The sequence below is a fragment of the Manis pentadactyla genome, chromosome 9, assembly GCF_030020395.1.
Source record: "Manis pentadactyla isolate mManPen7 chromosome 9, mManPen7.hap1, whole genome shotgun sequence".
Lineage (NCBI taxonomy): Eukaryota > Metazoa > Chordata > Mammalia > Pholidota > Manidae > Manis > Manis pentadactyla.
The window spans coordinates 16,716,340-16,985,930 of NC_080027.1; the positions used below are offsets into that span (position 1 = coordinate 16,716,340).

General features: G+C 41.2%; 10 protein-coding genes and 2 pseudogenes across 22 annotated transcripts in view; 5 read left to right on the top strand and 7 right to left on the bottom strand.

Moving 5' to 3' along the window:
• The window catches only part of LOC118919497 (membrane-spanning 4-domains subfamily A member 3-like), a 10,654-nt gene extending 4,470 nt beyond the window's left edge, over nt 1-6,184 (bottom strand). Inside the window, exons 1-4 of the mRNA XM_057507031.1 lie at nt 5,759-6,184; nt 4,717-4,783; nt 3,916-4,053; nt 1,355-1,411 (exon numbers count right to left, since the gene is read on the bottom strand). Of these exons, the coding sequence (XP_057363014.1) occupies nt 1,355-1,411; nt 3,916-4,053; nt 4,717-4,767 (246 nt within the window). The 5' untranslated portion in view covers nt 4,768-4,783; nt 5,759-6,184. The remainder of the gene's footprint in view (nt 1-1,354; nt 1,412-3,915; nt 4,054-4,716; nt 4,784-5,758) is intronic.
• A 5,170-nt stretch (nt 6,185-11,354) lies between these two features.
• LOC118922228 (membrane-spanning 4-domains subfamily A member 3-like) lies at nt 11,355-54,124 on the bottom strand. Of its 3 annotated transcripts, none has more exons than XM_057507034.1 (7): nt 53,646-54,124; nt 18,785-18,961; nt 17,973-18,110; nt 15,971-16,027; nt 13,646-13,804; nt 12,281-12,404; nt 11,355-11,782 (listed from the first exon to the last, which is right to left on the bottom strand). In XM_057507034.1, exons 2-6 carry the CDS (start codon nt 18,830-18,832, stop codon nt 12,291-12,293), a joined length of 516 nt encoding a protein of 171 aa, XP_057363017.1. In that variant the 5' UTR covers nt 18,833-18,961; nt 53,646-54,124; the 3' UTR covers nt 11,355-11,782; nt 12,281-12,290. The 3 variants fall into 3 exon arrangements, with proteins under 3 accessions (XP_057363017.1, XP_057363018.1, XP_057363015.1); XM_057507035.1 differs by lacking the exons at nt 13,646-13,804; nt 15,971-16,027; nt 17,973-18,110; nt 18,785-18,961 and adding exons at nt 45,680-45,838; nt 48,157-48,213; nt 50,711-50,848; nt 51,518-51,581; XM_057507032.1 differs by lacking the exons at nt 11,355-11,782; nt 12,281-12,404; nt 13,646-13,804; ... (1 more) ...; nt 17,973-18,110; nt 18,785-18,961 and adding exons at nt 43,277-43,786; nt 44,316-44,410; nt 45,680-45,838; ... (1 more) ...; nt 50,711-50,848; nt 51,518-51,581.
• Nucleotides 54,125-64,661: 10,537 nt separating this feature from the next.
• On the bottom strand, nt 64,662-83,416 carry OOSP2 (oocyte secreted protein 2). Of its 3 annotated transcripts, XM_057507040.1 has the most exons (5): nt 76,419-83,416; nt 75,612-75,761; nt 69,015-69,193; nt 68,337-68,440; nt 64,665-66,809 (listed from the first exon to the last, which is right to left on the bottom strand). In XM_057507040.1, exons 3-5 carry the CDS (start codon nt 69,174-69,176, stop codon nt 66,608-66,610), a joined length of 468 nt encoding a protein of 155 aa, XP_057363023.1. In that variant the 5' UTR covers nt 69,177-69,193; nt 75,612-75,761; nt 76,419-83,416; the 3' UTR covers nt 64,665-66,607. The 3 variants fall into 3 exon arrangements, with proteins under 3 accessions (XP_057363024.1, XP_036766550.2, XP_057363023.1); XM_057507041.1 differs by lacking the exons at nt 75,612-75,761; nt 76,419-83,416 and adding an exon at nt 73,488-74,155 and having other exon boundaries at nt 64,662-66,809; XM_036910655.2 differs by lacking the exon at nt 75,612-75,761 and having other exon boundaries at nt 64,663-66,809; nt 77,846-83,416.
• Nucleotides 83,417-83,646: 230 nt separating this feature from the next.
• Nucleotides 83,647-156,968, bottom strand: LOC118925142 (oocyte-secreted protein 3-like). Of its 2 annotated transcripts, none has more exons than XM_057507042.1 (5): nt 156,472-156,968; nt 93,762-93,940; nt 88,007-88,104; nt 84,462-84,609; nt 83,647-83,991 (listed from the first exon to the last, which is right to left on the bottom strand). In XM_057507042.1, the coding sequence occupies exons 2-5, from the start codon at nt 93,903-93,905 to the stop codon at nt 83,911-83,913; spliced, it is 471 nt and encodes a 156-aa protein (XP_057363025.1). In that variant the 5' UTR covers nt 93,906-93,940; nt 156,472-156,968; the 3' UTR covers nt 83,647-83,910. The 2 variants fall into 2 exon arrangements, with proteins under 2 accessions (XP_057363025.1, XP_057363026.1); XM_057507043.1 differs by lacking the exon at nt 156,472-156,968 and adding an exon at nt 95,232-95,319.
• On the top strand, nt 118,901-130,144 carry TCN1 (transcobalamin 1). The gene is made up of 9 exons (XM_036910533.2): nt 118,901-119,060; nt 121,317-121,496; nt 122,390-122,530; nt 123,363-123,518; nt 124,778-124,968; nt 127,108-127,297; nt 128,300-128,474; nt 129,637-129,755; nt 129,924-130,144. The coding sequence occupies exons 1-9, from the start codon at nt 118,982-118,984 to the stop codon at nt 129,983-129,985; spliced, it is 1,293 nt and encodes a 430-aa protein (XP_036766428.2). The 5' UTR covers nt 118,901-118,981; the 3' UTR covers nt 129,986-130,144.
• CBLIF (cobalamin binding intrinsic factor) lies at nt 135,594-149,387 on the top strand. Its single transcript, XM_036910548.2, has 9 exons — nt 135,594-135,769; nt 136,771-136,947; nt 137,648-137,761; nt 138,170-138,310; nt 139,876-140,057; nt 143,015-143,192; nt 144,561-144,756; nt 146,785-146,903; nt 148,877-149,387. The coding sequence occupies exons 1-9, from the start codon at nt 135,691-135,693 to the stop codon at nt 148,936-148,938; spliced, it is 1,248 nt and encodes a 415-aa protein (XP_036766443.2). The 5' UTR covers nt 135,594-135,690; the 3' UTR covers nt 148,939-149,387.
• A 42-nt stretch (nt 156,969-157,010) lies between the features above and the next one.
• MRPL16 (mitochondrial ribosomal protein L16) lies at nt 157,011-160,704 on the top strand. Of its 2 annotated transcripts, none has more exons than XM_036910633.2 (4): nt 157,011-157,188; nt 157,502-157,567; nt 159,075-159,223; nt 160,002-160,704. In XM_036910633.2, exons 1-4 carry the CDS (start codon nt 157,134-157,136, stop codon nt 160,485-160,487), a joined length of 756 nt encoding a protein of 251 aa, XP_036766528.2. In that variant the 5' UTR covers nt 157,011-157,133; the 3' UTR covers nt 160,488-160,704. The 2 variants fall into 2 exon arrangements, with proteins under 2 accessions (XP_036766528.2, XP_036766536.2); XM_036910641.2 differs by having other exon boundaries at nt 157,110-157,188; nt 159,011-159,223.
• Nucleotides 160,705-162,355: 1,651 nt separating this feature from the next.
• On the bottom strand, nt 162,356-211,669 carry STX3 (syntaxin 3). 7 transcript variants are annotated; one of them, XM_036910588.2, is made up of 11 exons: nt 211,455-211,669; nt 185,378-185,461; nt 176,996-177,095; nt 175,338-175,412; nt 174,193-174,260; nt 172,726-172,834; nt 171,799-171,872; nt 171,502-171,636; nt 169,357-169,467; nt 163,162-163,244; nt 162,386-162,666 (listed from the first exon to the last, which is right to left on the bottom strand). In XM_036910588.2, the coding sequence occupies exons 1-10, from the start codon at nt 211,482-211,484 to the stop codon at nt 163,167-163,169; spliced, it is 864 nt and encodes a 287-aa protein (XP_036766483.1). In that variant the 5' UTR covers nt 211,485-211,669; the 3' UTR covers nt 162,386-162,666; nt 163,162-163,166. The 7 variants fall into 7 exon arrangements, with proteins under 7 accessions (XP_057363019.1, XP_036766483.1, XP_036766473.1 ...); XM_036910578.2 differs by lacking the exons at nt 162,386-162,666; nt 163,162-163,244; nt 169,357-169,467 and adding exons at nt 163,746-165,579; nt 168,050-168,163; nt 169,589-169,699 and having other exon boundaries at nt 211,455-211,658; XM_057507036.1 differs by having other exon boundaries at nt 162,356-163,244.
• An 8,329-nt stretch (nt 211,670-219,998) lies between these two features.
• Nucleotides 219,999-221,613, bottom strand: LOC118925100 (olfactory receptor 10V1-like; annotated as a pseudogene).
• A 10,718-nt stretch (nt 221,614-232,331) lies between these two features.
• LOC118925060 (olfactory receptor 10V1-like) lies at nt 232,332-233,503 on the bottom strand (annotated as a pseudogene).
• Nucleotides 233,504-246,998: 13,495 nt separating this feature from the next.
• LOC118925063 (olfactory receptor 10V1) lies at nt 246,999-247,937 on the top strand. Its single transcript, XM_036910470.2, has one exon. It carries the CDS (start codon nt 246,999-247,001, stop codon nt 247,935-247,937), a length of 939 nt encoding a protein of 312 aa, XP_036766365.2.
• A 17,847-nt stretch (nt 247,938-265,784) lies between these two features.
• Nucleotides 265,785-266,723, top strand: LOC118925066 (olfactory receptor 10V1-like). The gene has a single exon (XM_036910484.2). The coding sequence runs from the start codon at nt 265,785-265,787 to the stop codon at nt 266,721-266,723; it is 939 nt and encodes a 312-aa protein (XP_036766379.2).
• The last annotated feature ends 2,868 nt before the right edge of the window (nt 266,724-269,591 follow it).

Here is a 269,591-nt window from a genome sequence, read left to right on the forward strand (position 1 = left end):
GAAGGCCTGACGAAGACTAGGAGCAGAGCTTTGGACCTTTTAGAACTCTAAGTGGAAACAGAGATGCCCGTCTCATTTCAGCAGAGAGATGTGGGCTGCAAGCATTTATTCAGGGCTGTGGGCATACAGATGTTACTTAAAGTCATGAAAATGGATGAAATCACCAAAGGATTAGGCAGAGCAGGTGACAAAGAATTGGGCTTGGAGCACCCCACCATTAAAAGTCCAGAAAGAACAAAGAAGGAAATCGAGAAGGAGAGACCAAAGGCAGGAGAAAAAGCCAGTCCAGGTGTCCTGTAGGCCAAGTGAAGAAATTACTGGAAGGAGGAGGGAGTGACCCCCATGGGCTGACCGCTGCCCATGGGTCAGGGGAGACGAGGATGGAGAGCTGACCTCTGTGTCACCCATGCGGAAGTCTTCAGGGGTCTTAAAGAGACTCAGAGGAGTGATAGGGAAGAAAAGGCCTTATTGGAGTGGGTTTAGTTGAAACTCAGTAGAAAGGAATCAGAGCAGATATCGTTTCTTCAAGGAGTTTAGCCAAAGAAGGGAAACAAATTGTGCCTGTACCTGCAGGAGAAAATAAGGTCAAGATAGGTTTTCTTTTGAGAGTATAGGCTAATTATAAGATGTACTAGAAAGAGAATTGGAGTGGTAGAGTTGGGCAAAAAGGAATGGAATCTAGTATTCATTAGGAAAGTTGGCTTTGTTGTTAATCACTGAGAGGTGACCTATGATACGAGATCAGAATGCAAAATTAGATACGGGTACAGAACTAGTTCATGAAGTACATGCCATAGTGAGGGTCCGAAAGTTCTATTCCAGTGGCTTGAGTCTCTCAGAATGGGAATCAAGGTCATCCACAGAGTAAAGATGACAGAAAGGGGATTTGTATTTGATAAAATATAAAGGTGAAATAGCCATCTAGGCAGGAGGAGAATGAATAGACTCAACGTATGAATGGGTAGATAATTCTCCCATAAGGGAGAATTTATAATTGTTTAATGAATTACTAGAGAAATAGAATTTATGGCTTTCAGTTGTGGAACTAGTGGTGGGAGAGTGTACATTCAGAATAATTAGAGTGGGTCAAATTTAACAACACATAAAAATCAAGAAGACTTTACAAGCTTCAGATTCAGAAAATACTCACAGTCACCATCTCAGTAATCATTTCACAGTCTATATGGTTTTCTGATGATCTACCATCACAGTGTGGTAGAAAAAAGTTCATTTTTTTGCGACTAAATGAGTCTGAGTCTCATTTGGATTCACCAACCTCTATTATTCCACTATTTATGGTTAACTTATTTTTAGTTCTATGATCATAGAAAAACTGGAAAAATTGCCTCCTTACCAAATCTATTTCACGGTGTTTCCCAGCTGCAATAGATGAGGATCCAGAAAAAATAAACTAAAAATAGAAAATGAAGCAGAGGAGGGAATATTAGGTCTCAACCAGTTTTCCTTGGTCCTTCCTTGATTAGCAGACATCTAGCAATAATCATACAAAACTGCTTTTTAAAATTCACATCCTAGGACACAAAATTGCAAACATGATGTTTCTCATGATTTTATGCAAATAACATTTTTAATTAATTTCAATATTTAGTAAATTTATAACAGTTTTTTTATATGTCTGGCTCTTCACAGGTTTGCATGTGTGTGGATACTTTAAAAACATAACAAACACATATTTTTAAAGCACTATTATTATCCTTATGCTTTTATTTATATTAAATGTACATAAAACTGATTTACATATATGCATATGTAATATCATTCAGTTATTTTTACTCAAGCTTCTCATAGTTCATAACCTTTTGATTTTTTTGGACTAGGTGTTCTAAAAGAAAGTTTACAAATCTAAGTGTCTACACTGACATATCAACTACTTCTTAGTTTATTATTTTGATACATTACTCTTTCCATTACTCCAGTTGGATAAACTGAGTTTTTTACATGTTCACAGTGTTCTAAAATATTTCATTGTTTTCTATCTCATAAACCTCACAAACATTTACAAAGCCACTACAATGGCTGAGGGGAAATTTTCCAAAATCATGGAGTACAAAAGCTTGCTACTTAAAATTCAGTTATTGAATCTGGCAAAACATGAAGGGACATGCTTTGAATTCTATCTCCAACAACAAGGAGTTTATTGCGGGAAACTCTAGAGTCATGATGCTTCATGGTTGAGAGCATTTGCTCTGTGTTCTGATCCTGTCTTCAGTTCATATTGATTCTGTCACCTGAGACAGATTATCAAACCCTCCGTGCCTCAGGTTTTTTTTCTTCTGAAAAATAGAGATGTGCATATCCCCTTGTTAATATTATTTGCCTTGTAACTGTATGGGGATAAAATGAAATAATACAAGGATGGGGCTTAGATACAAGGATGGGGCCCAGCATACAGAAAGCACTTAAATTATTAACAATAGCTAAGGTTTTGATATACATCACCCCATTTAATTTCACAGTGACCCAAAGAGAAGGTCCTGATATCATTTATACTATGCCAGTGAGGAAACTGAAGGATGACAGTTCAAAAATCTTTTCCAAAGTCACACAGTTAGTAAGGATTAGTCAGAGAAAGACTGGGCAAACAGGGAACCTCCCAGTCAGCATACAGCAGGGCGTGCATACAGAGGGAAGTGGGGAGGTGAGGGTACCCTTGGAGGTAAGGCCAGATGTGAAGGCTCTGTGCCAGTCCTGGACCTTAGACCTTGCTCAGTGGGTGATGCAGAGCCAGAGAGAAGCTTCCAGCAAAGGGAATTCAATGGTCATATCGCAATTTTACTGTTGAGGAAACTAAACTTCAGCTCCCTGACCATGACTTTTTTGACAAATTGACCTCACTCTCTGAGGAAAAAAAACTCTTTTCAAATAGAATAACTGAGACACTGCTTTATTCTTTTCTACAATATGGAAATTTCCCATTTAGGTAGTCAGAATTCATCATGCAGAGCAAATATATATTGAAGATTTTCCAGAAAAATGAAGATTCTAACTATTCCATCAAAATGATGATACTAACTCCTTAAAGATTTCAGAAATATTAAATCCAAATTACACATTCTTGGCATTATCCTGGGACGGAATATGATCTTTCATCAGAATATGAAATCTGATTTGGGCTAATAGATTTTGGCCAAATTAGGAGCAAATTCTTTTTCATGGAGGTCTGAAGGCCATTGATTTTGGAAAAATAAAAACTTGAAAATTAGAGCCCAAGACTTGTCATAGATTTCGGTCTTCATTTGCCACTTACATGTTTTATTCACTATTTTCAACTGAAATTCCTCGTCTTAGATTTCATAGCAGTAACTTTGTTTTCCTATTCTGTTCAAGACTCAACATGACTAAAATCTGAAGAGTCTAATACCAGAATAAACAAGAAAAAAGTGTCTGATTAATAAATAGTTCCTATTAACTACTTTTTAAAAAATGATTTGTCAGCTAGGTAATATCATATGACAAAGATGAACTCAAAATATTCTCAAAGCACCTAGACTAAAATCCCATTTAGCTTACTACATTTCTTCCCACCAAGGGAACATCACTCTCCTGATTTTTAGACGGTAAAAACAGGCAAATCTCGTATCTCCCAGACCAGGACTCTCGGTTGCACCACAAGACAATTCACCAATGCTCATTTCTCATTCAATCTTCTTGGAATTCATAAATTTAATACATGAACATTAAGTAATGTTTGAGACTTCATCTGTGTGCAGCAAATATGATTTCTTTTAATCAGAAAGAAGGGCGTTTTTTCAAACTTGTTTGTGTCAAGAATTACAAATCAAACCCCTAGCAGGCAACTTTCAAATCCCTGAGAACAATACTTAAATAAGCAAACACTTTTCTAGCAGTGGTAGCTAAGGAATGATCTTTAGTCAGGGGAACTGGAATACTCACAAACACAGGGCCCCATATCGGATAGCCTGTGTACAAGGTGAAGTAAGAGTACTGCTCAAAGAGTTGGAATATGCCTTGTATGGCACCCAGGAAAACACCCACAACCAGAATTGTTGCTCCACTCAGGATCTCCACAGCCTTGAGAAGAGACAAAAGTAAAGCACAGCGGTCATATACGAGTGGACATTGAGAAGAGATTATTTTCATTTTCATCTGAAACGAGATATTTATGCTTGAAACAGTTATATTTTCCAGAGCCAGGAGCTCTCCCTGGAGGTTTTGTTTCATGCTATTCCCAGCAATTCCATGGCCACCCCTCATCTCACCTCCTCCGACTTCTGTCCATTTTCTGTGCATTCTCACCAACTCCCTTCAGAAGTGGCAGAAGGAGGAGGGAGATGTGACTGATAACAGACTGAGTCAAACTATCTCCCACATGCTTTGGGGCCACAGTATGATGGAGGCAGGCAGGCAGTGACCAGCATTCCCCTCAGCCTTCCCTCGACCCCATTTCTTAATTTAAACTGTGGACTATGAGTTCCTAGAACCCAGCCTCCTGCGGTGCACGGTCAGGTTGGAGCCGATTCCCCAGTGTCACATGGTAGGATGTTTTCTACCCTGAGATTATGCCTCTGCATTTCCACTCCCGCCGTCTAAAGATGCCCCAGTCTTTTCTTAAAGGAGCAACGTTATTGACTTGGTGCTAAGCAATGCAGAAATTCCCCTTTTAGGCATAAACAAAGTTTTCTACATGGTATTTTCTCCCATCTTGAACCAAACATTTAACCAGGGCCGACTTACCCCAAGAGCTAGTAGTCTCTCCTGTAATTTATCAACTTCCAGAGAGGTCATTTGGGATTGCTGATGACTGTCATAGAAGGAGAAATCCAAAGCTTTGAAGTTGTCCTTAGCTAATAATATGTCTGGAGTCCAACAGAACAGTTCAGTTCTGCCCTACATCAAAATTACTCTCCACAGGTGGCTCTGGGGCAGAATAATGAGAATTTTTTCATTGTTTAATTCCATTTTGTCTTGGAGTAGCAGACATCATCCGATCATTGTGGTAGGCCTGAGCGCTTCACTTCACTTTGTAACACTGACGAGTAAACCTACTCAAAGAGTAAACCTATTGATCCTCCCAGATCTATGTAGTAATATTATCATTCCCATTTTAAAGGTGAGAAAATTGAGACACAGAGAGGTTCAGCAACTTACCCAAACTTACACAGCTCCTAAGAGAGTTCAGATTCTATTAGAGACATTCTGCTTTAAGGACCAACATTTTGTAACCATTGTATTACAAAGTACTGTATGGGAATGTCTGTCTGGGAAGCAGTAGAGCGCAGTCCAAAGAGTTTAAGCGCTGTGGCACAGCCAAGGTCAAATACAATTTTGGCCACTATATTGTATGATCTAGTCTGTGGAAAATCAGAATCTCAGTTTTCACATCTGTAAAATAATTTTAATTTCATATGAGCATTGCATGGGCAAGTTTGATAAGGTATGAAGCCCCTAACCTGAAAAACAGTTAGTAAGTGTTGACTTTTAGCTTTACTCTGTCTCCTGTCAAAAGGGGCCTAAGTATTATATACAAGGTTCACCAAACAACCACCTCAATCATTACAATTAAAAACTATTTATCACTAAAAAATACACATATTCACTCTTAAACATTATAAATTCCTGGTACATAGGGATGTCCAAGACAAAATAATTACAAGTGCTTTTATGCTTTTATAACTGATTTTATGGGCAATATTAAATTAATCATAAACCCATTAAATACTGATGAATTCTTCCAAAACTATTGACTTTAAGTTTAAAATAGTATCTTAATTCTTACCTTTTGTTAGAAATTATATCACAGATCCATTTTTGAAATAACTTCACTCTTTTTCTCAAAATAAATCCATGGATTTTGAGGATAAAATCAATTCATCTAGTTCTCTAACGTAAGATGTTTGTATCACAATCAGTAAAGCACTAAGAAGTTGAAGGTCAGAACACATTCTAAACTTAACTTTATCACATTGGCAACTGTTTTTTACCCCTCATGAAAATTTCCTACCATTAACCTTAAAAATAAAACTGTCAGTTATTTTACCAGCAAAGATGGGTTCATTCAGAAACAGCCAAGAATTGCAAATCTGGAGAAGCAAGCTGTGGCAAAACCACAGGCAAGTCCAGAGATCAAGGACAGGAATGCTCCTCTGTAGAGGAGTTGTCAGAATTGGAATGGGCTCTTATAAATGAAAAGTCTGTTGGGGAAAATGAGAGTTCCAAGTATGGTGGATGCCCTCTGGCTGAGCTGAGAGTCTCTCATTGGCTGGGCCAGTGCCCCGGAGGAGGAGACTGCTCCTCCTCCTGCTGGTAGGAAAGCAGTAGGTGAAGGAATATTGTCCTGCAACGTCCCGCCCTTCCCTTTGGGGCTGCAACTGACAGTGGAAGGGCCTGAGAGCTCCCCCTGCTGGCCTCCCATTCCCAGCCCCCCCCTATGCTCAATACTGTGCACACAATCTAAGAATGAGAGGTCATAAAACTTTACAACAAACTCTAGTGTCATACATCCCTAATGAAATTCTGATTGAGATGCATACTATTAAGAATGGACAAAGTAGAAGGCTTTCCTTTAAATTCCTCTTTATTCACGTTGAGCATCACCTTGTAAAGCCAGGCTTAAAATTCATCTATTGAGTACTATGTCTGTATTTTAGATAAAACATCTAATTCATTAACATGTAGGAACATTGCTCCTTCAATTTCAATATTTACTCGCCTGCCTCCCCAGCTTCACTCCTCACCCCTCCCTGTCTCAGAGCTCAGTCTACCCTCATTTTATTTTTCTGAATCCTCCTAAGGGTCAAGCTCTCAAAAGCCTTGAGCCCTTCCCAGGACTATACTCTCCTGACACCCATTTCCCCTCAAGCTCCACCCAGATGAGTTCTGCTTTTCTTCCAGATGGGATCTCCGTGCACATGTCGCACTTCCATGAAGGAGGCTTGTTCACTCTGGCCAGTCTGGATGAAGCCCCCTTAGCTGCTCTCAGGTCTCCATCCACTTCCCCTCTCGCACCACTTACCCGTCTGAGCCTCAACTGACTGGATGCTTATCTGCGCCTCACTGTCTCTCATCCTGTAACACCCATGCTGGCTCAGTGCCTGTCATATGGAGACACTCAGTGAATGCATGCTTAATAACCAAATGAACTTTCAGTCCAGCCTGATGTAGCCATGCCTCATGGATCACAATGGTAAATGTGTTTGCAGAGGTTGGACCTTCATGTATTAGAAACACCAGAGCAGTTATGGCAGGAAGAAATCTATTCTAACTACATTATTTAGCTTTTTCAAAAAACCATAGCCATTAGGGAGAATTTTGACCTTTCTGGTAAAATACAATGTATTCTATAATTTGGTCAACTTCACTTTTTTAAAAATGGTACACATGTAGATTTCCTAAGAACCCACCAGTAAAGTTCACCTACCTAGGTTTAAGTGTGTGTCAGGCATTGTTCCAGTGTATTTCTCAAGTCAACCACTATAGCCTTCACAGCACCCATACAGGTAGGTACTGCTGCTATGGTCCTTTCCATTTTACAAATGAGGATGCAGAGCATCAGAGGAGTTAAGTAACCTGGGCAAGGCCACACAGCCCGCAATTTGAGGAGTAGAGATCAGAACCTGGTAATCTCGCTCCAGAATATCCTTTCTGTCCGTCTGAGCTCATGCGGAGCTCGTTCACCCAATCCCATGTCCCAGGGATGACCAGACCATCCCTCATTGCCAGAGATGACAGCCAAATCTGGGGACAGTCACTTGGATTTAATATATGTAAGGAGTGTGTGTGTCCATGTCTACATTATCCAAAGAAATAACTATATAATTAAGTCTAGCATTTTTACCATTGCACCAGAATAATAATCAAATTCTAAGGAGAAGCCATCGTCATAACTAATGTTCCATATCCTTACACAGCAACCAGGCAGAGCAATATACAGACTTCAGTGGCCCACAGGCGGCACCTCTAACAGACAATAAAGGGGGCTTTCTGTGCAGAGGGAATCTGTAGGATTTACCTTGGAGGCTTCAGTCCTTGAAGACGTCTTTCCTCTCAAGCCCCCTTCTTGCAAGTAGGAAGACCAGCTGACGATGAATGTCCCCGGGAAATGGCAGGATCTTCTCACTGAGCCTCACAGTATCTTTGCCCCATGATACACGTTAGATGAGTCAGCAAAAATGCTTTCCTGGCGGCTGGAGAGTGATAACCACACATGCCTCTTAGGGCTCAGATCTCCCCGGGCTTCCAGAAGGCTGAGTGCTGATTAGGAAGCTGGCATTAGGAGGGAGAGGCAGCTGCCTCTGAGATATTGCTTAACACGTTGTTGAAACAAGACATACAGGCAGAAAATATGGGCAGATGGGTGGAAAGGGTTGTGGGATGGAGGTGGACAGTATTTGCACAGTAGGAAGAGTCGCGTCTGGAGGAGGCAGGTGGCCGCGTGCAGTGTCACTCTCGCTCTCACAGGCTCAGCCAGGTGAGTAGTTTACTGACATTACAGATAGAGTTGATGTGCACTGAGTGATGACTGTGTGCTGGTCACTGTTCTAAGCGCTTCGCTCACATTCACTCACCGTCCCCACCAGACCCAGGGCCTAGGCACACCTACTCACCCAGTTTCACAGAGGACGGACCTGCGGCATAGAGGCAGGAGCCAGCTTTCGCAGCGTCACATGGGAACCGGCCAGGCTGTGTGCAACTCAGGATCCGGGAGTGGTTCAGAGTCGTGCCCGTTACCCCTGCGACTGTCACAGCAGTGGCCCAGTTTAGAAGGAAAATTGAATAATCATCTGAACCAATAAGTGTCCTGACACAGGGGATGGAGAGATCAGAGCCAAGAGCCCAGCAGTGAGGAGACGGAGCACGTGACGGTGCAGAGCCCAGTCCCGAGGCAGCTGGGGCGTCTGGGGGAAGGAGGGCTGTTTTCCAGCACAAGAGGTGAGGTCGCATTTCTGGGAACTGTAGCCCATGGCGGAACTTGGTCTTAGGAAGAGAAAGACGGCCAGATAGTAGGGCACAAGGATGATGCTCAAGGACGGGAGAGTGTGAGCTCTGGGCGGGAATATACAGCAGCCAGGAAGAGGTCATGTGCAGGGGCTCTGTGCCCAGGGCTGCCACCTGAGCCTGGAGCACGGGCTCCAAGGGGCTGATGGCAGAGACTAAACTGAAGCCAGAAGAAGATTGTTAAAAGGATGATGGTAATATTGTGACCCTCCGGGCCTCCCTTAGCCAGAGCCATCCCACATGGAGTACTGAATAAAGGAAGGAGACAAGTAAATAGGAGGAAGTGGGGGGAATATATATTTTCAACTGTTTGTAAATTCAGAACTGTAGAGGGAAGACCTCTGAAAGGAAGGTACTTAAATCCTAAGACGTCAGTTACCTCATTTGTAAATAAGATCACAGCACCCACCTTAGCGAAGAGCACTTACAAAGATTAAGTAACAGAATCCACATGGAGATCTTAGCAAGCAAAATATTTACATGCGTTCCAAGTAAATGTATAAAAATATGAAGACTCTTCAATTCTTTAGAGTGAGAATGATTATGAGAAACTGCTTTCAAGAGAAGATTCATAAAAATGTCTTCTAATTGCATGCAATATCACCTAATTACAAGTGAAAACGTTTTCAAGGTCGGTGATTAGTTTTGAGATTGAAATATCATAATGAATAACCAAGGCCAAAATTCACATTGCTAATATTCACACTCCTTCCAATGCATTCCACATTGCAACTGTAATGATATTTCTAAATTTCAATAAGTACATGGCCTGTCCATACTTATCCAGTGGCAAAGCTGATAAATATTTAACAACTGCCTTTCTATAGTTGGAGGGAGGAGGTGTGAGTGTGAATGTGATCTGTGGTTTTTTCCAATCTCAGAGGTATAAATACTCCCACCTAAGCCAATGTCAAGTTACCAGCAATATGTTGACTTGGGCTTTCTGAAAATTTAAAATCATCTCTCACAAGTCAATGTAAGTCAGATCAACACCACTCCATGAATTTTCAATTGCTTCTTAAGACTCAGAGTTGCTCTGTCTTATAATCCCCTGTGATGTGTACACTTCTCTCTCCAAGCTTGTATCTTGCCGTGTGCCCCTCACACATCAAAGTCAGACACACTAAACTCTCTAGTTAGTTGCCTGAACACCCCAACTCTCCCTAGAGACTTGCGTGTTCCCCTTCTTTCTTTTCCTTTTCATCACGCTGACTCCCAGCCATCCTTAAGACCTCGGTGTAGAACAAAAGCCTTCTAGAAAATAGTCACTGGCATCCCTTTCACCTGCATTAGAAGTCCATCCTATATGCTTCCCAAGATTCTTACACTCTTTCTATTTTTTTGCCCTTAACTCCACCTTGTGATTATTTGTGTAGGTCTGTGTCTCCCTCTAGAGCAACTTGAGAGCAGAGACTATACATCATTCTCTGTCATATGCCAACTCCTCACATATCACATGGCACAGAGGAGGCTCTCCCTAAATGGATTAACAAACAAAATATCTGTGTGTGTGTGTGTGTGTGTGTGTGTGTGTGTGTGTCTGTGCGTGTGTGTGTGTGTGTGTGTGTGTGTCCTGAAAAACAGAGGCAAGAATTAGTAATGAAGAGTGTGGAAGAATCTTGTCTCTGTGGTCAACAAGGAGCTAAGAATAATTTACGGGGATGAACTATGGACATTGTGGAGACTCAGTTTAGTATCAAGAGAGCAAAATTAACTTACAAATTAGAAATACAGGAATTTCAGCAGTTGAGTTATAAACCCCAAATCAGATATATCAGAAGGAATTTTTACATTAAATTTCTACCATGAAAGACGGCCGTTGACGTCACAGGAGGGTGTAGAAGGGGCCACCGCCGAGGCGAGAGGGAACGCCATCCTCGCTGCACACGGGACGCGTCCCTCCTCAGCCCCACCTGCTGCAGCAGGACCAGCAGGACAGCATCAATGAGCGGGGGGGGGGGGTGCCCCTCACATTCGCTGTGCCTTCATTTACCTGTCATAACACCTGAGAGGAGGTGGACGTTATTATACCCATTTTACAAATGAGGAGACATAAGTCAGAGGTTAAGTAACTTGCTCAAATTCACACAGGCAGTAAGTACAGTAACAGAATCTAAACCCAGATTTGTGAGAGTCTCAAGCCTTTATTCTTCTCTCTTCTTCTCATCACCCTTTGAGGAACAAATATTGATGGGACTCCAAAACCCCAATCTAGACCATCATTATATATCAGGGTGTGCATAAATTTCAGGAGCTGACTTAAATAAAACCTGAGAGGCTGCACCCTCCTACTTCAAATATAATGAAATTTTATCTTAGTGATGATTGACAGATTTTGCAATGCTGATGTCATGTCAAGTCAAGGAGCATTTTTCTCTAATAAAAAGAAATCTGGCCCACTTTCTTTCTCATTCGATAGTTTAAAGTTCTGTTTAAAAGACAAAACATGAGAAAGGGAATGTTCTGACTCCTTTAAATCTTATAAGCAAAGGAGTAGATACAAAAGAAAAGGAGGACTGATTTATGGGAACAAACTTGGAGTAGTGATCACAGAAGTTATAAAACTACCATGCCTAAAAAAGCAGGTTTGTCCTTCCAAGTAAGGGTACACTGATGAGATGCATAGTTATGAAAGAAAGGTTGGGTCAAATGTCCAAGTTTCTCATGATTGTTGCCATGAGGGTAGGCGTTCACGGTCTCCTGCTTCTACGAAGCTGTGATTTATTGCAGATCTAAGATTAAATTTCCTTGATTTCAGATTATTATTTATCAGGAAGCATTCTTGATTTTCAAAAATAGAATATTTCTGAAAGATAAAACAACATCAATCTCCAAGATTAGAATCACTGCTTCTCTCGATTCCATCCCTTCCTATTTTCATCATGATCATCACTACTAAGATTCATTCACTGATTCTTACTGTTTTGAAGCATTATATACACAGAAGAGAATAAAAGTGTTCTTACCTTACTGTTGGATTATCTACAATCTAGAAAGAGTTTGTGATTTTTTTCCTGATACACAAGTTACAAGAAAATAATTAAACTCACTTCTATCTGTATGAAAAAGTATGTTCCTAGATATTAAATACACTGTTTCCTCTTGTATTTTCAAATCAGAATTCTCCAACCATCATTTCATCTCTCACATTCATACCATCTCAAATTCTAGTAACCTCACAAATTGTAACCACATAAAAGTTTTTTTTGCTTGTCTTTTTACAATTGTATGGGTCAGAGACAACCTCAAACCCTAGAGGAAGGTTGTAGACCATGTGAATTCTTAGTCATTTAAAAACACCCACCTGATGATCACTATACGAAATATCCTGCCCAATGTATGCAATGGGCTGCCTCGCATATGACTGTAGTAGAGAGGGTTATGACCAATTCCAGTGAGGTAAAGATCAGCATTAGAGACATCAGGCCCTAGGGGATATGATGGCTTATATCAAATCCAGCATAAATAATCAGAGGGAAAAAATGTCATCAAAAAACCAAACTACAATATTTTCTTTCCATAAAACAGAGCCAAGTGAACCACAGATTAGGGTGAAGACACAGATACACACCATGAAAGACGCAGTGTCAATCTAAAAACATGGAAACATTTTCCCTGGAGAGAATAACATTGTAATTCTCTGGGAAATAATCATGAGGTAAGAAGCTACAGAGGCAAAATTCTGATCCTTACACTAATTTATACTAATTTGAGTAACAGTAAACTAGAGAGATATGAAGGCAGTTCAGGAAATGGAAAAAAAAATTGATCCCTCACTATTTCATTAACAGGACTTCATAAAATGTTTGGACATTTAAATTTCCCTGGAAATGAAACACTAAGCTGAAATGTTAAACACAAATTCACTAGGCTGGTGATCCTTCCATTATCACTGAGGCATTTAGATGTAGCAAATTCAAAACTGTTCTGGAGGGAAAATACCACAAAATCCAGGGGAAAATCTGACCCTTATGAATATAAACTAAGACAATTAAAAATATAATAAAATGAGGACAGCAACTTCCATGAGCAGTGTGAGCAAACAGAAGGGTGAGGAGGGAGTCAGTAAGAACAGCTCGTAAAGCATCCTGGGGAAAATGGAAACATTTGAAGGAAGGTATTAAATACTAACTGGACCTCAGAAGAGGGAGGATCCTTAACAAATAACAACTACAACAAAAATAATTTGGAAAGGTTCCTGCAGACTTTCCCTTTCAAAACAACACACTCAAATAAATTCAAAGTGAAGTCATTTTATCTTCAATGGGTCATTACTGAAAAATCCAAGAACACAGAGAAAATTATAAATTTCCCTTGTTAGTTTTATTAAGCAAGATGTGAAATAAAATCTTTAAAAAAATAATCTCTTTGGGGAGTGTAATAGTGGTAGGGGTAGTAGTAATATTAATAATAATGTAACACAATGTTTTAATTGCCTATCAAATATTAACTTATTTAATCCTTACACCGACCCTGTAAACTTAGTTCTATACCCTCCTCATTTCAAAGATGAGCAGCCCAGAGAAGTTATCTAATTTGCCCTTCACCACAGAACTAGTAAGTGGCAAAGCCAAGAGTCAAATCCATGCACCATAGCACTTGATATATTATTTTCTGTATATTTTGAGTTGTTTGAAATATTTTATAAACACAATTTTTAAAAACATACATTGTTTGAGGTGCCCATGTAGAGGCATAAGTCTGGTGATTCTGAATATGGGCAATCCTCCAACCACACGTTATTAAGTGCTAAGTTTGCTGAGAGCACCATAACCCCAAGCAGTGCCATTACAGCACTGACGAGGTACCTCAGGTATCTTGCTTGCTCCTAAAAGAATAAGGATATTCAATTAATACTGGCAGCACATACTTCATCTTTGCTACAATTCATTTAAATAAATAACAATTCAAGATTCTTACCACACCCACAACATCCCAGAAGCTATGCAAACATTGTTGAACAACGAGCTCACCCCCATGGAGCTTACATTCCAGCAACAAAGACAAAGGAAAAAACTCAGCACACTAATGGGTAAATTATATAGAGTTTTTTAAGGGGACTAAGTACTATGGGATAATAGAGGGGAATGAGGAGGATCTGAAAATAAATCCAGAGGGAAGATAGGTTTGTAGTGTAAAATAAGATTGACAGATGGGGTAGGCAGGGAAGAGCTGGGGGACTAGCCATGAGGGTGTCTGGGGGAAGTCCTCACTGTCACAAAACTCAGTTTGAAGCCCTGAGCCAGAGTGTTCTGGGGTGTCCCAGGGAAGCAGGGGCGCAAGGGGGCTGGAGGGCAGGGACCAGTGTTAGGAAAGGAAGCTGCAGAGGGAGCAGGGGGCCTGGCAGGTCACGGGAAGGACTGCGGTTCTCACTCTGAGGAGAAGGTAGAGCCCCTAAAGGACTTTGAGCAAAGGGGACACACTTAGATTTATGTATTAAGGGAAACAGTCTGGTCACTCAAATGAGACTGTTTTATAGGGGACCAGGTGTGGAAGAAAGGAGCCCAATTAAGAAAGGTGATGGTAGATTGGATGAAGGGTTATCAGCACAAAGATGAAAAAGGTCAAACTCAGAGTTAGCCTGAATGTAGGGTCAATAGGACCTGCTGACAAACCGGATTCAAGGTTGTCATTGAAAGAAGAATCAGGATGACTCTAAGGCTTCGGCCTGGAACCTGGAAGGATGGAGCTCCCAGCAGCTGGCATGATGGAGAAGGGCTGAGGAAGGTTAGGAATAGAGGTTGGGCCTTGCAGAACTCTCAGTGGAAACAATTACATGTGCCCGTCTCATGCTCAGGAGAGAGATCTGGGCTGGAAGTATTTATTTCAGGGCTGTGGGCATACAGGTGTCATTCAAAACCATGACAAAGAATTGAGTTTGGGGCACCCCAACACAAAAAGCCCAGAGAGAAGAGCTGGGAAATGAGATTGAGAAGGAGAGGCCAAGACAGGAGAAAAAGCCAATCCAGGTGTCCTGGGAGCCACTTGAAGAAATACTGGAGGGAGGAGGGAGTGACCCCCGTGTGCTAACAGCTGCTCATGGGTCAGGTAGGTGAGGATGGAGAGCTGACCTCTGTGCTGCCAACGGAGAAGTGTTTAGTGATCTTAAAGAGATACAGAGGTTTGATAGGGAAGAAAAAGGCTTACTGGAGTGGGGTTAGTTGAAACTGGGTAGACTGGAATTGGAGACAGGATATAGATCATTTCTTTAAGGAGTTTAGCTACAGAAGGAGAAACAGATTTTGCCTGTAGCTAGCAGGAGAAAATAAAGGCAAGGTATTTTTTTTCTTTTGAGAACCTAAGTGGATGCTTATAAGCTATTTAAAAAGATCTAATAGAAAAAAAATTGAAGTGAAAAAATTTTGTGGAGAACAGATTCCAGTATTCATTAGAATTCTAGATTTAATGGTAATCACAGAGCGGTCACTTGGGTAAGAGGTTAATGGGAAAAAATATATTGGTGCTGACGTGGTCTGTGAATAGATGTTACACTGCGGGTCTGAACATTCTCTTCCAATGGCTTGAGTTTCTCAGAATAGGAAGCAAGATCATCAAGAAATTAAGATAGACTAGGAAAGTAGTTCAAGTGGGTGGATGGTTTAGAGAGCACACATAACCCAGACTAGTAATTGTTAAATGAATCATTAAAGGAATAAAATGTTTGGCTTTCGGCTGTGAAACTAGTGCTGGGAGGGTGTACACTCAAAACAATTACAATTCGTCAAATTTAACAACGCATAAAAATCAAGATGCCTTTTGCTAAGCTTCTGATTCAGCAAATACTCATAGTAATCATCCCACTAATCATTTTCACAATCTCTATGGTTCTTGATCTCTACCATCTGAATGCCTTGGAAAAGAAAATTAATTTTCTTGTGATTACATGACACTCAGTGCCTCACCTGGATTCCCCAACCTCCACTCCTCTACTATGAGTGGATAACTTATATTTCCTTGCATGATCGTAGAAAAACAAGAACAGCTGTCACCTTACCAATATTCTGCGGAGGTATCGCCCAGATACAATAGATGAGCACCCTGTAAAAATAAACTGTTGGAAAATAGAAAATGAAGCAAATAAAGGAATAATAAGTCTCAACTGTTTTTCTTGGTCCTCCCTTGGTTAACAGATATCTAGCAACAGATATAAACAAATCTTGTTTTTTAAATTCATATTGTAACACACAAAACTGTACTCACCATTTTATATAAATAACGTTTTCAATTAACGCAAATACTGAGTAAGTTTATGATATTTTCATTTTGGTTTATGTGCCTGTGCATACTTTAACAACATAATAAATACATATATTTAATGTAATATAATTATCTTAATGCCTGTATTTATATAACATTGAAATTGATTTTCTTAAGTACATATATTTAATATTTTGATATTCATAAACCAGCTTTAGATAAATCTTTGACTCATTGGACTAGATGTTCTCAAAGACCTTTCACAATTCTAAGTGTCTGTATCAACATATCCACTAATTTTTAAATTATTATTTTAATATGTTTTTCTTTCCATGATGCAAATTTTGATAATCTATATGTTCACAGTGTTCTCAAAACTTTATTCTGTTTTTTAACTCATAAAACTCAAAAACATTTAACAAGCCACTCCTATGTTTGAGGGAGAAGTTGCCAAATCATGGGGAGCAAGTCTTGCTACATACTACATAAAATTAAATTACTCAGTTCTGGCTGCACATGAAGGGACAGGCTTTGAATTCTATATCTAACAGCAAAGAGGTTATCCCAGGAAAGTCCAGTCATGACAGCTTTGTGGCTGAGAGCATGTGCTCTGTGTCCTGACCCCATCTTCAGCTGATACTCTTTCTGTAACCTTAGACAGGTTATCAAATACTCTTTGCTCCAGGTTTTTCTTCTGTAAAATAAAGATATGCATACACAATGGAATATTATGCAGCCCTAAGAAAAAACAAATCCTACCATTTGCAACAACATGGATGGAGCTAGAGGGTATTATGCTCAGTGAAATAATCCAGGCGGAGAAAGACAAGTACCAAGTGATCTCACTCATATGTGGAGTATAAGAACAAAGGAAAACTGAAGGAACAAAACAGCAGCAGAAGCACAGAACCCAAGAATGGACTAATAGTTACCAAAGGGAAAGGGACTGGGGAGGACGGGTGGGAAGGGAGGGATAAGGGCGGGAAAAAAAGAAAGGGGGCCTTACCATTAGCATGTATAGTGTGTGGGGGGGCACGGGGAGGGCTGTGCAACACAGAGAAGACATGTAGTGATTTTACAGCATCTTACTATGTTGATGGACAGTGACTGTGAACAGGGATGTGGGGGGGACTTGGTGAAGGGGGAGCCTAGTAAACATAATGTCCTTCATATAATTGTAGATTAATGATACCAAAATAAAAAACAATAAAATAAAAAATAAAGATATGCATATCCCCCTTGTTAATATTATTTGTCTTGTAGCTGTATGGAGATTAAATGAAATAACAAAAGGATGAGGCTTAGATATGTGCCTACCATATGGAAAGCAGTCAGATTATTAATAATAGCTATGGTTTTGATATAAATTAGCCCCTTTAACTTCACAGCGACCAAAGAGAAGGTCTTCATGCTATTTCTACCACCTAAGTGAGAAAATTGAAGAATGAGATTTTAAAATATATTTTCCAAAGTCACACAGTTAGTAAGGATTAATCAGAGAAATATTGGGCAAACAGGGGGAATCACAGTCAGAATACATCAGGATGTGCATCAAAGGAAAGGAGGGAGATGAGGGTAGCCTTGGAGGTCAGGACAGCTGTGAGGCTTTGTACCGTGTCCTGGACCTTAGACCTTGCTCAGTAGGAGATACAGAGCCAGAGAGAAGGTTCCAGCAAAGGGAATCCAATGGTCAGACTGGAATATTTGTACTGAGGATAATAAACTCTGGCTCCCTGTCCAACTTTCCCAGCAATGGTAACTAAGAAATGCTCTATGCTCAGGGGAACTGGAATACTCACAGACAAAGGGCCCCATACCGGGTAGCCTGAGTAGAAGGTAAAGAAAGAGAAGTACCCGAAGAAATCAAATATCCCTTGCATGGAGCCCAGAAAAACACCCAGAACCAGAATTACTGCTCCACTCAGGATCTCGATGACCTGTGAGAAGGGGAAATAAAAAGCACAATGGCCACAAACTAGTGGACATTGAAGAAGAGACCATTTTAATTTTTCTCAGGAAGGAGCTCTCAGTGCTTGAAATGGTGGAATACTCAAGCCTAAATTAATGGGGCAAGAGCTTATATTTTAAATTAAGAAATTGGGAAGGCGGAGTTTGTTTCAGGCTGCTCCCACCAATTCCATGGCCACCCCTCATCTCACCTCCCCCAACTTCTGTCCATTCTCACCACTCCCTTCAGAAGTGGCAGAAGCAGAGGGAGATCTGCCTGATAACAGATTGAGTCAAACCATCTGCCACAAACTCTGGAGCCACAGGATGATGGAGACAGGCAGGCAGTATCAGCATTCCACTCTGCCTTCCCAATTTCTTAATTTAAAATGTGCAATATGAGTTCCTAGAGCTCAGTCTCCTGAGGTGCATGGTCGGATTGGACTCCATTCTCCAATGTTATAAGATAGGATGTTTTCTACTGTGAGATTATACCTTCACTTCTGCCCACAGGTCTAAAAGATGCCCCAGTGTTTATTTAAGAGAGCTATGTTACAGACTCAGTGATGAGTGACTCAGAAATTCCATTTCACGGTCTAAAACAAGGTTTCTACATGACATTTTCTCCCATCTTGAACCAAATATTTAATCAGGGCCAACTTACCCCAAACACTAGTAGTTTCTCCTTTAATTCAAAAGTTATGTTGGCCATTCGGTTTCACTAATGACTGTCGTAGAAGAGAAATACAAAGCTTTGATGTTTTCCCTTTTACCATCAGCTAATAATATTTCTTCAAAGGGCTTGATTCTGCCCATACATGAAATTACTCTCCATTAGGGCCTGGGGAAGAAAAATGAGGAATTTTTCATTGTTTAATTCCATTTTGTCTTGGAGTAGTGGACACTATCTGGTCATTGTGGTAGGCCTGGGTGCTTCACTTCACTTTGGAACAGTAAAGACTGAACCTATTCAAACAGTAAACATATTTGTCCTTGCAACTAATCTATGTTGTAATATTATCATGCCCATTTTAAAGATGAGAAAACCAAGACATAGTGGGATTGAAGGAATTACTTGAACTTACACAGCTCATAAGTGAGTTCAGATTCTATTAGAGACATTCTACTTCAAGTCCAACATTTTGTAACCATTATTCTATATGGTGTTATACAGATGTCTTTCTGGGTAACAATATAGCACAGTGCAAAGAGTTTAAGCACTAAAGAACAGCCCATTTCAAATTCAAGTTAGTCTACATACTAACTTATGATCTAGTAATGAGTATCTCAGTTTTCAACTCTGTAAAATCACTTTAATTTCATATGAACATTGCAAGGGGCAACTTTGATAATGTATGAAGTCCCTAACCTGATAAACAGTTGGTAAATGTTTGCTTTTAACTTTACTCTGTGTCAAAGAGGAATTGGAGCACTGTATGTAAGAGTTACCAAACAACCACCTCAATCATTACAGCTAAACAATATGTATCACTACAATATATGCAGAATGTTTACTCTTGAACAATATAGCTCCCTGATATGCAGAGTCCTTTAACAGAAAATTATTACAAAATGTTTTTCATGCTTTTTCAAATGTTGAGGTGGATGGTATGAGATTAACCATAAGCCCATTAAATACTGCTGAATTCGGTCAAGATTATTAACTTTGAGTTTAGAATACTATCTTAATTCCTACATTCTCTTGGAAATTATATGGCAGATTCATTTTTTAAATCACTTTACTCATTTTTCGCAAAAGAAATCCATGCCACTTCCTTTGAAGATAATGTTTGTATTTCCAGTTCTATATTGCAGGGGGAATATATCACACGTATTTAATCATTAAAACAGTAAGAAGGTAAAGGTCAGAACACATTCTAACTTTATCACAATGACTATCACATTGACTATGAAACTGCTATTTCATTGCTAATAAAAGTTCCCTACTGTTGATCTTAAAAATAAAACTGTCAGTTTATTTATCAGCTAAAATGGGTTTATTTATAATAGTAGAAAATTGCAGTTTGGGACAAGCAGGCTTTGGGAAACAGGCATGTCCAGGAAACAAAGCAGAGAAAAACTCTTTTATAGGAGAAAGGGCAGAGCTGGAGAGGGTTCTTTAAAAATAAATAGTCCTGAAGGAAATCGGGAGTTCCAAGTGCAGTGGATGCTCACTGCCTGAGCTGAGAGAGTCTCTCATTGGCTGGGCCGGTGCCGGGGGAGGAGACCGCTCCTCCTCCTGCTGGTGGGAAAGCAGTAGGTGAAGCAGTTACTGTCCTACAAGGTCCAGCCCTTCCCTCTGGGTCACAACTGACAGACCAGAAGGGCCTGAGAGCTCCCCCTGCTGGCCTCCTGAAGCCATTTCAGTGATGATTCATGATCATTTTCACTCTGTCAATATTGATTTTTATGCTAACATCAAGGTACATGCTCCATTTAAACATTGATAAATTGGAAAATAATAGGATCCGTTACATCCCATTTTCAATGCTAAGAAGGAGGAAAGATAAAAAAATTTACAACAAACTCTATTTTCATGAAGGCCTAATGGAATACTGATCGACATGCACAATTACAAGAACGGTCAAAAGTAGAATAATCTCCTTTAAATCCCATTTTCCATATTGAGCATCACCTTGTGAAGCCCAGGCTTAAGATCCATTCTTTGAAAACTATGTCCATATTTTAGATAAAACATCTAATGTGCTGGGATGCACGAAATGTGGGAACATTGCTCCTTCAAGATCAGTAATTACTGGCCCGCCTCCCCAGCTTCCTTCCTCGCCCCTCCCTCTCTCGGAGCTCAGTCCAGCCTTGTTTCATTTCTCTGAATCCTCCCAAGACTGAAGCTGTCAAAAGTCTTGAGCCCTTCACCGGACTATTCTCTCCTGAAGCCCTCTACCCTCAAGCTCCACCCAGATGCGTTCTGCTCTTCCTCCAGACGGGAATCTCAGTGCACATGTCACATTTCCATGAAGGACCCGTGTTCAGTCCCCACCAGTCTGGATGAAGCCCCCTTAGTGGCTGTCAGGTTGCCCTCCACTTCCTTCTCTCTCTTACCAGTCTGAGCCTCAACTGACTGGATGCTTATCTGCACCTGGCTGACTCTTGTCCTTGTAACAGGAGTGCCTGGCTCAGTGTCTGTCATATAGAGGCACTCAGTGAATGTATGCGTAATAAATAAATGAACTCTCGGTCCAGCCTGATGTAGCCATGCCTCATGGGTAATAATGGGAAATGTGTTTGCAAGCATGGAGCTTCTCATACAGAGAAACCCATGACAGTTAAGAGGGAGGAAATCTATTCGAAGAACATTACTTAATTTCACTTTTTCAAATAGTCTTAAACATCGGGAAGAATTTTTAGCCTTCAGGAAAAATAAAGTATGATCTATAAATGGTCAATATGCTTTTTTTTTAAAGGGAGAAATGTAGATTTCCTAAGACACCACTAGTTGAGTTCATCTATCCAGCTTTTAGTGTGTGTCAGGCATCGTTCCAGTGTTTCACTCAGATTAACCACTTTAGCTCCCACAACATCTATTGGAATAGGTTTCACTGTTATGATTCTTTTACAGGTGATGACGTAGAGCGTCAGAGGATTTAACTAATTTGCCTGAGGCCACACAGCCAACAATTAGAGGAGTAGGAATCAGAACCCAGTAATATGGCTCCAGAAAGTCCTTACTGTCCCCCTGAGCTCATGCAGAGCTCACTCACCCAACCCCATGCCCCAGGGGTGTCCACACCATCCCTCTTTACCAGACCTGGAAGCCAAAGGGAGACAGCAGATTGGATTTAATATATACAAGCTGTGTATGTGTGTGTCCATGTCCATGTTATCCAAAGAAATAACTATATAATTACATCTAGCATTTTTACCAACAACCAGATTCTAAGGGGAAGCAATGCTCATAGCTAATGTCCTATATCCCTATATAGCAATGAAGAGGAACAGTTTGCAGATGTCCTCAGTGGCCTACAGAGCGGCACCTCTAACAGACAATAAAGGGGGCTTTCTGTGCAGAGGGAATCTATAGGCTTTACCTTGGAGGTTTCAGGCCTTGAAGTCTTCTTTTCCTCTCAAGCCCACTTGTTTTGAGTAAGAGACACCAGTAATGACAAGAGTGTCTTCAGGAAACAGCAGCCTCTTCTCACTGAGGTCTGCAGTATCATTTCCCAATGCAACACATTAGATGAGTCAGCAAAAATGCTCCCCTGGTGGCCTGGACAGTGATAACCACACGTGCCTCTGAGGCCTCAGATCTCCCTGGGCTTCCAGAAGGCTGAGCGCTGATTAGGAGACTGGCATCGGGAGGGAGAGGCGGCTGCCTCTGAGACATCGCTTAACACATTGTTGGAACAAGACATACAGGCAGAAAATACGGGTAGATGGTTGGAAAGGGTTGTGGGATGGTGGTGGACATTTACCTGCACAGTAGGAAGAGACAGTCCGATAGTGAGAGCTGCGTCTGGAGGAGGCAGGTGGCCGCGTGCAGTGTCACACTTGGTCTCACAGGCTCAGACAGATGATTAGCTTACCAACATCACAGATGGAGTTTAGTGCACTGAATGATGACTATGTACCTGTAACAGTTCTAAACGCTTCGCTCACATTCTCTCATGGTCCTCACCAGACCCAGGGCCTAGGCACACCTACTCACCCAGTTTCACAGAGGACGGACCTGCGGAGTAGAGGCGGGAGCCAGCTTTCCCAGCGCCACACGGGAACCGGCCCAGATGTCTGCAACTCAGGATCCGGGAGGGGGGTCAGAGTCGTGCCTGTTACCCCCGTGACTGTCGCCACACCTCCTTCCGTGGACAAGTGTCCCAGTTTAGAAGGAAAGTTGTACAATTATCCTAATAAATAAGTGTCCTGACACAGGGGATGCAGAGATCGGAGCCAAGAGCCAAGCAGTGAGGAGATGGACCACGTGACAATGCAGAGCCCAGTCCCGAGGCAGGTCCCGGGCAGGGCCTGGAGAACTGAGCCGGGCCCCAAGTGCAGGGGGGCGTCTGGAGGAAGGAGGGCTGTTCCCAGCACAAGAGGTGAGGTCCCTCTTCTAGAAACTGGAGCCCGTGGTGGGACTTGGTCACAGGAAGAGAACGAGGACCAGACACCAGGACCCAGGGATGTTCAGGGACGGGAGAGTGTGAGCTCTGGGCAGGAATATACAGTGAGCAGAGGCCCAGCAGCCAGGAGGAGGTCATGTGCAGGGGCTCTGGGCCCAGGGCTGCTACTGGGCCTGGAGCACGGGCGCCAAGGGACTGAAGACAGACACTAAACTGAAGTCAGGTGGAGTTTGTTAAAAGGACGATGGTAATATTGTGACCCTCCCTGCCTCCTTTAGCCAGAGCCACTGCAGATGGAGTACTGAAGAAGGGAGGAGAGGAGGAAATAGGAGGAAATAAGGACAAAAAGTTCCTTTCAACCTACTTGTAAATTTACAGCTGTAAAGTGAACAACTCTGAAAGGAAGTTTCTTAAACTCTAAGATTTCAGTTACCTCATTTTAAAATTTAAGATCATAGCACCCACCTTACAGATGAGCATGTACAAAGATTAAATGACAGAATGCATGTAGAGATCTTAGCAGCAAGATCTTTACGTATGTTCAAAATAAATGAAAAAGAATGGAACACCTCTTCCATTCCTTACAGAGAGAATGATTATTAGAAATTGCTTACAAGAGAAGATTCATAAAAATGTCCTTTACTTGCATGAAATATCTCTCTATTACAAGAGAAAATGTTTTCAAAGTGGGTGACTAGTTTTGGAGCTGAAATATCATAATGAATAATCAAGGTCAAAATTCAAGTTGCTAATTTCCAGAAGGAAGAAATAAATCCTTTTCTTTTGAATGAAGTCAGTATTCTAGTTGTTCATTCACAGAGACATGGATACTATTTGTAAACTGATATATTTCTAATACTTACTTGTCATAACCCAGTTACTAAATAAAATTGCTCATAGTGTTGGTTTTACCCCTACACTCACAGTTACAATGATGTGCACACACTTACTACCAATGTTCTCTTTTTATTTATTTATTTTGTTGTCATTAATCTACAATTACATGAAGAATATTATATTTATTAGGGTCGCCCCTTCACCAAGTCCCCCCTACAAACCCCATTATAGTCACTGTCCATCAGCGTAGTAAGATGCTGTAGAATCACTACTTGTCTTCTCTGTGTTGCAAAGCTCTCCCCATGCCCCCCCACATTATACATGCTAATCATAATACCTCCTTTCTTCTTCCCCGCCCTTATGCCTCCCTACCCTCCTATTCTCCCCAGTCCCTTTCCCTTTGGTAACTGTTAGTCCATTCCTAGGTTCTGTGATTCTGCTGCTGTTTTGTTCCTTCACTCTTTCTTTGTTCCTATACTCCACATATGAGTGAAATTATTTGGTGTTTGTCTTTCTCCACCTGGCTTATTTATACCATCTAGCTCCATCCATGTTGTTGCAAATGGTAGGATTTGTTTTCTTCTTATGGCTGAATAATATTCCATTGTGTATATGTAACCCATCTTCTTAATCCATTCATCAACTGATGGACACTTAGGTTGCTTCCATTTCTTGGCTATTGTAAATAGTGGCTTTTGGATGTAGAGTTCTATAGATGTCTATAAGTTCCATCTGTTCTAGTGTGTTGTTCAGTGTCTCTGTGTCCTTACTTATTTTCTGTCTGGTGGATCTATTCTTTGGAGTGAGTGGCGTGTTGAAGTCTCCTAAAATGAATGCATTGCATTCTCTTTCCTCCTTTAGTTCTGTTAGTATTTGTTTCAGATATGTTGGTGCTCCTGTGTTGGGTGCATATATATTTATAATAGTTATATCCTCTTGTTGGACTGAGCCCTTTATCATATGTAATGTCCTTCTTTATCTTTTGGTACTTTCTTTGTTTTGAGGTCTATTTTGTCTGATACTAGTACTGCAACACCTGCCTTTTTTCTCCCTGTTGTATGCATGAAATATCTTTTTCCATCCCTTGGCTTTTAGTCTGTGCATGTCTTTGGGTTTGGGGTGAGTCTCTTGTAAGCAGCATAGAGATGGGTCTTGCTTTTTTATCCATTATATTACTCTGTGTCTTTTGATTGGTGCATTCAGTCCATTTACATTTAGGGTGACTATTGAAAGATATGTACTTATTGCCATTGCAGGCTTTAGATTCATAGTTACCAAAGGTTCAATGTTAGCTTCTTTACTGTCTTACAGTTTAACTTAACTCACTTATTGAGGTATTTAAACACTGTCTGGTGATTCTTTATATTTCTACCTTCTTATTCCTCCTCCTCTGTTCTTTGTAGGTTGGTTGTTTTATTCTGTGCTCTTTTGTGCTTCCTTTAACTGCTTTTGTGGGTAGTTGATTTTATTTTCTGCCTTTAGTTAATATTTGGTTGGTCTGCTTTCTTTGCTGTGATTTTATTTTTTCTGGTGACATCTGTTTAGTCTTAGGAGTGCTTCCATCTAGAGCAGTCCCTCTAAAATACCCTGTAGAGGTGGTTTGTGGGAGGCAAATTCCCTCAACTTTTGCTTGTCTGGGAATTGTTTAATCCCTCCTTCATATTTAAATGATAATCCTGCTGGATACAGTATTCTTGGTTCCATGCCCTTCTGTTTCATTGCATTAAATATATCATGCTGTTCTCTTCTGGCCTGTAAGGTTTCTGTTGAGAAGTCTGTTGATAGCCTGATGGGTTTTCCTTTATAGGTGACCTTTTCCCTCTCTCTAGCTGCCTTTAAAACTCTGTACTTGTCCTTGATCTTTGTCATTTTAATTATTATGTGTCTTGGTGTTGTCCTCCTTGGATCCCTTCTGTTGGGGGTTCTGTGAATTCCATGGTCTGATTGATTATTTCCTTACCCAGTTTCGGGAAGTTTTCAGCAATTATTTCTTCAAATACACTTTCTATCCCTTTTTCTCTCTCTTCTTCTTCTGGTACCCCTATAATGTGGATATTGTTCCTTTTGGATTGGTCACACAGTTCTCCTAATATTGTATCATTCCTGGAGATCCTTTTATCTCTCTCTGTCAGCTTCTATGCGTTCCTGTTCTCTGGTTTCTATTCCATCAATGGCCTCTTGCATCTTATCCATTCTGCTTATAAATCCTTCCAGAGATTGTTTAATTTCTGTAATCTCCTTCCAGACATCATCCCTTAGCTCTTGCATATTTCTCTGCAGCTCCATCAGCATGGTTAAGAGCTTTATTTTTAATTTTTTTTTCAGGGAGATTGGTTAGGTCTATCTCCTTCTCAGGGTTTGCCTCTGTGATCTTGGTCTGTATCAAATTTTTCTGTGTTTTCATAGACATAGAGGTATTTGTGGGGAGCTGGCATGTGTGTTGGCTAAGAGAAAGTCCCTTCTTGCTGCTTAGTGGCCTTCCTCTCCTGGGAGAACAGTGACCCCTAGCAGCTTGTGCTGGGCAGCTGTGTGCAGACGGGATTTCTTATTCTTGCCCAGCAGCTGTGGAGCTCTGCGGTTGCTGTAGGCGTGGCTGGCCTCAGGCTGCTTCTTCAATATGGCAGAGCCGCATTGAAGGGGGAACAGGCGGGAGGCTGTTTATTGCCATGAGGGGCCTCTGAGCTGCATTGCCGCCCAGGGGGTTAGGGCACCCAGAGTTCCCTGGGATTCCCAGCTTCTGGGCTAAATATCCCAGGATGCTTCCATCCAGCTGTGGAGTCCCTGTCCCTTTAAGACTTTCAAAAAGCACTCGCTTCTCTTTGACCCGGGTGAGTCAGCTGCGGGGACCCACTCACAGGTCCTATTGTCCTATTTCCCTAGTTTCCAGCACCTCACACACTGTGTGTCTGCGTTCTCAGTGCGGATGGCTAGGGCTGGGTGTTTAGCAGTCCTGGGCTCCCTCTACCTCCCCACTCCGACTCCTCTCCTCCTGCTGGGAGCTGGGATGAGAGGCGCTCGGGTCCCACCGGGCTTGTATCTTACCCCCTTCACGATGCGCTGGGTTCTCGCAAGTGTAGATGTAGTCTGGCTGTTGTCCTGTGTCTTCTGGTCTCTCTTTTAGGAATAGTTGTATTTGTTGTATTTTCAAAAATATATATGATTTTGGGAGAAGATTTCTGCTGCTCTACTCACACTGCCATCTTCCCAATGTTCTCTTTTTGTGGCAGTATTGTTGTATATCTTAATATATTTATAAACTGATGCTAAAAAAAATAGTAAGTTAGCCATCTCAGCTCTTTGGAATATGTGGATAGTGTTTGATTCATTGCTTTTTTATTTATAACTTTGCAAGTTTTTAAGTCACTCCTTTGAAATCATGTCCTTCCAGAAATGACATTATTTACTATAACTGTAAAGCAATAAAACTGGGTAAGGATAGTCAAGGATTGTTGTCACTAAAGGTTTGAAATAGTCAACCATACAATAAAATGGAATCAATTTTCAGAAGTTATTGATTCTCTCTTGTCCTTACCTCATGCTGATTTTTAGACAGAGGGAAAAATATGCACTTGGAATTGTATTTGAATTTGAGGGAAAGCATTGCATTTTTGGCATTCCTTAGAAAACCAGGAAAATTTAACATATTTGTTCATTACTAGAGAAAGAGGCTAGACAGAGAACATTAATACATGGTCCTCAACTTTAAACTACCTAGTGGAATCTTCTGGGGAGTTGATAAGGCTTCCAACAAGTATCCCTGGGGTGGGCCCACTCACACTGGGCGGGGTGTTAAATGGCACTAAGGTGATTCCAATGTTCAGCCTGACAGGGGAACGCTGGATAAATCTGAAAGATCTTTAAAATCAGATGGTTGCAGATGAGATAGGAAAGGAAAAATTAATTTCTCTAAGACAAGTTGTCCCTTCCGCCAAGGTGGCTCATGTGCTTTATTTTTGGGAGAAAATGGAATCTCAGCTGGGAATTAAGATTTCACTCACTGGCAGTCAATTCTGTAGGACTTCATATGGCTAAGGATACCCTCTGCGGTGCCAGATGGGCACTAAGTGAAGAATTCGAGTTCATTAATTTTCTCTCTCTATTTCTAGTCTGTTGCATTTATCTGCATCCTGTGATGTGAAGTGTCAGCTCTTTTGAGCAAGAAGCGTGTTTGTGGCACGCATATCTCCAGACTCTGAAAAATACCATATAGTCATACAGAAATTATGAAAATGTACATGGTGAATATTTAGTGACAATTTAAAGGAAAAGCACAAATTCAAAACAGTTTCAAAGACTCAGGCTGCATAATGTATTGAAAGACACCCAGTAAGCGAGGGGTTCTCAGTGCAAAGGCGGCAGAGAGGAGTTTCAGATAGAATAGAGTAGAGGTCAAGGAGGGTCCTGAGCAGTGATCAGGACTAAGTATTTAGTAGGGTGCCAAGCCAGTATGACATAGTCACAGTTAAAATATATTCTTCTGGGGAATATAGCCAATAATTCTGTGACATCTTATGTTGGCAGGAAGTAACTGCCTTAGTTGGGGTGAGGACTTAATACTGTGGGTACCTGTTGAACCACTGTGTTGTGTATTGAAACCAATATAAGATTGTATGTGAACTATATTTCAATTGAAATATATATCTATATCCTTCTGAATGAAGTGTTAATAAAAAACACCACCAGAGAGGCAGAGAGATGGTGGCATGAGTAGGGCAGTGGAAATCTCCTCCCAAAACCATATATATTTTTAAAAATACAACAAATACAACTATTCTTAAAAGAGAGACCAGAAGATTCAGGACAACAGCCAGGCTACATCTACACCTGCGAGAACCCAGCGCCTCATGAAGGGGGTAAGATACAAGCTGCTGCCGGGCGGGACCCGAGCACACCTCACACCAGCTCCCAGCGGGAGCAGAGGAGTTGAAGTGGGGAGGGAGAGGGAGCCCAGGACTGCTAAACACTCAGCCCTAGCCATCCGTACTGCAGCACAGACACACAGTGTGTGGTGTGCTGGATACAAGGGAAACAGGACAATGAGACCGGTGAGCAGGTCTAAACAGCAGGTGCCCCTGGAACAAAGATTCCCCCTCCAGCACAGCCCTGCCATAGCGGAGCAGCGGCCTGAGGCTGGCCATGCCCACAGCTAGAATGCAGCTGCCCAGCACAAGCGGCTAGGGGTCGACGTTCTCACAGGAAAGGAAGGTGACCAACAAACAAGTAGGGAATTTATTCTCCTAGCTGACACATGTACCAACTGCCCCATGACTACCTCTATCACCATGAAAAGGCAGAAGAATTTGATACAGTCCAAAATAGTCCAGAAAAAACCTGAAAAGGAAACTGGGGAGATACATTTAACAAATCTCCCTGAAAAAGAATTCAAAATAAAGGTCATAACCATGCTTATGGACATGAAGAGAAATATGCAAGAGCTAAGGAGGGAGAATACAGAAATAAAACAATCTCTGGAAGGACGTAAAAGCAGAATGGACGAGGTGCGAGAGGCAGTTAATGGAATAGAAATCAGAGAACAGGAATGCAGAGAAGCTGATGCAGAGAGAGATAAAAGGATCTCCAGGAATGAAACAATATTAAGAGAACTGTGTGACCAATCCAAACAGAACAATGTCTGCATTATAGGGGTACCAGAAGAAGGAGAGAGAGAAAAAGAGATAGAACATGTATTGAAGAAATACTTGCTGAAAACTTCCCCAAATTGGGGAAGCAAATAATCGATCAGACCATGGAAGTGTACAGAACCCCCAACAGAAGGGACCGAAGGAGGACAACACCAAGACACATAATAATTAGAATGGAAAAGATCAAAGACAAGGACAAAGTATTAAAGGTAGCCAGAGAGAAAAAAAAGGTTACCTACAAAGGAAAACCCATCAGGCTATCATCAGACTTCTCAACAAAAACCCTACAGGCCAGAAGAGAATGGCATGATATATTTAATGCAATGAAACAGAAGGGCCTTGAACCAAGAATACTGTATCCAGCACGAATATCATTTAAATATGAAGGAGGGATTAAACAATTCCCAGACAAGCAAAAGCTGAGGGAATTTGCCTCCCACAAACCACCTCTACAGGACATCTTACAGGGACTGCTCTAGATGGGAGCACTCCTAGAAAGAGCACAAAACAAAACACCCAACATATGAAGAAGGAAGGAGGAGGAATAAGAAGGGACAGAAATAAAGAATCATCAGACCACGTTTATAATAGCTCAACAAGCGAGTTAAGTTAGACAGTAAGATAGTAGAGAAGCTAACACTGAACCTTTGGTAACCACAAACTTAAAGCCTGCAAAGGGAATAAGTACATACCTTTCAATAATCACCCAAATGCAATAGGACTGAATGCACCAATCAAAAGACACAGACTAATAGAATGGATAAAAAAGCAAGATCCATCCATATGCTGCTTACAAGAAACTCACCTCAAACCCAAAGACATGCACAGACTTAAAGTCAAGGGATGGAAAAAGACATTTCATGCAAACAACAGAGAGAAAAAAGCAGGTGTTGCAATTCTGGCATCAGACAAAACAGACTTCAAAATAAAGAAAGTAACAAAAGACAAAGAAGGACATTACATAATGATAAAGGGCTCAGTCCAACAAGAGGATATAACCATTATAAATATATATGCACCCAATACAGGAGCACCAACATACCTGAAACAAATACTAACAGAACTAAAGGAGGAAATAGAATGCAATGCATTCATTCTAGGAGACTTCAACACACCACTCACTCCAAAGGACAGATCCACCAGACAGAAAATAAGTAAGGACACAGAGGCACTGAACAACACACTAGAACAGATGGACCTAATAGACATCTACAGAACTCTACATCCAAAAGCAACAGGATACACATTCTTCTCAAGTGCACATGGAACATTCTCCAGAATAGACCACATACTAGGCCACAAAAAGAGCCTCAGTAAATTCCAAAAGATTGAAATCCTACCAACCAACTTTTCAGACCACAAAGGCATAAAACTAGAAATAAACTGTACAAAGAAAGCAAAAAGGCTCACAAACACATGGAGGCTTAACAACACGCTCCTAAATAATCAATGGATCAATGACCAAATCAAAATGAAGATCCAGCAATATATGGAAACAAACGACAACAACAACACAAAGCCCCAACTACTGTGGGACACAGCAAAATCATTCTTAAGAGGGAAGTATATAGCAATCCAGGAATATTTAAAAAAGGAAGAACAATCCCAAATAAATGGTCTAATGTCACAATTATCGAAATTGGAAAAAGAAGAACAAATGAGGCCTAAGGTCAGCAGAAGGAGGGACATAATAAAGATCAGAGAAGAAATAAATAAAATTGAGAAGAATAAAACAATAGCAAAAATCAATGAAACCAGGAACTGGTTCTTCGAGAAAATAAACAAAATAGATAAGCCTCTAGCCAGACTTATTAAGAGGAAAAGAGAGTCAACACAAATCAACAGTATCAGAAATGAGAAAGGAAAAATCACGACGGACCCCACAGAAATACAAAGAATTATTAGAGAATACTATGAAAACCTATATGCTAACAAGCTGGGAAACCTAGGAGAAATGGACAACTTCCTAGAAAAATACAACCTTCCACGATTGACCCAGAAAGAAACAGAAAATCTAAACAGACCAATTACCAGCAACGAAATTGAAGAGGTAATCAAAAAACTACCAAAGAACAAAACCCCCGGGCCAGATGGATTCACCTCGGAATTTTATCAGACATACAGGGAAGACATAATACCCATTCTCCTTAAAGTTTTCCGAAAAATAGAAGAGGAGGGGACACTCCCAAACTCATTCTATGAAGCTAACATCACCCTAATACCGAAACCAGGCAAAGACCCCACCAAAAAAGAAAACTACAGACCAATATCCCTGATGAACGTAGATGCAAAAATACTCAACAAAATATTAGCAAACCGAATTCAAAAATACAATGATCAAAAGGATCATACACCATGACCAAGTGGGATTCATCCCAGGGATGCAAGGATGGCACAACATTCGAAAGTCCATCAACATCATCCACCACATCAACAAAAAGAAAGACAAAAACCACATGATCATCTCCATAGATGCTGAAAAAGCATTTGACAAAGTTCCACATCCATTCATGTAAAAACTCTCAGCAAAATGGGAATAGAGGGCAAGTACCTCAACATAATAAAGGCCATTTATGATAAACTCACAGCCAACATTATATTGAACAGCAAGAAGCTGAAAGCTTTTCCTCTGAGATCAGGAACTAGACAGGAATGCTCACTCTACCCACTGTTATTTAACATAGTACTGGAGGTCCTAGCCATAGCAATAAGACAAAAAAAAATACAAGGAATCCAGGTTGGTAAAGAAGAAGTTAAACTGTCACTATTTGCAGATGACATGATACTGTACATAAATAACCCTAAAGACTCCACCCCAAAACTACTAGAACTGATATCGGAATACAGCAAAGTTGCAGGATACAAAATCAACACACAGAAATCCGTGGCTTTCCTATACACTAACAATGAACCAACAGAAAGAGAAATCAGGAAAACAACTCCATTCACAATTGCATCAAAAAAAATAAAATACCTAGGAATAAACCTAACCAAAGAAGTGAAAGACTTATACTCTGAAAACTACAAGTCACTCTTAAAAGAAATTAAAGGGGACACTAACAGATGGAAACTCATCCCATACTCGTGGCTAGGAAGAATTAATATCGTCAAAATGGCCATCCTGCCCAAAGCAATATACAGATTTGATGCAATCCCTATGAAACTACCAGCAACATTCTTCAATGAACTGGAACAAATAATTCGAAAATTCATATGGAAACACCAAAGACCCCGAATAGCCAAAGCAATCCTGAGAAAGAAGAATAAAGTAGGGGGGATCTCACTCCCCAACTTCAAGCTCTACTATAAAGCCATAGTAATCAAGACAATTTGGTACTGGCACAAGAACAGAGCCACAGACCAATGGAACAGACTAGAGAATCCAGACATTAACCCAGACATATACGGTCAATTAATATTTGATAAAGGAGCCATGGACATACAATGGCGAAATGACAGTCTCTTCAACAGATGGTGCTGGCAAAACTGGACAGCTACATGTAGGAGAATGAAACTGGACCATTGTCTAACCCCATATACAAAAGTAAACTCAAAATGGATCAAAGACCTGAATGTAAGTCACGAAACCATTAAACTCTTGGAAGAAAACATAGGCAAAAACCTCTTAGACATAAACATGAGTGACCTCTTCTTGAACATATTTTCCCAGGCAAGGAAAACAACAGCAAAAATGAACAAGTGGGACTATGTTAAGCTGAAAAGCTTCTGTACAGCAAAAGACACCATCAATAGAACAAAAAGGAACCCTACAGTATGGGAGAATATATTTGAAAATGAAAGATCCGATAAAGCCTTGATGTCCAGAATATATAAAGAGCTCACACGCCTCAACAAACACAAAACAAATAACCCAATTAAAAAATGGGCAGAGGAACTGAACAGACAGTTCTCCAAAAAAGAAATACAGATGGTCAACAGACACATGAAAAGATGCTCCACATTGCTAATTATCAGAGAAATGCAAATTAAAACTACAATGAGGTATCACCTCACACCAGTAAGGATGGCTGCCATCCAAAAGACAAACAAAAACAAATGTCAGCGACGCTGTGGAGAAAGGGGAACCCTCCTACACTGCTGGTGGGAATGTAAATTAGTTCAACCATTGTGGAAAGCAGTATGGAGGTACATCAAAATGCTCAAAACAGACTTACCACTTGACCCAGGAATTCCACTCCTAGGAATTTACCCTAAGGATGCAGTAATCAAGTTTGATAAAGACCAATGTACCCCTACGTTTATCGCAGCACTGTTTACAATAGCCAAGAATTGGAAGCAACCTATATGTCCATCGGTAGATGAATGGATAAAGAAGATGTGGTACATATACACAATGGAATACTACTCAGCCATAAGAAAAGGGAAAATCCTACCATTTGCAGCAACATGGATGGAGCTGGAGGGTATTATGCTCAGTGAAATAAGCCAAGTGGAGAAAGAGAAATACCAAATGATTTCACTCATCTGTGGAGTATAAGAACAAAGGAAAAACTGAAGGAACAAAACAGCAGCAGAATCACAGAACTCAAGAATGGACTAACAGGTACCAAAGGGAAAGGGACTGGGGAGGATGGGTGGGTAGGGAGGGATAAGGGGGGGAGAAGGAGGGGGTATTAATATTAGCAAGCATGGTGGGGTGGGAGAAAGGGGAGGGCTGTACAACACAGAGAAGGCAAGTAGGGATTCTACAACATTTTGCTATGCTGATGGACAGTGACTGTAAAGGGGTTTATAGGGGGGACCTGGTATAGGGGAGAGCCTAGTAAACATAATATTCATCATGTAAGTGTAGATTAACGATAACAAAAAAAAAAAGCAGTTCCTGTGTGGTGGCCACCAATGAGTTCTACACAATGGTATAAAGTGCATATAAAAGTGTAGGCAAAGGGTCTGTTTGTGTTTATACAGAGGATCAAAGCCAAATTTAGCTACCCCAAAAGTGAACTAAGATACGATATGAAAAAGAACTTCCAACATCAGCACTCTCTGGAAGACTCATACCAGAAGATGATCATCAAAAAACCCCAACAAAGATCCACATGCTGCTACAGCTGTAGATGCACTCATCCCACCAGCTCCTGGACTTGCCATGGGAATGAAGAAGGAGATATCTAAGCCGGCCTGTGCATACAGTAAAACAACAAATTTGACTGGATCTATACTGTTGAAACTCAACCAAGAATTAGGAGAAGTGCAAATTGTAGCGCTCCAAAATCTTACAACTACAGACTATCTACTGTTAAAAGAACATATGGGATGTGAACAGTCCCCAGGAATGGGTTGTTTTAATTTGTCTGATTTCTCTCAGACTGTTCAAGTTCAGTTGGACAATATCCACCATATCATAGATAAGTTTTCACAAATGCCTAAGGTGCCTAACTGGTTTTCTTGGTTTCACTGGAGATGGCTGGTAATTATAGGTCTGCTTTGGTTATGTAACTGTACTCCTATTATGTTAATGTGTGTGCAAAATTTAATTAGTAGTTTAAAACCTATCCATGCTGAAGTTACTCTACAAGAAGATATGTCAAAGAAATAATCAATCTTCCCAAGTTTTCTTCTGCCTGCTACTTCTCTAGCTTTTCTTCTTCCTTCCTAATTACAACCCTTAAATAGAATTCGTGCCTCATATCGAATTTACCGAGTATCGTAATTCTTTCAAGTGGTAAAGATACCTCAAGACAAATGCTGGGCATAGAAGCTACAGGGCATAAATATGCAAAGAAGTAAAAAGCTAACCTTTTCAAACAATAAGGCTTCTCTCTCACTTACCAACTTTACATTTCCCTGTATGGCCCCGGAAGATGACAGATTAGCCAGAGACGGGTAAGATTCCTCAAGGGAGGAACAACCTAAGACAGGCACAGTCGCAGGGGGGTCTTCAGGTGAGAAATTGGGGATCAACAGAGGTGAGGCTTAGAACCTCACCCCCCCATTCTGAGAGAAATCTTCTGCATACGTGGATGTTTTATTGCCCTTGTCTAGCTTGGATTAACACATAGTCTACAGACACACACCTGATCATCTACATTTGCTCTCTTACAACACTAAACTATGTTTTCTACCTTTATCTTGTATCTACCTACCACCTCAGCATTTTATTAAAAATCATAATAATAAAGAGAGAAATGTGGTATCCACATATAAATCAGGTATAAAAATCAAATGAGTATTCATATTTGAACTGATTGTTTATAGTTCATAATGCATGAGCAAACCAAAAGTTTCTGCGATGACTGCCCTTGCACTGTTCACCATGTAACTTATTCACTATGTAAGAATTTGTTCTCCATGTAAGAGCTTGTTCATTATGCTTCAGAAGATTAAAGACTGATGAAAATTAGGCTTGGGGTGGATTAATGATTGTGCAGTGTGATAGAAACACATGGTGGATATTGTCCAACTGAACTTGAACAGTCTGAGAGAAATCAGACAAATTAATACAACCCATTCCTGGGGACTGTGCATTGACTCCCCTACACAGAATTTTATTGCTGTTATCAACCATTTGATCAATAAATATGAGAGATGCCCTCTCAAAAAAAAAAAAGTACACACTTCCAATTGTAAAATAAATAATTAACCAGGATGTAATATATAGCATAAGGAATATAGTCAAAATATTGTAACAACTTTGTATGGTGATAGCTGGTAGCTAGGATTATCATGTATATAAATGTTGAATCACTGTGTTGTACACCTGAAGCTAATGTAATACTGTGTGTCAACTACCCTTCAATAAAAAATAATTATCTACAAAAAAAAAGAACAGCAGCAGACTCACAGAACCCAAGAATGGACTAATAATTACCAAAGGGAAAGGGACTGGGGAGGGTAGGTGGGAAGGGAGGGAGAAGGGCAATAAAGGGCATTACAATTAGCACACATAATGTAGTGGGGGGCCAGCACGGGGAAGGCAGTATAGCACAGAGAAGACACGTAGTGATTCTGTAGCATCTTACTATGCTGATGGACAGTGACTGTAATGGGGTATGTGGTGGGGACTTGTTAATGGGGGGAATCTAGTAACCACAATGTTGCTCATGTGATTTTATATTAATGATACCAAAATAAAATAAAATAAAATAAAAAGATGAATGGATAAAGAATAGGTGGTACATATACACAGCAAAATATTATTCAGCCATAAAAAGAAAAGAAATCTTGCCATTTGCAACAACATGAATGGATCTCAAGGGTATTTTGCTCAGTGAAATAAGCCAGATGGAGAAAGAGAAATATCAAGTGATTTCCCTCATTTGTGGAGTATAACAACAAAGCAAAACTGAAGGAACAAAATAGCAACAGACTCACAGACTCCAAGAAGAGACTAGTGGTTACCAAAGGAGAGTATTTGAGTGGTGGGTGGGGAGGGAGAAGGGGATTAAGGGGCGCTATAATTCACAATCACAGTATAGGTAGATCATGGGGAAGGTTACTAACAGCTTGGTTACTCTTCTGTTCTTTATTTTCTATCACACTGATTTCTTCCTCTGCTTCCTGCAGTCTGCTATTCATTCCCTCTACTCTATTTTTCATTTCAGTTATTATATTCTACATCTCTGAGTGGCTCTTTTCATGTTTTCTCTTTGTTGAAGTTCTTGCTGAGATCATGAGTCTTTTCCCCAGGTGAATGAGCGAGCATCTTTATGATTGTTACTTAATTCTTTATGAACAAGATTGCTAACCTCTTTCATTTATTTCTTTACCTGGTGTTTTATCTCCTTCTTTTATTTGGAACACATTTCTCTGCCTCCTCGTTTTATCTGGGTTTCTGTGTTTCTTCCTTTTATTGGATAGATCAACTATGCTTCCTACTCTTGAAAGTAATGGCTTTATGAAATGCACATCCCATGGTTCCCAAAAGCTCAAGACTCCTCACCAGTGCCTGGTTCTCTTTTGCAGCTGAGCCACAGGTGCTGGTGGTGGGCTGTAGTGGAGCCCACCTTTCTGTCTGCCAGGAGTAACTGATCTCCACAGATCCCCTCTGCATGCCCTTCATGTCATGTGAGGTTCTTCTGCTAGGAGTCATTGTGGGTGGGGCTGTCCTCTGCCTGACAGTCAGCAATGGCAGCCAGCTGCTGGGCCAAGAGTACCAGGCAGGGAGGTAAGCAGAGAAGCACCACCACAGGGCTGAGCCTCTAGCAAGGAAGGCTCTGGAACTCTGGAAAGTTTCAGAGCTGGTTCCCACAAACACCTGACCAGGTGGACCTAGGGAGGGCCAAGGAAGCTGGGAAAGTGTGATCTGCCCTCCACTTGCCAGGCAGCAAATCAGACAACTGCTGGGCCAAGTGGACCAGGTGGGGTGGGTGTGCAGTGATGTTCACCAATGAGGAAAATGTAACATTTAAAGCTGGTTCGCATAAGCACCTAATAGTTGGTCTGAGCGAGAGCTGGGAAGGCATCTTCCCCCTGCCCTTTCTCTTCCAGAGAGCGTTCCCATTGACCCCCACCCTCTGGCACACTTGCTACTGCTGTTGGGTCTCAGCGGGACTGACAGAGTGTGCCTGTCCTCCACAAGCAACAGGAGTTTTGGCTCCAACTCTCCCTGGTTCCAGCCCTGTTAATGACCAAAGTCCAATTCAGTGTAGACTTCTGTTCCCAGAGCATATCTCCAGGACCAGGCGTGCCAGATTCCTGAGCATTTATCATCTCCCCCCTCCTGCTTGTGGGTGGGGACAGGGGAAGGGTATGCATCCTGATCAACCATGGCTCTCCCCCTTTATCCTTCTTAATGTAGTCCTGTTTTTTCACCAGGAGTAGACGCTCTGTTCTGCAGTGTTCGGGCCATTTTAAGGGTTAGTTGTATTTGCCATAGTTGCTTCCATGGTGTGTACATGGGAGGAAGTCTTCACCTTGCTGTCCTGTTCCACCATCATTTCTCTGAGTTCCTCTAGGTTAGAGTTTGATTTCTACTTTCTGAAATGGTCTTTTGTTGCCTTCAGCTTAGTACTTAGGTGGGTTTTTGTCATGGCAGCTAATAGCTACTAGTTTTACTTGTATCTTAATTCACAAATATGATCAAAGGGAAGATCATATTTCATATTTGTCAAAAGAAATCTCCAATTTAATAAGGAGGGCTCTATAACTGAATCAAGCCCTGGTCAAGAGTAATTTCACGGGCTAACACAATCATGAATGGAATTATGCTGATGGGTTTCGAGCTATCATGGTGTCTCCCTAAGCACAGGGTGAGGTTAACTCCACCAAAAACTCAAGGTTTCCATCAATCTGGGGATAGAAAGAATGGATGCTCGAGAGGCAATCACAGTGTCTACTACAGACCATCAGTATGTTTTGATCAAAATTTGTTAATAGATAGCTTTTGAAAAATACAAAGAAATAATGTATTTACAAAATAATAGAAAGAGAAAACTTGAATTTAATAATGAAAGATGATAATATAAATATTAGCATAAATACCTTTTTTTCTACTGAAGTCAATGTATATCCATCATTTTCTTGGTTTACTTTATCAGACTCCTAGTCAACCTCTCCACTTATTGCTTCCAATACACTATACGTTGCAAGTATAATGATATTTCTGAATTTTAAATAAGTACATGGCCTGTCCACACTTATTCAGTGGCAGTATTGGTAAATATTTATCAGCTGGCTTTCCATGGTGGAAGGAGAGAGTCAGGGTGGGAATGTGATTGTGGATTTTGTCACTTTGAGGTGTGAATACTCCCACCTAAGCCAATTTCAAACAACAAAGAATATGTTGACTTGTGCTTCCAGAAAATTTAGAATCAGCTCTTATAAGTCAGTATAAGTCAATACCACTCATAAATTTTCAATTGTATCTTAACTCTCAGAGTTGTCTGTTTCAATCTTCTGTGATGCATACACTTCTCTCTCAAAACTTATATCTTGTGATGTGCCCCTCATACATCAAAGTCAAACACATTAAATTCTCTAGTTAGTTTCCGAAACATCCTCAAAGCCCCCAATTAGACACTTGCATGTCTTCCCCTTTTTCTTTTCCCCTTCATGGTGCTGACTCCCACACACCTTAAGATGTCAGTACAGAAGAAAAGTCTAAAAAATTGTCACTGACATCCCCTGTAACCTGTGTTAGAAGCCCTTCCTATGTGCCTCCAGAGATTCCTATACTCTATTATAGCTCTTATTACTCCATGTTAATAACACATTTCCTGTGGGTCTATATCTCCCACTAGGAGCAGCTTGTGAGCAGAGACTATACATCATTCTGTATCATATGCCAAATCCCAGCACAGCACATGGCACAGAGGAAGCTCTCCCTAGATGGATTAACAAACAAAATGTTTGTGTGTGTGTGTGCGTGTGTGTGTGTGTGTGTTTGAAGAGAAGCAAGAATTAGTGAAGAAGAATGTGGAAGAATCTTTGCTCATATGGTCAACAGGAGCTAAGAGTAATTTATGGCTATGAACTACAAACATTGTGGAGACTCAGTTTAGTATCAAGAGAGGGAAATTAACTTATAAATTTGAAATACAGGCATTTCAGCAGTTCATTTATAAACAAAAAACCAAATGTATCAGACAGAGCTTTAACATCAAATCACCACCTTGAAAAGACAGCCGCTGACATCACAGGAGGGTGTAGAAGGGGCCACCGCAGAGGTGGGAGGGGCTGCCATCCTCCCTGCACATGGGACACATCCCTCCTCAGCCTCACCTGCCGCAGCAAGACCAGCAGTGTCAGCATCAGCAGGCAGGGGGGGTGCCCCTCACATTTACTGTGCCTCTACTTACCCCTCATGACACCTGAGGAGGAGGTTGACATTATTATACCCATTACAGATGAGGAAATCTAAGTCAGAGGTTAATTAACTTGCTCAAATTCACACAGGCAATGTGGCAGTATCAGTATCTAAATCGGATCTGTGAGAGTCTCAAGCCCTTATTCTTTACTTCTTTCTTCTTCTCATCACCCTTTGAAGAACAAATGTTTATCTTGCTCTAAAGCCCCAAATCTAGATCATCATTATGAAGGAGGGCACACACGTATCTCAAGAGATGATTGGAATAAAACCTCTGAGGCTTAATCTTCTTACCACAAATACAGTGAAAATTTATCTTAATGATGCTGGTGAATTTTAATTTGACAGATTTTGCAATGCTCATATCAGCTACAGTCAAGAAGCATTTTTCTGTAATGAAAAGTATCTGAAAGAGAACCAAGATGGCGGCATGGGTAGAGCAGCGGAAATCTCCTTCCAAAACCATATGTATTTTTGAAACTACAACAAATACAACTAATCCTAAAAGAGAGACCAGAAGACACAGGACAACAGCCAGACCACATCCACACCTGCAAGAACCCAGCGCCTCATGAAGGGGGTAAGATACAAGCCCCAGCCCAGCAGGACCCAAGCACCCCTCCCCCCAGCTCCCGGCAGAAGGAGAGCAGTCCGATCGGGGAGGGAGAGGGAACCCATCACTGCTAATCATCCAGCCCCAGCCATCCTCACCAGAGCGCAGACACAGTGCGTGCGTGGGGTGCTGGAAACTAGGGAAACAGGACAGTAAGACCTTTGAGTGGGTTCCCACAACTGGCGCACCCGGGACAAAGAAAAGCGAGTGCTTTTTGGAAGTCTTAAAGGGACAGGGACCCCACAGCTGGATAGAAGTGCCCCGGGACACCTAGCCCAGCAGCTGGGAATCCCAGGGAACTCTGGGTACCTGAACCCCCACAGCGCAGCTCGGCCCCTCACTGTGATAAACAGCCTTCTGCCTGTTCCCACTCCAACACGGGTCCGCCATATTGGAGAAGCAGCCTGAGGCAGGCCACGCCCACAGCAACTGCAGAGCTAAATAAACTCCATAGTGGCCGGGCAAGATCAGAAGCCCTGTGTGCACGCAACTGCCCAGCACAAGCCGCTAGAGGCCGCTGTTCTCCCAGGAGAGGAAGGCCACAAACTGGCAAGAAGGGACTTTCTCTTACCCAACACATGTGCCAGCTCTCCACAAATATATCTATCGCCATGAAAAGGCAGAAGAAATTGATACAGGCCAAGATCACAGAGGCAAACCCTCCTGAGAAGGAGATAGACCTAACCAGTCTTCCTGAAAAAGAATTAAAAATAAAGCTCATAACCATGCTGATGGAGCTGCAGAGAAATATGCAAGAGCTAAGGGATGAAGTCCAGAGGGAGATTACAGATGTCCGGAGGGAGATTACAGAAATGAAACAATCTCTGGAAGGATTTATAAACAGAATGGATAAGATGCAAGAGGCCATTGATGGAATAGAAACCAGAGAAAAGGAATACATAGAAGCTGATGCAGAGAGAGATAAAAGGATCTCCAGGAATGAAACAATATTAAGAGAACTGTGTGGCCAATCCAAAAGGAACAATATTCACATTATAGGGGTACCAGAAGAAGAAGAGAGAGAAAAAGGAATAGAAAGAGTGTTTGAAGAAATAATTGCTGAAAACTTCCCGAAACTGGGTAAGGAAATAATTGATCTGACCATGGAAGTATACAGAACTCCCAACAGAAAGGACCCAAGGAGGACAACACCAAGACACATAATAATTAAAATGGCAAAGATCAAGGACAAGGACAGAGTTTTAAAGGCAGCTAGAGAGAGGGAAAAGGTCACCTACAAAGGAAAACCCATCAGGCTATCATCAGACTTCTCAACAGAAACAATACAGGCCAGAAGAGAATGGCATGATATATTTAATGCAATGAAACAGAAGGGCCTGGAACCAAGAATACTGTATCCAGCAGGATTATCATTTAAATATGATGGAGGGATTAAACAATTCCCAGACAAGCAAAAGTTGAGGGAATTTGCCTCCCACAAACCACCTCTACAGAGTATTTTAGAGGGACTTCTCTAGATGGAAGCACTCCTAAGAGTAAACAGATGTCACCAGAGAAAATAAAATCACAGCAAAGAAAGCAGACCAACCAAATACTAACTAAAGGCAGAAAATAAAATCAACTACCCACAAAAGCAGTTAAAGGAAGCACAAAAGAGCACAGAATAAAACAACCAACCTACAAAGAACAGAGGAGGAGGAATAAGAAGGTAGAAATATAAAGAATCACCAGACAGTGTTTAAAATACCTCAATAAGTGAGTTAAGTTAAACTGTAAGACAGTAAAGAAGCTAACATTGAACCTTTGGTAACTATGAATCTAAAGCCTGCAATGGTAATAAGTACATATCTTTCAATAGTCACCCTAAATGTAAATGGACTGAATGCACCAATCAAAAGACACAGAGTAATATAATGGATAAAAAAGCAAGACCCATCTCTATGCTGCTTACAAGAGACTCACCCCAAACCCAAGACTATAGGAACAAAGAAAGACTGAAGGAACAAAACAGCAGCAGAATCATAGAACCTAAGAATAGACTAACAGTTACCAAAGGGAAAGAGACTGGGGAGAAAGGGAGGGAAGGGAGGGATAAGGGTGGGGAAAAAGAAAGCGGACATTACGATTAGCATGTATAATGTGGGGGCGGCACGGGGAGGGCTGTGCAACACAGAGAAGACAAGTAGTGATTCTACAGCATCTTACTATGCCGATGGACAATACTGTAATGGGGTTTGTTGGGGGGATTTGGTGAAGGGGGGACCCTAGTAAACATAATATTCTTCATGTAATTGTAGATTAATGACAACAAAATAAATTAATTAATTTTTAAAAAATTCTGACCCATTTTCTTTCTCATTGGGAAGTTACAAGTTATATTTAAGAAAGCATACATGGGACAGGTTTTGTTCTGCCTACCTTCAAATCTTATAAAGCAATGGAGAAGGTGGTTAAGAAGAAAGAGAACTGATTTGTGAGAACAAATTTGGAGTGTGATATAGAAGTTAAAAAACCAATAATGTCTAAAGAAGCATGTTTGTCCTTCCAAATCAGGACACACCAGTGGATTCATAGGTAGAAGAGAAAGGATTGAGTAAAATGTCCAAGTTTCTCATGCCCTGAGAGAAGGATTGCTTTTCATGGGCTCATGTTCTCCTGGTTCTTGGATGGAGCTGTGATCTATTGCAGATCCGAGGTTGAATTTCTTTGCTTTCAGATTTTTACTCTTCTGAAGCCAGCCCCGAATCTCCTGGCTTGATAGTACAGAAATAGCCTGTTAAATAAAACAACATCAGTCTCCAAGATTAGGATCACTGCCTCCCTCTCTTCCCATCCCTTCCTATTTTCATTATGATCATCACTAATAATATTCATTTAGTGATTCTTACTGTGGCAAAGTATTATATACATAGTCCTCAGAGCAAACATCAGAAGAGAATGAAAATATTCTCATTTTACAGTAAAATTACCTACAATTTTTAATTACCTACAAAGTTCATGATTTTTTCCTTAGTATACAAGTAGGAAGTGACAACTTACAAGAAAATAATTAAACTCAATTCTCTCTGTATAAAAAAGTATGCTCTTAGATATTAAATACACTGTGTCCTCTTGTGTTTTCACACCAGAATTCTTCTCCAGCCTTCATTTCATCATTCACACTTGTACCATCTTGAATTCCAGAAACCTCACAAATCATTAACACATAAAATTTTCTTTACAATTGTAAGAGTCAAAAAAACCCTCAAACCCTAGAGAGAGGCTCAGACAGTGTGAACTGTTAGTCATTTAAACAAACTCACCTTTGCCGTGCAACTGCTGTCAACCACGTAATTGCTGTAGAGGTAGTTACCCAGAATTCCAACAAGGTAAAGAACAGCATTAGTGACAGCAGGCCCTAAGGGATAAAATACCTTATATCAGACCCAGTACAAATTCATAGGAAAAAAAATGTCACCAGGAAACTAAACTGAAATATCTCCTTTCCATAAAATGAGCAAAGTGAACCATAAGTTAGGTTGAAGACACAGATACAGACGAACACTCCATAAGAGACACAGTGCCAGTGTAAAAGCATGGAAACATTGTCTCAGGAGAGAATGACGCATTCTATTTGTCTATCAACCCATGTGAAGTAATCATGTGGGAAGAAGCTATGAAGGCAAAATTCTGATCCTAATACCAACATCTACTAATTTGAGTAACAGTAAAAACTAAGGAGATGAGTAAATAGCTCAGGAAAATGGAAAAAAATGACCCCTCACTATTTCATTAATAGTATGTTGTATGGTATTAGGGCATTTAAATATCCCTGGAAATGAAAATACTAAGATATTAAACACAAATGCACTACATTTGTGACCCTTCCATTATCTCTGAGCCCCTTGAAGAAGCAAATACAAAATGGCTCAGGAGGGAAAAACCCCAAAATCCAGGAAAAAATAAGAGTCATATAAATATAAACTAAGACAATTCAAAATAAAATAAAGAAAATGAGGACAGCAGCTTCCATGAGCAGTGTCAGCAAACAGAAGGGTGAGGAGTCAGTAAGAACAGCTCAAATCATCATGGAGAAAGTGGACAAGTTTAAAGGAAGATATTAATTACTAAGTGATCTCAGAAAAGGTCCTATACCAACAACAACAAAACAATCTGGGAAGGTATTGAAGATCTTCCCTTTGAAAATCACACACTCAAATAAATTCAAAAGTGAAGTCATTCCAAACTTCAGTGAGTCATTACTTGAAAATCCCAGAACACAGAAAAATTATAAATCTCCCTTATTAATTTTATTAAGCAAGATGTGAAATAAAATCTTTAAAAATTTTACTATCTCTGGGGAGTGTAACAGTGGTAGTGGTAACAATAATAATAATGTAACACAGTGTTTTAATTGCTTATCAAATATTAACTTATTTAATCCTTATAGCACCCCTGTGAGCTTGGTACTCTACCATCCTCATTTCAGAGACAAGAAAGTTGAAACCTAGAGAGGTTATCTAATTTGCCCTTCATGCTAGAGCTGGTAAGTGGCAAGCCAAGATTCAAATCCAGGAAACATGAAACCTGATATATTATTTTTCTGTATATTTTAGGTTGCTTGAAACATTCTATAATTAAACATAATTTTTAAACATATAATAAAATACAATTTTCAAAAACATACGTTGTTTGAAGTGCCCATGTAATGGCATAACTCTGGCGATCCTGACAACGGGCAATTCTTCAACCACTCATTAGTAAGGAATAAATTTACTGAGAGCAAAACAACCCCAACTACTGTGATTACAGCACTGACAAGGTACCTTCCAATTCTGACAAAAATCTAAAAAAAGAATAAGAATTTTAAATTACTACAGGCAGTGCATACTTCATCTTTGGCTAAAATTCATTTTAATAAATACCAAGTGAAGGTTGTTTCCACACCCACAATCTCCCAGATGCTGGGCCAACATCAATGAACAAAGATCCCACCCCTGTGGAGCTTACATTCCTGGGGCAAAGACAAAGGAAACAACTCAGCACACTAACGGGTAAATTGTACATATTTTGAAGGTAATCAAGTACTATGGATAATGAGTGGGGTGAGGAGGATCTGGGCATAAATCAGGGAGAGGAGTAGAGGCCTGTGACATTAAATAGGAATGACACATGGGGAGAGTAAGGGAATTGCTGGGGGACTCCAGATCTGGGGGAAGTTATTGTCACAAAACTGAGTTCAGAGCCCTGAGGCCAGAGTGTTCAGGGGTGTCCCAGGGAAGAGGAGGGCAAGGTGGCTGGAGGGCAGGGACCGAATAACCAGTATTAGGAAGTGAGGCTGCAGAGGTAGCAGGGGGCCTGGCAGGTCATGGGAAGGACTGTGGTTCTCACTCTGAGGAGAATGTAGAGCCCCTAGAGGACTTTGAGCAAAGGGGCAACACACTTAGATTTATGTCTTTAAGGGAAACACTCTGATGGCTCAATGAGACTAGGTTAGAGAGGACCAGGAAAGGAAACAAGCAGAGAGACAGTGGTAGACTGGATGAGGGACTATCAGCACAAAGATGATGAAGGTCAGACTCCGATTCAGCTTGAACATAGTGCCAACCAGATCTGATGAGAAATTGGGTTCAAGATTATCATAGAAGAATCAGGGGTAACTTGAAGGGTTTTGGCCTGGAATCTGGAAGGACGGAGCTCCCATCAGCTGACATGAGGAAGACAAGAGACTGGAGAAGGCCTGAGGAAGAAAATTGGGAGTAGAGTTTTGGAATTTTTAAAACTCTAAGTGGAAGCAATTCAATATGCCCATCTCATGCTAAGGAGAGAGACCTAGGCTGGTATTTATTCATTTGTTTATTTCAGGGCTGTGGGCCTACAGATGTCTTTTGAAGCCATGAGAATGAATGAGCTCCCCAAAGGAGCATGCAGAGCAGGTGACAAAGACTGAGTTGGGGGCACCCGAACATTAAAAGACCAGAGAGAAGAAGAAGGAAATGAGGTTGAGGAGGAGAAACTAAAAAGACAGGATGAAAACCAGCCAATCCTGGTGTCCTGGGAGCCAAGTGAAGAAATTACTGGAGAAGGTGGGAATGGCCAGCTGTGGACTAACAACTGCTCATGGGTCAGGGGAGATGAGGATGGAGAGCTGACCTCTGTGTGTGTAAGTCTTCAGTGACCTTAAAGATAGGTACAGAGGAGTGATAGGGAAGAAAGCCTTATTGGGGTGTGTGTAGTCAAACCTGGATAGACAGGAATCAGAGATGGGGCATAGATAATTTCTTCCAGAGTTTAGCAGCAGAAGGGAAAATCCCTGGTGCCTGTAGTCAGCAGGAGAAAATAAGGTCAAGATAGTTTTTCCTTTTGAGAGTGTAAGTGGATGCTTATAGGCTAATTTAAAAGATATATTGGAAAGAGAATGGGAGTGATGCACTTGTGTGGGCAAAAGGAATGGAATCTTAAAAAAGAAAAGGAATGGAATCTGGTATTCATTAGGTCTGGCTTTGATGATAATCTCAGAGAGGTCCCTGTGGTAAGAGGTGAGAATGGAAAAAAAAATTGGAACAAATCTGGTTCATAAATGGATGTTATAGGAGGGGTCTGAAAATTCTGTTCAATGCCCTGAGTTTCTCAGAATAGGAATCAATATCATCAACAGAGGGCAAAGATGTGAGAAAAAGGATTTGTGTTTGAGGATAGAATATAATGGTGAAATACCCATCTAGGGAGGAGGGGAGTGAATAAACTCGTAGTATAAGTGGGTAGGTGATTTAGAGAGCACACGTAACAGAGACTTAGTAATTGTTTAATGAATCACTAAAGGGATAGAATGTTTGGCTTTCCATGTGGAACTAGTGGTGGGAGGGTGTACACTCAAAATAATTAGAATTGGTCAAATCTAACAATACGTAAAAATCAAAAAGCCTTTTTGCTGAGCTTCAGATTTAGCAAATATGTACAGTAACCATCCCAGTAATCATTTTCACAATCTATATGGTTTTTTACCTCTATCATCTGAATACCATAAGAAAAGAAAATTAATTTTCTTGTGATTATATGAGATTCAATGTCTCAGCTGGATTCACCAATATCCACTCTCCTTTTAATGGATAACTTAATTTTACACCTATGATCATAGAAAAAGAGGACTGACTGCCATCTTACCAATGATCTTCTGGGGATTCTCCCAGCTGCAATGGAGGAGGATCCTGTAACAATAAACTGTTGGAAATAGAAAATGAAGCAAATAAAGGAATTATAAGTCTCAGTCTTTGTTCTTGGTTCACCCTTGATTAACAGACATCTAGCAACAGATATACAAAGCTTGTTTTTTAAGTTGATTTCCTAGCACACAAAATTGTACTCAATGTTGCTCGTCATTTTAGATAAATAAAATTTTCTATTAGTTCAAATACTGAGTAAATTTATAGTATTTTCATTTTGTTTTATGTCTGGCTTTTTGCAGGTTTATGTGAATGTGCACACTTTAAAAACATAAAATACATATATATATACATAATGGAACTATTATTTTGCTTATATTAAATGCAAATAAAATTGATTTACACTTATACCTATACTTAATATCATTCTGACATTCTTACCCTAGCTTCAGATAAAGGTTTGATTTGTTGGAATAGATGTTCTAAAAGAACTTTTACAATTCTAAATGTCTATATCAACATATCCACTAATTTTTAAATTATTATTTACATTATTTTTTCCATGACTCTAATTTTGATAAATTGAATTCTCCACATGTTCATGGTATTTTCAAAATGTCATTTTATTTTTTACCTCATAAAATTCAAAACAATTTATCAAGCCAACATATGGTTTATGAAAAAAGTTGCCAAAATCGTGAGACCAAAGGCTTGCTACAAAAAAATCAGTTATTGAATTCTGGCTAAATAAGAGGGAACAGGCTTTGATTTCCATTTCTAAAAGCAAAGAGGTTACCACAGGAAGCACCAGAGTCACAGTAGCTTCATGATTGAGAGCATATGCTCTGTGTTATGATCCCATCTTCAGCTCATATTCATTCTAAGCCATATTATCAAACCCTCTTTGCCTCATTTTCTTTTTTGTAAAATAGAGACATGGGTATGCCCATGTTAATATTACTTGCTTTATAGCTGTATGGAGATAAATTGAAATAATATATAGAAGGGGCTTAGATATGTGTCAAGCCTGGAGAAAGCCCTCAAATTGTTAATCATAGCTAAGGTTTTGATGTAAATTTTTGTATTTAATTCCACAAAGAGAATGTCTTCATACTATTTCTACCACCTTGATGAGGAATCTGAAGGAGCAAAGTTCAAATATCTTTTCCAAAGTCACACAGTTAGTAAGGAGTAGTCAGAGAATGAATGGGCAAATAGAGGGAATCACACAGTCATCACACAGCAGGGCTTGCATGCAGAGGAAAGGGGGGAGATGAGGGTATCTTCGGAAGTAAGGCCAGATGTGAAGGCTTTGTGCCATGTCCTGGACCTTAGACCATGACCAGTAGATGATGCAGAGCAAGACAGAAGCTTCCAGCAATGGGAATCCAATGGTCAATTTTGAATCTTACTGTGTGAATAGTAACCTCTGGCTCCATGACCATGGCTCTTTTTTGGAGAAACTGACCTCACTTTCTGAGAAATGAAAACACTTTACTAATTGAATAATTGAAACACTTCATTATTTTATTTTCTACAATATGGAAGTTTTCCATTTAGATAGTCAGGATTCATCATGCAGAGTTAATATGTACCCCAGTTGTCTAGACAAAATCAGAATCTAATTATTCCCTCAAATTAGTGATATTAACTCCCTAAAGATTTCAGAAATGTTAAATCCAAATTACATGTTTTGGACTGTATCTAGAAACAGAACATAATCTTTGGTCAGAATATGAAATCATATTTGGGCCAATAGATTTTGGCCAAATTAAGAGCAATTTCATTTTAAAGGAGATCTGAAGGTCAGTCATTTTGGAAAAAGGAAAGCATGAAGAAATTAGAGGAAAAGACATTACACATTTCTTTCTTCTTCATTTGACAATTATATGTTTTATTCACTATTTTCAACTAAATTTTTTCATATTGGATTACAGGGTAGCAATTTTGTTTTTGCATTCTGTCCAAGACTCAACATGTATAAATTCTCAAAGTTCTACTAGCTAATACCAGAATAAACAACAACAACAACAAAAAGTGGCTGAACAACAAATAATTCCTATTAACTACTTTTTACTAAATTAACCTTCAGGTAAATTGTAATGAAATGACAAAGCAGAATAAATGAATTTTAAAAATTACCTAGATCCAAATCCCACTTTTACAGATTACATTTCACCCCAAATAGGGAAAACTGTTCTTCTGATTTTCAGACAATAATCAGTAGGCAAATCTTTTATCTCCCAGACCAAGTCTCTTTTGGTTGTATTACAAAGAAATACACCAATAGTCATTTTCAAATCTATTTTCTTTGTATAGATAATTAAATAGATGATTATTAAGTAATATTTCAGACTTATATTCAGCAAATGTGATTACTCTTAATCAGAAATAATGGTCTTTTATTTTTAAAATCTGTTTGTGTCAAGAACTATAACCCAAACATGCAGTATGCAACCTTGAAATGTCATAAGAACAACCCTTTAATGAGCAGTCACTTTTCCAGCAGTGGTAACTAAGAAATGCTCTATGTTCAGGGGAACTGGAATACTCACAGACACAGGGCCCCATATCGGGTAGCCTGTGTAGAAGGTAAAGAAAGAGAAGTCACCAAAGAAATTAAATATGCCTTGCATGGAACCCAGAAAAATACCCAGAACCAGAATTATTGCTCCACTCAGGATCTCGATGGCCTGTGAGAAGGGGAAATAAAAAGCACAATGGCCACAAACTAGTGGACATTGAAAAAAAGACCATTTTAACTTTTCTCAGAAAGGAGCTCTCAGTGCTTGAAATGGTGGAAAATTAAAGCCTAAATTAATGGCACAAGAGTTTACCCTGTAGTTTTTGTTTCAAGCTGTTCCCACCAATTCCAGAGGCCACCCCTCATCTCGCCTCCCCCTGCTTCTGTCTTCTCTCACCAACTCCTTTCAGAAGTGGCAGAAGAGGAAGGGAGATCAGGCTGATAACACAGATAGAGTCAAACTATCTCCCACATGCTTTGGGGCCATAGTATGATGGAGGCAGGCAGGCAGTGACCAGCATTCCCCTCAGCCTTCCCTTGACCCAATATCTTAATTTAGAATGTGGAATATGAGTTCCTAGATTTCAGCCTCCTGAGGTGTATGGTAGGATTGGAGTTGATTCGCCAATGTTACATAATAGGATGTTTTCTACCATGAGATTATGCCTCTGCATTTCTATCCATGGGTCTAAAAGATGCCCCAGTACTTTTTTAAGAGAGCTATGTTACAGACTCAGTGATGAGTGGCTCAGAAATTCCTCCTTATGGTCATAAACAAAGCTTTCTACATGACATTTTCTCCCATCTTGAACCAAATATTTAACCAGTGCTGACTTACCCCAAAGACTAGTAGTTTCACCTGTAATTCAATATCTTCATAATCCATTTAGTGTTGTTGATGACTGTCATAGAAAAGAAATACAAAGCTTGGATGTTTCCCCTTTTACTACCAGTTAATAATATTTCTTTAGTGCAACAGAAGGGCTCGATTCTGCCCATACATCAAAATTATTCTCCATAAGGGCCTGGGGCAGAATAATGAGAGATTTTACACTGTTTCATTCCATTCTGTCTTGGAGTAGTTGACATCACTGGATTACTGTAGTAGGCCTGGGCGCTTCACTTCACTTTGGAACAGTAAAAACTAAACCTATTCAAACAGTAAACATACTGTTCCTCCCAACTAATCTATGTTGCGATATTATCATATTTATTTTTAAAATGAGAAAATGGAGACATAGAAAGTTTGAAGAACTTACCCAAACTTATCCAAACAGCTCATAAATGAGTTCAGATTCTATTAGAGACATTCTACTTTAAGGTCCAACATTTTGAAACCATTCTACTATATAATGTTGTATGGAAGAGCTTTCTGGGTAGCAGTAGAGCACAGTGCAAAGAGTTTAAGCACTAAGAAGAGCCAAGTTCAAATTCAAATTAGGCCACTTACCAGCTTACGATCTAGTAATGAGAACCTACATTTTCACATCTGTAAAATCATTTTAATTTCATATGAACATTGCAGGAGCAACTTTGATAATGTATGAAGTCCCTAACCTGATAAACAGTTGGTAAATATTCACTTTTAACTTTGTCTCATGTCAAAGAGGAATTGGAATATTGTTTGAGTATGTGTCACCAAGCAACCACCTCAATCATTACAGCTAAAAGATACGTATCACTAAAATATACACAGTACATTTACTCTCAAACAATATAGCTTCCTGGTATGCAGAGTCCTCTAAGAAAAAGTGATTTAAAAATGTGTTATGTGCATTTTCAACTGATGAGGTGGATGGTATGAGATTAACTATAAACCCATTGAACACTGCTGAATTCTGCCAAGACTACTGACTTTGAGTTTAGAATACTATCTGAATTCCTACTTTTTGTTGGAAATTCTATGGCAGCTCCATTTTTCTAATAACTTTACTCATTTTTGACAAAAGATATCCATGCTACTTCCTTGGAAAATAATGTTTATCTTTCCAGTTCTATATTGCAGGGAGTATATATCACACTTACTTAATGAGTAAAATGCTAAGAAGGTGAAGGTCAGAACATGTTCTAACTTTACTACATTAACAACTGCTACTTCATTCCTAATATAGGTTTCCTCCTGTTAATCTTAAAAATAAAACTGCCAGTTATTTTATCAGCAAAAATGGTTTTATTCATAATACTAGAAAATTGCAATTCAGGACAAGCAAGATATGGGAAACCACAGGCAAGTCCAGCGAACAAAGGAGAGGAAGACTCTTTTATAAGAGAAAGGCAGAGGTGGATAAGATTCTTATAAATAGGTAATTTGGTCAATTTTGCTTTTTTTTTTAATGGGAGAAATGTAGATTTCCTAATAAGGCACTATTTGAGTCCAACTATCTAGCTTTTAGTGTGTATCAGGCATCATTCTAGTGTTTTATTCAGATTAACCACTTTAGCTCTCACAGCACCCATATGAGTAGGTACTACCGCTATGATCCTTTCCATCTTACATAGGAGGAAGCAGACCAACAGAGGAGTTAAGTCATTTGTCCAAGGCCACACAGCCAGCAATTTGAGGAGTAAGGATCAGAACCTGGTAATCTGGCTCCAGAATATCCTTACTGTCCCTCAGAGCTCATGCAGAACTCACAAAATCACATGTCCAAATGGATATCCAGACCACGCATTATCACCAGCCCTGGCAGCTAAATCCAGGGACAGTCACTTGGATTTATATATGTAAGGAGTGTGTGCATGTCCATGTCCACATTATCCAAAGAACTAACTGTATAATTATGTCTAACATTTTCACCATGGTATCAGAGTAACAATCAAATTCTAGGGGAAGCCATCCCCATAGCTAAATGTTCCATATCCCTGCAACCAGGCAGAACACTCTGCAGACATCCTCAATGGCCCACAGGGCAGCACCTCTAACAGACAAGGGGGTTTTCTGTGCAGAGGGAATGTACAAGGTTTACCTTGGAGGCTTCAGGCCTTGAAGACGTCTTTCCTCTCAAGCCCCCTTGTTGTGAGTAGGAAAACCAGCAATGACCATGAGTGTCCTCAGGAAACAGCAGCCTCTAACTCAGGCTCACAGTATCTTTACCCAGTGAAACATATTAGATGAGTCAGCAAAAATGCTCTCCTGGCGGCTGAACAGTGATAACCATACGTGTGTCTAAGTTCTCAGATCTCCCCGGGCTTCCAGAAGGTTGAGTGCTGATTAGGAGACTGGCATCAGGAGGGGGAGGTGGCTGCCTATGAGATATTGCTGAACACATTGTTGGAACAAGACATAGAGGCAGAAAATATGGATAGATTGGTAGGAAAGGCTTGTGGGATGGAGGTGGACGTATTTGCACAGTAGGAAGGGACAGTCCGACAGTGAGAGCCGTGTCTGGAGGAGGCAGGTGGCCGCATGCAGTGTCATACTCTCACAGGCTCAGACAGGTGAGTAGTTAACAACATCACAGACAGAGTTTACATGCAGTGAGTGATGACTATGGAATGGTTACCATTCTAAACGCTTCGTTCACATTCACTCATTGTCCCCACCAGACCCAGGGCCTAGGCTCACCTACTCACCCAGTTTCACAGAGGACGGACCTGCGGCATAGAGGCGGGAGCCAGCTTTCCCAGCGTCACATGGGAACCGGCCCGGCTGTGTGCAACTCAGGATCCCAGAGGGGAGGTCAGAGGCATGTTTGTTACCCCTGTGACTGTTGCAGCACCTCCTTCCCTGGAAAAGTGGCCCAGTTTAGAAGGAAAACTGAATAATCATCTGAACCAATTAAGGGTGCTGACACAGGGGATGGAGAGATCGGAGCCAAGAGCCACGCAGTGAGGAGACGGAGCACGTGACGGTGCAGAGCCCAGTCCCAAGGCAGGTCCCGGGCAAGGCCTGGAGGAAGGCCTGGGGTGGAGCCCGGCCCCGTGTGCAGGTGGCGCGTCTGTGGGAAGGAGGGCTGTTCCCAGCAAAAATAGGCGAGGTCCCCCTTCTAGATCTGGGGCCCATGGGGGGTCTTGGTCACAGGAAGAGAAAGTGTCAGATACTAGGACCCAAGGACACTCAGGGAGGGGAGACTGTGAGCTCCGGGGCGGGAATATGGTGAGCAGGGACCCACCAGCCACAAAAAAGTCATTTGCAGGAGCTCTTTGCTCAGGGCTGCCACCTGGGCCTGGAGCAGAGGCACCAAGGGACTGATGGCAGAGACTAAACTGAAGTCAGGAGGAAATTCCAAAAGGATGATGGTAATATTGTGACCCTCCCTGCCTCCTTTAGCCAGAGTCATCCCACGTGGAATACTGAAGAAAGGAAGGGAGGAGGAAATAAGAGTAATTGGGGGTAAAGCTTCCTTGCAACCTACTTGTAAATTTAGAGCTGTGGAGGGAAGACCTCTGAAGGGAAATTACCTAACACTAAGACTTCAGTTACCTCATTTGTAAACAAGATCTTAGCACCCACCTTAGAGAAGAGCAGATACAAAGATTAAATGTCAGAATATATGTAGAGGTCTTAGCAAACAAGATCTTTACATGTGTTCAAAATAAATGAATAAGAATGAAATGCCTCTTCCATTCCTGAGAGTGAGAATGATTATGATAAATTGCTTACAAGAGAAGATTTGTAGACATTTCTAACAGTTGCATGCAATATTCCCCAATTAGAAGAGAAAAACATTTTCAAAGAGGCTGACTAGCTTTTGGTTCTGAAATATCATAATGAACAATCAAGGTCAAAATGCAAGTTGCAAACATCAGAAGGAAAAAAAATATTTTTTGAATGAAGTCAGTATTCTAACTGTTCACTTACAGGGACACCCATTAGACTATTGGAAAAGTGATGTATTTCTCAAGACATGCTTGTCTTAATCCAGTTACTAAATATAATTGTTTGCAGTATTGGTCTTACTCCTACACTCATGCCCACACTGACGTGCACATATTTACTACAACTATGCTCTTCATGAGGCAGTACCTTTTTATATCTTAGTATTTGTAAAAACTCTTACTGAGAAAAACAATGGTAACCATCTAAACTCTTTGGAGTTTGTGGAATGTGTTTGATTCAATACCTACTAGTTTATAACTTTGCAAGTTTTTAAGTCACTCCTCACAATCTACACCCTGCCAGAAGTGACATTATTCAGTATAATTGGGAGACAATAAATTCATGCTCTGATAGACAAATATTGTTGTCACTGGGCATGAAATAGTGAATCATCCAATAAAATGAAACCAATGATCAGAAATTAGCTTGATTCTTTTCTGTCTTGACCTCGTGCTATCTTTACATAAAAGTAAAGGCTTAGGTAGAGGTTGGTTGATGTCTAGTCTTCAAATTTGAAGGAAAGCAATTCATTTTTAGAATTCCTGAGGAAACCAGGAGAATTTATCATCACACATGTTGGTAAAAAGAGAAAGAGCCTATATAGAAAATGTTTGTACACTGGTTCTCAACTTTTCAACTACCTAGTGAAATCTTCTGGGGAGTTTATAAGGCATGAAACCAGTGTCCCTGGAGTGGATCCACTCACATGGGCACTTTTTGAAACAGTCCCAAGTGATTCCAGCATGAAACCAGATGGGGGAACCTCTGGGTAAATCTGAAAGATCCGTAAAATCAGATGGCTGGAAATGAAATAGGAAAGAAAAATTAATTTCTCAAAAAAAGTTTGTCCCTTTTACCAAGGTGGTTCACATATGGTATTTTAGGTGAGAAAACTGAATCTTAGCTTGAAGTTAAGGAAATTTCACTCATTGGCAGCCAATTTTGTAGGATTTCATAGTGATAAGTATATCCTCTGTGGTGCAAGATGGGCATTCAATGAAGAATTACAGTTCAGTAATTCTCTCTTATATCTATCTGATGTCTTTGTCTGCCTTCTCCCCATCAAAGGCAACCATTCTGTTTACTGCCTCTTATTTTATTTGTGTTCTTATGAAGTGCATATTTCTGTTTACATACATGTTTTAACTACGTAACTGCCATGTGTTATAGATTTCATTTTCCTCTTTTTATAGTCAGCTCTGTTATAACACCCTATGATATGTATCCTACCTAAGTCTCTAGTCTGCTGCCTCTGACTGCTTCAACATCTTCTTTAGCACACATTTACCATGTTTTATCTGACCACCGATCCAGAGATGAATACCTCAATGGATCCCAACCCAGCACTATAATGATTTGAAGATTCTTCTCATATCCATCTTCCTGAAATCTACGTGAAAATTTCTTTGCAATATACCACCAAATCTATGACAGCTAGGTCATAGGATATGCACATAGTTATTTTTGAAGAGGACTGCAAGATGTTTACTGTACAATGCCTGCACCACCCAGAAGCGCACAGTGTAAAAAGTTTCTGTATGTCCACTTTCTGTCATCTATAGCACCACGCAGCCCTCTATTTCTACCAGTATAAGAGTTGTCCTATGTCAATTTCCTAAATTTATATCCCAACTAAAAATAGAAGTGTAGGCCTATGCATACTCTAATTATCCCTGAATATTGACTGAGCATAAGTCTGCAGCACGTTCATGTGTCTGGGCATTCTGTATTTTGATTTGCTGAGTCAGCCTTACTTAGGACACAAACTATTCCCTTGGATCATTTCTGACCATTGCCAGACAGGTCAGAGCTACCTACCATTCTGCAGCCTGTGCCCCGTATGATCCTGGGCTTCCAGAATTTGTCTTTGATGGTGGCTGGGTTTGGGGGCCAAAGAGCTAGACTGCTCTCATTCTTGGTTTTTGAGGGGTCTCTGCAAGTGCATGAGAAATATCAGAGCAGGAACCTCTCAGGGCCCTATTATTTCTCCTCCACAAGAGGGAAAGGGGACAAATAGTGAATGACCCATAGTGAGTAGTGATTGAAATTTTTGTAACTTGTCTACCTGGCCTACCTAAGGCTTTTCTCCAAGGTCAACTACACGTGGGTAGGTGATGATGGAAAGGAAAAATGGGGAGGGACTAGAATTAGTTCTCTCAGCTTAAGCAGTTTCGTACATTAAAGAAACTTGAGTTTCTTCTGCTACTCATACAAAACTGTATGGTGTGGGCTTCACACCACATACTGAGTGCCTGGATCAATGAAGGAAACCTCCCAAGGTGGATTCAGGTAGTGCTCTCAGCCCACGATGGCATTGGACTTCTGGTTGTAAGCAGCTATGGGGCTTCTCAGGAAAGAGCAACTACTGTTTGCAGTGAGCTGAAGGTGATGCACAGGGATCCCACCCTGACCGATCTGCCCCAGTTCATTGGCCAACAAGACCTTCTACATGTCTTCCAGCCGCTTCTTGGTAAGTCATTCTGAGTGAGTCATCAAGTCACTTTTGTCTCCTGCCCAGAGTCAGCATGCAGATTTTCACTCAGTTGTTTTCTGAGCTTCTTAGTGCACTATTTTGGAGGTCTCCCTGCAAGCTACCCTCAAGATTCTGCTTGGGTCCATCCCTAGCTGGAATGTAGCTGAGATACTCAAATAGAAGTTGCCAAATTTAAGGACATGATGTCATTAAATCCTTGCTGCTTTTTCCTCTATTTTTCCATCTCCTTTCTATCTTTCCACCAAAAATCCCTGTTGGCCTCTCAATACTTTTCTTCTTTCAAGAGCATATATTTCATAGTACAATTTAAATTTTCTAAAAGCCTAATAAATCCCAGTCTAATAGTCTAACATATACTATTAAATGTATCTCCATGCAGTTAGGTCCATATGGAATGGAGATATCTGTGCCTTGTAGCCAGGCTAGCATGTTTTTATGTCAGGTTTATTGAAATATAACATATATACAATAAATTTTCTTTTTCAGATGTATAGTGCTATGAAGTTTGACTAATGTATATAGAAGTGTAAAGACTACCACAATCAAGCTAAAACAGTTACTCATCTACTAATTCTTAGTATGTTGAACTTTTTTCTCTTTATCTACAATTGATCTCAAACTCCATCATGTCACTAAAATCTACTTCTCAAGAAGAAGAATCTCTACTCTCACCTGTCTCTTTCTCCACTTCCCAGGGAAAATAGGAATATATGTGCAAGAAGAAAACAAGTCAACATTTAAGCATATGAGCTAATCAACACTAATTCTTTGATAAGTTTCAATTATACCAAGTCCAGCTTTCCTACAGCAAAACTGAAAACAAAGTATTTATTATATGTGTGAATTATTTTGGGTTTTGTAAATATTCTTGATGAATTCATCCCTCAGTCACTTATGCAGAATGAAACAGAGAATGAACATATACGCAGAAACTTATATTGCTATAGAGAGTCTGGGCAGGCTATCAGCTACAAACTTACAAATATAAAATATTTAATCTGAGGGACAATTGTGTCATTTTATTATTTGCAATTTCTATTTTTAAAATATAGCAGTTAGGTAAGGAGAAAATGAAACTATCACTATTTGCAGATGACATGATATTGTACATAGAAAACCCTAAAGAATCCACCAAAAAACTATTAGACCTAATCACTGAATTCAGTAAAGTTGCAGGATACAAAATTAATACACAGAAATCTGTCACATTCCTATGTACTAACAACAAACTAGCAGAAAGAGAAATCAGGAAAACAATTCCATTTACAATTGCATCAAAAAGAATAAAATATCTAGGAATAAACGTAATCAAGGAGGTAAAAGACCTATACTCTGAAAACTACAAGACACTTATGAGAGAAATTGAAGAAAAAAACAATAAATGTAAATCTATCCCATGCTCATGGATAGGAAGAATTAAAATATTGTCAAAATGGCCATCCGTCCAAAGCAATCTACAGATTCAATGCAATCCCTATCAACATACAAACAGCATCCTTCAACAAACTAGAACAAATAGTATGGAACCACAAAAGACCCTGAACAGCCAAAGCAATCCTGAGAAGGAAGAACAAAGCTGTGGGGATTATGCTCCCCAACTTCAAGCTCTACTGCAAAGCTACAGTAATCAAAATAGTTTGGTACTGGCCCAAAAACAGAGCCATAGATCAATGGAACAGAATAGAGAGCCCAGATATAAACCCATGCATATATGGTCAATTAATACATGATAAAGGAGCCATGGATATACAATGGGGAAATGACAGCCTCTTCAACAACTGGTAGTGGCAAAACTGGACAGCTACATGTGAGAGAATGAAACTGAGTTATTGTCTAGCTCCACAGAAAAATGTAAACTCAAAATGGATCAAAGAACTGAATGTAAGTCATGAAACCATAAAACTCTTAGAAGAAAACATAGGCGAAAATCTCTTGAATATAAACATGAGCAACTTCTTCATGAACACATCCCATCGGGCAAGGGAAACAATAACAATAATGAATGAGTGGTACTACATCAAACTAAAAAGCTTCTGTACAGCAAAGGACACCATCAGTAGAACAAAAAGGCATCCCACAGTATGGGAGAATATATTCATAAATGACTCATCTGAAAAATGGTTAACATCCAAAATATATAAAGAACTCATATACCTCAACACCCAAAAAGCAAATAACCAGATTAAAAAATGGGCAAGGATCTGAACAAAAACTTCTCCAAAGAAGAAACACAAATAGCCAACAGGCATGTGAAAAGATGCTCCACGTTGCTAATCATCAGAGAAATGCAACTTAAAGCCACGTGAGATGTCACCTCACACCAGTTAGGATGGCCACTCTCCAAAAGACAAGAAATAACAAATGCTGGTGAGGATATGGAGAAATGGGAACCCTCCTACACTGTTGGTGGAAATGTAAATTGGTGAACCATTGTGGAAAGCAACATGGAGGTTCCTCGAAAAACTAAAAATAGAAATACCAGTTGACCCAGTAATTCCATTTCTAGGAATTTACCTGAAAAAAACAAAGTCCCTGATTTGAAAAGACATATGCACCCCTTTATCACTGCACTATTTGCAATAGGCAAGATATCAAAGCAACCTAAGTGTCCATCAGTAGATAAATAGATAAAGAAGTGGTACATATACACAATGGAATATGATTCAGCCATAAAAAGAAAAGAAATCCCACCATTTGCAACAACATGGATAGATCTACAGGGTATCATGCTCAGTGAAATAAGCCAGGCAGAGAATGGCAAATATCAAATGATTTCACTTATTTGTGGAATAAAAAAACAAAACAGAAGAGAAGGAACAAAATAGCAGTAGACTCACAGACACAGATAAGAGACTAGTGGTTACCAAGGGGTGGGGTTTGGGTGGGTGGCAGGGGAAGGGTGAAGGGGATAAAGGGGCACAATAATTCACAATCACAATATAAGTTGGTCACAGGGATGGTAGTACAGCATGGAAAATATAGTCAATGATTCTGTAGCATCTTACTATGTGTCAGGTAGTAGCCACATGAGAGTTGGGGACGGTTTAATAATATGGGTAACTGTTGAACCACTGTGTTGTATATTTGAAACCACCATATATTTGAAAACAAGAGAAGACTGTATATGAACAATACTCTATTTTTTTAAAATAGCAATTATTTAAGTGACACCTTAACCAAAACAATATTTTGAGGCTCTGAAATCTTTGAGTATTTGATTTATAACCCTATGATAGCTCTTCACATATTGGTCAATTCACAGGAGCCCACAATGGATTTTAGGCATGTTTTCATGCCTAAGTGCTGGTGACAGCACTTGTGGACAGGAAGCTTTCATAAAATAGATGTAGATAGAGCGTTGGGTTCCTGCTGCCTGGGAGGTTTGTTAAGACACAACTGATGTACCACGTGAGAAATAAACTTTTGTTCTTTTAAGCCACTGATATCTCAGGGCATATTATTATTGTAGCAGAGCCTAATCAATGCTGTCTGCTGCAGGTGGGGAAACAAGCTTCTGCTTTATACAATGGGCACACTGAGACCTCAGATCTGAATTATTCACTCCTAGATTCCAACTGTTCCAGCAACAGTCAAATTGCCCTGAACTATTATTCAAGAACAAGCTGGGGAATATAATTTCCCCAAAATAACTTTTTTAAAAAAATCATGAGTTTGCATGGGTGAACAGGAAAAAAAAAGTCACAGGACAGGGGTGAGGAGCAGAATAAAAGGCTATTCATGTATTTTTAGTTAATTATAGAAATACAGGCTTGATTTAAATTCTTATGCTTAGCATTCATTGGAATAAGAAAGTGAAAAACATTAAATAGAACTCAGTCAAGAAAAGAGATCCCACAATCAGATCCCAACCCTTGTTTTCTTTTTCTCAGATGCCATTCAAAGTGCTCTCTGACTATCCAGCCAATTGTTACCTCAACATCTCAGCTTATCATGGGTAAAATATTCTACCCTCAATCTTTCCAATATTCCCAAATATTAGTAAGAATATTTACTATCCATACAATTGCATGAGCCAGACATCTAGTTGTCACGCTTAGTAAATTTATTTCTTACCCTACTTTAACTCCATTTGGAAATTCTTTCTTCTATCTCCAAAGCACATAGGAAATTAGTCCACATATTTTTCTATCTTTATTGCCAAAAAGTCAATTCATGATAACATCATCAGTTGCCTTAATTACTTATAAAATCCTTACAATGCCTCCAAGATACTGTTTTTATCCATTGTGCATAGGGTACTAAGAGTGTTTTTAAGATATGAATCAGATCATGTCATTTCTCTGCTTACAAGGCTTGAAATGGCTTCTGATTTCACTAAAACAAAAACTCTCTGTTCCTGTTGGTAGCCCTGAGAGGCTTCCCATGATTATGTGAGTTTCTGTGGACATGGACGTCTGTTTCTTCTTTTGATAAATGATTAATAAATTCATTAAAGATAATACATAAAACCTGGAATAATTCTCAAAATTAAAGGATACTTCCAGTTTTTGTGGAGGTAAAGATAGACTTGGTATAATTAAACATTAACAAAGTGTTAAGAGTAATTGATTTAGATATTTAACCAATGATTTGTTTTCCTTTTAAATGTATAATATTCCTTGTTCTACTTGGGAAGAAAAGAGGGAAACTGAAATGAGTTCTGATTGAACCACATGAAATCGATACATTTATATGTTAATAAGTACTTTCAAGCGTTTTAAACTAATAAATACAGATAATACAGGTAAAATGAAAATAACCAATAAGGAAGAGGGGAGAATTTGTGAAATGAGGAATGGACCTGGATTTGTTCTGGCTTCATTATTAAATATTCATGTGAATTTAAGACAAATTGCTTTCCCTTACTGAGCATAAATGACACTGCCCATAAAATGAAGAGGTGGGATTAAAGGTCTTAGGGCCACCCTTCTAAAAGGACCCTCACCATTTATAGTACAAAAGTACTGAGCAAACTTGTTCTCTCACAACCGATAAATTCCTTTGCCCAAAGCAATTATTCATCGTACCCTATACACTCCCAAACCTGTTAGCATAAATTTATTTTAGTTCCAGATTCAGGAAAAGGCACTGTCCAGAGCTAAACTTTAAGTTTTACTGAGGGCTGTATAACGTCTTTAATAGCAATTATTTCTGGAGAACTACAGTTCAGCAACTTAAAAGGATTTGAAGCAGTGCTATGTAGTGGCCAACAGCAGAGACTGATCGAGATCCAGATGGCCCCATTTTGGTTTTGGTTTTACTAATTTTATACTTTAATTTTTTTCTGCTTTTTCGAGGTATAATTGACAAATAAAAATTGTGTGTATTTAAGGTGTACAATGTGATGTTTTGAGATACATTGTGAAATGACTACCACAATCAAGCTGTTATATATATATAATGTATATCCATCAACTCACATGGTTGCCTTTATTTTGTGGTGAGAATACTTATGATTTACTCTCAGCAAATTACAATTATATATTATTAGTTATTGTAGTCACCATGGTATATATTAGGTTTCTAGACCTTATTCGTTTTATAAATAAAAGTTCATAGCCTTTGACCAACATTTCCCTATTTCTTCCACACAGACTTCCCTGAGCCCTGGTAACTACCCTTATAGTCTGCTTCTATGCTTTGATTATGTTAGATTCCACATGTAAGTGGATTCATGCAGTCCTTGTCTTTGTCTGGCTTATTTCACTTAGTATAATACCTTTCAGGCTCATCCATGCTGTCACAAATGGCAAGATTTCCTTTTTATGGCTGAATAACATTCCATTCCATTATATATCCATCACATCATCTTTATCCATTCATCCACTGAGAGACATTTAGGTTGTTTCCATTACTTGACTATTGTGAATAATTCCACAATAGACACTGGGGTGCATATATAAAGCACATATATTTTTAATTTTTTGAGAAACCTCCATATCATTTTCCATAGCTGCTATACCAATTTACATTATTAACAACAGTATGTAAGGGTTTTTCTCCACATCCTGGCCATCAGTTGTTATTTTTTGACTTTTAGATAACAGCCACCCTAACAGGATTGAGGTGCTGTCTCACTGATTTTGACCTGCATTTCCCTGATGGTTAGTGATGTTGAGGACCTTTTTGTACACCTGTTGCCCATTTGTATGTCTTCTTTTGAGAAATGTCTATTCACATCCTTTGCCCAATTTTTACTCTGGTTGTTTTTTTACTATTGGATTGCAGGAGCTTCCTACATATTTTGGATATTAATCCCTTACCAGATGTATAGTTTACAAAATTTTCTCCCATTCCATAGATTGCCCTTCATTCCATTGTTTCCTTTGCTGTGCAGAAAATTTCAGTTTGGTGCAGTCCCACTTGTTTATGCTTACTTTTGCTGCCTGTGCATTCAGTGTTGTATCCAAAAAATCGTTGCCAAAACCAGTGTCATGGAGCTTTACCCTATGCTTACTTCTAGGATTTTTAGAGTTTCAGGTCTTCTGCTTTACCCGTTTTGAGGTGTACTTATTTGCTTTTTGTATGCTGTAAGATAAGGATCTGATTTCTCCCCTTTTTTTGGCATATAGAAATCCAGTGTTCCCAACACCATTTATAGAAGAACATATGCTTTCCAAAATGTGCATTTTGACACCTTTATTGAAGATTATTTAGTCATATATGTGTGGGTTTATTTCTGAACTAATTTTTTCCATTGTCTTTATACCAGTACTGTACTATTTTGATTACTATAGTTTAGCAATATAGTTTGAAATCAGGAAATGATGCCTGCAGCTTTGTCCTTCTTTCTTAAGACTCCTTATGTTATTCGTTGCCCTTTGTTGGTTCCATTTGAATTTTAGAATTGTTTTTATATTTCTGTGAAAAATGCCCTTGGAATTTTGTTAGAGATTGCATTGAATCTGTAGATTATTTGAGGGAGTATGGACATTTGGACAGAATTAGTTCTTCTAATCCATAAATATGGAATATCCTTTCATTTATTTGTGTCTTCAATTTCTTTCATCAATGTTTTATAGTTTTCAGTATGCAGATCTTTCACTTCCTTGGTTAAATTTACTCCTATGTATTTTATTCATTTTGATGCTATTATAAATGGGATTCTTTTCTTAATTCTTTTTCAGATAGTTTTTTGTTAATATGTAGACACACACTGGTTTTAATGTATTTTTTAATCCAGCAACTTTAGTGAATTTAGTGAATTTTTTTATAGAGTCTTTAAGGCTTTCTATGTATTAGATCATGTCATCTGCAAGCAGAGACAATTTTACTTCTTTCCAATTTGGGTGCCTTTTATTTATTTTTCTTGCCTAATTGCTCTGGTTAGGACTTTCAGTATTATTCTGAAGAGAAGTGGTGAAATCTGAAAAATTCAACATCTTCTAATGATTAAACCTCTCAACTAATGAGGTATAGCTGGAATGCACCTTAACACCATAAAGGCCACATATGACAATTCCACAGTGAACATCATACCCAGTGGTGAAGAGCTAGAAGCTTTTCCTCCAAGATTAGAAACAGATCCAATTTTTTAAGAACAATTGGCAATGATTCAAACCCTGTTTGTTTTCTTATCTGTAGATTGGTATAATAATAATAAATAACTCTTTGGGTTATTAAGTAATCTGTTGTAACATGCTTATAACATTGCCTGACACATATTAACCCTTACAGAAGTGTTACCTTTTAGCTGTCTTTAACCGTCAAAAGTAGATACCCATTGAGATGATGTTTAAATTCTGTAATTCTTACTAGATGACAAGTAAACAATACAAGCAGCATTTTATTGGAAATAACAGCCTTTTACATGTTTTTAAATGTTATGAAAATACCAAAGAAAAGTATCTTAGCAAAATCAGTGTCCAGAAATTTGTAGCATCCAAAATGCACATTAAGCAATTGAATAACCAATGGCAAAACTCAATTCTCGTAACTGATATAAGAAATCTCCCAAAAAGCAGAGTATATTACCTGGATATACTCCCTTTTTAGGGAAAAGGAGATGGCACAAGTAGTTGGTGATAACTGGTCATTTAAAGAATTGCTCTTAAGTGGCAGCATGATTCTATGCTGTACATCAATAAGTCAATTATCTCAAGTGTGGAAGAATCAGGGAGAAAAGAAAGTCTGACATCAAATACCAGTTAAGGGAGTGGTTACTTATATTCTAGAATACAAATCTAATTTCCTTCTGCAATCATTACTCAAGTATGATGTATACTGAATTATTTTTAGGACTTCACTAATTAGGAAAGCCCATACATGTTAAAGTATCTTCACCTACAGGACTTTGTCTTGCCTGAAGTTAGTATGTTAAATGTTGACTCTGCTCATATTTTAGTCCCTGGCACATTTATATATCTATCTCTATTTTTTACTTCTACTAAAAAAATGTAGGGCATATTTCTTGGAGATTCATACCAGTTAGATCAAATTAATGTCCTTGAGGACATATTGCTGATCTTCTATATAGAACAGAAAATAAAATATAGATGGATAATATAAATTATCTAATAGTTAACATTAAATTAATGAGCCATACCCCTAAAAATACACTTTCACTGCATTAGGGATTTTTAAGCAACAGACACATATGGAAAGAGTTACACCAATTACTTTTGTATGAAAATGTTTTTTCCCACAAAATTCATGATACCAATTCCAAATTTCCATTTCTCTTTAGGGAGGGAGACAGTTTGGCTAGGGTTTAATAATCCCACCTCTTCTGGTGTTGTCTCAAAGTCAGCAATAAAGGGACTGGGATCCAATCTTATTTCATTATCTGTAGAAACTAGTGTAAGCCACACTGATTTCCTAAAGAAAAAGAGAAACAGAAAGCAAAGCATGTTGGTCTACCTAGTACCAGGTGTTTCTGAGTCTACGCCTGGGGCCAGGTTATTTTTACCACTGTTTAACACACCAGGATCATTTTCAATACGGTGGTTTAGGAGGTGTAGCACAGTGCCTACACTTTCTGGATGAAGGATTTGTAATGCCTACTTTAGTGGAGTACCAAGTGCCCAGTAAAACAGACTTAGCCAAATGGATCCTAAGAATGCTAAGTAAAACTGTCAAAAGCTTTCTCTTGCCCACTGTAGTGATAACAAAGGTGGTGTGTGTGTGTACAGCAGTAAAATTTAGGCACCAAAAACCTAATCATATACTTTGCTGGACTAGTCTTCATTTTTTCTAAGGAAGATAAGCTACAAACAACAGCATAATAATTATCAAAATAGAAATGCTTCAATCACTATTAATCTGGTAGCCTAAAGAGCAGTGATAACTTAAGGGCATTAGGTCAGACTTTTTATATTACCCCAATATATAGGAATGCAAATGTGTGTGTGCATGTGTGCATGTGTACACGTGCATGCACAGATTTAAGTGTTGGTTTCTATTTAGGGGTCAGTTACTTCCCAGAGTATCACTAAATTCCTCAGCCTTGGTTTTGTCTTAGGAAAATAAGTTAAAGAGAAGATCAAGAATATTTAACAATGCAAAGGTACTTTATGTCACTGAACTTTATGCCCTAAAACGGTTAAAATGTTATTTTTTCATTGTTTTTTATTAAAATGATATTGCATAAGATCGATTTACTGATTCTACCCACACAAAAGGATTCTGACCCTGTTAAGATATTGAACATTCGCTCTGAGCTCTAAATCTTTTAAGTCAACACTTTCCATATCTTTCTTTAATATTTTTTCCTGTGGTTTTCAGGTGACTTCCAAGATTTATCACTCAGATTTATAACGCTCACTGTAAATATTTCAGTGCCACAGTAAAACTGTTTGAGCATATACCATTCCACTGATCTCAAAGTTCATGGGGGGTCATTTGGGGATTCAACACCTGAGTTCCACAAAATTATAAGCCAAGTGCATGTAATAATCAGATTGAATGCCTTTCCTTTCATGTATCTCCATGTCATATTAAAATAAAAGATTGGTTTTCTCTTAACTTTTAAGTCATTGACTCTCTTAACATGGAATTGAACTTTAAAATGTATAAGAAAGAGTATTCTGAGGGAGCAGATATTAGAAGATCCTATCATGCTTGATTCTTCCATTTACTAAGGTAACGGAGTATTCAGTGATTCTGTTTTGCAGCCCAGTTACTCTAAAATATCCTAGTTACAGTGAATTGTTATGTTTTGGCCCTAAAATGAATATTACATTTAAAAATTTATAAAAGTAAGTGTTCTCAAAATATTTTTGTAAATGCTAATTTGGTGTTTGGACTCATATGTATGGAAAAGTCTCTAAAATTGTTCTGCAGAAGCATCTGAGAAGTAAAGGTAAAGCTAACACATTCAAAAGGAATCTGGTCTCTTAGACTCACCTAGAGGCAGAACACTCCAAAGGGATTTTCTGACAGTCACAATGTGCATTCCTAGGATTAAGGTATATCTCAGTTTGAAAAAGGAGAGTATCCTCTGAAACAACCTAGGAGAGCACAAAGTTTATGTGGAAGCCATTTCTATAAGACAGCAGGCATGCACACCTTTGAATAGAAGTAGAAAGCATTCAAGGTCTCAAATTGGCTACTGTCTACACTTTAAGGTGTATGCAATGGTCTGACCACCCGCTGGGACAGGGGAGGAATGTTATCTGTAAGAGTGAATTTAAAGTGCCTGGGAAAAATCTCAGTAGTATGAAGGAGCAAACTTACAGTGCTGCTGAGAGCCATCATTGTGATTCATTCTTGTGTAGGTTTCAACTGTTCCACTGAGAAAGATGATTTGGAGGTCAAATGACAGAGTGGGGTAAAGCACAAGCTCCATCCTGCCTTGGCATCTAAATTACCAACAACCAGCTGTGCATCCCAGGGCACGTTGTTAAAAGACCTGCTGAGGCCCCAGTTCCCTAAGGTACTGTTTTGTCATCTACCCATATATTACTATAACTAGAAGCAAAATTTGTTTTTAAAATAACAAAAGCCAGACAATTTTAGCACGAGGCATAAAGTTTTGAAAAAAAATATTTAGAAGTTATTTTCACTAATAATCTCTACTCTTACCTTTGTCCTGATCCCGCAGTCATGAACAGGGTATATAAAATCATATGCATATGTTTGTATCCGAGTCACAGGGCAACCCAGTCCAAGATACAATTCATCAGCAAATATATACAGACTGCTGCTATATGCACATGGGCCAACCGAGACCATCACCCAGTCCATGGAACAGCTTATATTCACTGCAGGAAAAAAACCATATGAGAGAGTATCAGATGTGTATTTATATTAAGGAAGAGCTCAAAGAATATACAGCTATGCCCTTTGTAAGAAATACAAGGTATTACTTCCCTAGCAAAGGTAATCATGGCTTAAACAATAGTAGGCAAAAGGTCTTCACATTACCACTAATTCCCAAAATATCTGTATTATTATACCCTCAAATAACAAGATTTCAGTTATTTCACAGGGAATAGAAAATCATAATCTTGTAGTCCCCTGCCTCCTCTTACAGAAATTAGATTCCAAAGAGGGTGGTATGTCAAGGACAACACTAAGGGGCAGACGTGAATGGCATGCATTAAAATAGGAGAGATGTATTAGAGGTACGCCCAGTGATGCTTTCTGGAGAGAAACGCAGAAAGGGCGGTAATGGTAGAATCAAGATCGTCTGAAAAGAAAAATCTACTGTCTGGGTTGGAAAGTCTATGACAGTTTTGATGTGAAACCCATTCTTATCCTTGACATTGAAATCTTCAGTAAATCAGTAATAACCACTTGTTCATATGGGCTCATGTTTCCTTTGCAAGAAGTAAAAGTGTGCTGGGTTCTGACTTCATGTGCTGGCTAAACATTAACCAGAGGTTCCAAGGGGGTGATCAGAGTTAAAGCTCATAGATCCTTCTGTTGTTGAGAAAGAAAATGCAGATTTATTAGCTTTAGCATTTAAAGATGCATGATAAGTAGCAGGGAAAAAAAAACCTAATAAATTAGACAGGTTACAAAACTTCCAAGTTGGAGAAGAACAAAATAGAATGAAAGACAAAAATAAACAAATTTCAGACAATCTCAAAGGCAAAAAAGGAGGGGAGAGAGACAAAACATGAAACAAAAATGACAAAAATAATCAATGAGATGGTCACAATAAATGAATTACAAGTGTATCAGAAATACTAATAAGTGAACAAAATAATCCAGGCCAATGACCAACAGCAGAATGAAGAATTATAAAGTACTTAGATAATCAACTTCTACACAGCATGGAAAATATAGTTACACATATAAGCAGATAAATTTAAAAGCAATTGTGGAAAAGCACATCACAAACAAACCTTATATAGTGACTGATACAAAGTGCCAATGAGAGAAAACATTTTTAAAAGATATTTTTCCAAGCAGCTGGAGATCATTCTTAGATAGTCAGCAGCTGTCCTTTACTTATTATGGTGTTAGAATCATAACCCAAAACCCAACTCTAGATCTCATCTGATAGAGCTTCCTGTTTTACAAAAACCAAAGTAATGAGGCTTAAATCTCATCTTCCTGTTTTGGCATTAATATAAGTAACTCTAACTCAACCTGTCATCCAAGCTAGAATATATAGTTGGAACATGGATTTTCTTAATTACCCTTATAGTCACAGCTGCACAGAACACAGTAAATGTTGAATACACACACACACACATAAAATCTGAGTTGTAGCCCTTGCTGATGGTCCTACCCGCATGCAGGACTTCTAGATGAACAGAAATGATACACTCTTCACTTTACTTTTAAGAAAGGGGAGGGCCAGGAAGGAGGGAAAGGCTGCCTGCGGATCCAGGCTTTAGGGAGGCACCATTCTCACAGCTGGGTGGACAGGGCTTGAATTCTGTAGACACACAATTATTAGGTAAGAAGAAACTGGTTAAAACTGCAATACAGTGTATTCACGAGTGAGTGAAGGCCACCCAGTGTGGACATTCACAGTCAAGTTGAGAAGATCTGGCGATTTAACTAAGTGTACTCAGAGCCTTAGACCGATGGATGCACAGGCTGAACTGGTTAAACATGCTGTCGAGGTGGCAGTTCCTCCAGTTACTAACTGGAAGGTAAGCTACAGCAGGTTTGGATGACATTTAGGACCACTTTCCTATGTTCTTATATGTCTTCTTAGTTCTTCTATGTGTTCCAAATACAGCCTCAACTAAAGCACTTGCACGGCAATTCTCTTTGGCGCCGAACAAAACCTGCCAAGTAAATAAAGTTAGTAACCTTTTATTCCTCCAATAAGTAATTTGGATTACTTAATCAATGCCTCCTCTTCCCCAGGAGCACATCTTTAAAGGCAAAACAAAACAAAAACAATATGAGTATGCTCAGCGATACTCATGTATGATGATACTAGCCTTCGTCTCCTGCAGAAAGGATACAGAGTGGTGAGCAAACTGATAAGTAAATTGGTCTTGCCTTTGGAAGACATAAGAGGCATGGAGTCAGAAAAATGATTAGGTTAAGATTTCCTTCCTAATGCAACTTAGTAACTTGACACTGATGTTTTCCATTATTCACGCCAATCTTGCCAATACACTATATGTCAAACATCACTGGAGTTTGCATATCACCTAAAAATTAAATAACATGTGCTATTAAGCACAAATCATACATGATTGAACTTGACCTTATTCTCTTCACAGATTCACTTAGTAAACTGTCCCTCTCTGGTAGCTGTAGAAATGCTAAGATCAAAGGATGATTTTTTTCCACAGTAAGAGTTCATTAAATTATTTCCCTGTAGATGAATCTTTCAACAGTGTAGCAATTGACAACAGGTGGCTGTTGGAAAAAAACAAACAACTGTATTTAAAAATGACCATCTGCTATTAGTATTTCAGTATCTCGTGCTTCTTACAAATAAGCCTAACATGACTCTGAGCAAGCCTGAGGGGCTGACTGTCTCTTTATCATCTTCTTTCTGGTATGACTGGTGCTCACTTACAGGTCCATTGCAAAGTAATAATAGTAAGTCAGATCACACAATGCAAAGACTAGGTAGGGTTCAAACCCTGACCGGGAAAGCTCCTAAACCAGTCATAGGGACCAGTAGACTTCGAAGCTATTCAGGATGTCCTTAAACCCTTTGGAGGATCTGAATCTTCCCAGCATGAAAGAATATTTTTATGATTAGAGTGAGAGATCCCAACACCATTTGAGCCTGGAAGTTCTCTTTCCAGGTAAATCATCAAGAAAGCAACCGGGGAAACAATGGGGCTGAAGAAGGCAGGTGCTCTAGATTAGGGATTGTAACCTCACAACTACATCTCTCCATGTGTTTGAAATATTATTCTAACATCACCCAGGTAGGATTATCAGGAAAATCTTTTCTAAGGGGAAAAAGGTTCCAACAGTTGGGGTAAAAGATGAGTCCAAAAGGATAACTGGACATGGACACACAGGAAGCCTGTGCTTCAGGCTTCACAACTTTTTTTCATAATATTAGAATCAAGTTTCAGTTAGACATCCTGGGACTGTCTTGGCTGAAAAGTCATTTGAGAAAAACTTAGGAGCACACAGAGCTGCTGCACACATTAACTGAAGCAGTGTCTTCCCTGCCTCAGGCATCATGTACCATAGTCTGGCCTGAATGCCTTAGTCACCTGAATTCTAGTCATCCCAGCCAGCCAGAATTTTTTCCTTTCTCCACAGGTGCTAGATTGAAATTACTGACATTACTGAAATATCAATAATTAACTGCTACACGTCAGCCATATTATTCTAGGCATTCTGAAAGATTCATCTTACATAAAACAGAAGGACCAGAAAGCATATGTAGTCCTCAAACAGTTTCCAGGCCAGATGGGTAAAGAAGAAATTTACACATCAATTCCAAAAAAAAGATCCCACTTAAAGAAGCAGACATAGCTAAGTGACTTTTAAAAAAGCATACAGAACACACAAAATAATATTGAAAAGCTGCCTTAGAGTAGTTGACATGTAGTTAGGCCTCGAAGCTGGAAAGCATTTGGATAACACAAAAAAGTGGGGACTCTCCCAGGTAAAACAGAAAACTTATAGACAGACCAGACATTGATTTAGATTTATCCTATTGGCTTTGCAGAACCACTGATGAATTTGACATGAGTGAAGGGCAGACAGTATTTTAAAAAGAACAGTGTCATCAAGAGGAAATATAAAGAATCTGGAAAGTCAGTTAAAATACAACCAAGTATCTCACAATACAATCAAGTACTGATAATGAGCAGGGGTTCAAAAAGGCAGCCTGACACATATAACCAAGAATGGTTTCTGAGGTTCTTCTTTGGCAAATTAGGATCAAGACAGAGAGAACACCACAACAAAGGAGAAAGAAAACCTTCAGACATTTAGGCAGGAAGAGAAAAAGGGTCCTCGGTACATTGACTCCAATCACAATGGCCCAAAAGTATATCTCTTCTAGCAACAGTAAGATCACTCTCTGCAGGGAGAAGAGTGCCTGCCTGCAAAGCCACCATATGAGTAACTCTTCCAAACGAGTGTTCTCCAAAACTGGTCATTTACCATGGATGTTCTCAGCGCATGGCCAAATCAAGGCAGCAAGGAGAAACAAGACGCCTAAGGCCATAGAGACCTCCACCTGGGCAGCCTCCCAGCAAAGGACTTCTCAGGAAAGAGGAAGTGGTGACTGGCTTACATGATTTTATAGGGCATGTCATGCTCAGCTGCCTTCATTTTTCTACTTACTTAGGTAGCCTGGTTCTCTTGCCACAGTGTCAACCACCTAAGGGCTGATTGCTCAAACACTGAAGCTCAAAGCTTATCAGGCCTGACCAACATCCAAAAGACAAGAAACAATAAATGCTAGCAAGGATGCAGAGAAAGGGGAACCTTCACTGCTGGTGGGAATGTAAACTGGTGCAACCATTGTGAAAAGCAATATGGAGGTTTCTCAAAAAACTAAAAATAGAAATACCATTTGACCCAGGAATTCCACTCCTAGGAACTTATCCAAAGAAAACAAGATCCCTGATTTGAAAAGATATATGCACCCCTATGTTTATTGCTGCACTATTTGCAATAGTCAATATACGGAAGCAACCTAAGTGTCCATAAATAGATGAATAAAGATGTGGTGCATATATACACAATGGAATATTATACAGCCATAAAAAGAAAAGAAATCCTACCATTTTCAACAACACCAATGGATCTAGAGGGTGTTGTATTGCTCAGTGAAATAAGCCAGAGAAAGACAAATACTGAATGATTTCACTTATTTGTGGAATATAACAATAAAGCAAAACAGAAGGAACAAAAAAAGCAGTAGATTCATAAACACCAAGAAGGGACTAGTAGTTACCAAAGGGGAGGGATTGGGGAGGGTGGGTGGGGAGGGAGAAGGGGATTAAGGGGCACTGTAATTCACAATCACAATATAAGTAGGTCACAGAGAAGGCAGCACAGCATGGAGAAGACAAGTAATGGCTCTATAGCATCTTCCTACGCTGATAGACAGTGACTGCAATGGGGGAGTGAGGACTTGATAATATGAGTGAGTGTTGAAATCACAGTGCTGTTTATGTAAAACCATCATAAGATTGTATAACAATGATACTTTAATTTAAAAAAAGGCATATCAGGCAAAATGAGCTATTTGATCATTGTGTCTGTACGTAGTCTATATAGTATTTATGGTAACCCCTACTTTGTTGGTGATGCTCACATAGAGGATGTCTAAAGTTAACAGTGCTTTAAGATTATACATTTTTTAATATCCTTTTTTCCTGTCACAAATGAATTCTAGTTATCTTAACAATAGGGGAAAAGGATTGAAATATATTTTATATCAGAATTTAAATGTTATTATTCCATATACCTCCAGCATCCAACTTGGCCAGATAATTCTGATTCATTTCAATAACCATTTGTAAGTTGTGTTTGCTGTTTAATTTGAGGATATTCAATTTGACTTTTGCAAGCAAACAAGAAAGTGGTTAAAACCCATAAGACATGAGCAAGAAAGAAGTTCGTGAAACAGAATCAGAATCAATAAGATGTGTTTAATATAAGCAAGTGAGTTACAAACTAGAGGCATGCCAAGGATAGATAGAATAGACAGAAAATATAATGGAACAAATGAGAGTGTTACTTGGGGGAAAAGATGGAAAGAAAACCTTTTTCTGTCATACCATTAAATGACCCAACAACTCTGTAACCCCAAATTGTCCACCCATTTGTGACATCTAATATGGTCCCATTCTGGCCCCAGATGTGCTCTACTCTACCCCTTCAAAGTGTACACATACACACACACGGAGATAAACCTCTTGGTGTTATACACAGCTGTGACCACTACCTCTCGTGTCTCTGATAGAGCAAACATGTGTCACTGACCCCAGGCACTTCTGTTTGTGGTCCCTTCTCAATCCTCAGCTCTGCTCCTTGTAACCACGGAATCACAGTCAGTGGAGAAAGCCGATGCAGCAGACAGACACAAGATAAACAGGGCATACCTCGGGATTGTGGGGCATGGTCCTTCCATCCTGCTTGCCCCCATCCTAAATGTGCCACCTCCCTCCCACCCTCATTTATTGCTCCCTGATTCTTGCTGTAAGTTTTAGACTGATTTACACACTCTATAATGTCAGCACCATCCTTTGGTCTGTGTCCGCCAGAAGAGCTCACCTAATGTGCTTCAAGATAATTTTCAACACCACGTTTCCTTTTTTAAAATTTTGATCTTATTAAAATACTTGGTGAGTTATTTCCATCCTTAGTCTTCTAGAATGTCACCAACTTGGGTCTAACCCAAAAGTACTTAGGATGATGAAAGACCTAAGAAGTAGAGAAAATGCTTTCTTAAATATAGAACATTCATTACAGAAGGAATTTCAGTGACTCAAAGAGCTAAAACACACTGTATCCATATCAAGTAGAAATGAATGACCTCATTCTGATGTTCTAATGGTTGATTCTCCAAGGAAAGAAAATGAAAAATAATTTCTTATGAAGTGGAGTAAAAGTTATGTTCTTATATTCAGGGGACATTTAAGTGTTTAAATGATTGAAAATAACAAAGGAAGAACAACATTTTGTGATAGGTGAAATGTAGATGAAATATATAATTAAAATTTTATAATTAAATTTTCAGTGTCCATAAATTCAGTTTTATGGGAACACAACCATGCTCATTCACGTGCTCGTTTACTGAAGGATACTTTCACACTCTGAGGGCAGAGCTGAAGAGCTGGGACAGAAACCCTGCAGACCACCAAGCCACAGATTTCCTCCCCGGCCCTGCACAGGTTGGCCTTCCCTGCTCGGTCGCACAGGAGCCGTCCAAGTAGCTTTATAGTCTTAACAAGCAGCTAGTGCCCCCTGGCGGTAGGCGAGTGGAGGAAGGCTGAGTGGAGACACATCCGACATTCTCAAATGACGTCTTTGAACGACTGCCTCCTCCCTAAACAAACCAAGAAAAGCATAAACACTCACTGTGGCAGTCTTCAGATGATGAGAGTAAATCTTCATATTGGTCCAGACTACATTTTCCACATTTCCTAAAAAAAAAAAAGTTATTTCTCAAGAACATAAAAACCTATTTAAAGTATTCTTTATAATTAGATATATTCTCTTATTCATGTAGTACTCAAAGGTCATGCTAAGTATCTAAAGGCCTTTTAGAATCTAGAGAAAAGGTTAAAAACCCTTTCTTGATGATGATAAATGACAACTTCGAGGCACTAGGATTCAAACTCACATGACAGGCACCCTAGCCCCTCGCCTCCCGGGAACCGTCCTGTAAACCAGATGTTAATTCCTCTGGCCACGTAGAAACGGCCCTCCTTCCCACTGGGAAGACACCTTGCCGTGTGAATGTGCCCGTTTTTCAGAGATGTTGGTTGAACCACTAATTCCTAACAAAATCTTTAAGTCAATTTACATACTCCCTTTGTCTCCTCAGATCCTCCCAGGGAACTGCCCCCCTTTTTGCATCTGAAATCATCTTTATATCAAAGTTATCTGATCTTGAAGATTCCATGCCTGTGGCCTGTGTTGTCCACCGGTGAGTCTAGAATGCCAAACGGGTTTCATATTCCCTCAACTGCCTTCATCTGGTTAGGGGAGGAGAGGAGAGCTGAAGCTGAGAGACTGAGTTACAGGACAGGGTTGACCAAGCCCTCATTAGAATCTTAGTCCCCTGATACCATGTTGTTCTATGTTCTTGGTCTTCCATCTCTGTGACTTACAACCAGTGTGACTTTGGAGCAGTGATTCAATACCTCTGTGTCTCAGTCTTCTCATCTTCAAAGTGGAGATAATAGTGCCTATTTCACAGAACCGTGGTGAGGAGTAACTGAGATCATGCACGTGCTGGGGCTATTATACCAGTTAACCTATTCGATGTAGTATGAAGTCCTGTATAAGACTAGTAGGACTAAATTTACCATGTACCTAGAACTCTTAGACTGAGAAATTATAGACTGTTCTGCATTGTATTTAGATAATATATTATATATAAGTATAATATTCAGATATATATTTATAACTGTTAGACTTTTCTAATTTTATTTAGTGTTCATATTACAAGTTCTATTTCTTATTTCTTATAGCTTAGCAAAGACCAAAGGGGAATAGAAGCTCTGATTAAATCAGTGATAAAAGTTGGCTGATCACTATGAATTTATAGGCTAAGGAAACAGGTTTACTAGAACACCAGTTTTAACTAGTTAAACATTTTAACTTTCTTCATGATCCATGGGATAGGACTCTTACTGGTTCATTTAGACTATGCTCTACAGATGGTCTAAGAGCATCAGATTTAAGCTAATGACTTCTGATGAAAAAATCTGGTGGTGTCTTTGGGAGGGCCTTCTTTTATACAAAGTTTACTAGGTTCAATTATTAAATTAAAAACTCACTTTCTAAAATGAGGACATGATGACCACACTTCATAATGTTCTGCCCCTCATGGAAAAGGACACTGGTGTGAAAACAGGAGAAGTAAGGATCAACGGGTTGGCTTCAGGTTTTGAACCTCAGTGACTGGGACTTGCATAGATCTTAATCCCATTCCTCTTTCTTTGTCCTCTTTTCCTGTTCTGTAGCCAGCCAGCAGCTCCTATTGGAACTGTCCTAGGAAAAAAGACGAATAAACAAGGTGGCCTTAAAAAAACAGGAATAGCAAATTTATACCTTGGAGAGAAAATAAGCAAGGAAGTTAAGGTAAGGTTACTTACGGCGCATAGATTAATACAGCCCAAGGATATTTTATAACACCAAACAATAAGATTTATACAAGGAAATTATATAAATGCCATGCTTCCAATTCAGGAGAAGCTGGTTAATGCCAGGAATCTTGCTTACTAGGCATGTGTGTTAGTCTTCTTAGCACCCCCTATCTGGCATCAATTGCCTTATTAACTGGCATTAACCACGTGACTCAGATTGTCTCTCAGGAGCCTGGAGGTTATGGAAAGAGGAGGAACAATTTTACCAGAATTAACATCAACAGAATATTAGATAGAAATGTTTTAAAACTAATACCAAAACCACAGAATGTGGACTTTGATAAGATAGATAATCCATGAGAGTGTTATGCATAAATATTTTAAACTCACTGTCTTGAAAAGATTAAATGCCTGTCTGCCAAAGAGTACACTTCCTAAATTATACGGATTTCCTTCTTAGATAGCTGAGAAGGAAATTCTGATTATTTACAGATATGTATATTATAAATCTTTGGATGTAGCATCCCCCTGAAGGAAAAGAGCTATTTAATAGAGAGATGGTAACTATCTAACAATATAAAATCATATATATATTCCATATATCTGATATATTTCCTAATTAAGAGAAGCAAAAATATTTATATCCCTAGACATATATAACCCCTATATTAATTTTTTTAGGATATGATGCCTACCATTACCTCTTTTCTCCCCACCCTCCCTATCCTTCTCTGTGACTTAGAAACACTAGGTCATCTGCAGCAAAAAATAGGGAACTACATTGTAGCACTGGTTCTTTTTCTCTTTGCAGATTTGCTACTTTTAAAATCACACCCTTCACCTTTCTCCACCTGAAAATTTGGAAGCTAATACAAATCCCTATAGCTGTGACTGCAGGGGGATTGCTTTATAGAGGCTGGAATACTGTCTGAGGATCATGTATCTTATCTTACATTTTAAAATGTGTTCGATGATTTGATTTTAATGAATGGCTCTTTGTGTTTTACGATCCCTTTATTTAGAAGGGTCTGCCTCTGTTTTTAACTTCATAAAAAATGTGTTTTCTTTTAGTGGGTTAAATACTGTTTCTTAATACCCTGTGCTATGAGTCTCACCATATGTAAAACTTGGTATATGCAGGTTTATGTTTTCACTAGTTGTGTAGTGGCCGGTTAATCCTAGTTATGCTGAATAACAGCCTAGAAACCCAGCTAATCTATTTGGGACCAGTTAGAATAAATGGAAGAACTGCCAGAAACAAATGAAGTTAATGTTGTGGGTGAAATTTTCCTATTCCAGCTCAACTCTTCAGTTCCAAAAACAGGGAGGAGATGGAAGACAGCTGAAAATATTCCCATTTGACTGACGGAGCTTCTGGTGGCCACTGTGGAGACAGGTTTAACGGGAGACTATCAGAGCAGGTGGTGATAGCTGGGCCAAAATGAGGGTGCTTTGACTACTAGTCAGCACCATTGACAAATCCACAATTAAACTCCAATCTTTTCAGTGTTCTCTGAACAGAACTGGTCCTGAGTTTAGGGTGTGCCTCTTTTAGGTAATTTCGGTAACTGTTTCCAAAAATGCCCTGTTAGCTGTGTTGGGGAGGAAATTTTTTCCTCCACCCTTCATGGTTCTTCCAGCTGGTCTAGGAATCAAATTGCCAGGACACGGATGGATTAACAGGAGAAAAAAAAAACCAAAGTCCAATAACATGTGCATACAGGTCCAATAATGCAATTAAGATCCAAAAAAATGACCAGTTTTTTAACTTTTTAGACAAACATTATATGAATTTATTATGTCTATTATGTATTAGCATACTACATATATAAAATATCATGCATATTATGTATTTGATGTTTAATATGTATCACAGATGAATGTTTGTGTCCCCCAAATGAATATGTTGAAACCGAATCCCCAATCCTCCCTTGAGGCAGAGCCCTTATGAATTGGATTAGGACCCTTATAAGAGACCCTGAGAACTCCCTCACCCCTTCTACCCTGTGGGGACACAGCAAAAACACATTCTGGGCCATCTATGAACCAGGACTCAAGCCCTCGCCAACCACAGAATCTGCCTGCACCTTGATCTTGGACTTCTCAGTCCCCCAAAACTGAAAAATCAATTTCTGTTGTCTATAAGCCACCCAGTTTATGGTATTTTGTTATAGCAGCCTGAATGAGCTAAGATATGGATGTAAGTTATCTATTTCAGTGATTTTTCTTACTTTTTAATAAGACAACTTACTGATTTACTATTTTAAATTTAAATTTCTCTTATTATTTACTTATTTAAAGCCAATTCCTTTGAGGCTTCCAGTTACAATCTTTTTTTTTATTATTTTGGTATCAATAAAAATTATGTACAATTTTTAATGTATAATTACATAAGCAACATTATGGTTACTAGACTCCCCCCATTATCAAGTCCCCACCACATACCCCATTACAGTCACTGTCCATCAGTGTAGTAAGATGCTATAGAATCACTACTTGTCTTCCCAGATACAATCTTATCATCATAAAATACTTTCCCCCATCCTTTCAAAGCTAAGACAGATATTGATTATCTCAAAAATCATAAGCTGGTGGCTTCCTGTGACTAAACTCAGTCACTCAGTGTTTGGCAGGATTAGATAAAGTCAGATGACTCTGGGGCCTGTCCTGTTAGGTTTTTTTCCTAAATAATGCAAGCTTCAAGCCAGAATGGCACAAGGGGCTCCCAATCTCCAGGAAGTTTCCAAAGGTGGAACCTCTCTGGAATATCCAGTTATATGTATATGTTGGGCAATGCATCAGGGAAGGTAAGCAACCAAATTTCATTTCCACATATGGCCAATCTCTTAAAAGAATAAAGCATCAAAGAATGGGAAGGTACAATGTGAATGGTTAGGCAAAGGATGTGATGTTGTGTGTTATGTTCCTTTAAGAAAGGGCATAGACTCCTTGAGCTTCTTAGAGAATGTAATTTTCAGGGTAGATGATGAAGCCATCACTCCCAGAGTGGACTAAATGTGGGGAAGGTAAGTTCAGGGATCAACCATTACGGAACTACTGTTCAAGAGGGAAATAACACACATTGAGCAACTACCATATGCCAGACACCTTGCATCATTTATTCCATTACCAAAGATCGAATTTTGGTGCCTAATGGAATTATCTTGGCTTAGTCTGTCTACTACTGCTTTTTTTAAATGTTTGGTTAGTAGCCAACATTTAAAAAGTGGAACACTTCACATTAAACTTCAGGACTTCTGCATTCTCTTGAAAATTAGAAGATCTACAACATTCGGACTTGAGCTAAGTACAAACTGCACCCTCAAAAAATGGTTTAGGCTCTCTGGGCTACCTCAGTTTCCATCATTCCTTATTTATTTATGTTACACACCTAGACCCTACTTATTTTTAAGCTGTGTCCTTTTATAACACTACCTTCCAAAACTAAAGGATATAAGTCAATGTGTAAGATTTAGATAACTTCCCAAAATATGAGTTCATTGAATGGGGAAAAAAATCCATGGGAATGCTTTTTTCCTCTAGTACTTTGGGTCCTTTGGCAGCTTCATGGCTTTGGGACACTCATCAGGGTCACCACTGGCTGACTTTGGTTCCCATTCTGGAGTTAGTGGGCTTTTCACTTTTAAAGAATGATGGAAATCTTAAGTAGAAATAATTTTTTATGAATGTAATGGATTCATTCCAAATGAATGCTAGATAAGGAGAATCAATATGCAAATCATAAGCACCTTTAGCCCTAGCTGATGCAAAATCCTTGCATATATCCATTGCAGAAATGAAAACTACTAATTAGTGTCATCATTTTCTGAATTTATCAGCCCCTGGTTTCCATTCTGGAGTTAATTGAGGTTTAGGGAAGGGGGTCTGAATATGATGTTGAAATTTAAAAGATGATGGAAATGGCAAGAAGAAATGCTTTTTTATGAAAGTAACAGGCATCCTAAAAGAATTCTGGAAAGGAGAGAAAGGGGGAGGGAGAATAAACAAACTGTAACAACTTTAGCCCTGATATATTACAGAAACCCTTGCCAGTCCCCATTACTACAACAGACAGTAGTCATCTCTGCTAGCACAGGAAGCTCACATGTGTTGCTTACCCTTATCTCGGTTCCACATCTGCACCTTGGAGCTGAGAGTGCATGGATTAATCCAGACTCACTTTCAGGTCTGACAGCAGGAGGCACTGCCAGTCATTTTCAAATGACACACATCCAGCCTCTCCCTATTTACTGTTTCCACGGGCCTGCAGTGCAGTCAAACTTTCTACTCTTATCTCCGCCTTGATCCAATGATATTCATTTCCACCTTTGTTCCCAAATTTTTCTTAAAGGTTTAAGGTACAGACAGTAAAGTACTATTATGTTACTACTGAATTTAAAATATGACTTGTGCACAGTTCAGAAAACTACTGAACAATAGAACGTTACTGCTCACATCTGCCAATATTGATAACATTCATGGGAAATTAAAGTACAAAAGATACCATTCAGTTCTAGCTTTGCTTCTTGCTAGCAAAGTGAATGTGGCAGTTCACCTTCTTAAAGCCTTGTTCTCTTATTTGGAAAATGACCTGTGTAAAAGCACGCTGTAAAAGTGCAGATTTATATAAGTCAGTAGTATTGAGGTTCTCTACCCAAGCAGTAATGTATAGGAAAATGAAAAAAATATTTCAATCATAAGATTGAAGGATATAACATTCAAATACCCACCACTCAACTTTAACAGATGTTAACATTGTGTTTGTTCGCATTTTATTTTAGAAATAAAATATTATGGTGGACATGTCCCCCCATATTCTCCTATTTAACCCAATTTTCCTTCCTTCTCCTGAGATAACCATTCCATGCATGGTTTTACACTTTTACTAAATGCATATATGTAGATAGTATTGTATATTTAGCACATATATTTTTTAAACTTTACAAATGATGTCATACTGGTTATATCATTCTACAACTCATCTTTAATGCTGATAATAAACCTACGGCTTATTCACTGTATCTGCTATATGAGTTAACATTGGAACAGGTTCTAAAATTTTTATATAAATTCATAAACAGAAGAGTCAAATAACCTCCCCTGAGGCACAGCTGGTCAGTGGCATGTAATCTGAATGGAATAAGGGTTCATAGCTCAAGATGGGTTTAAAAGAAACAGATTAATACAAGTGCTAACATTGAGAAGGGTTCCAGTGTGAAGGGGCGCTTAATTAAGTGACAGGCGTGAGCCACTTGCTCACATTCTCAAAGCTCTTCATCAGTTCTGTTTTTTCTGATGTCATCTCCACTCCCCGTAAAAGTTAAGCTAAAAGAATTATAACCCATGACCAGGCATAGGCCAGCAAAATCTCCATAAATGGTTTATTGAACAGTTACTAACAGCGGGGTGGGTGTCAGTGACCCTTCCACACCAACCTCCCAGCTTAGGCCCTATTTTAAGGTTATCACTCAGACATCAAGAAGTGTAGCCTTAAAGACACAGCATGTTTTATTTGTAGAATCACCTCCACATAAAAATTATATACAGACATCTTGTCATGAATATGAAAGGACTACCTTGCCTCTTTGTTTAAAAGGAACACTTGTTAAAAACATATGAAGCATTAAGCAACATCCCAACCCTGACTTCTAGATGGCCTCCCAGGAGGTGGGAAAAGTTCCAAACTCTATAGTGATTAGTTTAAGATTAAATTTAAGAATGCTATAATAGAGTTATCAAGATTACCACAGAACAATCTAGAACACAGCCACATCTGCACTCTCACAGACTAAAGAATGAGGCATTTTACACAGAAGTGACTGATGAGATGTGTTCACCTGCAGAAGAAAAAGATAGGTAATTAATGAACAGCTGCAATGGAGCTACTGGCTAAATGGTGCAAAAACACACTAACAACTTGACCAATGACAATTGAACATCTACTATGTGCCAGCTACTGGAGGGGAAGGTTGAGGATATTGAGACACTTGGCAGCTTTTAATCAAATGACCAAGCACTATTTAAAGTGAATGGTTTGATCATCAATCCAGAGTATCTTTAAATCTCTCAGACCGGAGATTTTGTTAATTTGACATAACTGAGGTGAGGGAAGATGGATCAGTAAGACCAGAACATATATAGACACATGGAAGTAGCATACATTTCCTAACATGATTATAATGAAATAAGATTCATCAGATTATATAGCTTGACACTATTTAAACAAAAAACACATTATCGGAAATTTCAGCTTTGTTCCTTCCGTATGCCGACACTGCCATGCCTTGCCTGTTCTAAGGCTCCTCACCGAGGAGTGCTGGAAGCATGGGACCCAGGGCAATCCAAACAGGCAAGTGTCGGCCAAGTTCCAGGAAGAACCGGCAGAGGGAAGATCATTTTGGGGCTGTGTGAGATTGTTGCTGGTAGTGCTTGGAGTGGTATCCAAATATGACGAGCTATACATTTTAAGGAAGAGAGAATTTGTACATCAGGGTAAATTTAAAAATAAACCATTAAGTCCCATTTTGGCTTGAGCCATTGCTGTCCACCCTACTTTAACAGTAATAGCTTTACCACCATTACCGGGCTGTGTCTGCTTGATTTTTGTTGTTGTTGTTTTTAGGAATAACGCTATTAAGTTTCCCTCTCCCCTTCCCAATACCCCACCCCTGGGGCATCCCATTCCCCAATAGAAAGCATCTTGGCTCTGACAGCCTTATGAAGAAGTTTCCCCAAAGACACCTCTCATAAGCTTAAAGCAAGAGTCCTAGCTCTTTCAAATTTTCCATTCATAAAATACTAGAGCATTAAAAGTGTTATTTCATTGACACTTATAAAAAAGTTTAAGAAGTTTTCCCAAGAACCATAAGGTCATAGTATCTATATTAAACAAGCACCATAATTTTTTATTTTTAACTTTTTTTCAATCCAGTTATGCCCATTCAAGGGTACAGGATTTATGTAAGTTAATCAAAATTGGAAAACATTAGGTCTTGTATAGAATAAAGATCATAAATGAGGATTTAATTCTTAAAAATATCTGGCCTTAGACTGGGGAGGATGGGGGGTAGGGAGGGATAAGGGGGGGAGAAGGAGGGGGGTATTAAGATTAACATGCATGGGGGGGTAGGAGAGAAGGGAGGGCTGTACAACACAGAGAAGGCAAGTAGTGATTCTACAACATTTTGCTATGCTGATGGACAGTGACTGTAAAGGGGTTTATAGGGGAGACCTGGTATAGGGGAGAGCCTAGTAAACATAATATTCGTCATGTAAGAGTAGATTAGTGATACCAAAAAAAAAAAAAAGGGCAGTTCCTGTGGGTGACCTCCAATGAGTTCTGCACAAGGGTATAGAGGGCATGTAAAAGTGTGGGCAAACGGTCTGTTTGCGTCTATACAGAAGATCAAAGCCTAATTGGGCTACCCCAAAAATGAACTAAGATACGATATGAAAGAGAACTTCCAACATCAGCACTCTCTGGAAGACTCATGCCAGAAGATGATCATCAAAAAACCCCAACAAAGATCCACGAACTGCTACATCTGTAGATGCACTCATCCCACCAGTTCCTGGACTTGCCATGGGAATGAGGAAGGAGATATCTAAGCTGGCCTGTGCATACAGTAAAACAACAAATTTGACTGGATCTATACTGTTGGAACTCAACCAAGAATTAGGAGAAGTGCAAATTGTAGTGCTCCAAAATCTTACAAGTACAGACTATTTACTGTTAAAAGAATATAAGGGATGTGAACATTCCCCAGGAATGGGTTGTTTTAATTTGTCTGATTTCTCTCAGACTGTTCAAGTTCAGTTGGACAATATCCACCATATCATAGATAAGTTTTCACAAATGCCTAAGGTGCCTAACTGGTTTTCTTGGTTTCACTGGAGATGGCTGGTAATTACAGATATGCTTTGGTTATGTAACTATACTCCTATTATGTTAATGTGTGTGCGCAATTTAAGTAGTAGCTTAAAACCTATACATGCTGAAGTTACTCTACAAGAAGATATGTCAAAGAAACAATCAATCTTCCCATGTTTTCTTCCGCCTGCTACTTCTATAGCTTTTCTTCTTCCTTCCTAATTACAACCCTTAAATAGAATTCGTGCCTCATATTAAATTTACCGAGTATCATAATTCTTCCAAGTGGTAAAGATACCTCAAGACAAATGCTGGGCATAGAAGCCACAGGGCATAAATATGCAAAGAAATAAAAAGCTAACCATTTCAAACAATAAGGCTTCTCTCTCACTTACCAACTTTACATTTCCCTGTATGGCCCCGGAAGATGACTGGTTAGCCAGAGACGGGTAAGATTCCTCAAGGGAGGAACAACCTAAGACAGGCACAGTCGCAGGGGGGCCATCAGGTGAGAAATTGGGGATCAACAGAGGTGAGGCTTAGAACCTCACCCCCCCCTGTTCTGAGAGAAATCTTCTGCATCCGTGGATGTTTTATTGCCCTTGTCTAGCTTGGATTAACACATAGTCTACAGGCACAAACCTGATCATCTACATTTGCTCTCTTACAACACTAAACTATGTTTTCTACCTTTATCTTGTATCTACCTACCACTTCAGCATTTTATTAAAAATCATAATAATAAAGAGAGAAATGTGGTATCCACATATAAATCAAGTATAAAAACCAAATGAGTATTCATATTTGAACTGACTGTTTATAGTTCATAATGCATGAGCAAAACCGAAAGTTTCTGTGATGACTGCCCTTGTACTGTTCACCATGTAACTTATTCATTATGTAAGAATTTGTTCTCCATGTAAGAACTTGTTTGTTATGCCTCAGAAGATTGGAGACTGACGAAAATTAGGCTTGGGGTGTATTCATGATTGTGCATTGAGCATTGACTCCCCTATACAGAATTTTATTGTCGTTAACAACCATTTGATCAATAAATATGAGAGATGCCCTCACAAAAAAAAAAAGAAAAAAAAAAAAGGGACAGACTTCCAATGGTAAAATAAATTAGTAACCGGGATGTAATGTATAGCATAAGGAATATAGTCAAGATATTGTAACAGCCTGGTAGGGTGATAGCTGGAACCTAGAATTATGTATATAAATGTTTTATCACTGTGTTGTACACTTGAAACTAATGTAATGTAATACTGTGCGTCAACTACCCTTCAATAAAAAATAATTATTAAAAAAAAAAATATCTGGCCTTAAAGAAGAGACTGAATGGTTCTGCTACCATTTTTCCTTCTCCAAGCATCTCCTGATCTGAGAGGCAGCTGCATGAGGAGGCATGTGCAGGTCCTGACTTGCCATTTCCTAACTACATGATCTTGAACCCACCAACCACTAAGCTCTATTTAACCCATTCAGTATGTCTTTGTAGGGTTCCTCAAAAGCAGAACCTGACAAGGACATTTACATACACATGATTTATTACAGAAGCGCTCCCAGCATGGAAATGAGGGGAGTGGAAGATAATGATGACAGTGTGCTACTTCAGGCAAAGTCCCAGCTCAGCAGAAGCTGCAAGAGAGTTCCAAGGTCAAGTCAGCCTCACAGTTCCTTCCTGACTCAAGCACCGAGTCCACTCAGTCAGGGCGGTGGGGAGAAGCTAGTGAACTCCCAGGCCCAGCTGGGGTCATTAAAGGCCAAACTGCACAGAAGCAAGAGAGGGACACACAGAAATGGCGAGGGGGGCACCAGGGGACCTAAGTAGAGCATTTGCACTGACCGAATGACATGGAGAAGAGCTTCACTGGACTGAGCAAGGATGTAAACCATCATTACAGGACTCAACCAAGCTTTCACTTTAATAAGTGGTTCTTAGAAAGTAAAAACTGAACCAGCTGGTCCATTACACTCACCTGGAAACAATACACATTAAAGGAATTTTTCCAGTGACTCCTTTGCTCATTATGTTATAGTAGAGAGCTGAATAAAAAATCACTCCATAGGAAAAAACCTAATGGGACAAAAAGTCCTTTTTAATTGACATATATCATTTCACACATTTACATACACATGATTTTTAAAGAAATTTGAACACACAGATCAAGTCAAGATGTAAAATCTTCATACAAAGGTCAATCTGCCTGGACCCTGAAGAGACTGTTTTCCCAGAGACCAATAACAGAACGCCAGGTCAGACTCTTCCATTAGTGCAGCCAGTGAGCATTTATGGAAACCGAAATCATGAAATTGAAATCATGAATTGCCAGGCTAAACAAAGGCTGAAAATTCTACTTGATAGATTTATTCTGGGATTTTTGTTTCCAAGTGTTGCCACAGTGCTTAGGTCCCAGGAAAGATTAGAGAGAGAGGCACTTTTAATTTAAAGCTGTAATTGGAGTTTTGTGTGTTCTGAATATGTGCTCATTGTGGAGACATTTGAAAACACCATGTTATGGCAATATTAAAATTTCCATAATCCTAATGCAGGGATAAATTTGTAAACACATTTAGGTGTATATTTTTCTGTTTCTCATTGTCATAAATATGGCATAGCAGATGACCATTTTTCAACCTGTTACTTTACATAATAAGTATTCTCATGTAAAAATGTTTCCAAGGACATCTAATGGAAATATAACATTCAATAACATGGTTATTTGTCCATTGTGTTGCTATTGAATATATTATTTTAGTCAAGAGTCTATAAGCTGTATATAAAGTATAGGAAATAGACACTATATGCCCCTTATTTTTCCTACTAATTAAAAATGTATTTAATAGTCACTTCTTGTATGGCAGAGTAAGAACCACCAAAAATTGATTTAAAGAAAAAAAGTAAACTGACAGAAACTGTCAAATTCAACTTTTCCAAAACTCTGGAAATTAACCCAAGCTTGCAATAATCTGAAGAACATGTATTGAAGAAAAACAGCAGTATCTCAGTAAAAATAACGATCTTTGAGGCATTTTCCATCTCCCCAGCTCCATGGTAATCATGAAAACCAACAGCTTAGCAGAACCCAAAGAGACGAGTTTACAGCTCCCTAAAAGCCCGATCCCCAGAGAATTATCATTTTGTCCTGTCTGGCAGTTTTCCTGAAAACTGAGGCCTAGCAGAGAGAGAAGTGAGCACTGGACATCACCATGGACCCCAGCACCAGGCCCACACCAGTGTCAAGCCAGCCTCTAGGTCAGTCCCCAAGGACCCATAGTCCCGCCCTTCCCAGTCTCCAGGCCAACCCAGGCTCAGGCTAACTGTCATGGGAAAGAGCATATAAATACAAATAAAGTCATACAAATTGGAAAAGTAAGAGTAAAATTGTCTCTATTTGCAAACAATGTGATTTTTTAATACAGAAAACCCTAAAGACTCCACAAAAACAATCTATAGAATCAATACAATCTCATAAAAATTTCAACAGCATTTCTCACAGAAATAGAAAAAAACTCTAGAAATTTATATGAAAACACTAAATACTGCAAATAGCCAAAGTAGCAACAGTAAAAGTTGGAAATCAAACTACCTGATTTCAAAATATACAACAAAGCTAGAGTAATCAAAATAGCATGGTACTGGCATAAAAACAGTCATATAGACCAAATGAACAGCATAGAGAACCCAGAAATAAATCTGTTTATGATCATTTATGGTCATTATGACTCATTTATGGTCGATATTGATCTTCACAAAGGTGCTGAGAACATACAATAGGGAAGGACTGCCTCCAAAAAATGGAGTTGGGAAAACTGGTTTTCCACATGTAAATGAATGAAAGTGGACACTTATCTCACTCTATATACAAAATTCAACTCAAAGTGGACTAAAGACTTAAATGTAAGATGTGCAACCACAAAAATTAGAAGAAAACAGGGGGAAAGTTTCTTGACATTGGTCTGAACAATGATATTTTAGACATGACCCCAAAAGCACAAGCAACAAAAGCAAAAATAGACAAGTGGGACTATATCAAACTAAAAAGCTTCTGCAGAGCAAAGGAAATAATCAACAGAGTGCACAGAAAGCCTATGAAATAGGAGAAAATATTTGCAAACCATACATGTGATTAGGGTTAATATCCAAACTGTATAAGGAACTCAAATAACAGCAAGAAAACAAATAACCCAATTAAAAATGGGCCAAGAACTTGATGGACATTTTTCAAAAGAAGACATTCAAATAGTCAACAGGTATAAGAAAAGGTGCTCAACATCACTTATCAGGGAAATGCAAATCGAAACCACAGTGAGATATTACCTCTCACCTGTTAGGATGGCCATAAAAAAAAATAAGAAAGAAAAAGAAAACAAGTGTTGGCCAGGATGTGACGAAAAGAAAACCCATGTGTTCTGTTAGTAGGAATATAAGTTGGCATAGCGACTATAGAAAACAGTATGAATCTTCCTCAAGAAATGAAAAACAGAATTACCATATGATCCAGCAAGCCCACCTCTGGATATATAGCCAAAAGAAATGAAATCAGTATCTTAAAAGGATACCACTCCCATGTTTATTGCTGCATTATTCAGCATAACCAAGATTTAGAAACAACCCAAATATCCAACAGTGGATGAATGGGGAAAGAAGATATGGTATATATACACAATGGAATATTAGTCATCCACATGAAGAAGGAATTCTGCCATTTGTGACAATATGGATGAATCTGAAAGACATTATGCTAAGTGAAATAAGCCAGACACAGAAAGACAAGACTGTATGATCTCACTTATATGTGGAATCTGAAAAAAACAAAACAAAACATTTGAACTCAGAACCAGTGTAGAATGATGGTTACCAAGGGCTAGGGAGGATGGGGGTCCTGGGACGATATCGGCCAAGGGTATTAAGTTGCAGTTATGTAGGGTGAATAAGTCTAGAGATCTAAAGTATGGGCACAGGCATAATCACTATATATAATTATACTGTACTGAATACTGGAAATATGCTAAGAGAGTAGATTTCAAGTGCACTCATCACAAACAAAAAAGCAGTAACTATGTTAGGAAATGATATGTTAATTAGCTTGACTGCAGTAATCATCAAAGACTCACAACCATAAAGCTCTCAGATGAAAAAAGTCACAAATCTTGACTGTGGATTAGGTGATCATTTCTTAGATATGACATCAAAAGCTCAAGCAGCAAAAGAAAAAATAAATGAATCAGACTTTAAAAGTTTAAAATTCTGTGCTTTAAGGATGCTATCAAGGAAGTGAAAAGACAACCCATATAATGGGAGAAAATATTTGCTAATAATGTTTCTGATAAGGGACTTGTATACAGAAAAAGAACTCTTACAACTCAATAATAAAAAGACAACCCAAATTTTTAAAAAGATAAGATCTGAATCATTTTCCAAAGATAAATACAAATGACCAATAAATACATGAAAAGATGCTGAATACCATTAGTCATCAGAGAAATGCAAATCAAAACCCAATGAAATACTGTTTCATACCCACTCAGATTATTTCAGAAAGAAAGGAAATAAGTATCAGCAAGCATGTGGAGAAACTGGACCCTCATGCATTGCATATAAAATGAGATAGTTACTTTAGGGAACAGTCTGGCAGTTCTCCAAAAATTTAAATATAGAATTACTGTATGACTCAACAATTTTACACCTACATACTTACCCAATTGAAACATATGTCCACGCAAAAACTTGTATACCAAAGTTCATAGTAGCACTATTCATAATAGCCAAAAAATAGAAACAATCCAGAGGTAGTATAACCATACAATGAAATATCATTCAGCCATGAAAAGGAATTAAGTGCTTATATATGCTACAACATGGATAAACTTTGAAAACATGCTAAATGAAAGAAGGAATCACAAAAGGCCATATCATATTACATCATTCCATTTATACGAAATGGCAAGAATATGCAAATCTATAGAAAGAGAGATTATATTAGTGGTTGCCGCAGGCTAGGGGGAGGTGAGACTGTGGAGTGGCCATTAACATGTATGGGGTATCTTTTGGGGGTGATTAAAAAGTACTGGAATTACATAGTGGAGATGGTTGCACAACTTTGCGAATATACCAAAACCACTATATTGTTCACACAGAATTTACTGCTAGTTCAACTGAGTGCTACAAGCCTGCTTTTCATTTTGAATGCTAACTAATGAAATTCTAGATCCTGCCCTTAAAATGGAAAAATCTTCATAATAAATAATACAGAAAGAAAGGCATCAAGAGAGAGGCATCCTTTGTATCATAAAAGTCACTCAAGTAATCTGATTTGGTAAGGTGTTGAACCAAAATGCTCACAAAAATATCAACACTGATTTTTGTGTACTATGGCAACTTGAGAATTTTCAAAACTATTAACGAAGTTGTTACACACATTACCAATCTATTCTTGGAAGTACAGTTCCAAGGGAGTACTGTCATGCTCTGAAAAACCTTAAAAATGGCTTTTATACACTGGGAAAATAATCTTCAAAAGAAATCTGTAGCTCTGGTGGTCTTTCTTCACAGTTGTTGTTCCTATAATGCTACTGCAGTTGATCTCTGGATCTCTTAGTGTCACTTTTGCAGTTTGTGTACATTTTGTTAATTCAGGCTATTAATCCTTTAGCTTTGGAATTTTTTTGTCCTATGTCCCTAATAAGCCATGTTTTAAAATATTGGAAAGGAAAATAGAGGTAGAAAAGTTAGAAATATGCAAACCTCCACAAAAAATAAGTTTTTAATTAGTAAGTTTTGTGGAGATGAATATATGGAAGGAAATTAGAATTGTTTTTATAAAACATACACATGCCTCTAAATGGACAGTTGGAGTCTTCTCTACTTAATTTTCTTACAGTTACATTTCTTTTGAGTTCATGTTGTAAAAACCCCTGCAGAGTCCACTTTATTATCCCCCACCAAAGGTCACTGTTGACTAGTCTGAAACTTGCTGTCAGAAAACCTGGGCTTACTCCCCAGCTCCCCTGCTCCCAAGGTCTATGACCTTAGACAAGTCACCTGGACTCCACACTAATCATATAACCCCAAAGGAAAACAAAAGATACAGGAGGTTTTGCCCCCATGTCCTACTGAACATTCAAGGATCAAAAAATTCCGACCCTACATGAACTTCTCCAAAACATGACAAGGAGTTATTAGAAATGGCAATTGCAGGCCAAGCTCATTCAGGGACATAGATGTAAAAATCATAAACAAGATGCTCTCAAACATCCTCACATCTTCCCTTCCTCTGAAGCCCCCTAGTGCTTTCTCTGATGCACGTTACGGAGTACAACATCTCACTGCCGTCTTCAAAAGAAGACTGTAAATCCCAACTTAGTACCTAAGCTTAAGACTTGTGGGAAATTGCTAGCCCTTCTAGATTCAGTTAATTAACATGAAAACTGACAGTAATACCTTCTTTACAATGTTTCTAGATTTTAGGAGAGGTAAGGACAAAAGAAGACATAAGAGTGCTTCAAAAAAAAGTCCTAATATTATACATGTCAATATATTCTCCTCTAACAGGCCATAAGTGCTTCAAGGACAATTCCTGGATCCCCCTGGTCTTTTCACCCTAAAAGTACTAAAACCAGGTGTCATAAAAGTAAGCAGGGCCTTCATCGTTGGTCTCGACTCTACCTGTCTTGCACTGCAAGCTAAGATCTGAGGGTTAGTTTATTATTTGAAATGGTCACAGATCTTACCTCTTTCTGAATCCCACACTCGGTGACAGGGTAATTAAACTTATATCCCCTCGCAGTTACTTCGGTTACAGGACAGCCAGTTCCCAGAGACACTTCATCAGGATGCAAAACTTGATCTTGACCAAGTAGTGCTGGTTCCACCATAGCCCAGAAAGTAGAACAAGTACATCCCACTGACACTGGACAGAAACCAAAAAAGAAAGACTCAGAGAAAAATTTCTGTCCTAGAGGATGCTCAGAGAAAATCTGAGCATAGCCTCTTACAGAAAAAAGAAAATACACCCTGGAACATCCTTGACAGAAGCAATGTGATCCTTCAGATGAAGTCGTTTAACAGGTGTGAATAAAACATTAACATCGGATCTACCTGAGGACAATCTCCATTGGCCCCACCTCCCAGCACCATTTCCTTAAGAACTAGAGTTCAGCTGCCTCTGCTGTGTGGACGGGCCCTGCGCTGGCGGCTCCTCAAGCTGGGGTGTGTCTACACGACCAGGCCAGTGTAAATCAGCGGCACACCGAAGCTGGGCTCCTCTGCAGCTTCTGGCTCCGCCCAACACAGCTTTTGTAGCTAAGGGTGAAGGAAAACCATCTATCTGAGCAGCTCTGGATCTGCCAGTGAAATGAACCTGCTGTGTCTCCTGCCTTGTATCCTGTAAAGCAAAATGAAGAGGCCTTAGATAAAGCCTATTCCTGCCTGGTGAGTCTGTCTTCTCGAATCTATCCACAGCTGTGGTGCCACATTAATTCTATCACCAGGAATAGATCCTAAGGAAAGTTTTAGATAGACATGCCATGACATATCCTACAGGTAAAGCTATCCATTATATTTTGATAAGGAAATACTAGGAGTAACAAAATATTCACTGTCTCTGCAGTACTTCCATCCAGTGACTTTTTAATGAGAAGATATATTGTTTAGGTAAGAAAAGATTACTGAAAAATAAGCCACAGGTGGGACACATGGACAAGGTAAGGAGACTGCAAATAAAATACGATAATAAAAAAGGTAAGTTTATGAGTCAGAAACAATAAGATGTTAGAAGAGAAAGAATGAACAGCTTTGTTGCCACACCCCATTTAGAAATAACACACACTTAGGAGGGGTTGCAGGTAACTGCATTATGAGTAGATCAGGGTGGGACAGGGAAGGGCAAGCTAAAACTTTGAATGGGGAGATCTTTCTCCCCAGCTCAGGTGAGGGGGGTGAACTACACAGTCATCAACACCTACTTATAGAAGGAAAGATTTTTAAAAATTAGGTCTTTCCCAAGTATAAGGGGAAACTAGATAAATCACTTGCTTTGTGGGGAAGGGGAGGGCAAGGAGAGATAGCAACACTACAACAGAACAATAGTATGAAAAATAACATGAATGGCAAGTCACTTCTACTCAAAACAACAGTGACAGGCCCAGCAACCTCTAAGGAACTACACCTTCAAACAGCAAACATGAGGTTAGCTCTTGTACCTGACTCTTGCTCAGAGAAAGTCAAAATCATGCACAAAAGTAATGACAACTGTAACCCCCAAAAATCCTTCATGATGTCAGCTCCCAACCAAGGACCCTTGAAAACACAGGAAGCTGGAAGTGCCTGTCCTGCTTTGAGTAACTTTCCCTCCTCCCCCCAGCTTTGAGTAATTTTATACCCAGAGCCACACCCAGCTGACTGTATTTACAAATCACTTTTTTCTGATTGTTTTATTTTCTAGGAATATATGCATTTTGTTTTTGCTGATCCAAATTCCTTAGTATCTGGAAATATGGAAAGTACAAAGCACAAAATAAAACTTTATAAAAGCCAACAATTTTTATTTGCAGAAAAAGACTTCTTTCTACCTCCTGAACTTGATCACTCCAGTACCAAAATCAGCAGCGCAAATAAAGGGCCACGGGCACATGTCTGACAAGTGTGACTTCTCCGGGCCCTCTGCGGTGCGTGGGAGAACAAAACGTTCAGGGACTGTCAATGCTTCTTTATTGAACTGTTGGGGAATGACGTTTAGGGAGCTATTTTAAGCCAGTGGTTTTTCCAACTTTAGCAGCATCTGAATCACCTGCAGACTTGTTGAATTGCGTCCCTGGAGAATGCTATTCTGGGCTTCCATGGGGCCCGTGAATTTGCATTTCTGAAAGTTCCCAGGTGATGCTGAAGCTGCTGGTCCCAGGACCACACTTTGAGGACCATTGACTCAAATAATATCCCTTTAGTGGGCACCTTGTTCAATGGCTCCCAAATGTTAGATTAATTATCAAAATTATCTGGAGTGCTATTTAAAAATACACATGTCTTAGCCCCACTCTCCTCCAGTGGGATCTGTGGTAGCTGAAAGCTTGAGAGTATATGTATGAATCACTGCAGGATCTTCTCAAAATGGTAAATTCCCAGAGTCTAACCCAGAAGGACAGGACCCAAGAATGTACATTGGTAGCAACTGCCCCCAGGTGACACTGACAAACCTTGAGCAGAGGTCCTGCTAAGAAGTGAGCCAATTCTCTTGCAATAGTTTCATTTCACTGTCATCTGTTTTATATTAGTGCCTTTTTTTTAAAACACCAACATTATAAATCCTCTTTGTCCTCTAATTTGAGGTGTAAGATCATGATTTTAAATAAGAACACAGATGTACTTAGGGGCTACTCAATAAATGTCATCTTTGATAAATCAATTAAAAATTAAAAAATGAATCCAAATCCTACTTCTCTTCATATATTCTCCTGGTATCTCCAGCACCTGGTATCAACAATATAAACATTGTAAAACACCTATGCTATTTGTGCTGGTAGTTGTGGTCTTTTGAGGATCTGGACTGACGTAAAAGAAAACAGACCTGTCCTACTAGCATGATGCTGGGCCAAGTTCCAGACTCAGCAGCCTGAAGTGTTTCCAGGAGAGGGAAATGTGGGGAATATGGAAGTTTCTAAGGTCAGGATCCTCACCTGACCCTAAATGCCTTGATGATGTCACTGGCCAACTGCTAGGTTACTGCTTCCACACCTGTAGGCAATGAGCTATTATTGGCTGAGTCACTATATAAAGAGCTCCGCCCAGTGTTCCGGGCAGAGCCAGAGACCGAGGAGGATTATGGACCTGAAGACTGCTGGATACAGACGTGATCTTAGTGCTCAACCTACCCCCCAGGAGAATAAAGCTGGCTATAAATCCTTTTACCAAGAACATTCTGTTGTCATTTATTGGTCTCACTGAATCCATGGTGAACTTGCCTGGGGTGGGAACCTTCAGGCAAGACAGAAAAAAACCTTTTGCCCAGTGTAGCATTTCACACTTCCCTTCCAGTTTTAGTTCTTTCTAGACATACACAGATTATAGCAGAAAAAAAGAGCTGGGATAAATTAGTCTGCCACCATGACATTTTGTATCATCCTCAGCTCAGGAAGGAAGGACTTGGGCTCAGGGACCCTCTCGGACCTCACTCTGGCTTTCTCCACAGTGCTCTCTTGGGGTAAAAACTGTGTTGAACTAGGGACACAAGCCCTAAGAATTACCTGCCCAAAGGCCCTGAGTTCACATCCAAGGCCTGCATGAGCACTTTCCCTGAGTCTCTCCTCCCAGGTATGTCTGCCCCTGGGCCCAGTGGGTGGCCAGGAGGCACTGTCTACTGGAAGTATGGACAGAGCGTGGGTGTGTCACCTGTAGTGTCCATCACATGCACTCCTTGCCTGGGAGGCCCCTTACACTTCAGGTCAGAGTGGGGTTGGAAAGACAGCACAAATCGGTCCATGAGTCATGGGTAGGGGAGATGGATGGTAGGTAGCTCTTACTATGTTAATAATGTGTCAGCATGGAACTGTGAGGACTCAGAATTCTCAGTTAAAATCTGTCTTTTCATGTCATTATGAAAGTTGGTTGGTCAAAATAGGAGGGCAGAACCTACTCGTTTAAGTTTTTTCAAAAGATTTATAACCTTTACAAGATACATGGCATGTGTGCCTCCACCTGTAGCCTTACTCCACCCCCACCCATGCTAGAAAGAAGCAGACCTGGAGCCATTTTCACTCAGTTCACAGTAGCCTGCCCTGGGCCACATCTCCTGACCTCCCTGGGAGCTCTTAGAACCTTGTCTTGCTTTGCCTATAAGCCTTGAATCATGGTTCTTGGCTTACTCCTCAGTGTTCAAGCAAATGACCAGGATCACGTAACTTGCTTGGCAGCATAGAGGCAAAACAAAAGGAGTGTAGATTATATAGAAATGGGTCTTCTTGGTTAGGTAAAGAAATGCTGAATAGAAAACTCTAACATACTTACTATTTGGGTGACCTTGACTCCAAACCCCAGATGCATAAATCCCAAATTCTCACTCCATCCTGATGGAAGTCACCTTAATCGTTACTTTTATTTCCTAGTTTGCTCCTGTACACACTTCTAATATTTATTCCAATGAGATTATCTGCCAATAAGTGTTACTAATTTATCATTTAGTGTAAGGATCTGCAGTGGTTCCTTTCAGCAAAGTTTGACAACCTCTTATGTAGTAGGCATTTTGCGTGGTGCAATAGGAGATACAGCAGTGAAGAAAGACCTACCCTTGGCCTTTGAGGAACTCACAGTCTGGCAGGGAGACACACCGTAAAGAAACACAGTTAAAGAATTCTGCAGGTGACTAGTTGCAATCCTTGTAAGTGCTACAAAGGGAAGTAGAGAATGCCGAGAGTAGATAATGGGGCACAATCAGGTCTGGGGGCACAGAGGGAGCAGCCATGGAGGAGTAGTGTCTAAGCTGAAGGAGGAGTAGGCTGTTCAAGGGAACAAAAGAAGTGCCACCTGGGAGCAAGCATTCAAGGGAGGAAAACTACACAACTAAATGAGCCTTGGCAGGAAGGAACTTGGCACAATAGAAGAACCAAAGGGAGTGAGGCTGAAGCACAACATACAGGATGGACAGGCAAGGGCCCGAAGGTACAGTTTCTCAGAGATAACTTAAAATAGGGAGTTTTATTCAAACTGTAATGGAAGCCTTCAATGTTTTAGCCTGGAAGCAAATCAACAGAATTCTGGTTTTGAAAATCACTGTAGGTGTGAAATGGAATACTCAGAGCCCAAGGAGTCACAGACACATTTTCAATTCTATGAGGATTTTTTTTTTTTTTTTTTTTTTTTTATTTTTTTAATAATTATTTTTTATTGAAGGGTAGTTGACATACAGTATTATATTACATGAGTTTCAAGTGTACAACACAGTGGTAGAACATTTATATACATAATTCTAGGTTCCAGCTATCACCCTACCAAGCTGTTACAATATCTTGACTATATTCCTTATGCTATACATTACATCCCGGTTACTAATTTATTTTACCATTGGAAGTCTGTCCCTTTTTTTTTTTTTTTTTTTTTTTTTTTGTGAGGGCATCTCTCATATTTATTGATCAAATGGTTGTTAACGACAATAAAATTCTGTATAGGGGAGTCAATGCTCAATGCACAATCATTATTCCACCCCAAGCCTAATTTTTGTCAGTCTCCAATCTTCTGAGGCATAACAAACAAGTTTTTACATGGAGAACAAATTCTTACATAATGAATAAGTTACATAGTGAACAGTACAAGGGCAGTCATCACAGAAACTTTCGGTTTTGCTCATGCATTATGAACTATAAACAGTCAGTTCAAATATGAATACTCATTTGGTTTTTATACTTCATTTATATGTGGATACCACATTTCTCTCTTTATTATTATGATTTTTAATAAAATGCTGAAGTGGTAGGTAGATACAAGATAAAGGTAGAAAACATAGTTTAGTGTTGTAAGAGAGCACATGTAGATGATCAGGTGTGTGCCTATAGACTATGTGTTAATCCAAGCTAGACCAGAGCAATAAAACATCCACGTATGCAGAAGATTTCTCTCAGAACGGGGGGGTGAGGTTCTAAGCCTCACCTCTGTTGATCCCCAATTTCTCGCCTGATGGCCCCCCTGCGACTGTGCCTGTCTTAGGTTGTTCCTCCCTTGAGGAATCTTACCCGTCTCTGGCTAACCAGTCATCTTCCGGGGCCATACAGGGAAATGTGAAGTTGGTAAGTGAGAGAGAAGCCTTTTTGTTTGAAAAAGTTAGCTTTTTACTTCTTTGCATATTTATGCCCTGTGGCTTCTGGATTTTAATAACTTTTTAAAAATGTACCTCTTCTGCAAGGAAAATTCAAAACTGATATTTTCATACATTAAAAGTCTTGGGGTAGTGTATGTCAAACTGTGTTCCTTGAGAATTCCTTTTCTTTAAATGGAGTCTATGTATTAATCAAGTTTGAGAAATGCTGCTCTGGGAGTGAGATGGAGAATATTTTGGAGGGGGATCCAACTGGCTAAAACATAAACTCAGAAGTTATTGTGAGGGTGCAGAAATTATGGTAATTTGGACCAGAGTAATAGCAGGGAAAGCTGAGAGAAGCAGATGTTTCCAGAAGGCAGAATGTTTGACACTAGTGATTCAATTAGATCAGTAATCAAGGGAGATAGCAGTGTCAGGCTTGACAACCAGACTTCCAGTAGACACAGCTGAGTTGATGGTTATTAGTGAGATGACAAGAGCTAACAATTATGTTCTAGGTACTATTCTAAGCACCCTTATGGTAACTCATCAAATTCTCACAAAAACATGGGAGATAAGAACTATTATTAACTATATTTTACTGATAAGGACACTGAGACCAAGAGGTTAAGATACTTACCTAAGGTCACACAGCTATTAAACAGTAAAGATGGTACTAATAATGCTGCAAGTTAGAAAGAGAAGAAAAAGATTTCAGTTTTAGATATGCTGATTTTGAGATTCTTATTAGGCATCCAAGTAGAAATGTAGAAAAAGCATTTGCCTGTAGGTTGGAACTCAAGGGACTCTAAAACGGAAATTAAAATATGGGAAATATTAGTATATTTGAAGGCTTCAACCTGGATGTGAGAACACCTAAAGTACGTAACATGAGAAACAATAATAAGTATAAGAAACAACAAAACCCAGAGGACAAACAACTTCTAAATTAAAAAATAAATAAATAAAGTTAAAGCAGTGAGTACAAAGAAGGAGCAGTCCAAAACCCTGAGTAGACAATCAGGGACAGAAGTTGATGTTATTATCACAGAAGTCAAGGGGAAAATGTATCTCAAATTAGAGAATCAATTATGTTCAATGCTTCTGAGTTTAGTTACAAAAGATAACCCACAGAATGGGAGAAGATATACAAGTCATATATCTGATAAGGGACTTGTATCTACAATATATAAAGAACTCTTATAACTCAATAATAAAAAAACAAATGACCCAATTTGGAAATAGGCAAAAGATCTTTCTGGAGTGCTGAAAATGTTCTATAATTGATTGTGGTGATGGTTGCACATGTCTGTGATGCTCACATCTATAAATACAGGAAGACCATCAAACCAAAAATCACTGAAGCCACTTTATGTGGCTGAATTGTATAGTATATGAATTATATCTCAAAAAAAAATTTTTTTTAAGTGGTCAGGTTAGACAAAAATTGAAAGCTGTCCTTTACATTTGGAAACAACCAGTTGGTAACATCAGCTGAGGAGCTTGGTACAACAGTGGAGCCAGAAGACAACTGCAGAAGTTTAAGAGTCTGCTGGTCATTTAATTACTGCAAGAGCCATTTCCTGCCCTTCCTCTGCTCTGCTCTCAGAGAGCTGATTCTTGCAAACTTTTTCCCAGACCCCTCTACTAACTGGGTTCCACTCAGGAGTAACCAACGGGAAACTGGATGCTAATAGAAAGCTGGTCTATGGCCTGATATCTAGTTTTCATGGATGCTTGGGGATCTGGCCATGGCTGACTCTCCTAACAGCATTAACTCAAGGAATTGTTATGAGTTTACCTATACCACATAGAAAATAAATGACAATCTAAATAAAGACTGTGTATTGCTTCATTGCTGCAAAACTAGAGAATAAGGGCTGGTCACATGTACCTGAGGGGCTGTGTAATGTGGTAGGTACAAAAGGTAAAGAGACACTGACACTGATGGTGCTCCTGAGCTCCAGTTATCCTTAGACACTCAAACCCTCTCACACGGCCATGCCCATGCACATGCAGAACAACAGCACCTCAAAGCTGTGCTGGGAAGTTAGCATCCTCTTTATATTGACATGCACCCTGAGTTCATGGTCTGCATCCTTCCTTACGGCCAAGTAAATCGGATCCTGGGTGCAGTCCATTGTGCCACATGAGTTGGGTTGTGACTCTGCATCCAACCTCACTTCTGCTGGCAGAGCAGGGTGGACACTGATTAGCCCTGGCTGGAGACTGGAGGGGTGGGTGAGGAGGATCTGAAATCAGTAGAATGGGATCAGTATAATTAGCTTAGTACTTAATCATAAGAGACAAAGTTAGAGCAACTACTGTCACTGGCAGCAAAACAAGAGTGACAGTAGGAGTGTTTTGACCCCACAGAGACCTATGACATCAGCTAATGAATTATGAAGTACCTAGGAATAAATCGTCAGCTTACTAAAGGATTGTTTGAACTATATAACTAGAAAAAATTCTGTATATTGCATTTCAGTTATCTACAGCTGCATAACTAGCCACTCCAACACCTAGTTGCTTAAAACAATCATTCTCTCACAAATCTATGGGTCAGCAATTTGGACTAGGTTCAGCTAGATAGTTGTCCTATTAATCTTGCCCAGGGTTATTTATGTTATTTTATTCATCTGGTGGCTCAACTAATGGTAACCTACCTAAAATCACCTCACTTAATGCCAGGTAGGTGGCAGGCTGACAGCTAGAATTCTTCAATTCTCCTCTACGAGGCCTTCCCAGCAGTCTTAACACATGGTGGGTCTCAAGATTCAAACCACATAACTCAACGCAAAAGCAATTTGCAAACTCCCTTACATTATATTTGCTAACTTCCTATTGACCCAAGTAAGTCACATGATCAAGCCCAATTTCAAGTCTAGAATTAAGGAGACGTCTTATCTGGAGATAAAAAGTTTAATAACATCAGCATGTACATGTCATTGAAAGCCTCGAGACTTAATAAGAGCACTCATAGAGAAAGTAGAGTTATAGGAATTGAACTCTAGAATATTACAACTTCTGGAAAATTCAGGTGCATTAAAAGGAACCAGTGAGAGAACACCAAAAAGGATCAGTCAAGAAGGTAGGGGAAAAACCTCCATAAAAGAATAGTGTTTCAGACAAGTAAAATAAGTATTTAAGGCAAAGAGAGTACTCAACTGTCAAGTGACATAAATGAGAATTTTAAATCAGCAGTATGGCAGTGACTTGTGATCTTGATAAGACCAGTTTTAGTGTAAGGGCTGGAGATATTGAAGTCTAAATGGAATAGTTTTAAGACAGAAATGAGAGAATAGCTAGTAACTGCAGGCTATTGCTTCTGATGCCATAACTAGGGGGAAAATGGCAAATTTAAAAAAAAACATATTTTGAAGAGATTGGAGAACTGTGGGAGTAATGAAGACTAAATGAATTGGAGTAAAATGTGACCAAAAAATGGATCTGCCCCTTGTAATGGGCAACAGGGGCAAACCCATAGGGATCAACATTTCAGAGTAAGCAGAAGAAAATGGAGGAAAAGATGTAAAAAAAATGTTTAAAAGTTGGAGAATTTCAACACGGAGTTGGAAGGTATAAAATAGAATTAAGTGACCATTCCAAAATGGAAAAAATATGAAGTTTGATATTAAGAACTTGGAATTCTGAAGCACAGAGAGTGAAAAAAAAATGAAAAGAACAGAACAGCATAATAGGAAGATGAGCCAGAGATGGCCTAAGATGCATACAGTTTGAGACCCAGAAAAAGAGAAGAGATCGAGAACAGAGCAAAATAAATAACTGAAAAGATAATGGTTGAGAACATCCCCAAACTGGTAGATCAACTCACTGATTCAGGAAACTCAATGAATGTCAAAAGAAAAGGGGAAAATATCCTGGGGACAAATGTGGTGAGCTAAACTGTGTCTCTCCAAAATTTGTATGTTGAAGTCTTAATATCCAGTACCTTAGAATGTGACTGTATTTGGAAAGAGGATCTTCAAAGAGGTAATTAGGTTAAAATGAGGTCATTAGATATCAGACTTCTAGCCTTTGGATGTGAGAAAACAAATTTCTGTCATTTAAGGCACCCAGTTTATTATGGCAGCTCTAGCAAACTAATACACAATGAAAATTAAATGGAGATCAAGAGAGAATTAAACAGTTTTTTCAAGAAATAATAATATCATGTTTTTATGCTGATGGGGAAAGGAAATAATCCACAATGCCAAAGAGAAAAGACTAGTATGTCTGAGAAAGCACTGGAATCCAAGAGCAGAGGTAGGCAGGTTCTTCTTAGCTAAGAGCAAGGGCAGTTCCTTTGTATCAATAGGAAGACAGAACATCTGGACATAGATTTTCACATGGTTGTAGCGAGATCTTGTAGCATCATCTCCTCTTATTTCAGTTTTCTCAGAAAGAGAGGAAGCAAGATCATTACTGTATGATCATAGTATTAAAAGGTATTAAAGTAGGTATCAAAAGTCTGAGGAGAGAGAGGGGCGGAAGATGGCGGCGTGAGTAGAGCAGCGCAAATCTCCTCCCAAAACCACATATATCTATGAAAATATAACAAAGACAACCCTTCCTAGAATAAAGACCAGAGGACACAGGACAATATCCAGACCACATCCGCACCTGAGAGAACCCAGCACCTCACGAAGGGGGTAAGATACAAGCCCCGGCCCCGAGGGAGCCAAGCGACCCTCCCCACAACTCCCGGCAGGAGAAGAGCAGGCAGAGCGGGAGGGAGACAGAGCCCGGGACTGCCGAACACCCAGCCCCAGCCATCCGGGCCAGAGTGCAGGGCCCTGGATACTAGGAAAACAGGGCAGCAAGAACAGTGAGTGGGCACCAGAGGCCGGGTGCCGGAGGACACCAGAAAAGCGAGCGACCTTTTTTTTTTTTTTTTTGCTGTTTTGTTTTGGCGAGTGCATTTTGGAAGTCTTAAAGGGACAGGGACCCCAATACTAGGGAAACAGGGTAGCAAGACCGGTGAGCAGATGCCTGAGGCTGGCGCCGGAGAATAAAGAAAAACGAGCGGCCACCGTTATTTTTTTTTTCTTTTTTTGTGGTCGTTGTTTTGTTTTGGCGGGTGCTTTTTGGAAGTCTTAAAGGGGCAGGGCGGGACACTTAATCCAGAGGTAGGGAATCCGGGCATCTCTGGGCACCCTAATCCCCTGGGCTGCAGGGAGCAGGGAGGCCCCTTACGGAGATAAATAGCCTCCAGGCCGCTCCCCCTCCAACGCGACTCCACCATTTTGGAGTAGCTGCCCGAGCCAGGCCACGCCCACAGCAACAGCGGAGATTAACTCCATAGCAGCCGGGCAGGAAGCAGAAACCCTGTCTGCGCGCAGCTGCGCAGCACAAGCCACTAGAGGCCGCTGTTCTTCCAGGAGAGGAGGGCCACAAACCAACAAGAAGGGAACTTCTTCCAGCCATCACTCCTCCCAGTTCTGCAAACTATTCCTATCACCATGAAAAGGCAAAGCTACAGGCAGACAAAGATCACAGAGACAACACCAGAGAAGGAGACAGACCTAACCAGTCTTCCTGACAAAGAATTCAAAATAAGAATCATAAACATGCTGACAGAGATGCAGAGAAATACACAAGAGAAATGGGATGAAGTCCTGAGGGAGATCACAGATGCCAGAAAGGAGATCGCAGAAATGAAACAAACTCTGGAAGGGTTTATAAGCAGAATGGATAGGATGCAAGAGGCCATTGATGGAATTGAAACCAGAGAACAGGAACGCATAGAAGCTGACATAGAGAGAGATAAAAGGATCTCCAGGAATGAAACAATGTTAAGAGAACTGTGTGACCAATCCAAAAGGAATAATATCCATATTATAGGGGTTCCAGAAGAAGAAGAGAGAGGAAAAGAGATGGAAAGTATCTTAGAAGAAATAATTGCTGAAAACTTCCCCAAACTGGGGGAGGAAATAATCGAACAGACCACGGAAATACACAGAACCCCCAACAGAAAGGATCCAAGGAGGACAACACCAAGACATATAATAATTAAAATGGCAAAGATCAAGGACAAAGAAAGAGTTTTAAAGGCAGCTAGAGAGAAAAAGGTCACCTATAAAGGAAAACCCATCAGGCTAACATCAGACTTCTTGACAGAAACCCTACAGGCCAGAAGAGAATGGCATGATATATTTAATGCAATGAAACAGAAGGGCCTTGAGCCAAGGATACTGTATCCAGCACGACTATCATTCAAATATGACGGTGGGATTAAACAATTCCCAGACAAACAAAAGCTGAGGGAATTTGCTTTCCACAAACCACCTCTACAGAACATCTTACAGGGACTGCTCTAGATGGGAGCACTCCTAGAAAGAGCACAGCACAAAACACCCAACATATGAAGAATCGAGGAGGAGGAATAAGAAGTGAGAGAAGAAAAGAATCTCCAGACAGTGTATATAACAGCTCAATAAGCGAGCTAAGTTAGGCAGTAAGATACTAAAGAGGCTAACCTTGAACCTTTGGTAACCACGAATTTAAAGACTGCAATGGCAATAAGTACATATCTTTCAATAGTCACCCTAAATGTTAATGGGCTGAATGCACCAATCAAAAGACATAGAGTAATAGAATGGATAAAAAAGCAAGACCCATCTATATCCTGCTTACAAGAAACTCACCTCAAACCCAAAGACATGTACAGACTAAAAGTCAAGGGATGGAAAAACATATTTCAAGCAAACAACAGCGAGAAGAAAGCAGGGGTTGCAGTACTACTATCAGACAAAATAGACTTCAAAACAAAGAAAGTAACAAGAGATCAAGAAGGACACTACATAATGATAAAGGGCTCAGTCAAACAAGAGGATATAACCATTCTAAATATATATGCACCCAACACAGGAGCACCAGCATATGTGAAACAAATACTAACAGAACTAAAGGGGGAAATAGACTGCAATGCATTCATTCTCGGAGACTTCAACACACCACTCACCCCAAAGGATAGATCCACTGGGCAGAAAATAAGTAAGGACACGGAAGCACTGAACAACACAGTAGAGCAGATGGACCTAATAGACATCTATAGAACTCTACATCCAAAAGCAACGGGATATACATTCTTCTCAAGTGCACATGGAACATTCTCCAGAATAGACCACATACTAGGCCACAAAAAGAGCCTAAGAAAATTCCAAAAGATTGAAATCCTACCAACCAACTTTTCAGACCACAAAGGCATAAAACTAGAAATAAACTGTACAAATAAAGAAAAGAGGCTCACAAACACATGGAGGCTTAACAACACGCTCCTAAATAATCAATGGATCAATGACCAAATCAAAATGGAGATCCAGCAATATATGGAAACAAATGACAACAACAACACTAAGCCCCAACTTCTGTGGGACACAGCAAAAGCAGTCTGAAGAGGAAAGTATATGGCAATCCAAGCATATTTAAAAAAGGAAGAACAATCCCAAATGAATGGTCTAATGTCACAATTATCGAAATTGGAAAAAGAGGAACACATGAGGCCTAAGGTCAGCAGAAGGAGGGAAATAATAAAGATCAGAGAAGAAATGAATAAAATTGAGAAGAATAAAACAATAGCAAAAATCAATGAAACCAAGAGCTGGTTCTTCGAGAAAATAAACAAAATAGATAAGTCTCTAGCCAGACTTATTAAGAAGAAAAGAGAGTCAACACAAATCAACAGTATCAGAAACGACAAAGGAAAAATCACGACGGACCCCACGGAAATACAAAGAATTCTTAGAGAATACTATGATAACCTATATGCTAACAAGCTGGGAAACCTAGGAGAAATGGACAACTTCCTAGAAAAATACAACCTTCCAAGACTGACCCAAAAAGAAACAGAAAATTTAAACAGACCAATTACCAGCAACGAAATTGAAGCAGTAATCAAAAAACTACCAAAGAACAAAACCCCCGGGCCAGATGGATTTACCTCGGAATTTTATCAGACATACAGGGAAGACATAATACCCTTTCTCCTTAAAGTTTTCCAAGAAATAGAAGAGGAGGGGATACTCCCAAACTCATTCTATGAAGCTAACATCACCCTAATACCAAAACCAGGCAAAGACACCACCAAAAAAGAAAACTACAGACCAATATCCCTGATGAACGTAGACGCAAAAATACTCAACAAAATTTTAGCAAACCGAATTCAAAAATACATCAAAACCATCGTACACCATGAACAAGTGGGATTCATCCCAGGGATGCAAGGATGGCACAACATTCGAAAGTCCATCAATATCATCCACCACATCAACAAAAAGAAAGACAAAAACCACATGATCATCTCCATAGATGCTGAAAAAGCATTTGACAAAGTTCAACATCCATTCATGATAAAAACTCTCAGCAAAATGGGAATAGAGGGCAAGCACCACAACATGATAAAGGCCATCTATGAAAAACCCACAGCCAACATTATATTGAACAGCGAGAAGCTGAAAGCATTTCCTCTGAGATCGGGAACTAGACAGGGATGCCCACTCTCTCCACTGTTATTTAACATAGTACTGGAGGTCCTAGCCATGGCAATCAGACAAAACAAAAAAATACAAGGAATCCAGACTGGCAAAGAAGAAGTTAAACTGTCACTATTTGCAGATGACATGATACTGTACATAAAAGACTCCACCCAAGAACTACTAGAACTGATATCGGAATACAGAAAAGTTGCAGGATACAAAATCAACACACAGAAATCTGTGGCTTTCCTATATACCAACAATGAACCAACAGAAAGAGAAATCAGGAAAACAACTCCATTCACAATTGCATCAAAAAAATAAAATACCTAGGAATAAACCTAACCAAAGAAGAGAAAGACTTATATTCTGAAAACTACAAGTCACTCTTAAAAGAAATTAAAGGGGACACTAACAGATGGAAACGCATCCCATGCTCATGGCTAGGAAGAATTAATATCGTCAAAATGGCCATCCTGCCCAAAGCAATATACAGATTTGATGCAATCCCTATGAAATTACCAGCAACATTCTTCAATGAACTGGAACAAATAATTCAAAAATTCATATGGAAACACCAAAGACCCCGAATAGCCAAAGCAATCCTGAGAAAGAAGAATAAAGTAGGGGGGATCTCACTCCCCAACTTCAAGCTCTACTATAAAGCCATAGTAATCAAGACAATTTGTTACTGGCACAAGAGCAGAGTCACAGACCAATGGAACAGACTAGAGAATCCAGACATTAACCCAGACATATATGGTCAATTAATATTTGATAAAGGAGCCATGGACATACAATGGCGAAATGACAGTCTCTTCAACAGGTGGTGCTGGCAAAACTGGACAGCTACATGTAGGAGAATGAAACTGGACCATTGTCTAACCCCATATACAAAAGTAAACTCAAAATGGATCAAAGACCTGAATGTAAGCCATGAAACCATTAAACTCTTGGAAGAAAACATAGGCAAAAACCTCTTAGACATAAACATGAGTGACCTCTTCTTGAACATATCTCCCCAGGCAAGGAAAACAACAGCAAATATGAGTAAGTGGGATTATATTAAGCTGAAAAGCTTCTCTACAGCAAAAGACACCATCAATAGAACAAAAAGGAACCCTACAGTATGGGAGAATATATTTGAAAATGACACATCCGATAAAGGCTTGACGTCCAGAATATATAAAGAGCTCACACACCTCAACAAACAAAAAACAAATTACCCAATTAAAAAATGGGCAAAGGAACTGAACAGATGTTTCTCCAAAAAAGAAATACAGATGGCCAACAGACACATGAAAAGATGCTCCACATCGCTAATTATCAGAGAAATGCAAATTAAAACTACAGTGAGGTATCACCTCACACCAGTAAGGATGGCTGCCATCAAAATACAAACAACAACAAATGTTGGCGAGGCTGTGGAGAAAGGGGAACCCTCCTACACTGCTGGTGGGAATATAAACTTGTTCAACCATTGTGGAAAGCAGTATAGAGGTACATCAAAATGCTCAAAACAGACATACCATTTGACCCAGGAATTGCACTCCTAGGAATTTACCCTAAGAATGCAGCAATCAAGTACGAGAAAGATCAGTGCACCCCTATGTTTATCGCAGCACTATTTACAATAGCCAAGAATTGGAAGCAACCTAAATGTCCATTGATAGATGAATGGATAAAGAAGATGTGGTACATATACACAATGGAATACTACTCAGCCATAAGAAAAGGGCAAATCCAACCATTTGCAGCAACATGGATGGAGCTGGAGGGTATTATGCTCAGTGAAACAAGCCAAGCAGAGAAAGAGAAATACCAAATGATTTCACTCATCTGTGGAATATAAGAACAAAGGAAAATCTGAAGGAACAAAACAGCAACAGAATCACAGAACTCAAGAATGGACTAACAGGTACCAAAGGGAAAGGGACTGGGGAGGATGGGTGGGTAGGGAGGGATAAGGGGGGGCAAAAAAAAGGGGTATTAAGATTAGCATCCATAGTGGGGTGGGAGAAAGGGGAGGGCTGTACAACACAGAGAAGACAAGTAGTGATTCTACAACAGTTTGCTACGCTGATGGACAGTGACTGTAAAGGAGTATATAGGGGGGACCTGGTATAGGGGAGAGCCTAGTAAACAAAGTATTCGTCATGTAAGTGTAGATTAATGATTAAAAAAAAAAAAGCAGTTCCTATGTGGTGACCTCCAATGAGTTCTACACAAGGATATAAAGGGCATATAAAAGTATAGGCAAAGTGTCTGTTTGTGTTTATAAAGAGGATCAAAGTCTAATTTGGCTACCCCGAAAATGAACTAAGATACGATATGAAAAAGAACTTCCAACATCAGCACTCTTGGGAAGACTCATGACAGAAGATGATCAGCAAAAAAAAAAAAAAAACTCCAACAAAGATCCACGCACTGCCTCAGGTGTAGATGCACTCATCCCACCAGTTCCTGGACTTGCCATGGGAATGATGAAGGAGATATCTAAGCTGGCCTGCGCATACATTAAAACAACAAATTGGACTGAATCTATACTGTTGGAACTCAACCAAGAATAAGGAGAAGTGCAAATTGTAGCACTCCAAAATCTTACAACCACAGACTATTTATTGTTAAAAGAATGGGTTGTTCTAATTTATCTGAATTCTCTCAGACTGTTTAAGTTCAGTTGGACAATATCCACCATATCATAGATAAGTTTTCACAAATGCCTAAGGTGCCTAACTGGTTTTCTTGGTTTCACTGGAGATGGCTGGTAATTACAGGTATGCTTTGGTTAGGTAACTATATTCCTATTATGTTAATGTGTGTGCACAATTTAATTAGTAGCTTAACACCTATCCATGCTGAAGTTACTCTACAAGAAGATATGTCAAAGAAATAATCAATCTTCCCAGGTTTTCTTCTGCCTGCTACTTCTATAGCTTTTCTTCTTCCTACCTAATCACAACCGTTAAATAGAACTCGTGCCACATGTCGAATTTACCGAGTATCATAATTCTTCCAAGTGGTAAAGACACCTCAAGACAAATGCTGGGCATAGAAGCCACAGGGCATAAATATGCAAAGAAGTAAAAAGCTAACCTTTTCAAACAATAAGGCTTCTCTCTCACTTACCAACTTAACATTTCCCTGTATGGCCCCGGAAGATGACTGGTTAGCCAGAGACGGGTAAGATTCCTCAAGGGAGGAACAACCTAAGACAGGCACAGTCGCAGGGGGCCATCTGGTGAGAAAATGGGGAGCAGCAGAGGTGAGGCTTAGAACCTCCCCCCTCATTTTCTGAGAGAAATCTTCTGCATACATGGATGTTTATTGCCCTCGTCTAGCTCGGATTAACACATAGTCTACAGGCACACACCTGATCATCTACATTTGCTCTCTTACAACACTAAACTCTGTTTTCTACCTTTATCTTGTATCTACCTACCACTTCAGCATTTTATTGAAAATAATAATAATAGAGAAATGTGGTATCCACATATAAATCAAGTTTAAAAATCAAATGAATATTCATATTTGAACTGACTGTTTATTGTTCATAATGCATGAACAAAACCGAAAGCTTCTGTGATGACTGCCCTTGCACTGTTCACCATGTAACTTATTCACTATGTAAGAATTTGTACTCCATGTAAGAATTTGTTCGTTATGCATCAGAAGATTGGAGACTGACGAAAATTAGGCTTGGGGTGGATTAATGATTGTGCATTGAGTATTGACCCCCCTATACAGAAATTTATTGTTGTTAACAACTATTTGATCAATAAATATGAGAGATGCCTTCACACACACACACACACACAAAATATATATATGTATATAAACACACTTCCAATTGTAAAATAAATAAGTAACCGGGATGTAATGTATAGCATAAGGAATATAGTCAAAATATTGTAACAACTTGGTATGGTGATAGCTGGTACCTAGAATTATCATGTATATACATGTTGAATCACTGTGTTGTACACCTGAAACTAATGTAATGTAATACTGTTGTCAACTGCCCTTCAATAAAAAATAAATAAATAAATAAATAAAATAAAACTACAAAGAGGTATCACCTCACACCAGTAAGGATGGCTGCCATCCAAAAGACAAACAACAACAAATGTTGGTGAGGCTGTGGAGAAAGGGGAACCCTCCTACACTGCTGGTGGGAATGTAAGTTAGTTCAGCCATTGTGGAAAGCAGTATGGAGGTACATCAAAATGCTCAAAACAGACCTAACATTTGACCCAGAAATTTCACTCCTAGGAATTTACCCTAAGAATGCAGCAATCAAGTATGAGAAAGATCAGTGCACCCCTATGTTTATCGCAGCACTATTTACAATAGCCAAGAATTGGAAGCAACCTAAATGTCCATCGATAGATGAATGGATAAAGAAGATGTGGTACATATACACAATGGAATACTACTCAGCCATAAGAAAAGGGCAAATCCAACCATTTGTAGCAACATGGATGGAGCTGGAGGGTATTATGCTCAGTGAAACAAGCCAAGCAGAGAAAGAGAAATACCAAATAATTTCACTTGTCTGTGGAATATAAGAACAAAGGAAAAACTGAAGTAACAAAACAGCAGCAGAATCACAGAACTCAAGAATGGACTAACAGGTACCAAAGGGAAAGGGACTGGGGAGGATGGGTGGGTAGGGAGGGATAAGGGGGGGGAGAAGTAGGGGGGTATTAATATTAGCATGCATGGGGGGATAGGAGAAAAGGGAGGGCTGTACAACACAGAGAAGGCAAGTAGTGATTCTACAACATTTTGCTATGCTGATGGACAGTGACTGTAAAGGGGTTTATAGGGGGGACCTGGTATAGGGGAGAGCCTAGTAAACAAAATATTCATCATGTAAGTGTAGATTAGTGATACCAAAAAAAAAAAAAAGGGCAGTTCCTGTGTGGTGACCTCCAATGAGTTCTACACAAGGATATAAAGGGCATATAAAAGTATAGGCAAAGTGTCTGTTTGTGTTTATACAGAGGATCAAAGCCTAATTTGGCTACTCTGAAAATGAACTAAGAAGATACGATATGAAAAAGAACTTCCAACATCAGCACTCTCGGGAAGACTCATGCCAGAAGATGATCATCAAAAACCCCCAACAAAGATCCACGCACTGCCACAGCTGTAGATGCACTCATCCCACCAGTTCCTGGACTTGCCATGGGAATGAAGAAGGAGATATCTAAGCTGGCCTGTGCATACAGTGAAACAACTAATTTGACTGGATCTATAGTGTTGGAACTCAACCAAGAATTAGGAGAAGTGCAAATTGTAGTGCTCCAAAATCTTACAACTACAGACTATTTACTGTTAAAAGAACATAAGGGATGTGAACATTCCCCAGGAATGGGTTGTTTTAATTTGTCTGATTTCTCTCAGACTGTTCAAGTTCAGTTGGACATATCCACCATATCATAGATAAGTTTTCACAAATGCCTAAGGTGCCTAACTGGTTTTCTTGGTTTCACTGCAGATGGCTGGTAATTACAGGTATGCTTTGGTTATGTAACTATACTCCTATTATGTTAATGTGTGTGCGCAATTTAAGTAGTAGCTTAAAACCTATATATGCTGAAGTTACTCTACAAGAAGATATGTCAAAGAAATAATCAATCTTCCCATGTTTTCTTCCGCCTGCTACTTCTATAGCTTTTCTTCTTCTTTCCTAATTACAACCCTTAAACAGAATTCGTGCCTCATATCAAATTTACCGAGTATCATAATTCTTCCAAGTGGTAAAGATACCTCAAGACAAATGCTGGGCATAGAAGCTACAGGGCATAAATATGCAAAGAAATAAAAAGCTAACCATTTCAAACAATAAGGCTTCTCTCTCACTTACCAACTTTACATTTCCCTGTATGGCCCCGGAAGATGTCTGGTTAGCCAGAGACGGGTAAGATTCCTCAAGGGAGGAACAACCTAAGACAGGCACAGTTGCAGGGGGGTCATCAGGTGAGAAATTGGGGATCAACAGAGGTGAGGCTTAGAACCTCACCCCCCCGTTCTGAGAGAAATCTTCTGCATACGTGGATGTTTTATTGCCCTTGTCTAGCTTGGATTAACACATAGTCTACAGGCACACACCTGATCATCTACATTTGCTCTCTTACAACACTAAACTATGTTTTCTACCTTTATCTTGTATCTACCTACCACTTCAGCATTTTATTAAAAATAATAATAATAAAGAGAGAAATGTGGTATCCACCTATAAATCAAGTATAAAAATCAAATGAGTATTCATATGTGAACTGACTGTTTATAGTTCATAATGCATGAGCAAAACCGAAGGTTTCTGTGATGGCTGCCCTTGTACTGTTCACTATGTAAGAACTTATTCACTATGTAAGAATTTGTTCTCCATGTAAGAACTTGTTTGTTATGCCTCAGAAGATTCGAGACTGACGAAAATTAGGCTTGGGGTGGATTAATGATTGTGCATTGAGCATTGACTCCCCTATACAGAATTTTATTGTTGTTAACAATCATTTGATCAATAAATATGAGAGATGCCCTCACAAAAAAAAAAAAAGTATACACTTCCAATGGTAAAATAATAAGTAACCGGGATGTAATGAATATAGTCAAGATATTGTAACAGCTTGGTATGGTGATAGCCGGTACCTAGAATTGTCATGTATATAAATGTTGAATCACTATGTTGTACACCTGAAACTAATGTAATGTAATACGTGTGTCAACTACCCTTCAATAAAAAATAATTATCTACAAAAAAAAAGAAAAAGTCTGAGGAGAGAGGACAAGATGTGATATAAAGGAAAACAGTAGAATGAATTATGTAGAGAGTTACAGTTAGACTACTGTGGGGGAGGTCATCAAGGGGACATGACCACCAGTTGACCCAAAAGCTGGATCCAGGCAACTGGAGGCTCCTCACCCTTTCCCCCACCCTTGAAACATCTGTTCTGCCTACTATTCAAATACGAGCAGCTGTTTCAAGGACACAGCCTTGAAAGAGTAATGTGTTATTGAGACCATCTGGGCTGTACACACGACTGAATCCCATTAAGACCTCCATATAAAACTTTTAAGATACTGGTGGGAGGGTGTAGAGATCTACTTGTCCTGCAGTCACCCAAGGTAAGCCTTTGTCTGTAAATTCCCTTCCTTCTTAAAATGCCACCTGCCAATCTGGAATAGTCTCTCTTTCTTTGGTCTCCCCTTGCCCTCCATATATAGGGCCTAATTTCAATTTTCACCTGGAGAAGTCCTGAGATTTTGAATCAGTAATTGCCTGACACTGTTACGGGTACAACTGAGGTTAGTGAGCATGAATTACAGATAAGTCAAATCAGCACAATGCATTGTGTTTCTGTAGCCTATTGAGCTATCTGGATAGGCAGTATCTTATCAGAATAGACAGAGCTGAATTCAACCAGGGTTGTGCCAAGAAAGTATGATAACTCAAGAGAGAAACCAAGGAATTGAGGGTATATGTAAGGAAGTGACTATAAAGATGAATCCTGCAAAGTCAGCTGAATATGGATCTAAGTGAGGTCCTGGGTGGGGTAAGGGTCAGTGGAAGGAGGGTACTACCATGCTTCATACATCTCCTGGAAGCCAGAGTCTATTGAAAAACTAAGATGTGTATGACATTATCCCAACACAAAACTTAAAACTATGTAAAGACTAGAAGAATAGTCCTTAACTAGGGGGTGGCAATTTTGCCCCCAGGGAGCATGCAGCAGTATCTGGACATATTTTTTACTGTCATGACTGGGGTGAGGGGTGGTACTGACCACGAGTGCTACATGTTTACAACCTACAGTGCACAGGATAGACTCCACAACAAAGAATTATCTGGTGTTAATATGAATGTTAATGTAGATGTGAATAGAATAGTGTCACTTTTAAGAAACTTGGGCTCAGAGTCTTTGTTTTATTTATCTTGGTGTTCTATTGTGATACCTTATACAGAGAAGAGTCTCTGTAAATACTTGTTGAAACTTTATTTCCTGAATGCCTATTGTGAACTAGACAATGTGCTATGCAGGAAGATACAATGCAAATAGTGAGTCATTAAGTCCTTAACAAGGTTAACACATTCTCTTTTTTCCCAATTTTATTGATACAATTGACAAATAAAAATTGTATATATTTAAATTGAACAATACAATGATTTGATATGCATATATATCATGAAATTACCACAATCAAACTAATTAACATATCCATTATTACCATTTTGTATGTTGGTAAGAACACTTAAGATCTACTCTTAGCAAATTTCAAGTATGCAATACAGTATTAATAACTATAAGCACTATGCTGTACATTAGACCCCCAGAATTTATTCATCTTACAGCTGAAAGTTTGTACATTTTGACCAATATTCCCCCTTTTTACCAGCCCCCAGCCCTTGGCAATCACTATTCTGTTATTTTCTTCTGAGTTTGACTTTTTTAGATGCCATATATAAGTGATATGCTATAGTATTTCTCTAATTTATTTCACTTAGCATAATGCCCTCAAGGTCCATCTATACTGTCACAAATGGCAAGATTTCCTTCTTTCTCATGGCTGAGTAATATTACATTGTATATACATTTCCTATCCATTTATCAGTTGACAGACACTTGAGTTGATTCCATATCTTGGCTATTGTGAATAATGCTGCAAAGAACATGGAGTGCAGATACCTCTTTGAGATACAGATTTCATAGCATTTGGATATATACCCAGGAGTGGAATTGCTGAATCAAATGGTAGTTCTGTTTTTAATTTCTTTAGGGACCTCCATGCCATTTTCCATAATGACAATTTCCACCATTATACCAAAGTTCTTTTGATTCATTTTTGAGCACCTTCTCATGTACCTGTTGGCTATTCGTGTGTCTTCTTTGGATAAATTTCTATTCAAATCCTATTCTTCCAATGGGATTATTTGGGTATTTTTGCTTTGGGTTGTAGAAGTTCCTTATGTATTTCAGATATTAATCCTTTATCAGATATATGGTATCTGATAAATATTTTTTTTCCTCCCATTCCATAGGTTACCTCTTCATTCTGCGGATTGTTTCCTTTGCTAAGCAGGAGCTTTTCAGTTTGATACGGTCCCATTTGTTTATTTTTGCTTTTATTGTTTGTGTTTTTGTTGTTATACCCAAAAATCATTGCCAAATCCAATGTCAAAGAGCTTATTGCCTATGCTTTCTTCTATCTGTCTTTTAGGTCTATTTATAATTTCCTTCGATGGTGTCATATTTGCCTGCTTCTCTGTGAGCTGTGTGGCCTTACATTGGTATCTGTGCATTTGAAAGAGCAGATACCTCTCCATATTTACAGCCTATTTGACATTTAACAGGTGAAGACCTCCTATCAGGCCCCTGGGCTGATTGGATTGCCTCTGGGTTCACAGTCAAACAGGGTTGAAAATGGGTCACCTGGCTGCTGCTGGGTCCTCAGCTGGGTCTTCAGACAGCAGCCCTGATATTGGTGCATGGATGGTTGTGGCTCTTGCTGGGTCTTCTGGACAGGTCCCTGCATAGGCAGCACTGGCCCTGAACCACAGCTAAAGGGGGCTGAAGCCAGGTTACAGGGTTGATCAGGGTCCATAGTGGGACCAAGATCAGCAGGACTATTGCCCCAGGCTCCAGTAGGCATGACTCCTCCCAGGCCAAACAGGGCCGAAGCCATGACCACAAGGGGATGTGGCTGTTTCTGGGTCTGTGCCAGGACCATGGTCAGGGAGCCTGCCTTCTCAGGATATGACGAGAAAAATGACAGTCCAGGAAGAAAATAAAGTTGGCAGTTTCTGTGCTTTAACATACATGAACACAAGTGTGTCTTCTTTGGTGTGCCTTAGCACAACCATTCTCAGCAGCTGCATTAGGTTTTTGCAGCCTCCTACCTGGAACCCAAACCTCCCATAGAGAAACTTTTGTCCATGCATGGCCACTAAAATTACTGTGTCTGTAGGAGGATAGGTGTGGGGGACCTATTCTGCCATCTTCCTGACCCAGAGCAAACATTTTAAGGCCAAACTGATCAAATTCTCTAATAGTTCTTGAAAGAACTATGATAGATAACACTCCTCACATGTAGCATGCAGCATCTTTCCCAGCAAAAATCCACATTTGATAGGTATTAATGTGGTTTTCCTCCCAGGCTAGGAAATTCTCCGGACATCTGTCTTAGGAGAGAAGCACAGGTCAAAACCACTAAGCCAGATCCTCCCATGTGCCAGCCTCCCCCATCCTTCATGCTCCAATTTCAGACTTAAAACTTCTACTTCCATTTCAATGTAAGACCTTGCCCTACCACATCTAATCTCTCAGGAGACATAAATAAAACATAACCAAAGTAGAATGGAAAGGAAGGAAACATTACTGAAAACAGACATTCACTTAATTTATTTTCATTGGGCTGAAGGCAAAGAACATGAACCCTGAAGGTTTGGGACAGGAAACAAAGAAAAATTATATCCTTGTTCTCCCTGACTCTACTTTTCAAGTCTTCTTCCTGGTTTATCACACTACTTGGGCAAATACACTTGACCACACCTCTTGACATTACTTAATATATTTGCTTGAGTAAAAGAAGCTGAGGCAAGCTGAAGGAGGAGTATTCATTGCGCTCTGTCCATCACCCCAATAAACAGCCAGCGGAGCCCTCACCATTCCAGTACACCGTTGGAGAGATGAGACAATTATGCCAGCTGCCCCTAGTGGGGCTCCTGTTGTTTGTTCTTCTCCCAAGCCAACTATGCAATATCTGTGGTGAGTATGCTTTGAGCAAAAATTACTCTAGTATGATTATCTCCTGAAGGATTCTGACAAGGGACTGTGTGTAGAGTTACCTGAGGTAAAAGATCCTATTCCAGTTCTGTTATGTGGTTGGATTCCATGAGTAACTTAGAGGGTGGCAGGAGATGGTGAGGAAATTTCCACAATGTATATTGTTTTAAGAGGGATCACAGACTCATTCTTAACTTGCCTAAATATTCTTCCTCCGCTCAGATCTTCTCTACCATAGCAACCCTACCAAGTAACTGTCTATTCTTGTTCATTTTCAATGATAGAAAAATTCATGATCTCAGAAATTTTTCAAGGTCCTGGGAAGTTATCTTTTGATTTTGAGATGCAATCTATTTTTCTCAAGTATAACTGATGGGTTTTGGATTTACACCTTGTAACTACACAGAAAAAAAAATGTTAGTAATCCCTTTCAAATAATGAAGACTTTTCTATTGTCATTATTGTTTAGATGTTCCAAGCTACACATTTCCTTCCCTTCAATCATTCCCCAAAGAACATGGTACAAGCCCCACCATCTCCACTCTGGGTGTAGTCTCCAGAAATTGTGTGATTCTATTAACAAATACTAAGTAGGAGCAAGAAAAACCAGATTCAGGTCTAGTCCAACCCCTTGGTAGCTGAATGATCTAATATTTCTGCATTTGCTTTAGTTTTATCCACCAGAGAAGGAAAATTAGGAAAGGGTGTTAAAGCAGGTGATTTCTGGAAGTCTTGTCTAGTTATCAGGTGCATGATTTCTCTTTTGTAAATCTTTACCCTGGAACTGAGCTTCAAACCAGTCCAAAGATGACTATGTAGATGTCACAATCTATGACATCTTTCTGGTACTGTGTAGTCTACAAGATGTGAGAAGATACCACAGCAGAACGACTCCTATTCGCACAGGCTAAAGCACAGAATCTACCAATTCTACTTTTTCCTTCTGGCATATCATTTGCTCTATTGTATCCTAAGAATGTGGGCTCTCTATGGAGGCTTTGAAGTTGAATTCATTGTGCAAAATAATTAACTTTCTCGTTAGTGGTGGAGGAAGCTGAATTGAGTAATTAACCAGGAACTAAGAAGTCTGTTTCAGTGCCAGAAAATCTGAGATGAATCACAATCGTCCAATTGTTCCTGTTGCAACCAGGACCTTTCTACAGCACTCACAGATCTGCCTGACTCTCTCTTACAGGGAAGTAAGGTGGGCAAGGGAAATCACATTTCCTGGATTCTCTAAGTATAGTTACAGCAACTGCAGGCAAGTTAGAAGTAATAGTATGTGTAGTATTTTACAGTTTATTAAGTAATTTCTTATCCAGTATCTATGAAGTAGGAGTTTATATCCACAATTTTAAAATGAGGAAACTGAAGATCAGGAAACTTACATAATGTACATGTGGTCATAAGTTAAGAAGCACAGAATCCAGCCAAGGTCTGGCCAAGGTTAAGCTGACCCATAGCTCTTGTTCTTCTCACTATCCTACTAACCCATGAGATAATCTGGAGATGGTTAGGATTTTCTTGTATATTTAGAAATGTTTTAAGTGGTAACTAACTCTTCTTATTCTCTTCCAGCTCTTGGGGGTCTCTGGATTCTATTTTCCTTCCAGAGTATCATGTGACTCCCTCCATCCTCTCCCCTGGGATTTGGACATGTAACTAGAGATTTTCCCAAAAGGGACGTACTGCTGAATAATGATCTTATGCCTGGCTAGTAGGGCAATCAGACAATTAAGCTTTGGCATCAACGACCAATGTAATTTAGAATTTTTGGTTATCTCCCTTAGTATTAACCCAATTGAATTAGAAGAAGATGGAGAAGGAAAAAACTGAATCCAGGAAGTAGAAAGTGCTACAGACTAGGAGTCAGAAGATGCATATTCTAGTCTTAGTTAAGCCTCCAATTATAGAGATTTCCTTAAAGACATCCTGTCTAAGCCTCACATTCAAAATTAGGGAATGATACTACATCTCCCAGGCAGGACAGATATTCTGCTAGTAAGCAATGTTAAGGCTGGACCAGTTTTTAAAATGTTGAAATACTTCTGTGTTGGCTGGTAAAGGAGTACTATTCGGCACAGCAGGGGCTCCAGGCCCACCTTGTATTGCTCCAGCAATGTAGCCAGTGACCCTGGTGGGTCTGTGTCTGGGCCATATTGTTACTAATCCCAACCCTGTCCTACCCTTCATATTTTCTGAGTGTGTGCTTCTTGTTCCCTCCCTCCCCTGCCACAGAGGTACAGGAAGAAGATTACTCCCAACTAGACCCTCTCATAAGCACAATGGTCAAATCAAAATATACCAGAGGAATCCAAGCTGCCAATGTTTTGCTGTCCCTCAAACTTGCTGGGATATCTGACCAAAGCTCAGAAGGACAGATGACCCGACAAGTCGAAGATGATGTGACAAACAATAGTGAGTGCCTAAACTCTGGAATATTTAGGAGAAGACTTACCTATCTGTAACAATTATCTCCAGGGAGTCCTAAAAACTGTGTTCAAAGGATCTCAGCTACATCTTTCCTAGCAGACGCTGAAGTAACAGGAGAGTGCTTCAACACATCCACCCCCTGCCACCTACTCTAGAGCTAGGCCTACTTTTCTGGGGCCTCAAAGCCATTTTCCTTCAAGGGGTCCAGAGGAAAAGCAAACTGTACTTTCTTATATTGAAAATACATTATATTCTTATATTAAAGAATGTACTCTTATCCGTTATTACTGGTAGAGAAGATAGCTGAGTTCACAACCAGATGGGGATGCGGACCACATCTATGCATGCTGGCAATAGAGAGGCAACCACAGAACAACAGGGGCAAGTCCAGGCTCCACCCTGAGCCTTCCCTGTCCATACTGAGCCTCTGCTTTCTAAGGAATGTAAGGGGACAATGGAGCTACCCCTACATACCTCACAATATTATCATAAGAATAGTGAGAAGCCTGACAGTTCTGGTACTCTGTAAGGCAGAACCCACAAGTCAATTATTACTATCCTGGCAAGATGGCACCCACAAAGAAAGAAAATCCCAAAGTTTCATTATTTATCTATTTTTTTTCTTTTCTCATTTTTGTGAGAATTGCATGATTCTAGAAAGATCTGTGATTTCATGGGAAAAACTAAAATCCAGTTTGCATTTACTGTACTGCTAGAAGGGGCTCTGCTTTGGGAGATAAAGAAGAGAACAAAATATCAGGAAAGAACAGAACAGAAGAAAGAAATGACAGACAACACAGTCACAAGGAAGGCAGGAGGCCAAAAAAAGAAAATCACAAGCATTTACTTTGTTAAACTTGAATTGCTTTTCTTTGCAGTGTCAAATTTAACCTCGGGACAGCTTGCCTTGTCTATAATGGCTTTGGGAGCTTGTCAAAACCCCAACACGTACTTTAAACAGGATCGTTATCTGATCAGACAACTAGAAACGAAATTCAAAGCTGAAATTGAAAATATGGGTGAGAATCGAATGTCCAGAGACCCTGGACAACCTTGTCTTCTTCTCCACTGATTCAAAACAGTTTGGAACTTCGCTCCTTTCTTCTCCCCTTCAGCCTATATCTTTGCAGACCACGTCCCTTCTTTCCTCTTTCAACATGCACCTTGAATTTTCTTTTCATACATATCCAACAGAGCATTGAATCTACATCAAGACTACTTTGAATATGATGACAAATACACACATATGCAAACATACAGCACACAGTCTCTTGTCCTCCAGAAGCTTGGCTTTTAGATAATGAATTATGCCAGAAATATCTGAAAAATACAAGATACTGTGTCATAAGTACCAAGTATAACAGCTAACAATGGCCAGATGTACTTTATCACTAGGAAAAACAGGTTGGCCATGATGGCTGCTAGTGAGGTGCACTGGTTTGATTTCCACTCCCACCCAAATATTCACTAAGTCTCTCCAATCTCATCTTCCTTGGAGGTGGCCTCTACTTCTACTTTTACTTACAATATGTTAATATTGAAAATGCAGGATGCTTGGAGGAGGGAAATCTGTGTCCTAGTCCAGCTTTGTAATCATCTAAATATCAGGACAGTATTTTAATGTCCTTTGTGCCAGTTCTCCTAAATTGTAAAATGAAAGGAGCTGACTTTGGTGGTCCTTAAGAGCCTTTCAACGTCTCAGGCTTGCTGACTCCATGAGTGCTCTCTTCCCCTTTATTACTCAACTCTCCTTAATGTAAAGAAATGGGAATAAAGTAAATAGGAATAGATGAAAAGGTTTTACTCCAATACTACTTCCATGAGTAAAGGTATTTCTTTTCTTTCTGCCAGAAAGAAACGATGGCAATCCCCTGACTAACTATTACCAGCTCGGTCTGGACGTTTTGGCCTTGTGTCTGTTCAAAGGGAACTACTCAACCACCAAAGTTGCTGAACTCTTCACTCCCGAAAATAAAAACTTTCGTCTTGGTCACAAGTTCTCTGTAGGTGAGTCATTAAATTCAGTTATCTTGTTATAGAGAATACAGTCACCAGTAGGTCTTATCTTTCGAGTTTTCTTCCAGTAAGTACTTGGGGGTTTTTTTCTACTCTTTTTACCCTAGTGTCCTCAGAAGAAAATTTTTTTTGAGCAGAATGGATATTGGGTGGCATTTAAGCCTCTTTGTAGATGTGCAGAATAACCTGGTTCTTAGCCCACTTCTTTGTTATGTAACCAATGGGTGTTAACGCTTGACTTTAATTTTCCCACCTGCGAAATGGAGCTAAAGCATAAGAATCTTCATATAAGACAACTTAGGAAGTATAAGTGTTAAAGAAAGAGAATGCAGTGGAATTCATATATCTTAAACTGCCACTTTCCCTAAGTTATTTGGACCATTTGGATGTGTGGATTTACTTGAACAACATGACCTCTCCAGGGACAAGGCCCAATACTGTGATCAATTCAGTGTGTATTCACAGCGGAGAAGGACCAGAAACTTTCTTGCTCACACATCACACATGTTCCTGCTCACACATCACACATTTCAGCTTACACATCCAAGAAGAAATTGCCTCCAGACAGCTAGTGTTGGTGCTCAGTCACTATGGATCCAGATACACACGTTCTTCTTTCCCCAAGAAGTTCAAAGAAAATCACCATTCAGTATCTCTGGTTAGTAAGGAGAATGTGCAATTTCTCATACTCCTTTTCCTAATGAGAGAGGGCAGGCACCACACATAAAAAAAATGCATCAAGAACAAAATAATGAGCCAGAAAAAAAGACCCTAACGTCCCTTCTTCTCATCTCTTGCATCATCCTCCCCTTTAAGGAGGTTGTTTGGAAAAGAATTCTCTGAAGTGCTATGTTCTCATCAGTCTAGTGGAATCCTTGGAATTACAAAGGCATATTTTGATTGATGTACTATCAAATTCTTTGCTAATATGGCTGAAAGATGAAAAAACTGAGAATAACCAAGGCGTATAAGTGGAAGACTGTCCATGTATATATATATACATGTCCTATAAATCCATATGTGTTTCTATGACCAAGAATTATTACTCAAATAAGGAAGGAATCTTAAAATATTTGAGTGGTTAGAGCTGGAGAGATGATTGCTGTGTCTTTAATTCCTTTTTTCCCATCATCAACTCATATGCCTGGGTTGTCTTATTAGCACCTTAAGTCCCATATACCACAAAAGCCCTCAGTCCAGGGCCAACTGGGATGACTGGTCACCCTTTGACCAATGTTGTTTCCTGACAGATACTGGTGCAATGGCTGTTCTGGCTCTGACATGTGTGAAGAGGAGTACATATAGGGAAAACATCAAATGCCATAAAAAGGATTTAAAGCGTATCAAATATAATATAGCATCACTGGTAAAAAAGATTCTGCATGAGAAAAAAGAAAATGGTCTCATTGGAAACATATATAGTACAGGAGAGGCTATGCAGGTAAGTCAGAGGGTCAAACAGGAAACTGAGAAGGGAATTGTGGAAGAAAACAGTATCTTTATCCTTATCCATGCTGTTTCCTATACTAACTTTGATTTTACTCACGTGATTTCCCTCACCTGCCTGAAATGTATTCTCCTCAACTTCAATCTTTACCTTTCCATTATCAATGCTTCTGTGAAGCTTTTCTTGGCCACAACTTCTTTAAGGAATTCTGCGGTCTACTACAACCTATCTTGCTCTACTACAGCAATTTTATTCTTTAATATATACCATTGTTTTATGTTTTCATCTTGCCTCCCCTGTTAGGTTATGGTTGTAATAAGCAATAAGTGGTAGTGGCAGTAAGAGCGGCTAGTACTGACTGAGACTAACTCATCCATGCACTCAACAATAATGAGGAAAGAATCATCCCCTCTGTTTCCTAGAATAAGAGCGTGAGTCACAGAGTACCAGAAACAGGCCTAACGTCACAAAGCCAGAGAGTAATGCAGACAGGGATGGGACCTAAACAGCTGGTTTCAAAACTCACACTCAGCACCTAAACCCTGTCCTGTGTGTGTTCCTTGAAGTCTGGGACTTTATTCTGTATTCACTCACTGATCTTTTCAACTCTAATGGCAGATACAAGAAGAGACCAAGGAAGGTTTACAGAAAAGAAAAAAAAAAAAAAAGCCTCACTGAGTCTCTAGTATCAAAGCAGTTTGCCAGGCTGACTCAGGGCAAGAGGACTTTCAGATGGAGAGAGCATAGCAAGGAAAAAGATGGAAGACACACAAAAAATTCCATATTTTAGGAAGACCAAGGTGTATGGCCTGGCCAGCACAGGATCCTCAGGAAAAATTACAAGATGAGGCGGGGGATGTAAGTTGGGGACTGGTCATAAAGGTGGTTTGTATTGTTGTTACTGCTTATGCTGTTTTCTGCCTTGCTAAGTTTAAACTTAATATAAAACAGTGGTTTCTAGCTACACATTTGAATCGCCTGGAGGAGCTTTTAAAACACACGAATGTTTAGACCCCATATCAGAAATATAGGGGTGGATCATGAGCCTTCATCTTGGTGATATTAATTCACAGCAGGGCCTAGAGCTACTTGCCGACAATACACTTTTTAAGAGGAGATGTAATATGATCAATTGTATTTTGTTTTATTATCCCACAAATGTTTGTTGACTCCTTGGTTAACTTTAAGGGTCTTCAAGAAAAGATGAAAAAATTAAAAAAGAAAGAAAAAAGAAAAGATGAACAGGGGGACTGTCCTTCCCTGAGAAATGACCAAGCAATGTCTGCACATCCAACCCATTTCAGTCCTTATCTTACTTTAATACCCTTCTCACTTTTCCTACCCCTTAATTCTGCTCCTTCAGTCCAGTTTATATCTGCTGCCTCAGTAGTTTCTGTTCAAGAACTTATTAGACTCCCCACTGTCAAGCAAACGATGCCAGAGACCTCACCCTGAGGTTCAAGGGTCCACCCAGCTGGCCCCAACCCCCTTTCCAGCCTGCTTATCCACAGCTGCTCTGAGTCTTCCCTGTAGACCAGGCTTCCCAGGCCAGGAGGAGTCCTCAGGGGATTTTGCTAAAATATAGGAACGGCCCTGGCCATTCCTACTGTAACACCTTTGGTCATGTTGTTCCCTCTGGATCTAGGGCTCCCCTCCTCACGTCACCTACCGAAATGCCATCACACCATCAAGGCCTACCTTAAGTACTGCCTCTCCACCAAGCCTTTCCTCGGCCTCACTAAATGATGATGAGCTCTTCCTCTTTTGAGGGGCCAGGCCACTAGATGCTTCTCTTAGGGAATTCATCTTAGGGGCTCCCTTACAATAATCTGTTTACAATATTAACAACACCTCCTCTATGACAGGTATTGTGCCAGTGGTGGGGATACAAGAGTGAACACAGTAAGGAAAGTCTGTTTTCATTGCCATTATTATCATTTGCAGATCCCCATATCCCCACCCAAACTAGTTTACAAGCTTCTTGATGGCAGGAAAGTTATCTTAGTTGTCTAAGGTGCCTCCAAGTAGTCAGTGTCCAATAAACATTCGCTGAATTAGTTAGATGTATGCTTTCTCCTTATTGGAAGTTTCTTTCATTCATTGTCTCTCTCTCTCTTATTTCCCTCACATTAGGCTCTCTTTGTCTCATCAAGACATTACAAGGAACGGGAATGGGAGTGCCAAAGAACTCTGGATAAAGTGCTGGAGGAAATTTCTCACGGAGCATTCCGTATGCCAATTGCTGCAGCCCAGGTCTTACCTGCCCTGATGGGAAAAACTTTATTGGACATTAACAAATACTCTTGCTGTATCAATAATACAGGTATAACACTAAACAGCAAACTGTTTTGCTTTTCAATGTAACACCCAAAGCATGTGAGATTTAGGTGTTTTGGGGTACTCAAAGTGACCAGATAAACCTTTAAAGCACAACCATTTCCCAGACAGAACTGAGTGCCATCAGTAATAACAACCACTTGAGGATATGTTCTCAATAGACTAGATGTTGCTCTTAGTTCAAACACTGATAAATGAGGTAAACTTGATTAAATGATGTCTATTTCCAAAGGGAAGTTTTCTGATTGCTGGATACAGAGAGATGTTCAGAGAATCATTCCATCTTCAATAAAGTATGGTGTTTCTGATTTTCCACTATGCACAATAAGTGATCCCAAAGGGAAATAAATGTGTGGAATGAACATGTCAGTATTATAAGAAAACCACAGCATGTATCATTTATTTAAGCAACCGATTTTCAACAAAGTATAAAGGAGACTTTTCTATCTCTGTTCATTCCTGGTTTAGCCACATAGATTTAGAGACCTTGGACAAAATTTTTAACCTCTAAGCCTCAGTTTTCTAATGTAAAAAATACAAACAATAATAGTATTCAACACCAGTTTTTTTTAAGGATTGATTGAGATAATCCATGCAAAATGATTACCACAGTACTTGGCACTTAATATGTTTTTGATAAATGTCAAGAAACAAGAGCCAAAAAAAAAAAAAAGGGAAGCCTTTTTGTATGTTATACCAAAGCAAAAGAAAATAAGGAGCTTCTGTGAGAAATGGGAAATGGAACAACTGAATTGCTTAAACAGCTGGGAATTGAGCCAGAATAAGCATTTACAAGCCAGTGAGTATCTGGTATTCATTTCTGCTATCGTCATATGAGTGATCTGCTCCTTGATTGATGATACTCCACGGAGAAAATCCTCCTCTGCATAAAGGAATCATTGGACAGGGGTTGGATAGTTGTGCAAACTCTTACATCATTTTTATTATTCTGAATAATAGTTCTTTCCTGCTTTTCTGCCTCTGACAGGTTACTTCAACATCTCCCCTGTAACCGCGACACCTACCGTTTCACCCTCATATATCAAAGTTCATTACTCTGTGAAAATCAGGGAAACATATTCTACCGAAATCACTGTGAGAAAGGGTTCTGTCTTCCTAGATGTGATGGAGGAAGCTCAGAAAATAAATAAGACTGAATTTGGGTATGTCTGCACATAACCTAATGTTACAGTAGTTAGTGTGATTTTGAAAGACTCATAAGCACCGGGTACATTTAAAACACTTTTTAATCATCATGTTTGTTATATTTCATGGCAGGGGTTAAAAAAAAGGAGGTGGGTTTTTTCCTCTTCTAGCACATAGTAGGTATTACATTAATGTCAGTAAAAGTTATCTGCTTGTTGTCAGTAAAACTACTTCAATACACAGAACCTCTCAAGTCAGGCATTTTGTGTCTTGAACAGTGGTTCTTAAGTATTTGTGAATCACTGGTTCTATTGACAATCAGATGAGTACAGTGGATGCTCATCCCAGAAAAGTGAACCTACTCACAAATTGTCCTTTAAACCAGAAGCTTCACAAATGCCCTGAAGTTTCTCCATGCCCCCCTTTCAGGAGAGTCAAGGACATCTAAATAAAGTTTCCCTGGCCAGAGAACTCAAATATTAAAATTATGAAATTGACTTTGCCTCTGAAAAATATGGTTCATTTGGCTCCTTAAATCCTTAAGTCTAATGGACAATTATTTATTGGGTCTAATAACATGATGTAAATGCTGTAAAGAAAGTCATATAAATAATACATGTACGTATATGTACATATATACAAATACATAAAGGTTGCTTTAAAGGCCTCCCAGAAAGGTAGAGAAGTGTGACTAAGGAATGTGAAACCCACACTGACCATGTCACTTCTCAATAAACACAGCCTGAAACATCGAATTATTCTTTCCCATTCCTCTTTACTAAGAGGAAACCTACTAATTTATGGTGCCTCTGGGACATGAGGTTAATTCTTCTAGTACTTTAGTGTCTTCAACAGGTACTAAATTGGGGTAGATTAGAAGTTGATGATGTAAAGTGTCTGCTATGGGGGTAGGCAGGGCAGAAACCATAGGCATCATTTCTCTGAGCTCAGATTGTGGAGTGCCTGCACCAGAATCACCTGGAGTGTTTATAAAACATGCAGATTCCCGGTCCCAGCCCAGAGCTACAGAATCAAAGCATTTGAGGATAGGGCCAAGAAATCTGCCTTGTTTTATAAAAGCTTCAGGTGATTCTTGGGTACATTGAAATCTGAGAAATGCCCATGTCTGCTTGCCTTTGAAAATTCTAAATTCCTGCAACCCGTTCACTGTTCCTACAGCTTCACATCTGTGGAGAGCTCATGGGGGCCCTACATCACCTCTGTTCAGGGCGTAACAGCCAACAATAACAACAGAACCTACTGGCAACTGCTGAATAATGGCAAACCACTGGACCAAGGTATGGAAGAGGATGCCAAAGCCCCCCAAGGTCAAAATGCCCAAAGCACTCCAATGTGAGGGTATGAGCTTTTGTGGGAAAGGTGTTGAGGAGCTGGGAGAGTGATATCCATTATTTGGTGATTTGGTGATCAAATCGTGAGATCCACTTCTCATTCTTCCTTTTCAGGAGTTGGTAGTTATATTGTCCATGAGGGAGACAATTTGGAGGTTCGTTGGAGCACCTACTAAAATACTCAACCCTTCCTCAGCTGGATCCTTTTGCAGTGGAATTCCACACAGAAATTGTCTTCATGCCTTCTTTTTCATTTATCTCAATCATAGTAGGAAAGGCAATAACCTCCCTTTCTCTCTTTGCATGTTCAATAAAAGATCAACAAATGTACAAAAGAGCATGTTCTAATCATTTCATTTTAAAAGGAGATTATTATTAGCAGGCGGACCACCTTAGGAAGAAGTGACGTGAAAAGAGACTAGACCACATGTCTAATCAGTTGAGCTGTGCTCAGGGTTCCTCTGCTAACCATCTGCTCACCTGCTGGTGACCATTCGGCAACTGGGGAAATGGGGCTAAGTTTCCAGGTCTACTGTTGCAACAGCAATCAATGAGACCTGAAAGACAAAAGCTGAGGGAGACGTTGCTCTCTGAGGCCCACAGGTGAGGTAGGAGGCAAGTGGACCGATTGACCTCAGACAGGCAGTGGGTAGACAGAAAAATATAGTTCTAGAGAAAGGGAAAAGTGAGGCTTATATGTAAAAAGTGTAGTCCATCAGGTTTGCTCCTCAAAGGAGCAATATCCTTCCCTTCTCCCCCTGTCTCCCTTGGGCTCTTTTTGTTCTACTCCCACATATATATTCCTGTTACTTCCCCATGAAAATCACTCTGATATTCATATCATCCAAATACACATGCAAAAAAATTACCTCTGATGTTCACTTCAAAAGAGTTCAGGTTTTTTTAAGTTGAATTATATCTAAGCACCATGAAAAGGTTACAGTTTTTACTGAATAGCCGAACTGAATGCACATGCTGTTGGGGACCAGAAGTGCCTTTAAGATGTGCTTCACATAAAGCATAAAGTAACCCATTTAAAGCAACCCCCAAAAGGAAGATGCCTTTGGGAAGAATTAAATTACTTTAGCAAGGTCTCCCTCATTCTTCCTGTGTTGACTTCATGATGATCTTAGCTTCCTCCCCTCCACCAGCAACCCTGCTTCACAGTCAGGGTTTGAACCCTCTTCCTACACACTGATTTCTGGTACTGATCCTCCACACTGTGTGTGACTGATGCCCTCAGAACTAGACAGCAACAGATTCTGTCCTCTCAGGTCTATGTCTCATCTCAAAAGCTAAATTAGAGATGAGAGACTATCTCTGTGAGCACGGGGGGCAGCTGTCAGATCTGTTTGTAGACTCTACAATCTATGTGAATTGAAGGATGACAGTTTAAGGTGACAAATACACAAAATGTTAGAACTGACCTTACTGTCTATCATAAACAGTGTGAGCACACAATGCACCATCCAACCACAGCACTGTCAAGAGTGAAAGTGAACATGGTTAATTATTACAATAAAAAGAAAAAAATTAAAAACTGGGACTATTCTGGGGAAACCAGTACCTATGAGCAGTTTTGTCCATAAGGAAAAATAAGGAATCTGAAGCAAAAAACTTAAACACAAATATGTCAAAAATAACAGAAAGTATTGACCCTGCAATTGACCAGTGAAATTGAATTTCAATATGAGATTGGAATAGGTCCCTTTGAGATCCCTGACTCTCTCGTGATAATTCTAGCTCACTTTCAGTAATAATTAGTCAACACCAGCAAAGTACCCAATTTGCACTGGACCTATTTTCCTAAATCTGGGATAAAAGATTATTCTAATTGCTATATTGACATAGCATCAAATAGCATTCAATCATAGCCTTTAAAAGGGGATTTCCTTTGTAATTCTCATTAAATTCTTCTTGCTGGATCAAACACAAAAATCCCACTTGGTGCCACTGTTTTCTAACACTTCCCTCTAGCCACTAGCTTCCTCCATTCTTAATTAGAGAGGGCTGAGTTTCTCCCAACCAGTGTTCTCTTAGTAGAGTAGTAACACTGCCGGCTGATAGAAGTGCCTTTAACCTCAGAGACAGACATGATGGTTAATGGAATAACCTTCCCTTAGCACCCCACTAACATTGCCCAGGTAAGCCTAGCTCTGGCCACACTCGCTTTACAAGAAACTCCTACAGCTTGGGACCATGACAGAACCAAGACTGCCTGAAAGGAGAAATTTCTACCTGCTGCCACAGAGAAGGATAATCAGCACAAATAAACCTTTCAGATGTGCAAAGAAAGTCTGGGCGCTTTGATACCAGAAAATTGGGCATAGGACAATATAAGTTAATAAATAATAAAGAAGCCCTTTCAATAGTTAGCCAAGGACTGTCAAAACATGTTAAGAAATGTATGGCCTGTCTGGTTCCTGCTCTGGAAGTTATTTGCTAACTGAAGCAGTTGTATCATAATGGGTGTTACAGCAACAGTGGCTGTATGATTAAAATACGGAAGTGTATGTTTAAAGATTGGCACACTAAGTGGGTGTGGACCACCTCAGGATGGTCATGAGCAGGCTCTGAAATCCAAAGTCAGCGCCACAGTGGGTTCTTAATCCTGTAGTAGATCCTTATCATCACACATTGATTGGTTTAAGATCAATTTATTTTCATACAGTCCCAGAGGTCAGAAGTCTGAAATGGATCTCACCGGGTAAAATCAAGGCGTTCAAGGGCTGTGTTCCTTCTTGACATTCGAGCAAAGAATCCATTTCCTTGCCTTTTCCCGCTTCTGGAGGATGCCTGTGCCCCTCGGTTCATGCCCCACCCCCCAACCCTCAAAGCCAGCAGTGCTATCACCCTAAACTCTGCTTCTGTCATCACCTCTCCTGCTCCGGCTCTAACTCTCCTGCCTCCCTCTCCCATTTATAAGGACCTCTGATTACACTGGGCCCACCCACATAGTCCAGAATAATCTTCCTATTTTAGGGGCAGCTCACTAACAACCTTAATTCCCCTTTGCCATGTAACCTAACATATTCGTAAGTATCAAGAATTAGGACATGGTCATCTGGGGTGGGGCGGGCAGGGGTAGTTGGGGGTGGGGGGGTGCATTATTCTGCTACTACTCCTTTGTATGACATACAATCCCTCCACCGTGCAGACCCTAACCATCTTTCTGGTCTCATCTCCCACCATACACCATGTATTATGTATTAGTTATATGTTGCTGCATAACAAGTCACTCTAAAAGTTAAAGGCTTAAAACAGTATTCATTATCTCACAGTTTCTGTGAATCAGTGTCTTTCAAAAAGCTGCAATCAAGATGTTGGCTGAGACTATGGAAAAGCAGTATGGAGATTCCTCAAAAAACTAAAAATAGAAATGCCATTCAACCCAGTAATATACTGCTAGGAATTTATCCACAGAAAACAAAAACCCTGATTTGAAAAGATATATGCACCCCTATATGTACTGCTGCATTATATATAATAGCCAAGATATGGAAGCAACCTAAGTTTCTATCAATAAATAAATGGATAAAGATGATGTGGTACATATACAAAATGGATTATTATTCAGCCATTAAAAAAAAAGAAATCCTGCCATTTTCAACAACATGGATGGATCTAGAGGATATTATGCTCAATGGAATAAGCCAAGCAGAGAAAGACAAGTACCATATGATTTCACTTATTTGTGGAATATAAATACAAAGCAAAACATAGTGAACAAAACAGCAGTAGACTCACAGACACTGAGAAGGCACAGGTGGTTACATGGGGGAAGGTTTGGGGTGGGTGGGTGGGAAGGTGAGGGGAATAAAGAGGCACAAAAAAATCTCAATCATAATGTAGGTTCATCACCAGGATAATAGTACAGCATTGAGAATATAGTCAATGTGCTGTAACATCCTCCTACGTTGACAGATAGAAGCTGTACTAGTGTGGGGGGTTAATAATATGTGTTGCACACTTGAAACTAATTCAAGATTATATATAAACTATACTTCAATTCAAAAAAGGATATTGGCTGAGGCTTCGCCTCAAAGCTCAACTGGGGAAGGATCTGTTTTCAAGCTCAGTTATCTACCTGCCTCCCTGGCGATTGGCCGGTGGTTTCCCTCAGTTCTTTGCCACATGGGCTTCTCCACGAGGCAGCTCCCAGCACGCTAGCTGGCCTCATCAGAGCAAGAAGTGAGACGAGCCAGGGAGACGGCAAGCCTTGCCTTTTCCAGAGTGAAGCTGGAATTCGGTAACCTCATCCTAGCACTTTTTCTGTATTATCATCACTAGAAGCAAGGCCAGTCCACACTCTAGAGACAGAGATTCCACAAGGGCATGAACACCAGGAGGTGGAAACATGGGGCCATGGTAGCAGCTATCCAGCACATTCTAGCATGTATGCTGTTTTTTCACCTCATAAAATCACCAATGTTCCCTGAGAAAAGATGCTTTATAACCCTTGTCTTAAATTGGTTCATTAATCCACCCACCCAGACAGTATGTATTAGATTCCTACTGTGAGCTAGGTGGTGTCTGAAGTGCTCGGGACAGAGCATTGAATAAAGGAGGCGATACCCTTCCCCTTCAATGTGGACATTCAAGTAGAGATGGAGACAGAGGGTGGGGAGTTGTAGCAGGTGGATGTACACTGGTGAGGGTGGTGGGGGCTTTCTGATACACCATGGTCAGGGAAGGCCTCTCTAAAAGCTGGACTTGGAGAGGAGACATGAAGGAAGTGAGGGAGCCACCATGAGAATATTTGGAGGAACAGGGTCCTGGGAAAAGGGGGCAACGTGTGCAATAATGGATGATGGGTTCAAGGGAAAACAGGGAGTTCAGTGTAGCGGGAGCAGAGTGAGCAGGAGAGAAAGCCACTGCAGGTGGTGAGAAAGGCAACCGCAAGCCATGGGGCCTGGGAGGTCATTAAAAGTACTTTAAATTTTATTCTAAGGTGAGAACCACTGAACAGTGTCCCCATAAAAGGAGCTGCTTAAAGTCCAGTGGTTGAAAAAAAATTATCCCTCTCCTTCATAATCTTAACATATTATTTCTAGTTCCCTTATAAGAAAAGTATAGTTTGCTTTATAATATAGCTACACTTCTGAAAAATATATACTTAATATAGTTTATTGATCCCACATTTTCTAATCACTTCCTTTAAGAGATAACATCTGAAAGCCCTAGCATTTGAAACGGCTTTTGTCCCTGGATAAGGAAAGAGACTTCAAAAAAAGGTTCTGGGGAAACTGCAGTCCACTGCTTGCCTAAAGTCAAACAGCTTTTAAGAGCCAATGCTAGAACCCAGGTCATATCAACTGAATTAGTCATCACATAAAGCCAGACTTCACCTGGCAGATGCTCACCGGAGAGAATACAAGGGTGCACTGTGAAGCAAATGCCTCGAACCATAAAGTGAGGTGGTGCCTTAGGAACCGCCCAGACCTCAATGGAGTGGTTGCTGATAAACAGCCAGCAGGTTGTCTGACTGGATGGAGAAGGTCTGTGAAGAGGTCTCATCTATATGCACACGCACATTAGTCAAGTTCCTGATATGACACCCCAGAATTTTGACAAATGGCACTTGGTCATCACTTTCCTCATTGCACACCCAGCCCAGGTGTCTCATCTGACTGTACTGCCTAGAAGTCACCTTCAGACACCATGAAGAGTCTGTAGTAGGTAAAGGGAGATAAGCAAATGGATATGAGTTCTATCAGGGAGACAAAGGTCAGCACAGGGGTTAGGAGCAGCTGCAGTGTGGGGGGTGGGGGGGATAAACTGCTTTACAAAGAGAAGCATATATAAGAGAAAAAAGAGAAACTCTCTGCCAGAAAATGGGGATTTGTGGACAAGAGGTGCAGACAGAACAGGAGAGAGTGGGATGGCCTGGTGTAACCTCCACTTGCTGAACCTTCTCTGGGCTCTAGCTGGGACCAGCATGCAGACCCAAAGCTCATGCTGTGAGTACTGTTTTTTCCAAGGGGGTCAGAGAAGCAGTTATCCCGGGGATAGGCAGAATCCTCAGACACTGAGGTTTGCTGATGAAAAAGTGGTTGAGAACAGCCACACTACAGGAGCTCCCAAAGGGGTGAGGCAGGGTGTGAGTGTGTGGTTCACCTTTCCTGACTTAACAGCTGTTGGTAAAATTGCAATATGTCCAGAATCTCTCACCTGACCTTAGTGCATCTCCAAAGAGTGGAGAAAAGTAGTCTATCTTCATATCAATAGGTAATTACAAGGGTTTGGGGAGGGAGCATATATCTGGACCGGAGAGGTTTGGTGGGGTCCCTTTATGCAGCCAGGTCACAAGAGACACAGGCAAGCAGAAGTGGATGACTGCTTGTAAGCAACAAATGGATTCCTCCCATTTTATTTCTCCCTTTGACTGACTTTGGTTTCAAAGGTTATTTGCCCCAGGCTGGGAACATATCTTTCCCCCAGAGTTACAACAGCGTAAGTTCTTAGAGAGGCAAATCTGTGCATTTAATATTGCGAGGTTGAAATATGGTTGTAAGAATGCTGGTTGACAGTGCAAAAGAGAGACACTCAGCTGTTCTGACCAGGTACAGGTAAAAATGTTGGGTATTCACTGAAGATAAGTCACATCCCAAATCTTTCATATTTTTCATGTCAGACTGAGAAAAAGAAATGGATGCAAGGAAATCGCTGATTTCTAGGAATGTGCTAGAAATAATATGAAATGTCCTTGAGCCATATTGCTTGAAGTTATTAAGTGAGAAATCACTGGCTTAAAGATAACGGTCATTTGAGATGCAGGGACTAATTAGCCTCCAAAGAAAAATCTCAATGTTTTCTCCATTTCTCTTTAATTATCATCCCTACAGGGGGTGTCTCTGAGGATACCGATGCTAACCATGTCCTCTCCTAAAAAACGCAGGAGAAGTTCCTGAGAAGAGGGAGTGAGGGTTGGGGGGTTAGTAAATGGCTTTTCTCTTCTCAGTTGTTCCCTTGGCACAGCAGCCCTTGGTTAATGGCATACAAGTCCTCATGGAGAACTCTGTGACCAGCTCAGCCCACCCAAATCCCAGCATCTTGATTGCCATGAACCTGGCTGGAGCCTACAACTTGGAGGCCCAGAAGCTCCTCACTTACAGGCTTATGGCCAGTGACACAGATGGTGAGAAAGCAGAGCCCTCCATGTGCCCCCTAGACCCCCACCCCCAGATGCCGTGTCCCCCTGCCCAACTGCTGCCTGGGATTGTCCCTGAATCACCCAAGCACCTTTCCTTACATACCTGGAAAGTAATGTGTGAAGTCAGGGCATTCAGAGAGGAGGAAGGTAAAGGAAAAATAACTCTGGACCAGATGTAAAAGGAGTGAGCTTCCGGTCGGCCTCTGCCACCTACCAACTCTGTGACCTGATCCCATCAACCTCACTTCCTCATTTGCAAAATGCAGACAATTCTGATAACAATACACTAATAGTAATATCACGATGATAATAGTCCAATCTCTGTCCTGCCTACCTCACAGGAGTCACCTTGAGGCTCAGGTTAGATAATAAAATTAAAAAATTATTTTGTAACTATAACTTTTCATTTATGAATTTGTATGGGTGTTCTTGCTGCTTTTCTGAAAGATACTAGGGATTTGGGATTCTTGATGGCATCATCAAGTTACAAAGAGGCCACTAGATTAAACATTCCATAAGTAATTTTCCATCCTTCTCTCCTTAAGAAAGACAGATAAAAAACTATCTCATCACATTATTTAAAAATCAGAATGATCTGGATAAGAAGCAGAGAGCTCAGCCCTGGCCCCTGGTGCTCTTTCCCCTGAGATACCTTTGTTTATCTATTTTATTCTCTTCTCTGAAGACCTGACCATTGGTCAGCTCGCCCTCACCATTATGGCCCTCACCTCCTCCTGTCGAGACCCTGGGAATAAAGTATCGACTCTACAGAGACAGATGGAAAGCTGGACCCCTTCAGGTAAGACTTCAACAGCAGGGAGGGGACAGTGAGGCAAATGGTCCTCCCTGAGAACTTCAAACCTAGAAAGGAAAGGGTGGGAGAGTGGCAAGTTGGGGAAGAGACACAATGTACCTGCACTCAGCTTCCCTCTGAAGTGAGATATTCATTCGCAATTCAAATGAATTGGCCACTATCCTGGGGACACAAACTTATGTCATCACCCGAAGATAGCATCATCCCTTTTGTTCTATTCTTGTGCCAGATGACATTCTTGTTCTGAGAAACAGTAAAGTTATCTTTTGCCAATATGCTGTCTTTTTGCACAGGTTTTCTTGAAACTTCTATTTAAAAGGTTTGCTTTTCCTTTTTCACAAATGTCCTCATGGTGAATGTTCACCTCATCAAGGCTCTCTATCCCTTCCTAAGGCTCCAATGCCCAGGCTTCAACCTTCTATGGGCCCAGTCTGGCAATCTTGGCGCTGTGCCAGAAGAACCCTGAGAAGACCTTACCAATAGCAGCCCGCCTTGCCAAGATCCTATGGAACAACTTCTCTCCCTTCAATGTGGGTGAGTAGGCCACCACTTTCAAACACTGCCCTGAGCTGGGAACAGCAAGGGCACTGAATGGTGGAGCTGGAAGGACAAGTGGGAGAGAGGACTTTACATGATATGTCTTTAGGTGGGAGCTACTTAACAAATATTTGTTTGGACATGTGAATTAAAGAATAAATGGAAAGGGGATAGTAAAACAGAAATCAGGACAATATTTGAAATGTCCAGCCATTCCAGAATCTCCGTTGGGAACAATAAACATGTCACCCAAGTCAGGAGAGGTTCCCAGGCAAATTATTAAATCAATGTCTAGACTCAGCCCTGCCCTGGACTCTTTTTTATCACTACCGATGTGTCCACACTCTGTTCTTCTCAGTGCTTCTCCTTACAACATCCAAATATTCTCTTCCTATTAAAGAGCTACTCTCTGAACCCTAAATCCACAATGCTCCCCTTCAGGGAAATGCTGAAACCATCTTATTTCTTCATTTGGCAAGCAGATGGCTGCTTGTGAATGGAACCTTTTCCTCTACAATACCATGTCCTTCCTCTGCTGGCCCTTCTGCACATAACAATCCCTTCTCTATACAATGCCACTGGAAGCCACTGTCATGCCCTCATTCCGGTCACCTTTCCACCTCTGGCACTCGCCAAGCAACAGCCTTAACTCAGGCATTAACCTCATTTGTTGCAGGCTCTTTCATACCAACAAGCAGGTAGGTATTTATTCTAGTCCCCTCCCTATGGGTCGAGAACAGACTGGCCTCTGTTTCCCACCTGGGACCTCACTGGAGCGTATCTGCCAGTTCAGGAAATTTGACTTTTTTGTCAATACTGGTTTCAACAATATCATCACCCTTAGAGAGATTATGCAACTTTCAGGTGGAGATGAGGGCAGGGAGGGCAGGAACAAGGAAAGAAAAGGTGTCATGTGGCAAGTCTTTTAATTTGTTCTAGCCTTGTCACGCCAGAGCTTACACATTCCAACCTGAAGCCTTTTCCTATGCAAATAATGAAAACGTCCCTGTGCTGGGTCCTCTGGTAGATGCAAATTTTCCACCATCCAAGGGCTCACAGAGCACAGAAAAAACAAAACACAGCAGAGACGGCCGAGACTGCAAAACAGGCACAAGGAACCAATGCTAAAGGAGCTTGGAAAAGAAACCTCAAATCCTGTGCTGGGATGACCAGAGAAGGCTTCACTGAGAGATAGTGATAGCTGGGCCTTCAAGAACTGGTGCCATTTCCAAAGATAAACATCGAGACTTGTCATACTTGAATGTATATTTGAATGTATTGCCAGTCTATATCAATAAAAAGCATGAGCTGTGGAGTCATACAAATTCTAGGTTCGGGTCCTGGCACCGCTACTTATTAGCTGTGTGGTCTTGGGCAGTTACTTAACCTCTCTGAGCCCCATTTCCTCATCCCTGAAGCAGAGGTACCTGTAGGTCCTATTTCACAGGTTGTCCTGAAGAGTAAAGGAGATAATGTAGCTGGACTGCATTAAGTGCACAATATATGTTAGTTGTTCACATTGTGTGGTGGGGTGGTCGTCTTATCCTTTTTGTGATTCACAGACACAGGAGCAATGGTGACCTTGGCTCTGACCTGCATGTACAACAAGATCCCTATAGGTTCAGAGGAAGGTTACAAAGCCCTGTTTGTTGAGGTCCTAAATAAAACTGTGGAGCAGATCAGCATGAGGATCGAAGACAACGGCATCGTTGGAAACATCTACAGCACTGGCCTCGCCATGCAGGTAAGCCCATCACTGGTGTTCTTCACTGAGTCCCTGCCAGTAAGACTGGATGGCAGGATCATGAGACCGGGCTTCCTCTAACACCTCTGGAAAAGGCCAACACGGGTGACTCAAAGTAGAGTCTGCGTGGTGACTGTGCCTCAGTTTCTCTGCTGGTGTAATGCACAAATGTGCTAATTCCTCGCTACCTCAAAGGTAAGGTGAGAGAACATATCTTCATGAATTTCCCTTCCTGGGAAAACAAAAAAGCAAATGAACCCAAGAAACATATTGCTTTATTTATAATAATGATCAGGGTGTTCATAAATTATAGACAAATGTAAGTTTCATGTATAAAAAATAAAGCTATTAAAGTAGGTCCTCAAAAAAAATACTGAATTTTCTGGAACCATCTTGCCAGTCAAGTGTTCTTTTCTCAGCCCTTTACCTTAATCCCAAAAGGGCAGACTTCTACTCTAATGATTAATGAAAAATCTAAAACTGGCTGGATATCTAATCTTTATCTAATTCTTTTACAGTCTCAATCTCGCTTCAACCATACAAAGAGCCCTAATAAATGGCAGAGCCAGGTGTGTCTGGTAGTCAAGCCCATACTCAGTCCTGTGCTTTCCTAGTATAGATTCCCAGGCTTGGGTTCTATAAGATTCTGCTTGATGCAGCTCCAAATACAAACACCTCCCCCCCCATTGATTAGGATTAATTAGAGCAGAATCCTCGCATGGAATATAAATCAGTGATAGTGGGAAAAGATAACCAACTACAATCATAAACTAAAGGGTCATTTGTGGCCATATCCTCTAGTCCAAACTAAGAAGTCTGTGCTCCAAAGTCTCGAAATGCCCTTGAGATTAATACAAAATACTACGTCATGACCTTCAAAGGAAACAGAATCATGAAGTTATAATGACAGCCCTAACTCTAACATAGCTCTGGACTAGTGTTAGAAAGAAATTTCCTGGTGCGGTAGTGGAGACTGGTATTGATATTCCACACATTAGAAATCAGTGAAGGGCATAAACAGACTAGAAATTAGTTCACATTAAATATAAAGAGTAGATACAACATCCCCACTCCAATGTACCATGTATAGAAGCACCTAATGAGAACAGAGTTTCTATTTTGTGTCACAGTTACCGGAATTTTCCAGGGGAACAAAACACTGTTTGTTACCATGGCTGAATCATAAAAGACAAATCCCAGGGCTCAGGTCTAGAAAGCTTTGTGGGGGAACAAAGGCAGTCTGGGTATAAGACAGATTTTATTTATCTCACTTAAAATAACCTTTCTTCACCTTAGTGCTAACAGAGAATTGTTTGCTTTGACTAATTTGGCTTGTGAATTCTGTTTGGGATTTTATCACCTGCAGGGTACACTCTGATAAGATGTACCTGGGAGCTAAAGCTTTTCCTATGAAAAGGCAGACCTCATTCATACCAGACATTGTAGGCCACATGGATTTCTTGTCAGTTAAGATACATAACCTCTCCCTGTGGTCTGTATCTGGAATTTACCCAGTTAGCTGAATTCTGAAATCACCAAATGTATACATAATCTTTTTCCAATGTAAAGTGTGTGGGGGGGGTAGAAAAGTAAAGCACGCTGGAGCTGTAACAACTTGAATTTGAGTCCTAGATCTGCAACCATCATGGGCAAATGCTGAATTTCTCTGAATTTCATTTCCCCCGTAGTAACAAGGTTGCAAAGATAGAAAAAATCATGGGCACAATGTGTGCTCAATCATTGTCCACAGCCCCTCTCAGCAGAAGACTGTTGATATCAAGCTCCCTCACTCACGATCTTCCCGGACGTTGGTGTCCTTCACGTGGCCTGGGCCACCCACATGGCTTCCCAAGGACACTCATGAGACACTTCCTCTGTTCCAAAATATCTCCTCTTTCTCCCGTCAGAATTCCAATGCTTTCAAGGGTCCTCGGATAGGAATTTAACTTAGAAAGAGATCTGATAAGCTTTTTCACACCATTATTAATGGCTTCACACAGCTTCATGCATTACTTTTCCCCAGTGTTGGTCTTGATGATGTTTTATCCCAAGTGGACACATCTTACTTAGTGGGATTTGGGAGGTGAATATGGCAAGTGGATGAGACAAGGTAGGAACTGCTGAGAAGTACCTACCTGATGCCCTTTAAACTAAACTGCCTTGTAAAGTGGCCTCTGGCATGAGCCAGGGTTCATAGTTGCCAAAGTTAATAGTAATGGTCATGCCCATCAAAACTGGTTGCTCATACAACTGCCTCTGGCTCCCAGAGCCGTTTCTGACTCCCTCTCTCTTCTATTTCCCATGCTAAGTTTCAGACGAATCAGCCACAGCAGTCCCAGACCATTAACATGTTCTGATAGCAGCGGTCAGCACAACCCTATAGGGAGGGAGGTGGTAATGATAGCTCACACAGTGCACATTAAAAAATGCTTTTGTATATCATCCCATCTGAACCTGAAATGAAACCTCCCCTATGAATCAGGGAGGAATTACACTTTCTATTTTAGTTCTGAGATATAAAACTCAGCAAAGTAGTTTTATAGTTGAATTGCTTGATGTATTAATCAGCAATCATTTTGCAAATAACAGAAACCCAAATCATTTTTGAATAAGAAAACATGGGTATTTACTATTTCACATAAACTGGGAGTTCAGGGCTAGATTTGGTGGTTTAGGATTAACCAGAGTCAAGGATGCAAATGACTTCAGGGACCACTCTTTCTTCATCTCAGCCCTGGTTTTCCTCATTCTCTCCTTGCTTGGCTTCTTCAGAGTGGCTAAGAGAGTCACTAACAGATCAGTGCTCACCCACATGGTCCCAGCTGATAAACTCAGCAGGAAAAAAAAAGCTCTTCTCTCCCAGTGTCTCTGTATCAGAGAAGGACTCTGAGGATGGCTCTGAGAAAGGTCAACTTTCAGCTATGCCTAATAATTCTCTTTCTTTCTTCCTGTGCCAGGCTCTTTCCGTGACACCTATGCAACTTAACAAACAGTGGAATTGCAGGAAGACTGTGGATACAATACTTTCGGAGATTGAGCAGGGGAAATTCCACAACCCCATGTCCATTGCACAGATCCTCCCATCCCTGAAAGGCAAAACATACCTAGATGTGCCCCATGTGTTTTGCAGCCCTGGTAAGAACTCTTAACATCTGCCTCTCCTTATGTCATAAAGTGTCACATTATCCAATAATGATATGTGGATCAATTTTAAGTAGCATACAGGCTTTTCACTCTTATTACCCCCATGTAGGCAGAGACACATCTGACTTGCAATCCCCAAAAGTTGTGTGCGAACACATGGTCATGCCATCTTGCCCTCAGAATTCAGCCCCCATGTCTACTTCATTCGGTGCACATTTATTGTGCACCTCTAAGGTAAAACCTTCTGTGGGATGTTGGTGGGGAGGGAAGGTCCATGGCCCAACAATCATATAACATATAACTTCATTCATTCATTTGACAAATTACCAACATTATGTAGTATCTTATTATATTTTCTCTTTACAAAGTTTGGAGATAGATATGTAGACAAAAACTACAATATTTGGAAGAATGAAATAAAACAGAGGCCACACACAGTACAAAAGCAAAGAAAGTGTGACTAACCATTGGCCATGTCTTGGGTCTAGCAGAAGAACAGAATTGATATTTCAGCCAAGACTTGGAGATCTAAATATGAAGCCTTGGTGCTCACAGCACACCAAAGGGGTGGAAACCTGCCATGTTACCTTTTTATTTGAAATATCTTTTTCATCCAGATATAAAACAGAGATACTTAAAAAAATTCAGACATTACAGAAATATGCATGGAGAAAGTGGGAGTCCTGCATAAAAATGTTATCACTCCAGAGATAACTAGTCTTTGGTGTAGATTCCTCCAACTCTTCTTTATAATCAGAATTAACAGAATATATTGTTCATCTTATGTTACATAGACTTCCTAAAACAAGCAGAGATTAATAATCTCCTTGTCTATCTTGGTGAAGAATCTACAGAAACCACCATCAAGCAAACCTATCCTAGTAAGACCAAACACAGTCACATTCACCTCCCTCCTTAGGCTGCTGCCCAGTGACTTCCCATCTTTAAAAAAGTGGCCATGGCAGCCTTCTTAAGATTCTACACTAGTGACCCAGATATTTTTTAAATGGCCTAAAATGTATTGCTTTTGCTCCAGACTCTTAGGGTTCATAAAACACCATAGCTGAACAGTGAGTTTCATGTAAAATACATGGCTTAGGGCTCACAATCCTCTCTTCAGGTTACAAAGTTTAACAAAATAAATGTTCATTGTAAAACTGTAAGTTCTGCAGCTACAATCAATTCTCTAGAATGAGAGCTTCACAGATCATACCAGACCTTCAGAACAATCCACAAAGGACACAAAATCATTGCCATTTCTTAAAATGTTTCCTGGGACGAGTTGCCAGTAACAGAGCCTTTGCATCTATAATACAAACTCCATAATCTTTATCAAATTTGGCCGTTTTGTCTTCACAGAGGTGCGACCCACTCCACCCAGCCATCCCAGTCCTGTCCCCACCTCAGCTTCCAGCATCACTGTCATCTACACCATAAACAACCAGCTCAGAGGGGTGGAACTGCTCTTCAATGTGACCATCGAAGTCAGTGTGAAAAACGGATCAGTGTTACTTGCTGTCCTAGAGGAAGCACAGCGCAAAAGTCCCATGTTCAAGTGAGCACAACAAGTGACAGTCACCGTGGCCCCCAAGCCTGACCTGACTTCCCATTCTCCTCCTCTCCTCCTTTCATTTTTTTGCTTTTATTCCTTCTGATAATTTAATAGATCTTTACTTAATAGCCCCTTGAGGAGCCTACAATCTCATAAGGAGGCAAGGCTTTCATGAAAAATTAAATCATACAAGCCAATACATGATGAAGTTTTAGAGACAGGAATGGGCAAAGAATTCAAGGTCAATGAGTAGAACTGCCTGACTGGAAAAAAAAATACAGGATTTAGTTAAGTGAGTGATATCTGGAAGGATAAGCTAGGCGATATTGTAAAGTCTGAAATGCCAGGCTAAGGAGATTGGACTTCATATTGCAGAGAAGCATTGCAAGTTTGTGAGTAAGAGCAGTCCTGGTATAAAATGTTACCTGGGTTTGAGAGTGGGAGACGGGAGAAAAGCTGGCCTTGACTACAGTAAGGAAGCTGTTAAGTGAGGGGGACTTCATCCAGGAGAAATGGACCCATACAAAGGAACTCCGCTGGGCGCTGTGAGTACCGATACGGGAGTCAAGAGAAGAAGCTTCAAAACTACTAAAAAGGAGTGTCAGGAAGAAAAAATGTCTTTCAGAGAAAAAGACTTGATTCCTTAGACATGGTTCATTGTGGGTGTTAGAAACAGAAACATTAGAAGGCTTTGCGGGGATAGAGGTTGCCCTCAAGAAAAAGGTCAGGACAGGCGAAACAGATTGGACAGGCATCTGATAGATGTGATGATCAAAGTTCAGGAACTGTGCACAAAGTGGTGGAGACAATGTTCCCAGTAAAACCCTGAGACAGATCTACTCACTCCATTTTATGGATAGAACCACTTAGGCCCAAAGAGGTTAAGAAATATTCCTAAGACCACATAACATGTAACTAACAGAGCTGAGATCTAAAGCCTATTTGACTGACTTTGAAGCTCATGTTCTTTCCACTGCCCTGTTGGGAAAGGACAGAATAGAGAAATAAGTGTAAGAGGAGAAAATTAAATACTGGGAAGTGTTTATAGTTTGCAAAAAGAGGAAGCAGTAGAGAAATATGGAGAGACTAAGCTTTAGGAGGAGTAGGGAGGAAATGCCAGGTCATGGGGCAAAAAAGAAGAGGTATTTTCAAAGGAAGGATGACACGATCCAAATTCTGCAGGGAGGTGTCAAGGAGAAAGACTGACAAAGGCCAAGAAATTAACAATTGAGTGATAAGCGGGATCTACCCACAGGTCAGGTTAAGTACATGAGTACTGCCCTCAGCCCGTCTCCTGAACTTCCCGAACTTCTGTACACAGGTCAGGAAAAAATCATGATTCAATTTTAAAATTGAAAATAATTTTTAATTAAAAAATTAACTCATATACTTAATTTTCAAACCACCCTGAGTATACTTTATGTTTTCTCTGAGCTTAGCTTTAATTTTGCCTGATTCTTTCTTTTTCTGGCTCTAAATGTCATGAATGCACATAGTAGACATTCTTAGGGAGGAAAGCCAAAAAGAAGAAAAGCCATTTAAGTCCATCCACAATAAAATCAATGTTGATATTTTTCATAATTTGGTAGGTATTTTTTCTACACATATTATATAACAGTTATGATCCATCATATACATGGGATAGACAGATATTTCATATAAGGTTTATATAAATTTAACATTATTGCACAAGCATGTCCCCATATCACTTAAAGTTATTGAAAAATACAATTTTCCTAACTGTAAAATATTCAATTTGGGACATTCATTCTATCATGCACATCATTATTCACCCACTATTGGGCATTTACATTTTTTAAATATTTTTTGAGTTTTTTTAAATTCCATTCATTTCAATTCCATTTAATTCCAAGTGAAGTAATTCCACATTCATTAGTCATTGCATTTTCTCTTTTTAAGCATGATTTTATCAGATCTCTAAAACATCTACAGTATCTCTGCCCCTCCATCTTACCCATTATTGTCTGACTTAAAGTGAGATGTTAACCATATAGGACTCTATTCTTACAGATTTGAAACCACAATGACATCTTGGGGCCCTGTCGTCTCTTCTATCAACAATATTGCTGAAAATGTTAATCATAAGACATACTGGCAGTTCCTTAGTGGCAAAACACCTCTGAATGAAGGTAAGAAAAAAAAAGGAATCTGGGCATTTCCTCAACAGTTTGAAGGTTACATTCTTGCATTTCCTTATTTCATTTATTAATTCAGTTATTCAACAAATAATTGTGAGAATGTATGTGTATATACAATAGCTGTATTTTGAGTGATTATACATACATGTACATATAAATATATATACAGTGATTAATTAGGTCGGTAGGTAGGTAGATAGATAGATGATAGGTAAGATGATGGGTGGCTATCTAAAATAGCTTTTTCAAATCAAGAATTCCGACTACTAGGAGCCAGTGGGGATATATCTAGTGAACAAGAAAAGCAGATAGACCTACATAAAGCAGTAAGAGCTGAAGCAGGAGAAAGGAGATAATGTGAAAGAGACCAAAAAAAAACAGAAAGAGACAGAAAAAAATAGTATGTGATCTAAGAAGATGGCAGTTTGGGACTTAAAAATTAAATGTGTGTGTGTAAAACAAAAGCACACTGAATTCATAGCCAGTGGGAACAAATATGAGGGACAGGAATAACAGCTTTTTGTAGGGTGATGTTAGCTTATTTCATACATCAACTCGTAGGTATTGGTGACTCTCTTTTTACAGAGAAAGAAACTAAGTCAGGGACATTAATGGGACTTGTACAAGTCATGCATCTAGCATGTCACAGAGTCAAGAGTCAAGTACAGGTTTCCAAACTCTACACTCCATAGCTTCACTCAAAATTCATTCTTCACCTTCTTTTTGCTCTAGTTGTTTACTAGAAAATCTCCAGAGAGAAGAATGTTTATTCATACATGTTTGTGAAGGGAAAGCAGGAAGAAGAAAACTCAGACTTCAGCAAAACCTTAACATTCTTTAAAATGTTGCAGAAACACTAAAATATCCTTCAACTTAAAAGGCACTAGTGTATGGTTTTATACAGCCATGACTGTGACTTTGTAAAGATGCTTCATTATCCAAGATTACAATAGGAGAGATGTTTTTCTTAGAGCCTATCCTGTATATAACAAAACCTAGCTAGTCAGAATTTATGGAATTGCAGCAAAGCATATCATAAAGATCTTGGAGTAACGCAAGTCTTGCTTAGAAGCCCTTTCTCTTATTTACTAACTGCATTAGGCAAGTAATGAAACTTCTCTGAGCCACAGTGTCCACAGCTATAAAATGGAAATAGCAATAAACATTTTGAGATGGGTTATTGTGAGGATTAGAAATAATGTTTTCAAAATGAGTAAGTACAATGTCTCATTTTGTACTTATTCATTTTAAATGTTCAAAAATGCTAATCATTATTATTATGAGTTCTCCTACCACCTGCATCTAGAGAACTGCCTCAGGAACTTAAATCAGGCCTATTCTCTTATCTGTCAATTTTCCCCTCTGGGGGAAAGGACGGCAAATGGAAAGGACTCTGAGATCCGAAAATATTTGGGCATGGAATCGTCCTTTCTGTTGCCTGGCTGCTTGAAAGCTAATCATCAATATTGTCACTATCTTTCCTGCCCTGAAAGACAAGATTCTTCTCAATCCACTGCCCTTCTTTATTTCTCACAGAATCTTCAAAAGTGGAGAAGAGCTCCTGCTTTGAATGCTCTAAGATTGGCTTAAATAAGCTATTTTAATAATAACCACTGTTGACTGCACACTTATTATGTGTCAGGTTCTGTAGTAGGCACCTGCCAGTCATTATTTCTAACCTGAAAATAATTTTCCAAAGTAAATATTTTTAGCACAAAATATATATGAGGGAAAGGAGGCCGCACAATTTAAGGGGCTTGCCCAAAGACATGCTCCACATGGCAACCTAGAGCCTGGAGAGGTCTCCCTAACTCTCAAACCTGTGCTCCTTCCATACCAGCCATGCTGCCCAGTTCACTCTAGGATGATTTTCCTCCTCTAGAAATGGGCTAGTCCTTTGGGAGGTGGGGATGTTTTACACACCCATGGCCACCTCGTGTTATTTATTCTCTACTTGTTTCCAGGAGTTGCAGACTACAAACCCTTCAACCACGAGCACATCACAGCCAATTTCACACAGTACTAAGGAGGTGGGTTCAGGCCCTACTGAACATCTCCAAATGATGGCAGGAATTTTTTTCACTTCATTTCAAAGCTATGCAGAAAAGTGGGTATCTATAGTGCTACCATATTCCTAGGAAAAGCTCGGAAACCACTATACTGAATAAGTGATGAAAACTTTCCTGGAGTCTCAACATCTATGACTCATCAAAAAAAAAGTCTAACTTCTCAAGGCAATGACTGCCAGTCATCACTGAAACCTAGGGCGGGGGGAGGAGGGGAGCCCAGCTGATATCTTTGCAGATCGTTCTGATCTTTCTTGATTAACCAACACACTCCTTCATTACCACAAATAAAATGATACATTTTAAAAACTCCTATTTCTGTTTCTTATGCCAAGTACTCCTTTACAGATCACTTAGTGTAAAGATACATACACACATGAAATGGCCAAGAGTATTTCATATGAGACTCCCAAAGAGTTCAGAACCAAATAAATGATATTATGTTATAACTCTCCCCTTCCATTTCCAATATTTTTTCTGGGTAAAATCAAGTTTAAAATGTAAATTTATATGTATAAATATGTTGATATAACTTGCACTTAATATATAATATAAAGATTAATATTAGTGCTTTATATATTAAATGTAAATATATATCTATAACCCTACCACATATGTATAATATATATCTTGTATGTTAAATATATAGATCTATAACCACACCTTATATGTATACATGTATATATGTGTGTGTGTATTAAAATTTTCTTTTTTATATATAGAGTGTGTATATATAGGGTATTATAGATCTTTTAAAGAAATTTTTAAGCTTTCAAAGACAATCAGAACTCTAATCTCTGCTGGTAGGAGTCAACACATACAAACTTTCTAGAGAAGGACATGAAAGTATCAGAGGATCTAAAGTACACTCAGTTTTGACCCCCAAAAATCCCAATTCTGAAAGTTATACAAAGGTGAAAATCATAAGAAGATACAGATGTACAAGAATTGAAATGTCCACTGGAACAATTAGAGCAGGGATCTTAGATAGGCAGCCTCGGCGATTTGCCTAGTACTGACCCCAGAAGCAGACAGACCTCACTGCCCTGTCACAGGTCTCCCCTTCCGGCCTCCCAGAGCAAGAACTGCTCTCTGGTAACAGTCTGGCTTCCAGGAGAGAGAGGTGAGAACCACACAGGCCCAGGTCCTCACCCAAAACCTACCTGTAGGTAAGTCACTGTACCCCACATAAGGCATGGATTGTTACTGCAATGGAAGGAATCTTCAGGGAGTGGTGAACACATGTTCTCTTATAATATATCTAAATGTTTATAATATGAAAAAAATGGAAACAATCTATATGTTCAACAACAGAGCAATGGATAGGTAAACCCTGGTGGATCCCTATGACAGGATACTTAAAAGTCATTAAAATTCACCCTACTTAAAGTCATTAAAATTCATGTTGAATATAAGCACTTGCTGATACAAAAAGACACTCATGACACATAGCCTAGGGAAAGAAGCAGACTATATTATAATGTCATCCAGGCCAGAGGACTACAGTGCTTTCCTCTGGGTGGCTGGTTTTGTTTGCTTCTCTGTTTCCTAAGTTTTCTCCATTCAATACATAATAGCTAAGCAACTGCAAAATATGGGGAAAATTATTTTAAACAAAGATGACTTTTTCTTGTTTAACCACGAATTGGGCAATGAAAGAAAAGCGAATGCAGGGTGTGTGTGTGTGTGTGTGTGTGTGTGTGTGTGTGTGTGTGTGTGTGTGTGTGTGTGTGTGTGTGTGTGTGTGTGCGCGTGCGTGCAAGAGTCCCACCCCTAACTTCTAATCTGATAGAAGTCAGAGGAACAAGAAAGGCATGGAAGACAGTTAAGATGGGGGAAATCACGATTTCATGTATGAAAGCCTTGTTTTTAGCCACCTGCCTAGTAATTAACTGCACGTGTTCATCTGTATGGGCAGAGGTGGGTGCAGGGGAGTGAGGCTGACCTTGGACCGGCTATGAGGAGTTGCAGGGCCACCTTGAGGAAGCACCTTAATATATCGTCTGTGTGAGCTCATCACTGCGATGCATTTGGTTTAGTTTCAGTGACCATAAGCACTTTTGTGACCTCTACTGGCCATGGCTGGTAAAGGCTAAATTTTCTTTAGGGGAGTGGCCAATTATGCATAATTATTTTTATGAAGATGTAGGGGGGAGAGGAGGTAAGATTACAAACTACCAAATACTTTTCCCCACCCTTTAAAAATTGTATACAGTTGTACTTTCTTTTAACTAGATAGATGAATGAGCTACAACAAGTACACGATTGAAGGTAACACAGTGATCAGGAAGTGGAACCAAACAGACCCCTCTAGCCCCTTCCCATAATTCCTGGAAAGCAAGAAATCTTGCTCACAAGTGTAAATGTCTCTGAGACTAAAGAAAAAAATAAAAATAATAAAAATGGAAAGAGAGAAAGAATGGAACCAAATAGTTCTAAATTTTGTCTTGAAGACCAAACATGTAAAACATAGCCATGTTTCTTGAAAAGTAGAGTTCCATATGTAATAAAGTGACAATAATTGAAGGACTGTGGAGCTTGTTTCAGATCACGGAGAACAGGGGAATGGAATAAGATGTCAAAGGAACCAAAAAATTATGTGGGAATTTAGTACCTTATAAAGTCACATATTAAATAAGGGTTTCCAACTTGGAAAAAGAATTACGTTATACCACTACTTCTAGCCCTCATAAGGATATGATCTGAATCAAAAACTCTTAGAAAAATTACTGGTGATTTCCCTGCATAAAAATTAAACAGGGTCATACCTCAAAAAAAATTAAAGGGTATATTAAAACCTGAAAAAAAGTCACTGGAACATAAAAAATGAACAGGAGTTAATATACTGAATATATAACAAGCAGTTTTGAATCATTAAGAAAAAAATAAGCAGTATGGTTGGAAAATACTCAAAGTACATAAGCAAGCAAATATATGCAGAAAAACATATGAAGCCAAAGATATGACAAAAAGTTCAACATCACTGGTCATTAAAAAAAATAAAAGGCAAAACAACCTACAACCAGTACATAAGTTACATTAAGTAGGACTCAAGGAAATGCTATTAGAAATCACCTTTAGTTTCCTGGTGACTCCTTATCCAATCCAGCTCTGTAAGGTTGGTGTCTTGCATTTTCTTATTTCTCAAAATCAAAAAAAATTTAAAGTTGAATTGCCTCTTCTAGTCACAGAAAACATCCTCCTTCCTGTAACTAAGCTGTCCAATACTGGGTTACAGAGTCAAAACTCTGAATTCCATTTAAAGGTAAAGCTGCCCCATGACCCCCCAGCTCAGTCCTGCTCCAAATACTGAAAACAAAATAGTTGGGGGGTTGGGGGGCTGTCTCTATTTCTGCCCCTGATCTTCCACCTCTATTTCTGACCCCTCCGGGAAGGCTGACTGGCACAGCACTTGTTATGGGTTGAATTGGAGTCCTAACCCCCGAACGTCAAATGTGACCTTATTTGGAGAAGGGTCTTTGCAGAGGTAGTCCAGTTAAAATGAAGTAATTAAGAAATGAGTGACGCACAAAGCTTGGCCACATCCTGTCAGCCAAGGTGGCTTTTGGGAAATGGGATGTTGACTCCTTTTCGATGTTCCTAAGGGTTGTGGTGCTAGACACAACCAGCCTTCCATTTTTCATGGATGTATTTTTTCTTTTATTTAAGCTTTACTAAGATATAACTACCATATAAAATGGTAAAATATTTAAAGTACATTGTGGTAATTTGATATATGCATATATTGTGAAAGGATTCCATTTAGTTAATAAACATGTCCATCACCTCAGAAGCAAAATAAAATAAGGTAATTAGGGTGGGGCCTAATCCAATATGACTGGTGTCCTTATCAGAAGGAGAAATATGCACACGCACAGAGACACTCACAGAGGGAAGGCGATGTGGAGAAACACAGGTCATCAAGGCCAGAGGCTGAGACAAAATCTTCCCTCACATCCCTCAGAAGGAACCTACCTGCTGACAACTTCACTTCAGACTTCTGGCCTCCAGAACTGGAAGGCAATGAACTTCTGCTGTTTAAGCCCCTCAGTTAGGGGCACTTAGTTACAGCAGCCCCCAGAAAACCCATACAGCACCCAGCAGTAGGTGACTGAAGTCTGGGTATAATTTAAAGTACAACCTTTCTCTCATGTGTGCTTTATGGATTCTTCAGAGAACAAAAGAGCATGTGCACACGCATTCACACACACACACACACACACACACACACACACACACACGGCCTATCCTAACTGCTGAGATTATCTCATCTGTAGTCCCCTTGAAACAGGCAAATTCATCTCTGCTGAAAGGCTGGCTGGTTGTATAGGATTCTTCCCTCAGGCCCCAGACACCCATCATTACACCTCTCCCAGCTTCTCTCTCTTTGCCCCTCAATGGGGTCCTATTGGAAAGAGTATAAGAAAGCCCTAAACTGGCACACTGTATGGGGTCCACATCTGGTCAACATGATATATACACCTTTGACCTGCCACCAATGGAAACATGGCTTCTTCCCAACTTCAGCTCTCCGCTCTGATGCCACAGGCAGCTTTGATCAGCCTCCACAGATTCCTCCCAAGCCTGTGTCCAACACCAACCCTTTTCAAGCTGCACAGGACCCACCTCAAGCTCTGTGAATGGCCTTGAAATCGCTCTCATTAAGCATGACAGAGCATCCCCATCCGCAGCCACTGGGAGGGACAGTGAAACTTACAGTACACTAGAACTCTATACAAGGAAATCTTTACTGTAATCTCCAGTCTCCACTTCCTTTCTTCATTTTTCCAGTGCTTTTGATATGCTGGAGGAGACTGGCGAGCTAAGGATAGCAAAGCCAGTTGCTACTACCTCCTTCCTAAATCCTGCCTAGGAGTCCCAGCACCTCACTTCGGAAAGTGGAGATAGTCACATACTTTGGGGCCCCAGGCAAAGCTGAGTTGGAAACAATCCTGTTTTAACAATCTGTTATAAACAAAACACTGGATGTGGTTTTTCACCTTCATACAGGCAAGTTCTAAAAAAAGGGTGTGCAGGAAAGCTTAGCAGAGGTATGGGTAAGTAGGCACTCTGATACACTGCTAGTGAAAACCAATTTTGCACCACTGTATGAAGCAAAACATTTATGAAGAAATTACATTTCTGAAGTGAACATCCCCTTTGATTCAGTAATTTCTCTTTTTGGAATTGGCCTAAGAGAAATATCAAAACAGTACGAAAAGTGTATGTATAAACATGTTCATTGCAGCATGGTCTACAATGGCAGATTTATCAATAACTTGACTAGGCAATAATAGGGTATCATTCGTTATGGTGCAACCATTTGTAGGAACACCATGGATGTAGTCTGTGAATGCCAAGACAAAAACAAGCACAATAGTTGGCATTGTCCCTCTTCTTGGTCAAACAGTTCAGGAGTTGATGCATTCTTTGTGCCTGTTAATTTACTCAATGCGAAATGCTTGAAATAGTTCTCCTATAAAACTTTAGTAACTCCCCAAGTTGGGACTGAATCTGATTTAACTTAAAAGTTCTGGAATATGTGTAGATATATTTATTTTGCTCATGGCAGTAAGGTAAATACTCAATACATACTTGTTAAATAAATGAAGTCCTTTTTTTATGCCTCATTTCCAACATTAACATCTACAAAAAGGATTCTAACAAAATAATCTATGTATATATGAGAGCCCTTTGTAAATAGCAAATCATCCTAATATTTTAATTATTAACATTGCATTACAGTATGTTGTTTTTTGTTGTGGAAAAGCCTCTGGTGCTGTTGTCTTTTAGAAATGCTCTTCACAATGTGGAAGCTAAACTGATGGAAAAGCTAGTATCAACTAGCCCCTTGAGAAGGTTCTGTGGGCTTTCTAGGGCGAGCGAGTTACATGGTGACTTATTACATTATGATATTATGGTTAGAATCTAATAAGCAAAAACCCCATCCTATTATTAAAATGAAATAGTGCACAAACATAACACATACACACGAGCATGGCAGTAAGGTAAATGCTCAATACACACTTGTTGAATAAATAAAGTCCTTGTTGAATAAATGAAGTCCTGCAAATAAATGCCACTGAACTACCAGAAGAGAAGTGTAAATAAAGGGCTGTGAGAGACTGAAGAAGGGAAAATCATTTTCAGTGACCAGGGAAGATCTCGGGTCCCTGCTTCAGTTGTTCACAACCGTTTATTTATACTTCTTTTCTGCTATCTCAACATTAGTTATTTGTATGCTCACCATATCTTCCCTGCCTAAGTACAAATTTCTAAAGAACAGGATCACCATTCTTCATCTTCCACTGTACCTAACTCAACTCCTGCAAAGCAAAATAGGTATTTTCATAGTTACTATTTAAATGTAGAAGTCAAGTTTACTTTTTAGCTCTTTTAAAATAAACAGTGAGGTGGAGGTTTTAGGGCACCAAAACATGTAGAGACTGATCAAAGAGTGACTCTACTGCCCATTTATTTCCCATCCAAAACAATATTACACAATATTCAGCTTGAGATTTTTAAATGCCTGAGCACATTTGGATCTCCCACTTTCGGTGGAGGGGCGAAGAGAGCACAGAAGAGCTGCCCAGAATCTGACCCTGGCTTGGTTAGAGGCCAGGAGGGAGGGGAGGTTGACCCTTTTAGAACTGCTCTTGGGACAGAAATGATTGGCTTTGATGAGGGAAAATTATGAGATGTCATAAAATTAAGTAACAGAAGGGCTGGGGAATGGAGCAGAAAGACAAATGAAGGTTATCAGTTAACAGCCAAGGGCCAAAGCTAATCAGAGACTCCATGTTCCAGGATGAAGTTGTTTCAACACGAATCCAGAAGGCCCCCAGAACCACTGCATCCCTCTACCAGGTGAACAGTCCCTGAGCAAAAGCCTTCTCTGTGGACTAACCACCTATCCCAGGACTCTCCCCACCCGGCATTCACCTGCCTTGTTCATATACAGTCAATGTAAATTTAAACAATTTCCTTTCCTTGGATCCCTTAAAACCGTTCCTGTTTTCTTGAGTCTGGCAGACAAGTTATTTCATTAACCAGCCTAGTTGCTGATGAAACAAATTTCCTGCCCAGGACTCAGTCCTTTTTCTGGATAGCATCTGTAATGGTTTAATAAACCCTTTTATTTCAGAGATCTCTCAGTCTCCAGAGTTTTGGATTTGTCTGCTATAAAAATGTCCATTAACTCTTTTGAGACAGATTCAGTGTGCAGATAATCAAGAAGTGCCTAAGTTCTCCCAGTAGCCTTGAAAGCATTACAGGTTTTATTTGTTGCAATTTATGAAATTAATCCTTGGGGAAAACCATATAGATTTAACATGACTTGAGTACAAAAGACATCAGTTTCAATTTGCTAATCCCATTTTTTGTCCAAGAAGCCTAGAAAAAGATCCTGTCTCATTCTAAATAGTACAGAGCTTCAGGCCCTTAGAAATAATTTGCCCACCATTCTTTCAGAATAACTATGTATTTCACTTTACCTTGATACCAAGCTTTGATATTGTCCAGTCACTGGGGTCTCTGGAGTCATACAGATTGTGCTCAAATTCTGATTGTACAGTGGGTGACCCTGGAAAGTTAAATCCGTTGATCCCCGGAATGCAGTTGGCAAAATGGATGAAATTACTTTCTTATCTCATGGATTTGTTGGGAGAATTAAATGCAATAGTGAGGTACTCAATGCCTGACATACTTCAAGCGCCCAGGAAGTGTTAAAGCAATGATAAATCAGTGTTAAGTTTTCCTAATGCCCCTGACGGGGCCTCCTAGAGAAGTGGCGTGATGTAGATGAATCGTAAGGAACCAGCATGCTACGTAAATCCGCTTTCTCAGCAGGCTACTCCGCGGAGAAAACTCCCTTCCCTGCCACCCTCACCAAGAGAAAGACCTCTGACTGGATGGAGAACCCCAGGGAACTAAAGCGGCGCCCGCGCGCGACTAGCTGACACCAGCGCCGGACCCCAAGCTCCAAGGCTCCGGTTTCTCCCACTTCCGTCGGGACTCTGCGAAGGGACCGGCGCCAACGCAACTTCCGGCTCGGTTGAGCGCCGTCCTAAACCAACCCCAGCGTGGCTCCTGAGTCCCGCACTCTGCCCTCGGGTGGGGGCCTCCAGGAGCGCGTTGCGGCCGAACCTGAGGGACCATGTGGCGGCTGCTGGCCCGCGCCGGTGCGCCGCTCCTGCGAGGGCAGCTGCCAGGTCAGCGATCCCTGGGGCCCTCCAGAAGACTTCCCCTGCCCTCCCCTCCCGGCCTCCACGCTATACTCGCAGACTCAAAGGAGGCCGGGTGAGGGTTGCGCCACCACCCCCGCCTTGGGGATTCCTGCGAAAGGGCCACAGCCGGATGGGGGTCGGCGCCCCCACACCTCCGCTGGCCTACGGGGCCCCGAGCCTCTGAGGCCAGTTAGTGGAGCGCGCGCCCCACCCCTCTCCCCTCTTCCGTCAGGATGTCTTTGGCCCGGGTGGTACCAGGCCGTCTGCCTTCGTCGTTTAATTTGATTCGTCTTTGTAGATTCGTGGGCAGCCCCGCCTGCCAGTGCTGGCCTGAAGACGCTGCTCCCGGTGCCGACTTTTGAAGGTGAGAGCTTGTCGTGTGCACGTTTGTGTCTTCTCTGATGGAACCCAAAGGAGGGTAGGTGAAGACGTAGGAATGTTCTTGTGCTTCCTATTCCCGTTTACTCACTAAGCATGTACTGAGGACATACTGTATGCTAAGCATATAAATAAGATGTACCTCATATACTGTAATAGTGTTAGCAGTATTATGTGAAAAGCATTAATTTGCTAAGTATTCAAGGTAAGCCACAAATCTGTAAATCTAATTTACCTTTTTTTTTAAACATATTGGGAATCTTCAAAAAATGAAAGGGGCCTTAAGCTTACTCACAAAATTGTTCAATGCCACATCCTTGGGAAGTACATAGGGACTTATAGCAGAGAGAAAGCATTACTAAGCGTCTCTAGCTATATATAAAAAGGGGAGGAGGAGCAGTTTCTGTAACCCTGAATAGCCATTAATAATTTGATAATTCCTTTAAGTCTTTTTATATTTGGCCCCATCATGGAGCCTTGCTTCTTTTACTGTAAGTATTTTAAATGATTTACAAGTTAGTTTTCCCCCAAATTGTCAAAATATCAGACATGATAAAGATAGAGCATGTCTAGCCTACCTTTCAGCCCACCCACCCTCACCCAGCAGGTGTTGTAAATTGTAGGAAATGTGCAGATCGCAGCATGAAAAGCCCATGTAAAGGAAAGAGTACTGATCAGTGGACTCCTAGGTTGTAATTTTGCTGGCCAGAATGTGGCAGAGCAGAACTTAGATTTTTCATGTACAATATATTATTCCTTCCACTACTCCCACCCAGAAAGACATGGTATTTATTAAAAAAACAACAACAGCAGCATACTGTCTGGTTTTGCTGTTTTCACTGAATGACTTAGACCAAATTATAAAATGTCTCTAGGCCTCAAGTTCCTCTTCTATAAAATGAAGATTAAAAATACTACCTGCCTAATGTTGTTTCTTGATTTGGGCAATAGTTACATAGGTGTGTTTATATGTTCACCTTGTAATAATTCACTGATCTGCACATTTTTTATTTGGCCCTTTGATGTATATGTGTTAAACTTCTATAAGTTCAAAATTTTTTTAAAGGAAGTCCTAAAAAAATTACCAAAGCTCTAAAGTTGTTTTAAAGACTAAATGAGATAATGCACTAAAAGCTTTCAGTTCAATGTCTAACACTTAGTATAACATTCAAAAAAAAGTTAAGATTGTGTTATTCTATGACAGTTCTCTCTCTTCCCTATCTCTTTTATGGTGTTAGGCACAGAGTAAGCGTTTGATAATGCATTTGGGTTTGCGACTTAAAACTCTGCTATCTTCAGAGGTTCAGATACTGCATTAACTATTGCTATAGCCAACAAAAATGTCCATGAGAAAAAGCTAATATACTTTTGGAATTATTGTTCAGTGGTAACTTGTACATTTTCACCTAATAATTATACATCTTTCTAGGAAGAAAATGACTCCTTTGAGATGTGCAGTTTTACTTGTTCTTGGTTGTCTCTGCTCCTTTTAGATGTTTCCATTCCTGAGAAGCCCAAGCTTAGATTTGTAGAAAGGGTACCACTTGTCCCAAAAGTGAGAAGAGAACGGAAAAACCTGAGTGATATACGGGGACCTTCCACTGAAGCCACCGAATTCACAGAAGGCAGTTTTGCAATCCTGGTGAGTTCAGCATCAAGCAGCTTCAGGATGGAAACCAAGGATTAACAAAATCTCATACTCTTTAGTTCTAGTCTTTTCTTCCCAGGTTTTATTAGGACTGCCACCAGTTGCTGTTTAAACTGACAGGCAGTACCCAGTAAACATTTGAGTTACTATTTTTTAACATAGAGTGAAAATAACATCAAAGTAGAAGAAAGAGGAGAGGCTACCTATATTACCCCATAATCAGACCATGAGATCCCAAGCCTCTGGTAAAAATAAACCTATCCATGACTTAGGATGTAGAACAGAAGTTTCCTTACTCAAGTAGCCTCTGTGAAGGCTTGATGTTAAAAGCCGGTATGGACTAAGATTTGTAGAAAGGGTACCAGGCAGCCAGAGCAATGTTTTAAAGTCCTCTTCCCACAGCCGGCACGATCAGCCCCTGCTATCCTCTCAGAACCTCAAATCCATTCCCTTGCTCACTCTATTCCAGCCACAGTGGCTTCTGCTCAGTCACCAAGCCCTTTGTCAAGGCCTTCACACATGCCCTTCTTCTGCCTGGAACCCTTGTCTGTTTTTCCCTGGCTAGTTCTTAACCAGTCTGGCTTTAGCATTTGAGGAGGACTTCCCTGGCTATCCATTGATTCTCATTTATTACTGTACTCTAGGCTTTCCCTTGCTAGTACCTATTAGAACACTTCTTTATTTTCATGTACACCATCTAAGCCAATTACTATTTTTTAAAAAGACACATAAATCCAAGTCCTCATGTGTTCCTAATTATGTTCACTTTAAGGCATTGGGTGGCGGTTACCTCCATTGGGGACATTTTGAAATGATGCGTCTGACTATCAACCGCTCTATGGACCCCAAGAAAATGTTTGCCTTATGGCGAGTGCCAGCCCCTTTCAAGCCTATCACCCGCAAGAGTATGGGACAGCGCATGGGGGGAGGCAAAGGTGCCATTGATCACTATGTGACTCCTGTGAAGGCCGGCCGTCTCATAGTAGAAATGGGTGGGCGTTGTGAATTCAAAGAGATACAAGGTTTCCTCGACCAGGTTGCCCACAAGTTGCCCTTCCCAGCAAAGGCCGTGAGCCGTGAGACTCTAGAGAAGATGCGGAAAGACCAGGAAGAACGAGAAAGTAACAACCAAAACCCCTGGACCTTTGAGCGCATAGCCACCGCCAACATGCTCGGGATACGGAAAGTACTAAGCCCCTATGACTTAACCCAGAAGGGAAAATACTGGGGCAAGTTCTACCTGCCTGAGAGGGTGTAGTGAAAAGGTGAGAAATGTGTGTACACATGCTGTTGAGAGACAAGGGGTCTATGTGTTTAGTCCTCTCAGCCTACCCTTCAACATCCTTGAGCAGCTCTAATGTTATAACCAAGGAGCAGCACATGAGTAGATGATTTCTAAACAATTGTTTATCTGTTGATTTCTCTTTGTATGCGTTATATTCTTATTTAAATAAAGTTTGAGCATCACCTCAGCAGTTACTTCTCATTGGTCACTCTTAATCCCTTAAATGATTAAGGAACAAGCCTGGTTGAATGTTAGGAGTTGTGGTATTTGTGGCTGTTAAGATGACACTTGCAGGGCTGAAGCAGATGTCTGCCTCTCATTCAAGTTGGACTTACATCTGTACTCCCTTTTACATGTACACACACTTTAGGAACTAGTTTCTGTGATACTTTACTAGTTACAAACTAATGTTTTTGGAAAAGCAAAGGAAACAAAACAGTACATGGGTTAACTGATTCAACAGGTATTTATTTATGCCCAGCTACCCATCTTCTCTCAGCCTTGGGAGGGGGGATGTTGGACAATTTGACAAGGAACATAACCTTGCCTTTTAGCAAAAGGAACTGATAAAAACAAGTTGACATGTGGCTTTTCATAGGTCTCTAAGGTCTCTGAAATCCTCCGAGGAAGGAGAGTGCTTGGCTCTTATCTTTGTTTCCCTGCATGTTCTGGGACAGCGTAGCAGGCCACACAGCTGGCCAACTAAAGGCCCCATGTGTGTCAAATCCCCACGGTTCTACCTCCCTGTTTGCCTTGAACAGGGTTAACCTATTTTCCAGACCTAGCCAGCAGTCGTTTTCTTCCCTTTATTAAAATAAAAGCAAATGGATAGAAGTATGAAACCATTTGCTTTTGAAAGTGGGTAGAAAACACACTGACTTAAGCTGTCAGGGTTTTTTTTATCCACTTTCTTAAGAAAATAGATCTCCAGCAAAGATAATTTACTTTCAAAAGTACAAATTTATATGAGCAGTCTTATGGTCCTCAAGAGTTTCAAGTTTTTAGTGAATCCCCTGTAAATAAAACATCACTAAATTACATTAGAACACATCTTAACCTTGAATTGGGGACACTGTTTGGAACAGCTCCTGTACGCACACTGCTGGCCAACAAAGTTTTGGCAACAGGAATCCGGTGAGGAGCGATGTGAGTGATAGCCTCCTTTCACCTTCCTGACCTAACAACTCGATCTCTTGTTTGTTTTGGTTCTGATGACTGAGCATGATACTGATGACTACCAGAGTTCAAACAGTATAAACCTGATTTTTTTGTTTGGGGTCAGTGTTTAGTTACTGAACCACAATGCTGGGGCCAGCTGTCTTTGCAGAGTAAGGCTGTTGGTAGAACTCCAGTGGAACCACCCATAAAAAGGACTTTATATGTTGCAGTATTGGGGGGCCTATTGTATTTCTGCATAAGTGGATCAGCCAATTCCCAGGCATTTTTACACAGTCTCTGATACAGACAAACCATTTTCCATTGATGCCTTAAAGTGTTTTAGGACTTAAATCCAAGGATTCATCCATTAATAGAAATCAAAGATTAATTACAGGTAATTAAGTCAATATTTGAGCACCTGTAAGTGGCAGGTAATGTGCTAAGCACTAGGGATACTGCAGTGAGCAAGACATGATGGTACCTGTCATTAGACAATCTTTATTAGACCCTGAAGAAGGAAGGAGATGTAGGGTTGGTCAAAGGTGAGACCTAGAAGAACCTGAAGAGCAGAAGTAACAAGTACCCTGATGTTGATCAGCTTAAAGAAGTTCAAACAGGATCCTGATGAATCGGTATGCTATACCATACCTCCATAGCCACAGCTTCAGTGCAGGCTCTAAGTTTTATTTCCTGTACGGGCACCTACTCTTTCTCTTTACCCTGCAGTCCCTTCCTTTAAACCATCTTTTTAGCCAGCTCCATATTGCTGTACTCCGTTTCTTCATCCCTGCCCCCACCCAATTCCGTATTGCCAAAAGTCTCCTTTTGCATAATTTATAGTAGGTAGGTGATCAATAACCTGGGTCATAGGAGGTTTCACAATGGAAAGAGTAGTAGCTGTCGAGGAATCAGTAGTGGAGAAGTGATGGCACCACAGAGGTGGCAGAAGGATTAAAAATGCCAGCTGAGGATCCATCTGTGAGGGCTGAAGGAGCTAACAGGAAAATGGAGGAAAAAAATCAGATTATATGGCAGGGTGATGGAAGCGGGAATCTCCAAACCTCTCCTCTGCAGGGGAAAGGGACTACTCACGAGGCTGCATTCACCTCTCCTAACCTTGTGAGGGAGGAAATTTATGCACTTTATGCATACTGTGTAGCCCTTTAACTAAGACTTCAGGATGCTTCTAATACAAGAACTACTTCTTTCCCCTTTGCCATCCCCAGGTGCCAAGGCTCAAATTTTGTTGCAGAAAGTCAACATCCTTACCCAAAGCATTCTGCTACGAGACCTGGTTATGGAACAGATTGCCACCTCCCCATCCACCTACTACCAGCCAACTCATTCTGCACTCATTTCTCTCTCTAGGAAACATCTCTCCTTAGTTTTCTTTAGCCTTTCTCTAGTCTAGCACCTAATCCCACCCAGATTAGGGTGCCTGGTGACCAACAACGCCCTAAGGACACAAAGAGGTTCAAGTAAGGCTCACCTTTTTCAGGCAAAAATGCCCCCAATGGTAGAAGCTAAGATGATTGCAAGGATAACACAGCAGATCATAATCATGATCTTCTTCTGCTCATCCAGACGAGGAGAGAAAAAGTATATGAGAAACATCACTGTGCGTGTGTGCGGATAGAGGTCTGCAGGAAGTGCGACAAACATGGACCGGGCATGGAAGAGGAGGTCATGAAGGAAAGGGAGATGGATCTGGCTTCTAGAACCCAAAATGTTCATGGAAATGTTACTTTCAGGTTAGAGATTCAAAATCAGATAGACAGCAATCTTGGAGCATGTCTTTTATGTCACTCTTCCTCCCAGATAGCATCCTATCAGACTTAGCCCGTTCCCTCCCAGAGCCAGATGCTCACAATGAGTGAGCGTTCTTCTGGGGGAAGCACCTCAATCTGAAACTCGGCATTCTTTGAGATTTGAACCAATTTCAAAATTAGGACTCCTGATCTATCTAATCCACACATGGTTAAACAAGATTTCAACCTCTTTCCAAGACCTAAACAAAACCACGTGGTAACACCTAGTCACAGAGCATTTTGCAGGGAAACAGAGGCAGAACTGTTTCACAATCAACATAGTCATTTATTTTTAAATTAGCAATAAAATAATCAAGTTTACATTTAAAAAAATACAAATGACAAAAAAACCTTCACTTGTTGTATTCCAAACCATAAGCCCCAGGCCTCCACCTCAGGAGAGCAAAGGCCTGTGATTAGAACTGGTCTGCCCTTGCTGCTGGAGTCAGTCCACCATCCGACTTCATAGCCATGGGCAAGGGGCCTCTCCTTGGCTCTGTCTGAGTGCAGGTGATGACTGGGAGTAAGTGGCTTCTGCAAAGGAAACCAGTGGACAGTGCCTGGGTGAGGGTGCTCACCCTATCGCAGAAAGCATTAAAGTCAAAGCTGAAATGTGAAATCAGGCTGGCAGGAGCCAGCAGGGAACCTAAGGGACTCACGAACTGGCTCAGCAGTCACCACACTTGAAAACTTCCCAGCTGATGCTTCCTCCATGACAAGAATTGGGGGAACCAAAGAGCCCATCAAACTCACTAAGCTGGTAGCAGAAAGCACTAGGCTACTCAGTGGCCCTTGGTCTCCCCCGAGTGACTCTGCCCTAGAGACAGGACATCCCAAAGTCACATGAATGAACCCAAACTGTTGTGGGATGTTCTCAGACCAGCCTGGCCTAGGCAGCAGATGGGGAGAGGCTTCATAACTTGTCACACCTTCTGCCTGCTATGCAGAGAAATTTAAAGGGATCAACTCAGTCCTCACCCCAAACATCTATGATTCTCCCAGTATTCATCCAGAAAACAGCAGGTAGTATCTTGATGACATGGGAAAACCTTATGTCTACTGATTCATCTGCAAGTAAGCAAATGTCTCTTAATTTTTGGCCTAGCTTAAGGTTTTTTGGGGGGTTCTTTTGAGGTTATAACAGTCTCCACTTCTGGTCTCTTACTTCCTGAGACACGCATGTATGTACATACATCTCACACACATGACTAGGAAAATACACCTGAACACATGAAATGAGTGACTCTTTCTGGTCTACAACATTTCCAGAGCCTGAGACTCAAGCACCTTGTCCCTGGTCCAGTTTAAGTGCTTGGTTATTTTTGGCCTCAAGGCAATGACTTCACAAAGCATCCGTCTAATAATGAACAGCCTGTTTCTGAGACCCAGACATGGAAACGTGTATCCCATACCCTCAGCCTTTACAGATGGTAACTTCTGATAATATATCATCCTGGGGCCTCCTTGAGTAAACTTAAGAGAACCAAACAGAGACTGGAGCTGGCCACCAAGCTGAACACACTAAGAGCTTAATTCAAGGTTGAATTTCAAACAAGTCAGCTTCTAAGACCAAAATGACATCTGCCAGTCCCTCCTAATTTCAGGTTATGGGACAACAAACTGTGAGGATTGGGGTCCTGCCAGGTAGAAGTCTCAGGTCAAGCCTCATGTTGCCAAACTTGAAAAACCCTTTCTCTTTGTTATAGATACCACCCCCCAACCCCCCACTAAAAGTAAAACACACTGCAATTTCTGGAAGAGCATTCCATGAGGTAGACAGTACTGCGACCTGGGGTGGCCTCCGATAGGCTCCCGAGGTACATGGGGTAATGTGACACATCGGAGGGAAGAAAGAGAAGCTGGTTGGTTCACAGTCCAGGACAGAAGGTACTTCAGAGTTGGTGGGGCAGGAGAAGGTTTGGGGAACTCAGGGCTGCATCAGGTAGATAAGATTCCTCCAGGGCGAAATCACTTGCTGGATCGGGTCCCAGGATGTTCACAAGGCAAAAAAGGGACAGGTGTCCCTCTCAAGGACAGTTCACATGCTGTTCCCGTCTGAAGACAAGGGTGGCCACACCAGGCTGGAGTAAGATTGAGTTCTAAGAGAGGCGGGGAAGGGGGAGCTGATCAGTGTACAGGACGATGGTAAACAGTGACATTAAGAATCAGTCACAAACCTAGAAGCTGAAGAGGAAAGATCAGAAATAACTACAGAAAGAGGGAACAATGGGAAAGTCAACACTAAACCTGAGACAGCCAATAGACATACCCATGACAGGACCTAGAATTAAATACTCCAACTGTCCAAGAAGCAAAATGCCCTATTACAAGAAAGCAAAATTAATCTCTGGCCTTTTATAGTCCTTCACATGGGCTGTCACACACCCACACAAGGACTTGTCACAGTCCTGTTCTCTGCAGGGCCCATATCAGCACCTTTCAAATCGAAGTTTTAGAAGCTTTCTGGTACTCGAACATTCTTCCCTATTCTCCCCCCTCCTTCCCCCTTCTCTTAGAAGGCAGGAAGGCAGAGTGAAAAGAATAGGAAAGGGTCAGGGGTCACTAGGGCTGCTCCACCTTTTGAGCTGTGCAGGCTTGGGGCAGGTTCCTTAACTCCACAGAACTTCGTAGCGCTTTCCCATCTGAAGATGGGGTAATGCTATCATCCTAGAGCAGCAGCTGGCGCACACTGGGGAGTAGCCCCGCAGGCTGCCTGCTTTCCCTCCTGTTCAGGGGCCTTGGTCCATGAGGTCACATGGAGAGTGAGGGCAGTAACGATCCATCCTGACCCTCAGAGCACACTACAGTCAGCAACTCCGCAGCTCGGCCACTCAGAGATCAGGTAAGACAGCTAAACAATACATCAACTAGTCCCCTCGTTTTAAAAAGCGGTTCATTTGCATTCTGAATTCTTGGAATTAGGTATATAAGGGACACTGTGAATTTGCAAGGCATCTTTTATCCAAGGAGATGGAAAGGTTTCAACTATTATGTACCTTTTCTTAATTTTAACATCCTTTCCAATAGTTATGAAAACAAAGACTGAACCTTACAAGGAAAAAAACATCAAGGGCTAGACCCCAAATGCCAGGGAAAAACAAAAAAATTGATTAATTTTCTATGAGAGGTTTATCACCTCATTGCCACTCTCTCTCAAGAAGGTGATGTTCAGTGCTACAATAACATGACTTTCAGACTCTCGGATCACATGGAAGCAGCAAGAAGGAAGAAAAGGCACATGGAAGCAAAAATAAAGCAAAGGGTCACCCTGGGCATCAGCATGGGAGTACGTATCAAGTCTTAAATACATTTATATCTATGACCTCAGTAACCCAACTGGTGAATTTATAATAAAGAGAAAGGAGAAATAAAAAAAATATGTTCATCATACTGTTGGTTATAGCAAAACAGTAATAACCAACTCCCAACATTGGGGAAATACTAAATAACTGAGAGCATGTTCACAATCTTGTGTTGAAAATTAGACTTACAAAGAGATTTTCCTGATGTGGAATGATGATTAAGATTTTGTTACTGGATATGAAACTACAAATATTGTCTAAATTATGTAAAACTATGTTTGAGTATGAACATGCCACAAGGTTACTGGCAATGCCAAAAATTAATTCTGTTCACCTTTTCTGTATTTTGTAGGACTTTTTTAACAATACTATATTGTATCCAGAAAAATATTTAAGAGACCACAAAACTCCTTACTGTTCTAATAATTAGATTGTTCTTGTCACATGAAACTCTGGTTCAGGGCTCAGCTCCATTCTTTTTAACAGTTTAAAGAAATTAATAGCCTAATTTTAAAGCCACTACCCTCTAAGGTTCTCTGGACTTTATAGACAATTATAAATAGCTACCTTATTTGACAAGCGAGGCTAACATGGAGTGAAGAGCTCTCCTAGGTCCACTACTAGGTGTATGTTTGAACCTGGCCCTGTTACTTTTTGAGCCTGAGTGTCCTCATCTGTAAAATGTGGATAATAACATTACCCACCTGAGCAGGTGCTGTGAGGATTTGACGATACCTGTGTAACGAGTTCAGGACATTGTCTGGCACAACTCAACGCTCAAAAATGTTGGCTATCATGTCATTCAAGATCCAACCAATCAGCCACAAACAGAACCCTACAGACCCAGACCCCAATTCAAAGCTTCATTTACACTGAAAAGGTACAGAAAGCAAAGGCCAACATCCATGAAAGCCTGTGAGAATTCCGAAGACAGAACCAGACCCAAGATGCAGATGGTACCCAACTTAGGAGCGTGCTTGCTGGGTGAGTGAAAGTGAGGTGCTCAGATATAGATGGAGAGGCGGTGAGACAGAGCAGGGGCAGAACCCACAGGATGGCAGCAAACAGGAGACCCGGCCCAGAAAAGAACTGTCCCCCAGCCAGAACCCCTGCGTAGGATTGTAAGGGGATGAAAGAATGCACAGGCTGATGAAAGCTTTAAAGAGCCCAGTGTGTCCAAGGACAATCACCAGGAGGAAGAAGTAGAAATGGAAATTCCAGGCCAACCTCTCAGTCCTGACTGCCCGAGAACCTTCCATTTACTTACATTTCAGCGCAGCAGCCTCTCAGGCTGCCCTTATTTCAGCCCAACGGAAAGTCCAATAATCAATGCTAAAATGCCCAGCAACACAACCACTACCACAATGATAATTATCAGTTTCTGGAGAGAGGGATAAGAGAAACAAAAACAAGTCATTACTACAAAACCAAAACACAGTAATAATTCATCCCAAACCCAACCCCTCCACGCTACATAAAAAGCATTTCACCCACCCAAATAAGAAGCCTCCATCTCTATATAAAGACATTCCATATTAGAATATTTTCTATTTCTCAAATTACCTCCTGGCTGGCAATGCCAGCAGATGGCAATCTGGAGCTTCCATCAGCTCTCGGCTACACTGCAGTCTTGCAGGTGCGAACAGATTCAAGAGTAACCATCATGGGGCCTCCAAGCACCAATAAGCCAAGATATAAAGATAAAGTGACTGTGTTTCCTTTTCAAAGTTTCCTACAGAGTCATCTTTTTAAACTGCCATCCAACTCTCCCCTAAAGTACACTCAGTACAGCAACTGGTTACAGCCTGGATTCATCATGTAACATAGCTTCCCAGCTCCTTGAACCCCTGCACAAGCAATAGGTTAAGTTGGAAGAAAAACAGAGAACTGAAGAGCAAAGATACCAGAGCCCAGGAGAAATAGAAAAGAACAGTCTAAAAAGCACAAGCCACCAGAGGCGCAGCCACAGTCAACGGGCAGAAAAGTTTAGAAGTCCTCAAGCAACACAGGCACCAGTCGGGGGGAAATATACTGGTGAAGTGGAAAGAACATTATTAGAATCTGAATTTGAATCCCACTCCTATACTTACTAAGTGGCCTGAAGCCAACTACTTAACCTCTGACCCTCAATGGAGTAGAAACAGGGTTCATCTATAGAGTAGAAATAACTGTTGCTCCCTAAGACATGAGGTAAGAGCCATCAGCACAGCATTGGGCTCACAGTAGAGAAACAGTGGGGAGGCGCCTGAGCGAATGGAGAGGAAGACCTGGGGGAGGTTTCTGAAGAACAGAGAGGGCAGGCGTGCCATCGCGAGCTCTGCCTGGGAGACTAGCCGCAACACCTGGGCCGGGCATCCGCGCTCAGAACTGCCTTCAGGTCTGGGTCCGTGGATAGAAAGCATGTGAGCCAGATCCATGCAGGGCACACCTGGGAAGGACAGGGGGCTGCTCTCTAGGGAAGGCTGATGGAGGTGTTTGGATGAGGCCAGGACAGAGAGGGAAGGCAGGGGCTCCAGCACACAGGTGGGGTAACCAGAGAGAAGCAAGTACGACCAGCTGGGGCCAAGCGCTCACCCTCCGAGCTTCGCTCTCATACTTGACAGCCTTTTTAGTGTCTGCCACGGCCCGCTCCACGAAGCCTACTGACTGGTCCATGTTGTTTTCGATACGGTCGATCATGGCTCCCTGTCCCCAGATGCAAGAGGTGGTGGCAGCAGAAATAGAGAGAGTGAGAAGGAAGAGAGAGAGAGCGAGAAACGGCAGACAACATGGACTCTCTTCTCTGAGGGCAGCAGGAGAGTCTCACCTTCCGGGCCTGACCCTGGTATTTCACAGCTCTTTTTGTTTCATCCCGTGCCTTCTCCACATGATCCACTGTGTGCATGACATTCAACTCTATGTTATCTAACATCTCACCCTGTAAAGAACAGACACTGGTCACACCCAGCGGACCTGCCTCGGGACAGTCCTAGTGTATGTGGGGAAGGGGCTCTTCCTTCTCATCTTCACTGTCAACAACAACATCCAGGAACCCTGACCTGCAGCCCTCCACAGGGCACACTTCCACCTTTTCCATGTGACTACCTACAGTTCCCCCATCCTTGGTGATGGTCACCCACTCAAGGAACATTCCTGAATGACTTCCCTGTGTCAGGCACTGTGCTGGCCCCTGAAGCACACTTGTCTAGATGCAACTACATATCCTGACGGACCCATCATTTCATTTTTAATAAAGTGTGTGAGATGGGAAACCAAAATAAGGACATCTCATGTACTTAGGACATTACCAGGATGCTGGCCTCTTCCTGGCACAGACCTGAACCAAGTTCATCTGGCCTGAGCTGAGTGTGTTCACTGCTATAGAACAGTGCCTGGCACACTGTAGGTATCAATAAATATCTGCAGTTGAGAGTATTTTCTTTCTCTAAGAGATATCCTGAGTCCCCTTAAGGAACAGACACTGGTTACACAATTTGGTTATATCTTATATCTTTATAACTTTTAACTTAGAAGTTATAAAGATGGTTATATCTTTGGTTCTATCTTGTATCTTAATAACTACACTATTTGGTTATATCTTATATCTATTTGGGTATTAAGAGAGAAGATTTCCAACCATCCCTGTTGTTACTTTCTGATGGGAGGTTTGGTCACTCCAGTTAATTTCTGGGCATCTTAGGAAGGGAATCCCCCTCCTCTACCTAGACCTTCCTCAACCCAAGCCAAAAGGCACTTACCATCACTTGAATCTCACACCAGTTCCTCGGCAAGGCAGTATGGGGAGAAAGAAAGCAGAGTGGGGATGGGGGACTTAAGATATGTCTCAAAGGCCAGAAGGGGGTGGAGGAAAGGCACCTGAGCAAGGAGCGGGTGTCAAAAACCAGCCAAGCAGTGCTCAGACTTCAGTTAGGTTTTACAATCTTACAAAGAAAGCAGTTTTCAATCCTTTCTGGGTGGCAAAGAGGCTGGAAGTCCATGGGAACAGGGACATGACACCAAGACCCTGTGGCACATGTGACTGTATCATAAGGACTGAGGACCATCTGACTGTGAAACCAACGTGCTGAGCAGGTGCGTCCCTGAGCAGGTGCACCCAAGCACCTCAACTGCCAAAATGCAGCACCGTGCATGTTGCAAGTTTTCTATAAACACTATTTTGCTGGCCTTCATTTATTTTGTCACCTCTTATTCCTTTGCCAAAAGTGCAAACATTTTTAAGAAAAACAGAAGAAAGAAACAAAAAATGGGAAAAATTAGAACCCGTTAAATATAACTCTTCACTGTGAACTAAGGAAATGATGACGTTTTTAACAACACCAGCGAAGTAGTTCATGTCAGGAAACTGTTTTAAGGTGTCCTCATGAAGAACTCATATCTCTTAATTTTTTTTAGAAAATGAGAGAGAAGTCCTGAGGCCTTTGGGAGCTCGGTACTTCACAAAGCACATCGAGCCCCATATTAAGTAGGAGTATCTGCCAGGCCACAGTTCCAGGCAGGACTGACAAGGCTGAGATTGCCCAAAGTGTCAGCACTCCAGAGTGCACCCTTTCCCTGGGATCCTGGGGTTCTGTTCTCCACCAGGAAAATTCCCAATGATTCTCCCACCCCACCCCACCCCACCCCACCTTCCACTTCTCCATCCCTTGCCCTTCTCAGGCGACCCAGAGCTTGCCCCTCCCAACTGCCGGTACCCACTGCCAGGTACCCGCTGCCAGTTACCTGATTCTCCACCAGCATGGCAATGTCCACGAACATGTCGTGAAGCTCCTTGATGCTGCTCTCCAGCCTCACGATGTCCTTGTGCCGTCCCTCGATCTCACTGAGGGCTTGCTTGGAAATCTGAGAGTCGATGATCTACAACAGGACCGCATAGAGACCGCCCATCAGCCACCACCCCGGCGGCTGCAGCTTCCTGCCACCGCGGCCCACCCTCCCCTGGCTAACCCAGCACACAGACACCCATGCTGTCTTGTGCTCCTCAAGCAGGGCGTGCACCCCAGCTCCCGAGGCACTCACCCCAGAAGTGAAGATGGCAGGGTTTCCACTCTCCAACATCTCCTCCAGCTCCTCATCTGTCGTCTTTTTGCCGGCTTTAAAACAAAAATGGTAGAGCACCAAATACAAGATCAAAGCACACCATTTCAAAAATTCCCTGAAAACTAGGGATATGGCAACTTCCCTCTATAGACCATAGCTTTCACATCACACCCCCGTGAGCCTCCTGACTTGCTTTCCTCTGATACTCCCCCAATCCAATCCATCCTGAACACCATCAGCAACTGCCTTCCTGAAGCACATATCTGATCACATTCCTTTCCAGCTCAGAACATTTACTGGCCCCGTTCACACTGCTACAGAGTCTAGGAACCATGGGACAAGAAGCCAGTTCCTGGCGGAGCCCCCCACCCTCATCCATTGCAACCTCACACTCCCCAAGCGCACCCTTCTCCCAGGCCAGGACAACCCACCCCACCTGCACACACTTCTTTTCTGACTACGTCCTTGTTCATACAGGTCGTGTGCTAAAGTACAGTCCACCCTGCAGGGTCCCGCATTATTATTAAATTCCTAAAGGCATGGCTTTATTAATGTCTTTATTCCTCACAGCATCTAGTGCCACACCTTTTACTTCATACATTTTCTTTGCTGTCAGACAACTAAAAGACGTCCTGAGTGTACAGGAGAGCAACTGCATAGCAAGCATTTCCCCTCTGTGTATGAGGAATTGCTGGCTCCCACAGAATAAAATGACTTGGGCCTGATAAACACTCTGCCTCCTTGCAGCCTAAGATGCAGCACCCGGAGGCGCTGATGCCTTAACACCCGTCTTGGGCTTGGCCACGAGCAGGGTCACTGCTCCTCCTTCCTGGGTCTCCCAGCCTGAGACGGGCAATCCTGTGGCAGGAAAAGCTGATGGGCGCACGCCAAGCCTCAAACACGTACTGATTTCGAGCTGCCGCTGGATTCGCCCCTTGCTGCGCTCGCGGAAGTCCACCTGCGCCTCATTGTATTTGGTCATGACCTCCACAAACTTCCGGGAGAGGACGGAGTGCTGTGGGGACAATGTCGAGTGCATGAGCCCCCAGGAGGTGAGGGACGGGAAGGTCCTGAACTTCCCCTGCCCCGCCCGACAGCCTTCTGGACTTTGAATCAGAAGACCAGGGTTAAGACTCGACTTTTCGGCTTACTGACACACCTGGGAGAGTCTGTGGACTTCCCAAAGCATGTGCTCAGCATCTGCCTGTCTGGGTGCTGACCACCTATGGTAACCGTGAGGCCAAAGGAGGCCTCTGTGAATCTCAGAGCCCTGCATCCACCCGGACTAGCAGTGTTTTACAGCCACTACCCGTGGCGTGCTTCCTAATACTGCCAGACTCCCTTCCTACATCCAATAACTGCCAAAGATCCTTGAGTTCTTATCCCAACTGATTTCCCCAAGTTTTCTTGCTTTTAACTAGATGCATTCCTTCAACAGCCCTGGGTGCCTAAACTCAAATCATAGTAATTTTTCTTCCTTGCCCGCCCCTCAGCATCAAGCACTACAGGTTTCTCCTTGGAGACCCAGCTGCCTTCTGCTGCTTCTCCACTCTGATCCAGCTTTCATACGGCTACCAGGTTATCTTCCTAACAGACCGCAAGCCGAAGTAAATGCGTACAGGCCACTGGATCATATCCGAATTCCTCCACATGTACTCAAAGACCTCTGGCTCCACATTCTCTACCGAACGTTCAATGTCCACTCTCTCACTACCAACTGTTTTCTCTAGACAGGATGTCCTGTTCATGTCAGCCCCTCACTCCATCCCTGCCTCTACTGCCCCCAACACCACAGCCCCCCACGCTCCTGCCCCCATGCCTCTAAAGGGAACTTCTACCTCTTAGCCTGTCTGTGTTGACACTCCTGGCCCCTCCAAGGCCCAGCCTCCTCTGGCTACCCCAAGACCTTTGAACACTGAGAATACCATGCATTTCATTATGTCTCCCTGCTATCCTGCCGGGTCTTATGTAATCATTTCCTTATGCCGCTTTAATGTCATGCCAGCTCTTTAAGGACAAAGGTCACAGCTTTGATGACCACCAAAGAGCCCAAGTCCCAACTGGACAACGAGTGGCCAGAGGAGGCAGGGAGGAGACCTCCATTTCCTCGCCTGGACGACACGCACACACTAAATCCCCAGCTGTGCTCGCAGGAGCCTCAGGAAGCTCTCCAGGGGCGTCCTCAGAGAAAAGGGGGAGAGAGCGGCCAAAGGACGGGACTCCAGCCCTGTCCCTGCCAGCCAGGCAGCTCCCCTTCGCCAGGGCTTCAAACTGAGTTCCACATAAGAACTGCATTCTTTTAAGACACCATGGCTAAGAAAAAAATTAATTAAAGATTGGAGTAGCTGATTGCTGGCCAGGGAAAAACCTCACCTGGGATTTCCGAATCCGAAGGTCGGCGGATGACCGGACCTCGTCCTCTTCGATGTGCCTCTCCATGCCTGCAGAGGAGGAAAGATCATTCCAGCAACACAAGTGCTCCTCTCTTCCAAAAAACACACCGTTCAATGCAAACCTCCTCGCTCACTGACCCGCACCCAGCCCGTGAAGATGGAACAGCAGGCAGACTCGATCTCAAAAGGACAGCCCCCGTGTGAGCCACAGAATCTGCACTCCACGCCCTTTCCCATGACCAGGTCTTCCCTGCACATATCTTAGCACCGAGGTTCACAGCAGGAGTCTTCATCACCAAGAAACTTAGGCTCAAATCCTTGCCCTGTCATTTACTAGCTGTGTGACTTTGGGAAAGCCACTTAGCCTCCCCTAGAGTTCCTGTTCTCTCATCTGCAAAACGCAATAAATAACAGTGTGTCCCTCACAACACTGATGTGAAGACAGGACGAGGATGTGCAAATGGCTTGCACAGTAGCAGACACACAGTTAATGCTATTAAGGGAAGCTGCTACTAATGACCCCCACCTCCATCCCCATGAATATAGGTACTGCGATTTGTTTTTTGGAAAGAAATGATTAACTAGGCAAAGTAATGCTGTTTTCACCCCTGACCAATATCATGCATTCACCAGCTACAACTGGGCAAGAACACGGGCTACAGCCATGGCAGGAGGGAACTGACTCTATGACAGTGGCTTCACCGAACAATGCTCTCAACTAAAGGGGTGGGGTTGCAGACCTGGCCCCAAGCGATGTCTGTAGGCTGAATAATAATGTCTTGTATGCATCTATCTCTAGCATTACTCTTCAAGTGTATGTGGTGCTGGGGAAGCAGGGACAATAAGAGAAAGTCCAGGGACTAAGTGGAAGGACTGAGTCACAGAGCTGCTCAGGAGCTGAAAGCACCTTTAATTCTCATCTAACTTCAATCTGGACCCTTTCAACTACAGTCAAGGACAGGTAAAATTTCTGGGGCTATCATAAGTCATTCCCGGGACAGTGCGCAAACCACAAGCAAAGACGGAACAGAGTGGCATTTTCATCAGGATGCATTTTGGTCCAGAGGGGTTGGACCGGGTGGCTGTGAGGTGGATGCTGGGGTGGGGGGTTTGCTCCCTTCTTACTCTTCAGTTTGTTCCGGACATTGTTGGCCCTTTTCTTGATCTCAGTCGTGAGCTGCTCTAGGTCATCTTTGGTCTCTGGATAAAAAAGACAGAACCTGTTAGAAAAGACTAATTGCTTTGTGTGCAACAACAATTGTTGTTTGAGAGGAGGTGGGGAGCCTTCTCAAGCACCACTGCCCAGAGCAGTACCAACCCCGTTGTGCTCCCCCAACACCCAGCCTCAGAATCACAGAGAGCTTATTTTAAAAAGGCATCTTCCAGGCACTCCATCCCATATCTACAGAATAAAAACACCCAGAGTTGGATCCCTACAACCTGCCTTGAACAAGCCTTCCCAAGTAATTCTCCAGCACATAAAATGTTGAGAACCTTGCTTTTAGAGGAAATCACCTGGTTTACCATGATGAACGGCTTTAGCTCAGAAGGTGGGAAAGAGTTTTATAAGACTTCTGAGAAAAGCAGATTTCAATCAAGGCTCATCAACCTAGATTCAGGCAAATATTTATGACAACCTACTATGTACACAATGCTGTTCTGCAGTGAATAGAGCAAATGATTATGAGCCATGACCCTTCAAGCAAAACCATCCTCAGGCACTTCCTGCGAGCTTGGAAGTGAGTTAAAAACTAAGACATTGGAGAGAAGATACAGATCCTGCCTCCAAGGTGTTCAGAGTCTAGTGGGGGATGAGGGACAAAAAAATCAGCAGTTCTAACTTGCCATGTGGAGTGAGGCATGAGTTCTGGTGGGGACACATGGGTGGCTATAAGAGCCCCTTGGCACAGCCCACAGGGATCTAGAAAGGCTTCTAAAGACACATGATAGGAGGATTAAATCTCAAAGAAAGACTAAGAGGTAAGCAGGTGGAAAGGAGGCAAAGAGTGGAGTCTCAGGGAACAGGAACAATGTGGAAAAGATATGAGGGGCCAAGAAGCATTTGGGGCAGAGCCAAAGCTTAGTGTGGCTAAAGTGTAGGTGGCAGGGGCAAGGCAGGCAGGAAAAAAGGGCAGAGAGGAAAGCAGGAACATGACCGAGACAACTGCCTGTGCTCTGCTAACACATGCCAACTTGAATCTTTGGGTAACAGAGAATCACTGAGAAGTTTAAAGAGTGAAATGACAGTATCAGGGTTGTTCCTTGTCCTCAAGGAACCTAAAAAACAGCCCTAGACCCTACTGTAATAATGTGAAACAATTAGGGGGAAGTAAGTTTGCCTTGGTGGTATTTAGACACGGGAGGAATTGGTGTGAGCCTGAACCATTTTGGGGAACCTGAACACCTCATGGGGAAAAAATGGACTTGGTCTTGGGGCTGGGAAAAGTGTCCCAGGCAAGGGAAGTGGCACAAAGCCTGGAGGCAAAGTGGGACAGAGATGAGGAATGTGAGAAGTAAGAGTCATCGCTGGTCACGAGACGGACAAGCCAAGAAGAGGAAAGTCTGGCTAAATGGGTGAAGTGGGCCCCTGAGGAGAAGAGCTGGCTGGCTGGGCTCAGGTATGAGCTCAGGTGGGATGAACGAGACTAGAGAATGATATGTCTTATTAGGGTAACATAACTCATACACTCCCCTGCTGTTCACAGAAGGGAGGAAACCATGACTGGCTGGACCCCGATGCCAAGGGTCATTGTGGGGTGACTCAGCTCAGGGTAAACACTCACTTGGCTCTGGAATTGGTGCAGACAGAATGATGCTGTAGAGTTTCTTAGCCTCCTCCACATGCTCTGAGATCTTGTCAATGTTGAGTCGAGCCTCCTCGATCTATAATCAGAAAGACAATAGTCTTTGTCACCAGAGAGGCAGCCATACCCATGACTGAGACAGAAGTTAAGCAGAGCTACCTGGTGAAAGCTGCCTACCTCCTGGGTTTATAGAAGCAAACGATGAGTTTAAAAGTCTTGTGCTGCCCAGTGAGCATCCCTCCCAGAGTCAGATAAACTAACCTCAACAGAGCTGTCACTGAAAGTCCACACTCCTCGCCCCTGAGGGGGTACAGTCACCCACTTCAGATGGGAGGATTCAGGCCAGAGTCAAGAACAGCCAGGAAAACCCATGAAGAATCAGAAGCAAGGGCCTGCAAACCTACGGGGCAGTCCTTCAGCCACCCCCAAAAGGACAACAGCAGAGGGGGAGGATGGGAGAAGGAAAGGAAAGGGCCCAGATGGAGAGAAGAACGCTGGGGAGTGAAAAATGGAGAGAATGAGAGGAAGGGCAGCCACTCCGTGATGACCGCCAAACCCCATGGAGGCAACAACTGCTTTTCATACAGAATAAACTTCCTTCACACTATTTGGCAAAATGTCACTAACTGTTGGACACAAAGAAATGATTGCTTATGCATGAAGAAGAAGACAAGTATTACTTCAGTGTTCTTCAGGTTTACTTACGTGGAAAAAAAAAATTAATAAAATACAAAACCAATTTCCCATGGCATCAGAAACATGTTGTAAATTACTATGCAGTAAAGAGTTAACTCAGCAAGTCTATGTTGTCTAAACCCTGCATATTCCAAAGAATTTTTGACTGTTGCTCAGCTCTTGGAACCTCTAAGCTCTTGGAATATCCTGCCTGATAAGAGTGTCTTTCTTTACCTGGAAGCACTTGGACTAGCCAAACAATAAACGTTGTTTATGCTACTGTTGTGATTTAAGCTGGGGCCCTTACGCCACAAGGTATTATCAGCTTCACCTCTGGAGAGGCTGAAGACTAAGGTCGGTCTCAAGGGCAGTCACACATGCTTAGATCAACCCCCAGTAAAAGCTCTGGACACCAAGGCTCAGGTGAGCCTCCCTGCTTAGCAGTACTCCATACGTAGTATCATACATTGTGGCTGGGAGAATTATGTACAGTCTGCATGACTTCACTGAGAGAGGACAACTGGAAGCTTGTGCCTGGTGTCTCCAGGACCCTGCCCTCTGTGCCTTTTTCTATTGCTGATTTTAATCTGTGTCCTTTCACTGCAATAAACTGTAACCATGAGTATTTAAAAAGAAAGAAAGAAAACAAAGTGAATGAGAGGAAGAGAAAGACAGAAAAAGAGAAAGAGACAAAAAAGAGTGGGACTAAGCAATGACCATCTCAGGAGATGGCCTGGGCGTCTCTGGGACATATGTTCCAGTGGAATGCTTCTTACTACCCACAAATCATCAGAACCCAAATGCTCAAGCTGTAGAGCACTTCTGGACATTTCTGAGGTGCCTTATTATGCAAGTGTATATCATAAACTACTTCCAGCAGCCCTTCATTCCCAGACAGAATGCTATCAGGACACTGCTGTGTGAGCATGACACACTGCCTCAGCAACCTCTTTGGAGGCCCCTGCCATGTGGAAGCAGCCCAGGATTAAGAGACCTCAATCCCGCTGTGAATATCTGCCTCACCTCCAAAATGAGGGGTGTGTCAGCACTGCAACAATTAACCAACAGAGATCTTGTACGATGGCAGACAGTGGGATCTTAACATCAGAGATGCAACGAAAATACAACTCGGTATCCAGCTTTCTGCATGCCTTTCTTCCAGTGAATAATTCCCTTGTTTTTAAAAACCTGATGATAGCTCCAAATTACATAGAAAGCAAGAGAAATAAATCTGAGTTCCCTAACTCCCAGATGGGTATGTTTGCCAGGGAGCAGAGGATATGTCCCCTGCACAAATATTCTGGTTTGCCATACCATAGTTTGAGAGTAGAATCACTGACTTTAGAGATGGAGAATACAATACAGTGTAACAGTATCATTGCAGTGTAAATACAAATAGCTGCACACACCTTTGTGAAGCACTTTAACAGCTGGCAAAATGATCCACAGTATTGCCTTAGGGGCATTATTCAAATGATGAAACTAAAGGGCAAAGGCAAAGTCAGAGGTCACATAGTCAAGGGTAGGGGAAGCACCCAAACAGTGCTGCTGTCCAGATTCCAACTGGGATGCTTTTCCTATTATATTGCAGTCTTAATTATTTGGCTTCTCTATACTGTCCCACTTTTAGCAGAATCCCAAGCCTACCCAACTCCAAAGATGGCCTCTGTTACCACCTGCAAATATTGATGGTCTCCAGAGGTGTCACCACCTCAGATTCAGGCCTTGGGTGATCCAGAAATTGCCACCATTCCCCCCTTCCCCTTTATCTCTCACACCAAACCCTAGTTCCTCTTACAACTCATAAACTGTCACTGTATCAACCATGTTTCCATCTGCATCACATGACTGTCTTGCTAAAGCAATTACACTATGAAACAGGACTGAGAAAAGGCCTTCTAGATTAAAATGCACAAACCATTTTAAAAGGTATTTAACATATTTTAACACACCACAGGCATTAGATTTTGCATGCTCAATGGACTGGATGTCTTAGAAAATATATTCTGGGAGATTATTTCATAAACTGAAAAGTGTCCTAACCCACAGTTGGGTCAGTGGTAGAAAAAACAAGAGAGGAAGCTTCCAGGATGAGACTACTGGACCCCAAGCCCAGAGTGGCTCCAGACATTTGCAGGACAGTCTGGCCCGGTGGCTCCACCAGCCCTGGGGGCTTTGTCCTCAACCTGCCTGTAGGACTCGGGGCACGGGGCATGGGGGCACCCACCGCCACCACCCTGGCTCCACCCCATGTCACTGCTCTCTCCCCTGTCCTCATCAGGCTCACCATTTGGAGGTATTTTGGGGGGATTCTGACTTAGTAATCTAGTGATTCAGCCAGTTCACCAAATCACCACAGAACCCCTTTAGGATTTCAGGATGGGCAAATGGCCAGTCACGTAGCTTTCCTTTCCTGAACTTTGTGTCCTTTTATTCTTGGAAGTGTTGGTTTTCCTCAGTGATGACTTTCTGAGTATTTCATGGTGACAGCTACATGCAATTCATTTCCTTTTGTGCACTTGCCAGAAAACCGAAGAATCATGGGTTGGGGTGGGGGACCTCCTAGGAAATCTACAAGTGCTGAAGCTAAAAGCTCAAGGGCTATTTGTCTGTGTGCTTGTTTGAGGTTGCTTTACATATTCTGACACTGTCCTGTATAATAACAGACTAAGAACAAAAATTGATTTTACTATCCCTGTATCAGAAACAAGTACTTCTATGAGGTTGCCATCACTGTCTCCTTTTTATGCCTGAAAACACTGCAGCTCAAAGTAGAGAACTCACTCAAGGTCATAGTGCAGAAAGAGGCAAAAAGGAGGTTTGAAGCCAGGCGTCTGTTGATACCAACACCTGTCTGTCTCCTGAACCAGGTAATGGTGCAAGACCCACCTATGGAAGGCTCCTCTATCTTCTCTCTCAAATCCATGTGTTTTTCACCTTATGTCAGGTTAATGCAAGTACTCGACCCCTGTTTGTGAGCCTGGCTCAGGCCCTTCTCTGAGATCATGCCCTTATTTCTTGGTTTTCTAACCAAAGCTCCCAACAGAGAGCCTTGTACTCAAGGAGTACTCAAGAAACACTGGTGATTGAGGGAACCATCCAAGATTTTTAAATCCCCCTCTGCTATTTTGCAGCTAAAACAGTCTCACTGTCTATTATTATTCCTTAAAATGTATTTTTCAATAATTTGACAGTAATGTGGCAATCCAGATAATATAATTTAAGAAAATAAGAACCAAGCACACAGGGTTCAAGGTTCAGCTCCACCTCTTAGCAGTTTATAACCTTGAATAAGCCTCAGTTCCCCTTCTGTGAAAGGAGCATTGTCATAGTTCCTACTTTCTACAGTTTCTGTGGGGATTAAATGAGGTAAAACATGTCAAGTGCTTAACACAAAGTGCATGCTCAGTAAATGAGATGATGATAATGTTAAAAACAAAAATAGCCAGCAATTACTACACATTTATTGCAGGTCAGGTGCTACACTGTGTCCTTACAAGCACATCTCATTTAATCTTCAGAGCCATCCTGATGTTAACACAAAGCTCTGTGAGGTCATCAGCAGCCAGCCCAGGAAATCAGGGCGGCATGTCAACCAGCCGCTCTTCCTAGGGGGTGTTGCCCCACGGAACCAACCCCAACTACTGCATCATCCTATCACCCTCATCTAAAGGAGGCAGCTGCTTTCAAGGCATGGATGGCCTCTTCCCCCCGGGACCTAATAAGCCAGTGGAATCTAAATGGACAATGGAAAGCAGAGGAGGTACTACTTTGGGGAACTGGCAGATCGCCATAGTGTAGGGTAGAAGGCTTTGTCCATTCCACTTAAGAGTTGGTCTCTGTCTCCCCTAAGTTCTCATATACCTCGTACATCTAGTTAGGCCTTAATTCCTGCACATTTACCTATTGAAAAGTATTATGCGCCACTCCTTTAAGGAGATAAATGATTCCTCCTTTTCACAGTTCACACACCTTTACTTTTCCCCCAAAACAGATCATCCAAAGCAGCCCTCGTATTTGAAGTTCTCAGTCAAGCCCTCGTCAACTTGTTTGCATCTTTGCATTGGAAAACAAACATTGCCAAGAAAGAGGAAAGAGAAGCCTCAGTCAACGGGGCAACAGAATCAAGTCCCTTAAGAGTTTTATCAAGACTGGTGATACATTAGTTAGACCAGTGTTTCCACCCTCCTTTGATGAATGAAAAGAAACGAATGATCTCAGAGTTGCACTGACCAGTGAAAACCACTATTCTTAGACAATAATCTCAAATCAATTAAGCACAGTTGGGCTCTGAGTCACTCAAAATTTAGTCAATAAAACAAAAACCTACAGTTTTTTTTGGCCAAAATAATAGAATACAGGGCATTCTTCCCCCAGGGATGGAAGAGCCAGGAAGCCAAACTGAGGAGGGGGAGGCCTTCTGGAAATTAGCAACACCAGGTTGGAGAGACAAAGAGGAACGGCAGGTCACCAGCACCTACGGCCAAGGGCCACGGAGACAGAGTCTACCCAGGGAAGGTTGAGGCCATGGAGGAGACACATCTGGGGAGGCAAACCACGGCCTCTTCCCTCCTCTTTGAGTCTTCTGCCAGCGCCTCCCCAGGGTCAAACACACCAAAAGCCAGTTAGCAAGGGAACCTGGGAAATGAGTTCCCTGCAATACAGAGCAGAGCACAAGACGGGTGGGGAATGGACCCGAGATCCAATAGGCAAAAAATGGGCAAGGGCTTCCTGCCTGCCGATTCGAAGAGCCCGACTCAGACATCCTCCAAGGCTGGGACCATGCCCTGCTCACCTTGAACTACTAGATATCATCAGTGTGCCAAGCTCATGGTGTCACTCAGTGCTAGTTTGTTGAAGGAATAGATGATTTTTTTAAGCACATCCAAAAAAGAAAACTTTATAAATAGCATTTTCCAATCAGAACAGACTCCAAAATGTATTCATTTTTCCCTCCTAATGAAAGTTACATGACTGTGAACGAGTTCTGTGAAAAATAAATGCTGACATAGGCAAGTTATTTTCTCAGAGCCTTTAATAATGTGCATTTTAAATCTCCAAAGGAGAAAAAGAGTATGAAGCATTCTCAAACATATTTGATCACAAAAGCCTTTCTGCATCTCATACTGCCATCAACAAGCACTTTGATCCACCAAAAAGCCATCCCCCCAAGCCCCTGCCTGCCCTTTCTAATTAACAGAAATTTGGGCAACAATGTTGCCAGCCCCAAAGGATTAATCATGACAGGTTCTATGGCAACCCTGGCAATCCTGTCCCTTCGCTAAGTACTCGCTTTCCTTGTCTCGCAGCTAAGAGTGGCCATGACCAGGTTATCCACTGCCAGTCAATGGGCTACAAAGGGAAGTCAGCTTGGAGGGTTTTGGTAGCTTTCCTTCTTGATAAAGGACTTTTGGACTTTTTGGACTTTTCTAGCTTCCCCCTTGCTTGTGATGCTGGTGCAGGGTGATGCCAAATGGAGCTGTGACTCGATGGTTTTAAAACATGGCACAAATTCTTTAATGCTTCTTCCTTTGAGAGCTGTAATCTACGACGTATTGCTCTCTTGACCTGGCAGGCTGTGACTGCTACGACAACAAATTTACAGTAGAAGTGATGTGTTTTCTGACTTCCATAGCTGGAGATCTGAACATGCACACAGCACATAGGCAACCCTTGCTGGCTATGCTGAGAACCCAAGCCCAAGAAAGGGGTTAGGGTAGGTACTTCAATGACAGGCTCTGCTGAGCTTTCTCTTTAGTCACCCAACTCCAGGCACCAGATGTTTAAATAAAGAAGTGTCTAGAAGATTCCAGTCTCCAGTCTCCGGCTATTAAGTCTTCCCAACTAAACCCCCAGAAATTATGGAGCAAAAAGAATCCAACTCCACTGAGCCATGTCTGAATTTCTAATCCACAGAGTCTGTCAGCATTACATCTGGTTGTTTTACACCACTAACTGTTGGGGTGATTTGTCAGATAGCCAACAGCTAATCAGAACAGACTCCATCTCTCAAGCCCAAGAGGAAGGCCAAGAGGACAACAGAGATGCTAACCTAGAAGCCCAACACCTCTGCCCCAGGCACCACCCCTAATCCAGGTTTCTTCATAGGTGAAATAATTACATATCTTTAGTGCTTCATTGCTTGAAAACACGCTGGTCCTATGACTTCACCTGCACCTTGCAATTTCCAGTGGAGGATGGCCTACGTGACTTGACCAAGATCAACTGCTAGTAAATGCCTGAGGATGGACTCAGATGTCTTGAAGGCCAAAGCCCACCATTTTCACCCTCACAAGGAAAACTGCCTCTCAGGGACCCTTTTACTGGTTTAAGGGAAGAGGAAGAATATGGTTATCAGCAAAGATTCTTTATCTTAGGGAAGAAGGTCTTTAATGTACTGGTCTCCAAGGCAAGATCAGAGAGACACTTACAATGACATCAAACATCTCCTTAAGTCCATTCACACCACTGAACAGAAAGACATTTTCCTTTCTTGCTCCACACCTGGAACAACACTGGACTCACAAAACTCTCACTATGTCTTCCTGACCAAAAGAACAAACCCACCCACAGAGAAAGTAAGGATTTATGGAATGTTCACAGCCAGCTTCCCAGTCAGACCAGCACCCATTCAAGTTGGCTCTTAAACCCACTTATTCTAACAGATGAACTCGCACGAACCATCAGCCCTGCCCCACTCCATCTAGACAAGATCTAGAGGATGATCCGTCCACATCCGCAATCTAGAGGACAGGAAGCACCCAGTCTCCCTGCAAAAAGAATACGATGCCTCCTGGCTTCTTTCCAAAAAAATTAAAAGCCTAAACAAAGAAACTATAGTTGAGTGGCAGACACTTCCATGACTGAAATTTTTGTGGTCTTATTTTGTTTTGTTAAAATATCATTCATTGACCACATATACGACAGATGCTACCCTGAATGTTCTACAAATATTATTCCATTTAATCCTCATAATAACCCTGTGGGGAATTATATTCTCAATCAAAATGTGCAGATAAGGAAACTAACCAAGCGTGTTAAGGAATGTTGACAAGATCAACAGCGGGTCAGAAGCAGGGCTAAGAATTGAACCCAAGTCTACCTGGCTGTACAGCCTGGGTTTCTTTCCACCGTTCCCATCTGCCATAGCAGGGCATCATTTCCAACGATCAAAGATTATGTGAATCTGTAGACATGGGCAACCCATCTTTGACTCTGAGGAACCTCAAAAAAATTAATTGGTGGTTTCTTGGTTTCTCAGTTTCACTGAAATTAAGTCAAAGAGACTGAATTCTTGGAAACAACAAATCTGATCTAGGCCAAAAGATGCACTATTTTTTACACTCGTGGCTGTGACCCCAATGGTTGATTCTGTATTTAAATTATGTAATTTAGGCAGGAAAGGATATCACTAAAATATTTTCTTGCAGCATAAATCTTTAAAAGCATTTCTGTAATTACATATAATTACCTTCTGCTGACTTTCTTCAGTAAGATTAAAAACCGAATTCTCTCCCGTAAGTATTAAAAAGAATTCCTTATAACTTCTAAGTCTGGCCACCCCACGCCAGCAAAAGACTGACTTTCTTCTGCTACCCTTGAAAGATCAGGGTTTTTTTTATTCTTTACTAAGGAAGTGGTGTTTCATTATGTACATTCATAAAAAAACACAGGAAGGTCGCCTACCTCAGAAAAGAACTCATCCATGAAAGCTGTGTTGTCAATAGCAATCTCGACCTCATCGGCATCATCATCCTGTGTCAGCTGCTTCTGTGAGAGACAAAAGGAGCAGGTGAGACAAAACACAAGAAATCGCTGACAGCAGTAGACGCTCACCAAGGACCAGGAGCTCCATCTGTATTAAGCACTTTACATACATAATGTCCTACAACACTCATAACAGCTCTGTGATGTAGCAAACACTGATGCCACATGAAATCCCAGCTCCTCCACTTAGGATTTTTTGCAGGGTATTTGGGGAAAGAAGGGAGGGAAGGAGGGGCAAGTTACTAAGCTGACTGGACTAGGTTTTGTTATCTGTAAAACGTCAGCAATACGTTACCTACTTCATAGGGTTGTATAAAAAATAAAAGAGATCATGAATAAAACCACTTTTGCATGGTGCCTGGCATACTGTCAAGTCCTCAATAAATGCCAGATTTTGGTGGCAGCGGTGACATTACTGTAACTCATTCCAGTCAGAGAGCCTAAAATGGAGAGGTGAAGTAACTTGGAACAGGCACATTCTAGCCTCTTTCGGATTTGGGCCCCATGTTCTAACCCTTTCCCATGGTGTTCAAATGCATAACCCACCCTCTTTTAGAACAGTTGCTAGCCCAACTTTTCCAAAGCACTTGCTTCAAGTCCTCACAGGAGCAAAGATTTTCCTGTTTTCAAAAGCCAGCCACTGCAAAGCAAGCAGCAGTGTGTGTCACTCCAGCAGAGCTCAAGTTTTTAAGGAAGAGGAAGCTCTCCCCCCACCAATCCCTGGGGACCCCAGCTTTCCTAATTTCTGATCTCCCTCTGCAAAATCACAGAATGACTATCTAAAGGAAGTACCTCCATTCCCACCTGGCAACGAGGGCCTGAGCTTTTCCACGTTCTTTCCAAATGCTCTTCCCAGACTGCTGCATGGCCACTGCCCATTTCTCAGCCCATGGAGAACTGGCTGGAGGCGGGAAGTGGGTAAACCCCCTACCCCTGCTTCTTCACAATCTTCAGTGGCCTATGGCCTCCTAAGGGAACGTACGTCACTCTCAAACACTCAGAACTCCACGGGCAATGAAAGCCACCAGGGGCCTCTTTTCTTTACCAGCTACCATCCCCAATCTGCAACAGTAGATGGGAATTCACATCCAAATCTGGAACTCTCCAGCCATCTGGGGGGCCTCTTTTGACCAGCTCCCCATCATCTCATTCACTGGCTTGTCTGTCTGGAACTGTCAGCAGCCCAAATTGAACAGCCAGGACAAAGGAAATGAATTTGAGGGCCCTGCTACAGCCCCACACTCATCATCCTCCACCTTATGAGCATGTCCTGCAGCCACTTAGTCATTCAATGACAGCACCTCTGAGATTAAAAGTCCCAGGGCCTAACAGAGCACATGTTTCTCTCTCTATGATGTACCCCGTAGCCAAGGCATGTGGAACTCCTTGCATTTCCTGGACACACATTCTTTCACACTGCTGAACTTGTACACAGGGACTTCTTCCTGAAAACATTTATCCAGCTGGTGAAATTTCACTTAGCCTTTAAAACTCGATCTTGAATAAGCTTCCATGTCTACCTTACTTGACTCCCTCTCCAGGCAAAATTTAAAACCTACTCTTCCAATGCATTTTGTGCAAAACTTCCACAGTATCCCTCACCACCTACTATTAAGTATCTCTTATTTATCTATCCTTCTTCATTGACTATCAACCCCTGGAGGTTCCGGGTTGCTTTACATACCTAGAGTAGAGTAGATACTCTGAGTGTGCATGTCTGCCCAGAACACCTTCCTTTGCAGATATAAACCTTCACCTTCACCCACATGAGTCTGGAAAGGTTACCAATCATGCCCCAAGCTCCCTGAGGAACATGAATCATGAAGTGAACAGAGCTGAGTTAACGAACAGCAGCACCCAACAGAGACGTCTGGTAGTTCCCAAAGCAACCCCTTCCTTCTTGAGCCACCCCTTGGCTTCCAGCAGGTTCTACAGAACTTTCCTGGCATTCTGTCAGTGTGCTGAACAATATTCTACTTGTATTTTTTTATTCATTTATCCAGAATCAGCTTTTGTCCCTTGCAATTAAAATTGCTTGCACTTGTCATTAATTAATTTATTCCACACATCTACTGAGCACTTACCATGTACTTACTAGGTAACAGAAATTTAATCAAGTTTAGCTGATTAAATAACTAGCTTCCTCAGAGACCAGCAGCTTGGATTCACCCAGCAGTTTCTCAAGTTTGAAACAAGATGCTCCCTTTATAAACTATCACCAGTACTTGAGGCCCTCAGCAGCCTCTAGAGAACTCCATCTCCCAAGAACCTCCCTGATCCACACTAGGAGTTACCCCAGTACACATACACTCACATACACTGACACACCCGAGCATGTCAATTAAATTTTCTTCAAACACGCAAAGTGCTAAGGCAGTGGGATGAGGCTACCATCATGGGGTGGACTAAGGGAAGTCTCTGGAAGCTGGAAACAACTGTGTGCTGAGGATGGGAGGCAGGCACCTGGCTCTCCGCCATGACACAAAGTTTTGAGACCCCTGGATTCTGCACAGAGATTCCCCACGTCCAAGGTGTACATCTCTTGGCTTGAAGCAGGTCCACCTCCAGTGAGACAAAGTGTGAACTGGGAAAAGAGAAGTCTTTACACTCTAGGGCCAAAACCTGTCCTTACCAATTACTGGCTGTGAGACCTCAATCAAGTCCCTTACTGCTCTGAGCTTTTTACCTGTAAATGGTAATAACACCACACATCTTATGAATTTTATGAGGATTGGAAGAGATCATGTATGGAAAACTTCTAGCACAATCCTGGATACAAAGCAATACCTAATAACTATCAGTTTCCCCATCACCTAGCTGTAAAGACATGATGTCTAAAAGAGTGAGTTCTCCTCCTCCACAGGAAGATCTCATACTGAACGCTGAGTCATAAACGGACTCCACAGCATCATGACAACCAGGTTCTGTAACTCGCCCACCACATACTGGTCACTGAGCCTTAAACAACTGGTCTAACATCTCTGAGCCTCTATTTCCTTATCCACAAAATAGGAATGATAGCACCTATCACAGCTTTTGTGAGGATTAAATAAGATACTATTTTTAAGTTCCTAATGCAATGAATAGCACATAGTAACAGCTCACTTAAGCAACTGTATCCATCCAAATCAGCTTCCCTATATGTATAGCTTTAACCTGGATCTAAATACCTTTAAACAGGAAAGGAAAGAAAAAAAAGATATAGGACTTTTAGAGTTGAATGCAGCCTTACAGATTCAAAATCTCTTCCCGACGGGCAAAGGCCCAAGACCAAATAAACAGGTGTTGACACAGTCAGGACAGAACCCAGGTTTCCTGATTCTCATCTTCCATGCAGAGTTTTTCCCACTGTGGTGTGCTGCTTCCGAAAACATAAAATAATAACAACAAACTTGAGTCCAGATCAGAAAATTCAAGGAAGAGAACATTACCACTGGTTATCTGGAGCCACGTGACCCCGCAACTACAACCAGGCTTCTCTAGAAGGGGACCCACCAGACCCCGGGGCAAGGGCTCCTGCCCTTCTGACAGTCCAAGGGGCCTCAGGGACCCCAAGGGCCAGGGAAGCACACGATGCTCTTATCTTCAGCCCACATGACTGAGCACAGCCCAGAAGAGAACTTCAGCATCTTTATCAGAGAATCAAGGCGTGTGTGGTAATAAAAGACGTTAGTTACAGTAGCTGCAACATCAGCCACAGTAAAAACATCCACGAGACAGAGAACCAACCACAAGCCCAGCCACCTGCTTCCTCTTCCCCATTCCCTGGCCGACCCTCCAGCTGCCACTCCGGCCAGGGGATGGGAGATGCTGCCAATGACAGAGGCAGCTCTGGGCCAGAACCCAGGACCTAGCATGACCCCCCGCCTCTCAAATGTGCCCCACGCTTCAGTGAGGGGCGCCAGGACTACAACCTCCTCCCTGGACAGAGTGGGAGGAGTTCACGGGCCCGGAAAGCAACATGAGGCAGCTTAAACAGCCATTTCTCTCACTCAGCACTCACTACCTTCTCTCTCTTCTTTAGTCTATTTGGCTGTGGCTCCCTCTTCATTAGCTCCTTTAATAAAAATATTTGTCACTGTAGTGCCCCTACTAGGTGCTAGATAGCCACAACACTCTAGCAGCTTGACGCACACCTTGTCAGCTAGTCCCATTATCTGTATGTTGGAGTTGAGAACCTGCAGGTCAGAGAAGCTCTAAGTTATTCAGTCTCCCAGCTACTGATCTGCAGTTGAGGCTCAGGCTCAGGCTGTCTTCCAGGGCACCTGCCCAAAGCAGCCGACCACCAGCACAGCCAGGAGCCTAGCCTTCTAGGAAGCTGGGCTGGCAAGAGGCGCTGTGGCCCTGGACACAGTACTCGTCTCCATGCAGCCTCAGCTCCTCACCAAGGAAGGAGCTTGGCTTTCCCATGAGGCTTTGCAAAACTCAGGATGGGAGAGAGGGGCGGAAGATGGCGGCGTGAGTAGAGCAGCGGAAATCTCCTCCCAAAACAACATATATCTATGAAAATATAACAAAGACAACCCTTCCTAGAATAAAGACCAGAGGACACAGGACAATATCCAGACCACATCCGCACCTGAGAGAACCCAGCGCCTCGCGAAAGGGGTAAGATACAAGCCCCGGCCCCGCGGGAGCCGAGCGCCCCTCCCCCCAGCTCCCGGCGGGAGAAGAGCAGGCAGAGCGGGAGGGAGACGGAGCCCAGGACTGCCGAACACCCAGCCCCAGCCATCCGGGCCAGAGTGCAGGGCGCTCGATACTAGGAAAACAGGGCAGCAAGAACAGTGAGCAGGCACTGGAGGCTGGGCGACAGAGGACATAAGAAAAGCGCGCGACCATTTTTTTTTTGCTTTTTTGCTGTTTTGTTTTGGCGAGCGCTTTTTGGAAGTCTTAAAGGGATAGGGACCCCAATACTAGGGAAACAGGGCAGCAAGAACAGTGAGCGGGCACTGGAGGCTGGGCGACAGAGGACATAAGAAAAGCGCGCGACCATTTTTTTTTTTTTTTTTTGCTTTTTTGCTGTTTTGCTTTGGCGAGCGCTTTTTGGAAGTCTTAAAGGGATAGGGACCCCAATACTAGGGAAACAGGGCAGCAAGAACAGTGAGCGGGCACTGGAGGCTGGGCGACAGAGGACATAAGAAAAGCGCGCGACCATTTTTTTTTTGCTTTTTTGCTGTTTTGTTTTGGCGAGCGCTTTTTGGAAGTCTTAAAGGGATAGGGACCCCAATACTAGGGAAACAGGGCAGCAAGAACAGTGAGCGGGCACTGGAGGCTGGGCGACAGAGGACATAAGAAAAGCGTGCGACCATTTTTTTTTTTTTTTTTTGCTTTTTTGCTGCTTTGCTTTGGCGAGCGCTTTTTGGAAGTCTTAAAGGGATAGGGACCCCAATACTAGGGAAACAGGGCAGAAAGACCGGTGAGCAGAGGCCTGAGGCTGGCACCGGAGAATAAAGAAAAACGAACGACCACCCCTTTTTTTTTTAATTAAAAACTTTTTTTTTTTTTTTTTTAATTAAAAACTTTTTTTTTCTTATTTTTTTTTTTGGTGGTCGTTGTTTTGTTTTGGCGGGTGCTTTTTGGAAGTCTCAAAGGGGCAGGGCGGGTCACTTAATCCAGAGGTAGGGAATCCGGGATCTCTGGGCACCCTAACCCCTGGGCTGCAGGGAGCAGGCAGGCCCCTTACGGAGATAAATAGCCTCCCAGCAGCTCCTGCTCCAACGCGACTCCACCATTTTGGAGTAGCTGCCCGAGCCAGGCCACGCCCACGGCAACAGCGGAGATTAACTCCATAGCAGCCGGGCAGGAAGCAGAAACCCTGTCTGCACGCAGCTGCGCAGCACAAGCCACTAGAGGTCGCTGTTCTCCCAGGAGAGGAGGGCCACAAACCAACAAGAAAGGAAGTCCTTCCAGCCATCACTCGTCCCAGTTCTGCAGACTATTCCTATCACCATGAAAAGGCAAAGCTACAGGCAGGCAAAGATCACAGAGACAACACCAGAGAAGGAGACAGACCTAACCAGTCTTCCTGACAAAGAATTCAAAATAAGAATCATAAACATGCTCACAGAGATGCAGAGAAATACGCAAGAGAAATGGGATGAAGTCCGGAAGGAGATCACAGATGCCAGAAAGGAGATCGCAGAAATGAAACAAACTCTGGAAGGGTTTATAAGCAGAATGGATAGAATGCAAGAGGCCATTGATGGAATTGAAATCAGAGAACAGGAACGCATAGAAGCTGACATAGAGAGAGACAAAAGGAGCTCCAGGAATGAAACAATATTAAGAGAACTGTGTGACCAATCCAAAAGGAACAATATCCGTATTATAGGGGTCCCAGAAGAAGAAGAGAGAGGAAAAGAGATGGAAAGTATCTTAGAAGAAATAATTGCTGAAAACTTCCCCACACTGGGGGAGGAAGTAATCGAACAGACCACGTAAATACACAGAACCCCCAACAGAAAGGATCCAAGAAGGACAACACCAAGACACATAATAATTAAAATGGCAAAGATCAAGGACAAGGAAAGAGTGTTAAAGGCAGCTAGAGAGAAAAAGGTCACCTATAAAGGGAAACCCATCAGGCTAACGTCAGATTTCTCAACAGAAACCCTACAGGCCAGAAGAGAATGGCATGATATATTTAATACAATGAAACAGAAGGGCCTTGAACCAAGGATACTGTATCCAGCACGACTATCATTCAAATATGACGGTGGGATTAAACAATTCCCAGACAAACAAAAGCTGAGGGAATTTGCTTTCCACAAACCACCACTACAGAACATCTTACAGGGACTGCTCTAGATGGGAGCACTCCTAGAAAGAGCACAGCACAAAACACCCAACATATGAAGAATTGAGGAGGAGGAACAAGAAGGGAGAGAAGAAAAGAATCTCCAGACAGTGTATATAACAGCTCAATAAGCGAGCTAAGTTAGGCAGTAAGATACTAAAGAGGCTAACCTTGAACCTTTGGTAACCACGAATTTAAAGCCTGCAATGGCAATAAGTACATATCTTTCAAGAGTCACCCTAAATGTTAATGGGTTGAATGCACCAATCAAAAGACACAGAGTAACAGAATGGATAAAAAAGCAAGACCCATCTATATGCTGCTTACAAGAAACTCACCTCAAACCCAAAGACATGTACAGACTAAAAGTCAAGGGATGGAAAAACATATTTCAAGCAAACAACAGTGAGAAGAAAGCAGGGGTTGCAGTACTAATATCAGACAAAATAGACTTCAAAACAAAGAAAGTAACAAGAGACAAAGAAGGACACTACATAATGATAAAGGGCTCAGTCAAACAAGAGGATATAACGATTCTAAATATATATGCACCCAACACAGGAGCACCAGCATATGTGAAACAAATACTAACAGAACTAAAGGGGGATATAGACTGCAATGCATTCATTCTAGGAGACTTCAACACACCACTCACCCCAAAGGATAGATCCACTGGGCAGAAAATAAGTAAGGACACGGAAGCACTGAACAACACAGTAGAGCAGATGGACCTAATAGACATCTATAGAACTCTACATCCAAAAGCAGCGGGATATACATTCTTCTCAAGTGCACATGGAACATTCTCCAGAATAGACCACATACTAGGCCACAAAAAGAGCCTCAGAAAATTCCAAAAGATTGAAATCCTACCAACCAACTTTTCAGACCACAAAGGCATAAAACTAGAAATAAACTGTACAAAGAAAGCAAAGAGGCTCACAAACACATGGAGGCTTAACAACACGCTCCTAAATAATCAATGGATCAATGACCAAATCAAAATGGAGATCCAGCAATATATGGAAACAAATGACAACAACAACACTAAGCCCCAACTTCTGTGGGACACAGCAAAAGCAGTCTTAAGAGGAAAGTATATAGCAATCCAAGCATATTTAAAAAAGGAAGAGCAATCCCAAATGAATGGTCTAATGTCACAATTATCGAAATTGGAAAAAGAAGAACAGATGAGGCCTAAGGTCAGCAGAAGGAGGGACATAATAAAGATCAGAGAAGAAATAAATAAAATTGAGAAGAATAAAACAATAGCAAAAATCAATGAAACCAAGAGCTGGTTCTTTGAGAAAATAAACAAAATAGATAAGCCTCTAGCCAGACTTATTAAGAAGAAAAGAGAGTCAACACAAATCAACAGTATCAGAAACGAGAAAGGAAAAATCACGACGGACCCCACAGAAATGCAAAGAATTATTGGAGAATACTATGAAAACCTATATGCTAACAAGCTGGGAAACCTAGGAGAAATGGACAACTTCCTAGAAAAATATAACCTTCCAAGATTGACCCAGGAAGAAACAGAAAATCTAAACAGACCAATTACCAGCAACAAAATTGAAGCGGTAATCAAAAAACTACCAAAGAACAAAACTCCCGGGCCAGATGGATTTACCTCGGAATTTTATCAGACATACAGGGAAGACATAATACCCATTCTCCTTAGAGTTTTCCAAAAAATAGAGGAGGAGGGGATACTCCCAAACTCATTCTATGAAGCTAACATCACCCTAATGCCAAAACCAGGCAAAGACCCCACCAAAAAAGAAAACTACAGACCAATATCCCTGATGAACGTAGATGCAAAAATACTCAACAAAATATTAGCAAACCGAATTCAAAAATATATCAAAAGGATCATACACCATGACCAAGTGGGATTCATCCCAGGGATGCAAGGATGGTACAACATTCGAAAGTCCATCAACATCATCCACCACATCAACAAAAAGAAAGACAAAAACCACATGATCATCTCCATAGATGCTGAAAAAGCATTTGACAAAATTCAACATCCATTCATGTTAAAAACTCTCAGCAAAATGGGAATAGAGGGCAAGTACCTCAACATAATAAAGGCCATCTATGATAAACCCACAGCCAACATTATATTGAACAGCGAGAAGCTGAAAGCATTTCCTCTGAGATCGGGAACTAGACAGGGATGCCCACTCTCTCCACTGTTATTTAACATAGTACTGGAGGTCCTAGCCACGGCAATCAGACAAAATAAAGAAATACAAGGAATCCAGATTGGTAAAGAAGAAGTTAAACTGTCACTATTTGCAGATGACATGATACTGTACATAAAAAACCCTAAAGACTCCACCCCAAAACTACTAGAACTGATATCGGAATACAGCAAAGTTGCAGGATACAAAATCAACACACAGAAATCTGTGGCTTTCCTATATACTAACAATGAACCAACAGAAAGAGAAATCAGGAAAACAACTCCATTCACAATTGCATCAAAAAAAATAAATAAAATACCTAGGAATAAACCTAATCAAAGAAGTGAAAGACTTATACTCTGAAAACTACAAGTCACTCTTAAGAGAAATTAAAGGGGACACTAACAGATGGAAACTCATCCCATGCTCGTGGCTAGGAAGAATTAATATCGTCAAAATGGCCATCCTGCCCAAAGCAATATACAGATTTGATGCAATCCCTATGAAACTACCAGCAACATTCTTCAATGAACTGGAACAAATAATTCAAAAATTCATATGGAAACACAAAAGACCCCGAATAGCCAAAGCAATCCTGAGAAAGAAGAATAAAGTAGGGGGGATCTCACTCCCCAACTTCAAGCTCTACTATAAAGCCATAGGAATCAAGACAATTTGGTACTGGCACAAGAGCAGAGCCACAGACCAATGGAACAGACTAGAGAATCCAGACATTAACCCAGACATATATGGTCAATTAATATTTGATAAAGGAGCCATGGACATACAATGGCGAAATGACAGTCTCTTCAACAGGTGGTGCTGGCAAAACTGGACAGCTACATGTAGGAGAATGAAACTGGACCATTGTCTAACCCCATATATAAAAGTAAACTCAAAATGGATCAAAGACCTGAATGTAAGTCATGAAACCATTAAACTCTTGGAAGAAAACATAGGCAAAAACCTCTTAGACATAAACATGAGTGACCTCTTCTTGAACATATCTCCCCGGGCAAGGAAAACAACAGCAAAAATGAACAAGTGGGACTATATTAAGCTGAAAAGCTTCTGTACAGCAAAAGACACCATCAATAGAACAAGAAGGATCCCTACAGTATGGGAGAATATATTTGAAAATGACACATTCGATAAAGGCTTGACGTCCAGAATATATAAGGAGCTCACACGCCTCAACAAACAAAAAACAAATAACCCAATTAAAAAATGGGCAGAGGAACTGAACAGACAGTTCTCCAAAAAAGAAATACAGATGGCCAACAGACACATGAAAAGATGCTCCACATCGCTAATTATCAGAGAAATGCAAATTAAAACTACAATGAGGTATCACCTCACACCAGTAAGGATGGCTGCCATCCAAAAGACAAACAACAACAAATGTTGGCGAGGCTGTGGAGAAAGGGGAACCCTCCTACACTGCTGATGGGAATGTAAACTTGTTCAACCATTGTGGAAAGCAGTATAGAGGTACATAAAAATGCTCAAAACAGACCTACCATTTGACCCAGGAATTTCACTCCTAGGAATTTACCCTAAGAATGCAGCAATCAAGTATGAGAAAGATCAGTGCACCCCTATGTTTATCGCAGCACTATTTACAATAGCCAAGAATTGGAAGTAACCTAAATGTCCATCGATAGATGAATGGATAAAGAAGATGTGGTACATATACACAATTGAATACTACTCAGCCATAAGAAAAGGGCAAATCCAACCATTTGCAGCAACATGGATGGAGCTGGAGGGTATTATGCTCAGTGAAACAAGCCAAGCGGAGAAAGAGAAATACCAAATGATTTCACTTATCTGTGGAATATAAGAACAAAGGAAAAACTGAAGGAACAAAACAGCAGCAGAATCACAGAACTCAAGAATGGACTAACAGGTACCAAAGGGAAAGGGACTGGGGAGGATGGGTGGGTAGGGAGGGATAAGGGGGGGAGAAGTAGGGGGGTATTAAGATTAATATGCAAGGGGGGGTAGGAGAAAAGGGAGGACTGTACAACACAGAGAAGGCAAGTAGTGATTCTACAACATTTTGCTATGCTGATGGACAATGACTGTAAAGGGGTTTATAGGGGAGACCTGGTATAGGGGAGAGCCTAGTAAGCATAATATTCATCATGTAAGTGTAGATTAGTGATACCAAAAATAAAGAAAAAAAAAAAAAAAGGGCAGTTCCTGTGTGGTAACCTCCAACGAGTTCTACACAAGGGTATAAAGGGCATATAAAAGTGTAGGCAAAGGGTCTGTTTGTGTTTATACAGAGGATCAAAGCCTAATTGGGCTACCCCAAAAATGAACTAAGATACGATATGAAAAAGAACTTCCAACATCAGCACTCTCTGGAAGACTCATGCCAGAAGATGATCATCAAAAAACCCCAACAAAGATCCACGCACTGCTACAGCTGTAGATGCACTCATCCCACCCGTTCCTGGACTTGCCATGGGAATGAGGAAGGAGATATCTAAGCTGGCCTGTGCATACAGTAAAACAACAAATTTGACTGGATCTATACTGTTGGAACTCAACCAAGAATTTGGAGAAGTGCAAATTGTAGCGCTCCAAAGTCTTACAACTACAGACTATTTACTGTTAAAAGAACATATGGCATGTGAACAGTCCCCAGGAATGGGTTGTTTTAATTTGTCTGATTTCTCTCAGACTGTTCAAGTTCAGTTGGACAATATCCACCATATCATAGATAAGTTTTCACAAATGCCTAGGGTGCCTAACTGGTTTTCTTGGTTTCACTGGAGATGGCTGGTAATTACAGATATGCTTTGGTTATGTAACTATACTCCTATTATGTTAATGTGTGTGCGCAATTTAAGTAGTAGCTTAAAACCTATTCATGCTGAAGTTACTCTACAAGAAGATATGCCAAAGAAATAATCAATCTTCCCATGTTTTCTTCCGCCTGCTACTTCTACAGCTTTTCTTCTTCCTTCCTAATTACAACCCTTAAATAGAATTCGTGCCTCGTATCAAATTTATCGAGTATCATAATTCTTCCAAGTGGTAAAGATACCTCAAGACAAATGCTGGGCATAGAAGCCACAGGGCATAAATATGCAAAGATGTAAAAAGCTAACCTTTTCAAACAATAAGGCTTCTCTCTCACTTACCAACTTCACATTTCCCTGTATGGCCCCGGAAGATGACTGGTTAGCCAGAGACGGGTAAGATTCCTCAAGGGAGGAACAACCTAAGACAGGCACAGTCGCAGGGGGGCCATCAGGTGAGAAATTGGGGATCAGCAGAGGTGAGGCTTAGAACCTCAACCCCCCTGTTCTGAGAGAAATCTTCTGCATACGTGGACGTTTTATTGCCCTGGTCTAGCTTGGATTAACACATAGTCTACAGGCACACACCTGATCATCTACATTTGCTCTCTTACAACACTAAACTATGTTTTCTACCTTTATCTTGTATCTACCTACCACTTCAGCATTTTATTAAAAATAATAATAATAAAGAGAGAAATGTAGTATCCACACATAAATCAAGTATAAAAACCAAATGAGTATTCATATTTGAACTGACTGTTTAGAGTTCATAATGCATGAGCAAAACTGAAAGTTTCTGTGATGACTGCCCTTGTACTGTTCACTATGTAACTTATTCACTATGTAAGAATTTGTTCTACATGTAAGAACTTGTTTGTTATGCCTCAGAAGATTGGAGACTGACGAAAATTAGGCTTGGGGTGGATTAATGATTGTGCATTGAGCATTGACTCCCCTATACAGAATTTTATTGTCGTTAACAATCATTTGATCAATAAATATGAGAGATGCCCTCACAAAAAAAAAAAAAAAAAAAAAAAAGGACAGACTTCCAATGGTAAAATAAATAAGTAACTGGGATGTAATGTATAGCATAAGGAATATAGTCAAGATAATGTAACAGCTTGGTAGGGTGATAGCTGGAACCTCGAATTATGTATATAAATGTTCTACCACTGTGTTGTACACTTGAAACTAATGTAATGTAATACTGTGCGTCAACTACCCTTCAATAAAAAAAATAATTATTATTAAAAAAAAAAAAACTCAGGATGCCTCTGATCCCAGAGGAGTCAGAGTGGAGACCATGCAGGGAGGCCCTCGCCCCCTCTTCAATCAGCAGAGCTTTACTTTTACCAGCATCATACACTAAGGTTGAATATAATGCTTCATTTTAATGAAGTCCTCTTGTCAAGAGAAAAGAAAGAAAGGAAATAAAAAGAGGAAGAAGCAAGCAAGCTCAGCCAGAAACCACGGAACTAAATGAATGGTGGCTTCTCAAGAAGATGTAAAGAATGGGGTGTCCCCTCACTCCTTCCCAAGTTCAAACATAGCTAATACAGTATCAGCAATTCCCTAGGGACCATTACAAATCAAAACAGCAGGACAGAGGAAGGGACAAAAGAGGAGAAAGGAAGCCATCCCAAATGAGAGGGCCTGGTTCACTGGCTCTGATCCTGTTCCTGCCACAGGTGCCAGGCCCCAGGGGAGACGAGGGGTCCCAGGACAAGAGAAAAAGGTCCAGGAGCCCTCGGAAAGTGTCTGGGTGAGGGAAATAATAGCAGAGAAGGGACAGCTGTCTGGACTAGGCGGGAACACCTGGTCCTTAATTTCCCAGAGCAGGGTATTAAAGATTTGTGGCTGTGGGGCGGGACCCTCCTGGCAGAAGCAGTGAGCGCACATTCTTGCACCTCCTCCCCTTCACATTTACACAGTTCTTTGCTCTGGAGACACACACTCCTCTGTATCAACCCAGCTTTTCCTACCAATAAACTTGATTCAAAGAGACAGTGAAGTGATCTGACAGTGAAGTGATCTGCCCTGTCCTCGCTGCCCCACATCCCCCACCTGCTTCCCTCTCAAATGAGGGTCTGTGGATTCCCAAAGACAAACGCCACTGCCTCCAAGGAGTCCAGACACACAGACACATGCTCATGACACAGTGACCAACATCTGGTTTTTCCAGTCCCTCTTCTTTAAAAAGAGCCAGAAATTCTGACACACTTGTGTCAGCTCTCAATAGGCACTCGGTGTTCTCTGTTCCCTTTTTAAAGAGGCTGATGGCCCTTCTCCAACACCCATTCTCCCTCCCACACTTTTCTCTACCAGTGAAACTCTCCCAAAGGGAACACTTCCCCTTTCCGCTGAACTGCACCTTCCCCAACGTCCTTGTCAGATGAGTCAAGTAGAAACTGACCAACAGCCATACCCAGGTGAGCCCTACACTTTTACTCTCAAGATGTTTGAGCTGAACAATTTCACAAGACAGTTGGCCCTGTTTGGATGAAAACATGGAGGAATAAATGCATTATCAGATTTAGTCCAAGGCCAGCAAGTCAGGGGACAATTGGATAAAAGCCAAGTCCCCAGTGCCCCAGCTCCACACATTCTGCCGCAACAATACCACTAAATACTATATATTTTGTTGCAGACACTCTAGTGATTTCAAAAATATTTAATTCCCACATGAACCGTATGAGGGACAAATATTACTTTCCCCATTTACAGATGAGGCAACTAGTTAATTAAGTTAAATAACGTGTCCAAAGTGATCACTAGTAAGTGGCACCGTTAGGACTTAAAAGCAGGTGTGTGGGAGCCCAGGGCTCCAGTTCCTTCCCTCTACTCTCCACCTGAAGATTCTCTTCCCACTCTGGCTCAGTAAAACACCCACACTTATTTCAGGGGATGCCACAATGTCAATTAAAGTAAATTGGACTAATCTATGTGCATGAATGAAAAAGATTCCTGTGCATATAATCATATCAATGTGTATGCACGTAGAGACACAGAGACACATCTGACTGCCTGAGTTGAAAACCCAGCTCTGACATTTAGTGTGATCTTAAGCAAGTTACCTAACCTCTCTGTTCCTCATTTGTAACATAAATAATCTGCTCACAGAACTGTTACAAGGATTAAATTAATTAATACATGTGAAATGTTTAGAGCAACACTGGTGCATGTTACATGCCCAAGACCATGCCACATGAGGCAGAGAATCAGGCTTTGCCTCTCTACAGTTTCTGCTAAAGATGCAAGTCTGAGGCCAGTTCTCAGAAGGTGACGGATATCTTAGAATGAACTGAAATTTAGTTCATTTATTTGAATGAAGTCGTTTTTCTACTATATGCCCTTAAAGAAATAAAGCTCCCTCTGAATTTTGTTCTGCTACATCCTCAAATTTTGATTATTTACTACTCGTTATTATGCATTTCTAAATTGTCATTCCCACTGTGGTTTCATTTTAACCTGAGAGTTATTTAGAAAGTTGTTTTTAAGTTTCCAAAGCAGGTAAAATGGGGAGGACTATTATTATATTGTTAATTTCTAATTTCACTATGTCACTGTCAGGGAACATGGACTACATGACTTAGTATTTTGTGGAATTTGAAATTTCCTGTATGTCTTAATACCTGGCCAATATTAGCTGGACACAAAAATCATCAAGTTTCATCCCCACATACCATGTTAATTCCTATCTGTATTTGCTTCTGGGACCCAAGCCAGGTACAGAGAAGGGGCAGAGAAAAGGGATGCAAGTTCACCTAAAGAAAGGAAGGTGAGGGGAAAATGCCCTCTGGACAGATGTGACCTGTACTGATGAACCTGCAGTTAGAGAAATTAAGTCATCCACAATCACACAGCTAATAAAGAACAAAGCCAGGTCTGGAACCCTCCTTGGTCCAGTCCATTGTTCACAGCACATTACCTTAGAGAGAGATCATGGGGTCTCATAACCAACCACCACAACCACCATGCTCTCCTTCTCACCACAAGGTCCCATGCAGAGTAAGAGATCCATTAGTTCTTTCATTCATCCAACGGTGTTTGTTGAACAGCTATCATATGCCAGGCACAGTATACATGCTGAAGGTACAGCCCAACTCAGCTCTCCAGGACCTCACTGACTCAGCTGGGAAGCAGACAGGCACCCAGGCCATTAAGACTGCGTGTGGTGAGTGATGGCAGCACTTAGGACAAGGAGCTATACACCCAGGAGAAGACGGGGTGCCCTGTCTGGCCTGAATTCCAGGCAGAGCCTAGGGAGGATGGATGCCTGTTAGAGCATGTGTGCAAAGGTGACTCCCTGGGGAAACTTTGGAGGATGAGTGGATTGATACCTACCAAGGATACCTACAGGAAGGCCATTTGGGGTAAGATGACCACCCCGTTTTCCTGCTCTCTTAAATCCCAGGGTCATCCAAGGAGATAAACAATACCTTCTGCTTCCCCCTGGGGAGTTCAGGTGCCCACCCAGCACCCGCACAGCATCCAGGGCTCGAGGACCTGCAAAGGAGGAAGGAACTAATGCCGCCTTCTCTACACCATCTCCCGCCTTCTCCCCACACTTCCTTTCAGCCCCTGCCCCACATGACCCTTCTAGAAGACTTCACTTATAGTTACCGCAGGTAACATTCATTGAACACTCCACAGTGGGCTAAGGATTCCTCTAACAGATAATGCTTTTTGTATTTACCACGGTATGAAACCTCTGCAACAATCTTCTGGGGAACCTGTCATGTCACAGCTGAGAAAAGTAAAGTGTAAAGATATAAAGATGCCAAGCAGCCTGCACGCGGTCACGCGGGTCACGGTGAGGGTCTGAGCCGGCAGAGCTGGGCAGCTGGCCGGGCTCCACGCGGCTGGTGAGCTGAGTCGGCAGAGCTGGACAGCCAGCGAGACGGCCCTGCTCTTAACCACCAATGCGACGCCCCCGCCGGGGCTGTAGCATGCAGCACTGGCCACCTGGGCCGCATTTCTGAAGCACTACAAAACAGATGCCACACCAACAAGGTCATCAAAATCACGGAAAGATAGAGAAACTGCCACAGGCTGGAGGCGGCTAAGGAAACATGGCAACTAACTGCAAGGTGATGCCCTGGATCTGATCCGAGTCCAGAAAAAAAGGGACGTTTGCAGAAAAACCAGGGGACTCCAAATAGAGTCTGGCATTTAGTGAACAGTAATGTGTACTGATATCAGTTTCTCAATTTGGACAAATGTTTCACGGTATGTACGGTGTTAGTGATGGAGAAAACAGGTTGAGGAGTAGAGAGGAACCTCTCTGGACTATCCTTGTGACCTTTCTGTAAATCTAAAATCAGACTAGAATAAAAAGTTAGTTTTTTAGAAAGCAAACCTGATGCCATACCAAGCTGCCCTAAGCCAGACAGCTAAACATATTCACACAGTATCCGCTCCACTAATCTCACGTTGAACTTTACTCACAGTCTGCAGACAGGAATGTTGCTATGGTAACAGTCCAATGCCAGAAAACAGGCTGACGGGACAATGAACAGTGGTGAAGAGTCAAAATTGTAGAGGGGCCTAATATTAGAGAGGCTGGCGATAAGGCCCCGTGGGGACTGCAAGTTCATTTGTATAACATCCCCATTCATTCACTTGACCCTGGGGTTTACAGCTTTCCCTGCTGTGGGCTGGGAAGTGAAATACCGGGGGAATGAGGCATGTGTGGTCTGCGCTCTCTCTCAGGGAGAAACACACACAGGGCAGGCAGCTTCTAAAATCACATTCTGGCTGCTTTTACATATCAACAAAAATAAAGAGTTTGTGGAAGCCCCATGGAAGGCATGGAAAAAGCTCTCAGCTCTGGATCTGGAAGCTGCCCTGCAGTGATGACACTCGAACTGAGCTGAGAGGGATGTATATGACCTTGTCGGGGGAAATGTGGGGTTAGGTAGACTTTCCACTGTGGTATTCACATCTCCTTCACTGTCTTTCCGAACAAGGGCGGCCCTCCAGGATGTACAGGGCTAGGAGGTTAGGTCAGGACTTGGAACCCATCCATCCTTGTCCTTGAGGATGGAACCAGCGACCTCTGGCTTTGTCAGCAAATTTCTGGGTGCCCTGAGGAAACGTGGCACTTCATGTGGACAGTTTCACCAACCCGCAGGGAATGCGGAGAGAAGAGTAAGTCATAATGATGAATGAGGGGGCAGAAGGGCCAAGCTGTTGCTGACCAGGCAATAGACAAATGTTTACTAGATAACTAGCATGCGGCACCAGAGGAATACGGCATCTGCCCTGCATCAAGCAGTGTAGCCATGGAGATGATCCAATGCAAGGCAGGGTAGGGTGATAGAAAGAAGACAGACCCATTCAATTCTTGATCCCACCACTTCCCAAGTGGAGATTTCAATCGAACGTGTGCCTCAATTCCCTACGTAAACAATAGAAACCACCACCTCACCGTACAGGGTTGAGAGGATTAGAGACAGCATATGTAAGGCACCTAACACAAATCCTGTCCAATCTTAAGTAGTGGCTCGATAAATGGTCACTGTCCCTCTAATTGATACAGTGACAAGTACTAGAACCATAAAGTCTTAGTCACAACAGGACCTTGGAGACAGAGTACAATCCATCAAATCGGTTTTAAGCCCACTCTGTGGTAACAAAAACCCCCACTAAATTAATAAAAGAAAAGCATTTTGCTGCAAAGCAATATACAGCCCATGTTGCTGCTGGATTGGAGAGAGAGTATTCTAGGCTGCAGTTAGGGAGAATTACTTGTAATTTTGATGAAAGCGAAAGGGAGAGAGGACAACAGGAACATTTCTCCCCTGGCTGCTGCTGGTCCCCACCTGCCCCCACCCACAGGAATAAAAATAAAACTAATCCCCTTCTCTCTAAGCATTTCCCTTCTGGCCTCTGGCTGATGGGTCTGAAATCCCAACTCAATCCCCTATCACTCTCATCTCAGCTCAGCTTGCAGGTCTGCTCACAGCTAAACACCTCTCCCAGGGAATCAGTCATCCTGGGGAGAGAAAAGGGGAGGAAGAAATCACTGCCTAGGAAGAAATCTTACCACTAAAGGATGGATTCTCAATGAAGAGATGCTTAAACTGAATCTCAATATTCTCAAGTCACAATGTTAGGATTTGCTTACAAACGATCCAAAGCACATGACACAGAGTAGGGGCTCAATAAATACTTATGGAAAAAATGAAACCTTATTTTTTTATTAAAGTATCATTGATATACAATATTATGATGGTTTTACATAAATAACACAGTGGTTTCAACATTTACCCATATTGTCAATCCTCACCCCCCAACCCATTACAGTCACTGCCTATAAGCGTAGTAAGATGCTACAGTCATTACTTCTCCAAGCTGTATTGTCTTCCCCGTGAGTGACCTACCTGTGCTGTGATTGCAAATTACTGTGCCCCTTAATCCACTTCTCCCTTCACCCCCACCCTCCCCACCCCCTCTCTTTTGGTAACCAATAGTCCCTTCTTCATGTCTGTAAATCCCTAGCTTTGTTCTTCCTTCTCAGGATTGCTTTGGCTATTCAGGGTCTTTCATGGTTCCATGTGAATTTTAGAACTATTTGTTTTGGTTCGTTGAAGAATGTTGTTGGTATTTTGATAGGAATTGCACTGAATCTGCTTTAGGCAGGATGGCTATTTTGACAATGCTAATTCTTCCTATCCATGAGCACGGGATAGATTTCCATCTATTGATGTCTTCTTTTATATCTCTCTCATAAGTGTCTTGTAGTTTTCAAAGTATAGGTCTTTCACCTCCTTCATTAGGTTTATTCCTAGCTACTTTTACTCTTTCTGATGCAATTATAAATGGAATTGTTCTCCTGATTTCTCTTTCTGCTAGTTCATTGTTAGTATATAGGAATGCAACAGCTTTCTGTGTATTAATTTTGTATCCTGCAACTTTGCTGAATTCAGTTATTAGTTCTAATAGTTTTTAGGTAGAGTCTTTAGGGTTTTCTATGTATAATATCATGTCATCTGCAAACAGTGACAGTTTAACTTCTTCCTCACCTATTTAGATGCCTCTTAGTTCTTTTTGTTATCTGATTGCTGTGGCTAGGACCTCCAGCACTATGTTGAATAAAAGTGGGAGAGTGGGCATCCTTGTCTTGATCCCAGTCTTAGAGGAAAAGCTTTTAGCTTTTGACTGTTGAGTATGATGTTGGCTGTGAGTTTGCCACACACAGCCTTTATGTTGAGTTACTTACACTCTATGCCCATTTTGTTAAGAGTTTTATGAATGGATCTGAATTTTATCAAATGCCTTTTCAGCAACTATTGAGATGATACTATGATTTTTGTCCTTTTTGTTGATGTTGTATATGATAGTAATTGATTTACAAATATTGTACCATCCTTGTATCCCTGGAATAAATCCTATTTGGTCATAATGGATGATCGTTTTGATGTATTTTTTAATTTAGTTTGCTAATATTTTGTTGAGGATTTTTGCATCTATATTCATCAGGGGTATTGGTCTGTAATTTTCTTTTTTTGTGGTGTCTTTGTCTGGTTTTGGTATTAGAGAGATGCTGGTCTTATAATGAGCTTGGAAGTATTCCCTCCTCTTCTACATTCTGGAATACTTTAAGGAGGATGGATATTAGCTCTTCTTTAAATGTTTGATGAAATTTAGCTGTGAAGCCATCTGTCCAGGCATTTTGTTCCTAGGTGGTTTTTTGATTACCAATTCAATTTCATTGCTGGTAATTGGTCTGTTCAGATTTTCTGTTTCTTCCTGGGTCAGTCTTGGAAGGTTGTATTTGTCTGGAAAGTTGTCCATTTCTCCTAGGTTGTCCAATTTGTTGGCATATAATTTTTCATAGAATTCTCTAATATTCTTTGTTTTTCTGTGGTGTCCATTGTGATTTTTCCTTTTTCATTTCTGATTCTGTTTATGTGAGTACACTCTCTTTCTTTCTTGACAAGTCTGGCTAGAGATTTATCTATTTTATTTTGTCAAAGAATCAGCTCCTGGTTTCACTGATTCTATTGTTTTATTTTTCTCAATGTTATTTATTTATGCTCCCATCTTTATTACATCCCTCCTTCTACTGACTTTGGATCTAATTTGTTCTTCTTTTTCTAGTTCCTTAATTGTGAGTTCAGACTGTTCATTAGGGATTGTTGTTCTTTCTTGAGGTAAGCCTGTATTGCTATATACTTTCCTCTTAGCATGGCCTTCACTACATCCCACAGGTTTGGGGCTATTGAGTCGTTGTTCTCATTTGTCTCCATGTATGGCTTGATCTCTGTTTTAATTTGGTCACTGATCCATTGATTATTTAGAAGCATGTTGTTCAGCCTCCATGTGCTCATAGGCTGTTTCGTTTTCTTTGCATAATTTATTTCTAGTTTCATACCTTTGTGTTCTGAGAAGCTGGTTGGTACAATCTCAATCTTTTTTAATTTATTGAGGCCCTTTTTGTGGCCTAGTATGTGATCTATTCTGGAAAACGTTTCATGTGCACTCAAGAAGAATGTGTATTGTGCTGCTTTGGGTGGAGTGTTCTGTAAATGTCTGTTAACAGTCCACCTGTTCTACTGTATTGTTCAATGCCTCTGTCTCCTTACTTATTTTCTGCCTGGTTGATCTATTGGTGTGAGTGGTGTGTTAAAGTCTCCTCAAATGAATGTGTTGCCTTCTATTTCCCCCTTCAATTCTGTTAGTATTTGTTTTATATATTTAGGAGCTCCTATATCGGGTGCATAGATATTTATAATGGTTATATCCTTTTGTTGGACTGACCTCTTTATCATTATGTAATGTCCTTCTTTGTCTCTTGGTACTTTCTTTGCTTTGAAGTCTATTTTGTCTGATACGAGTAATGCTACTCCTGCTTTTTTCTCCCTATTATTTGCATGAAATATCTTTTTCCATCCCTTCCCTTTTGTCTGTGTATGTAATGAGCCTCTTGTAGGCAGCATACAGATGGGTCTTGCTTTTTTATCCATTCTGTCACTCTACGTTTTTTGATTGGTGCATTCAGTCCATTTACATTTAGGGTGATTATCAATAGATATGTATTTATTGCCATAGTAGACTTTACATTTGTGGTTACCAAAGGTTCAAGGATAGCTTCCTTACTATCTAACAGTCTAAATACTGATTTCTCTATTTCAAACACAATCTAAACATCTTTTTTTTTTTTAAACAAGTGAAACTTTAAAAGGAAGTATAGCTCCATGTTTCAGATGGGCTCATACCATAACTTCTCTCCTGGGGAACTCTGATGCCCAGAGATCCCTGAACTTTGAATGGGGAAGGAGTCCAAGGACAAGCCCTTTTAGATGCTGCAAGACACAAGACAGAACAGAAAGCGTAAAAGTCTGGCCTTTAGAGTGCCAGGTGTTGACTTTATTAGTGTGGTCCTATTGGTTCTCGCCTAGGAGGGGCCACTATATCTCAAGTTATTTCCAGTCCTCCTTAGACCAATCTCGAAGGGGGCCCAAAGTCCTTGACCTTTATCCCGTACATCAGTGGCTTCTCTGTTACCATTATCTGCCTTTGATTTGGGAGTTCTCTTTTCATGAGATGCACCCCTTTGTTTTCCCTATATGATCATTTACTCTTTTACACCCACTTGATACAACACTGCCTACCACGATGCCCAGCAGGATGACATCAAAAAGGATGTGGATGAGCATGAGCATGGCCACCACATCAAGATCAAACAGCACCGACTGTGGTATATATGTGAAGCCCTCAGCAATGGAGAGCATCCAGGATCCTTGCCTTCTTCTCAGAAGACTCTACAGGCCTCTGGAAAGATCAGACTTGATCTTAACAAGGGCTTCAATAGGGACCTGACCTCAAACATCACACATGCCCCACTCCCTAATGCCCTGTCCCCAGAGGCCAGCCAACGGGGCTTCCTGCGGTTGTTTCTACCACAAGGATGGCATCTTATTATCTGTTTCTTGCATGTCTCCCTATCTGATTTTGAACTTTCTAAGCTCCTGGAATATGTGTCAATCACCATTATACCCCAGCACCTAGCATAGTGCCTGAGACAGTGCAGGTGTTTAGTACGTTTGCTGAATGGAAAGAGGCTGGGCAAGCCGGTCCTGGAAAGGAATTGTCTGGACGTGGCAGAGCCGAAGTTCAGCTAGTGGGATATCAGCAAGAACTGCCTTGTGGGATAGGCTGGTCAGCACCACACATTCCTGGCAAGCCTGGCCCAGTCTCTGAGGCAGCAGGCTGCTGGGGAAGCTTATCAGGAGGAGCAGTGCAACACATAAGCAGAGTCAGGTCTTGTGACCCTGGCCTTAGGGAGGCAGGAGGGTCAGTGTGGAAGCTGCCCCGGCAGGTCAAGTTTGGGAAGCTCCCATTTACTGTGGTGGTTATTATCACAGACTATCTCATTCACTGTCACAATGGCCCTATGGGGGAAGTATGATGACCCACTTTATAGGTACGGCTCTGAGACCTCAGTCCTATGGACTCCAGAGCCTCACAGTGCTCAGGACAGGCTCACAAAGAAGCATTTTAGAGAAGCACACATCCTCAGAGTTGACTGAGGCCTTAAATTTATTTGTTCATCTCCCCTCCTGCAAAGAGATGGTCAAATTCCTACAACATTCAGCATCCCAAGGAGCTTCTTGCCTCCCTCCCAGGCCTGAGGGTGCACAACCTCTCCAGCTAACCCAGCGCATCCTTGGGCAGCTCTGACTAGTAAAAATGCCCTCATGCAAAGTCCTTATTTCTACCCATCAGCTTCACATCCTCTGCTGATATGTAACAGAGCAAAGCTAATCTGCATAGACAGCCTCCAGCTCTCTGGAGGAAGTTATCACTCCACCTCCCCAAGGGTTTAGAAAGATCACCACAGAAAGAGATTGCAAAGGCTGCTCAGTATGAAATGGTTTCATGCAGGTTAACAAATATCTTTCCTTGATAAAAGGTATCAGAGAAGATATCCACTAGGGCAATGCGGGGGATGGTGGGGAAGTGGGGCAGCAAAAACCATAAAACCTGAACAACAGTCTTCACAGAAAACATTAATATTGCCAGATGGAGCTTCTGAGAGCAACCGAAATCCTTGTTTTACAAAGGAGGAACTGAAAAGCAGACAGCCAAAGTGACACGAAGGAACACAGCTATTAAGCATCAGGGCCACAGTCAGAACTCTTTGTACTCACAGCCCAGTCCTCTGCCCAGTGCCACCACCCATCTCCCTGCTCCAAAATGCTAGAGCAGCACCCCAGACTATGGAACAGCACCCATAATAACAGCACTGGTATGTCTCACTTTCACTACATCCCCCAGAGGTAAAGGAAGGAAAAAGTATTGGCTCCACTTTACAGAGGGTAACAATGAGGCTCAGAGAAGTAAAGGCACTCCTTGGGTTTTCCTGGCAAAGGGAATTTATACTTGGAACTCAGCCCATTTAAGACTCTTCTCTTTGTTGCCAATGGGTTATTGAAAGAGGCTGTGGGGTATCTTTCTCTGGAAAAGGCTTTACTAACTCAAGGAAGGGAGCCGCCTCTGCCTGCTGTGCAGGTTTGCATTGTTTTATGATTGCTGGGCGTGCTGATCGAGGAAGATCTTCAAAACCACACTCCTCTTTCCTTTCCAGCTCCCTGAACAGCACACTTCAGGGAAAGAGCCCCGCAGAGAGAGAGCATCAGGAACCGGGGTTCTTCTGGTTGTGCCTGGCCGGCTCTGTGACCTGCGGCATCCCTCCCACCCAGGCTGAGTTCTGGTTTCCTCTTCTTAAAAAACGGGCAAGAAATTCTGCCCTGTCAGTAATTGGGATGTTAGGAAACTCTGATGACAAAGAGCAAGCAGGAGGGGGAGCCTCACTCCCACAGCAAGTGTCCCTTTGCTTCTCTCCCTTCCCCATCGCCTCCTTGGAAGCCCTGAGGAGCAGGTGAAAGGGCTGTAGGTGAAGCAGGTGAAGGTCTCACCCAATACCATGGAGGAGGCAGAAAAACAACTGCGACACCCTCCCAGTAGTCCCTCACACTCATTCAGGGCCTGTATTTTTCTAAAGAGCTTTTACAGTAATTCACTATCTATTAGTCCCATTTGTGCCTTGCACCACACAAAGGACTCTGCAGGATCTCTCGCTTTCGTCCTCACAACCACCCATTTTAAAGATGACAAGATTAGGCTCAGAGGTTAAAGGAGAGCTACTAAGCAGTGGAGACAGGAGGCAACGTCAGTTCTATTCAGGCCAGGGCTTTCCAAATTTTAATTTGCTCATGACTCACCTGGGGAGACCTGTGAATAATCAGACTCCTGATTCTGTAGGCTGAGACTGAGCTCTACACTTGCAACAAGCTCCCAGGTAAATGGACTACTTTGTATCTGGGGCTAGATTTAATTTCCATTAAGACAGCGCCTGTGTCACCCAATCCCCAGGGCTTAGCACTGGGCCTGCCCCATAGAATGCACTCAATAATTATTTGTTGAATGAGTCAATGAGTACCTGACTCAAAAACCAATGCTTAAACAATTCTCTGTATCAAGTCCCATTACGTCATTGGACCTAGTAACAAATCTCTAAGGTGTGTTCATCCCCATTTGACAGATACGGAAACAGGTTCAAAGGAGAAGTAGCCTAGGGTTTTACAGCTTTTGCAACAGGGCTGCAGGCAGTCTACATTCAGATCCGTCGCTCTGACCACAGCTGTCCCAAGGATGCGGGGAAAAATAATAACTAGAGACCGTAGGAGGGCGAGAAGCTGGACCTATCCGGGCATGTGACCAGCTCACGGCGCCGGTCACCCAGGAGCTCTGAGCTGCTCCCCGGGGGAGGGGTACCCAGGCTCTGGGCACCCGTGAGGGGACAAGGAGGAAGGAAGAAGGCCGGTCCTGGGCAGAGCGCCTGGCAGCGGCGGGCAGGTGGCGAGTGACCCCTGCCCTGACGGAGGGCCCCACTGGGCCCAAGCACCCCCGCGGGTCCCAGCTCCGGTCTGACGCTGTCCAGCACGGGGTGTGGGCGGGCGGGGAAGGGCCAGGGGCATCCCAGGAAATCGCAGCCTGGCGATGAATCACCCGGCCAACGACCCCGCAACGGAGGGTGCGGGACGGGAGCGGGATGCGTCTGGGCTCGGGGAGCGCAGGCCTCGCGCCCGTCGACCTTGCTCGTTTTGGGGCGCGAGGGGAAGCCTGCCCCGCGCAGCCCCAGCCCCGACCCCCGGGGTTCCCGGTGGGGCGGCACTCACGGCCTTCAGCTGCTCCAGCCGGTCCTTCATCCCGGCGTCCCGGCGCCCGGAGGCAGGCGAGCGCGTCCCAGGTGAGCGCCCGGAAGTGGCGGCCGGGCCAGCCGCGGCCAAGGAGCTGGCGGTGCGGGCGGAGGCGGGCGGCGGCCGCGGGCAAGGAGGAGCGTACGAGGCCAAGGCAGGCTCCACCGCGCCGCCCCCTCCGGCCCCGCCGGCGCCGCGCGCTCCAAATCCGGCTCCGCGGCCGGCGCGCGGCGCTGATCCGCCCGCGGGCCCGCCCCTCACCTGGCCGCGCCCCGCGCTGCTGCTTAAAGGGCCCGCGCGCGCCCGCAGTCCGCCGCGTCTCGCCGCACCTTCCCGCGCCCGGTGTCTCTCCGCGGCCCGGGAAGTCCGTGCAGGGTACGGGCGCTGGAAGATCGCCGCAGGGCCGAGGAAGAGCGAGTAGGCCGGCTGACCTCAATTCCATCCTGTCCACGGGGCAGCCACTCGCTACCTGTGCCAGGCTGCGTGCTCGGGTGCAGCTCTGAACAGACTCCTGCAGAGCTAGGCGGGGCCGACGTCCGTAAACAAAGGACTCTAAGATCTTGTGTTGTGTGCTGAGTAGGTGGGGGAGAGAGCAACTCACTCCGCCTCAGGGAAGGGCATTCCAGCAGCGGAATGCTCGCGGGCCCTGCGTGAGGTGTAGAGAGAGGGTTTCCTGGAGGAACGAGCGGCGACGGGGCGGCACCGGGCATGCGGGGACAAAGAACCTGGATTTCGTGCTGTTGGTAGTCGGGACCACTAGGAGAAATAAATGCAAGCAGTTCAGTGTTCACGTCAGAACACCTGCCACTAACAATCAGTTTCACTCTGGGAAAATCACTGTCTCTCTAGGGGACTCCGTTTTTATATCTATAAATCAGAGAAACTGCTGCGAGGCCTGCCTGTATGACCGAGGAGGAATGGGTGGTAATGCACAGGCAGGGCTGTGAGATAAGGATTTTTGCTTTGTAAAGCTAAGCCGTCCTCATCTCCTATGCGGTGTGGACATTCCCAGGCGGGTCGTACCTTCTGGCAAGGTGTGCCGGCTCCTCGCACTGCCCCGCCCTCTCTACCCCGTCTCCTCCGCCACCCCTCTTCCTTCTCCGTCTTCCTTCTTGGGAACAAATGACACATCCGGCAGAGAGTGGCGCTCCGTAACTGGGACTGACAGTGCAAAGACTCAGTTCTCAAGTCAAGACAAGAATCTGCTCTGTGCATTCAGGTTAAAAGGCTGTCACTTCTGTTACAGAACTCTGCCCTGCTGTGCGCTCTCAGCGCGTGCTGCACGCTGACCTCATCGCCGGGTGTGATAGCAGAGGTTACCTGCGGCCCCTACACTTCCTTCTACTCCACAGTTCGCTGGGTAGGTTCGGTCTTTAGTAAAGGGAAGGCTTCTGCGCCCCCTGGTGGCCATAAATGAGAAGGTGACTAAATCATAAATCGTAGCCCACCTCCTTCCCTTAACAAATTTTCGTTCCTGGGTGTAGGTAAAATTGTAACATTTCCAGAATATCTCGCCGAGCTTTAGTACATCTTTATATCAATACGCATTCAGAGGTGGAAAGGAGAATGGCTTTAGTGCATTTGCATAATTCCTCAGGGGTGGAGAGTTCATCTCCACATCAATGGGTAATTACCTGGGCAACAGAGGGCTTATCTGTACCTGAGAGGTGAGGGGGAGGGCCGATTTTGCTTCTGCTGGAGCAGGAAAGAGAGCCCTGAACTGGAGTTTGTAAGCAATAAATGGGTTTTAAACTTTATTTCTCCTTTTGACTGATTGCGGTTTTTAGAGGTTTTTTGCCCCAGGGTTTCCTTTCCCGGACTTACATAGGGGATAGCTAGGTCCCCACGCTTCAGACAAAGAGATTTCCCCGAGAGAGACAGATATGTGAGCAACTCTTTACATCAGAAGTCTGAAAGGGACCAAAGGAATCCAGTAAGGATCTGGGATGGCCATTCAGCCTTGCCTGAACACATCCAAGGATGGAACATCCAAGCCTCCTTGTGAAAGATAATTGGCTTTAATAGAATAAAATCATGACTCACAGACAACTATAAAATGAACACACATCAAAGATTTTATTTAAGTCATTCATTAATAAGGGAACCATTAAGGTATCAAAAACAGGTTCAAAGAACCCAAAGAACACACACACACAGGCAATCAGGAATGCTGAATGGAATAAGTTAAATGCAAAACTGGCTTCAGGGAAGGGGTGAGGGGAGTTGAATTGCACCATCCTTGGAAAATTCATTTGCATCTCTATGGACAAGACTCCTTTGCATTACTATCAGTTTTCTACAATTTGAAGAAATGTAAACTAGCTGCAAGACTATAAAGGCATTAAAGAAGGCCTAGCAAGCTAGACACCTAGTAATCTTCTTTGTTTCCATTGTAATTTTTTCAGTTTTTCCAGACACTCTGTGGGAAGCATCTTCCCTGGTGAAACAACTTCCCTGTTAAAAATAATCTTTTTACACAAAACAAAAATTTTCCACCCTACAACTTCCACAGCTATTTCTTGCTTCTGATGTTTGTCCAAGCATTTAAGTTAATCTGTCCCTCATAAAATGGGTGTCTAACTCCGGAGGGAAAATCCTGGGGCAAAATACCTTTGAAACCAAAATCAGTCAAAGGGAGAAATAATGTGGGAGAAACCCGTTTATTTCTTACAAGCAGTCCATTTCTGCTCTCCCGTGTCTCTCCCTACCCAGCTGCAGAGGAGGCCCCCCACCAACCTCTCCGGTCCAGATAAGCCCTGGCCAACCAACCCTTGTAATTACCTATTGATATGGAGACTGACTACTTCTCTCCACCCCTTGGAAACACCTGTTGTATGGAGATGCACTAAAGCCAGGCGATTGCAATTTTACCCACAATGGGCTTTCCATGAAGGGAGAGTTTTCCATGAAGATCAAAGCAAAAACTCTAGAGACCAAGAGAGCTGTGAAATAAGGTTTTATTGAGCCTTTACAGATGCTAGCCAGGTAAGGACTGAGTCCTGGGACAGGACATTTCTGCTTCACCAGCAGCAAGGCCAGTTAACAGAAAACACTTGTCCACCAGACTCAAGAAACAGCACATTGATGAAGGGTCTCAAGGAAAGAAAGTTCATTAAATTCACATTGGCTACAGATAAGGAAGGCGGATGAACTTGAAGAGGGGAAAGTCCTGGGATAGGTGGTTAGTCCACAGCGAAGGCTAGTTGGTTGTTGATGATGGTCAGACACTGGTCATGTGCAAGGGGGCCGCGGTGGTCCTGGAGACCTTCTAGATGCTTGTTGAAATGATTCATCAAGGAATGTGGAGTTTCTGGTTAGCTGCAGCCTGCAACTATTGAATGATGACCTTCCCTCTCGTGCCCTCATTCTCTGGCCCTTAAGTCACTTAATTTAAGACATACCAGAATTTTGCCTTGTCAAAGGGGCAATAGGACAATACTGACATGTAGCCTGAGTCCTGACCTGGAGCTTCTGCTACAAAAGAGCTGTCACTTGACATCATACAATCTACTTTCTCATCTTCGAAATAAGAGGACTAAGCAAATTAGTGATTCCCACATTTTCAAGATCAACAATACCATATGTTCTTTACTTTCATTTGTGGATCTCTTGTTTTGGAAGATTCCCTATCCCTAGCAAAATATATTTGCAAAGTAATCAGAAATTTGGTTTCCTGAAACTCATAGATACAGAGTCGGTAGGTGGACAGTGGGAGAGACGGGGGGCAAAATGGGTGAAGGGGGTCAAAGGGACAAACTTCCAGTTGGAAGATAAATATAAGTCCTAGGAATGCAATGTGAGTATAGTTAAGAGTACCGTATTATATATTTGAAAGTTGCCAAAAGGGCAGATCTTAAAAGTTCTCATCACAAGAAAAAAAATGTGCTCACTGTGAGATGATGGATATTAACTTACTGTGGTGATCATCTTGCAATGACCACATATCAGATTATATCTCAGTGGAACTGAGAAACCAAAGAGAAATTTGGTTTCCTTTGAGAGGATGCTTCCAGGAAAAGGGAAAAAACAGAACGAAACTGACCTTTTGGTTAACCTATGTAGCCATAACAGAAATGACTATATGATTTTCCTTTAATTTTTAAACATTGAAAACAGCATTAAGAAACTTCTTAATTGAGACTGGAGTCCAGAAAATCATGAAAGGGTATCAGCAGAGTTCTTTTATTATGGCATTCTATGTGAAGGTAGTTTTAAAAGCCTTCAAGCCTTCTTTAAAACTCTTATTAGGCGTGAGCCCTGTTTTGTTCATTTTGTATTAATATAATCAATATTTTCTCTTCCCTGGCAGGCAAAAGTCTGGATTCCACCTGCTACTGGCATACAGGAAACTGAAAATTAAGTCAAGTGACTGCAGGACAAGGGACCTGGGTGAGGAGAGCCATGGGCATTGAGGAAGACTCTGCTCTTGAGCCCAAGAAGTCTGGAGGGTCTCCATGCAGGTGGACAGGGATGAGGGTTCCAGGCTTAGTAGGAGCCCCTTGTCCCTGATGTGTTTTGATCTCTCTGCCCCATCCACTACATCTTAGTACAGCTGTCTCCCTGTTAAACAAATATTGTCAAGATTAATACAAGTGTCTGCATTTTGGCTATCAGTCAATCAGTTGACACTTAATTTCACCTTTACAAACAAACCAAAGAGATAATCCTGGGATTTGGGAGCTCCATGTCCCTCTCTCTCCTCCCCTAAGCCTCTTTCTTTCCCAATGGAGAAATGAATTGAGCCTTACCCCATCTTGACCTCCAGGGCCTTCTATGGAACAAGTGAAACCACTTTCTGACTAGTGGACCTTGAGGCAGTATCTCCTCCAGGGTGTGGTGTTCAGTAGAAAGAGATAAGGGAGGCAAGAGAATTGAAGGGGAAGATCCCTTTCATTCCCTACTACAATTACCCCAGCAGGAAGGATGGAGAATAAACTTCCTGACTTGTAGCTTTCTCCCCCGTACCATTTATATTAGTTCTCTATTGCTGCATATCAAATTGCCCTAAAACCTAGTGCTTGAAACAGCATACCTTTATTATCCTCTGGTTTCTGTGATTCAGGAATCCAGGGGCAGCTGAACCGGGTGCCTCTGTCCAAGGTTTCTCACAGACTGCAGTGAAGCTGTTGGCTGGGGCTGCGGTGGGTCTCATCTCACGGCTTGACTGGGCAAGGATCTGCAAGCTCACTCACATGGTTGTTGGCAGGATTCAGCAACTCAAGGGCTGTTGGCTGAAGGCTGCCCTCAATTCCTTGCCATGTGGGTCTCTCCCTCTCTCTAGGGCAGCTCACAACATGGCAGCTGGCTTCCTTCAGAGCAAGCAGGTAAGTGAGATAGTGAAAGATAAGGAGAGAGAGAAAGAGATGGAAGCTAAAGTATCATAACCTAATCTCAGATGTGACTTTTGCCCTGTTATTCATTCAAAGTGAGTCACGAGGCTCAGCCCACACTCAAGGCACGGACACCACACAAGGGAATGAAGACAAGGAGCCACCCCAGTGGCTGTCTAGTACACAGTTCAAATCCCAAATTAATGCCAGTGTTACACTACTTCACCTTCTTAGAGCTCTCTTTTCCCTATATTCAACTCAGACAACTCTGACCCACTGTCCAGGCCTCAGAGTAAATGCTAACCTGCAGGACAGAGTTACATGTCCCTCAAGCACTCCTCTCTGGCACCGTGGACTTCATCCTATCCACTCCCATACTATGCAGTTACCTGGCCACTCATCTGCCTCCTGCACCTTCTGTAAGCTCTGTGAGGACAGCAACCTTGTCTCTTCTCTCACTGATGTGGACCCAGACCCAAGCACAGGGCCAAAATGTGCTAGACACTCAGTTAATGTTTGCCAAACTTACTAAGTGAATCCTCTTGTTATACAGCTCCATTTTTCTTTCTTCTGATTTAAACTCCTCAGTGGCTTTGCATTACGAAGAGTAGGGAGTCTGCACTCTTCTTAGAATAGCATTCAACCCTTTGCCCAATCTGGCCCCAGCCCATGTACTGTCACTCCCTGTGATACACACACCCCATCGTCAGCCCCACCAGGCACCTGCCTCTTCTCTGAACCAAACGTGCCCAGGACTTCCCTCCCACCTCTGCCAGTAGGCCCTTGCTCCATTTTACATCTGAAAATCCCTATTCCTCCTTCAAGACTGAAGCCCCCAGTTCACTCAGGTGGTCTCCCTAGCCTCTCTGCCCACCGCCCCCAGCAGTACTTATTCAGGTCTCTTTTTAAAGCACACTGTGCTATCTTATTCCTAGTTGCTTATACATCTCTCTCCCTGGCTAGACCGTGAACTGCTTGAGAATTGTTCACCGTCCAGGCCTACCATGAAGTAGGTGCACTGCAAATATTTGGAGAAAGAAATCAAAGACTAATTGATTAGTCACACACACACACACACACACACACGCACACACGCACACACACACACTCACTAGGGATCCTCCTCTCCAGTCCCTAAGGAAGAAAGAAGATCCTGGATCCTAGCTCTGAAAACTAATGCAATTGCAACTCCACGTGTCTTAAAGCATCAACTCAATGTTACCAAGTTGAGTGTTTAAAATAATGTTTTATTTATAAAGGTGTTTTATATCATGCTGTGCAGATGTTTTCCTAACATGAATCTCCATACACCATGTACCTATGTTTATAATTTAACAATATCAATAATTTGCACCCTATTAATTTGTTTTTATGTTGATAAAAACTCCTTAATCCCTGCAACCCTAAAGCACACAGTGCTACTCTAAAGAGCCTGCTGAGGATCATGGGAAGACCCAATGGGGAGCCTCACACAGTGAAGCCTGTTACTTCTGAGCCGCAGAAAACATGTCTGTTTATTACAACACCTTTGAAACACCTGTCATGTGTTTAACAGGATAAATGTAGAGGCATATAGGTGAAAGGCAATTGAATAATCATGGCTTTAAACTTTTTGCAGTTAACAAGAAGGTTAAGATTAAGGCATCTAGTGTATTTCTCCATTCTGATGTTTGAATAACCACATTGATCTTCTCTTGTACTTTTACAGTCTTCCTTTTATTTTTCCTTTTTTCCCCAAGATCTCACAATAACTCTGGGAGATAGTAGATATTGTTGTCCCCATTTTAGTATGAAACTTAAGTAGAGAATAATGAAGGGATTCACCCAAGCTTTCATAGGTCAGGGATAGCTCGCAGAGAGAGGTAGTGGTTTTGTGCCCAAGCTTTGAAACAGCACTGCCCAGGTCAAATCCCAACTCTTTCCTTTAGAGGTGACCTTGAACACATTATTTTACCTCCCTGTGTCTCAGTTTCCTTACCTGTAAGCAGAGGTAATACCCATATCATGGGTTTTTGTGATGATAAATGGGTTAATACATGGTCATCATTAATTCTGTATTCAATCACTTGGAAAGAAGCCTATGAACCTGTGGTGACTACACTGTTTTTTCAAAAAGCATAGGGAATTGAAGTGCCTGGAATATTTCAATCACTGATGAAAAAATAACCCTCGGGATATTCAATCAGCATCAGATAAGGCAGCAGTTTCCAAAGTAGGTTCAAGAGGATAAAACATTCATAACATACTCCAAGGAATAAAAGAGGTTGGTGATGACAGAGCTTGGAAAACATAACGAAATACACCCTTCATCTTCGAGAGTCATGGTGGCACATTAACATGTTACGGGCACTGAGAAAACACGCAGTGAATTGCTAGTTTGGTATGACATACCACAGGTGGGTACATAGTACATAGTAGTGTTTAATAAGTAGTTTTTTACTATCTTGTTGACTAGTTGAATGAACAAATCTGTCACTAATCAATGGGTAGAGGAATGACTGATCTTGCCCTACCTACAAAAAGATGGTGAGCCATCTGTGTTCTGATGCCATTGCCTTGAGACAAATGATGATCATGAAAATGACCACCTCCCACTCAGAGCCATGCTGAGTCCTTCCCCCACCTCCACTGTGTCCAGTCAGTGCTTGTCTTCATAGATCTGAACCATTACCCTCCTTTTACCCAAAGAAGCTCAATTAAAGAAGCAATTTTTCCATATAATGCATACTTAGCAAGTGTGTTAGCCCATTCAGGGTGCTATAACACACCACCACAGACTGGGTGGCTTATAAGCAACAGAAACTTATTCCTCAAAATTGTAGAGGCTGGAAGTCTGAGATCAGGGCACCAGCACAGTTGTATGAAGGCCCTTTTCCAGATCACAGGCTTCTTGTTGTATCCTCATCCTCACCTGGCAGAAGGGGCCAGGGAGCTCTGTGGGGTCTCCTTTATAAGGGCACTAATCCCTCTTATGAGGGCTCCACCCCCATGACCTTGGGACTCCCAAGTCTCCACCTCCTAGTACCATCCTACTGGGCATTAGGATTTCAACAGTTGGATTTGATGGGGACACAAATATTCATACCATTATTCATACCATAGCAGCTATGGATAGAAAGGGAGAATATGAGATACATGAGTGTGTGTGTGTGTGTGTGTGTGTGTGTGTGTGTGTGTGTGTGTGTGTGTGTGTGAAGGCGAGAGAATGGGAGAAAAGGGACAGAGTATGGGGAGAATGAATGGGCCTGGGGAGAGGGATTTAGAGGCAGACTAAGACTCAGAGATTGAGCTGCAGGCAGATTACTCTGGGTAAAAAGGTAAGAAAAGGGAAACTACCAAAACATTTAAACTCCAGCGCTATCCCTGGAAGATAATTTAGGATGAAAGATAAACAATTCAAAAAGACATAAACTCAGCATTTACACCACGCAAGTCATGAGAGAGGGTTGGGATGGTCCCAGTTTGATTTGCATCTTATTCCTGGCCCTGCCCCTGCCCAGATGTGCGGTGGTTGAGGTTCTGCTAAGAGCCTGAGGATTCCATCTGGAAAGAAGTCCAAAGTCAGACACAGACTGCCCAGGTGATGGTGAGGGTAGTAATAAGGACATTTCACCACTGTATCTTCCTTTAAATGTTACTAATTGTTTTCACTTAATACACCTTTTGGGCCTTATAACTACTCCCAGAATTTAGATTTTATGGGCATTTTAATCCTTATTTTAGAGATGAGGAATCTGAGGCTAAGAAAATGAAGAGGACTTTTCAAAACTAGTATGACCAGGAAGAAGCAACAGTATAAAACTCATGAACTCTTGGCCCGCATCTCCTCCCCTTTCCAACAGTATACCCATCTGTCTCCACCCAGCATTGTTGTCGAGGAACAACCAGGGTGTTCAGGACCAAAGGAACCTCATCCTTGCTCTCTTCAAAGCATCCTTAGCTCTCTGCTCCTCATGCTACAGATCAAGGGGTTCAGCACAGAGAGAATGAATGTGTAAACCACAGACACTACCTGGCCCATCTCTGGAGAGCAGCTGGAGCTGGGGCACAGGTAGATGAGGCTTCCACATCTGTACCGGAGCGGGACCACAGTCAGGTGGGAGGAGCAGGTGGAGAAGGCCTTGTGCCTCCCCTCTGCGGAGCAGATCCTCAGGATGGCAGCCACGATGAAGACATAGGAGAGAGCTATAAACAGAAAGCAGGTGGTGAGGATGGGGATGCTGACCACAGACAGAGTGGCCTCATGGACCCAGGTGCCTGCACAGGCCAGTCGTGACAGGGAGGACATGGCCATAGAACAGGCTGATTTCCTTGCTGCTGCAAAAGAGCAGCAGGAATATAAGCACAGTCAGCTGCATGGCCAAGATGAACCCAAGCAAGAGAGACTCCAAGGCCAGTCGGACACACAACTGCCAGCTCATCGTGAGGGTGAAATGCAAAGGGTGACAGATAGCCACAAACCAGTCACAAGACATGATGGCCAACAAAATGCAGTTAGTGCTGCCCAAGAAGATAAAGAATATCTGTGTACCACAGCCCAGCAGGGAGATGAGGGTTCTCTCTGTGGACAGGACACTGGCCAGAGTCAGAGTAGCAGATCTCCAGAGCTGTGAAGTAGGCCAGTAAGAAGTAAATGGGGGTGTGGAGAGAGTGGCTGACCTGGATGATGAGAGAAATGGAGATGCAGCCACTGATGCTGACCAGGTACATATTCAGGAAGGCCACAAAAATCAACATCTGCATCTCAAGAGTTTGGAGAAGGGGTGGAAGTAGAAGTGAACCACTCCTGTTTGGTTTGCACCCTCCATGCAGTCAATGCATCGGGCCTGCTAATGGCCCAAGTGCTGCCCCAGGGAATATACAAATGTCAGGACCCAGAGCTCTTGCTGGGTGGCCCACTCAGCTCATGGCCTCACCCTTTGTGACCTCCTCGACCCCAACCGTTTTTACCTCCAGTCTAAATTCAGCAACTCACTTCTGCAACAGCTCTCTTGTTCTAATCATCCAGAAGTAGCTCACCACTGAAATCTTTTCTTTTTTAACTGTGGTAAAATATATGTGACATGGAATTTGTGATTTTAGCTCTGTGTAAGTGTACAATTCAGTGGCATTAAATACATTCACAATGTTATGTGACCATCACCTCCATCTACCCCCAAAACTTTTTTCTCATCCCCAATATAAGCTCTACACCCATTAACAATAACTCCTGATTATGTCCTCCCAGGTCCCAGTAACCTTGCTCCTGCTTTCTGTCTTGATGAATTTGCCTATTCTAGGTAACTCATATAAGTGGAATCTTAGAGTATTTGTCCTTTTGCATCTGGCTTATTTCACTCAGCATGTTTTCAAGGTCCATCCTTGCAGTAGTATATATCAAAATTACGTTCTTTTTATGGCTAAGTAATATTCCATGATGTGTATATACCACATATCGTTTATCCATTCATCTGTTCATGGATGCTTGGATTGTTTCCACCTTTTGGCTATTGTGAATAATGCTGCTATGAACATAGGTGTACAAGTAACTGTTCAAGTCAGCACTGAATCTTGAACCACAATACACCATTCCCAGACCATGAATTCCTCTACTCCCTTAGTCCCTTGCCTGGCTGTAAAGAGCACAGCCTCTGGGGTCATACCATCTAGGCTCTAACCCCTGGTGTGCCATTGACCAGCAGTATGACCAACTTTTTGAAGCTTTCTGCTTCAATTTCTTCATCTATAAAGATATCAAAAGGACACAAGTCTTGAGACTGTTGTGAAAAGTAAGTGTGTCTGGCCCCTAGTAAACTCTCCATAAGTATATGACAGTTTAATCAATAATCATCAATACTACTCTTCTTCCACCTTTTCAAGACCCCATTGGTGTCTCCAGTTCCCCCAAATAAGCCTCCCTGGGCTCTACTCCCTGCCCCGTCCAACCAAGACCTATGGTTCATCTCTTAGATAAGCCTTTTGCCAATATTGTCATAATCCTTGCCCCCTTGGTCTTCTTTCAACCCTGCTACATTCTCTAACATCCAACATATCTACGCCAACCTGGACATGACTACAGAAGATCACAAAATTCTGCTGACTGGTGCCACAACAAAGTGACTTTATCAACCCCAGCACTGTCCCCAGTCCTCCAAGTCAGCTCCTCCTTCTGGTCAACACCAAGACTAGTGCAGATTTCCCTGGGCTCTTCAAGTCCTCTTCTGCAACCTCACTCCCCACTGACAGATGATCCAACTTCCAGCTTCACAGAAAAATGCCAGAAGCTACTGGGAGGCAACTTATCACCATTCTCACAAACCCTATAACATTCCTCGCCTATCCCTATATCCATAACACATCCCCATATGCCTCGGTGGAAATGTCCCTGCTCCTCTGCAAAGCTAATGGTCTCAGCCCCTCCTGATTCCTCCAGAATCTTGCTCCACAAATTATTACCTCAATTTCTGATATCTGCCTCTACTCCTCCTCCACAACAACTTCCCTCAATCTTATATCATCCTCTAAAGCCTCCCTGTCACCTTCCCATTCAACCATTGCCTATTCTTCAACACAAACCATCTGGCTTCCATCTTGCTCCCTGAGACCAAGGTCACCAGGACTTCCGTATCACCGAATCCAATAGCTACTTTTGACTTGACAGGCATTTGCAACTATTGTCAACTTCCTACTCCTTGAAATTCCTCGCCTCTGGCCTCTATGATGTTGTTCTACCCAGGCTCTCTTCCCACTTCTCTGGACAGTTCCTTTCCAGCACTTTCAGAGGCTGGTCTTCCTCTTGGTGACTTGCAAAGACAAGGTTTTGTTGGATAGTCTGAGTCTGCCCCACAAACCCACTCCCCACCCTGCCCTGCCCCGTAGGAGGCTGGTCCCTAAGGGCCGCATCAGCCAGGCTCCCTCACCCTGTGGTTTGTGGTTGGTTTGGCCAATGAGAGGTACTTGCAGGAGAAGGAAGAAGAGCATGAAGAGAGGGAGAGTGTTTATCCTCCCATACACAGGCCACCACCCCCTTGTCCCTCTCCCAACCCGGTTCTATGACACAGCTCTGGCTGGGTGGCCGTCTTCCATGGCTCTAGGTTTTGCTGGGCTCCAGGAACACTGTTCCTTCACCTCATCTCTTCAGGCCTGAAGAAGGAAACTCCTTCCCACCACCGCTAGCCCTGGAGTACCTCACCTCCCTTTCACATGCCCTCGATTCTGCCCTCACCTCTGTCAATGGTCCTGACATTAAATACCAAGTCTTGTCCATGATGACTAATTAAGAGGAGGTTTTGATAGGCAATTGTTGAATGCATAAAGGAAAAGCATCTTATATTTTAATTTATTTTGGAATCTCTTTATCCAGTTTTCTTACCACTGCCTATGATTACCAGGAAAGAATTTCAGGGCAGGTTTACATGGCATCCAAAACAACATGTCCTGACTACACACACGCACACACACCACCACCACCACCACCCACCACCACCACATCTACTGTAGAAACAAAATCTGATGCTTGGCTTGCTTCCCATGATTAAGCACTTCACATGCCACAGTAAGGGTTGGAGAGGCCACTTTGTACCCTGGTTAAACAAAAAACTAACAGAATCACTGAGACTGGTTTTAGACCCCCAAAAGAATGTATTTTCACTCATTTTTGCTGGGCGATTGTCTGAAGATTTGTCATGACCTTGTAAATACGATAATCATGAGAGGAGGTTGTTTTCCACCATAACATTAGTAATGCTGGTGATTTACTGTTTTATCCTTTCAATACATGTTACGTTCTCTGTCTGGTAAGCCAGTCCTTTCAAAGTCTGACTCCCTCCAAGCTGTGCAATAAACTTTCTCTTTCCTTTCCTGAGTGCATCAGCTTCTGCACTGTCGTGTGTTTCACACAGCCTTATGCGGGTAGAAAAGTGGGAAGATGGGTGGCATTGTGGTAGGAAAATTGTCTTTTGGAGTTTCCAGGAAACTTTCATTCCTTTTCTGGGAGCAGCATTAGGAGCACACACCTGCGTGCCTCTCTCTCTCTGTGAGAGGAAGTGAAGATGCGCAGCACACCCCCTACCCCATGATGTAAACACTACGGGGGCAAGTCTGGTACAAGAAGAAGGAGAACTTTCGCCTATAATCGTCTGTACCCCTCCTGGAGTGTTTGTCTCCATTTTCACTTGTGTATTTCTGCCCCCTCCAGGGACTCTAAGCTCCCCAAGGGCAGGGACTGGCTGGGGTCCATTCTTCTAACACCCAGGACCCAGCCCAGTGCCGGGCACTACATAATTCTGCACTGACAGGAATGCTGAGATTGACTGAGGCTCTATCAACCCCAGTGACAAATATTCAGTGCTTTTGAAGTAGAAATAATAATCTTCGTTTTAGTACTCTGGTATGAAGAGGGCATATCCTTTTTGGAGAGAAAATAAGCTATTTCAAGAAGAGACATAAGATGTTATATGAAATAATTTGGAATAGGAGCCAAAGGCATAAAGATGTGTACAGTATACTCTAAAAATAATTTTTATAAGGAAACAAAACAAATGCTCAACAAAGGTGACATTCCAGTCACCTGAGGTATATTCATATGATGAACTACTATATTGCCATTAAAATAATTATAATTATGTTTAATAAAGTGAGAAAGTGCTTATGATACAAGGTTAAATGAAAACAGAGACAAAATTGTATGCAAAATGTGATACCCATTATGTCACCAGTCTAAAAGGAAACAATGGGCTCTTACTGGTGTTTTTGAGAGAAATGGGAGATCACTGTTTTCTTCATGCTTTTCTCCACTCTTCAAATTTTCTGTAAAGAATAGGTATTTGTTTGTTTTTTAAATTATAAAAATCCTATTGACTTTTAAAATTCCCATTTGACAGCCAAGGAAACTGAAGTTACACAACACACCCCAAATTATATAACCAGTCACTGTTGGAACCAGGATTAATATCCAGATACAGTGCACAATCTACTCACTCTCCAATGAGGCAACCCCACACTGTGCTAAATCCAGGTATTTATTTATACGTGTGTTCATTTCTAGACACGGGGCTGAGTTCGTTGTTGTGTACTTACATTTCCTTTCCTTCCTTCTTTCCATCCTTCCTTCTCTCTCATTTCCTGTTTTTCTTCTTTCTCTCCCCTCTCTTCTTAAGGCCAATCCTTTAAATTTAGTTCATCATTCTAGCCCATTGAGGTCTTTTACAGAATTCTAATTCTTAACTCCAACAAACAATCAATTTCTTCTCACCATTGCCTACAAATTTAATGAACATGTTTCCCAAAGCTCTAAGTGGACATTAGACAATAGCTCCTGGAAGCCACATCCCTCAAGCATAATACCCTCCACATCCCTCGAAATTTTCTTTAGAACGTGAGTCAGTTTTCAAATTGGTTTCAAAATACAAGGCTCTTTGTGTGGAATGTCTCGGAGCACTTAAAAGCTCCAGTGAATTCCACTGCAATAAACAGTCACATGGATTGTACAGGGGACGTTCAACATTCCTGAGATAAAGACTCACCTGAGTTTTCAACACATTCCCCACACCCTCATCCAGACACACACGTCTCTCTCTTAATGAACACACACTTGTATGTCAGCCCACTCGACCTTGAAAGCTACCTAATTCATGTTTCCTTTTTTGCCTTAGCTGCTAGGAAACCCAAAACTAAGTTTTATATTCAATTGCTTATCATTCCTCACCTCCAGTATCTCTGTTTATACTTACCTTTTGCCTTTTATACTGTGCAAGTTGGTTTTGATCTCATTGGACCTAGGGTTGTATCATAAGGCACTCTATTTTTAGGAGAATTCAAAGCATAATAAATAAATCTACAAATAAAAAATTATTCTTGACTTTGTGTTGTCATCAAATGAACGAGAAATCTCTCTACTCTCCATTCCCAAGTTTGCTCCCCCTCTGGGTTCTTCTCAATGGTATAAAAATGACAATACTGTGAGCTTGGTTGTCGTTAAATACTCTCTTCCCCTGTCTTATTCTGCCTTTGCTGCATGATTCCTTGCTGCTTGAAGGCTGGATCAGGAAACTCCAGGCCTCTTTTTACCCAGGAAATATAAACCCGTGGTAATGCTGCACCTTCTTCCATGAGCCTCTTTTGTGGTACCAGTGCTGCTTCCAAAGACCTGGTGAAGGTTCTCGCAGAGAGCCCTTCCTTTCCCGTAGAGACCTTCTCACGCTCTTCTACCTTCTTCCCTCACAAGGTGTAATTAAAAGGCCTGTTTCTGCATCCGCTCTTTTGACAAGTACAATTTGAGCATCTGCTATCAACTAGGTGTTGGGTGTGTAACTTGAAAACAGAGAAGATAACACTGTTTTCTGGGTGTACCCGCAAAGCATGTACTCCTCCTACAAGAAAGACAGACGACTCTTTCTCCCCTCTCAGGTGGCCTCTGAAACGGGTCGCATTTCAGGGAAAGAGATTTATTCTACTCTGACCCTCAGCAGTAAGTTTGAAGACTTGTTTGTTGTTAGTGTATTTGGCGTACTGTCACTTGATTAGCTCCCAGAGATTAAACTAATGTTCCAATTCATTTGTAACTCTGCACCAGGAAGCCCCTCTCAGGACCAGGAAATCTCAAGGTCAGTAGGGTTCACTGGTCCATTCCCCAGGGCCTAGACCATACAACTCCATCGGCCTGATCCTCCCTTTACCCTCCACACCTTCTGCCTAGAGAGGCTGGCGGCCAAACCCTTCCCTGAGGCTGAGTGAAGCCCAGGTGGCATCCTCTTCTCAATATCTTGGGAACTGTGGAGCTGAATCACTGAGAAACTGCCCAGCACTGAGGGGGGCACACATCTACATACTGCTAATCCTTCCTGCTGCCTCTTCTCAAGGAAAGAACATAGGACTTGGGGATCCCTACATTCAACCCAGTTCTCCCAAACGCAACCACAAACCACAGTGGACATAGTTGGCAAATGTGCTGTGTTTCTATGCGGTGAGGGGGCCAGCAAATACTGCTGTTGACAGATGAGGTCTTGACCTTTATCTTGACCTATATCTCACCTCTCCAGGAAATGCAAGCAGAGACACTCCTGCAAATGCTGTTGGCCCCAAAGATCATTTTCCTTGCTAAGAACAAAGATCATGAGTGGAAAGTTCTGAGTTTCATTACACAAAAATCATTAGATCATTGGTTTTACTATTCTTTCTTGAAGTTTCTCAGTCTCTAGGTCAAACTTACCTATCAAATCTTAAAATACATGTTAAAGGGTTTGTGTCAGCAACAAGAAGGAGGACACAAGTCTAATGGGCTGCAGTTTCAGTTTGCTTATGTATTTTATTTTCTCACATCCTCATTTCTGTTACAACAGATTCATTTCATTTAGAGCTGAGGGAGAAGTCTATCTGGTACCTCAATATTTGCTGTTGGTCATTTACACAATCATTTCCCTAAGAGTGTTCCTGGAAAATTATCTTCATCAGGTTAAGTTAACTGGGTAGAAAAGAAAGAAAGAAAGAGTTCTCATTATCAATTATTTTGGGAAGCCCCAACCCTGAAAAGATCACTCTGCTATAGAATATCCCAGGCAATGTGCACGTGAATCTCCAAGAGGAGAGCAAAGTATATATTTTTCCTACCTTTAATTCGCCATGGCATTGTTTTCCAGGCCATCTGGGAAGTCAGCCTTTTCAAGCAGGCCAAACTTTAAGAAATACTTATTTATTCTAGAAGAGAAGATGATACGACCTCCTATGGCAACTCTTCTTTTCAGCAGCATTTGAGAATTGTAAGATCTTTGCACTATTGGAATTTGGCACACTTGCCTCTTAGCTTGCAGTCATCTACAATGTAAAAATTTTAGAAGAGCAAGAAATGACTTTTGCTTTGGGGAGCAATAGAATCAAAATAAGACCTAGGTCGTCTGAGATCAGATGCTGCAATTCACGTAGTACTTTTCTATCCACAATCTCACTTGATGATCTTTCAGCCAGGCAGGTTAATTTTACAGATGAAGACACTGTGCCTTTACAGCCAGAAAATGGGCACACAGCCAATAAAGGAAGAGCAAAAAAACTGAAAAAACTCCTGACACTTAGGTGATTTCCCCCCTTAGCTTCTAGTGTTCTGTACGGTTCATCTAATGCTCTCTTCCATGTATTTGATCAGTAATGCACAGAAAAAGTCAGTATGTTCTGAGCAGTAAGAACCTTGTGACCTTTTTCTAAAGCATCCTTAAGCAATTTATTCTTCATGCTGTGGATCAAGGGGTTCAGCACAGGGGTGATGAATGTGTAAACCACAGACATTACCTGGCCCATCTCTGGAGAGAAGCTGGAGCTGGGGCACAGGTAGATGAGGCTTCCTCACCTGTAGAAGGACCACAGTCGGGTGGGAGGAGCAGGTGCAGAAGGCCTTGTGCCTCCCCTCTGTGGAGCGGATCCTCAGGATGGCAGCCATAATGAAGACATAAGAGAGCGATAAACAGAAAGCAGGTGGTGAGGATGGTGATGCTGACTGTATAATTTGTGTGATAATTTAATATTTACAGTTTTATACCACATTTATAATTACAAAGCAATAATTGCAAATATAATGTAATTAATAATTACAGATATAATTGTTACATTTATATTTCATTTTAATCTTGTAATACCTTACTGCATATGGTGTGTAGTGTTTAATATGTCAGCTCTACAGATGAGGAAATCACAATTCACAGAAGTGAACGGACTCATCCAAGATCAGTGGCTGATCTGGGATTTTAAACCAAGACTTCGGATCTCATACCCCACCCTCTTCCATTCAATGTGAGAGAATAGCAAGAAGAGGCCTTGGATATCAACAGGGGCCCATCTAAAGCTGAGTTACAGCCTGCCTGATATTTTCAGTTAAAAAGGAAAAGGTTTTCTTAAATAACTACTCTCTATAAATTAGTCAGGCAGTAGGGCCATGGCTTGGTTAGTTCCGGCTGTTGTTATAACAAAGTGCCATATATCAGGTGGCTTCTAAACAACAGAAATTTATTTTTCACGATTCTGGAGGCTGGAAGTCTGAGACCAGAGCACCAGCATGGTGGGATGTCTGGTGAGAGTCCTCTTCCAGTCACAGGCTTCTAGCTGCATCCTCACATGGCGACTAGGGAGCTCTGTGGGGCTTCTGTTATAAGAGCCCTAATTCCATTCATGAGCGCTCCACCCTCCTGACCTAAGCTCCTCCCAAGGTACCACCTCCTAATACCATCACATTGAGGATCAGATTTCAACACGGGAATTTTGAAGGGACACATTCAGTGCAAATAAGCCACTTCCTTCACATAGCTAATGCCACCAGGGTCCAGCAGGCTCAGACCAGTGAGCAAATAAAATTAAATTCGAATAGTGACATTATTTCATACTGTTCAAATCTGATTCCTGTGGAATGTCACTATGAAATCAGAGCATACTGGTGGGTGTGTAACGAAAGAAAAAAGCCAGTCATGTCCAAATCTTGTACAGTAAGCACAACTTCTTGACTCATTATTATTGCAGAATATGTGTATTCCAACTCTTGGCTAGAAACTATAAGCAAGATAGAAACCATAACCACAGCTGGTTTTCTCCAGGCCCTATCAAGACCCTGGTTGAGTAAAGTAGTGCTTGTGGATCACTTCTTGAACGACATGCTGGCCGGTCAGGCTCTAATGGCTTAGTTTTAGTCCCTAAAATCAAGTTAGAAAATCAGAGATCTATATCCTTTTACTGACTGTGACCCTCTCTTTCAGAACTGTTTTAAGTTCTTATACATCAATGTCACACCATCAGCTACCAGCGAGAATTGGCTCAAGAAAATTCATTTTATATTTAGTGTATGTTATAGAGGTTAAGGTCACAGGCTCTAGAGGGAAACTGTGCCAGCATTTAGCTGTGTGATCTTGGGAAAATTACTTAACCCCTCTGAGCCTCGGTTCTTTATGTGTAAAATGGGGATAATAATGACACCTACCTCATAAGGTATGTGGGAACAAGTGAGTTAACATGTACTAAGCACCTAAAACAATGTCTAGCACATACTTTGGTGTTTAATAAATGATAGCTAGTGTTATTATTATGGTTGCTGGTGACTTGGTAAATACACCAAATCACATCTGAAAAGCTATGGGGAAAGGTTCTTTTATATCTGAGATTTAAACTAAAGTACTGTTAATTATCCATATGTATTATTATACTAACTCTGAAATTCTCACATTTAATTGTACTTTATTCTTTCCCTTGGCCACCAGGAAGCTCAGACATGTAGGTGACCACTGCATAAACTTCAGAGGAGCACATGGTGCATTTCTGCAGAGCAGTCTTACTACTGAGCTGTTCATAATCCTGCCTAAATTTTTTTCTTCAGTCTTCTTGACCAAATGTTTGTAACTGTTGTATTTGATGTGTTTTTAAGCTGCTTCACATCTTCTGTGGAAACATTTTGGGCATAGACTAAATTAAAAATTGGGAAGCAATTTGTTAATTCCAATACATGCCATTGCTATCAATAAAATACTCATTGAATCTCCATGCAAGAAAAATACTTGTACATTCTGCACTTCTTAATCTTGCTACCTGGCCAAGGTCCCAGAGAACTCGTTCCATCGGTCTTCCATATTGTTTTCCCCATTTCCCCCTCTTTCCTGCGTGTGGCACAATCAGATATGGAATAGTGTGGCTTTTATCATATATTGAATTTGCCACATCAAGAAGAGAATGGGATTCTTTTTCTCTTGTTGAGGAAGCTACCCTGGAAATACCTTGCCCTACTGTCAATCCTCCATGTGGTTCTCTCCACCAGTCTCCTAATGGCTTTGTCCATTTCCTGTTAGGGTTTTGGGGTTCTCCTGCAGGGATCACAGGAGCCAATCTCCCATGAGGAAAAGCAGCTGACTCTATGACCTTGGGAAGGCCTGGCATGACCATCAGGAAGGTGGGACTTACAGCTTAGTAAAAGCTATTCAATGGCAAGTGACTGAAGACTTCAAATAGATGATTGACAGATAGATGAAAGATAGATAGATAGATAGATAGATAGATAGATAGATAGATAGATAGATAGATAGATATAAATAGATATCGTGTCTTACTCTGCAATTTGTTTTTATATTTTTACATATCCAGTATCTCATTTGACTGACATGCCAATCCCTTGAGGTAAGAAGGCTCTGGTTATTATCTTTTTTACATAAAGGAAAGACTAGCATTCAAGTTTGTGTCTGGATCCTAAATCTAAGTGCCCAGCACTACGCCAGGAAATACAAAGAAAGAATAAACCATTTCTTCTCTCCCTCGGGCCTTTTAGACATTATAGAGGCAATCCCAAAATATATGCAACTCAGTTGTATAAAAACAAGTACAATTCAGTGAAAAGAAAAAGATCACTGTCAGCATGGGCAGCCAGATTTTATTAAGGCGGTGGGACTTGCACAGGCTTTAAATGACAGAGAGCGGCCTAAGGACATTTGCTTTTGTGAATCCGCTGGTCTGTATGCCAGTAGGGATACAGGCCCTTAAAGCAGGTAGCAGGAAAGCACCCACAAATCAACTGCTGTCGTCACCCCATCCGTTCATGCTTTTCTTCACTACATTCCTGTCCAGTCCTGTTCTAAGTACTAGGATGAGACAGGGGTCTGGGGAAATTAATCTATTACTGGAATCTAATAAAAACTGGGTGAATTAATTGCTAATGAGCCATGGAGACAGCCATCGCTCCACTCCTTCCTTTTCTTCTTTTGATCTTTCTTCCCTTCAGATCACGCCCCCTACCCCTGGTTTGGGGAGTATTTTTTCTAGGAAGGAATATTTCTGGTTTCCTGAACCTGCGCATTGTTGCCATCAGCCTCCATACTGCATCCATCACCTCTTGATTCCTTATGCTGTAGATCAAGGGGCTTAGTACTGGGGAGAAGAAGGTGTAGATGATCCCCGGCCCTCTTCTAGGGGGTAGCTGGAGCTGAGGTGAGGGTAGGTCAGGGTGCAGCAGCCATACTGCCCGGGGACCACGGCGAGGTGGGAGGGGCAGGGGAAGGGGGCCCGGCGCTGTCGCTCACCCGAGTCCAGCTTCAGGATGCTCGCCACAGCGCAGCCCTAGGAGAGGCAGGTGAGGAGGAAGGGGACAACCTCGGGGGCCGCACAGACGGCACAGAGAGCTGCCTTGTGCATGCGGGCGTCTGCACAGGCCACACGCGTAACTGCAGGCATGTCACAGAAGAAGTGGTAGATTTCGTGGTGGCCACAGAACAGAAGGTGGCAGATCAGGATGGTCAAAGGCAGTGACAGCAGGAATCCCGGCCCCAAAGAACCTAAAGTCATCTGCCCATAGAGCTGCCAACTCATGATGAGGTCGTAATGCAGTGGATGACAGATGGCCGCGTACCTGTGTAGCCGTGTGAAATGCAGCAAGTAAAATGCCGTCAGCCCCTCCGAGAAGGATGAAGAACTTCTGGGCCCCACAGGCAGGGAGGGAGAGGGGCATCCTCCCCACGGACAGGACGCCAGCCAGAGCCCGGGAGCAGTGTTGGTGGAGGAGCCAATCTCCAGCACGGCCCGTGTGAAAGGCAGGAAGTACACCGGGGTGCGGAGGGAGGGATCTGGCCGGACTGCGAGCCCACGTGACGGGCCCAGCGGGGCTTCCAGGTGCAACAGCAAGAAGGTCACACATAAGAGGGAGGCCACCGCGGGTCTGTTGAGAAGGGGTGGGAGTGGAAGAACAGCCTCCATCTGGTTTTCTTGTTCCATTAGACTTGGTTCAAGGAAAGAAGCCATGGGCAGAGTGATTCTCCTGTGTCCTTGTGCCTGGAACAGGTTCAGCTGTGTTAGAAGCACAGTCTGAAGTTTACTGCGTACTTACCCTCTGGAGTCTGGGTGACATTATCTTGTGTCCCCGCTGTTTAATCTCCTACCGGCGTGACCTTGGAGCAGTTACGGGTGTCAGCATTCTCATCTGGAACATGGGAAGATCCTAGCACCCACCTCGGACTTGAGGTGGAAATAGGATGCAATCCCGTCTGAAAGTGCCAGTCCCGATGCCAGGCATGCAATGGGTTCTCAGTAGGGTTTCCTATTTTCCTATTTTCATTCTTCCCTCAAGTTTCATTCTTTTATTTTTTAAAGCAAACACTCCTGGTCATTCCCATGCCTCTTCATTACCATGATTATCCAATTACCACGTGAACATTTTAAAAATGCATATTTATACAAAGAGCACATGATTCTCACATTGAGCCAAGAAGGTAGGCAGTACAGGTGTTTCCTTTACCTGTTACAAACGTGGAAACTGGCAGCCCAAGTAAGTTAAATAGCTCACACTACCACCTTCTCCATTCCCCAAGCCCAGAATTTTAGTATCTTTTTTTTTTTTTAGTTTGAATTTTGGACAAACAACAAATAACTTCTTAGTATAAGTATGTCCCATGCACTATTTGGGACGTTTACATTTTGCTAAACTTGGCAACCTGAATGACAATGATAAGTATACATATGTCCTAAATATGACATAGGCTGTTTAGTATCATTTTTTTAATGAAAATGTCAATAATCTAATTTTTTGTTTTGTTTTCCTTTTTTTTTTTACCAAATATTAACACTACTCTTACCTCACCTTCTTTCCTATAGCCTCCCCATTCACAGTTTCACAGCATCCATTGAGAAGGGGCTTTCATCCCCTCATATGTGGCTCACCTCCCACCCACCCAGTTTATACTTTGAGATTAATTTACCTTAAACACTATTTAAATCAGATGATTCCACTTTGACCCTAAGCTTAACATGTAAAGGAGCCTCAATTTTGTCAATTACACCTCAATTAAACTGAAGAAAGAAAAAGTAAAGAACCTCTTATTCATGTGGTACCACATACAGTATTTATGGCCTGGTTCACAAAATATTTTAGTAAGTGAAACTAGCACAACTTACTGGGGGTATAGACTCAGGAAACCACTCAAAGAACAGGCTCCACCCACCATGCCTCCAAATATACCTTCACTTTTTATGCACAAGATCCTTAAATTTTATTGAGTTCTAATTTGCTGCAAGGTAGACTTGCATGTGCATTCAAATATTGTCCTGGTTGTGGATTGCCTTTCAATTTTGTGACAAAAGCCAAAGGCAGCAGCCTACAGAGGGGTCTTTGCACTGGTCTCCTTGGGGGTATACTCAGAGAGGCCAGGCCTTGCCAAGAACACCTGTTCTGCTAAATTAGTTGGGTGGGGCAAAAATTAAAACTGCTTGCCACCATTATTTTTTTTTTAACAAGTGAGCCAAGTACTAATATCATGTTTTCTTTTGGTTTGGTTTTACTAATGATCCTCAGTGCTGGCAAAGTTGTGGTGAGACGAGCATTACCAAGCTCACAGGTGGGAAGAGGAAAAGTTCAACACTCTGGGAAAGTTGTATTTTTTAAAAGCTCATATTCTGTGGAAATAATGACAATTTTCCAAGCTAGGTAATGCATACATAAGCATGCATTATACTGTCCTCTTAATTTGTGTAGGTTGGAAATTTTCCAAATAAGAAATTAGCACTTGACCTTAAGTTTAGTTACTACATTTCAGGTGTCTAAAATTAGAAATTAATCTAAAACATAACAACAACAAAAACCTTTATACACAAGATAAAAAGCACAGCACATTTCAACAGGGAATAATGAAGACAGCCTAATACAGAATGCCAGATTCAGATGATGAAATGCTATGCAACTGTTTAAAATTATGTTATATAGAGAAAATGTGATAATGTGAAAATGTTTGTCATATATACTAAACAGAAAATGAGATTTTAAAAATTACAATCTCCACATTGTAAGAAGAATTCAGTTTTTGAGTGATGAGACTGAAAGATTTGTTTCCTGTTTACTCTTTTCCAATATTCTTTAATGAACATCAGTACTCATAATTTTAATTAAGTACGACATAATATAAAAGAAGTGGTAAGCAGTTGTCCTCAAAATATGGAGGACCATACTTTGTAAATCTTAGAGGCAAAGTAAACAATTTATACAGAATCTTTTCCTAAGAAAAGTTTTTGTCTAGTCACAATTGAGCACTGTATTTTCAGTAAGAAGAGTGTCATTGTGTGAATGTATGGGTAGACCTTCATTCAGAGAACTTCTCATCAATCACCCCAGGAAAGGAAGTGAACAAAGCCTACTTTCCCTGAATGCCTACTGCAGAGCAGTCCCTGAACAGTCCCACCAGGGCCACCAGAGCCAGAAACATCCTTATGCCTCTTAGCAAAGTGCTGAGACAGAAGCTTGAAACTGGTCCTTCCACCCTCGGTACCCCATCAACACACCCTCTTCACTCTACATTGTTCGCTTTTGAGTCATTTGTGTATATGCCTGCCTCCCCAGTTACACAATACACCTTTAGCTCCTTTGAGGGCAGATTCTATTTTGAATTCTATTCTATTTTTGCCTTTACACACACACTCCATATGATTTGCATATAATAAACACGACTCCATTTTTTTTTGTAAGTTAAGACCGCTCAGCAAAAGCCAAGTATCCTAAGTCACAGCAGGGAAAACTGGAAGAAAGAATTAAGGCTAAAATACCAGTAAGGCGTTATATATATGCATGACTGCTGATGTCCTATGCGTTACAAATAATGATAATTAATGTTCAGCGGGCGTCTGGTACTGTTTTAGGCACTTTATGCCAATTAACTCATTTACTCCTCATAATAAACTTGTGAGGTAGGTGCTATTATTGTCTTCATTTTACAGATGAGGAAACTGGAGCACAGATTCCAACCCTTGCCCAAAGTCTGCAGAATGTATACACTTACCTACTACTCCGTGTTGACTTGCCATCAGCATAGCCCCACATTTACACCTTTGTCTTTTTAAGCTTTATATATACAGCTTTGGAGAAAATAATAATTTGCTATATTCCATCTATAGGAGTTAACACATCATCTACTAGATGAGAATCTTAAAAATACATTCAGGCACTTAATATTGGGAACTCATTCTAAAGAAGCAAGTCAAAGGGATGAAAAAAGCATTCATATAAAGCTGTTTCTAGCAGTATTGTTTCTTCTTAAAGAAAGAAGTACATCACACAGCCCATGGGGAACAAAAATGTCCAATTGTTAAAGAATAATAAAATAATATGCTGTGTGAATTCAATGGATTAAAAGGGCTTCATTAAGAATCCAGGAGACCGGAGTGAAATACAGAAGTGTAAATAGCGGAATGTCAGTTCAGAAGTAAGCAAAGCACGCTAAGCCCTACCCACCACAACCAAGCCAGCAGGACACATCTTTGTAACCAGACCAAAGCCATAAAACCAGCAATAGTTATAAAGAGATATGTTAAGAGAAATGAGTACCTTGGCCTGTTTTTTTGTAACTTTTTTGTACATTTGTTTAATCTCCTAGATTTTTTAAAAGTCAACTTGTTTTTAATAAAAAGGAAGAAATCCACCTTCCTAGAGGCTTTTCCTCAACAAAAGCCAAAACTTAACTCAGGCTAGTTGAAAATCACCAGGAGGCTAAGTTAGCAGAGGGCTCCTTAAGCATTTATTTCCCTCGAAGCTTAGAAACCTGATACATCATTTGGGGGTCTGAGAGCCAGGACTGCTGGAGTCTCCTGAAATTTCCCCTCTGTGACAGATGCTGGCATTAACCACAATATGTCTTTCCTTCACTTGAATGCCCATTGAATTCATTCATTTGACATTTGTTTATTGAGCACTTACTCTGTGTTCCTGGTACTAATGTAGGGATTGTACAGGACAGAAAAGGTTCTTGGCCTGATGAAGCTTACATTCTAGTGAGAAAGAACAGACAATAAATAAGAAAAAAATAAATAATATTGTTTAGGTAATGATAAGTGCTACATGGAAAATAAAGCTGAGTAATAAAGGTTGGGGGTGGGCAACTTAAGCTAAAGGAGTCAAGGAAGTCTTCTCTGGGAAAATAACCCGTGAATAGTCCTGAGAAGCAGAAACAAAAAGAGCAAGTGCAGAATGATTACCTTCTAGAGATCTGCCACTCAACATCATGTCTACATTACCAATACTGTATTGTGAACTTAAAAACATGTTAAGGGGGTAGATCTCATGTTAAGTGTTCCTATAGTAATGAAAAGTAAAAACAATTTTACAAGGCTGCCAGAATGTGTTTAAGAACAAAAATAAAGTATGGAAAGAGCACTGTGGGGACAAGAATCGGCCCGTGCAAGTGTCCTGAGGCAGGGGTTTAGTGAAAAACAGGAAGCACAATACAGCTGGAGGGATGGCGAGGAGCAGACAACGGGGACAGAGGAGAGAAAGGAAGTCAGAAAGGAAGCTGCAAATCATGCAGAACCTTGAGGGCCACAGTCAGAAGTTAGGATTCCATTATAAGTGTCACCACCACATAGGAAACCACTAGAGGTTTTAAGAAAGAGAGTGTTACAATGGCCCTGGTGTTGCAACAAGGTTATGCAGTTATGATGCAGATGCCAGACCAAGGAAGGGAAAAGAGGAGGCAGGGAGATAGTCAGAAGGCTGGATCTACCACAGAAAGACTTGCGGCCCTAGAATCAGGCTCTCTCAGCTCCTTACTTCTACCCCTCCTTCTCTCCATCAAAGTTCAATTATATGGAATGAAAAACAGTTGAACTCATAGAAACAGAAAATAGAGGGTCAGGGGGTGGGGGAAATGGGGAGATGTTGGCTAAAGGATATAAGCTTCGTTATAAGATGAAGAAATTCCAGAGACCTAGTGTACAACATGGTGTCTATAGCTAATAATTATGTGTTCTATACTTGGAATTTTCTCAGCAAGTGGATGTCAAGCATTCTAACCAAAAGTAAATGAATAAATAACTCTATGAGGTTGTCAGTTGCACCTCAGTGAAACTGAAAAATAAAATATTGGGGTGAATGTCTAGCCCTCAACATTCTCTGCACCATATGAATTTTACAGTGTTTTCTCCATGAATCCCATAGTAATAATTTTAAAGCTAATAAAGGACTAGTTAACATGATAAATGCTGCACATGCACTATCTCATTCAATCTCTACGACTACTCTATGAGAGAAAAACAGCACTATCATTCCCATTCTACAGATAAGGTCACCAAGGCTTAGAAAGGTTAATTAGCTTACCCAAGGGCACACATCCAATCAGTGACTCTTTTAACCATTCCCATATGTATTGCTTCCAACCTCAATGTTTTGGAAATTACAATTTGTGTAAGCAAATAAAAAATTAATAAGCAAGTAATAATAATAATAATAACAATAATAAAAATGCATAAAATTATCTCAGGAAAATGTATGGCATGTGTTAGGACTTTTGAAATACTAAAATTACTTTGACAGTGATTCTGTAACATTTTACTACATTGATAGAGAGTAACCTCACCAGTGGGGGTGAGGATTTAATAATATGGGTAACTGTTGAACCACTGTGTTGTATATTTGAAACCAACACAAAATTGTATATCAATGATACTTTAATAAAGAAAAAATCCGCATTGATTCACTCAGGACCATGGCCACTAGCAAAAACAATGTCAAAAGGAAAAGAAGCTAGGGTTGCAAAAAAAAATTACCTTGAAAACTCCTGTAAAAATCTGTAAGGCACTTAGAGATATGGGGATCCAAGATGATAACCACTAGATGACTTCTAAAATCCCTTCTAATTCTATGATTTCATGAATGACATTAAAAAGAAAGAAGCTCTACACTTTTTACAATAGCCAAGAAATGGAAGCAACCTAAGTGTCCATCAGTAGATGAATGGATAAAGAAGATGTGGTACATATACACAATGGAATAATATTCAGCCATAAGAAAGAAACAAATCCTACCATTTGCAACAACATGGATGGAGCTAGAGGACATTATGCTCAGTGAAATAAGCCAGGCGGAGAAAGACAAATGCCAAATGATTTCCCTCATTGGTGGAGTATAACAATGAAGCAAAACTGAAGGAACAAAATGGCAGCAGACTCAGAGACTCCAAGAATGAACTAGTGGTTACCAAAGGGTAGGGGTGTGGGAGGGTGGGTGGGGAGGGAGGGAGAAGGAGACTGAGGGGTATTATGTTTAGTACACATGGTGTGGGGGGTCACGGGGAGAGCAGTGTATCACAGAGAAGGGACATAGTGGATCTCTGGCAACTTGCTGCGCTGATGGACAGTGACTGCATTGGGGTATGGGTGGGGACTTGATAATGTGGGTGAATGTAATAACCACATTATTTTTTCATGTGAAACCTTCATAAGAGTGTATAGCAATCATACCTTAATAAAAAAAATTTTAAAAAAAGAAAGAAGAAAGAAGCTCTAGATGGTCTCTTTTTTCCCTAAGGGACACTAAAAGAAAACCATGTCTTCAGATGTTTTACATGAAATTGGATGAAACTGAACAAAGCATTAGTAGTATTCATTAATTTCAATAAATATTATTGAGAGACTACTATCAGGATTTGAATGGTTAAATATATAACACTGAGTAGATGGTGGGTAGAAAGTCCTGTTTTAGAACTTTTATGTTCTTTTTTTTTTTTTTTTTTTTTTTTTTTAATAATTATTTTTTATTGAAGGGTAGTTGACACACAGTATTACATTACATGAGTTTCAAGTGTACAACACAGTGGTAGAACATTTATATACATAATTCTAGGTTCCAGCTATCACCCTACCAGGCTGTTACAATATCTTGACTATATTCCTTATGCTATACATTACATCCCGGTTACTAATTTATTTTACCATTGGAAGTCTGTCCTTTTTTTTTTTTTTTTTGTGAGGGCATCTCTCATATTTATTGATCAAATGGTTGTTAACGACAATAAAATTCTGTATAGGGGAGTCAATGCTCAATGCACAATCATTATTCCACCCCAAGCCTAATTTTTGTCAGTCTCCAATCTTCTGAGGCATAACAAACAAGTTTTTACATGTAGAACAAATTCTTACATAATGAATAAGTTACATAGTGAACAGTACAAGGGCAGTCATCACAGAAACTTTCGGTTTTGCTCATGCATTATGAACTATAAACAGTCAGTTCAAATATGAATACTCATTTGGTTTTTATACTTGATTTATATGTGGATACCACATTTCTCTCTTTATTATTATTATTTTTAATAAAATGCTGAAGTGGTAGGTAGATACAAGATAAAGGTAGAAAACATAGTTTAGTGTTGTAAGAGAGCACATGTAGATGATCAGGTGTGTGCCTGTAGACTAAACTTTTATGTTCTTTATGTTAAATGTAGGATACTTATTAGTGAACCAAATAATGATGTCTGGTAAACAGTAGATATAAAAGTCCAGAGTTTGGGGATGAGGTTAGGCTGGAAACTACACATGTAAGAGTTAATCAGTCTGTTCTTTATATTTAAAGCCAAACAACTAAATTGGATCACTTAAAAAAAAGTTTAAGTAGAAAAGAGGACCTAGACCTAGACCCAACTTGAGTAGAAGTTCAGGAAGGAGGAGAAGCGGGCAAAGTAGACTAAGAAGGAATATCAGAAATATGGAGTAATATTAGGAGGAATTAATTTCCCAGAAGCAAAGAGAGCAGCAGATATTATGAAATACGGCAAGAAAAAAAAAAGAAGAATGCTGTATGTGGAAACTTTCTTTTTAAACATAGTTTTAAGGTAAATCAAATGAAAACAACTTTTCTTTTCCCCAACTGACCTCATCATTGAACTCATCAACACCTTACTACAAGATAATCCCCAGGGAAGATGTACCAATGGAATAATCCTGATGTAATTTTAACTCTTAGGAACACTGCATTTAATCTTCTTGCTCTATGCTTCCCAAGCAGACGTGTCATCTCAGGGGAACATGAATGTACTGCAGATAGATTGGTTATGAATATTATTATTTGATGATAATTTCAAGTCTGAATGTCAGGGGAACTTCAAAGGTAAGTTCCAGGCTACAGAGATAGGATAAGTAAAGCCTGATGTTACTTGGTACAAAGGAAGAGGCAGGATAGAACATAAGCTCAGTCCAAGAGTTGATCAGATTGGAATCAGGTACAGTTTGAGAAGTGTTTCAGCACAGTGCCCCTTATCAGCAAGATAGTGAATCTAGAAATGGTCAGTATGCCAGCCCAGAGGATCCTCTGAGGACAGAAGTCTCTTGAGACAGACCCCTGGGGTCCTCAGTGCTTAGCAAAGGATCCAAGTGAATCTGCAATGGCTTGCAGTCCACATGGGTCCAATGAAAGGTGAGTATCTCCTCCCAGACTCCAGACTCTAGAATATTAGGAAAATACCTAGTTTATAATTAGGCCAAGCCTTGTGGTGGACATTGGTCAGAGAACAAAAGCTAAGCATGGAGCTTTTGACAGAAAGAGTCAAAGTCCAGTTCCTGCTCAAAGGAATGATTTTATACTAGACAGCTTAAGGCAAACTCAAGAATACATCCTGTAAAATCCATGCTTTTCAGATTGATGAAAGGCAAAGAGGAGGCTCTGTTCAAAATGGGCATGGAATCAGAATCTCGATCAGATGAAATGAGTTCAACACTAACTAGCCTTAAAATATAGAGATGTCAATACTTTCAAGGATTTCTCCAGTCTAAAAAAATAGATGCATTTTTCCAAATTTTAAACTTACAAAAGCCAAAAAATTAGAAAATATCTCCCTCTATTATAAAAGGAATGGCTAAATGTTGAGAATCCCCCTTTAGCATTAAAACATAATTCTAATTACATGCAATTTTTCAAAAAACATTATTGCAGTAAGAGAGATATGCCTATGCCTCCAGGCACATTGTCCTTTTAATGACAGCACTTCACTGAATCTGACCTGTATTATTTCTATTAGCTTATCTCTCACTCAATTGAGAGCTCTTTGAACACAGGCACTCTCTCATTCTCTGCACTTCTCCCTCTTCTCCCAGAAACTAGACCTATGCCTTACATGGAGTAGGGCCTTCGTAAATGTTTCTGAAATGGATTTATTAAAGTAAATATTGTTGATTAAGTGAATAGCTGGTGAGAGAGGAAGAAAAGAGGCACAAAGGAAACCAAGAGAGATTACAAATCAGGGTACTGAGCATTGACTTTGTAATGATCTGAGGAAGTGCTGTGGCACAACACTTCACAGTGAAATAGTTTGTTGTGAAAAGACAATTAGAATGAAAAGATTTCATCTCTAGGACACCTATCATTCAGCCTCCCACACAGCGCAGTGCTCAGTGAGGTGCAATTTACTTTACTGATAGAAGCTTAGATTCCCAGACTGACCTAGGAATGAAATGCTACTTTGCCACCGACTAGCTGGAAAAGCTAGTTAAACCTGTGAGCCTGAGTTGTTTCACCTAAAAAAATAGACAATAAATTTACATAGGACTGAAAGACCACTTAAGTGAAATCATACCTATAAAATGATTAATGTAGTGTGTAAGTACCCAATAAATGTCACATTATGTAGTAGGAAAATAATAACCTTCTGTTGCATGTCTGCATATTTCATTTCATATACTCAAAGTACATTTATAAAGATATTACATTGGACCATGTGAAATTGCCTATATGCTACCATTCTTGACCTTCAGAGACAAATTTCCATACGATTCAACATATTAGCTGTAACAGAATATAATTTATGATTCTCTTTTGTCCCAGATACACTCATAGGCAAATCCTCCAGAAAGTAAACAGTCCCTTTAGCCATATAATCTCTTCAGGGATTATAGGCATGTATGAACCCTGAATTTCATTTAATGAATGATAATTTTTGAATTCGTAAATTCATGTGTGAAATTCATATATATTCAGACATCTAGAAAATATCATTCAAGCATGTCTTGTAAGGACAAATATATCTTTTGTTTGGGTCCATCTGATGTGGGAACATTTCTTTGACTAGGTATGAATAGATCTTCTGGCTGGTATGAGTGTCTCCAGAAGCCACAAACACCTGTGCTGCAAGCATGGCTTCTGCCTTGTGAATAATGCTTATAACAAGTTTCTGTCTTCCCTGTTCATCTCACAATCAAAGCTCTCAAAATTAAGATTTTTTTTCCTCTTTAGGTGAGCCAACCAAATCTGCTAAGAGATACACCACATAGGTCAATTAGGCTATGTATATATACCTAAAGTCAAGACATTTTATATCTTTTAACTGTAACAACTAGCTGATAAGGAGATGAAACAGAGGTCATTGTTCTTCCTACCTAAAGAGGGTTTCTGCAATATAAAGTGACTTAGGAAACTAGTAGCAGAACCAGATATGACAAAATCTCTCCCAGAAAATGTTAGATAACTCTGTCAAGCATTGCATCCACTGGGCAATGTAAATCTTTTTCAGTCTCAAGATAGATAAAGAAGAAATCAATGAATCAATATACCTTACTGAGCAGTTAATATGTCCCAGGCATTCCAGCAGGTTCTCCTAAGGACATTGTTTCATTTGCCCCTCACAACAATCTCCTAAAATAGTGAGGTGTTATTCTGAGTGAGGGGGGTCTTACAGGGGGCAAGTGACTTAGTGAGATCATGAAACTAATATGTAGCAAAGCAGGAATTTGAATACACATCATTCCATCCCTACTTTCTACTGACTTTCCTGAAAGCATTTTTTCCCCTACATTTTTATGCTCTTTATTTATGCAATCTCCTAAAATCTGGTTGTATAATCAAACAGGCAGTTTATTAACTTGGTTAAAAAAACTATGTTTTAACTACTTTTTTCTCTCTTGGTATGAAATGTTGTCTACAATTTAAATTGAGAGAAACTGAAAAGGTTGGCTACAAGGTATTGCAAACAGAAAAAGAATAAGGGGAAATCTGGCTGACAATCTTGTCCTTGTGACTCCATAGAGTAGATGGCATCTCAACCCCCTTTGCATCCCCTAGGGCACCTTGTGTACTTAGAAGATGAATAAGAAAAGACCCACTTGTGCAACTTTAGACAAGTCAGGCAATCTCTTTGGAAGTGATGGACCAGATGACCTGACAGAGCTCTGACCTCGTGGGCATCTGTGACATTCCGTGGCTGCTGGTCACCTTGCCCAGAGATTACATGAAAGACAAAGGACTCATGGACATGCTCTTGGTTACATAATGGTAAAGTCTCAAGAGACGATAAAACATCTTTCCAAAGACTAGCTATTCCCTGGGAGCTTTCTCTGGGTCATAGCTGTCTTAGAAAATGTTGATTACTATTTCCATTGTTTTCCTTGGAATAATAACGGAGAAGCTGTTTCAAGTCAAGATTTTAGATTTAGGAAGTCTGGGGAATTGTACTTTCCACTGGGTAATAGCCAATCTATGGCCTAAATCAGTACATGTAAAACCTTTCTACTTAAGTACACTAATTAGCACAAGAGACAATTTATATTCCTGAGCACTTGGTGATCAGCCACGAGTAAGAAATATCTTAGAAATCTTATGTTTTTGTCCACAAAGCTCATGTAGATCTTCCTTCTACGTATACTATCTCCACTTTTTTTAAGAATTGAAATCATTTCCTCAAAATTATCATGTCAAAATTGGCCTTTAAAAAAAAGTTGCACCATGTTCACCTGGGACCTGACTTTGCCTTGGACACAACTTTACCCTTTAGATTCTAAAATACACACATGCTAATTTAGGAGGCATGCGTAGAGCCAAACTGCCACTGCCATTCCTCCAGGTTTGTGTACAGAACGAAGTCAGCAAAGCATTCACTGGCTTACATGATGCCCATTGTTTGGCTCAGCATTGTGGCATCAGGCGCAAGAAAACCTGAGAGCTACAGACAGTCTCTTGAAAAGGGTGTCTCGCTGGTTTCTTCTTTGCAACAACCAACATCACTTCATGTTTTCTAAGGACAAGACAGCTTCCAGATGGGACCTAACTTACATCTTTACCTTGTCACAATAAAGAGACCACAACGAAAGGGGAACTTTTGTGCAAAGAACTCAACAGAACAGTTAGATAGTGTAATGGATAATGGGGATTTCTTATGCAGTGCCCTGCATTTCGGTATTTCTCCATGTTTGATTCCTTTTCCCTTTTCTAGACTCTATAATGAAATGAAGCCAGGATAGGCTGTGCATTGCATTGAGACACAAGTGCTTTGAGGAAATTAGATGGATTTATGCCCAAGAGGTGGGGGGACTTCCTGAGCCCAAGGGCATAGTAACTGAGAAGAACATGAACAGAAGGCACCATTGGGTGGCTTATCTCTAGTGTCCTTATGGACTGGGTAATTCATTTGTACCACCTGTATAGGCTTGGTTCAACCGAAAGCCACTGTCTTGGTTTGGGGACTCTTAGCCACCAGGAGGCAGGGTATTGAAACTGCGGGCACTATAAAAACTGGGCATCACTCAGGACTTTGGGTCCTGGTCCCAGAGGATTTTGCCTTCTCTCTGTTCCGGCACTCGGTCACTCTTGCTTTGAAGGGTGAATTAAACCACTTGCTCCCCACCTTCACCCAAAACATCATAGTTTTTAAATAAACACCTTTCCCCAACCTTTGTAAAAGGAAGAAAAGAGATTGTTTTTTGCACTGGCAGGGGCAGGATTTACTAGATAAGCCACAGGGTACATTGTAATTATGCCTCTCAAGTCTGAAAATAATGGGATCCAACATCTTGGTCTCAGATCATAGCTGCTCGTTTTCCATTAGTTACTTCTAGAATTCTACCAATGGCTGAAATGTAGTAAAAAACAAACTAATAAACATGAGAATATTTGGAGGCAAACTCTCAATATTTAGGGACAAATCGGATGAAGGAGAGGAGCAGAATGATTCAATCGAGGTTCTAGATTTTGAGCTACATTAGTTTGTCCTGAAATATGGCACACAATGTACTAGTATGACAGTTCTCTTTAAATCATGACATGCAGCTACTTATTCTTTCCCAAAGTTTTTTTATTTCAAGTTCCACATAATGAATTGATATCCTATTTTGCCCATTTTGTAACTTCGATCTTTAGGTTGGCTTCATTCCCTAATTCATTCGGGAGATACTGCCTGTCAACCTTTCCTTGTCAGGCATGGGCTCTGCACTGGAGTGTAAACAAAGGTGCCCAAATCCCCACCACTGAGGATCTCTCAGACTTTGCAGCCTGAAGGTAGAGAAAGAAAGGTGAGAGGGTGGCGAGTGTATAAGTTATATTACATGATCTACTGTAAAATGAAAGCGTGCACGTAGCTGCTGAGATACCTCAGTGAGCGCTCTAACACTGGACAGGGGGGTTGTGAAAGAGTCATGACAAATGACAGGTGCCTAGAGACTCATGTCATCTTTCTTTTTCATAGTTCCACTACTAATTATGGAAGAAATAAATAAAACAGCAAAAATACAATTCTTCTTTCATCCATTCTCAACTGACCCTAAGGTACAGTTGGTGATTTTTGCGGCCTTCCTGGTGATGTACCTGACCAGTCTCAGTGGGAATGCCACAGTTGCCGTCATTGTCCAGGTCAACCACTCCCTCCACACACCCATGTACTTTTTCCTGGCTAACCTAGCAGTTCTGGAAATTTTCTATACATCCTCCATCGCCCCACTGGCCTTGGCAAACCTTCTTTCAATGGGTAAAACTCCTGTTTCCATGGCTGGATGTGGCACCCAAATGTTTTTCTTTGTCTTCTTGGGTGGGGCTGATTGCCTGCTGCTTGCAGTCATGGCTTATGACCGGTTCGTAGCAATCTGCTACCCTCTGAGATACACCCTCCTCATGAGCTGGCCCTTGTGTGTGGAGCTGATGGTGGGGTCCCTGGTGCTGGGGTTCCTGCTGTCCCTGCCACTGACCATTTTAATCTTCCATCTCCCCTTCTGCAACAACGATGAAATCTACCACTTCTACTGTGACATGCCTGCAGTCATGCGCCTGGCTTGTGCAGACACACGTGTTCACAAGACTGCCCTGTACATCATCAGCTTCACCGTCCTAAGCATCCCCCTCTCTCTGATCTCCATCTCCTATGTCTTTATCGTGGCAGCCATTGTACGGATCCGGTCAGCAGAGGGGCGCCACCGAGCCTTCTCCACCTGCTCCTCTCACGTCTTGGTGGTCCTCCTGCAGTACGGCTGCACCAGCTTCATCTATTTGTCCCCCAGTTCCAGCTACTCTCCTGAGATGGGCCGGGCAGTGTCCATGGTCTACACTTTTATCACTCCCATTTTAAACCCCTTGATCTATAGTGTGAGGAACAAGGAACTGAAAGATGCCCTAAGGAAGGCACTGCAAAAATTCTCGGAAGGATGATCCCATGACTTATACAAACCAGGATATTTTCACGAGTGAAATGAAATACCACTAATAATTATGCTGGGACAACATGCATGAGCCAGGACTGTCCTCAGCCAACTGACACATGGCCTGTTATTCTAGGAGCACCAGAGGAAATGAATGTTAAACTGTCTCAGTGAAATAAAGCTGTATCACCTAGGGTGACGTGATGTCCTCTGCATGGATGAAGGAGCATCAACATTAACTGGGCATCCACCATATACTAGCACTTTATGTAGATTATCTCACTTAGGTACATAATCTGCATTATTTTGTAAAGGAAATTAATGTGGCTGACAAAAGACACATCCAGGATGAAAACACAACTGTTTAGAAATCTAGATTAAGCTGTCTTCACACAGTGGTGCTCCCCTTGCTCTGGCTTGTGCTGCCAGTGGGAGTGTGAGCAACCGCGTGCAAGTCTCCAGCTCTCTAGGTTTCAGTTTCCTTCCTTAAGAAGTGTCAGAGCTGAGCTAGAAGATTCCATGTGTTTTCTTCCAAGGTCATTATGTTCTAATTATTGGCCCAGCAGGCCCTGAATGTGAAAAAAAAAGAAGTTTTTCAGTTAGCAAAGGAAGGCAGACTTTACTTTTATAGGTTTTTAGTTTTGTTAACCAAATGAAAACTCATGATTCTGTACATAACTTTTAAAGCACACACACACCCCCAAAAAAGGATAATAATAATGGAGGGAATGTTACTTATTTTAGTAAATGAAAGTAGAGGAGAGGAAGCAAGTGGGCATTGTTGAATCTTGGATTCCACAAGAATCTCTTCCAAAGCATCTCAGTGTTCCAGACTCCACTTGAGCTTCCAAGGAGAGAGATCATTGACTTGCAGGATGCTCCATTCCTTGATAGGTGACCCGGATTCTTAAAGCACTATACTTTATCTTGAGTTCAAGTCTATCTACAAACAAATTCCTCCCAGTGATCCTGTTTTCACCCTTGTGAGCTCTCCTCTGCCACAGCTCTTTGCATGTGTCCAGACAGAGTTTGCATCCTCTATAAGACTTCAGGCCTCTTTTCTCCAGAGCAAGTACTCCATCCACATTTCCTCCAGGAGATTACATCTGATCCTGTTCATGACAGCAGTCACCTTCTAGATCTCCTCTAACTCCATAGCCTCCTACTGATTTTCATGCAGAATAAACACAATACAATGCGAATATTTTTATTCTGGAGAACTATTACTTCTCATAAACTGTGAGCTCTTTCTATTAATTTGTCTAGATCACTTTAGTGTCATAATTTGGTGTCCAATAAAAACTAGAGTACATTCGTCATAACTACTTAACCAATATTGACACACTAGGATTAATTAAACATCATACTTTATTTGAATTACCTTATTCTTTTACTTAGAATCCTTTTTCTCTTCAAGGATTCCATGCAGGACACCACATTACATTAGGCATCATGTCTCCTTAGGGTCCACTGGGCTGTGAGAGTCTGAGATTTACCTTCTTCTCTATGACCTTCACAGTTTAGAGAAGTCCTGGTCAGGTATTTTGTAGAATGTCCTTCAAATTGAATCTGTCTGATGCTTAGACAAGGGGTATATGAGTTTTCGGAAGAAAGACACAGAGGCAGAGCGTCGCTCCCATCACAGCACACCCAGAGCACACACTACAAACACTTCCCTACCTGATGTTGGCTCTGGTCACCCGCAGACATGGGGTTTGTCACTTCCTCCCATGTGAACTTACTCTTCTCTCCCTTTCCATTTCATATTATGTGGGAAAAGGTCATGATATTTAGCCCACGCTTAGGAGAAGGGAGTCATGCTCCCCAAAACTGAGAGGGAAATAGCTACATGAATCATTTGGAATTCTACTTTTGGGGAGATTTGTCTCCTCTCCCCCATTTACATTTTCTCTTAATGCTGTGTTTATATCAGCACATAATCATGAATGTTTATTTTATACTTTAGGTTATGGAGGGAGCAATCAAAGAGAGGAATTACCATCAAGAGACTACCTTTTGTTCATTCTGTCTTTTGGACATACACCCATTTCAGAGAAGAGATGCAGGTTAAAATAGATCACGTTTTCAGGCACTGAGTTCCTCCCCTCTCTCTTCTCATTTCATCCCACCCTCAACATCAGATATTGGATGAGATCCTAAAACCTCAGGATGGAAGACAGGCTCCTCTTTGAGAAGCTTACAGACTAGATGTGGTAACACTCACGTTAACACACCACCGTGATTTGATGCAATAAAAGCTAAAGTTGAAATAGGAATAAAATGCTGTGATAGGAAGAGGGGAGTGAATTACAGCCTACGGTAACCAGGCAAACCTTCACAGAAAGTATTGTTTTCCAACATGTGAGAAAAAAACTGAACTTTCCTCGGGTAAGAACTGGAGAAGAGCACAGAAGGGAGAGACTGACACTTGGACTGCCGGGAGGAATTCACAGAGTTCACTATCACTATTAGGGAATAAAAGTATATTTAATTGCCCAAGGCATCAAGAATTCAAGGAATAAAATAAGCAAGATACTAGGGATGCATACACATGAGAAAGAAGAAAAAATATATAAAATTGTGCAGTGTCTTAAAAATGAGTTGTGCCAATGCATGAAACAAGAAAATATCTCCGAACTGTTGACCCCAATATTTGGGAACTGGCATCCTTTAGATGTGTGCTGAATCTTTGTTCCCAATTATTATCATAGTTCTCTGTGTTACAGTTAATGCAAACTCAACTTTATTCTTGAGTCTGATAATTATGCCTTATGGTCATACAGTGTCATTTGAGGATCATTATATCATGCCCACATATACATATCCCTAAAGGTCCTCACTTCATTTAATAGGCCCAGGGTAAAGGCTCGGGGGAGTGGGTAATTACTGACAGAAGCCATGTTCTCATGAGAAATCCCTCATTCCAATGTCATGAAAGGATGTTGAATTTTGTCAAATGCTTTTTCAGCATCGATGGAGATGATCATGCAGTTTTTGTCCTTCTTTTTATTGATGTGGTGGATGATGTTGATGAATTTTCAAATGTTGTACCATCCTTGCTTCCCTGGAATAAATCCTACTTGATCATGATGGATGATCTTTTTGGTGTATTTTTGAATTCAGTTTGCTAATATTTTGTAGAGTATTTTTGCATCTAAGTTCATCAGGGATATTGGTCTGTAATTCTTTTTTTGTGGTGTCTTTGCCTGGTTTTGGTATTAGAGTGATGTTGGCCTCACTCTTCTACTCTTTGGAAAACTTTAAGGAGGATGGGTATTAGGTCTTCACTAAATATTTGATAAAATTCAGTGGTGAAGCCATCTGGTCTAGGCATTTTGTTCTTAGGTAGTTTTTTGATTACCAGTTTGATTTTGTTGCTGGTAATTGGTCTGTTCAGATTTTCTGTTTATTCCTTGGTCAGCTTTGGAAGGTTGTATTGTTATGGCAAGTTGTCCATTTCTTCTAGGTTATCCAGTTTGTTAGCATATAATTTTTCATAGTATTCTCTAATAATTCTTTGTATTTCTGTGGTGTCCGTAATGATTTTTACTTTCTCATTTCTGATTCTGTTTATGTGTGTAGACTCTCTTTTTTTCTTGGTAAGTCTGGCTAGAGGTTTATCTATTTTGTTTATTTTCTTGAAGAACCAGCTCTTGCTTTCATTGATTCTTTCTATTGTTTTGTTCTTCTCGATTTTATTTATTTATGCTCTAATATTTATTATATCCCTCCTTCTACTGACTTTGGGCCTCATTTGTTCTTCTTCTTGTAGTTTCCTTAAATTGTGAGTTTAGACTGCTTATATGGGATTGTTCTTCTTTCCTGAGGTAGGCCTGTATTACAATATACTTTCCTCTTAGCACGACCTTGGCTGTGTCCCACAGATTTTGCCATGTTGAATTATTGTTGTGATTTGTCTCCATATATTGTTTGATCTCTGTTTTTATTTGGTCATTGATCCATAGTTATTTAGGAGCATGTTGTGAAGCCTCCATTTGTTTGTGGGATTTTTCATTTTCTTTGTGTAATTTATTTCTAGTTTCATACCTTTGTGGTCTGAGAAACAGGTTGGTACAATTTCAATCTTTTTGAATTTACTGAGGCTCTTTTTGTGGCCTAGTATATGATCTATTCTTGAAAATGTCCCATGTGCACTTGAGAAGAGTGTGTTCTGCTGCTTTTGGGTTCTGTAGAGTTCTGTAGATGTCTGTTAGGTCCATTTGTTCTAATGTGTTCAATGCCTCTGTCTCCTTACTTATTTTCTGTCTGATTGATCTGTCCTTCAGAGTGAGTGGAGTGTTGAAGTCTCCTAGAATGAATGCATTGCATTCTATTTCCCCTTTTAATTCAGTTAGTATCTGTTTCACGTATGTAGGTGCTCCTGTGTTGGGAGCATAGATATTTATAATGGTTATATCTTCTTGTTGGAGTGAGCCCTTTATCATTATGTAATGTCCTTCTTTGTCTCTTCTGACTTTCTTTGTTTTGAAGTCTATTTTGTCTGATACAAGTACTACAACTCCTGCTTTTTTCTCTCTTTTAGTTGCATGAAATACCGTTTTCCATCCTTTGATTTTTAGTTTGTGTGGGTTTAAAGTGAGTCTCTTGTAGGCAGCATATAGATGGGTCTTGTTTTTTTTATCCATTCAGTGACTCTATGTCTTTTGATTGGTGCATTCAGTCCATTTACATTTAGGGTGATTATCGATAGGTATGTACTTACTGCCATTGCAGACTTTAGATTCGTGGTTACCAAAGGTTCAAGGTTAACTTCCTTACTACCTAAGAGTCTAATTTAACTCACTTAATATGCTATTACAAACACAATCTAAGGGTTCTTTTCTTTTTCTCCTCCTTTTTCTTCTTCCTCCATTCTTTATATATTAGGTATCACATTCTGTAGTCTTTGTCTATCCCTTGATTAACTTTAGGGATAGCTAATTTAATTTTGCATTTGTTTAGTAATTAGCTGTTCTACTTTCTTTACTGTGGTTTTATTACCTCTAGTGACAGCTGTTAAACTTAGGAACACCTCCATCTATAGCAGTCCCTCCAAAATAGACTGTAGAGATGGTTTGTGGGAGGTAAATTCTCTCAGCTTTAGCTTATCTGGAAATTGTTTAACCCCTCTTTTAAATTTAAATGATAATCTTGCTGGATAAAGTAATCTTGGTTCCAGGCCCTTCTGCTTCATTGCATTAAATACATCATGCCACTCCTTTCCGGCCTATAAGGTTTCTGATGAGAAGTCTGATGTTAGTCTGATGGGCTTTCCTTTGTATGTGATCTTATTTCTCTTCCTGGCTGCTTTTAACAGTCTGTCCTTATCTTTGATCTTTGCCATTTTAATTACTATATGTCTTAGTGTTGTCTTCCTTGGGTCCCTTGTTTTGGGAGATCTGTGGATCTCCATGGCCTGAGAGACTATCTCCTTCCCCAGATTGGAGAAGTTTTCAGCAATTACCTCTTTAAAGACACTTTCTATCTCTTTTTATTTCTTCTTCTTCTTCTGGTACCCCTATAATGTGAATGTTGTTCTGTTTATATTGGTCACACAGTTCTCTCAATATTCTTTCATTCTTAGAGATCCTCTTTTCTCTCTGTGCCTCAGCTTCTTTATATTCTTCTTCTCTAGTTTCTATTTCATTTATCATCTCCTCCACCATATCCAATCTGCTTTTAATACCCTCCATTGTGTTCTTCAACAACTGGATCTCTGACCAGAATTCATTCCTGCGTTCTTTAATATCTTTCCGTACCTCCATTAGCATTTTAATGATTTTTATTTTGAACTCCCTTTCAGGAAAAGTCTTGAGGTCCATGTTATCTTTCTCAGGGGTAATATTAATTTTACTCTGTACCAGGTTCCTTTGGCATTTCATATTTGTGTGTGGCACCCTCTAGTGTGCATAAGCTCTACTCTCTGGAGCTGCTCAGCCCCTGAAGCAATGTCGGGGGTCGCAGGGGAGCGGTACTGGTGCCTGGGTGGTGGAAAGAGCTGTTTCCTGCTTCCCGGTCGCTATGCCTGTCTCCACTGCCTGAACCAGTCGGCCAAACACATAGGTATAAGCTTTTGTCCTAGAGCAGCTGGATATGGATCCCTGCTTTCCACAAGTGGCTGGAATCTCAGTCTCTCCAGGAATTCTGCCTGTCTTAGCTTTCCAACCCCATAATTATGAGAGTACCATGAAAGCAGCATGAAATGTAGGTTTGTGCTCCAAGAGCAGATCTCCAGAGGTAGGTATTCAGCAGTCCCAGGCCACCACTCCCTCCCTGCTCAGTTTCTCTTCCTCCTGCCAGTGAGATGGGCTGGGGGAGGGGCTCGGGTCCCGCCAGGCCACAGCTTTGGTAAGCTACCCTGTTCAGTGAGGTCTGCTCTTTTCTCCAGGTGTATGCAGTCTGGTGCAGTCCTCTTTCCTATTGCTCTCTCAGGATTAGTTGTATTAGTTACATTTTCATATTATATGCAGTTTTAGGAGGAAGGCTCTGTCTCACCTCTCAGGTCGCCATCTTTAATCCTTCCCCTCATTCCAATGTCAACATTCAAAATTCCACCTTCCGTTTATGGTTCTTGTCCATGTTTTGAAACCAATTATTTCTTTTGTTTCCTTTTTATTTAAAAAACCAATGGCATTTGATTATTGCCATTCCCAGCTTCATTCATTAAGGTGAGTGAAAAGAAGCAATGGCTGTACTTCCAGATGACTTAGCTCTTTGAGCATCAAAGTAGAGACTTATCATGTGGACAGCTCTTCTCCACATAAAAAGCTCTTCTGAGAATATTATCATGTTAATCCTTTTAGCAGAATCCCTATGAAAGTGACATTATGATATACATTTGTCAGATTGGAAAATGGAACACCAAGATAGGTAAAGGATTTGCCCAAGATCATGCATCTAGTAAGGGACAGAAGCAGACCTTCAAGTTAAATGTCCTAATTAAGTCCAGCTCACATTGGAGGCAGCATATAAAATTGCAAAGGGATATGTTTGGGTACATTGTATGGTTGTAAATATGCAGCTCCATGCTCTACTCTATCATCTGCTTCATGAAAACTTAGATCCTACAGTGTACTTGGTCCACTTGCTCTCACCAGATTTGCACACAACGTATGAATATCAACCTAGGGAGACGGTCAACAAATCAACCTAATGACCATGAGCATATGCTGACACTATATCTTCTATACAAAATTACTTTTGGATTCCAAAATTTTGTATTAGGCATTTTGCCACAAATTGTTTGTCATAGATAGAGGGCCCTTATAGATCACAACCTCCTAAATTTTGCAAAAAAAGAAAAGTAGGGAGGATTCTAAAAAGGTTACCTGGCTAGTTATTAGAAACACCAGAGCTAGAACTCAAGCTCACCTGGTCATCAGCCCAGGGCTCATTGCAACTGACCACATGAAATGAAAGAACAAGACAATTTCTCATAGCGTACTATGTAGAGCAGGCTACTTCAGGTTCTACTTAGGAATTCTAGCCAGGTCTCAGAAATAACTGCAATATTTTACAGTTGTACATCAAATTTTCATTTACAAAATGTTTTCATACGTACGTGATCCTCAACACTAAATGTTCCTGGTTTCCTGTTATATTACTCTCACTTGGCATACAAGGAGCACACCTAAATTCTCAGTTTAAGTGATTCAAGGACATGGCTTTTTCCAAATTTTTCATGCTTCCTTTTCAGTAAACTAGTAGTAGGAATATTAGGGAGACTGCACAACCAAATAAACAAACTGTCTTGCCCAGGATTTTAGGTTTTATGTTTAAATTTAAATATAACATCTTGATTTTCATTATCAAAGCAGTTGATAATAAAGAAAGTGTTTAAATGGGAAAATTTAAGAATTTTAAAAATCACCTTTATTCTCACCACTAAACTGCATCTGTTACTCATATTTTATAACATTCTATCTAATCTCATATAGCATACTTTTAACATACTGGTCATTACAGCATGCTTTCACTCAAGGTTATATTCATTTTCTATGTCATTACAAACCTACTCTTGACATAGTTTTTGATAACTAAGATTCTGTCGTGCTCTTAAGAAGTTATTTTTTCAAGTGATTGTGGCTCTGCTTTGGTCAAAAAATTATCTCTTAGAGATAGATCCAGAAGAATGTGATACCTAGGAGTTAAAATAATCCAACCAGGGAGTTGACTGGAAATATAGATGAAGAAGTATTCCCAGGAGTTGATAATTGTTGAAGGTGAGTGTGGGTTCCTGGGCATTCACTGTATTCTTCTTGCCACTTTGGTATGTTGACATTATCCACAATAAAGAGCATTTTTTTAAAAAGGAAAACATCCCATCATGTGACTGTAAAAGCGTGTGGTAGATTTAGAGTGTTGTTCTCAGTTCTTTGTTCTCTCTTGTGCCCTGTAACCATGCAGGGCCCTAGGCGGGGGCAGAGTCACTACGCAGCACCACTGATGATGGTCCTGGTCACGTGACTCTATCTAGCCAATGGAATGTCAGTGCACATGAGGGAGCTCGGGCTTCAGACATGCTTGCTTAGTTTGCTTAATCTCCTTACCTCCCTCTATCACAACTAGTAAGGCCGCTTCCTCGAGAAGCACTGGACACTCCAGTTTGTTTCCAAAACAAGACATGGGCAGCCGACCTGAACACTGTCTGAAGCCTGGAGCCAAGCACAGCCAACCTGCAGCCTGAAGCAGAGCTGCCCCAGCTGCCTCTCCATCACCTGAACAAAGAAGTAAAAAAAAAAAAATGTGTAAATAAATGCTTATAAACCACTCATCTTGGGATTAGTTCATTATACAACTTTTTGTAGCAACAGTTGAGTGACATGGAGTCAAACCATTTCCCCAAAACTAAACATTTTAGCTATTTCCAGTTTTTCAATAATACAGATAAGGGACTTTTATTTTCCCATGTAAAGCTTCTCTACTCTTTCTGGTCATACAGTTCACATACAATGTTATGACCCCATTTAAACAAATAGGCTGAGCAATTCTCACTTGTGGACATTTTTCTAAAAAAGGAAAAGAATGAAAAGAATTAGAACAAATTCTTTGTTGCTTGATGTCAGAAAGACTAGTTATCGTTTTTGGCTTTCTGGACAAAAATATTCTTTCCTGTTTTTCATGGCGCTTGGTAAAACTAGCACCTCTGTTATCTCTCTCAAGTTCTGTCTCGTTCTCCCCAGATCTCAAGGACAAACAAAAATTTTGTTTTCATTACTGGCCTGATCATGTAGGATCATCCAAGGCTGAGGCAGATCGGCTTATTCCCTAGCAAAGGGCGTCTTCACGTGGATTTTTCTAGAGATTGATCTCTATTTATAAAGACTGATCTACATACCCTTGTATGTTGTTTACAAAAATTGGAAATGAATCAGTGAATCACATCCATAGATAACATTATTCACCTGAAAAACTCAGGAATATGTGGCCAACCACTAAATGGGCCAAAAGCATCATAGTATCTATGGGCAATGGAATCGAGTGTCCAGTGTTGCAATAATTTATGAATAATTCTTGAAAGGAAAAGTCTAGATTGAAAGGGCAAGAAATTCCTTTGAACCCACCACTGCAACCACCTCCCTCCTGCCCCTCCTTTATGTTGTGGTTTCCATGTCGGTTCCATTTCTAAAGCCTTTGATGTGTTCATCAGACATGATCCACGTGTGTTCCACCCACTGGCCAGTCTGGCACCTGGAACATGCTTTATCTCTTAGTTCAGTTCTCAAAGTCTTTACTTTGCTTTTCACAATCATATCCATGTGGCTCAGGGGTGAGCCCTGGAGTTTGGATACAGCGTTATGGGGTCACTCTCCTGAGCTCCTCCCTCTGCAAAATCTCCCTGGTAGTTTCCAGTTCCCTGGGGTTCTCCTATCTGGTCAGAAGACTGAGGCGGCCTTTACCCTGCTCTGAAGGGAGTTCCCTCCACGGCACCCATGTCTGAGTCCAAGCAGGAAGACAGGCGGGAGAAAAAATCAACAGGTGTTCACCCTACCTTCTAGGGACAACTGGTCTTTGGACTGGAGAGGAAGGCACCCTCCCTCAGAGTTTTAGATGAGTGTGTGTCCCACTGCTGCCCCTGTAGCCAGTAGGAAATCCCTTACTCACTCTTCACGTCTGAATTAGATAGATGTTCCCTCTTGGCACCCTGTCTATCCATGTCAATGCCCACCTCCGGGTTTCGGGCTGCCTTGAGTTCAGGCCAGAGAACACTGGAGAGGGAACCAAAGAGCTAAAGCAGCTGCCAGTTCAGTTGTACATTTGGTGTCCTTCCCCCGTACGCCAGCTACAGTTTGGTTTTGAGAGCCTCAAATGATCTCTCCTTGCTGTCTATGCAGCTTTTTTAGCTTCGTCCCACGGATGCTTACTTCATTTAACCAAAACTACAGCCAATCTAGAGATTCCTTTTTAATTGAACTAAAAGGTATCTCTCTATAATTTCTCCTTACTGGTTTTTGTTTTACATCCTGGTGTCTCACAAAATAAAGCTTAATTTTCTTCCTCTTGAAATCTTCACCCCATATCTTTAAGTTTCTTCTCTTAAGTTAAAATTTCAAGTGTAGAGGTTTTGAGTTTAGATTTCTTATTTTATGATAAAAAAGTTGAACCACAGATGGACTAGGTAGGTACAACCTGAGTATCCAACTTTTACTGCTTTTTGATCTCCATTTAAAGTTGGAAAGTAGACACTGCACAGTTTCTTTTCTATCATGAGACATATCAGGATTAGCAGAACTTCTATACTTATGGATAATCTTAGCAACCCCCACCTCAAAATCTGCTTCTTATCTTGATTTAGAGATGAACCCCATGATCATCACTGCAATCTCAGTCTCATTCCATATAAGTTCAACAACAACTCTAGAGAAAAAACGGTTTGCATTTCTTACGGCTTTTAGCAACTCTGCATTGACCTTATACTGACTGGCTCTACTGGAAGCTTCAGTGGTTCTGGGCTCCAGGAAGTCCAGCTCTTAACCCTGATTTGTTCAATTTAACCAGAACCACAACCAATCTAGAGAGTCCTTTTTTATTGAACTAAAAGCTATCTCTCTATAATTTCTCCTTACTGGTTTTTGTTTTCTCTCTTTATAGACTTTCTTTATAAGAAAGACTCTCTTTATAAGACTTCCAACATACATTTACTGACTGGATTCCAAGTAGCTTAATTCTTCCTGTAATCTGACCTGATCATCATTGGGTCTTCTACAGCATCTGCACCTCGTCTCCCAAAATTTTCCTGTTGCCTCTTAGGCTCCATTAATTGAGGCCATTTTTCTGTGAAATTTCCTTTTTAAAATATCTCTCCTCTCACCAAGAGAAGTTCCAGTCTTTCTAGAAAGCAAACCAAAGACATACTTTAGAAAACATTTGGTTTTAAATTCACTTTTCCAAGTTATAATTTGGTGTAAAATGTTATGTAAATTAACCTTGTACACAATGTGATTCAGGCACCAAAATTTCATTCTACATAACATCTCAGAACAACCGCAACAAACCAGTGACATTTACAAAATCTATGGATTATTGATGCCAAGTAAGATTTTCAGAGTCTCTGAACCTGATGGTGACTTCTCCAACCTAGAAAATTAAAAGGAAAGAGGAAAAACAGGAGCAACACCCATTTCAGCTGTGAATTACGAATCCCACAATCAGCTCACTGCTTGTCTAAAATGTAGTTTCAAATCAATTTATTGTTTTTCTTTCTTTGATGCAGCAATATTATCCTTCAAAGAAAGATTTATAAGACTAAGAGAATTTTGTAGTCTTTTCAGTATCCTAGTTGACGTGTAACTTAAAGGATTGTGAAGAAAGTAAACTACCGTGGTCTTATGTAAAACTTTATCATTGTACCTGAGTGCTGAACACAGTAAGGAATGTGATGTTGATATAAACTCAGCATATGAGAGGCTTAAAACCATAAATACTTTTCTAAACTCTACTACGACTTCCTGTTTCAGTAGCACAATAAATTTACAGACACAATTTACTAGACACATTTTTAAATACTACCTACTTCTGAGGATTTATTAACTCTCATTTTTAACTTTGCCATGTCAGTTGCTAGTGGAGAACATAGTTTCCTGAATTTAATACTCATTAAAAACTTATGGTCAATTATCATGTATATAAATGTTGAATCACTGTGTTGTACACCTGAAACTAATGTAATACTGTGTGTCAACTACCCTTCAATAAAAAATAATTATGTACAAAAAAAAAAAACTTATGGTCTATAATGACATAAGAAAGATGACTGTCAAATTTAGTGATAACTTCTATTTGAAAAATGAGATACTAGAAGTAATAAGTATTGACATACTAATAAAAAATTCATTTCCATGAAAGCAAATGTGTAATATTTTATAACAAATTTTTATATCCTAGTAACTCTGAGTACATATTTATTATGATAAAAATTCAATTTTTCTATTATTTATGTTCAATAAGTTGATCTGTGTACATTATACAAAGGAATTCATGTTTGTTCTAATGGTTATTGAAAAACAAATAATTTGCTTTAACATGAAAATGTTTCAAATTCAGAGATGCTTTATAAGACAGGTGAGCATGAGCATAATTCTCTTCTAGGAGTTAGAAAGAGGAATATAGAATGAAAAAGACAAAGGGTAGAATGAGAAAAAGTAGAGAGAAGCTTCAATAAAATGAAGCGGATAGTTTAATGTCAAGTGGTAATAATTATTATACACACAATAATACAGACTAAAGGCAGCATAATATAAGAAAAACAAGTCCAAGTTAGGAAATGTGAATTTCAGCCCTGGATCAAGCGCTGTCCATTACTTAGCCTGGGTGAGTTTCTTTGACACATGTGTCAAATGATAAAAATGGTAACTTCAACTTCACAAACAGTGTTTGAATAAGTGAGTAATGCAAGAGCATTTCAAAAATATTTCATGTTGCGATATATGCACATTTTACATGTTTTGACTAATTTTTAAATTAGTACTTTCTTAATTGCACAAGAATTGTTCACTGCTTTTTATCTCCAACTTCCCCCTTCTATAAAAAAGGAAACTTTCAATTCCCTTGAAAATAATGGTGACATCCTCCTACTGTGGTAGTGATGTGAAACCAGTTTCTGAGAGAAGAAATGATTTCAGAAGTTTATACACATACACCAGAGTTTTGCAGGCAAAATTTCAGAATATATGAACAGGAATAAGATACTCTGTTAATCCAAAATATTATGTTCAGAACACAAAATTTGGCTTGTGCTAAAATAATCAGGTGTTTGACTCAATCTCTCAACCCTCTATCAAGGTAATTAGCTAACATATTTTTAATATGATTTTTCTTTATGAAAATGACACACTAGGAATTTTAGTGTGTCCAAAAGACTATTCTGGCTGTTGCTTTCTGGCTTAGTGACACTGTCACAGAAAATAACACCCTAAGAACTATTTTGAAAACAATAAAGGAGATGACATCATCAAGGCAAAGTATCAATGAAAAGTCAGTCCAATTTTAAGAAGCCACTCTACAAGGCTGATAACGGCTTTTTGCATTTCCTGCTTTGTATTTCTAAACCACTGTTGGATATAACTTTATTTGTGGATAAATTTGACCAGGCTCTGGAGGGTGAATACCTCATACTCACTAACACAGAGTAAGATGCAAAACTGCCCAAAGGATGCTTTGATTTTACAGAAACTCCTGAAGGTGAGTCTGACTTCTGAGAACAGTGACGAGGTGTATGCCACGACCTGGCACTCATTTGTGGGCAGGGATCTAGGGACACCCAGGAAATTGGTCCCAAAGGTCCCTGCAGGAGTTGGAAAGGCTTAAGGATTGAGGGAAAGCTTCAGAAATAACACTTGGATTAGAAGATAGGTTCATTTCTAGAGGAAGGTAAGTGCTCAGCCAATTCCACCGAATTCCAATGAATTCCCCCCTTCCCTAGATATACAAGTGAGAAATCTCTCTTAGCTGCCTTCTAGGGTGTCACATTCCTTACCTCTCTGCTCAATAGCCAGCTGTGAAGGTTCAGATTATAGTAAAGGAGTTATGACATTAGAAATCTTGAGAACAAATCATATCATTTGGACAACAAAATGATCCTCATTATCCCTTAGAATAATAAAAATTCTACTTTTGACTTTGGTTTTTATAACATCTGCAAAATTTGGGTAGCCTGGCAGCACCACAAAAATTTGATCCATTCTCACTCTCTATCCAGATAATCAGGGACTTGCATGACTTGCCATTGATGAGGGCACCTTGTTCTCACAAGTTACTCCAAGTGAAGACAGACAAAGGGATCAACAAGGTTTACTTTGCATTGAACAATTTCTAGTTTGGATTCAGACTGGAAAAATGTCTGATTACTTCAAAATGAACAAAACTGAGTGGCTGTGCCTCTCATTTTCGTGGGTTAATAGGTTAACTCCTTACCATCCCATTAATTAACACAAATCTGTGGTCCTGAGGAATCAGGTGGAAATTCTCTTGACTCTGGCTCCAATATTCAGGATGTTCTAGAGAAATTCCCTACTATTTCTCTTTTCTTATGAGGTTCATACTAAGACCCTATGTTGAACTTCAAGATCCTTACAAGAGGATCTTACAAGAACCTCAGAATCTCCCAGACTATGCTATGAATTCTCCCCTTCCCTAGATATACAAGTGAGAAATCCTGCCTTCATGCACGCATGCATTCATTCTTATATTGTCTCCTGTGATCTGGTACTACGATGGGTGTGGGGTGGACAATGGGGTGTACAAGATATGAGGGCCATGAGTCCCTCCTTCTTGAGAATGTGAAATAAGAGAATATATAAAATGAACAGCCTAAGTCCTCAATTACAGTAATTAAAATCCAGAAAAGTAACGATACACTGGACACTTCTGACAGAGTTAGCGGTACCTTTCCATAAAGGTGTGGTCCCTGGATTGCCTCAGAGGGCTAGGTTGTCTGGGTCCAAATTGGAGCAATAACAGTGCCACAGACTTATGCTTTTCCTGTGGGCATAATCAGATGCAGGAAAATGTGTTATTGTACATAGAAAGCAGGCCAAAATGATCATCTCGGATTTTATCAGAGTAAGAACTCATGCTGTCATGGAAAGACTCACACAGAACCATTAGTACAGCTTTTGAAAAATCAGTTGTGGTGCTGCTACTCAGCCTGTAATGACATCACCACCTGACACTGTGCAAATCACTTTATAGTCAGTACCTCATTTAATCTATACAACTTCACAGGATTGATGTTAATATTATTTGTATTTGGAAGATTAAGAAACTGAAGTGCACAGAGGTAAAGTTGTCAAGGTCAGACAGCTGGTAAACAGCAAAAGCAGGTGAGAATCCCAGGTCTGCTCAATTCCAGTGGTCAGGTTCTTAAATCTACTAGGCTTCACTGCCAATTTTGAGGACCAATTAGTCTGACTGTGCTTTCAGAAATCAGAATTTGGTACTTCTGGCACCTTTGACCACAGCTATAATTTTCAGTGTATGTGAACATCTTACAAGCTAAGCCATGTCTCACCCATGCAATTTTTATTTGAATCTGTAATTTTTTTTTAAATGGACCAGGCCATAGAAACCTTGTAGATTCAGGGACTTAGCTAGAAATTCTGGGTGGAATTCTCTTTATCTTTTCCTCTAGTGTCATTAAGGTCATTTTGCCATGTATATAAGAGCCTTGACCTGGGAAAAGCCATTCACTGGTTTACCCTGACTTCATTGGGAGTGTCAGTGACAAGTTCCCAGCTAGTTTGCACTCCCATGACAAGAATCAAGCCAAGATTTCTGTAATCATTGATAAACACAAGGAGATGTAAATGTTAGCCTGTCCTCCACCTCTAAATCAATGCAAGACCCTGGTCGGTTCATCACCCTCTTTCTGCTTCAGTCACAAGACAGATGTATGGATCGCTGTCTTTACACCTACTGACCACTTCCAGAAACTTAAATGAGACAGCACAGCATAAATACATTGAAAAAGCATACAGCAGTCTATAAGAAATGGTCCCTGAGTTGCTGTAAGACATCTACTCATTCTCCAAGATTTATACCCAGCTTATGTCACTCTCCCGTCTCACATGCAAGTGCTCCAAAATGTACCCTCTTTCCAGCACCTGAAAGAGAAGAAGAATTGATTCTGGCAAATAGAATCAGGTAAGGTGCTTCTGATAGATACAGTGGTGTGATACCTGACCCTCCTAATTTATATCCCCATGTCATCATCTTAGCTCACATTTTCATTTTTGCTGGGTAAATTTTCATTTTATTAAGGAAGGAACCAACTTTATGAATGAGGGTCTTTACGAGGCCATTCAAATCCTACCCCTTAGGTAAACGTCTAACGTTCCTTCCTGTAAGGATGAGCCTGACTCAGATCCAAGCAGTAATTCACAAAACCGTAAGAGTTTGGGGGACCTCCTATGTGATGATTGTTCAGTGGAGTGAAGGGAATGTTTATGGGTGTGATAGCAACTACTAACAGCCGACACAATACCCCGGGTATTTTCATTCTCTAGTTTTCCTTTGAGCATCTATTCTGCCTATTGTCCTCCCAGTAGTCTAGAGAAAGCTCACGTTCAGTGTTCAGTCCCTTTGAGTGGTGAGGCCCAGAGCAGGGCAGAACCCAGACCAGAAATACGCATCAGCCTTATCGCCTTCAAGCAGAGACTCAGGGAGAGGCAGAGAGATGATATTTTCCTCATGCAGGAAAATAGTCTGTGATTTGAGTACTGAATTATTTAAAGTCAAACTGGTAAGTAGGAAAATGGGCAAATTTTCAATGACCATGTTTTCTAAACCCAGAGTAACTAAGCTGCACCAGGCTTGTATGAGGAATATTTTCCTTTCATGAACACTTAATTCACACTTTACAAGACCTTGTGCTCTGCCTAAATGGAAACTTATCCAGATTGTGAAAAACACTTCTTCATTTATTGATTGATTCAATAAACACTTATAGGTCATCACACTAGGCATTAACGAGGAGATGAATAAAATACAGTCCTTATCCTGCAGGAGATTATGTATTTATAAGAAATAAGACAAAAAGAAAACATATTATAATAAATATAGGGTGAAAGCTTGTTTTAGGAGGGTGTACAAACTATTGTGCTTGATACTTTCTTTACCATATATAAGAAAGTGGCCATTGTCCACTTCTGATAGCGGGAGGAATTTGTATAAACTCCCCAAAGCTGGAGTCTTTATTGGTGCTGTTTTTTGACTTGCTGTACCTCCCTTGACTCTTGCTAAGAGGCATAGAGAAAGTTTATGAAAGGGACGGGGATGTGGTGGCTGTGGTTAAGTGTCAATGTACTGGAAGGCTTGGAGCTCTTTCTTCAACCACCAGCCAGTAATGGAGTCATCATACTCAGTGCTGTTGAATTAGCACAAACTGACTGCTTTCTCTCTAGGAAGATAACCGTGAAGAGAAAAATCAAGGGTACTTATTATGGGACAATGTAACTCCCAGAACGAAGATCATTATGACTTCATATTGCATGGCCAGTGTATTATTTCTAGGCACTGTAGAAGTTTAGATGTTCAGGGGTTCTAAGTTCAGCTGCTTCTTGAAAAACAACACTGAAGTCAAAGTCCCGAGCTCAGCTGCCACATGGGGCAAATTAGCTTGGCTCCTGTTCATAGTGATAGGCTTTATACTTAAGCTCAGACAACTGTCTTGAAAACGTGAGTTGACACACACAAGTAAGAATAGAGAGTGGCCTGTGCAGCATAAACTCATCTTCAAAACTGCTAAAGCTATAGGTGTTAAGACAGTTTCATCACCTTTACCCTACAGCACACAGCACTTTCTTCCCAAACATGTTTTATTTTCTTTCTTTTGTCCTAGGAAGCCGGGTGTGCCACTTTTATGGGGTACAAAAATCAAACCATAGAGATCCAGTTCCACTTTCACCCACTTTCACCCATCGTGAAGGTACAAATGTGTATTTTTGTGGCTTTCCTGCTAATGTATACTGGCAGTCTCATTGGGAATGCCACAATCTTTCTCACTGTCTGGGCAGAGCGTGCCCTCCACACTCCCATGTATTTCTTCCTGGCCAATCTGGCGGTGCTGGAGATCTTTTACTCTTCCACTGTTGCCCCTCTGGCTTTGGTCAACCTCCTGACCATGGGGAGAATACCCATCTCTTTATCTGGCTGCGGTACACAGATGTTCTTCTTTGTCTTCCTGGGCAGTGCTGACTGTATCCTCTTGGGGATCATGGCTTACGATCGGTTTGTAGCTATCCGGGACCCCTTGCGCTACACCCTCATCATGAGGTGGCAGCTGTGTGCCCAGCTGGCTACCGGAGCCTTGGTCCTTGGCTTCCTTCTAGCCTTACAACTCACAGCTCTGATTTTCCACCTGCCGTTTTGTGGCCACAACAGAATCACTCACTTCTACTGTGATGTACTCCCGATCTTGCGGTTGGCATGCGGGGATACTAGAATGCCAGAAGCCATGATCTTCATCGTCAGTGTCATCATCCTTACCATTCCCTTCTCCCTCATCTCCATCTCATACATCTTCATTGTCGCTGCCATTTTGAAGATCCGCTCAGCCGAGGGTCGACACAAGGCCTTCTCCACCTGCTCTTCTCATCTGACTGTGGTTCTCCTCCAATACGGCTGCTGTAGCCTTATCTACTTACGCCCCAGCTCTAGCTACAACCCAGAAATGGGCCGTGTGGTTTCTGTTGTCTACACCTTCGTCACCCCTGTGTTGAACCCTTTGATCTACAGTATGAGAAACAAGGAGCTGAAAGATGCACTAAATCGGGTAATGAAAAGACATTTACTGTGCTAGGAAAGGTGGGAGTTTCTGGGCTCATGTAAACGGCAGGAAATAATTCTTCGGAAAACTGTGAACTCAGGGATTAGACGACCCACACATTTGGAGAATTGCATTTACTCCTTCCTCATGCCTCAGTTCCTATTTCTGGCTCCCATGTATAGTGTGTGCTCCTGAAAGTGAGATGTTATCATTTACAATAAGGGAGAGTTAACTCTTGATGGGCACGTATTTCTGTCTGGTATCTTCACTGATACATCCCCAGTGCCCAGCTACAGTAAACACTCAATACGTACTTATTGAATTATTGAATTCCTTCAAGTGATAGCAAAGAACATTCCTGTTTCTTTCTTATCTCCCCACAATGCCCTACAGAGATTTTCACATACTGGACATTCAGTACATACTTGTAGAATAAGTGAAAGAGGTTTCCTCTAAGAACACTAATGATTCGAGTTTCCACTCATGTACTCTTATTTTTCTCTTTTCTGTTGACTGAGTGCTGGGATTTAAATGTTTATTCTGAAGCCATTCGGTGTCGAGAAGTTGTAAAAATATAATACATAGATATCTGGAGTGTATTATCATTTAAAAAAATGTTTTTGGTGGTGCTTCAAAATTAGAAAATATCTTTACCCCATTTTCTTCTTATTCAGAACGGCAAATTTCAAGAAGCAGTGAGGGGACCAATGGTTCTTTGGCAAAACTAGTATGAAAACTCTTTTCTCCTTCCTTGCCAATGTCTTGTTTTGGTTCTACTTTTAAAAATAAAACCTAGTCATTTTTAAATATAGCATACATCCATTTTAGAAAAATTGGAAAGCATATACATATAGACAGAGAAGTTAACAAATCATTTATAATGCCACCAATTAAAAGGAACCTCAGATACTATTTGGGTACTTCATACATTGTGTTTATTATATTATGAGGAAATTTTACAGACCGATTTAAATACAAATATAAGCCACACTGAAGTAGCCTTCTAAAACATGATTCTTAAATCTTTTGAAGTGATTTATTCTTTTATGGTTGTAAAGTATGGAAACATAATACTTTAATGGAAACCCTAATAAATGGCACATGCTACAAAGTCTACTTAGGTGCTTTATAGGTTGGGATGCTTACATCACTCAAACTTGCCAGTGCACACGTCTCAGCCCAGTAAATGTCCCAGCGATGGGGAAGAGGATTGCTGGAAGGGCAAGGTCATGCAAGAGTGGCATGAGCCATTCATGCTCACAAGGTATGGCAGCCAGAGTCTTTCTGATGGAAAGCAAACCCTGCCAGTTGGATAGTGACTTGGTGGGCACCATACCTTGAGAAAGGATTTTTTAAAAATATCCAATATAAAGGAGTGTTTTGTAACAACTGGGCTGTGCATCCCTGGAATACAATAGTTTGTAATAATGTCAGCATGTATTTAATTGGCAATAGAAAAATTGAAACCAACATGGCGGCGTGAGTAGGACAGTGGGAATCTCCTCCCAAAAACATATATACTTTTGAAAATACAACAAACACAACTAGCCCTAAAAGAGAGACCAGAAGACGCAGGACAGTGGCCAGACTGCAGCTACACCAGCGAGAACCCAGCGACTGGTGAAAGGGGTAAGATACAAGCCCCGGCCCGGCGGGACCCGAGCGCCCCTCCCCCCAGCTCCCGGCGGGAGAACAATAGGCAGAGCGGGAGGGAGACGGAGCCCAGGACTGCCGAACACCCAGCCCCAGCCATCCGGGCCAGAGCGCAGACACAGTACATGCCCAGGGGGCCCTGGATACTGGGGGAACAGGGAGTAAGACCTCTGAGCGGGTGCTGAAGCTGATGCCCCTGTGACAAAGAAAAGCGGGGGCTTTTTGAAAGTCTTAAAGGGACAGGGACTTAACAGCTTGACGGAAACAACCCAGGTCACAGTACAGCAGCTGGAAATTACAGGGAAAACCGGGTGCACTAACCCCCTGGGCAACAGCTCTGAGACCCCTCACGGAGGCAAACAGTCAAGCAGCCCCCCCATCCATCACCCCACCGGGCGCTGCGAAAGCAGAGAAGCAGCCTGAGACAAATTCCGCCCACAGAAAGGGAAATTTCTCCCTCCCGGCCAGGCAAGACACAAAGACCCACTCTACACGCAATTACCCAACACAAGCCACTAGGGGTCGCAGTTGCCCCAGTAAAGAAAGGCCAGTAGTAAGTGAAAATTTTGGCCCTCCCAGCTGACAGTCAATAGCACCTGTCAACATGAAAAGGCAAAAAAATATGATCCAGACAAGACTAACCCAGACAGCTTCGGCATCTGCTACATCTTCCCCTGAGAAGGAATCTGGGGAGATAGATTTAGCCAGTCTACCTGAAAAAGAATTCAAAACAAAAGTCATAACCATGCTGATGGACTTGCAGAGAAATATGCAAGAACTAAGGAAGGAGAATTCAGAAATAAAACAAGCTCTGGAAGGACTTCAAAACAGAATGGACGAGATGCAAGAGACCATTAATGGACTAGAAAACAGAGAACAGGAACGCAGAGAAGCTGATGCAGAGAGAGATAAAAGGATCTCCAGGAATGAGAGAATTTTAAGAGAGCTGAGTGATCAATATAAAAGAAATAATATAAGAATCATAGGCATTCCAGAAGAAGTAGAGAGAGAAAAGGGGATAGAAAATGTCTTTGAAGAAATAATTGCTGAAAATTTCCCCAAACTAGGGGAAGAAATGGCCTCTCAGACCACAGAGGTACACAGAACTCCCATGACAAGGGATCCAAGGAGGGCAACACCAAGACACATAATAATTAAAATGGCAAAGATCAAAGACAAGGACAAAGTATTACAAGCAGCCAGAGAGAAAAAAAAGGTTACCTACAAAGGAAAACCCATCAGGCTATC

Coding starts and splice junctions, on each gene's coding strand:
- LOC118922228 (XM_057507032.1), bottom strand. CDS start 51,565: ATGGATTATGAAGATATTGAATTACAGGTGAAACTACTAGTCTTTGGG. Junction 50,849..51,517: donor TGAAACTACTAGTCTTTGGG/GTAAGTCAGCAC, acceptor CCCTTCTCACAG/GCCATCGAGATCCTGAGTGG. Junction 45,839..48,156: donor GAATCCCCAGAAGATCATTG/GTAAGATGGCAG, acceptor TTCTTTTTTTAG/ATTTTTGTCAGAATTGGAAG.
- OOSP2 (XM_057507041.1), bottom strand. CDS start 73,551: ATGGCCTTAGGCGTCTTGTTTCTCCTTGCTGCCTTGATTTGGCCATGC. Junction 69,194..73,487: donor ATGCGCTGAGAACATCCATG/GTAAATGACCAG, acceptor TTTTTCCTGCAG/TGAATATAAGCTGTTCCATG. Junction 66,810..68,336: donor TTGGAGTGTTCTGCCTCTAG/GTGAGTCTAAGA, acceptor CTTTTTCTTTAG/GAAATCAGTGTGGCTTACAC.
- LOC118925142 (XM_057507043.1), bottom strand. CDS start 95,304: ATGAAGGATTTTTGGGGGTTACAGTTGTCATTACTTTTGTGCATGATT. Junction 93,941..95,231: donor TTTCTCTGAGCAAGAGTCAG/GTACAAGAGCTA, acceptor GTTTCTGTCCAG/TGTCAGTGGGATGTACTTGT. Junction 84,610..88,006: donor TTAATGTGTATTGTTTCCAG/GTGAGTGTAATG, acceptor TAAAATGTATAG/CTCGTCATATTTGGATACCA.
- TCN1 (XM_036910533.2), top strand. CDS start 118,982: ATGAGACAATTATGCCAGCTGCCCCTAGTGGGGCTCCTGTTGTTTGTT. Junction 124,969..127,107: donor GTACAGGAGAGGCTATGCAG/GTAAGTCAGAGG, acceptor CCCTCACATTAG/GCTCTCTTTGTCTCATCAAG. Junction 128,475..129,636: donor ATAAATAAGACTGAATTTGG/GTATGTCTGCAC, acceptor CTGTTCCTACAG/CTTCACATCTGTGGAGAGCT.
- CBLIF (XM_036910548.2), top strand. CDS start 135,691: ATGGCCTGGTGTAACCTCCACTTGCTGAACCTTCTCTGGGCTCTAGCT. Junction 136,948..137,647: donor TATGGCCAGTGACACAGATG/GTGAGAAAGCAG, acceptor TCTTCTCTGAAG/ACCTGACCATTGGTCAGCTC. Junction 146,904..148,876: donor CAAAACACCTCTGAATGAAG/GTAAGAAAAAAA, acceptor ACTTGTTTCCAG/GAGTTGCAGACTACAAACCC.
- MRPL16 (XM_036910633.2), top strand. CDS start 157,134: ATGTGGCGGCTGCTGGCCCGCGCCGGTGCGCCGCTCCTGCGAGGGCAG. Junction 157,568..159,074: donor CCCGGTGCCGACTTTTGAAG/GTGAGAGCTTGT, acceptor TGCTCCTTTTAG/ATGTTTCCATTCCTGAGAAG. Junction 159,224..160,001: donor AAGGCAGTTTTGCAATCCTG/GTGAGTTCAGCA, acceptor GTTCACTTTAAG/GCATTGGGTGGCGGTTACCT.
- STX3 (XM_036910578.2), bottom strand. CDS start 211,484: ATGAAGGACCGGCTGGAGCAGCTGAAGGCC. Junction 171,637..171,798: donor CTGCCATCTTCACTTCTGGG/GTGAGTGCCTCG, acceptor GTCCTGTTGTAG/ATCATCGACTCTCAGATTTC. Junction 169,700..171,501: donor CCATGCTGGTGGAGAATCAG/GTAACTGGCAGC, acceptor TGTTCTTTACAG/GGTGAGATGTTAGATAACAT.
- LOC118925063 (XM_036910470.2), top strand. CDS start 246,999: ATGGAAGAAATAAATAAAACAGCAAAAATACAATTCTTCTTTCATCCA.
- LOC118925066 (XM_036910484.2), top strand. CDS start 265,785: ATGGGGTACAAAAATCAAACCATAGAGATCCAGTTCCACTTTCACCCA.